The 258,948-nt window shown below is 42.7% G+C and overlaps 2 protein-coding genes across 5 annotated transcripts; both read left to right on the top strand.

The window, feature by feature from the left end:
* Positions 1-107,331: 107,331 nt before the first annotated feature.
* On the top strand, positions 107,332-213,463 carry CNOT2 (CCR4-NOT transcription complex subunit 2). 4 transcript variants are annotated; one of them, XM_068400739.1, is made up of 15 exons: positions 107,332-107,499; positions 167,024-167,146; positions 182,939-183,005; positions 186,323-186,470; positions 187,095-187,277; positions 189,905-189,984; positions 191,131-191,256; positions 193,838-193,962; positions 195,789-195,909; positions 196,020-196,176; positions 199,983-200,044; positions 200,141-200,190; positions 201,026-201,126; positions 201,682-201,826; positions 212,225-213,463. In XM_068400739.1, the coding sequence occupies exons 2-15, from the start codon at positions 167,036-167,038 to the stop codon at positions 212,309-212,311; spliced, it is 1,563 nt and encodes a 520-aa protein (XP_068256840.1). In that variant the 5' UTR covers positions 107,332-107,499; positions 167,024-167,035; the 3' UTR covers positions 212,312-213,463. The 4 variants fall into 4 exon arrangements, with proteins under 4 accessions (XP_068256840.1, XP_068256837.1, XP_068256839.1 ...); XM_068400736.1 differs by lacking the exon at positions 107,332-107,499 and adding an exon at positions 153,352-153,431; XM_068400737.1 differs by lacking the exons at positions 107,332-107,499; positions 167,024-167,146 and adding an exon at positions 181,569-181,589.
* Positions 213,464-220,387: 6,924 nt separating this feature from the next.
* On the top strand, positions 220,388-243,186 carry KCNMB4 (potassium calcium-activated channel subfamily M regulatory beta subunit 4). Its single transcript, XM_068402359.1, has 3 exons — positions 220,388-220,726; positions 230,702-230,829; positions 243,018-243,186. Exons 1-3 carry the CDS (start codon positions 220,388-220,390, stop codon positions 243,184-243,186), a joined length of 636 nt encoding a protein of 211 aa, XP_068258460.1.
* The last annotated feature ends 15,762 nt before the right edge of the window (positions 243,187-258,948 follow it).

A 258,948-nucleotide genomic window follows, 5' to 3' on the forward strand; every position in this document is an offset into this window, starting at 1 on the left:
AGGCACAACCCCTGCCAAAGCTGTAGACAGCTGTGAGCAAAGGGGCATTTTGGTTTCTGGCTGTGGCTCGATTCAAATGACTCTTTAGTTTAGAAAAAGCCTTGGTGGGTAGTGAGGAGGCTATTCGTGTTGACCTGGTGAGATGACGTGAGCCTACAGTGAGAAGCTAGCAATCCCAAAGCTGAGTCTGGCATCCTGCACAGCACGGGTCTGAAGGGAGACATGGAGGTAAGCTTTTGATGAAGTCCTGCTTATCTACATTTTTCTAGGATCATAGCTTGCTTTCTAGAATCAGAAAAACACTTGCATTAAGAATTGTTAGCGGGTTAAATTCTGCCCACAGTGCGAGAAGTTGGTCATTCAGGAGTCAGTTGCTTCTTAACCTACAAATCCATTGCACAGAACCTGAGACAATTAAGCTGCAAAATGAAAACCTGATTTATATCAGGTTTACTCTTTCTCTCTCTGTTGATCTAAGTGCTAGAGTACGTTTAAAATAAATCAGTTTGTTGGAGGTATAGAAACTAGTTTCAAGATAGATACACAGAAAATTAATCATAGTTTGTAAAATAGTTGCAGTGATTTAAGACTTTTATATGGTATGTTGCTTTATATGAAGACATGGTTTTATATATGACATTATAGTACACTTAAAAGCATTGAAGACAACTGATGGAAATTCATTATAGGAATTGTTCACTGATGTTACCTTCATCTTCGAATAATTCTACTTAATGTCCCAGCTAAACTATCCTATAAAGAAACAATTTCCTGCAAATTTGTGTCCTGTAGTGCTGACAGTCCTCCACTGGAAAAACCCCAGCTGCTCTTTTGGTCTTCATGGATGTCTCTGCCACATGATGTTTGCTTCCTCCCATGTTCCCCACCTGTTTGACAGGGCAAAAGGCAGGACCAGCTCTGATTTGAGCTGTTCTCATACTGACAGGGAAAGCTGGCTGCTTCCTCACACAGGGAGTTCCTACCTGCCTTTGGAAAGAGTAAATTGTGCCTGTCTGTTTCTTTGTGTGGACACCAGTTTGGGTCTTTTGCTCTCCTTGGCTTCAGATTTTCTTGAATCTTGTGGGAACATAATATGGCTGAGCATCTCTCGAATTTGATTGTAAATGGTCAAAGCATTAAAAAGCAGAACAGGGAAGTTGATGATATCAGGGTGGAATTTTAATGTCCTGTTTGATGCCAGGATTTAGTTCATTCCAGACAAAAGAATCTCTAGTGATGGCTCTCATCTTAGGGGAGATGGTGCTTTTTGAAACAGGATGTTTGGGAAGTTTTAGTTTGTAGATCTGGAGCTTTGGAAAACATCTTTGACACCAAGGAAACTGGGATTCAGTCTCACTCCTCTGTAGACCTGGGGCCACTGATGAAGCCTTCATGCCTCAATTGCTCACCCATGCCTTTGCTAACAGTATTTTCCTTTCTCGAAGGGGAAGAGGAACTGAAAGTGGGGCAGAGTTAAAAGGGTAAATGTATTAAACACAGTGAGATGCTCATGTGTGTCAGGATTATATATGTTTGGAACTAATCAAACAGACCCTGTTTTAGTAAAACAACACGCTCAGCACTTCTGAAAAAATCAGGCCCAGTGAGGAGTGTACAGGTTTGACTAGCTTTTCAGTTCAAATGCTTTGATCTTGGCATGTTAACTCAAAATCCTTGATAGACTACAGAAAAGTTTCTCCAGAAAAAGCATGGACATTATTTTTCTAGACAATGGTGATCAAATACTTCGAAGAAACAGTTTTAACTGTTACATTTCCACACCCCCTCCCTTTCTCTTATGCAGACATCGTATTTGTTAAATGTTTCTAATCTGATATGGGTGTATTTGCTCGCTGTGGAATGAGTAATTTTAATTAACATCTGCAAACCACCAAATAATTCCTGAGGTGGCAGCTGCTGGCTATGTCCCACACTCTCACAGAATCACAGAATCAACCAGGTTGGAAGAGACCTCAGGGATCATCGAGTCCAACCGTTGCTCTGACACCACCCTGTCAACTAGACCATGGCACTAAGTGCCATGTCCAGTCTTTTCTTAAACACATCCAGAGATGGTGACTCCACCACCTCCCTGGGTAGCCCATTCCAATGGCTAATAACCCTTTCTGAAAAGAAATTCTTCCTAATGTCCAACCTCAACCTCCCCTGGCGAAGCTTGAGGCTGTGTCCTCTTCTCCTATCGCTAGTTGCCCGGGAGAAGAGGCCAACTCCCACTTCACTACAGCCTCCCTTCAGGTAGTCGTAGACTGCAATAAGGTCACCTCTGAGCCTCCTCTTCTCCAGGCTAAACAACCCCAGCTCCCTCAGCCGTTCCTCGTAGGTCAGACCCTCCAGACCCTTCACCAACTTGGTCGCCCTCCTCTGGACTCGCTCCAACACCTCAACATCTTTCTTGAAGTGCGGGGCCCAGAACTGAACACGGTACTCAAGATGCGGCCTCACCAGTGCCGAGTAGAGAGGGACGATCACTTCCCTAGACCGGCTGGCTACACTATTCCTAATGGAGGCCAGGATGCCATTGGCCTTCTTGGCCACCTGGGCACACTGCTGGCTCATGTTTAGCCGGCTGTCGATCAGCACCCCCAAGTCTCTTTCCGCCGGGCCGCTTTCTAACCACTCTTCCCCCAGCCTGTAGCGCTGCATGGGGTTGTTGTGGCCGAAGTGTAAGACCCGGCACTTGTTCTTGTTGAACCTCATGCCGTTGGTCTCGGCCCATCTATCTAACCTGTCCAGCTCCCTCTGTAGGGCCTTCCTACCCTCCAGCAGATCGACACTCCCACCCAGCTTGGTGTCATCTGCAAATTTGCTGAGGGTGCACCCAATTCCTATGTCTAGATCATCTATAAAGATATTGAACAGCACCGGCCCCAGAACTGAGCCCTGGGGAACACCGCTAGTGACCCGCCGCCAGCTGGACTTTGCCCCATTCACCACCACTCTCTGGGCTCGGCCATCCAGCCAGTTTTTAACCCATCGAAGAGTCCACCCATCCAAGCCCCGGGCAGCCAGTTTGTCTAGGAGGATGCTGTGGGAGACAGTGTCGAATGCCTTACTGAAGTCTAGATAGACTACATCCACAGCCCTGCCCTCATCTACTAAGCGGGTCACTTTGTCATAGAAGGAGACCAGGTTGGTCGAGCAGGACCTGCCTTTCATGAATCCATGTTGGCTGGCCCCTGATCTCAGAATCACAGAATCAACCAGGTTGGAAGAGACCTCAGGGATCATCGAGTCCAACAGTTGCCCCTACACCACCCTGTCAACTAGACCATGGCACTAAGTGCCATGAATCACTAAGTGCCATGAATCTCAAAATCATCTGTCTGAAAGAACAGTGCTTTCTAAGGAAAGGCTAAGGCATAAGCATGTCCCTGTCCTAGATTACATATATTTTGTCCCCTGACTTGCTTCCCCTCCTGCTACTGTCTGAACTTTGGGGTGTGCTGAGTGGTGGTTGCACCCTGGTAGCAGGCACCAGCAGCCTGGCTGATGCCGCCCGGGGCACTGTGGGAGCTGCCAGGAAGAGCTGGGCTCAGATACCCACCTGGCCAATCCTCAGCTCTCCCCAGTGAGACTCAGGACGTGGGACTTATTGAGCACAACCAGAGTGGCACTGATGTTTGAGACATGTTAAGGCACTTTGGTTGGTCCTAGTGTGTCCTGTCCACATCCAGTGTAGGTTAAAAAAAGAAAAATTCATGCACTCACAGCTCTTTGGGCAGCTTGATGTCCTCATAAATAGCGTCTCCTCTCCCTGCTCCAGCTTCCCCAAATAGCGTGTCTTCTTTCAAAACAGCACGTGAATGAACATTTTCAGTGCAAGCCCAGGCCCTATATCCAAAATAACAGGTTTCACACAGGCAATCCTGACCTAATTTTAACCCTGGTTGCTATGGCACTCTGCAGGCTGGGCGGTCGGTGGGGCAGGGCGATGGCACACAAGCCTTTTGTTGCTCCTTGACCTAGGTCCAGACAGCTTCTTTTCCCCCTTCTCTCTCCACCCCACTGCAGCTGGCAGCAGCCTACATCTGTCGGCCTGGAGCAGCAGCCAGGCTGCGGCCTCTGCTGCCTCTCCGGGTCTGTCTCCCAGAGGAGCCACCTTCCCCCAGGCACCCGGAGCTGTTCCCCTGCAGACCACAGCTCCTATCCTTTGGCTTCATGACCCTTACTGGAAAAACCTTCATCCTCCTGCTCCCAGGTTTTGAGCAGGCGTCCTCTCCTCTTCCCTCACTAGTTGCTTTTCAGCCGTCCTACGTCCTACTTTACTCCCTCCAAAAAAGGAACTCATTACAACACTTTTAAAGGATGAGATTTAAAATAGGTCATTTTCTTAGTAACAGGTAGAAAGGAAAGTGAGTTTTATGAACAGGATTTAAAACAAAAGTCATTATTTTAAAGGTGGATGTTCTAATTTCTGGTTGATGTTAACTATATCGCAATTGCCTGCACTCACTAATATAAGCACAGTATTTGCAAATTTCAGTTTAATGTTAATTTAGCTGGTAGAGATACTCTGCAGGGTAATCGATGCTTTGCATTTTTCATTCAATCTTAATGTTACGCTTTACCTTCCACAACATAATCTAAACCACAGACCAGCTGGCTGTGTTGATTAAAATCCTCTTTCTGCTTTTTATTAATCTTCATGGTTCTGCCCTAGAATTATGAAGTGGTCATGGTCTATCAGGAAGGAAATCTGCTGGGCCAGGACGCGGTATTTACAAATCGAGATTTCTGCCTAAAGCATATTGCTGATTCTTAAAATAAGCTGTGTCCTGAACACTTTGTTACATCCGCAGAGCCTTACATGAGTTTGGAACAAAGCTCTTAAGATTAAATGATTTACAAATAATTCATGATGCGTTTGGCTGACACATTTCCTCACTGAAAACCTAGATTAAGAGGATTTCATTAGGGGATGGGGGTGACAGAGGATTTTTGTTGTCAATAGGCTTAATCCTGCTTTTGGAGGCGTAGAGTCATGCAAGCTCTTCATGTGGACCCTCATCGCCTTTACCTTGATGGCAGAGGGAGAATGGACAGGGTCAAGATATTGCTGGAAGGGGGAGCACTGTCCCAGGCATGCGAGGTTCCTTGGGATGCACAGCAAAGGGACAGTACGTGTTCTCAAATGGAAAGTGGTGGAGCAGTGGGAAGTATGTTCTAATTCCCAAAATTCATCCAAAGGCTGCTGGGGCATAGCCTTGATCTTCCTTTGCTCTGCAAAGCTCCTTGCACAACGGCTGTTTGTCCAGACTGGATGAGATTCACCCCAAACAAGTAATGTGCTCTGTGTGTTGTTGCTTTTTTTTTTTGTAAATAACTACTTGATCACGATGAACTGATTTTTTTTAACTAATTTGATGTGATGATTAGGCAACCATTTTAGCATGTTTTTTCAATTATCTCTCGTTAACAAAATGAGGCAGTAACTAAGTATAATCTATCTTTTCCTGATTTCTCACAAGGTTAATTAAGGCAGCAGATATTCTTGCCGAGGGTTTTGGATATCTTTGGATCTAGGGATGGTTAACATGGTTATATCCTGTAGTTACGCCACCTATACTTTGGCCAAGATCCTACACTTAAGGATGGTACTCAGTGAAAATGTTACGTAGGTAGAAATCTACCTACAGATTTTTGCTGTACTCTTCCTTTCCCTACCGTATGTTGCTGTTGGGGACAGTGTCAGTGCATACATTTGGGGCAGAGAGAGCACAAAACGATGATAGATGTTTGTAAATAATACATGCTAATTCCGTAGAATTTTGCTACAGGGAATGAAGTTTGGTCTTAGGCTTTACTCTTTTGTTTTCATAGTTGCACTTAACAAGAAATACCCATTTTTACTATTCAAAATAAATTGCCTTTTGAATTCTGTGCCATTGCTATCATCTGCTTTGAGCTTTAGCAATGGGCTATAAGGTTTGCAGGTTGAAGAGTCAGGGCCCCAAAGTTTTCTAGAAGCTTTTCTCTCCCTGAGGAATGACATGCCTCAGCTCAGCATTTCTCTCACTAGTGCAGGGATATCCATCGTACAGCAGTGTAGGACAGAGATGGGCCATGAAGATGTGAAGCACCTGCAGCATTAAAACCACGGCCTTGCATGACAGCAAGAAGAAGGAGGTTTCCTATGACCCAGCTCTGCTATGACTTGAACTGTCAAACACAAGCTCTGACAATCTGGTAATTAGTCTTTTGTGAATGGATCTGTTCTTTCTCCACCTGCTTGTGGGTGTCTTAAGCCTTTGTTTGGTGCCCTTTCCTCGAAGTCACATTTCTCAGTTTCTAGGCTGGTTTGGAGTCTGCTGCAACCTTATGATTTTTGCAATTTCAATCTTCAAAAAGCAATTCCTTTTTCTTGCTTTGGAGGGTCTTGGTTGCAAAAAAGTCAGTTCTGACTTCCTCTCTTCACAATGTATTTTTATCAAGGTTTCCAGGCATTGATAATAGTTTTTGAAGCTCTGATTTCTTCAGGCATAGAAACTTGCCCTAGCAGCTTGCTGTGGTAACCTCATCGCTGATAGGGTACTGGTGAGCATTGCTTGGCTGGCTACTGAAGGTTCATGGGCACTACTTAAAAAAACAAAACCCAAAAGATTACTGGCTGGGGCAGCTTAATCGCCTTGTTTTTCTCCTCATGACTGTTCAGCTCTTACTTTCATTGCATGTTTGCCATCTCAGGCGTTTTCTTTAATATAGTGCACATAGCAGCTGGGCTCTGGCTGCAGAACTGACTAGTAGTGGCATTCAGTTTATGCTCTTCCCCTGTAGCCTCCTGTGTTCCCATCTTGCTCCCCTGTACAGCATCATGGCTGAAGCAGCTCAAATTACCCTCTTGGCAGTTGTTTTATCACTTTCCTTTGTGATCTGCTTGCTTTAAGGTTCAGTCTTTTGCCTCACCTCTTGGTAAATATCACCCCAAATTCAAAATTAATGCCCTTATCTTCCAGAAATACTCAGCAATGTGGGATCTCTCTGCTGGCTTTTGTGTTTCTCCTTCCTTTTGGGCCATCACTTTTGTTCCTGTGCTTTCTCATGTAAATCCCTCTTCCAGTTCACTATTTCCTACAAATACCAATACAAATCATCACAGGCTCAGCCACGCCACCAATCATGAGCTTTCATACTGTAGTGTTATTTCTTCAATGGGCTTCTGTGCTTGTGGATGGTCTTACTACTTCAGCTGGTGCTCCCCTTAGCACTCGTGGTCCTTCCTTGTGGACGGAGGAAGGAGGCCTTGGGGAGGGCAGGCCTCCAGGTGCTTTGTCTACATGCGCTGCTCAGCAGGGGGCACAAGTTGAACGCTTCCCAAGCAGAAAATACAAAAATTAACAGAACTGCTTAACAAAAAGAGTGCAAACTCTGCATTTCTAGGTCACTTTACCGTCCCTTAAAGATTTCTTTTTGCATTAAGTTATGTGTTTAAATATATTTTTCAAGACATCAAAAAGAGTGACCTAAAAGATCCCACTCAATCCGTCTGTCTTGGTAAGGAAGTGGTTTAGTTTCCTTACTTCTGTTCAGACAGCTGCCAAGAACCATACCCCCTTTAAGTCTTTACTTATTTAAACTGAATTAGGTATCATGGTTACACAAATCAAAACAAGAATGGTCTGTGTATACACGAAGCAGCTCCTGTTCTGTTTCTAGAGTAAAATATATGTAAAGAAATTTTTTTTCAATGCAGAAAGAAGAAAAAATCCAAACCTATCGAAGTCAAGCATATTAAAGTAGACAGTTGCAAGAAGACCCATATGCTGTACATAATATATGCCTTTCTTCCTCTTCCATGTCTGCCCTCCAAAAGATGAAAAATTACAAGGGCCGAAACTGAAAGCATCATTAAATGTTAATCTGCTGGGGCTTCCTTAGTGCTAGCAAGGTCAGGCTCTGCCGCAGAATGTAGTGACAGATGGGGTGTCCTCTGTGAAATCATTACACACTGCCAAACGCAGCCGGTAGACGAGCTGCCTGTCACCGTGCACGTGCTCCAGCCGTGCATCCTGTGAGCTCCTTACTCAGGGGTGGGAGCGCTCCGAGGGACCTGGCCCCCCGTGCAGGAAAGCGGTGGTGCAGGCATGTCGTGTGGACACCGAATCAGGAAGGATGGGCTTTAGATTAGGACCAGTAACAAGCTTTCTGCCTCAATGAGTGTATCGTAACCTGCAGGAAGGAAAATGTGGGTTTTGAAAATGGTTTGTCCTGGTGCAGCGCTGAGCCGGGGATCTCTGTATGCGCTCTGAAGGGCAGTGTCCCTGCTGGGTCTGGTTCCTGTGTTTTTCATCACCTTGTATGAAAAAGATTCAAATCTTGGGGACTTACCATGTTTGCAAAATTAAGTTGAAAGCTCCTGACAGCCTTAAGGACTTTTCCTATAAACAAGAAAAGCTATACTGCAGCTTATACAGAAGGATAGGTTTTGCTTGGTGTCTAGATACACCTGCTTGTGACCAGGCTCCCTACGTTGCTGTGCTTTTGGCATCACCACTTCATAACTTGCCAGCTAATTTAGTGATGAAGCTGCCAACAGGAAAGCAAACCAGTCAAGTTCCTCCCTAAAGCTTTGGCACAGCAAAAATGGGAACAACCCTCAGATCAGTGCCTGCCCCAGCTCCTTTTTGCCAACGTCCTTTGCAGCAGAGGAGCTGAGGTTGTTCCCCAGGGCTGCCAGAGCCAGCGTTGCAGATGCTGTGACCTTAGGGCCTGTCTGCTCTCATTCAGGAGCACTAGTTCAATGTGATGTACCCAAGTGCCATTGCACACCGTTGGTCTGCAAGCCTCATCCTCTGCCTCGCATATGTAATTGAGCTATTCCCACTGCATTGGCAGAGGAGGCGAAGAAAACCTAAAGCTCTGGTGTCCTGGCTCTGGTGTCCTAAAGCTCTGGTGAAGTGGTGGTGTCATCACCTTGGTGCTACCTGATGCATTTTAGTGATGACCTGGGTTACAAATGTAGTTTGGGCAACTTGTGAGAGGTGCTGTTGCCATTGATAAATTATATAATGTTTAGAGTTTTAGCAAAATCCTTAGAAAACTGTGGAGCTTTGCTCAGTCGCTGCTGCTTATGAGCCCACTCATTTCAACTGTGTCTAACCTGGGTTGCACATTTTCCCAGTGTGGATAATTTCCAGAAGTCATTTACTGGGCTTGATTGCCTTGTGAAGGCCAAGGACATTTGTGCAACTTTAAAATGAAGCTTTTAAACTTAAGTGTTAGATCAAGAATTGAGTTTTTGTATTCAGGCTCTTGCCTCAGCTGGACTGAACAGCATCAAACCTGAAACAAATGGGCTGCATGCCTTCACCTATGCATCACAGCAAGAGGAAAGCAACATTATCTTTGCTTAACAGAAAGACATTATACTTGCCAACAAAGGTTGTAGTTATTTACACTTTTGAGGCAATTGCAAGCTTTCACTCACAGTGGTTGTAAAGAGGTAAATACCCAGAATATGGAGATGGCTCAGCCCTGAACAGAATAATGTGTAGGGCAAGCAGTATTGGTGATGGCATGCCTTAAAATACTGATACATCAATGGCAGTTTGACTGACAGGCATCTCAGATGTCCATGAAGTGGGGACAAGGTAATAAATTATCAAGCTGAGCTAAGGACAGCAGAGGCTGAGACTACTATACCTGAGGTTACCCAAGACGGCCCTGGCAGAGCAAGGAGCAGAAACTGCATGTGCCAAATTGCAAAAGAGCCTCCAAGTCAACGTCTTGCCTTTTCTCTCTCTCGGACATCTCCTAAACCCTCTTCATAACCTCTGCTGTATGCCTCCCTTTCCGTCGGTGGCAAAGAGCCAGCTCATGTAAACTCACAAGTTTTGCAGTCTGATGATGTTTCTCAAAACAGCAAGCATTGCGCTGACGATGTGGCAGACATTTCATGTTGGGTGAAATCTCACTGACTGCGGGATTAAATTTATGTTCCTCCAAAAAGGCTAATACAAAAATGTGCTTATCTCAGAAGAAGTGAAGTTCTCCCTTGGCTGAGTGGAGTCATTGGCTCATCTTCTGGGGAGGGAGGAAAAGTGGCCACTGTTGCATGGTGTATCCGGGAGCACAAGCTTTACATAGGATGGGAAGAGAGGGCCAAGGCCGCTTCCCTTACAATTCATCTTGGACTTAAAGCATTTCTGTGGACTGTGGAGTTATAAAACCCTGGCACCTGCATGTCTTCTCTTTGCTTCCTCTTCCTACAGGTTTTATTCAGACTTGTGTCAGTTTTCTTCTCCAGGTATATCCCCAGCTGTATTTTGATAATGCCTGCAGAGGCTGCTGAGCAGTTCTCTCTTCAATTGCTGCCTCCCCTCTGGGAAGATTTTACATTTCAAAATGAGCTGAAAAGCACATTTCCCAAATTTACTTTAGCAGTGCTAACAGAGCTCCCTCCCCAGGCTCTGGAGACTCCCAGGACACAGGGTCAGTGCATCGCTCTGCTTCAGTGTAGCCATGTCAGATTTTGTTTTTAAAATGTCTCATTCAACATATCTTGGAATATTAATCCTTTCTCGTCAACAGATAAGGCCATGTTTCTGGCAACAAAAGCACAAAAATAGCCAGTATGGAGCAAGAACTCTGTGAATTTGCTTCTACTGAATGCGGCATCATGCTAAGCTGCTCTGGTCCTGATGGGGCTCCAGATGGGGGGTCAGACATCCACCTTTTTATGTCTCTGGAGCAAACATTCCCCTCTTTCCATGCTTCCATTTACAGGGAGCGTGCTTCACATCTGAGAAGGGATACGGCCATTTGTGTAACAGAGCTGGTGCAAAGTGTTGCAAACAAAACATGTGCTATGCTTCATCCTGGAAGCCTTGCTTTTTTTCTTTCTTCTTTAATTGTTTCAGTGGCCTAGCTAAGGCACTCAAACTGTTGCATGTGTGAGAAATACACAGTAGCCATCACAAGTGGGTGGTGTGGTTCCTGGAGCTCTGCAGTGGGCACCCCAAGACTGAGATGCTGTCATTCGTCTGCATCTATTAGTGACCCAGAGAAGGAGGATTTGACTTATTAACTTGGCTTCCTCTGCTGCTTGGTGCTGCAGTGTAAGCCAGTGCCATATGAGTGAGGGTTCATCTATGTGGTGCTTTTCAGGGAGAAGTGCGCAAGCCAGCTAGAAGCCCACCCCAAAATGTAAGCGGGGTCTCCACAAGTATTGATGATGAGCCCTGCGGAGGCATGACTAGAGAGCCCTCACAGCTTGCAAAAGCTCTCCTGGCATTTGTGTCAAGTATCAGGGAAAGCAGAACAGCTCTTGACTCCTCAGGAGATGTTTTCTGACATCTGCCGCAGGGTAATGGTGGTTTTTACCACAGTTTGCATAACTGCAGCTATTTGTCCTGACTATGAATTTCACTTTTGGGAATCTGGGCAGGAGAGTTTATGTCAGCTGAAGTATGGAATGGATTTGTGTTGTATAATTTGCTGGGTGATCCAGATTAAACATCAGCTCCCACATCGCTGAGTGGTTCATGGGAGGTTTTTCTTCTCAACTGCCTTACCTGTATCTGAGCCCTCGCTGCTGGTTGCAGCCATGAGACGGAGAGCCAGAGGGTTAGGCAAAGTGGCTTCTGTGGGGCACAAAAGTGCCACTTCGATCCTCCATGAGCAAACCCATTCCCAGTAAGGACCATGAGCCTTGTCTGTGATGAGCAGCAACTCTTCTCTTATTTTTGTATTGCTTGGTGCTTTTTCCTTTGGAACAAGAATTGGTATTGTGTTATTTTGTCCATTATTTGTTGTTTTTCTTAATGAGTTCCTCTAGGGAACCTTATTTAAGCAAACAAAATTTGAAATGTAAACTTCAGACATATTTAACACGCATATGTGTCTTTGTCAGGATTCAGAAAAGAGGGAAGAGAGAAACTGATGAAGAAGGATGCAGTCGATGGAATTGCTTGGTGAAGCAGTCTTTGTAACCTCCGCGGTTGCTTTGTGCTTGCTGATTTTACTTTCATTTGGATTATAATGTCAAAGTAACAAAAATAACCAAAGTACAGACAGTCGTACTTAGAAGAAACTAATTACACAATTAAGGATTTGCCTGCTTGAGGAGAAAATAGTGGAGCTTAGTTACCTTAGGCGTAAGCTAGATGGTGCTAGAGCATTCTAGTAAGATGATGTTCACCTATTAAATTAAAATACGTTGTCACAAGAAACCATAATAAGGGAAACTCCTCAGAGATAGAGGCTTTTTAACACCTGGTTTTGCCTGCTACTTTTGTTCTGACTGTGTAAAAGTAGCTTCTACTTCCCCAATCCTCTCAAAATGCCCTGTTAAATACATTAACTTATGGAAACCTCTCTTTAATATTCTTATATGGCACAGATTAATAAGACAACCCTACTCCATGATTTGAAGTAAGGTAAGTTTTTTTTTCTCTCACGTTCACTCCTCCGTTTGCATTACGTTGGAAGAGCAGTCAGACAATCCCCAATGCCAAAAGGCAGCGCCACTCGACGTGGAGCTTACAAAGACAGACGTGTGTTGATGGAGCAAGTGTTCAAAAGCATTTGTGTGACTGAAGGGCATGATTCCCATCAAAAACCAGTGGGAGCTGTACTTCAGAGTTTCCTACACTGCAGAGCTTCCCCTGGTGTGTTTTCCTAGCTGCATAAAGGACCTTGCTCTTTAGAAATGGATAGTGTTGTGACACATAAGTATTACTGAGTGTAGCAAAAGGAGTAAAACTGGAAAAGCTGAATGTGTTCAAGGCATTCAAATATGCCTGGACGTTGATAATTTAATTGGCAGAGCACCCTAGATTTCTGGCTAATGGGCCTGTTTTCGTGAGCTCCTGCTGCGTCTGACATACTGGCCTGCTGCTGTTCAGACACAGTTGTACATCAGGTGATCCGAGCTGCGCTGCTCCGTCTCTTGCACCCCTTCGGTGAGCATGTCAGAACCAGGATGACACTGAAACACTCAGCCAAAGACCTGTGCTTTCATCTGAGGCTTGAGGACATGCTGGAAGTGGTCCTTTTTGCAGTGGGCAATGTGATCAGCAGGCACAGTGGAAAACTGCTGTGATGAGCGGAAGAAACGGCGCTTGCACAGCACCGGTGCTGCTCTGCGAGGTGTACGCGTGGGAACATAGGTCAGTGAAACATCCAGAGGGGTAGCACAGCTGCAAGGGGCATATTTATGTGCACAGGGTGCCAACGGCAGGCTTGAGCTATCCAGGCTGCTGCTGAGCAGCCTGGTGTGTGCCCGGGGGATGGCATGCCAACACACACCATGCGAGCCTGGTCCTCAGAAATGGCTACGCACTTTGGTCCAGAGCTGCCCTCAGTCCGGCACAGCAATTTTGGCTCTAGAGTGGGGTATCTGCTGCACAGATCTGCAGGGAACATGGGCTACCTGGGACCCATGGCTCCCCCGGGAGTCCCGGCAGGGGTACTGTTGCCCAGTTCTTGGAGATGTGTTGGGCTTGGTCACTGCGAATGTGCACAAGGTGAGGCTTCGAGGCTGGTGTTTTCCAGCTGTATCAACTGATCTAACAAATGTGGGTTTTGGACTCACAAGCCTGTTTTCAGGCCTGAAGCAGCAGCAGCCAGTTTTGCTCTTAAGCAACCCAAAATTGTGCGGCTTCACTTGCATAAGAGGGTAGAATATTTATAGCTTTGTTCTATGAGGTCTCCCCAGTTTCTTGGTCCCCTCTGGGTTACGTCCATGTGCAGCATCTTATAAAATTTCTCCATTTCTTTGCTGCTTGCATTTATTTGACTGCCATGACAATTCCAGTCTGTTTTTAAGGTCTTAGGAGAATTAAAAGACTCAGTCTTTGTTTTTTTTTTTAATAATTTTATGGATTTTGTCACAGATTTGCTAGGAAATTACTTTGCAATCAATTGTGGACGGAGCCTATGGAAAGGTCCTACTGAAATATCAAGCCACTGGACGTCTTGTCCCCATTTGCCTGAGTTTGGAAGGCACACACAGCTCACCTGGAAGTCTGACAGCCTTTTAAGAGCATTGGAGATTTTTGGGTTGAACCAGCTGCTGTTACAATCAGCTGGGGACAGCAGCTTGGTGGAGGAAGCCTTTCATATCCTTCTTTCTAATACTTATTATTTTATTTGTTATTCTGTCAAGAATGTGCTGCGGGGTCCTGAATGGGAGTTCTCATTAACAAAGAACCAAGAGCTCTGAACACCTCAAGCTGCTGCCTGCAGCACTCTTCATGGTCCTCTCCTGAGACCAACAAGAAACACTCAATTCCCAAACTTCCAGTGAATGCTTTATTTCCCTTGATTCTCTCTGCCAGCTGACTTGCCCTTAAAATTTGCCTGCAGGGAAGGACTAGAGGCTTGCTTGTAAATAAAAAAAAAAAAAAAAAAAAAAGACTGAAGACTTCATGAGACATTTGCTGCCAACATGAAGAATGAAGACTGCCAAAGCTTATTGTGCTATTGCTGAAGAAAACATATTTTTCAGAGGAGTTTAGCTGTAATTTCCTAGACACAAGGACCCTTCCAGGGTTCCCAAGCACCCTCTTCCCTAACTCAATAATGAAAATTTTCTCCAGTCAATTTCCCCACCTATAACCAGATATTAGTTTCTTTGGATCCTTCACACATTGATTTTCACAAAGTGATGAGCGTACTGCTCTTATACTGACATCAGTTTCTCTCGATAAGGGAAAGAAAGGCATTAAAAACCAGCCCTCCACCCCATATGTTGAGAAAGCATTTACAACAGGCTGGCTGATATTCATAATGCTATTTTAACTGGACTGCAGTGAAACTTTCCGCTAGTCTTTTGGTTGTTCATGAGTATTGTATGAAAGCATCCATATTTCTCAAAATCAGTCTGTAAGCTGGCAATAATTTCTGGTTTTGCAGTAGAAGAGTGGAGGTTGTGTAAAAAAACCACGAGCTTAAAGGAAGATTGGATTGTCTTCCTGCCACTTAGTCTACCATGTTTGATGTGTTCAGCTATGCGCTGCTTGGAAATCAACCAATGATGTTACAACAGATGTCTGACTAGTCATTCATCTCGGTACTGAAGATTCAAGCAGTGCTGAGCTTGAAGTCAGCTGGTGGTAGCACTTGAGTCAAGTTCAGTGATTGCACCCCAGGGCTTAATGAGCATGCAGTGATTGCTGGGTGATACCCAAGCAGATGTTCAGCTGCTGAACTTGCCTTACTCTGTTGTCCTGTCCTCAGAGAAAACATGGAAAACACAGGACACTGGGTCTTCCTGGAGGAGAAATTGAGGCTGTGGGGAGAAGAGCTGGCTGATCATGGCAGCCAGATGTTCCCACTTGGAATTCAGTGTGTGCCCCGTCCATCTCAGAATGAAGCTGCGAAGTTGGGTTCACTGGCAGCCCTTCCGAGTTTGCTGCCTGGTCTGGTTTATGAGACGAGCTCTGTAAAACCTATTCCATATGTTTGTTTTACCAGCAATCTTATTGGTTTGTGATACCACGACTGAGCGCGTTTGTGGATATTTGATCCCTGTCAGGATAAGACAAAGATTTGCTCTACAAGGGATTTTAAGTCAAATGTTAGTTCTGCTTCAGCCCGGGTTATATATGTGCTGACAAAAAATAATTTGTTGTTTTATTCCTTCTGTGAGCAATACAAGTTTCTCCTTTGGGGATCCTAAGATTGTTCTTACCTAGTGATTAAATCTGAATCATGTTTTTGCCAAAAGCAGTAATGTTTGGCTTCCAAAGAGGGAGACTTTCTTCTGTATTCCACCCCCATACAAGATCTCTCAGTGTCTATCCCTCCTGCTCCTCCTCCTCCTCCCAGTTGTGTTTACCTTGTCAGCCGTTCAATCTCTGACTCTGCAAACTGATACCTAGATCTTCCATGCATGAAAATCCCAGCTCTGCATCCTGCCAAGACTCATTTTGTTTTGTTCCCCTGGCAGGCAGGAGGAGTTTTTTCTCCCCAGGAATTACACGCTTTCTCTGCCAGGAGCCACGGACTTACAGTGCAGCTGGCACAGGGCCATCACGCCACCGTACCTGCCCGCTGCCAGCCGGGGACACATGGCTGAGACCAAAGGGCTTTGGGGCAGGAGGTCCCAGACAGCTCCCGCTTCTCATCCATCCCAGGGGGGTTTGCTGGCAGGGTCACCTTGAGTAAATGGCTTCTGTCCTTGTAACTGCCAGCCTGGAAAATTGTATGTGTGTGACAGAGCAGGGGAACCTGCTAGAATTAGAAAAAGATTGTATATAATGCAGTGCGCAGATGTATCTATATTTGTATATGTAGTATTTCATCAACATCAATGATTGTAGATGTTTGTTCTGTTGTGAAATCAATCCCATATGTATCCTGTCCTGGATTCTGACATCATGTTTATTTTGTCAGGAACTGAGTCCTTTCTTTGTTCTCCTCAAACCAAAATCCTTTAGTGTTATTCTGTAAGAAAATGCATTGTTCTTATATATCCACCCTTTTAGTGCTGGAGTGCTGTATTAATATTATTATTTTGTTTCTAGAAATGCTCATAAAAGCAATGTACTTTCTCGGGAAGGTGGACAGTACCTCACTGGTTTTCAGCACCATCACCATCATCAAAACAATGATCTGCAGTACTGGCAGTTTCAGGATGCCTTTCTTTGTACAAAAGGATAGTCTTCAAAAGCGTAAATTCATTAAGATCTCCAAAATGTTTTGTACAAGTACTTAAGTTTATAGATGAATTAACTACCATGAAAAAAACAAACAGCAGAACAAGTAACAAAATCCAACCGCCTTTCCTGTCTCTTGACCAGACTACTACATATATCTGTCCCAATGACAAATCTTTAAAATTAATCATGGATTCGCATTTAGCTAAGGACAAACTATGACAATACAGTCTACTGGAATGGAGTTTTCTTTTCTTTTTTGTTTTCATTCTGGAACCGTATTCTGTGCTATAGTGTTTTCCAATTTAATGTACAAACCTCTTTCTTTTTCAGCCAAGAGCCAAACATATATTATGTGTACGAATGAATGCTTATTTCTGTAAGAATTCATTATTTTTGCCTTTTAAAATGCACATAAACGTTGCTAGATATGAAATGTTTAGAGCTTGTAAGGCTGAAAAATGTGGTGATACTACTTCAGCTTTATCATGGCTTTGTCCTTTGCATGACTCAAGGACTTACTCTGCTATGAAAATTATACGCATATCCTTCAAGAAACCTTTTCTTTTTCCTTTCTTTTTTGTTTTCTTTTGCAGACATAATCTACATGATGGTAATAAAAATTAAACTTCAGTAGAGTTTTGCCAGGAAGAATATTAGGATGCTTTCCCATTCTTCTCTCGTTCATCTTAGAGGACTCGGGGGAAATTTGGTTTGGTTCTGATTGCCACAGACATGTGCATTGCAGATGCCAGAAAGACCTTTGGGAAACCCATTGTCATGCGGGAGCTGCTGTTAGTGACAACTGCATGTGATTGAGAGAAGGCATTCACTAATCCTTTTTGTGCTTGACATTTTTGTGAAAACAGACCAAAGCGGTGGTTTCCACTGCTCAACCAGTGACCAGTGTGAAGGAATTGAGCTTTTTTCTGAGTCAGATTGTCTGTAGCATGTGTCAGCATTCAGAGTCGTGACCCAATAGCCAGATCATTTCAGTATGAAGTGTGTTGCAGGGAGAGGCTTCTGTCACCCATTCTGAAAGATCAAAGGCCTCCAAGATGCTCATATGTTTCACAGTCAGCAGTAACTGGTTTTATGTCAAGCTTCGCTAAGAGATTGGTTTTGGATTTTGTCCATCTGAAGTGACATAGCAGTTAAGATTTACCTAGCTTATAGTGTTAAGAATTGTATTAGAAGTAATTTGCTAATGACTAATATCTCAACAGTTTCCTTCAGCCACTCTTCTTGCTCAAGTCCACTGAAAATGGAGATGTTGCCTTCACTTTCCCAATGATAGGATCCATACCCTATTCTCTAGCTTGGATAAACCTCCTTGTACTACATAGGGCATTCACGTTCTTTGTGTGCCTTTAAAAAGGGAAGTAACATGACAATACTGGGACTTCCCTAGTGTGTTCGTGTTCACTCTGGGTATCTGAGCATCCTGCTCTCTTCCTCTCCCACCCACACACCATCAGAGCCTTCTTCAGTTCTCCTTCTCCTCCCATGTCCCCCTGACTTCCTCTGGCTCCCAAGAGCTATCTCCAATGGCCCCTTCCCAGTACCTTGCTGGGCAATAGCAGAAGTCAAGTAAGCTGCAGCTAGTTTGATTCAGTGCATTTGCTCCCATTTTTTGCCCTCCAGGTTGTGCTTCGGTCAGCTGTCTCCCTTGCTTTGTCCCTAACACAGCACTGCTGGTTTTCCCAGTATTTACACACTGGCTTTTATTTAAATGCACAAGCACAAAGTGCTCTTAGGAGTGGACACAGGGCGGACTTGTACTTGGTCCAGCTGGAGAATCAGTGCCATTTAAGAGAGTATGGTCATTTTTCTGGTGGTTGAAGAGACAAAATTGAAGGGTGGTTGATAAAATCCCCACTGGTCAGTGCCAATACCCCGGTGAACACCCTGGCAGTGCAGCGTAACTGTGTCCTTAGTGGCTTCCCTTTGAGTCAGCCATGAATGTGTAAGGATGAAGCCAGGACTCAGTTTACCTGTAAGTCTGGTTCCAGAAATCCAGCTGAAGTTTTTTTTGCTGGGAGCTGGATTCAAGCTTTATCAGATCTTAAAACCACAAAAAGTGCTCAGCCTTGTGGGTGCCTCCTGAGTGCTTATGAAAGGTGGTCTCCTCCGGCTCATGGAACGTGTTTTGAGGGATAATGTAAGTATGTGAGCTCCTAGTGATGAGGATTGGTGGTAAAGGGTCAGCTTTTTCTGTAGCATAACAACCAGTTGCCGTAAGCACGGGAAAGATGCTTGTCTTGGTTCTGCAGAAAGACACCTGCCTATGCTAGGCATGAGAATGACCGAAAGCTCTCTGCCTGCTTGTGCATGTGCATGTGGACTGTTTCCACTGCCTGTAGTTTTTATCTGTATTGTACCTAGGTGAAGATGTGGAGAAGGAAACGTTGAGGCTCTCCACATTGATTACGTTTTGGCAGTGGGTTGCTCCAGTGAGAGAGCATTACTGATGTGATGGGGCAGGAGGAGTGGAAGAGACAGGAGTTACCTGCCCCGGCTCGTTTTCTGCCTCTTAGGATAAATCTACAGCTTGCATTTTTTTCTGCAGCCTTCATCATGCTGACATTGATGTCAGTCCGTGCTGACTTGTTTCCTCACAGCGAACACAAACAGGGGTTGATGTGCATATCGTCATTTTCACAGCCCATATGGTCTTCTCAGGTTCCTCGGGTGCTTGGCAGAAAGGGGCTATTCATCAGCAGCTTAACTCATGGCTCCTTGGGGAGTCAGGGATGCTCCTCAAGGAGAGCGAACAGCTAATCCCAAGCCTAGCACTAGCCTCTGTCTAGGAGGGTCTGATAATTGGCAACATGCAGCGTGGTAATAATTTAAGAAAAAAATTAACCACTCCGAGAAAGGAACGATTCCTGAAGTTACTGTAATCATATGTCAAACACTTGCGTGCCCACGAGGGAGCCCAGCTGGATCTTCTACAGTAGCTGGGGCCGTAGACTTTTACTCCCTTAAACATGAAGTTCGAGCTGGTTGTCCAGAGGAAAGGGCAAAGAAGTGCAAAAACTTCAAAGGCTTCAGCTACTGTTTCCTTCTGGCTGGGGTTAACCCCCTTAAAAGTGAGACTCTCTGGATAAATGAGCCTCAGAGGCAAGGGAATTTCTGCCAGAACAGAGAGGCTGGGTGATCAGTCACATTAATTTGGGCTAAGTGAAGCATGAATGAAGCCTTTATCATTCATTCAATGTTAATCGTATTGTTAGCTAGAATAACAAAACTGACTCTGTAGAAATCCAGTCTAATTTCCTTTTGTTGTAAAGTTAATCCAACCGTGTTGTTATTGCGTAGAAGTTCTGTCTTCCTAAAAGATCTTTGACATTGGCTTAACATCTCTTTCAGAAGCTTAATTCTCCTGATTGAATACTGTTTTCGTATTTAGCAGGGATAACCACTCCGTATATTTTGTGAAAATAAGCTTGTAATCATCTGTATACCCTTGAAAAGGGAGACTACCAAACATGCATCCAGGCAGAGTATGATAACTCTGAAATAATAAGGAAGAATCAGATGAGAAATAATAATATAAATAGTGACCTAGATATCATCCAAAAGGTTAAATCGTGTGAGAAATATTAAGGTGTATCTTCCCTGACAGACAGACGGATGTGTGTCTATTCTCATTTTGTAGGTGAGAGAAAACAACACTTGTAAAGGACATCTTAATCACTGCTATTTAAGGCATATTATGACTGAATAAAGAATTATATCATATGTATTACCTAAACCTTGGCTAATGATGGTTCTTCCTTCAAACATCCTTAAAATACAGAACACCACCAAAGAAAAGGTTTGGGTCAGTTAATCCAAACCTATCCCAATCTCAGCTTCTGATGCTGAGATAATCAAATAGGTTGAAAAGTACAATTAAATCCTATTTTCAGGCCTGCCTTTTGAGCATGCCTTGTGCCCTCCACTTACAATATTGCCTCCAGGTACCCTCACATGCTTTAATACACAAACCCATGAAAATATGTATACACAGGCACACAGTAAAGTCTCTGGCAGCCAACGCATTTAACTCTCAGCCAAACACACTTGTGTGGTGCTTGTCCTTAGTGAACTTTCCTCTGTTATTTCTTTCATGTTTCAGGCTCATGTAATGTTGAGTTTTCATCGCAAAAGCAATGGGGTCACATCCAGTCTATTACTTGGTTTAGTGTGGAGAATGGTACGGGTTTTCCTTTATATCCAAAGTCTCAGTATAACAGTCTTCTCCAATATTGCCTGAGTCTACCTTAATGTTCTGAAGCAGTTGTAAGAGTGCGCTGCCCCAGGAGGGCTGGGCCTGCCCTTCCACCTTGGTGCTCCCATCTCCTCCCTGTGTTCATGTCAGTAGCTGCACTACGTGCCACTGTGCAGTACATTGTGTTCGGGTTGAGGAACACACTGAAACCTAATACTGCAAATTAATAAGCTGAGGTTAATGCCTGGTCGGACCTGTGAGCTGATCCAACACATTGTGTGGTAGCAGCATCCCCAGCCCTGACCCAAGAGTGGCCATGGAAACATGTAGTCCCTCTGTTATTAGGTTTATTACTTGGTACGTGGTCCTCGGTATTCCCGGCATCCTTTATGTGTGGGTGAGGGACAGTTTCTGACTGGGTGGGCAGAGGGTCCGCGCATCCTGATCTTCAGATGTGCCTGGTGGAAATGCAGCCCTGGCCACCATGAAAGGGAAAGGTGTGAGGTGTGCCATGCAGGCAGTCTCCAGACCAGCAGCTCAGTCATGACCCTGCAAGCACCTCAAATCAAATAGTCCATCAGCTGCTTTAGTGGACAAATGTTAGTATGAGGTCAGATGGCTGCCAGATCTTGTGTGTTGGGATTATGCCTGTGGTGCCACACCTTTCATTATCCTTAGCTGGCACCGTGTGTGCCTGCTTGTGTTATAGAGATGTTTTTAATTTGCTATTTCAAAGTCTCCTAAGTAAGACAGTCTTAGCTGCCATATCCTTGCTGTGGTTGTGACTTCTTTTTCCTGCTCTCACGTAGAACTTCAGATTTCTTTTTTTTTTTGTTTGTTTCAGTTTTAAAGATGGAATATGATGGCTGGAGTTGTTTGTTTTTGCAGCTCGGTGCACAGAGTAGGATGGCCCATTGAGAATGAATTTTCTGCAGCGACAGTTAGGGGAGCGCTGTTCACCTTTGTGGCTGTGTGAAGGCCAGCACAAATGGCCTCCTCACACTATCCTGAAGCATTTTCATGAGACAGTGGTGCCCTTCCTTGTCCCTCAGGATAAATCTGACTTCTTCCAACTCATTCTCGTTTTACACGAAGGTGAGTGCAGAAACTGTCCTCAAGAAATTTCATTATGAAAATATAGTTGAGGCTTTGGCTGTTTTGTTTAACAAGGTGGAATCAGATGGAATCAAATGTCCTAAGTTCTTTTAGTTTTGATTGAATGGGACAATGATATAAGGTTAATTAAGTGCCAACTGATTTTTGCAAATGATATTGGAGAGCAGGAATTACGAAACAAAAGAAGTTGCAAAGTTATCAACCTTCAAATGTTTTTAATCAAGTGGCTTTTAATTAATCTACAATTGTTGCATTGTATTTAAACATGTATTGCAATTGCTAAATTCTACCTAAATAATGATTAAGTACTTAAAATAGAAGAGGGGGAAAAAATCTGCTCTGATAAGGTTTTACTCGAAGTGTAGATTTCTGCTGCCCTCCCTGTGCCTCCACCAGTGCTGGCCCTATCTGATATCAGTAATATTTTCTGCGGAGAGAAAGACCGCTTCTCACTGACATGTAATTAAGCAGTAAATTAGTGTTGGTCACACAAATGTGAATGATGAAAATGCTGGAGCGCTTTGTTGGTGCGTGCAGTGAAAGCTGCTCCTGGCTGGTAGCCGAGGGTGTGCACAGCTCCGTCAGCCCTGCCCGGGACAGATGCTCAGGGTAAGGGTGTGAGATGAGGACCCCTTCTGCGCCCACCCCATCCCACTCTCCTTCCAAGGCTGTGATGAGGACATGTCTTGGTGGTGAGGAGCATGGCAAATCCAGGGGTGACTTGATGCAGATGGAAAAGCAGTTCAAGCTTGTGCTGTATCCCACTGGTCCTTTGTACATGTCTTTTGTCATATCTTTCTTCATCAGGCAAGTTAACAACTAACTTCTAGGTTTTCTTCTCTTGGTCTATTATGAGAAGAATATGAAAGGCATACAGTGTCTGATACACTATAAACAGAAATAGAAAAATGAGTTCTATCATTAAGGACAGTATTAGGTGATACAGGGATGTCCAGTAGCAGGATTTTGGAGAGGCAGAGCATGAGAGGGCAGCGAACGGACCTTCCTGTGGATGGTTTAGGGGCAAAGGTTGCTGCCCCTCTAAGCTTTCCCCCATAGCTGTTACAATCATGGAACATGTGGTCATGGATGTTATTCTGTCTGTTATTCAACCACCAGTCAAGGGAACCCCTTGCAAAAGCTAGCATTGCAGAAGTGGTCTGCTGCTCCCTATTTTGGCAGAGAGACCAGGGATGAGCAAAGGAGGGATTTTTTTCATGCTCTGAAAGCCACAGCCTTTCCAGATAGACATGGAAACACGGAGATGAGCCAGTTTGCAGGAGCTGATGCTGCATTTGTGTCTCCGTAAGGCATCCCTGAATGAAGAAGTACAGCTTCCAGAAGTACAGTACTGTCGGTTCAGCACTTTGCTTACTTCAAACACAATGACAGGTGTTGTTTTGAATTAGCGGCAAAGTAGTCATCATCAAAATTACACTTACAATATGACGAGCTTTAGTGTTTACCAAGGGTTATGCATCTTCAGTACGTTTATTGGTATTTAATCTGCAAGGCTGGATCCCATCAGCAGAAAAGTTGACATTGAACCGCTTTCTGGATTCTCTCAAGCACCATAAAACACAATTATCTTTACTCAAGATCTCTTCAGATAAACTAGAATATGAATTGATATTAGATATTATCCTTTAAGAAGATTTTTAAGAGAAGAAAACAAGCTGTAAGCCCTGCAAGGAAAGGTAGTTATCTCTTGTGGGGTGGGAGTATCTTACAATCTTGTAAAAGCACTGAAATAGCTACTGTAACCTAAAAATCTCAGTGAAGACAATTTTTCTTATTCTACCGTAGTTACTTGAGGTGAAGCCTATGTGTTATTTAGTTGAGCTTTGCCTCAGTGTATTCAGGTTAAAAAAAAATATTGATCAGGGCATTGTTTCCATCACGTTTTGCACTCAGCCAGCCAGGCAGGATTTGCTTTCCCCATGAGGATGCTCCTTTGCCTTGCTGAGGATGTGTCACCCAAAGTCATTGCTTCGAGGCTTGAAGCAAGTCTGATCTCTACCACTCAGTGGTCACCAAGTCTTGGGTCTCCCAAGGGGAAGAGCTCCTTGGGAGCTGAGGCTGTGTCCTTTCCACGAGTTCAGAGGGAAGGGTCTCCATCAAAAGGAGTAGCCTTGAATGTCTTGTGGAAATATCTTGGCTCAAATAAAGGAGGTAGACAGTAGGCAAAGCAAACAGTCTTTTGCGACTTTTTTCTCCTAATCAAGAGGGAAAGAAAATAATTGGTTTTGAAACTGGCACTGTTCAGCAGACCAGCACATCCACCTGTAGGTGAGCCATGGAGTTATTTGCTCGATGTACTAATAATCTTAAAAACGGATGGGAAAAAAAATAGATCCATAGTTTTCAAATGACATCAAATATTTAAGTTAGGAAAGAAAAAAAAGAAAATATGCAAATGTACAATTCATTATTCACTGGCAGTGGCTATTTCCCCTTAGAATAGGCAGATTGGGAAGAACAATTAACTAACGGCCTTGCATTTTGGTGTGTGTGAGGGGGAGTACAACCCATTCAGGTAAGAGCACACAGTGAAGGCAAAAAGTACTTCTGTCCCTCTTGGATGACAAATGAGAGCAAGCCCTGAGCATGCCTCCTCCTGAGAGACAAAATTCACGGTGGCTTTGTGCCACGAGGTGGCCTGGCCCTCTCCGGGGGACGGGACCCAGCTCCGCATGGCACCGAGCAGCTGTGTCTCCATTGAGCGACGAGGTCTGGGATCCGTGCTTGTGCTGGTAAGCTGGCCAGGACCTTCATGAGCTGCTAACAGGAATGATTTGAACAATGGATTTACCTCAGGGGACACTGGATTAATTTGCAGGTGGAATGGAGGGAAAGAGCTAGAAGTGACTGTTGACAGATCACAGAAAACCTCTAGCCAATGTACTTAGTAATTTAAAAATATCAACCCAAGTGCCAGATTGTGTAAGGGACAGAGTGGAAAAAAAATTGCATGGGATTATTATTTTTCTTTTTGAGGAATTTGCTGTCCACCTTACCAGAAACATGACTCCTGTTCTGTTTCCCTGCTGTTTAGCAGAGCAGAGAGTGCTCTGAACTGGGCAATAAAAATTAATGAGAGCAGGAAAAGATCTCTGGGAAATACAACAGAAAAAAATGGATTTTTTCTTCATCTAGATAGGAGATGAATGCAGAGACATGGTAGAAGGATGTACCATAACAAACAGTACAGAGAAAGCAAATTGACCCAACTGAATTTCCTTCTAATACTAGCATAAGAGGGGATTTTGTGAAAAGAATGCATTAATGTAAAATGAACGACTTAAAAGAAAGTTTTAGCAATCTTACTGAAAGGAACAAACCCACTGTGTTTCAAAAGCTCTGCATATCCTAAATCATCCAGTTATACAACCTTTGCAGTAATCATATGGCCATCACAGTATTACCTTTTTACAAAATATCACATTGAAATACAGGATTTTTTTTTTTAAATGGATACTGGCTTCCATAAGGAGTACGGTGGTTTTACAGTCAGAATAATCTTAATGTTCAACATCTCCTCTTCAAATATGTAATTGTGCATTTGTTTGATAGCTGGCTTGGGGTTAGCGCACGGCAGGTTTTTTTGTTCTGCCTTGTAAATGAAAAGAAATAAAACATGGCAGAGAGATTTTGTGTTGAGATGCAGGTGAAATCCAGCACTCACTTCTCAAGAAACAAAGGGGCTTTGTGCTAGGGGCTGTGGGGCACACCCCTGATCTGCCCAGGCAATGCTGTGGGGTAGGGATACAGTGCTTATGTTTCTGTGGCCAGTAAACTGTGGCGATTTCTTCTTGATACTCACAGAGGAAATAATTTTGAACTTTGCAGTTGTAGGGAGGGACTAAGTTTTGCTCCAGACCTGAGGAGTGCCTACTTCGGCATCATCAGAAGAACAAGTTAAATCAAAGGTCCCTCACCCCTTGTTTTTTGTCTCAGGCATTATACTGTGTGTCCCCTAGGTTATCATGTGGTTTCCAGTGCCTCTCAGCGCCATACAGCAAAGCCTATCTATCTCTGATCTTTTTTGTTGAAAAGTGCGGCACAGGTCCTACCTCCTGCTAAATGGAGAGGTCTGCAGAGTTGAGGCTCCCTAGGCTTCCGACTCAAGTCTCTGTTTTTATTCATCTAATAGCAAGTACTGCTGCTAAAAGTACTCTTCTAGTTCCTGCTCCATGCTCAGAGCAGCTAGACCTGCAGAAGGCTATTTAACATGCAAATCTTAAACACTTAAGGAGATGATCTGCCATTTGGAGATGCTCCCTTTCCCCTTTGCCAGAGAAGGCAACTTAGATGATTAGGTGAGACTAATCTTGCCTACACCTAATTAAGACAAGCGCCATCCCAGTTTAACAATTTACTTAAAGACTTTCAAAGATCTTTAGACCACGAGTTTCTGCAATATCCCACTGGCCAGAGCATGCGCTGAGAGTGCTCAGAATAGTCCTGGTTTGGTACCTGGACTGTAAGACAAAATTTATTTTAGAAAACAAAACCCCTCATAACAATGTTAAACAAAAAGTGCTGCCTTATTTAAAGAATACTAAGTGCCATAGTATTTAAATTGCATTAAAATGTTTCATTTTCATAAGCAATTGTTCCTTTATTTCCTGTCTCTATTCCTATTATATATGGCATTTGTACAATGAACAAATTAAGAAGATTCAGCAAGTGTTCTTACATGGAAACTGAATTTAGCTATGAATAGAAATGACAAATCAAAAGGTTAAACCCCAGTTGCTTCAAGAAGTATGTTAAAATCCCTCCTGTAAAGCAACAATACACAGCATCTCTGGATGGGGCTCTACAGAAAGTAGGCTTTATATGTTTTGAAAGTCTGTTTTTTTTTTTTTTAACTCTTCTGCCTTGTCCTCTGGTATCTGCTCTGGGCTTCCACCCACCTTCTCTTTTTTGGTGGAAAAGCACAGAGGTTATAGCAACTCTGAAGTTTCATAGCATGGGAAAGCCATTTCACAGTGAGAGTTAATTTCAACCACAGCGCCCTCGGAGGAATTGATGAGGTGAGGTGAGCTTTTTTATATTAAAAATAAAAAGCATACTAATTTTATTAGCAATGTTTCTTCTATCCAAATATTCAGGGACCACAGCAAGATACCACACCAAAAGCCATTAGAAAGACACTGGAAGGTTCTAATCCCTTTTCTCTTTTTTTCTCTTTTTCTTGTTGTTTAGCAGCAGTTTACCTCAGGTCAGAGCCCCCAGGTAAAATGTCCCTTGGTTTTCTCCTCCTCTGCAATCCTTCCAGCACCGTGGGTGGCCCATATTATAAAGGTGTGGAGGGAACAACACTGGGGCCGTTGCCGTGCTTCCCTTGGCATGCATTTCCCAGCCCCAGTGTCCCTGGAGCTGTAGGCTTTGCGGCCTTCTGAGCCCTAACCCTAACCCTAAGAGTAATGGCGTCTTGGGGCTGAGGCTGCGGTCCCCAGCACCCACATTAGAAAGGTGTGGAGGGAGCAATGTTAGTGCAATGCCGTGCTCCCCTTTGCATGGCTTTGCCACCCCCAGTGTCCCTGGAGCTGTAGCCTTTGTGGTTCTCTGAACCCTAACCCTAACCCTAAGAGTAATGGGGTCTTGGGGCTGTCTGAGGTTTCCTGCACAGTGGGTGGCCCAGATTGGAAAGGTGCAGAAGGAACAATGTCGGTGCAGTGCCGTGCTCCCCTTGGCATGCCTTTTTCAACCCAGTGTCCCTGGAAATGTAGGCTTTGAGGTTCCCTGAACCCTAACCCCTCTCAGTTTTGTGTCATCAGTGAACTTGCTGACAGTGCACTCTATTCCCTCATGCAAGTCATGAATTAATATATTGAATAGTACTGGTCCCAGTACCGACCCTTGAGGGACTCCGCTAGACACAGGCCTCCAACTGGACTCTGTCCCATTGACCACCACTCTCTGGCTTCTTTCCTTCAGCCAGTTCACAATCCACCTCACTACCCAATCATCCTGACCACGCTTCCTCAGTTTAGCTGCGAGGATGCTGTGGGAGACAGTGTCAAACGCTTTACTGAAATCGAGATAGACCACATCCACTGCTTTACCATCATCTATCCAACGGGTTATGTCCTCATAAAAGGCAATCAAGTTGGTTAAGCATGACTTCCCCTTGGTGAAGCCACATTGACTGCCCCTAATGATCCCCCTATCCTTGATGTGCCTAGAGACAGTACCAAGGACAAGTTGTTCCATTACCTTTCCAGGGATGGAGGTGAGGCTGACCGGTCTATACTTACCCGGGTCCTCCTTCTTGCTCTTTTTGAAGACTGGAGTGACATTTGCTTTCCTCCAGTCCTCAGGCACCTCTCCCGTTGCCCACGACTTAGTAAAGATGATGGAGAGTGGCCTAGCAATGACTTCCGCCAGCTCCCTCAGCACTCGCGGGTGCATCCCATCAGGACCCATGGATTTATGGACGTCCAGGTTGCTTAACTGGTCCCTGACCCAGCCCTCAACCAAGACAGATTCCTCCTCTATCCTGACTTCTTCTGGGGCCTCAGGGGTCCGGGGCTCCTCAGAACAGCCTCCAGCAGTATAGGCAGAGGCAAAGAAGGCATTCAGTAACTCCGCCTTCTTTTTATCCTCTGTCTCCAGGACCCCCACCTCATTCATCAGTGGGCCTGCATTGCCTCTAGTGTTGGTTTTACCTGCAATGTATTTGAAGAAGCCCTTTCTGTTGTCCTTGACCTCTCTTGCAAGCTTTAATAGCAAGGAGGCCTTAGCTTTCCTAGTTGCCTCCCTACATCCTCTGACAACAGACTTATATTCCTCCCAAGTGGCCAGCCCCTGCTTCCATGATCTGTACACCCTTCTTCTTCCACTTGAGTTTGCCCAGCAGTTCCCTCTTTAAGCATGCAGGTCTCCTCGTACCCTTTCTTGACTTCCTACCTGCTGGGATGCTCTGATCTTGAGCTTGGAAGAAGCAGTCCTTAAATGCTAACCATCTTGGGCCCCCTTAACTTCTAGTACCCTGTCCCATGGGATTTCCCCTAGAAATTGCTTGAAAAGGCCAAAGTTGGCCTTACTGAATTTGAGGGTTGTGATTTTGCTAGATATTCTGTTCCTGACACATGAGATCCTGAACTCCACCATATCATGGTCACTACAACCAAGGCAGCCCTCAAGCTTCACGGCTTCAACCAGACCCTCCTTGTTAGTCCCAATCACCATGGGTGACCCAGATTGGAAAGGTGTGGAGGGAGCAATGCTGGTGCAGTGCCGTGCTCCCCTTAGCATGCCTTGGCCAGCCCCAGTGTCCCTGGAGCTGTAGGCTTTGTGGTTTTCTCAACCCTAACCCTAACCCTAAGAGTAATGGGGTCTTTGGGCTGAGGCTGAGGTTCCCATCACCGTGGGTGGCCCAGATTAGAAAGGTGTGGTGGGCGCAATGTTGGTGCAGTGCCGTGCTCCTCTTGGCATGCCTTTGCCAGCCCCAGTGTCCTGGGAGCTGTAGGCTTTGTGGTTTTCTCAACCCTAACCCTAACCCAAAGTGTAATGGCATGTTGGGTCTGAGGCTAACGTCCCCAGCACCGTGGGCGGCCCAGAATAAATACATGTGGATGGAGCAATGTTGGTGCAGTGCCGTGCTTCCCCTTGCATGCCTTTGCCAGCCCCAGTGTCCCTGGAGCTGTAGGCTTTGTGGTTGTCTGAACCCTAACCCTAAGAGTAATGGGGTCTTGGGGCTGAGTCTGAGGTTTCCTGCACAGTGGGTGGCCCAGATTATAAGTGTGTGGATGGAGCAATGCTGCCTTAGTACCATGGTTCCCTTGGCATGCCTTTGCCAGCCCCAGTGTCCCTTGAGCTGTAGGCTTTGTGGTTCTCTCAATCCTAAACCTAACCTTAAACCTACAATTAATGGGATGTTGGGGCTGAGGCTGAGGTCCCAAGCACCATGGGTGGCCCAGATTAGAAAGATGTGGAGAGAGCAATGTTGGTGCAGTGCCATGCTCCCCTTGGCATGCTTTTGCCACCCCCAGTGTCACTGGAGCTGTAGGCTTTGTGGTTCTCTGGACCCTAACCCTAACCCTAGGACTAATGGGTTATTGGGTCTGAGGCTGATGTCCCCAGCACTGTGGGTGGCCCAGAATAAATACGTGTGGAGGGAGCAATGCTGGTGCAGTGCCGTGCTCCCTTTGGCATGCCTTTGCCACCCCCAGTGTCCCTGGAGCTGCAGGCTTTGTGGTTCTCTGAACCCTAACCCTGACCCCTAAGAGTAACGGCGTCTTGGCGTTGAGGCTGATGTCCCCATTACCGTGGGTGGTCCAGATTAGAAAGGTGTGGAGGGAGCAATATTAGTGCAGTGTCGTGTTCCCGTTGGCATGCCTTTGCCAGCCCCAGTGTCCTTGGAGCTGTAGGCTTTGTGGTTCTCTGAACCCTAACCATAATCCTAAGAGTAATGGGGTCTTGTGACTGAGTCTGAGGTTTCCAGCACAGTGGGTGGCCTAGATTATAAGTGTGTGGATGGAGCAATGCTGGTTTAGTACCGTGGTTCCCTTGGCATGCCTTTGCCAGCCCCAGTGTCCCTGGAGCTGTAGGCTTTGTGGTTCTCTCAACACTAACCCTAGGAGTAATGGGATGTTGGGTCTGAGGCTGAGGTCCCAATCACTGTGGGTGGCCCAGAATAAAAGCGTGTGGATGGAGCAACGTTGGTGCATTGCCGTGCTCCCCTTGGCATGACTTTGCCAGCCCCAGTGTCCCTGGAGCTGCAGGCTTTGTGGTTCTCTCAATCCTAAGCCTAACCTTAAACCTACAATTAATGGGATGTTGGGTCTGAGGCTGAGGTCCCAAGCAGTGTGGGTGGCCCAGAATAAATGCGTGTGGATGGAGCAATGTTGGTGCAGTGCCGTGCTCCCCTTGGCATGCCTTTGCCAGCCCCATTGTCACTGGAGCTGTAGGCTTTGTGGTTCTCTGAACCCTAACCCTAACCCTAAGTTGAATGGGGTCTTTGGGCTGAGGCTAAGTTTCTCATCGCCGTGGGGGGCTCATATTACAAAGGTGTGGTGGGAGCAATGTTGGCGCAGTGCCGTGCTCCCCTTGGCATGCCTTTGCCAGCCCCAGTGTCCTGGGAGCTGTAGGCTTTGTGGTTTTCTCAACCCTAACCCTAACCCAAAGTGTAATGGCATGTTGGGTCTGAGGCTAACGTCCCCAGCACCGTGGGCGGCCCAGAATAAATACATGTGGATGGAGCAATGTTGGTGCAGTGCCGTGCTTCCCCTTGCATGCCTTTGCCAGCCCCAGTGTCCCTGGAGCTGTAGGCTTTGTGGTTGTCTGAACCCTAACCCTAAGAGTAATGGGGTCTTGGGGCTGAGTCTGAGGTTTCCTGCACAGTGGGTGGCCCAGATTATAAGTGTGTGGATGGAGCAATGCTGCCTTAGTACCATGGTTCCCTTGGCATGCCTTTGCCAGCCCCAGTGTCCCTTGAGCTGTAGGCTTTGTGGTTCTCTCAATCCTAAACCTAACCTTAAACCTACAATTAATGGGATGTTGGGGCTGAGGCTGAGGTCCCAAGCACCATGGGTGGCCCAGATTAGAAAGATGTGGAGAGAGCAATGTTGGTGCAGTGCCATGCTCCCCTTGGCATGCTTTTGCCACCCCCAGTGTCACTGGAGCTGTAGGCTTTGTGGTTCTCTGGACCCTAACCCTAACCCTAGGACTAATGGGTTATTGGGTCTGAGGCTGATGTCCCCAGCACTGTGGGTGGCCCAGAATAAATACGTGTGGAGGGAGCAATGCTGGTGCAGTGCCGTGCTCCCTTTGGCATGCCTTTGCCACCCCCAGTGTCCCTGGAGCTGCAGGCTTTGTGGTTCTCTGAACCCTAACCCTGACCCCTAAGAGTAACGGCGTCTTGGCGTTGAGGCTGATGTCCCCATTACCGTGGGTGGTCCAGATTAGAAAGGTGTGGAGGGAGCAATATTAGTGCAGTGTCGTGTTCCCGTTGGCATGCCTTTGCCAGCCCCAGTGTCCTTGGAGCTGTAGGCTTTGTGGTTCTCTGAACCCTAACCATAATCCTAAGAGTAATGGGGTCTTGTGACTGAGTCTGAGGTTTCCAGCACAGTGGGTGGCCTAGATTATAAGTGTGTGGATGGAGCAATGCTGGTTTAGTACCGTGGTTCCCTTGGCATGCCTTTGCCAGCCCCAGTGTCCCTGGAGCTGTAGGCTTTGTGGTTCTCTCAACACTAACCCTAGGAGTAATGGGATGTTGGGTCTGAGGCTGAGGTCCCAATCACTGTGGGTGGCCCAGAATAAAAGCGTGTGGATGGAGCAACGTTGGTGCATTGCCGTGCTCCCCTTGGCATGACTTTGCCAGCCCCAGTGTCCCTGGAGCTGCAGGCTTTGTGGTTCTCTCAATCCTAAGCCTAACCTTAAACCTACAATTAATGGGATGTTGGGTCTGAGGCTGAGGTCCCAAGCAGTGTGGGTGGCCCAGAATAAATGCGTGTGGATGGAGCAATGTTGGTGCAGTGCCGTGCTCCCCTTGGCATGCCTTTGCCAGCCCCATTGTCACTGGAGCTGTAGGCTTTGTGGTTCTCTGAACCCTAACCCTAACCCTAAGTTGAATGGGGTCTTTGGGCTGAGGCTAAGTTTCTCATCGCCGTGGGGGGCTCATATTACAAAGGTGTGGTGGGAGCAATGTTGGCGCAGTGCCGTGCTCCCCTTGGCATGCCTTTGCCAACCCCCTGTCCTTGGAGCTGTAGGCTTTGTGGTTCTCTCAACCCTAACCCTAAGAGTAATGGGGTCTGTGGTCTGAGGCTGAGGTTCCCAGCACCGTGGGTGGCCCAGATTAGAAAGGTGTGGTGGGAGCAATGTTGGTGCAGTGCCGTGCTTCCCTTGTTTCTTGGTTTGGCCTAAACCAGGCCAATTTTCCTTTCAGTGATTTTTACTTTCAGCTAAGTCTCTTCTAAGTAACTGCACTTTCTGAAACTAACTGCATGTTTTGCACACAGTGTCTGCTTCCTGGACTGGTAACGCTCGAAGTTTGTAGTTATCGCTGAGGCACCGGTAGGGATGTTATGCAGAAAAGGTCTTGCTGTACTTAGTCTCAGAGAAACCAAGGTCACTGCTAAATTCCTCACTGCTTACGAGTGAAGAGCTGAAGGGGGGTCACAGCTGCAGGGGAAAGCAGACAGGGCAGGTGACCCAAAATTGACCAACGAAGGTATTCCATCCCATACACGTCATTCTCAGTATAAAGCAGGGGGATCACGAGGGTCTCGTGCTCTTTTTGCTATGGCCGGTGTCCAAAGAGGACTCTGTCCGTTTTCCTGCTGCCCCTGATCCTGATCTGTGCATTCCTGAATCCATCTCTCGACCATCGCTGGGCCCAGCCTGGGCCTTCCCGGAGCCTGCCCTGCAGTGCCGGTGGTGACGTGGCTGACTTCAGGGGAGCTCGATCTTGGTTTTGTATATATATTTGTATATATTTGATTATTTCTATTATTATTATTATACTCTTTTTCATTATTATAGTTTATTAAAACTGTTTTAACTTTCCAACCCGGAAGTCTCTCTCCCTTTTCCCTTTCCTTTCCCTTTGGGGGGCGGGGGTGGATAACAGAGAGCATCTGCCACAGGTTTAATAGCCGGCCCAGCTTTAAACCGTGACAGATTTATTGGCACCCAACGTGGGGCTCGAGAGAAGCTCCGACAGGTTGCTTTGAGATTTACGAGGGGTTGGAAATTAAAACAGATAGCTAAGATGATAATGTCATTTGTAAGCCTTGTGTTACCTCCTTTCTTTATAAAGCTTGTTTTAGAGTTAAGTATAATCATACCTTACTTGCCGTATGCGCTGTGTCTTAGTGCTTACATGTGGTTTAACAGGGCGTGCTGGTCGAAATGTGTCGTTTCGGTATGGGTTTTGATACTGATTTACGTCGCGACAGACTGTGCAGTTATTATTCCGATCTCTTATCTCTATGATACAATGACGGGCAGCTTTAATCGCGAATCGATAGCTGCGCACTTCGGGCGTCTTTTAACTGATTTTGATAGTATCTTCTCCTTTTTTGCCAAGCTGATCCCTGCAAAATTCGAACAGGGCATGTTTTTATTTTCGGGTGTCCTGAATGTGTTTCTGGTGTGGAATGTGATTAGATGTCAGCACAGCAACAGCGGTAGGTATTATGCTGCCCCTGTAACCAGGAGAAAACACCGAAAGAAATCAGCTCGTAAAGTGAAGGATGATGACTCAGAGCCTTCTAAGGCAGAGCCATCACATGAGCCAGGTGAGGGCCCTTCTCAGTCAGAGTCAGGGCCTGACACAGATGGGGGTTTCCTTGATCGTCTTTTTAAAGCAGACCCATCACACAAGAAAGGTCCTTCTAAAGCAGAACAATCACAGGAGGACTCGGACTCGGACGTAGAGATAACCTACCACTCCTTATCCCTGAAAGAACTGCGAAGTATAAGGAAAGACTTTAGTTGTTATGACAGTGAGCCAATTATTACCTGGTTGCTCCGATGCTGGGATAATGGGGCAGATAGCATAGAATTGGATGGTAGAGAAGCCAGACAGTTGGGATCCCTGTCCAGAGACGGTGGTATTGATAAGATGCTTCCAAGAAGGTCAAACACTACCAGTCTCTGGAGGTGACTCTTGTCAGCTGTAAAGAGCAGGTATCCCTACAAAGATGACGTTATGAGCCACCTAAGCAAATGGATCACTATAGAAAAAGGTATTAACTACCTTAGAGAACTAGCTGTGGAAGAGATCATTTATAGACACCCACGGGACATTGTAGATCCTGTAAATCCTGATGAAGTGGAGTGCAACCAATCCATGTTCCGGAAGGTTGTGAAGAGTGCTCCACCGACACATACCCATACATTGTCAATATTAGTCTGGGGAGAAGATGCTATGGCACGACCTAGTGTGGGCGAAATGGCTAACTGTATGCGACAGTATGAAGATAGTATTTCTTCCCCACTGCAGGCCCGTGTCTCGGCTGTGGGAAAAGTGACTAAGGAAGACAAGGACTCATTTAAACAACTGTCAGACAAACTGTCCAGGATCGAGAATAAACTTGACTCTCTACCTACACAGGCCCGCGTTGCAGCTTTTAGGAGGAAACGTCCTCCTACAGGACCGGCTCAAAGGAAATGGAACACGTCACGAGGTATCCTGTGGTTTGCCCTGCGTGGTTATGGAGAGGACATGAGCAGATGGCATGGACAACCTACCAGTACCGTACAGGCACGAATACGTGAGTTGCAAGCTAAAAGAAATACCAGAGAGAATTTTCCTAGGAGGATGGCTGCTCCAGTTACCAATGAGCAGGACTCCAGTCACGGTAGACGGGCCTCAGGTCCCTATTTCCCAAATATGAATAGGGGAAATGAAGGTCCAATCCCCGTGAGTTGCACGAATCCATCCTTTAATTAGAGGGGCCCTGCGTCCAGCCAGGAGGAGGAGAGGGACAACCAAATTTATTGGACTGTGTGGATTCGATGGCCTGGCACATTAAAACCACAAAAGTATCGAGCCCTGGTAGACACTGGTGCACAGTGCACCCTCATGCCACCGAATCATAAAGGGACAGAATCTATCAGTATTTCGGGAATAACAGGGAGATCTCAAGAGTTATCTGTATTGGAGGCCGAAGTGAGCCTAACTGAAAATGAATGGAAAAAGCACCCCATTGTGACTGGCCCAGATGCTCCATGCATCCTTGGCATAGACTACCTTAAGAGAGGGTATTTTAAGGACCCAAAAGGGTATAGATGGGCCTTTGGTATAGCAGCTGTAGAGACTGAGGACATTAAACAGCTGTCTACCTTGCCTGGCCTCTCAGAGGGTCCTTCTGTTGTGGGGCTGCTGAAAGTTGAAGAACAACAGGTGCCAATTGCTACTACCACGGTGCACCGACGACAATATCGCACCAATCGAGACTCCCTCATCCCCATTCATAAACTGATTAGACAATTAGAAAATCAAGGAGTGATTAGCAAGACTCCCTCACCCTTTAATAGTCCTATATGACCAGTGCAAAAGTCTAATGGAGAATGGAGATTAACTGTGGACTATCGTGGCCTAAATGAAGTTATGCCACCGCTGAGTGCTGCAGTGCCAGACATGCTAGAACTTCAATATGAACTGGAGTCAAAGGCAGCCAAGTGGTACGCCACCATGACATTGCTAATGCATTTTTCTCTATTCCCTTGGCACCAAAGTGCAGGCCGCAGTTTGCTTTTACCTGGAGAGGTATCCAGTACACCTGGAATCAACTGCCCCAGGGGTGGAAACACAGTCCTACTATTTGCCACGGACTGATCCAGACTGCACTAGAAAAGGGTGGAGCTCCAGAACATTTGCAGTACATTGATGACATCATTGTATGGGGTGATACAGCAGCAGAAGTTTTTGACAAAGGGGAGAAAATAATCCAAATTCTTCTGCAAGCTGGTTTTGCCATAAAAAGAGGCAAGGTCAAGGGACCTGCCCGGGAGATCCAGTTTTTAGGGATTAAATGGCAAGATGGGCGTCGCCAGATCCCAATAGAGGTGGTCAACAAAATAACAGCTATGTCCCCAACAACTAACAAAAAGGAAACACAAGCCTTCTTAGGCGTTGTGGGTTTCTGGAGAATGCATATTCCAGATTACAGCCAGATTGTACACCCTCTTTATCGAGTGACCAGAAAGAAAAATGATTTTCAGTGGGGCCCTGAACAACAACAGGCTTTTGAACAGATTAAACAAGAGATTGTGTATGCAGTAGCCCTTGGACCAGTCCTTATGGGACAAGATGTTAAAAATGTGCTCTACACCGCAGCTGGGGACAATGGTCCTACCTGGAGCCTCTGGCAGAAAGTGCCAGGGGAGACTCGAGGTCGACCCCTAGGATTTTGGAGTCGAGGATACAAGGGCTTCGAGGCCAATTACACTCCAACTGAAAAAGAGATACTGGCAGCATATGAAGGAGTTAGAGCTGCTTCAGAGGTAATTGGTACTGAAGCACAACTTCTCCTGGCACCCAGATTACCAGTACTAGGCTGGATGTTCAAGGGTCAGGTTCCTACTCCTCATCATGCAACTGCTGCTACAATGTTGGTGCAGTGCCGTGCTCCCCTCCTTCACATGCCTTTGCCAGCCCCAGTGTCCTTGGAGCTGTAGGCTTTGTGGTTCTCTGAACACTAAATCTTAGAGTAACGGCGTCTTGGGGCTGAGGCTGAGGTCCCCAGCACCGTGGGTGGCCCAGATTAGAAAGGTGTGGTGGGAGCAATGTCGGTGCAGTGCCGTGCTCCCCTTGGCATGCCTTTGCCAGCCCCAGTGTCCCTGGAGCTGTAGCCTTTGTGGTTCTCTGAACCCTAACCCTAACCCTAAGAGTAATGGTGTCTTGGGGCTGAGTCTGAGGTTTCCTGCACAGTGGGTGGCCCAGAGTATAAGTGTGTGGGTGGACCAATGCTGGTTTAGTACCGTGGTTCCCTTGGCATGCCTTTCCTAGCCGCAGTGTCCTTGGAGCTGTAGGCTTTGTGGTTCTCTCAACCCTAACCCGAACCTTAACCCTACGATTAATGGGATATTGGGGCTGAGGCTGAGGTCCCCATCACCGTGGGTGGCCAAGATTAGAAAGGTGTGGATGGAGCAATGTTGGTGCAGTTCCGTGCTCCCCTTGGCATGCCTTTGCCAGCCCCAGTTTCCCTGGAGCTGTAGGATTTGTGGTTCTCTGAACCCTAACCCTAACTCTAAGACTAATGGAGTCTTGGGGCAGAGTCTGAGGTTTCCTGCTCAGTGGGTGCCCCAGATCATAAATGTGTGGATGGAGCAATGTTGGTGCAGTGCCGTGCTCCCCTTGGCATGCCTTTCCCAGTCCCAGTGTCCTTAGAGCTGTAGGCTTTGTGGTTCTCTGAACCCTAACCCTAAACTGAACCCTACGATTAGGGGATATTGGGTCTGAGGCTGAGGTCCCCATCACCGCGGGTGGCCCAGATTGGAAAGGTGTGGAGGGAGTAATGTTGGTGCAGTGCCGTGCTCCCTTGGTTTTGTTGCCTACCTCTCCCCATGAGCAGTTCCTTGGTCTGTTCAGTTCTCGTCCTCTAGGCAGGGCAGGCAGAGCCGGAGGTGCCAGTGGCACAGGTATTTACATGAGAGAGTTCCTGTAATGAGCCATTGGGTTCTTTCAGAGGGGTCAGTCCTGGTGCAAAGATGTGCTGTGTTTTCACCTGCTGATGCTCTTTGGATTCAATTGCCTATGAAATAAAGGTGTATATGTGCACACCCCATTGCCCACACTGAGGATAATCAGCATCCTACAAAACCCTTCCCAGGGGAGTAGGATAGTGCTTCAAACCAGTCACAATCATATTAAAAACAAGGTTCATTAATCACTTGTGTAGTTGGGATTATGAAGCAATTAACTGTTTAAAGTTATTTAAGAGCAGTAAGATGGACTTGGCATCTTTCTCCCATTTTTAACAGAGTTTCACAGAGCTCTGTGCTTATAGCAAAGCTCTTTCAGAGGCAAAACACCCAGATGTTCCTGAAGAGAGAAGGAAACTTCTCATGGTCACCAGTGTGAGACCAGATTGTTGTACATTGCAGCCTCTTTCATACTTCTTAATGTTCCTTTCAAAATATTGATACCACTGTGTTCGTAGATAATATCAAAAGATCAACACAGAGATGCTGCAACAAACAGTACTTCTTGTTCCCACACAGTTCTTCACCCCAGGGCTACAGCTCATTTAAGGGGAGAACTGGTTATTTCAAAATCAACTGTTCATTATGGTATTTTCATTGACAGTTCAGTGAAACTATCAACTCTTCTCTCTCTAATTGCTTTCGATCAACAAAAGAAGAACATGCACCCTTAAAAGAAAGTTATTTTGATGCAGCTGGAATGGCTCCCTGTTTAAAGAGACTGATGAGTAAAAGAGCAAGGAACAGACAATGATGAAAATGACAATGAGGGGGCGTAGCCAGAGGCACCACGGGAGATTTGAAGGGCCCCTGGGGAGCGTGAGCGACCTGGAGCATGGCGAACAGGAGCGCGCAAACAGGGGCGTGGCAGTTTGCGCAGCAGTTCACGCAGGCAGGGCGAGCAGGGTAGGCGGGCAGGAAGGTATGGTTTCCACTTGGCGGGGTCCTAAGTCCTCTGCGGGTGCCAGAAAGGACAGGGCAACACAAATGGACCTGCCGCGGAAGCAGGCGGAGGTGCAGGTGGCAGGCTGCAGGGAGTGCCAGAGCCTGGCCCTGGCACTCGAGGGTAACGGAGACCTCGCCTGTGTGAGGTGTGAACAGGTCGACGACCTGATCTCCTTGGTGGCACGACTCAAGGAGGAGGTGGAAAGGTTAAGGAGCACAAGAGCATCCCAGGAAGAGGTTGGCAGGCAGTGCTGTTCCCTGCCTGCCCTGGCGGAAAGGAACAGGTCTAATGGTCCCCGGGGTAGTGGAGGATCCTCCTCTTCCTCCTCCACAAGGAGCAGGAGGAGACCTAGGGGATGGGGGGGAATGGAGGCAGGTCCCTGCTCGGGGTGGCAGGCGAATCCCATCCCGACCTTCCTCCCCTCCCCACGTCCCCTTGAAGAATAGGTATGAGGTGCTGGAGCCTGAGCGTCTTCCTGAGCGTCAGGAAGACACGAATCTAGGTGAAAGACCTTCTAAGGGGCTATGTAAACAGGAGCAACCAAGTAGGAGGGTTGCAACCAGCTCCAACAAGGAGAAAAGAAAAGTAATTGTTATAGGCGACTCCCTGCTAAGGGGAACAGAGGGCCCCATATGCAGGCGAGACCCAACTCACAGGGAAGTCTGCTGCCTCCCTGGGGATCAGGTAAGGGATGTTGCCAGGAGGCTTCCTAAACTGGTGAGGCCCTCTGACTACTACCCACTATTAGTATTCCAGGTGGGTAGGGATGAGATTGAAGAGAGAAGTCCCAGGGCAATCAAAAGGGACCTCAGGGCCCTGGGGCGTTTGCTGAAGGGGGTAGGTGCGCAGGTTATGTTATCCTCAATTCCTTCAGTGTTTGGTGAAAATAGGGAAAGGACTATGAAAATACAACAGATTAATACGTGGCTAAGAGACTGGTGCTGTAGGTGGGATTTTGGGTTCTTTGACCACAGGGTGGCTTTCATGGCACCAGACCTGCTTATGCCGGATGGGGAACAGCTGAATCAGAAGGGGAAAAGGGTTATGGCCCAGAAGTTGGCAGGGCTGGTCAACAGGTCTTTAAACTAGGTTTGATGGGGGAGGGGGATAAGACCAGGGCAACCGCAAATGAACCTAGGGGCGACAGGCCTGCGTCAGGGGCAAGACCGTTAGCACAACTGAAGTACATTTACACCAATGCACGCAGTATGGGCAACAAACAGGAAGAGCTAGAAGCCACTGTACAGCAGGAAGGTTATGATGTGGTTGCCGTCACAGAAACGTGGTGGGATGACTCTCATGACTGGAGTGCTGCTATGGATGGCTATAAGCTCTTTAAGAGGGACAGGCGAAGCAGGAGAGGCAGTGGGGTAGCGCTATATGTTAGGGAGTGCTTGGACTGTGTCGAAATTGAGGAAGATGACAAGGATGACAAGGTTGAATGTAAGGATGACAAGGTTGAATGTCTCTGGGTAAAGATCAGGGGGAAGGTCGGCAGGGCGGACATTACGGTGGGAGTCTGTTATAGACCACCCAACCAGGATGAGCAGGCGGACGAGGTGTTTTACAAGCAGCTGTCAGAAGCCGCCCGGTCGCCGACCCTTGTACTCGTGGGCGACTTCAACTTGCCGGATGTCTGCTGGAAATACAACATGGCAGAGAGGAAGCAATCTAGGAGGTTCCTAGAATGTGTGGAGGACAACTTCCTCATGCAAGTGGTAAATGAGCCCACTAGAGGAGGGGCCCTGCCTGACCTGTTGTTTGTGAACAGAGAAGGACTAGTGGGAGATGTGAGGGTCGGTGGCCGTCTTGGGAATAGCGACCACGAAATGTTAGAGTTTTCGATAGTGGGGGAAGTAAGGAGGGGCAAGAGCAGAAGTTCTGCCTTAGATTTCTACCGGGCAGACTATAGCCTGTTTAAGAGGATGGTAGACAGAGTCCCTTGGGAGTCGGTCCTGAAGGGCAAAGGAGTCCAGGAAGGCTGGATGTGCTTTAAAAAGGCATTGCTAAATATTCAGGAGCAGGCTGTGCCAGTGTGTAGGAAGACAAGCCATCTGGGAAAAAGACCAGCCTGGTTAAACAGAGAACTTAGACTAGAACTTAAGGAAAAAAAGAGAGCCTACTTGCTCTGGAAGAAGGGTCGGGTAACCTGGGAGGTCTATAGGGATGTTGCCAGGTCGTGTAGGGAGAAGATTAGAAGGGCCAAAGCTCAATTAGAGCTTGATTTGGCTGTTACGGTCAAAGATAACAAAAAAAGCTTCTACAAATACATCAACAGCAAAAGGAGGGTCAAGGAGAGCCTCCACCACTTGCTGAATGAGGAGGGTAGTGTAGTGTCAGGGGATGAGGAAAAGGCAGAGGTGCTCAATGCCTTCTTTGCCTCGGTCTTTAATGTCAAGACCGGTTGTCCTCAGGAGACTCGGCCCCCAGAGCCTGAAATTAGGGACGGGGGGCTGTGTGAACCCCCCATAATCCAGGAGGAGACAGTTAGTGACCTGCTGTGCCAACTGGACACCCACAAGGCTATGGGCCCAGATGGGATTCACCCCAGAGTAATGAAGGAACTGGCAAATGAACTTGCCAGACCACTCTCTATTATCTACCGGCAGTCCTGGTTAACTGGAGAAGTTCCAGCTGACTGGAAATTAGCAAACGTAACGCCCATCTACAAGAAGGGTCGGAAGGACGATCCAGGGAACTATAGGCCTGTCAGCCTGACCTTGGTGCCAGGCAAGGTGATGGAACAGATCATCCTGAGTGCCATTACACGGCACATGCAGGACAATCGGGGCATCGGGGCCAGCCAACATGGATTCATGAAAGGCAGGTCCTGCTTGACCAACCTGGTCTCCTTCTATGACAAAGTGACCCGCTTAGTAGACGAGGGCAGGGCTGTGGATGTAGTCTATCTAGACTTCAGTAAGGCATTCGACACTGTCTCCCACAGCATCCTCCTAGACAAACTGGCTGCCCGGGGCTTGGATGAGTGGACTCTTCAATGAGTTAAAAACTGGCTGGATGGCCGAGCCCAGAGAGTGGTGGTGAATGGGGCAAAGTCCAACTGGCGGCGGGTCACTAGCAGTGTTCCCCAGGGCTCAGTTCTGGGTCCGGTGCTGTTCAATATCTTTATAGATGATCTAGACGTAGGGATTGAGTGCACCCTCAGCAAATTTGCAGATGACACCAAGCTGGGTGGGAGTGTCGATCTGCTGGAGGGTAGGAAGGCCCTACAGAGGGATCTGGACAGGTTAGATAGATGGGCCGAGACCAACGGCATGAGGTTCAACAAGAACAAGTGCCGGGTCTTACACTTCGGCCACAACAACCCCATGCAGCGCTACAGGCTGGGGGAAGAGTGGTTAGAAAGCGGCCCGGCGGAAAGAGGCTTGGGGGTGCTGATCGACAGCTGGCTAAACATGAGCCAGCAGTGTGCCCAGGTGGCCAAGAAGGCCAATGGCATCCTGGTCTCTATTAGGAATAGTGTAGCCAGCCGGTCTAGGGAAGTGATCGTCCCTCTCTACTCGGCACTGGTGAGGCCGCACCTTGAATACTGTGTCCAGCTCTGGGCCCCGCACTTCAAGAAAGATGTTGAGGTGTTGGAGCGAGTCCAGAGGAGGGCGACCAAGCTGGTGAAGGGTCTGGAGGGTCTGACCTATGAGGAACGGCTGAGGGAGCTGGGGTTGTTTAGCCTGGAGAAGAGGAGGCTCAGAGGTGACCTTATTGCAGTCTACAACTACCTGAAGGGAGGTTGTAGTGAAGTGGGAGTCGGCCTCTTCTCCCAGGAAACAAGTGATAGGACAAGAGGACATAGCCTTAAGCATCACCAGGGGAGGTTGAGGTTGGACATTAGGAAGAATTTCTTTTCAGAAAGGGTTATTAGACATTGGAATGGGCTGCTCAGGGAGGTGGTGGAGTCACCATCTCTGGATGTGTTTAAAAAAAGACTGGACATGACACTTAGTGCCATGGTCTAGTTGACAGGGTGGTGTCAGGGCAACGGTTGGACTCGATGATCCCAGAGGTCTCTTCCAACCTGATTGATTCTGTGATTCTGTAAGAAAAGAAAGAAAGGTGAAAAAAATCTAACACGTTTTCCCAAACAATCACTTGTTACTTCCGTATTTCTGCAAATGCAGTTACTCCAGAGGAAAATTTTCCATGTCCTTCAGCAACGTCTGCTGGAAGAAGAATTTATTTGGATCAGCTTCTGCTAGCACTCAAGAAAAAGCCAATTCTCAAGTATTTATAGGGGAGCATGTTATTAGCTTACGTAGCATGAGTCAGATTTCTCACTGGTGCTATTCAATCAAGCTACAGAGATTAACTTGGATATACAGTCCAGTCTAACCTGCCACGGAATACCTACAATAGAATTTAGGCTACAACTCTAGTCATAACATAAGTAGCAGCCATGTAATCCTAAACTCTAGTGGAAAGTGTGATCTGTCAGCACTTGGGTTTTAACAGATTTCTGTAAAACACCTTCCATAAAAAAAACTTGGTCCCTCATTGCTTGCCCTTGGTAATTCATTAAGCATTAGTACATCACACAGAAAACTGATTAATACCATGGTCTTTTAAAAATTAAATAGAATTTTGTGTTCATTTTCAGCCCACTTCTGTTTCCCAAATCCTGAAATATGGAAGAGAGAATATAAAAATCTTGAATCCCTGTTAGATTTTGGGATCAGAATAAAAGGAAGGCTTTGCACATTCAGAAAAAGCACAGGAAAGCACACAAACACTGGAGAGCCACCACCTCACACCTTCATTGGACCCTGGGGTGGTTGGGGCTCTGTTCCCCCACAGGGTTCCCCCCGGATGAGGCAGGTTGGGGATTCGAGGCCGGGTCTTGCCCCTCCTGCTTGGCTGTGGCATTCGCTGCCTGAACCTTGGCAGCCCTTCCCTTCTCCCCTCCTGGTGCTGCAGACCCCACAGCTCACAGTAGTGCTCTGCAGGACCCCCATCTCAGCCACCAGCCCCATCATCCCTCCTGGCTCAAAACACCAGCTCCCTTTCTAGAGCCAGAAGTGTTGGGCTTTGCCTCCAGGAAAAGCCCCTGCCAGAGACCTGGAGGGAGACTTCCAAAAGGGTGATGCTGATGAGAGTCACCATTCAGTTCCTAGCCAGAAAAGTTAGATATGATGTATGAGGTCAGGAAAAATAAAGCATCAAGACCAATTGCTGAGCACATCTGGTTCAGGTGACAGTGTCCTCTCTGGGAAGGAGGTGGCTGCGCACCAGGTGGGTTACTCGTCATTACACTCTTTTCTTCTAACAAGGGCCTTGATTTCTGAACATTTAACATTGGAATTGATTTGGTTTGTTTTAAAAAAAACCTTGTAGATAGCTTACATTATCTGCTAGCTGAAATGATCACCCTTGGGATTTCAGAAGAATATGTGAACACTCAGCTCTTCCAGGAGCCGAATCACTCAGATTTACGTACCTAATTATAGATTTAAAAGCTTAACTTCTAACATGTTGGTTTGAAAAAACCGCCAAAACAGCATCTCCCGGGAGCGCACAGAGAATATCTGTGTTTAGCTGTAAGAGATGAACTGACTGGACATGAGATGGGGAGGATGGGAAGATACCTTTTTTTGTCACATCAAATCCAAGCTTTGTGTGAAATTGCAGTCCCAATTTAACCCACTATTTCAAATAGCTGGTACTCAGGCACACCAAAGCCTTTGAAGTTGAACTGCAGACTCCAGAATAGTGGAAGGAAAGCAGGAGAACCCAACACCGCCCTGACAGCCTCTGTCAACTCCATCTACCCTTTTTCCCAATACATGTCCTCCTTCTGGATTTAGAAAATCACACTGGGCTTCACACAATCACATTTTCCTCATGGCCTTGAAGAAGACAAGATGAAGACCCAGGGGTTATGCTGTACCTGTGCAGCACTGCCTTTGCAGCACCGCCTTTGCCCAGCCTTTAGGTGATCAAGCCAGGGGAGGTTTAGATTGGATATCAGGAAAAATGTCTTCACTGAAAGGGTTATCAGACATTGGAACAGGCTGCCTAGGGAAGTGGTGGAGTCACCATCCCTGGGGATATTTAAAAGATGTGTAGATGTGGTGCTTAGGGACATGGTTTAGTTTTGGACTTGGCAGTGCTGGGTTAATGGTTGGACTCGGTGATCTTAAAGGTCTTTTCCAATTGAATGATTCTGTGATTCTATAAGTGTAAAACATGCAGGAACCCACAGAGCCCACATGCTCCCACCACACCTTTCTAATCTGGGCCACCCACGGTGCTGGGGACCACAGCCTCAGCCCCAATACCCAATTACTCTTAGGGTTAGGGTTAGGGTTCAGAAGGCCACAAAGCCTACAGCTCCAGGGATGCTGGGGCTGGCAAAGGCATGCCAAGAGGTGCACGGTACTGCACCAATATTGTTCCCTCTACGTCTTTCTAATATGGGCCACCCAAGGTGATGGGACCTCGGCCTCGGCCGAAACATCTCATTAGGGTTAGGGTTAGAGTTCAGAGAATCACAAATCCTACAGCTCCAGGGACACTGGGGCTGGCAAAGGCATGCCAAGGGGAGCATGACACTGCACTGATATTGCTGCCTCCACACCTTTCTAATCTGGGCCACACACAGAGCTGGGGACCTCAGCCTCAGACCCAAAACCCCACTACTCTTCGGAATAGGGTTAGGGTTCAGAGAACCACAAAGCCTACAGCTCCAGGGACACTGGGGCTGGCAAAGTCATGCCAAGGGGACCACGGCACTGCACTGATATTGCTCCCTCCACTCCTTTCTAATCTGGACCAACCACGGTGCTGCGGACCTCATTGTCAGCCCCAAGACCTCATTACTCCTAGGGTTAGGTTTAGTGTTAAGAGAACCACGAAGCCTACAGCTCCAGGGAAACGGGTGCTGGCAAAGGCATGCCAAGGGGAGCATGGCACTGTACCAATATTGCTCCCTCCACACCTTGCTAATGTGGGCCATCCACGGTGCTGGGGACCTCAGCCTCAGCCCCAGCCCCAAGACCCCATTACTACTAGGGTTAGGGTTGAGAGAACCACAGAGCCTACAGCTCCAGGAACACTGAGGCTGGCAAAGGCATGCCAAGGGGAGCACGGCACCGAACCAATAATGCTCCCTCCACACCTTTCTACTCTGGGCCACCCAAGGTGCTGGGGACCTCGGCCTCAGCCCCAGCATCTCATTAGGGTTAGGATTAGGGTTCAGAGAACCACAAAGCCTACAGCTCCAGGGACACTGCGGCCGGCAAAAGCATGCCAAGGGGAGCACGGCACTGCACCAATATTGCTCCCTCCACACCTTTCTAATCTGCGCCAAGCACACTGCTGGGGACCTCAGCCTCAGCCCCAAGACCCCATTACTCCTAGGTTTAGGATTAGGGTTGAGAGAACCACAAATCCTACAGCTCCAGGGACACTGGGGTTGGCAAAGGCATGTCAAGGGTTGGATGGCAATGCACCAATATTGCTTCCTCCACAGCTTTCTAATCTGGGCCACCCACGGTGATGCGGACGTCAGCCTCAGTCCCAAGACCCCATTAATCTTAGGGTTAGGGTTAGGGTTCAGAGAACCACAAAGCCTACAGCTCCAGGGACACTGCGACTGGCAAAGGCATGTCAAGGGGAGCACGGCACTGCACCAACATTGCTCCCTCCACACCTTGCTAATATGGGCCACCCACGGTGTTGGGGACCTCAAACTCAGGCACAAGACCCCACTACTCTTAAGGTTAGGGTTAGGGTTCAGAAAACCACAAAGCCTACAGCTAAAGGGACACTGTGGCTGGCAAAATCATGGCAAGGAGTGCACGACACTGCACCAATATTGCTCCCTCCACACCTTTCTAATCTGCGCCAAGCACACTGCTGGGGACCTCAGCCCCAGCCCCAAGACCCCATAACTCTTTGGTTTAGGGTTAGAGTTCAGAAAAACACAAAGCCTACAGCTCCAGGGACAATGGGACTGGGAAAGTCATGCCCGGGGAGCATGGCCGTGCACCAATATTGCTCCCTCCAAACCTTTCTACTCTGGGCCACCCACGGTGCTGGATACCTCAGCCTCAGCCCCAATACACAATTACTCTTAGGGTTAGGGTTAGGGTTCAGAAGGCCATAAAGCCTACAGCTCCAGGGATGCTGGGGCTGGCAAAGGCATGCCAAGAGGTGCACGGTACTGCACCAATATTGTTCCCTCTACGTCTTTCTAATATGGGCCACCCACAGAGCTGGGGACCTCAGCCTCAGACCCAAGACCCCACTACTCTTCGGAATAGGGTTAGGGTTCAGAGAACCACAAAGCCTACAGCTCCAGGGACACTGGGGCTGGCAAAGGCATGCCAAGGGGAGCATGACACTGCACAAATATTTCTGCCTCCACACCTTTCTAATCTGGGCCACACACAGAGCTGGGGACCTCAGCCTCAGACCCAAGACCCCACTACTCTTCGGAATAGGGTTAGGGTTCAGAGAACCACAAAGCCTACAGCTCCAGGGACACTGGGGCTGGCAAAGTCATGCCAAGGGGAGCACAGCACTGCACTGATACTGCTCCCTCCACTCCTTTCTAATCTGGACCAACCACAGTGCTGCGGACCTCATTGTCAGCCCCAAGACCTCATTACTCCTAGGGTTAGGTTTAGTGTTAAGAGAACCATGAAGCCTACAGCTCCAGGGAAACTGGTGCTGGCAAAGGCATGCCAAGGGTTGCATGGCCGTGCACCAATATTGCTCCCTCCAAACCTTTCTACTCTGGGCCACCCACGGTGCTGGATACCTCAGCCTCAGCCCCAATACCCAATTACTCTTAGGGTTAGGGTTAGGGTTCAGAAGGCCACAAAGCCTACAGCTCCAGGGATGCTGGGGCTGGCAAAGGCATGCCAAGAGGTGCACGGTACTGCACCAATATTGTTCCCTCTACGTCTTTCTAATATGGGCCACCCACGGTGATGGGACCTCGGCCTCAGCCCAAGCATCTCATTAGGGTTAGGGTTAGGGTTCAGAGAATCACAAATCCTACAGCTCCAGGGACACTGGGGCTGGCAAAGGCATGCCAAGGGGAGCACGACACTGCACAAATATTGCTGCCTCCACACCTTTCTAATCTGGGCCACACACAGAGCTGGGGACCTCAGCCTCAGACCCAAAACCCCACTACTCTTCGGAATAGGGTTAGGGTTCAGAGAACCACAAAGCCTACAGCTCCAGGGATACTGGGGCTGGCAAAGTCATGCCAAGGGGACCACGGCACTGCACTGATATTGCTCCCTCCACTCCTTTCTAATCTGGACCAACCACGGTGCTGCGGACCTCATTGTCAGCCCCAAGACCTCATTACTCCTAGGGTTAGGTTTAGTGTTAAGAGAACCACGAAGCCTACATCTCCAGGGAAACGGGTGCTGGCAAAGGCATGCCAAGGGGAGCACGGCACTGTACCAATATTGCTCCCTCCACACCTTGCTAATGTGGGCCATCCACGGTGCTGCGGACCTCAGCCTCAGCCACAACATCCCATTAATCGTAGGGTTAAGGTTTGGGTTAGGGTTCAGACAACCACAAAGCCTACAGCTCCAGGGAAACTGGGGCTGGCAAAGGCTTGCCAAGGGGAGCACAGCACTGCACCAATATTGCTGCCTCCACACCTTTTTCATCTGGGCCACACACAGAGCTGGGGACCTCAGCCTCAGACCCAAGACACCATTAGTCTTAGGGTTAGGGTTAGGGTTCAGAGAACCACAAAGCCTACAGCTCCAGGGACACTGCGACTGGCAAAGGCATGTCAAGGGGAGCACGGCACTGCACCAACATTGCTCCCTCCACACCTTGCTAATATGGGCCACCCACGGTGTTGGGGACCTCACACTCAGGCACAAGACCCCACTACTCTTAAGGTTAGGGTTAGGGTTCAGAAAACCACAAAGCCTACAGCTAAAGGGACACTGTGGCTGGCAAAATCATTGCAAGGAGTGCACGACACTGCACCAATATTGCTCCCTCCACACCTTTCTAATCTGCGCCAAGCACACTGCTGGGGACCTCAGCCCCAGCCCCAAGACCCCATAACTCTTTGGTTTAGGGTTAGGGTTCAGAAAAACACAAAGCCTACAGCTCCAGGGACAATGGGACTGGGAAAGTCATGCCCGGGGAGCATGGCCGTGCACCAATATTGCTCCCTCCAAACCTTTCTACTCTGGGCCACCCACAGTGCTGGATACCTCAGCCTCAGCCCCAATACCCAATTACTCTTAGGGTTAGGGTTCAGAAGGCCACAAAGCCTACAGCTCCAGGGACACTGGGGTTTGCAAAGGCATGTCAAGGGTTGGATGGCAATGCACCAATATTGCTTCCTCCACAGCTTTCTAATCTGGGCCACACACAGAGCTGGGGACCTCAGCCTCAGACCCAAGACCCCACTACTCTTCGGAATAGGGTTAGGGTTCAGAGAACCACAAAGCCTACAGCTCCAGGGACACTGGGGCTGGCAAAGTCATGCCAAGGGGAGCACAGCACTGCACTGATACTGCTCCCTCCACTCCTTTCTAATCTGGACCAACCACGGTGCTGCGGACCTCATTGTCAGCCCCAAGACCTCATTACTCCTAGGGTTAGGTTTAGTGTTAAGAGAACCACGAAGCCTACAGCTCCAGGGAAACGGGTGCTGGCAAAGGCATGCCAAGGGGAGCATGGCACTGTACCAATATTGCTTCCTCCACACCTTTCTAATGTGGGCCACCCACGGTGATGGGGACCTCAGCCTCAGCCACAACATCCCATTAATCGTAGGGTTAAGGTTTGGGTTAGGGTTCTGACAACCGCAAAGCCTACAGCTCCAGGGAAACTGGTGCTGGGAAAGGCATGCCAAGGGGAGCACGGCACTGAACCAATAATGCTCCCTCCACACCTTTTAATCTGGGCCATCCACGGTGCTAGGGACCTCGGCCTCAGCCCAAGCATCTCATTAGGGTTAGGGTTAGGGTTCAGAGAACCACAAAGCCTACAGCTCCAGGGACACTGCGACTGGCAAAGGCATGCCAAGGGTTGGATGGCACTGCACTAATATTGCTGCCTCCACACCTTTCTAATCTGGGCCACCCACTGTGCTGGATACCTCAGCCTCAGGCCCAAGACCCCATTACTCCTAGGTTTAGGATTAGGGTTCAGAGAACCACAAATCCTACAGCTCCAGGGACACTGGGGCTGGCAAAGGCATGTCAAGGGTTGGATGGCACTGCACCAACATTGCTTCCTCCACAGCTTTCTAATCTGGGCCACCCACGGTGATGGGGATGTCAGCCTCAGCCCCAAGACCCCATTAATCTTAGGGTTAGGGTTAGGGTTCAGAGAACCACAAAGCCTACAGCTCCAGGGACACTGGGGTGGGATAGTTTTTTGTGAAAGTGGATATTATTTATCAGACTCTATTCCAGTACCTTGATGGTATGATTACTTTATTTCTGTAAAATATATGTCAACTGTCACTTTACCGGCTAATGGGAGAGAGATGTTGTCCAGAAAAACACCTGGGTGCACAGAGCATGCAACACCAGGCTTTCCTCTGCTGTGCTAGTGTTGTCCAAAAAGCACATTTTATCTCCGTGTGCAATTAACCAATCTCACTTGCTCAGGGGTGATACTGTATTTATTCTGCGCAGGGTTCTCAGAATCATCCACAAATCAAGCACCCCTATTGCTAGTCCCAGTACCGTTTTTATACACAAAGAATTACATGAAATCATCCCTCTATTTGCTTAACATGCTTTTCATTTTTTAATATAGCTGATTACAATTAACATAAATGCTTAGGCATTCTTATATGATCTATGCTTGCTCAGGGGAAGGGTCTTTTTGACCTGTGGGCATGATTTTTAGTATTATAATTTCTTATAATGAGCCTAGTTTACTTCAGGACATCCTAAAACTAATACTTCTGTCAAGGCTGATTTACATTAGACAATAGTTATTCTTTTACGTTAAACAGACCACATATCAAAGTCCTTGTGTTCTGGGATTCTCCTTTGTTCTTCTTCTGGCTAGTCTCCCCGTCCTCCTAGATGTAGATAAGGCTTCTCCAAGCTAGCATCCCTAGATGTAGATAAGGACAATGTTTTCTATTCTTCCAGATGGACCAGATATGTCCTGACAGAAGGTATCCTGCATGCATCTTTAAGCGATTAGCAAGTACAATTACACTAAGTAAGTATTCTAACACAAATACAAGTTTCACTATATCACCAGGGCTGCCACATCCTCAGGGAGCGGGGCATGCTTGGTCACAGTGTGGGAAAGAAAAGGGTCATGTGTTACCTTACCTTTTACTGATTCAGGAATTTTTGAGACCAGGCACTTGCATACCTTCATCAAAGTTGTTTTATTTCATTTAAATGAGAGCATTTTCAGAACAGGTAGTGGGGTCACAGCTGGGAGCACCACACACTGGTTTAGGCTCTGTCCTTATAACCGCAGCTCTCCAGGGCCCTCAGTTCCTCCAACAACCTCCCACAGCTGAATGGAGTTCAGCTGAGAAATCAAAAGGCTTCAAGAGCAGTAAATACAACTATGAGATCCTGTGCAACGAACAATTTGGTAAAAAAAAAAACAGTTACCAGGTTTTAGCGTATTCTTTGGCAACAGGACCCTGGTGGATGGGAGCTACTGCAGGAAACCTAATGAAATGTGGGGTTTTGCGGCCCTCCGAGCCAACTACTGTAACAGCTGGGTTCATTGCAGTGCATCAGGTGTACATGTCTACCTGTGAGGACAGGGCAAAAGCCAGGCCAAATGCTCAGAAAAATAGTTTCCCCATGAAGACATATAAACATTTATAGCCATTGTGGTATTTAATGAGGACAGAGTAAACATTTTTTCTCAGCAAAATATGATGCTGTACATTTCTTTGCTATGTACCTACCTGTTTGCTGCTGGTAGCTTAAAAGTGCCTAGGTGTACTTAGGTGTATTATACCTTACTGAGACATTTTGAACTGAAACCAGCCCTCCTGCCCAGGGTGCGCTGTTGGTGTGTGTTCTGTACTGGTCGTGCATGCTGATTTGCAGCACCCTCTGACTGCTGGCGCGTAGGAAACCTGGAAAAGGTGAGAGGTTCGCTTTATGAGACTACCTCTGGAGCAAAATAAAACTAGAGACAATACATAAAATTTTTTTTCTTGGTTTTGTAAGCAGCAGTGGGACTTCTGCACAGCAGAACCTTGCTCCATTTCTGTAACTCAATGGGATGTCCGTAGATTGGCACTGAAATTGTTTAGCCATTGTACTCTTGCATTGTAATGGCATCAACAGGAGGTCCTTCTGTGCATATGAAAGGTCCATTACACAAACACCCACCTCCTTCTGCTATGGCGGTCCCACCTAATAATGACTTTTCGATGAGTTTTTCCGGGGCTAAGGGTTTTTCTTTTAAATCCAACATTTTAATGACGCTTTTAATGGCATAATCAGACAGCCTCCCCAGACCGTTAGACTGTTTCCAGTGTTACAACGTCTAGTTGTGAGTCTCAGTAGCAGAGATGAAGTGCTTCCCCTCTTTCTCTAGGTACCTGGCCCAGCATTTAGAAACCCTGAGGACAAAGGCAGGGTTGTGCAAGGGACAGTTTGAAAAACAAGGCAATATCCTGCCTATTACAAAGGACTTTACCTGTGTAGCAGACAGACCTCTGGCAGATGAGGAGAGGCAGGCAATAAAGGTCCCCGCGTTGTCACCCAGCCTGTGGCTCTGAGCGCAGCATCAAGGCCAGGTTGCTAAGGGCAGACATCTCCATTACTCAGAAGGGTTTTATTTTGAGTTTATGAACCACTATATTGTCCTAAACTGTCACCAGCTTCTAGTTACCTGTTTTATACCTTTTTTCCTTGCAATTGCATTCCCTGCCTTTTAGAGTGAGGACTAGCAGTTGCCCCCTTTCCCATTTGTGAATGTGATTTTTATCACGATCGGGTGATTGCCTTTTTTTGTATGAATGACAAATACTTCTGTGTGGAGGGAGAACTGGTTTAAAATCCTTCTTTTGTACAACCTTCTCTGCAAAATGAATCTTTGCCAGTTTTTCTTCAGCTCGTGTCTGTCCCACCATCTCTAGCTAAACCCTTGTGCTCAGAGAAAGGCCTCAGGGCACAATTTTGTCGATGGTTTCCAGGCATCACAGGCTATCGGTGCCTTGCTGCGCTAGCTCAGATTCACAGGGGAGGCCGAATAGCCGGGCTTAAGCTCTGGCTTTTGGTGGGATATGCAATTGATTAGAAACAACATCCCCCCACCCAGGCCTCCAGGAGTGCAGGGAAAAAGGGCTCTCTGAGCCCTGGCTGTTCAGCCTGGGGCAGCCCCATCCCTGCTGCAGGGTGCGGGGTAGCTGGTGGCAGCATCCCTGTGCCGATGCATCACCTCTGCCTCTCAGTCCCATTGGGAGGTCCTGGGGTGAACACGCTGCAAACTTTTCACTTCCAGCCCCTGGCTTTTCTTTTTGTATCAGTAGCTTTGCCTTCCTGGGTTTTACTTCTCTTCTTTCCTAAGTCTGATTTCTTTCTTTAACACAAGGCTTTGTGGCTGGCTCAGCACAGAAAACATTCAGGGTCTTGCCATGAATTTGTCGGTCTGGTTATTTTATCTGCTGTTGAATCTGCATCTGCTGCTTTGCTCAGCAGCCCACCCCTTGTCTGCTCTCTGCCCAGCTTAAACAGGAGCTCTGCCACCTACAGCCCTGTGTGACAGCATTTGAAACTCTCTCTGGGCACAGATTAACATCCGGTTCTTTGATGTGATAGTTCATAGCTCTGACAGGCTCTTCGCACAGCCACAGCAGCTCTGGCCTGGGGCATGTACAACACAAGCTTCACAGGTCTGAGACCTTCTTCCCCAGAGAGTGGCGCAGAGGACACGGTGCACAGCATGGTGTTTGTACATTGCTGCGCTCTGGCTGAGGCTGTTGCAGGCTCGGCACCGAATATTTCCAGCAAAGGGTGGGTCTGTGGTGGTGCATTCACAGCGGCTGCTCCCTCAAGGCGGGATGGTCCCTCTTTGCACATGAGGATTGCCCCTGCCCTCCTGGGATGGCATCTTCTCCTATGACACAATACTCCGACCATGCTCCCAAAAGGGTCTGAACCTGCATCTCTTTACCAGCTCCCCACAGCCACTGTGGGCACCAGGCTGACGGAGGAACAGGGGAGAAATGCCGGGACATCTGCCAAGGACACTGAGAAGGGTGAGCCGGAGAAGGTGGCCAGACAGTGTCTTTTACTTCCATATGCTGTGCCATTGGGCATAAGGCACCCCAAATTCTTTTCTGTAGGGGGAAATAGCTTCAGTGGGGTAAATGGTGAGAGCAGGAGAGCTTTCTGGTAACAGACAAGGTGCCATGGAGTTCAGCTGAGCAGATCAGGGTTTGGGGTTAAGGTGCCACATTCCCCTTCAGGCCAGGATCTCCTTTCGGATCTGTCCTGACACCCCACCATGGATTTGGCCTTTTGCATTTGTGGCCTCTTCAAAATTGAAGTGCAGCTTTCCCTGGTGTTTCAGTGCTGGTTTTATTTTCTTTAATAAATCCAAACTGAACCACTCTTTATAAACTAAATTCCCATTCTTGACAAGTACACAAAGATAAGAGATTTGCTTTGGCCCTCGGTACTGAAAGCCCTTGCGTTTCAGCTTAGCAAAATGAGGATTGTTTGGGCTAGAACAGCCCAGAACATACTTTTCCAGCTCTCTCGCAGAGAATACTTTAAACACCACCTTCCTTTTGTCTCCACATTTGCTCAGCTCCCAGCTTTAATCATGAGTGAGAACAGGAGTTCTCATGAGGGAAAAGCACAAAAAAAGCAGAGTTTGGTTTTTAAACTGATCTTCAGCCAGGTTTTGACAATGAGGAGCCAGCTGGTACCCTTGGAAGGGAAAATGGCTTTAGTGCAGTGAGGCTGTCAAGTGATGGTGTCTTTCCAGGCTGAGCAGAGTCAACCATGTGTCACTGGGGGTTGTTCTCGCTGCAGGAGCAGGACCACAGGCTATATCCAGCAGTTAATCCCTGTCTTTTCACATCCCCCTGCTCCTGCTCCTTGGCTCTTTTCTCTTCCCAGCCATGGAGAAAAGGATGTTTCCTGTGCCCTGACCCTCTGCCTGAACACCCTCCTCTCCCCTTCACCCCCTTGTCCCCATGTCGCCAGCTCCCAGCACATTGTCTCTTCCCCATGGTCCTCCCCATGCCCCACTGCATTCCACAGCTCCCCCTGCAGCCCCTGCACTCCCAGGGAATGTGGAAGAGTATGTCATGTTTTTGGGGAGAATCATCTCAGCATGAAAATGTACATGAATGGATTTGAACTGGAATCTGCAGCAGTGACAGCACCTTCTGTTTCTCCAGCAGGCATGTTAACTTTATCAGCCGTTAGACCTTGAAATTACATTCTACCCTTAAATATACTGTTGGGAAATTAATTCAGATGAGTAAATTGCAGCTCTCTCCAAATGTGTATAGGCTTAGGTCAGCTGGTATTTAAACTTCTTTTTTATTGTACACTTTCTTATGGGTCACAAAGTGTGCGTGTTCAGTTCAGAAAGAAAAAAAAAGATTCTGCTGCAAGCAGATCATTTGCAAATATTGAGTGAGTGCATATGAATTTTACAGTGTAATTAATATGATGAGGTTGGTGTTTACACAAGGAAGTTGGTTGGGCAAACCCATGTTTGAGCAACACGTCTGTAGGAATTGCATTGAGAGCCCCGGGTTACGTCTCTCCTCTGAAATGAATCCTCTACTCCATCCATCCTGATGAGGATCCCTGAGGTGTGGAACTCCTTCCGGGACAAAGTAATTAATTTTTCAGTGTTATTACCTTCCTGGGTAGTTTTTGGGTGCATATATTCAAAACCTATAACTCACACCACAAGTGTGTTGTAAAAGCCACAAAGACTATGTTCTTCAAATAAGATAAATTTGAAAGACATGAAGTAAATGTCATAGGTAAAAAGCAAAACAGAAAGAATGGGAAACAGCTCAAACAGCAGACAGAGAGGAGAATTTGTATACAGTAAGCAGGCAGGTGCCTCATTAGGATGTTCACGAGGAGAGTATTCGCATTACCCAATGTCAGGCAGCAAATGTGAGGGCTCCATCAGAGATGTTTCCCATGTAGCCACGGGAGAGGATGGATTTACTTCCCTCTCTATGGACTCTTGAAGGCACTCAAGAAATGGGCCAGCACTCTGAAACCTGAACTGTCACCCTGAGAAGCTCCTGGGAGGATGTAAGGGCCTTGGGCTGTCTGCTCTCTGTAAACCTTGCCTTGCTGCTTACCAAGAGCATTTGCCGGCTCCATTGGCCTCTTCTGCGGTTGCTGCAGAAGCGAAGCATCCTGCAGAGTGTGGTCTGGCTGTGCCTCCGGTGGGGATCAGTCAGAAACCCTGAAGGGCAGGACTCAGATGGCCACATTTTAGGTGGCTATAGTTAGTTTATGTGTGTGTCTCCGCAAAGGAATAGGGTGCAGATTGAAAGCATATGTCACTGAGTGCATGCATCCAAAATCACCTCAAGGAATGCATGGAGGGAACCAAGCTGATGGTTCACATCCAAGTGCTAAGTGTCTCCCATGGCTTTTTTTGCGCCATTACTGTAACCGGCCACCCACCAGTTCATCTGCAATTGTGGTAATTGCTCATGTGCACGGCTCAAAATGAACGAGTCCCAACACAAAGCCTGCCTGCCTTGCAGGTCATGCTGTGGGAAGCAGCAGTGTCACGACTTGCTGCTCTGAGCAGCGCTGGCCCAGCAGACTGACTGTCCTGACCACTGCCTGTAGGAACACATCTCCTGAGGACAGTATGGCATTAGGGTAAGTAAGTGACCCCTTCATCTGAAAAATCCACTGTCCACTTTTCTTCCTACTCCTCTTTTCTCCTTCTTCTCAACTCCTTTCTCTTGTTCTCCCATATAGAAAGCTCTGACAGCTCCTTTTCCCTCAAAGTGCTATGTTTTCCTTCTCACCCATATCCTCCCATGTAAAACACTGATGTACATCAGCATTAGAGAATTAGAAATATGGTGCATACTTCATGCAGCCCTCGTGACCACAGAGGTACCAACTTAGGGTCCCACGCTGAGCACCTTCCTGCTGCACCTCTTTTCCTGAACACCCATGAGCCAAATACATTCAGGCCTCAGGGGAATGGGAAGAGGTCACTGGAATCTCAGTTCTGAGATTAGTTCACAGAAACTATTAGGATGTCATGCTGTGCAGAGACATGTCACACAGGTGCCCTGCACAGCTCCCCAAGGAGCCTCTCCCTGCTGCCCAACATACTCTCTGTCCATGGCTTTGGGCTCCCTCTGCTCCAGGCTTCTGAGGCTTGCTTCTGCTTCATGTGAATGCCCAGGATTTAGGATCCCCTCAGAGGTGAGTCTCTCATGACTTAACACTAAAATATGTCTCCTGGGAAAAAGCTCTAGCCTTTGACAACCAGGAGAGTACCAGGATTAAGAACTCAGCTGGTAGAGACCATCTTCTGGATGCAAAAGATGAGCAAAGAGAGCAAGGCAAGTCTCAAGAAGGTAAGCTGATGTACAATTTTTCTGTTGCTACAAGGCTTATACACTGTTGGCTTGCCTGGAAGTCCATGTGGGGTTGGCAGATATCAACAGATCCAAGAACCATGCTGTACCTTTGCGCATCAGTTCATCCACTCTACGACAACAGCAGCTACATTCACCATGTGCATCTCCCCTCATTTTGGTAAGGACATTAGGTAACCCACCATTTCAGCCTGATGTATAAATGATGTGCTGTTGTGGGTTGAAGTGCTAGTGAGTTGACAGTGCCAAAGTGAATCTGTCAGAACAACCTTCTGCAGCGAAAGCTTTATTTAACTCCTTGCCCAACAGGACTAGCCCTAGGCTTTGGGATCTGGAAAAACTATAGTTCAATGAGTGGTTAGAGGAGGTAGTGACATCCAGGCACAGACACTGTTAGATAAGTTACAATCCTTATTGTATTTCACTTCCTAAACATTGGAACCTTAAGCATTGTGTATCTCTAGCAATTTCTGTAAATATCTCTAATAACTTCTTTAAAACTAAACTCTGTGAAGTCTGATATACTCCCCCACAGACGTACACCCCCCTTTCTAATGAATATGCACATTATATGAACTGAGAAACTTTGATTCCAAGTAATTTTTACCAGTAAAAGTTATGGGAAATGATAAGAAACTTAAAAAAATATTTAAATAGATTTATATATTGGGCAATATGTATGTAGCTGAAGTCAGAGTTTTTTATTTGATTAGATGTAACAGGTGTGGATGTTAGAAAAAAAATAATATACAATTAATATACAATTAGCTAAAACTACACATTATTTAGCTGTGGTTTTCAGAGTCATATTATATTTTTAAATATGCCTTCAGTGGGATGGTGTTATCCTTTTATTTTTCCCTCGTGGTGTCAGCTCCACTCAGTCCCTGCCTCCCATGACAGCCAGCCCTGCCACTCTTTCTCCTGGTGGATCTGAGGGCCCAATAAACCTCATATCCACCTGTGGCCCTGAGTTTGTTCCCGCCCAGACCAGAGGAGACAATCACTGCAGCTCTTTCTGGCTAAGCTTGAAGCCATGTTTATTCCTCTTTTGCCCTGGTACCTGTTTCTGACCTTGCTTTGCTCCAGCACCTGGTCCAGCGTGAGCCCCTTGTCTTCTCTGCTTCTAATGTCTGACCACACTCTTGACTTGTCCTTTGGTCCAGTGTGCTCTCTGTTCCTCTTGTCCAACTTCCAACTGTGCTTCTTGCCCATACATCTACTCAGCACAGCTTTTGCAGTGACTTTGGTTGTAGCACACTGTGCCAAGTCTCAGGCATGAGCCCAGTCTTGCTCTAAGGACTGAGACAACCTGGCAGAAAACAAAACATCTGCAGCAGGTTGGGGTTCTAAGCTCACATATGTGGCTCCCCAGCAGACCCTGGTAGCCACAGACCACAATCCCTCCAGCCCTGAGCTCCCTCTCTCCTGGAGATGATGATGCAGACGTTGCCACCATCACCTGACACCTGCCTTGAACGAGAACTTCTGTGCTACGCGGGGAGATGGTGCCTGCTCCCACTTTCCTCTCCCAGATGGCCTCTGAAGATGAACACTGGATTAACTAATGGGATCCTGGGTTAGCTGCTGAGGCAAGGCAACCTCTTTAGAGAACAGGCATTTATACCCAACCAGAATACGTGCTGCTATTGGTAGCAGTTTTAGCATGCCAATATTATTCTATCAGTGAGGAAAGAGGAGAAAGTACCCATCATCACAGCTATGCTGGCCCTGTGGAAAGTACCAATATTGCATCTGCTGTTCTGTCTTTAAGTTGATTAATTCTGTACATAAAAGCTTGTGGAAAGCAGAGATTCACATCAGATCTCTCCACAAAACCCAAGATATTTAGCAATCCTTCTATCCTCCATTAACCCTCAGCTTCTACCAGGCCTAGGAGCACTTTGACAGCTGTAATGGTATTCTCTGAAGGTAACGAAGACAATTGTGTGGGCTGAACAGCTTATTCCATAAAGTCTCTTTGTCAGGAGGCAATTAGTTAGGCTATTTAGATGTCTAACTCTTAGATATCTTATTCCCATTGGGACTGATGGAAGCTAAGTGCCTACATAGCTCATTGTGCCAATTGTTTCAACAGGTTTGGGGAAAAGAAATAAAACTATACCAATTTTTTTTTCTTTTTTAAGAAAACCACCCAAATCCATACTTGTTAATGAAAACATTTCATTTTCAAGTCAGAAAAAAAAAGAAAGTTTCCCAAAATAGAAAAATATCTGCAAAAATGTATTTGTGTGGAAACTCATTTTTTGTAAGATAGCTCTAATGCCCTTTCCCCCCTGCAAGGTATGATCCTTTCTGTGCCAATTCCTGAAATACAAGAAATCCTAAACTGAGGAAGCAATGCATGGTGATTTGACATGGGAAAAAGTACATGTTAATGCAAAGTAAAGAGATGTAATTAAATTTATGCAGGTCTTTGCTGTGCCAAGGAAAGAAAAGAAAAAGTTCTTATATTGGAACAATGCTGGAAAGAGCTTTGTAAAAAGCTGGTGGTCTAATTTTTATCCCTTTGGAGCAATAAAGCTCAAAACAAACGCCAGAATTTGCAAAACTGAAACACACCCTGAGGAATACAGGCATGTAATCTGATAAAGCCGATGAGCTTGCATCTACAGGACCTTCCTTTGCCTGCTACGAAAGCTGTCCGTGGATGTCCTCTTTGTGAATGCTGCACTTTTTCTAGCATCCTTTGTTCATATTTCTAAATACTCTCTGGCCTCTTTGTTTTCTGTCTCCAGTCATACCTGAACTCTGTGCCAAGTAGGGGGGATCCCCTCCAGCTGCAAGGCAAGCACTCAGTGCTGGATTCTCCACAGCCACCCCAGGCATCCCCCTGCCTTGGGGCAGCCGCTCCAGCAAGCCCCCCTCCTCCTGTGCTCCAGCTACCTGCCTGGAAATCATACCAAAGTGGAAAGGAGATAGGGAAGGATGGAGGATGGGGCGGAGGTCCAGGGAGATGCTGCCATATTAACCTCCCTCAGAAGACAGGAGTTTTCTTCCTCTTCCTTTACCCAAAATAATCCATGAGGCTTTTAAAATGTATCCTGCATGTACTAAACAGGGAAGCCCATACAGCACACCTGAAAGATGGTATGAGAAAATAGGATATCTGAGGAGGTGCTAACAGTTTTATCGGGTCTTAATGACTGTGGGGAAAATTTTAACAGCTGCTAGAAGACAGAAATTCCTTTTTTCCAAGTATAACAACATGCTCCTCCCAGGCACAGCATGGAGGTGTGGAGCCCCTTGGCTGGTCTACACACAAAGATGATACTGAAAACCCTCCAGTGAGGCAACGCAGTAGAAACTCGGGCAGCAATTCGGTGTGATCCTACTGTCCCACTCACACCGGCCTGTGTGACAACACCCATGCCCACCCAGCTACATGCTGCCTTGGTACAAGCAAAGTGCCCCATGTAGAGGTACTGCAGGTCCCTCCTAATTGCCTGCAGACCAGCTGCCTTCTGGGAATTCTTGTTTTACAAGTTTTAAAAAAACAAACCCTCCACCAAGCAGCTCTCCAGAGAGTCTGGCATGCTGTCAATCCTGAAATGTCCCCAGGCTTTTACTCCTGTCTGAAAGTGTGTGTGTGTGTAGATTAGTCTTCTATATTTCAAGTTTACAAGCACGCACATGCCTCACTTTTGACAAGTAAGTTAGTCACAGCTACATCAGTTGTCCTCCTCCCACGTAGATGCATAGGTACTCACAGAGTCAACACCTCCATCTGCAAAAAAAAGGTATTATAATGTTATACAAGATACACAGACACGTGTACGTGTACACAGCCACGGTGGACAGCCTATGCCTTTTCATTGTTCAGAAATAACCCATATCTTCCTAGGGAGACACCTGACCCGCACATGACATAATCCTCAACACATGCTTGGTACAACAAGCCCAACAGATATGGTTATGTAGAGGCTTATTAATAAAAGGCTTGAAGAACAGCAAAAATGCTGTTGCCTTAGCAAGTGAAACATGCGTTATATAGCATATGCCTGCTTATGCCAGGGCCCTTGGTCAGACGCAGATGCAGCTGTTGGTGCTTCATTCAGCAAAGTGAAGGATTCTGTACCTTCTGCATTATCAAACTGAACACTGGCCTTCCAGCTGCTGAAGAAAATTGAAGACTACACTGTGAAGGAAACTCAGAGATTTCTGAGGGCAGGACAGACGAAGGCAAATAGTTCCAAGGACAGACAATACAAAGAGTTTATTTTTTTCCCTTCTGGTTATGGTAGCCCCTGTAAAATTGCTTGTTAAAAAGGTTATTTCTTCTGTACACAATTCATGGTCCTCTGCTTGGCATGCTCTTGCACTGCCTTGCGATTTATGAACCGTTTTCATTTCAGACAATGAAATTTTGACATGTGACATGGGATGTATGGAACTGCTCTCAGCTGCCTTTGGGGCTGATTTTAAGCCAATCAGTCTGGAGTTTAGCTGTTGCTGAGAGTTTCGAATGGGTGCATCCTTTTCCTTGGCAATCCTTTTTATGCTATGTGATCTTTTTATGGGCATTAGCCGCTTGGGATGCACACAACTTCTGTTTATTATTTTTGGTAGCAACTGATATTTTCAAAGACGCTAAGAACCAGATCATTAGCTTTGAAGTAGTGGTATGAGTGACTGACATGCAAATCAGCCCTTAACATGGTTCATCCGCCTCTCTCAGGATTTCTCCAGCATTGGGAAGCCCCCAGGGGACACACAGCTACTGCATCTGCCTGAGTGTTGTCCCTCAGGCTGGGGCTGGCATTGTGGCATTCACTCTGAGGTGGCAGCGGCTCAGCACCGCTGGAACAGCCCCTGAGGCTGGTGACGTAATTTACAGCAACCACCAAGTTCCTTCATTTACAGCTAAGACATGGCCAGCATGACTCTGCAGCAGCATGGGAAGTGGCACAGGCAGCTGAACCATGTTCCCCCTCACCTCCTGTTGCTCACCATCTGTGTCCCTGGGCTCCATTGTGCTGCCCGCAAGATCAGGAGAGGGAGCAGCCAGTGTAAAATTTCAGAATTAGCCAAATATGCTCTGACAAACAACAGAATGGGACAGCTCTGTCCCATCCACCAAGCCACCTCTGTCCTTCTTCAGGAGGACACCTAATTCTGCTGCCTTTTGGAGCCCAGTGGGCTTCCTGAGCACGGCTACTGACCCCCACAGAGTCTGCGTGTCTTGTTACTTAATGTCTATGATTTTCAAATTTGGATGCACTGATTGTGAAGGATTTACACAGTTGACCTGATTTTCCAAATCAGTGAAAATTAACACTAGTATCCGCAGCAGTGGCAGCTTATGGACTTGAGATCACTTGTTTACCCACTGAGATACAGAAATCGCTCTTCTCTGTTTGATCAGAGATATCTCTGAGCACCTGGAACTTACTTAGCACCTGATAAATTATTTGCACTGTTTGCATCAGGCCTGAAGTTAGCAGTGCTAACAGAGAGCTCTTGCCCAAACACGTCAGTGTACAGTCGGATTTGGTGTGCCTCTTTACTGTGTGAACCCAGGCCATCTTCCCTTATAGTCCGAACTGTCAATGAACTTAATAAATGTAAATTTCTTAAACTAAATATTTCATGATTGGTGATATTATTACAGAATATCATGACATTAGAGTTTTTCAGTAGGGACCACAGTAAAAATAAGGAACTCAAACAGAAAAAGCATATTCTCCTGGGCTCCTGGTACAGATGAAATTTCACTTGAAGACTTTCAGAAGTCACCCAGAGGCAAGATGCCTTAGAAAGTGTGCAGATAAAGATTTTACATGGGAATACCATCATAGAATAGATGATGGGTGAAATTTTCTCTCTGATGGTAATGCCCCTTTTTCACAAGGGTTTTCTTAAGATAATTAGAGGTTTGCTTCTGTTTTAACTTCAAAGGGCTTTATAAGCTGAGGGAGGAGCTCAGGAGGCCTGGAAACATCCATATACATTAATTTCGTGATCTATAATCAGACATACCTGCTCCATATGAGAAGCTAGCAATTCTGTGAGTAAAAGAAAATGAGTTTTGAACAACTCAGCTCTTTGCCAGTAACCAGGTACAATGCTTATTTCATAAAGCATTTCGAACCCTACCCTAGGGAGGAGATGTACAGGCAGTTCTCCACTTTAGTGATTTTTCCTAACTCTAATGTTCTTTAAAGCCTGTCTCCCACCCAGGACCTTCTGAGAAAGGGCCCCAGTGTATCTGATACTCTCCCTTTTGTCATAGAAGAAGAGAGTCAGTGGGTGAAGCTGTAGCACTGCTGGACGTTGGCTCTGGTGGGACTCACTGGCCCCCCCAAGCATCAGAGGCAAGACACTCTCAGAGGGGCTTTTGTAAAGAAGAAGCCTCAAAGAGGACTTGTCTTGCCACAACAGCATTCGCATAGCCTCTGTCTTGGAGAGCTTGGGCTGTGCTAATGCCAACTCCTTTAAAAAATGTTTCCATCCTCATTCACTTGTTGTTTGGGGTCTGCTGCTGAGGGAACTCAGCAACGAAAATGAGGTGAATGAATTAAGCTTCATTAATAACAGATGATCCCCATTATCTGTAGAAAATAAGACCAAGTTGTCTCGCTGAAGCAGTAGATGCTGTTTAAATTACTCCTATAAGCAGTAGGGCTTAGAAAAGTGCAAGTAGTGCAGGCTATTCTACATTTTAATAGCATATCTTTGTGTGTAATTGGAAACTGGAAGGCAAAATGCACAGTGGAAACCCAAATTCTGCAGGGCACGCAGTAACGAAACGAAAACATTTTCTTCAGTGTTCAAGATATATGAGTTACCAGAATGAGATTTCTCAGTCTACCAGAAACGGTAAGAAATGAAGAAGTGGGGGAGGGAACCTATCTAGCTTCGAAAGAAAAAGAGATAAATGGAGAAATAGCCTCATGCTGTGGTAGAACGTGGTTTTGCATTGAGCAAGAGGCACATTTCCTTTAGACTTTTATGGGAGCCAAACCTTCCTTCTCATCAGAGCTGCATGTGCTGGGCCCGTGACCACATGTCCTCTACCCATGTAGCTGTAGCTCATGCTCAGATTAATATTCTGCTTGGGAGCAGCTAGGCTCGGGATCTCTCTTACCAGAGGGGAGATAACCTGTAGCGTAACCCATGTCCCATCATTGTATGGGAAGGCTCCAAGTCCCCATGGAGGAGTAAAACAGGCTTGGACCTTCATAGACCCCCAGACCTCAGCCACCGTAACTCCTTCATTAAGAGTATAGATGGTGGCCATGGGAGTCTAGGTTTCAAAACCACGTTAGATTTATGTTTAACAGGCAGTAAATTCATAGTTGTATAATGGGCACACGGTGCTAGGAAAAGCTGAGAAAGATGCAGCTCAGTCTGAGAGAACCAGCCTGTACGACAAGGGTGATGTGTGTCAGTGACTCACCTGTTGGTGCTGGGAGAATGAACCTACCCTCTGGATAAGGACTGAGAGAGAAATTGTAGATTCTTCCCCCATGCATTATTTATGAAGATGGATGCACAGAAAATGCTGCAACACTGGAAAGCAAGTGTAAGATACCGTGTGCGAAGAGAATAGCTGAAAGAGCAATGTCTGGAGGGAAAAGGACTTGGGAAAAGTAAAGAAGGGGAAAGTAAAGGCAAGAATTGATAAAGTTGTGGTAGTAAAAGTTTTTTAAGTTTCTGAAATATTAATAGTGACCATTTTCATAATAGCTTTTTACATTTATCAAATAGATGAATAAAAGAAGTGACCAACGAGTATGTCAATAAAGACTGATAAAGTAAATGATTAAGGAGAACACTTACAGATGTATTTTTCTATATATTTACTTGAATAACTACAGATATAGCAACCAAACTTAGTGACAAGACAAAGAGATAATATGATGTGATTATGTTCTCTCTCTCTGTAAGGTATCCTGAGGCTAGCTGTGGTTTCCTGACAACTGCATTGTTATTTTCATTACATGATGTGATAACCTGGATACTACCAAACTATCTTTTTCCTCTGGAAGGACTATCCTGATGAAATACAATTCTTTTGCCTCTTTACTATCAACAAGTTTGAAATTTTACAGGGTGTGTTTTCCAAATCCCCGCTCCTACAAGTTAAGTCAGACTAATGTAACTAAAATACATTGCAGCAACTATGAATACAGAAACATTTGTGTATTTCTCACCACTTCTTAACTAATGCAAGAATTTTTTACATTGCTTATGACTAATTGTTGTTGTGTCAAAAACAGTAGACAGGAAAATTGATATTTCTTCCAAACATATCATTATAGTCACTAAAGTAATGACAAATACATCAGATATTTTTAGGTCATCAGTTTTTTTGTCAGGGAAAATAGTAACCTTTTTGAATAAACTGGAAATCATTATTGCTTCCACTGGGATACACACTGAATGCACTAATTATGGTGAATTCATTTGGTACTGACAAAGTTACAACGAAGTAATTTCATGGAAGCTCCATTATAAATTGTAGTAGGTCAGGCTGTCCTCAGGCCAGAAACTTGTCTTTTGGCTGTGCCAGGCTGTCTGTCCCTTGATGGGGTGCCAGAGGGAGAACAAACTGAGCTGAGGGGGTGTAAATCCCATCCCCCAGCAACCCCCTGGGATTGCCCTCCTGGCTCCCATGCCCTTGGGCCCCATGGCAGGAGAAGGAAGGGCACCCTGGGGCAGGGGTGAGGCTGGGGGCAGCTCCAGCCCTGCTGCAGGGCTTTGGGGCGTTTTCAGGAGCAGCACTGCACGCACAGGAACGCTCAGGGACAGTCTTTCCAAAATAACTTCATGTACAGGCACATCCTCAGGAAATTAATCTGCATTAACTAGAGGCAAGTGTGTAAAATACCTCATTAAACCACAGCAGACTGTGGCACACAGATGTTCACTAGACTTTCAATGAACAAAATTAAGGCTATCTATCTCACTTCCAGCAAGGAGAGTCTCAGTGCAGTCTGAGAAATGCGGATATCAGTATGGTGCTTGATTCCTCCTTCATGTTCTTCAGCCACAATGTCAGCTTCAGGCTCTCCTGCTCTGACATGTCCTGGTGACATGCTGCCACCACTGTTTGTAGGACTGAGCAATGAGTCCTACCAGGGAACTGCTCTAGGTGGAAAACAAAACCTTCCCTCTTTTCATGCAGGCTTACTTTTATTCTGAATCAATTAACTGATATAATTTTACCACATGGCCCTAAGAGCAGCTGGGGAGGTACAGCTGAGAAGGGGATGGGGAGCAGGAGTGGGTGGCTGAAGTCTGATGGAAATGTTTGAGCCAGTATTACCACAGATAATGGCAGTTGGCTATCATCACTTGCCTGTTAGCATCTTCTCCCTCAGAGTGGCTTTGTGACGATCTGTGCTTTGGAGATGCCAAAATGCTCAGGTACTGTTGTAGTATGGACACTGGACCTAATTTATGCAGTGAGAAACATCCACTGAAGCAACAGCCTTGATGCCTTCTCATAACTATGGCTCGCAGAACCACCAAAAAAAGACTTCCCTTTTTTTTTTTAATGTGGAAATTCCCTAGTGGGAAGGGCAGGGCAGGGCAGGGCAGGGCAGGGAAGGGAAGGGCAGGGAAGGGAAGGGGAAGTCCTTACCTAACACCACCCTCCACTTTCCCTGGGTGTTAAGAGGATCATCTGCACAAACACACCTGATTTGCCAGGAGTAGAGTTACCACTGCAATAATTTCCCTACTTGAGTCCTCCTCATCATTATTCTAGTCACAACATCCTGAGGTGACTACTATGTGAAATAACCCAGATGAGAATCAGTAATGTTGTCAGTAAAAAGCAGCTGAATGTTCAAAACTAGCAATATTTAATGATATATTAAATTTCCAAAGACAGTCTTAGGAGAAACAACATTTTCTGTTATTCTCCATAAATGAAAATATTTTTTTGCTTTTTATCGATTATTTTTATATTCTAAACTAGTAAATACTTGCCTGATCTAGAGCAATAACCTTTTTTTTAAGCAGAAAGCATTAAAAATATAAATCAATTGGGCTCATTATTTATTTAGAATAAATATCTTGGTATTCACTGAAAACAATGTTTATCTCAGATGTTTACTTAAGTCATATCACAGCCTTATACTTTATCACTTTCAAAGCTTAATGGGCTGAGATGAGGTTAACAACTATTGCTGAACTTTGTCCATTAACTAAAAGGCAATTTGGGAACAATAAAAGCTATAATATATGTTAAAAAATCATGGAACATGTGGAATGACTTGTCTGTTAAAAAAAAAAAAAAAAAAATCAATTGAGCTGTAAAAAGAGGAAAATGTCTCCAAAGTCAAATTATCTGAAAATCAACATGCCTGTGTAAATCATTCCACAGATGCAACCCACTAGCATGAATATATCAGCCTGTTCTCCAAATGTATCATGGATCTAAACTCAGTGTTATTTTCCTGAAGGCACTGGGTTTCTAAACAAAATGGTCGTAACCAAAGTATTTATGTTTGCTTACTTTTTTTAGACCAAAGATTCGCCTCACAGAATGGTTCCCATTGCAGGGCAGGAGAGTGATCAGAAAATTAGGATGGATTTCACTAGAGTAGACAGAATTAAACTGAGCTACTGATTCAGCTTAATTTAGCAGAAGGAGAATTACATTTTTAAATAATGAAATGTATTGCAAATTGATTAATGCTTGCTTCCCTGAAGCTCTCTTTCTTTTATCTCAGTTCAATATTTGGAAGCTCAGGACTGGATTTTTCTTTCTCTCCCATTGAAGTAAAAGGTCCATATTAAAGATTTCCTTTTGTGATCACCAAACTGTTGTGTTTTGCAAACCCATCTTCTCTACTGCATTAGCCACTGTACTTCTATGGCCATTGGAGACCAGAGGAGCTTTCCCACCACCAGACCTAGCATAAAACCTCTAAATTCTTCATCCAGCATTGGGCCCTGGGAGCCCTGTTGCCTCACTTCTGTGGGCACAGCGGCATGCCCAGGGGATCCTGCAGAGTACAGTATCTGGGTACCACAGAACGGTGCAAAGCTCTTCGAAAGGCAACCTAGCAATTTTTTGGTTTGTTTTGTTTTTACACAAAACTGCCTGTGAATTTGTGTTTCATAGGCTCAGACAGGATGGCTGTGTTCCCAGAAAAATAAGCCTATCTGCATCAGTCGGCACTCAGATCCAAGAGGCGTTGCAAAAGGATCAGCATCAACATATGAAAGGCAGGTATCAACTCAGACACCTTTAAATATGTGAATAATCCCAACTTCAACATTCCTTTGATGCACCAGATTCAGACAGCTAATGGGGAAGAACTTCTGCGCACTGCTTGGAGCTGTTTCAAGACTTTCAGAAGTGAAACCTGAGGAGACTTACACTCTTATATGCTCCTCGTGGCTTCTGAAGATGCTACAGTCATACTGGGAAATGATAATACAAAATCAGTAGGAAAGATAGCTCTAGATCACTTTCTGTGGTGTACGAAGATTGCCCTACAGAGCTTTGCAGCTGCACACCACCAGTTCTTGCCGTTTGCTGAACCTACCCTTCACACACAGGTCTGTGCCATTCCAGTGGGGACCAGGCTTTTGGTCTTCTGTCCAGAGCTATGTATGGGTTAAAAGGCAACCAAGAAATACAAACTTATTGCCAGTAGGCTGAAATCCACTGTGCAAGGATCGGTACCTCAGCTGGAGGTCATCAGTATGTGTTTTACTTCCTATAATCATGCGCCTTTGTAGCTTCAGAAAGGCACTGTATTAGAGAAGAACATCTGGATGAAACCTTGGCACTGCTGAAGTCAACGAGAGCTTTAACTGTGATTTCCTAGGTCTTTATTCACAACTCTGCTTCATTTGTTTGAGGTCAGCCAAAAGGGCATGGCAGTTTTATGCTTACATGGTAACATGAAGAGAATGACAAGGCTGAAAAGCTTAATGATAGTTAATTCAAGAGCACTTTTAAGGCTGAGCAAAAGACAGTATTTAGAGATATAAGTGGATGGATTAATTTCTTGAAAGAGACAGAATTATTACTGTATCAGAAGAAGTGTATTTTGAAATAGTTTTTCAGAAAATGTCTGCTCTGAGACAAAAAGAACATTTATATGTTGTCCTTAAGCTTTTATATGTTTTATATTATAAACCTGCTTGCCACGTTAATTTTCTTGTGATTACATTTAGTGACTTCTCTTTTTTGTACCATGAATAATAAACGCTCCCAACATTCTTCATACTTTTGCTGGACAGTTCAAAGCCTTTTTACTGTGTGTGGCTGAAAATATATATTTTTTAACACTGCTTGCTCAGTGACTGGTGTCCCATTATACAGCGGGGTTGTGACCTACAATTTATCATCCCAGGCACTGCCTTTGCACAGCAAACGAAAATTACTGAGTTTCCTGACACTCATGAGGGACTGCAGAGATGTGTATGCATGTGTGGCCTCCTTTTGTATGTACAACCTCCATTTTAAAGAGAGGAGACATACATGTGGCCAGATCTGCTGAAAGTATAGAAAGGGTGACTGGCACAGCCAGTGTCAGACTGGAAGTCCCAAGTCCTCAGTCTTTACCTAACAACTAGAATGTAACCTGCCCTGTAGCGATGGGGCTGTATTTCTCTGGATAGACGTAGCAATTGGAAATAATTACATAAAGTGTCTAAGGACCATGTTCTCATCAGGTTAAACGCAGCCAAATAGAGACTCGCTTCAGTGGGGGGACTCTGCATCTGTGCCATCAGAGGATACTGCCTTTGCCACATTGCACATTTCGCTGAAATACAGCTCCCGAATCGATTTAGCTGAGTGTTATATGTAAAAAGACATGTGATTTTGGCTTTGCTAGCTAGCTGCAAGAACAGTGCCACCAATCATAATAAAAGAACTGTCTCACTCAGCTTAAAGATGCCATTGTATTTTCTCTCCATCGCTGTGGAGAGCAGAGTGAAAACAGGAAGGCCTGAAGCCCAAAAAGGCACTGAGGCAGCAAGAAGAATAAGTCTCTCTCCTAGAGGTAAATGAGCAGTGTAAATCGCACCTTTTCAGTTTATTAAGTACTAATTAAGGGTTGTAAGCCTGGCATTCTTCTACCAGGAGTGTGGTGCTAGGGAAGCAGCCACCCGTGTGTTTGGAGGTTGATTGTTATCCTGTGATTATACAGAATCCAAGCATGGCTTTTTCTTTTTTGGGTAATGCTGTCATTTGAATAATAGATCATCAGCATGCCTCCCTGCAGTGATCCATTATTCACAAGTGGTTATCGTCCAGGAAAGATGTGGAACTGCTTCAGAGAGCTCACGTGATGCCCAGGCCTGTGCGCTGGGAGCCTCATGAAGGTCTGACTGACCTCAGGAGATGGAAGAAATGGTCCCTGGCCATCCCCCAGAAGAGGTGGGAATGAGCTGATCATTGGTATGTTTAGGCAGGATATTCCTGACTCCTAACAGAGCCATCGCCACTGAATATACTATAAATCTCGATGCAGCTCCAGGTGAAAAATACACGTACCCTGAAACCCTACTCTGTGAGGAAGGTTTCTTCTGCAGAAGGTTTCTTCTGATTTTTCTTCTGCAGAGAAGCAGTGAGCTACAGCACGTCTGCAACCTGGCTGCCACCAAGTCTCTTACTGCTATCAAAGCAAGGGGGGAGTTTAAGACAGGAACCATAAGAGGACAGCAAGGTAGCTGTGTAGGTGGTTTCAGGGAGCATCCTAAAAGAAGGGAAGTACCTGTGAAGGACCTGGTTTGAAAGTTAGTGACAGAGGTTAACATCATGGGCCAAGATGAAGCAGAAGGTCCCCTTCTGATACCTAATGTGAGAGGAAAGTTGGTCAGGGAGTGAGGAACAGTAGAGATAGGGAAGTGGAATAACCGCTGAGGAGCTGCACCAGTGAGGACAAGCACCTGTGCTGGGGAAGAGGGAGGGAAGGTGGGTGCCATTGAGGAGACCAGCAAGGAGAGTGCTCTCAGCACCCCTGCTCTGCCTGGGTATCAGACTGGGTTTGCTGAGGCCAAAGAGAAGCACACTATGGAGCCTGAGATTTGAGATGATGAAAATCCAAACAGGAGTTTCATCTAAGAGTCCAGCTTAGCTGTCTGGAGCCAATATAATCGTGCACTAAAATGTTTTCCTCCCACACTCCAGCCAGAAGAAATAGTAACTTAGCCAAAGATTTTTTAGTGGCAGTGGAGCAAATCTGAGATCAAGGGTGGTGAATTGGGTCATGCACCATATGATCTGCAAGCTTCAAATGCAGAAACTGACTTATGCTTCACTATTCTCACTGTGCCTTGCTTTGTGCACTTGCTTTGTGTTGCTCTACAAAGGCAGATCAATTTAAAAAATAATTTACCCATACTCTGTGGATGTTTACAGTGAATTTCTCCCAGACAGGGAAAGAAACATGAGGAAGGTTCCTGCTAAATCCCATACCAGCTAAACCCCAGCTATCCGAGCATCTTCAGCGTAATTCCAAATAATCCACTCGACTGAACTACAGATAAATAGAAGAAAGGTTAGGCTTACATCAGTAAGTGTTTCTTTCAGTGTTTTAAATATTTTGCTTTCCCTTCCTAAAGTTGCATTAATAAATGCTAAAATTATTCCTTCTTTTGTGACTTATGGCAACTGTTGTATGACAGGATTTTCAGTTTACTGGCAAAACCATTCAAAAAAATGCAGGAACGCACCCCCTGTTCATTTTTAAGACATTTCAAAGCTGAAAGCATTTGGAAAAAAAAAAGTTTGAGGACAGATGAAATTGGCTCATAGTTTTATGCTTGCATAATAACAGAACGAGTCCAGAGGAGGGCCACGAAGATGATCAGAGGGCTGGAGCACCTCTCCTATGAAGACAGGCTGAGAGAGTTGGGGCTCTTCAGCCTAGAGAATAGAAGGCTCCGGGGAGACCTTCTAGCAGCCTTCCAGTATCTGAGGGGGGCCTACAGGAAAGCAGGAGAGGGACTTTTTATAAAGGCATGTAGTGACAGGACGAGGGGGAATGGTTTTAAACTGAAAGAGGGTAGATTTAGATTAGATATTAGGAAGAAATTCTTTACTGTGAGGGTAGTGAGACACTGGAACAGGTTGCCCAGAGAAGCTGTGGATGTCCCCTCCCTGGCCGTGTTTAAGTCCAGGTTGGATGTGGCTTTGAGCAACCTGGTCTAGTGGAAAGGTGTCCCTACCTGTGGCAGGGGGGTTGGAACTAGAGGATCTTTAAGGTCCCTTCCAATCGAAACCGTTCTATGATTCTATGAAAGAGAATGGTTAGGCTGAAAAGCTTAACAACAGTTAATTTAGGATCATCATTTAGCCAAAGTATAAGGTAGTATTTAGAGATAAAAGGCGATGGAAATTTTCAGAAAAGGTATTTTCTGGGAAAATAAGACTAGGAAATGCAAAACCGCAGTGTGCACTTCCCTGTACAGTTGAACTGCAAAAATACATCTCTCTGACATTGCAGACCCCAAGGCAGCATCTGCATAGTTCTATATTAGCTTTATAATTAACCAGGTAATAGTGGTGGACATCATCATAAAGTTGCTCTTTGGGTTGACTACATCTAAGCTGGTATGTGTAAAACCGTATCAGGTAGCACAAATAGGGGAGGGTGTAATTTCAGAGAGATCCCTCCCCAGGTGGCATTCCTTAATATTACAACCAACTTGCTTAATTATGCAAATGCTACTGAGAGTATTAAAGGAAAAGCTGGAATCTATAATAGTGTGGACCTCCTTGACTATATTCTGGATACATCCAACTGTTCAGCTGTAATGCTTTTAAGACTATTTGCTGTAGCAGTAACTTTGTGCCAATTGTATTCTGCACACAGGAATTACTGAGTCTTGCTGATTTTGAAAGATATTATCCTGTTTTTGGCAATCATATTTTGAACTAGGTACATAAATAATTAGTCCATAGATATGTATTTACTCTAATAAGACATTAGTTCTAGAATGATTTCTCCTAAAATGTGTGGAAACAAAACTTCAAATTTTGACTTAAAAATAATATAAATGAAATAAACCTGGGGACCACATACAATTTTTTCATAAATTTTCATTCAAAAAATGTTTTCACCTCAGTTTACAAAAAAGCAACCAAATAAATAATGTCTAGACAACAAATCCCCAATCCCACATTATTATTATTAATATGCTGGCTAGAATACAAATAAATAAGTATAAAGAACCCCAAACATTGTAAAAATTGTCTTTGCATCTCACATCTGTGGGGCAGATGGCTTACCTGGAATGCAAAATATAAGCAACATCAATTTAAGTCTAAACTATTTTAAGGTGTTTAGGCGGAGGGTTTGATCCAAACCCATCTTCCATCATCACACACACCTGAATGTAAAAAAGATTTACTCGGGAGAAAATCACGTACTTTGATCTCTCACTCCACAGGTTTTTTTAAGACTTCTCTCATAATGAAAGGTGCCTGCATAGTTCATCTCTTTATCTGATGTATCAATATACCATGGGATACAGAAACAAATTACATCATCACTAACAGATTTTTGCAACTGGATGATTATAAATTTACCTTATAGAAGAGATTTACCTCTGGGATAGTGTTTGAATTTCCACTACTGCTTTGGCACCTTGCATCAGGAGGAGAGAAGGAAGAGTGTGATCAGGAGAAAGCCCAAGCAAAGCTGCTGATGGCAGCAAAGGCAGATGGAGAAATTTGTGTTACATTGGAGTGAACTAGCCCTTCAGCAAGAAAGGGAGTTAATTACTGCATACACATACACAGTGACTAATGGAAGATAATTTGGAATGAAGATGAATTGTTTCCTCAATATGTCATATTTGCTGGCCACAGACAGCCTGCCCGGCTGCCACAGTCCTGTGGGAGCCCTGCCAAACAGCCTCTTAGGACCATGTGAAAAACTGGGAGATTATCCCTCCATGTGCCCCTTATGGTGACTTCCAAATATTTTAGCTTAAACTATGTCTATGTCACTGCATCTAGCTAAGACTGTCCCTGAGGCTGTCCCATACTATGAAGCTCTCCATTTCCCTAGGCAGAAAGCTTTTGGATTGGAGGGGTCTGGGAAAATGGAAAAGCTGGCAAATAAATGAGAAAGATAATGTCTAGAGAAGTTAAGTATTCATTCTGTAGGGATCACTTTTCTTTAAGGAGACTGGGATTTAGTGAAGCTGCCATTCTGAAACATCTGCCTCCACCTCAGCAGGGTCCCCGCCTGAGCCTGCTGGGTGATGTGTGGCACCAGGGAGGCATCTTTCAGACTCACATTCATCACAATTAGCACTAAAAATGACTCATCTCCAGAGCCTTGGTTTCCCCGATGACTTGCATCAGTCCTGCACTTGCAGGTTTCTTCTCACTCCAGTGAAACTACTCACTGTCTATACGGTGATCTCAGAGGAAAGGAGAATCAGGCCATGTCTCTATCCTATAAAAACACGCTCATCGTGGAGGAAGAGGCATCTGCTAGGGCTTAAATTGTCCTTACAGGACTAGGAGCTGTTTCTTAGAGAAATGAGCAGTCTTCTCAAAGGAATGTCAGAGCTTGGAGTCTCGACCAGACAGATTGCTAATGATAGCTTGCGTTAAAAGTACAGCAGCAAAGAAGTTGAACACACATTCCATAAGCTTAAGCACTTGGAAACTTTTCATTATTTTTTAAACAAAACTCCTCACAGTCTGGATGTCTTGGAGATCTCTGATATTTACAGAATCATCCAGCTCTCTGCAGGCAGCTGACCAAAATTTGCCCAGGTCTTTATTAATTGATGCTTGCAAGTGACTCTTTGGTCCTGGCAGCATAATTCCCCAGAAACATTTGGATGCATCACAAAAATTATCAAGAACTGCATCCTTGCCTGTAATCCCATTTGAAAGACTAAGTAATAAATGGACGCGTAGCCTGGCTTATCCTGTTGCTTTTGGAGCTGGTTCTTGCAGTTAAGGAATGGCTTGGTGGAAGATTGCTTGAATTCTCAGTTCAGGTGTTGTATCTACATTTGTTGTTGCCACCTATTTGCTTGTAATAAGCACTGCATTAGTTTTCACAGTACAAGATTTGAAATCCTACTCATGCACTGAAAATGTAAAAACTAAAGAAAAATAAGAAGCAGCAGCAAAGATGGCAGGAACTTAGAGGGACAGATCCTCCCAACTGCTAGTGTTATTTTAGATGTCCTTGGTGATCCAGTAATTCCTTGTTTCACTTGTCTACAGAGATCTATGAAGAATTACTAAATTAATGCACATGATATCCATCAAAATAGGATTTTTTATGAATGTCATATATTAATACCTCTGATATAATAGCACAGTTGCAGAATGTAATTTAGTAGCTCTATCAGCAGGAGTCTACATTTGTCAGATCATCATTACATCAAAATTGGCTTTACATGTGCATCTTGGATAATCACGTAGGCCAGGTTCTTGCATATATTCAAACAACAAATACAGCCTTCCTGTAGAAATGATCCTACTGACTTTTTTAATGTGCTCCAAGAGTTAAGATGATACAGAGCACCTAGTTAAGGTTATACAAATATCTGGCCCTAAGCACTATGTAGTGCTCTCGGTTGCCTAGATAAGATGGAAGAGAGTGAAAGCACGCTGAGGTAATACTGATGCAAATACTTCCTTAGCCCAAATTACCATGGGTCCCCTCACAAGAGCTATGAGAGAAAAATGTAAGGATAAGGAGATTAGAGCAAGAAAAGAGGCATGTAGCAGTGAAGAGATCAGTAATCCATAGTTCTGATTAGGAGTTCTTACAAATTAAGACTTGTAAATTGAAGCTTCTAACTGTGCTACTGGTGGAGCTGTTTGATCTGTATCCAAATGTACTGCTGCTGCAGTAAGACATGGCCTTTCAATGAAGTGAGTGGTTTGATGATAGCTTCAGTAAGTTTAATGTCGCAACGAAAAGTTACTGCTTTTTGGTGTCATTTGTTACTTATGACTATTAATGAATCACATGCATAAGTCTGTCTATACTTACTAGGCCTCATAGAACAACACTATAAACCTTTCCCATGTAGTGGTAAAGATACGTTACTTCGACATGTAATTTAATTAGCACTTTAAGTAATGTAAGGTTTTCTGCTGAATGAATTTGGATGCCTGTCTTATGGTTTAATACCATACACATGCAGTGCCAAATTCTGCTCTCGGGTTTATAACTTCAAGCTTGCTGGCACTTACTGCATCTTACTGAAATGAGCCACCTAATTAAGTAAAGTATATATTCACCCTGATTTACTTTCCAGTCAACAGAGATTTTTCAGTGGACTAATTAGCCAACTGGAAGATGCCTATGTCTCTTATTGATGACAGAGCATGCCCAGCATGCGCAGACACTGAAATGTGTGAGATGAATCTGAGCCATTGACATAAAATGTCCTTATATGCCTCAGGATAGACCTCAGCCCTTAATATTTTGAACTGTTTACTTGCAGAATACTCATATATTCAACAAATTAACTCACATAATGTTCAATAAAACTGTTAAAAATATAGTATTTTTCTTGTGAAAACAGAAAAAAGCCCACAACAATAGATCAAAGTTAGGGGTTTTTTTTCTCACGCTGCTCCCCATGCTGCTGGTGGTGGTCAGAGCTTGGTATACAGATACTTCTTTCTTCTTTTTACCTACTTCTTATAAATCTAAATTAAAAGTTAAAATAATTTGGGGACTTTTTAAACTCGAGGGGAGAATGCATACTATTTTATCTCAGAAAGCAATGTCAGGAACCAGGCCTTAGTATGAAAAACTTGAGTGTGCTCCTTCAAGGAAAGATGTCAGCATCGCATCAAAGGTCACTTAATAGTGCACCTAAAAGTAACATTTTGGACTGAAACCTGATGGACAGGGAAAATCAAAACCAGAAGGAATAAAAGAAATGCAGCTTGTGTTGGAATCTTCCATGAAAAGGTACCACGCAAAGGATGATACTGCAGGCAAACAAAATTAATTCTTAACTGATCGGTAAACAGGACCGATGCACTGCATGGATGTAGTACTCTGATGCTCTCTGCTTCTTGTCCTCTCTTGTGATTGACAAGATGGCAATTAAGATATAGTGAGGTTTGTGTTTTGTGATGTAGGTTTGCCTTGATGAAAAGCTAGATTGCAGTTGCCAGTAGAAACTTCCAGTCACCATTTTTCAAGTGTCTTCTGCCATTTCCTCTCTAGGGTGGGTTACGTTTGGCAACCCAGAAGCGAACAGATCTATGCTAGTCTAACACCTCTAAATAAACCAGTCTCAGGTTGTGAGTGAAGTTGATTCATATCACAGAATCACAGAATCGCAGAATGTTAGGGATTCGAAGGGACCTCGAAAGATCATCTAGTCCAATCCCCCTGCCGGAGCAGGATTACCTAGACCATATCACACAGGAACGCGTCCAGGCAGGTTTTGAATGTCTCCAGAGAAGGAGACTCCACAACCTCTCTGGGCAGCCTGTTCCAGTGTTCAGTCACCCTCACTGTAAAGAAGTTTTTTCTCAAATTTAAGTGGAACCTCCTGTGTTCCAGCTTGCACCCGTTGCCCCTTGTCCTGTCAAGGGATGTCACTGAGAAGAGCCTGGCTCCATCCTCATGACACTTGCCCTTTACATATATATAAACATTAATGAGGTCACCCCTCAGTCTCCTCTTCTCCAAGCTAAAGAGACCCAGCTCCCTCAGCCTCTCCTCATAAGGGAGATGTTCCACCCCCTTAATCATCTTTGTGGCTCTGCGCTGGACTTTCTCTAGCAGTTCCCTGTCCTTCTTGAACTGAGGGGCCCAGAACTGGACACAATACTCCAGATGTGGCCTCACCAGGGCAGAGTAGAGGGGGAGGAGAACCTCTCTTGACCTGCTAACCACACCCCTTCTAATACACCCCAGGATGCCATTGGCCTTCTTGGCCACAAGGGCACATTGCTGGCTCATGGTCATCCTGCTGTCCACTAGGACCCCCAGGTCCCTTTCCCCTACGCTGCTCTCCAACAGGTCTGTCCCCAACTTGTACTCATACATGGGGTTGTTCTTGCCCAGATGCAGGACTCTACACTTGCCCTTGTTATATTTCATTAAATTTCTCCCCGCCCAACTCTCCAGCCTGTCTAGGTCTCTCTGAATGGCTGCGCAGCCTTCCGGTGTGCACTCCTCCCAGTTTTGTGTCATCAGCGAACTTGCTGACAGTGCACTCTAGTCCCTCATCCAAGTCATTAATGAATATATTGAATAGTACTGGTCCCAGTACCGACCCTTGAGGGACTCCGCTAGACACAGACCTCCAACTGGACTCTGTCCCATTGACCACCACTCTCTGGCTTCTTTCCTTCAGCCAGTTCACAATCCACCTCACTACCCAATCATCCAGACCACACTTCCTCAGTTTAGCTGCGAGGATGCTGTGGGAGACTGTGTCAAATGCTTTACTGAAATCGAGATAGACCACATCCACTGCTTTACCATCATCTATCCAACGGGTTATGTCCTCATAAAAGGCAATCAAGTTCGTTAAGCATGACTTCCCCTTGGTGAAGCCACATTGACTGCCCCTAATGATCCTCCTATCCTTGATGTGCCTAGAGACAGTACCAAGGACAAGTTGTTCCATTACCTTTCCAGGGATGGAGGTGAGGCTGACTGGTCTATACTTACCCGGGTCCTCCTTCTTGCTCTTTTTGAAGACTGGAGTGACATTTGCTTTCCTCCAGTCCTCAGGCACTGGCTCATATGGCTGAGCCAGTTGTTTTATTTATTTCCTGACTGGCAGAGTTTCATGGTACAGTCCTCAAAAGTTCCTATCTGAGTATTGCATGTAATATTTCTTTCATTTAATGCTTATAGAATAGGCCAAGTTCATAAAATTTAACAGTGTCATTTGCAGAGGTCAACTACCTCTTTGTTTCCCCCAAAAAGCAATATTATATAAATGAAAATCTCCAAATATGAAAATCAGTGAAAACACCTCTAATAAAACAGATATCCCAAAAACTAATGGTAAATTCAAAAAAGAAAGGCAGAATTTCCTCTAAGTGAAATTTAAAAAGCCATTATTTGATTTTCAAAAAGACACTAAAGCAAGAAGGCTGTTTCTGTGGGTATACAGAAAATGCATTCACCAAACTTTTCTTGTTTTTGAGATGTCTCCTAACAGCATCGAGATACTTGTGAGAAAAATCTTTATCAGTGGTTTTAATTTCATATTGTTGGCTGTCTATACCTTTCTTTATCTCTATCCCAAATAATTTTGAAAGGTGTTTTACAAACAGATAATAAACTAGTCTTGGGAAAATCTTTAAAAGTTGGAGAAAATATGTACATACAGACGAAACAGCTCCTCATATTTTTTCTTTCCATGGCCCTTGGGTATCCAGTTACATTGGAAATATTGCCATGAGTATCTATTGTTATTAGAGAATGAAGAGAATGAAAAAGACAAGATATTGGAGATGGTAAAAAGAAATAAAAATTGACTGGTTTAAATATTAATTTTGCCCTGTACTACCCTCATGCTTTTATCTTTTAATCAAAAGTATTCTCTTTCCTTCTGATCATATTGATGGTACATGGGGATCTGTTGACATTTACAAAAAATGCCCTCCCCATCTATATTTTTGCATAGACGTATACACCTTTTCAGGAATGATAATGGAACAATCTGCTATGTGGAAATGTATTCATTGCTGTCAATAGGAGCTACATTTATAGGTGAAGATAATACATTTTGACCTCAAGAAATTTGACAGTAAGGCTCACTTTCTTCCCCAAAAAGTGGGAGACCAGAGCATTCCCCTGGACAAATGAATCAGAAACCCACAATGGAATAACTTATGAATGGATAAGAAAAAAAAGTTTCTCTTGGAAGAGGCATAAACCCAGCTGATGCGGAAGGACAGAGCAATACTTCTCCTAATACGGACTTCCAGCATCTGGCAATATTTGCATTATTCTTGGAGCTGCTCCTGACCATGACGTATCGGGTTGCTTGCAGCAGCTGGAATCAACTAGTATATGATGCTGTGCTAACCAGCATTTAAAGCGCCATATATGTCGGCCGGTATTATGAAATAAGTTTTACAGCAGGAACGACTGCATTCTTTTCCTGCAGTATTAAATTTCTATTTCAATTGCTAGCAGCCTGGAGCTGAACAGATAATATCTTTCTACTGGCTGGACTTTGATCCTGGGAACTCACTGCAACAACATAGTACTCCAAGAAGATAAATTGGTGTATATGAATAAGAGCATAGAAACTACTCCATTTATTAATGGTGCCAGGAAATTTTCAATGATAAAAAGCCTTCATACATAAACTTGAAAAATAATTCTGTACATAAGCTTTCTCTCCGTTTTTAAAGGGAGACTTGTGAGAACAAAATCACAGGAGCTGAGGTAGTTTCTTCCAATAGGAAAAATCAACATAGAGCAAGCCAGAGATTAAAACGATATTTGTTTTTGTTTTACAGTGTTGATGCAAAGAGGTAGAACTGTTTGACATGTGTGATCTGTACGTTGTCTGGGCTAGTCTAGGATAGGCTTTGCCTTATTCTTTTTGAAGTTTGCAACAAGATGCTGGAAACCATACCTCTTTCCTCAGCCTCCAGCCGCGCCTGTAGCTCTGCTCCCCGTGTCCCGCCCTGCGCCCAGGCACCTGGCTCCCTACTGCTGCATCCACCCTGCTCCTGGGCAGGTCTCATGGTCCTTGTGCCAGGACGTCTCCATCGCAGGCTCACTGTGAAGTGCATGGAGACTTCCATACCTCCTCCTCAAGGCAAATCTCAGCAAAACAGGCTTCGGGCAGACTGCCAGGGCAGCATATTTTGCACTCTCCACACAGGGTTTATGCGGAGCAAAGCTGGTTGTCAGTACCACAGCCTTCCTGAGAACAAAACATCATTTGAAAAAGGAAGTGTGTGCGCTTAACTCGGACCAAAGGCTTACAGAGCAACCTCTCGGGGTTGGACACAACTCTTTCACTAGTGCTTAGTCCTTTATGCTGGCCTGCAGAAGTCAGCGAGCCTGGCATCCCTCATTCATTAACACTGGATTAATGTTGAAGTCTGGAGGAGAACAACTTCAGCCTTGTCCAGGCATGTCTGCAGGCTGGAGATGGGTTAACTCAGCCACAGGACAGAAAGTTCATGCTTCCAGCCCAGCAGCGGGAACACAGGCATTACCTGATCTCATAGAAACTAGAAGCAGCACAGAGAGACAATACGTGATTGGACCTAAATATTGTTGGTGCAGAGTTAGTTAACTTGTTAATACTTTTTGAGCAAGGTTGAACTAGTGAGTGTGTTATGCAGGACACATGCTGGTGCCCAGTGTGGTTTTGATTGGACTCCAGGAACCTGACAAACACCCTTATCGCATGGTCCAGCCACAGCCTGAGGTTTGCTTGCACAGGTAGTGCATCCCACTTCCCAAACAGCTGTCGGGCGGCTGGGAAAGGAAAAGCAACCAAAGTATAGGAACACCAAACAGTCTCAAAAATGGTTACGCTTCAAATCTGCTTCATGTTCCCACTGTCCGTTATATAAATGTAGCAGTGTTATTATTGTAGGGCAGGCTATTTTAAGAGAGACAGACTAACACAGTTGGATTTCAACATTTATTTAGATTCTTAGTTTTGCCATTGCCTGTTAGCTCTTGTTTTTTGTCAAAATGACTCGACTAGAACTAATGTCTAGCACATATTCCCTAGGGAGGGATGCCAAGCTGAACTGTGAAACACACTTGTTATTTCATGCTCTTCTACTGTTACTTGGGGTGAATTTGGTCACGGCAGTGACCAAAACAAATTAATTTCAAAACAAATTAATTAGAGGGAGTCTGTGGTCCTCCACAATTTTTAAGAGCCAGGCTGCAGAGATGTCAAAACTGGGCAAAGAAAACTAGCGACCACTTGTTCAAAGACTTGTCTCTAACTTCTTTCATCTCCCTCCTCAGTAAAACAGGGCAACCTAGGTTCCTTGGTAAAGTGATTTAAAGTCCATGGACAAAAGTACCAGAGAACAAGTTTTAGGTGTTATAAGACTTAGCTCTCAATGAAGAATTTTCTTCCTTCCCAGTGCAATTGCTGTACCATTCCATGTAGACTGCCATCACTATTTTGTTCTCCAGTATTTTCTTGCATTTGACATGTTTTTCACTATATTTGAGAGTAGAAAAGACCTTACAGTGGCTTCTTTACAATGACATTAATAATTTAAACTCTCTGAGAATGGAACTCCTTTTGTAACTTGTCCTCAGCCCCACACAGAGGACTTTCTTACGATATAGAATTTGATCTCCCATTAGTGTCTTCTTGTGGCCTGAATCTTCCCTCTTTCATGTCCTCTCTTGGTTTTTAACACTGTGGAAATTACCTGAAGCCAGTAGCAACCTATGAAAGTTATTCTCTGCTAGCATTTCTTCTTCAAAGAAGCCTTGCTATGGCCACTCCAGTCTCTACTAGCAGAGAAAGCCTTTGAAATGCACGAGGCTCCGCAGCATGGTCACAGTAATGACAAGCATATATATATATATATATATATGTATAAAAAAGGGTTGTTTGTTTAAACTGTTGGTAGCGACCATATAAGTAAAGAGATGGGAAGGTCTGGAGTTTGTTTGTCTTTTAGCGGAAGGTTACCCACGCACTGGCTTCTGCTTTACTACAGTTTGGGTCAACTATAGCCCTGCAACTCACCCCGTGACTGCCTTGTTATTGATGCCCAGATGGATTTGGCTCTTGAGCCTCGGCAGAGCCTCAGTACATGCCTGCTAACCTGTGATTGTCCACTGCAGAGTAAATGTGAGGTTACCCAGACAGCGTGATACCTCTTGGAGAGACCTCAGGACGTCCAGGCTGGGAGGCTGCCTGCTGACCTTAGGGTCCAACAGAGACAGGACAAACCAGGAGGCGGTTTGGCTCTGGCCCCAGGGGGGTTGTCATCATTCAGCAAAGCAAGTAGAAGCTAAAAATACCCCCCGGGTGCTCAGAAGCCATGGGATGAGCCCAGAGTGGAGAGAGCGAGGGCCTCGTCATCTGGGCAAGCTCCTGGGCAAGCACCTCATCTTCTTGGATCAGCGTCCTGCCAGCAGCCTCCCCACTCTGCGCAGGGGCAGGCAAGTGCTGGCAACGAGGGACTGTGGCCAGACACGTAGTTCAAGTTGAAACACACATTTTGCTTGAGGATGAGCCTTCAGCTGCTGGACCCCTCCAGGCAGTGAGAGACCACCACATCCTCATGCCAATGACAGTGAGGGCCCTCAGGGTAAGCCCAGGGGTAAGTAATTTCCAACAAAGTAATGCAAATAGGGCAAAGAAATGAGTCAATCTGTTTCATCCTATCTGTAAGCACACAAAATTACTCAGTTACTCTGGTAGGTAATCCTGGCCTGGATAGAATTAAGTTTGTTAGCCCCTGCAGTAAAGCAGCATTAGCTAAAATGAGAGCGCATTATATTCAATCTATCAAGCTAATCTGCTGTTCTAATGCGGTAATCTTGGAAAGACAATTTGTGGGAGATCTCTAGGAAGCTGAGTTTTACTTTTTCTTATCTTTTGCCCTTTTTGGTAGAATTCTAGGATAAATATGTGAAACATCCAAGTACTGAGAAGTTATTGGCATAACAAAGGACTAGTATACAACAATATAGCTCCATCTGTGGAATAATAAAGAACTTTACAGTTGCAAAATGAGCATTTTGTTACTGCTGTGGAAATGCTTTTTTTATACTGCATTTTGGAATGTAGCCACAGAAGATTAGACAAATGTGCTACTAAGAGAGGAAAAGATGTGAGATTTCATATGAGTGTAGGAGAAAAAAAGTGATGTGGATGAAACATCCTCTTGGCTGCTCCTGCAGGCTAGTCTCTCTACAGCATCTGCTCTGCCCTATCATACCTGAGAACCTCATCAATAAAGAAGGCAAAGTTCAGATTTGGAGGTGTCAAGTTTTTTAACTACATGGAGTTTGGATCGGGCCTGGAGGACCACAGGGCACAAAATGATCTGTAACAAAACACAAAGGCATTTTGTGTTAAATGAAATCTGGAGGGAACCATTTTCATGACAAAATGAACCACAGGGATGCGAATACCTTGCTGATCAGGCTTTGCCACAGGCAGGCAAATACTGTGATTCGCTTGGCAAACTCAAGTGGTCTGTTGAGTACTTCTTAATGTCTTGTCTTATACTTTCTGAAATCTGCAGCTATGGGTAGATTTCCTCTCACCTAAGCTTTTCAGGATGAGAAATATGCAATAGTCTACACCTGCTGCTTGGGATGATGAGGAGTGACCCAGGCCCCTGAGAGTGGTTTAGCCCCGATGCTGTAGAGCATCTCCATCTTCCCGGGCATCTCCATTTCCCCACTCCCTGTGGAGGAACCTCAGACAACCAGTTTAACCTCAGAGCCCAGCTTTTGGAGGGCTAGAAATGGCCTGGCTGAATTAAATTCTTCCATGAATAACTGAATGTGGGATCCTTCTCACCTGGCTTTAGCGACCTAAAAATTAGGTGTCCAGTCTAAGGCAGCTGACTTCCTCTTCCAGACAACGCAATGAAGTAAACGCCTACAGAGGTTGATTTATCTGATGTGACTAGGTAAGATAAATTACCCTCTGGCAGTGCCTGTTCCTCTGCAGAAGAGAAAAAAGAAGTCTAGAGTGCGCAGCAGATATTCGGTCTTGTCAGCTCCTTATAGCCTTGTGAAGGCATCGGGATTCCTTATTATGGCAGAGCTCCATACCTGCGCTGCTGCAGAACACCACTGACCGCATATGCAGAAAGCCACTTTGGTAATGTTGTGCTTCACTCAGACCACTTAAGCTGATGTATTCCTATTCAAAGGAATGTCTCCAATATAATATACTGAGTACTGTATGTAATGGGTTGGAAAAGCCTGTCTGTGCTGTAATCACTTTGGACATTAAATGATAGTATAGCTGCAGGTGCTCTATACATGTAGCCTATAGCATTCATGAATCTGAGTAGACGGATATGTGAAAATACTTATTTTTTATTCACCAGAGGTATCTGGAACTTCTTGAATTTTTATTTTCATTAAACATGCAAGAACACTATGTACTGTGATGTGATTTGAATGCATAATTCAAAGGGAAAATTATTTTTTTTATATTTTATGAGCGCTGTTTTCTGCCACTCCTGCCTAGAGTTTATTAAATCAAAGCTGTTTGTAAAATCAGCCACATCTAAGGTGAGGATGTAACACTGCATTTACAGATTTTTTTTTTCCAAAAGCAATACTAACCATGTACTTACGAAACTTTAAAAAAGACTTCTGTCAGCTAAAACGAACCAGCTAAAATCTATGTTTTTACCAAAAAGAGCCTACAAAGTATAAAATGTTGATAAGTAATTCTTTGTATAATGTATTCAGCAGGTCAGAGTAATTATAATAAATGTGGACTGTCTGCCCAGACTTTTTCAGACAAAAATCCCTGAGTCACAGCTGCCTTTACGATTTCAAAGGTTATTTGGTTTGATCCCACACTCTCAGTCTCCCCACTCATCCAAACTCTATCTCTGCTCCATTGGTTTCTTCTGCAATGAAATCCAGCAGAAAATTTCCTAGGCCTGTATTAGTTTTGATATAATCCCATCAAATGCACTCAATCACATACTGCTCCAGACACCCTAAAAAGCGAGCTCTCCTGTACAGGAGTTTTATCAGGTCACTTATTAGTGAAGTTTACTTTAAGATGAGCATGTTCACCAGGGAGAGAGCAGATTATGAACATTAATATCACAGTATATAATTGCAGTGTTTAGTGTGAGATTCAAAATGCAGATACAGATATGCACCATAAAGCTCTTGCTTCCACAAAGTCCACTGAACTAGAAAATCATTTTGAAGCTAAGCAAGGCATGATCAAATAAAATCCCTTGACTGATACTCTGGATTTTTAAACTTGCCTAAGTTTTATGTGACTTAGTCAAGTAATTTTCTACAATTTACAAAATATTAGCAACAACACAGCTGAAAAGTGTAGCCTGGTATGTCAAAGGTATTTTAATTTATCAGGAAAATACGTCACTGTATGTCATATCTGTTACAATGCATTAACATTTGTGACTTGTTTTGCTTGTGGGATGAACTACTCTATCTAAACTACACAACTACAACAGAATCACTACACTTCTGGTGAAGAACTTCAAAAGCATTAAGAAGAGGTTGGTTAAATTTTTATTGACAAGATTTTTATTAGAAAAAAAAAGGGAATTAAAGTGGAGAAGAAGGGAGAAAAACCTCTATTTTCTTTCTTTTTCCCTTTTAAAAAGATAGAAGACGACAGAATAAAGTGAAAAAGCCAAGGACTGTGGGAAGGCAAACAGCTCAGCTACATACTTTTTGCTAGAAATGCTGTGCGTATTACCATGAAGTGCTTGTAGGATTCACTTTTACAAACCTTAATAGGGAAAAAAGGTTTGGTTGATGTGCACAGCTAGAGAGGAGATGGAGAGCTTGGCTTCCTCTGTGCCATGCAGGTGCTGAACTGTGGAGGGTCCACCTCTATTTCGGGACCACGGAAGGTGTCCTGGGCCGGATGGGGATGGACATTTTGTCCCAGGACACAGCATGGGATGGTGCCTTCCAGTCACCACACATGCCTGGACCTGGTGGGGTCAGGCAGCAGCAAGTGGGGAATGCAGCGCCCATGGATTTCATCTCGTGTCCTCCCAGATGTCACACCGCCACTCAGTCAGCCATGCTCCATGTTCTCACTTGGCAAATGGACCCTTAAATCTGACATGACAGATGACATTTTCCATTTTCATACTTCTAAGCTCTGCTTCGTCTTTGCTGAACCTTCACTGATGTCCTGAACGTGGGCTCGTCAAAGGTCTTTCGCGCTAGCATGCAGGTGTTGCCACCAAGGTCTGGTGCCTACAGATCGTGTCAGGGACAGCCAAATTTAGCTATGTTTATCTGGTATGCTGCATGATGGGGTGTGTATATTCATCATTCCCATGCTGTAACATATGCTGTCACAGCTTTAGCAGAGCAAGCGTTTATTTTGTGGTGGTAACTTTCATGAGGAGATTAGAAAGAAGAGAGACGTGTGATGGGACGTAAAGTGCTGTTAAGAGCTGGCTGGGTGCCTGAAATTATCTCACTAATGCTTCCCACTATAATGGGGTAATCACGGGGGACCGGAGTTATTTATAGCTGACTGGGTAGGAAGCTGCAGAAATTGTTTTACACACATGGGGGAAAGTACTCAGGCTGTTTCTGGTTTCGAGACTCCCAAGGAACATGAAAAAGAACTAATAATTTGGCCATAAATTATTAAGGACTGTCAAATGAGTCGTTTTGAGGCAGTTGACGTGATTTAGCAGCTAGAGGCAGTAGCCATGCACTCTCAGACTTAGAACTGAGCTGGAAAGCCCAAAACCACCCCTGGTCTTCTCGCCTTGTACTTCCAACCCTGTCTCCTGCTACCAAACACCAACGTATGCCCCTCTTGCCTTTCTCTGAGGAGGGAAAGCAGCATGAATGGAGGCAGCGAGGCCATTTGGATGCCTGCTCAGCATGGCTGCCCACCATAATTTGAAGGAGAACATGCCCACAGCTACTGAAACACCTGGAAATCTGCAGGAGACAGGGGTGGCTGCGGTGGGCAGTGGCAGCATCCCTCTTCTGTGTGACTGTGTGCACTCTTAGGCTTTTAGGAGGGATGTGAAGCGAAGTGGCAGGGACACCTCGCTCTCTATACTCGTACCACATAATGAGAAGAAAACATAGATTTGGTTCCTCGGCCCCGTATACCGTGAGAAGTCCATCTCAGCACACACGTGTGGTGTCTCTGGTGGCTAGTGAAACACAGAGAGGGCCATAGAGGGCTCAGAAACTGCTGCTGGGGAGACACCCAAATCCCATATATTGTCACGTGCTGCTAGCCAGTCATCCCTGCAGCAGGCACCTGTGGGATTTACTGTGGTGTTTACTTCATTGACCACTACCAGGAGTAAAAAGTATCTGCAAAATATCTTCCTGTGTGTTTGACACATCAGTCTATTTACTCAGCGATGCATCTCAGCATCATCGTCGAGTCCTATTTGCAAGTGCAGGGCATTAATCATCACTGAAACCAAGTCTCCAGAAGCTGAAAGCAATTACTAAAGGAGTGAATGAATTCCAAATTGCCACCTACAGGGTATTTCCCGTTTTGGAAACGTTTTCACTTTCATCTTCTGAAAAAAAAGGTAACAATATACGGAATACTTCAAAGGTAAAATAACAGGGAATCATGTCACAGATTCAGGTTATAGTGTGCACAGCTTATCTGCGTTTCTAGATTACTGAATAAAAAGGCAAGCTGTTGCTCATGTTGAAATTACTGATTCCTGCAATTTTTTTTTAAGTAGCTGTTCAAAAGCATTTTGGCTGAACTATGTTCTGTCAGAAAATAGTTTCATTAAAATAGAAATATTTTGTAGGAGTGTTTCAATTTCATCAAAATAAGAGATGAAATAGAAGTCTGACATAAGATATCATGTCAAATATTTATTTTTGGATGTTGATTACTAGCCCAGTCACTCCAACAGAACACCTCCACTCAATAACTAAAACTAATTGCTATAACATGTCTGCTTTTTCTGGGATACTTTCTGAGCCCTAATCTGCTGAGTTCTGACACATCATAATGTGAAGCAATATACCTCTAAAACACAAAAAAATTTTCCACATAAGCAAACTGCATGGCCTGATGTGCTCCTTTTTTATTTTCACTGTTTCTTAAGTTGTAAGTTTACAGTACAGAGCTCAGTTTATTTTCTCATTGTCAGCTATCCACCTACAAAGCAAAGCATTGACTAGGCATCATCAAATCACAGCTTAATTTTGCAGACAGTGCTACTTTTGTGTTCGTGTTTATTTTAAATATAATTCAGTTTATTTTGTTTTCTAAAAGTAATTTTATCACGAAGATGGTACACAGTTAAAGAATGTCAAGGAAACTAAGTTTACTAGCGTAAGTAATGTGATCCAATATTGCTGCCCTTAAAATAAAGTAAACAATGAGACGTGTAATGGCTTCCATTTCACTTCTTACTATAAAGTATGTAGGTAGGCATAACACTTTTTATTAAATCAGCTGATACAGTTGAATTAAATGAACATGCTGTCAGACAAACAATTCTTGTCTCAGTCTAACAACATATATCAAAATTAAATGTTTCTAGCCTTGGGTTTTTGACACTTCTTTGCCAGAGCTGATGGAGATACTGTGTGCTCAAAAGTTTCTTTAGTTTTTGCAGATGGCCTAACAAAAATATTATGCCTTTCTACAAGCATTTGCTTGTACTGGATTTTGGAACATCATACTTTTACAACACCACTATGACAGGTATTTGCTAAAACATTGATTCTCTGTTGCTTGACATCATTGGCTTTAAGTATTAATTTTAAATATACCTTCTTGTGTATGGAAGTCAGGGCTATAGCTCCTCACTGTTCGCACCAGTGAACTACACTGCCCTTCCCAGTATTAAATATTTCAGTGAAGCAGCTCAATCTATAATTCTATGACATAATATAACTAACTGTCACAGCTTCAATACTGAAAAAAACTCAGAGTAATATCCAGCACATGTCGGGATTTAACTCTGGTGGAAGGTGCCTACTGCATAGACTCAAGTTACTGCACAAGGGGTGATGACTACAGGACCCTGCTGTGAGCTGCCAAGATCACAGACCTATCAGAACCTAAGCATGGTGTGGAGAACAAACACAGCCCATTCTGACTGAGATGCTCCTGTTAGAGAAAAATTTTGCACTTTCCCTCTGGTTTCTCTCCAGGTCAGCCAGTTAAGTGCTGAAGAATCTCAGTGTCAACAGGTGACTTTCTTGGTAGTTTCAGGAGATGGAGACAGCCCCTGCCAATGCCTCTCAGTATCCTGATGGGGCACTGATTCAACTGTAACTCAGAAGGAAATGTGTCACATAATAAGTCACCAACATCACTGCCCCCAACAGCCCTGCTCTATTAATTTAGGTTTCCCATCTGAGAGCTGGCAGTGACCTCATCTTACTTGTGGTTCCTTGGGACAGTGAAAGCAACGGATGTCATCACTACGAGGCAAAAAATATAGTGGAGACTGTTCAGCTACTACTCTGGAGTTTGACATCTGAAGCACTTTGTACTCTTTTTTTTTGTTTGTTTTTGATAAGGATGGATGACTGCTCAGGTTTTCAAGAAATGAAAAGCCAGGATAGCATTTACAGTACATTGGTGCCATTATCAGGATAATGAGCATTCATATTTATGCACACTTTAGTGTATGGATATCTAACCATGATCCACAGCTGGAGAAAAATTGGAAAATTACGTGATTTTCTTTTTTCTTGTTTTTTAATCTATTAAAAATATTATCACACGGAAAAACTATTTCACTTACCAAGAAAACTGGAAATTAAGAAGGTTGGGCCATTAAAGGAAGCAGAATGTGTCCAAAGGGAGCTACTCCTAAACAATACCACCTCTTTCAGGGGAGGGTCTAATGCAGTAAAAAATCCCTCACTTTGTTTCGATTTTCTAAATAAGTATTTCTGATTTGGATAAAGGTTTTGAGTTTTAATGCAGCCAGATGTTTGTCTCTGTGGGTCTGGGACTGGGATGGGTTGTTCTGTGTTAATATTGTCTTCATTGTAAGCCTGAAAAAGGAACAAAGATTGCTGGACAGTTTGGGGAGGGATAGATGTGTGGCCATGGTGCAACCTTTGTCATACTCTGCTTAATTTAGAATAGTAAAAGAGGAAGAGAAATGGGGAAAAAAGGAAGAGGAACTTTTACTCGTACAAGTGCCTTTCCAATGGGAAAGAGAATTTATTTGCAAACCCTGTTTCCTTCCTCACCTCCTCACTGTTTGAGCTATTCTCTATAGTCTTAGGAGGGATTGTCAATGGCTGTCTCCTCAGTCCTCCCATAATCCCATTAGTTTGTCTGTTATCAGGAACAATACAATGCCATAGCAGATACTAAGGTTACATGTTTACTGGTAAATCAAAAAGGGCAGGTAGGGGCTTGAGCCCTGGGTCAGCCATCCATACCACTCAGTTATTGGTGTGGTCCCTGGCCCATGACGCCTGGTACTCTGAGAAATGCCTGGGCATGGTCTGGGGCTAGCATGTCCCCAGCATACATGTCAAGTGTGCCCACTCTGCGGCTCTGAAAAGTCAGGCTGGTAAAAGCGAGCTGTGGGGGTGCCGGTCAGCATCATTGGCAGGGAAAGGCTCCCTGGCCTGTCTTATTTAGCAGTGTAGTTGCAGCTGGAGATGGTGCAAACAGATCAGATGGCAAGCAGCAGGAGTGAAGAGGTGGACCTCCTTCTGCGGTCACAGGTCTGGGTGCTGTCCAACCCTTCTCAACCTCCTAGTCTTCAAGATTCCCTAACTGGTCCTTTGTGACCACTATACTCTGATACATCTTTCCAGGGTGGTTTATTCAGTACAAGGAAACACTTTAAAATTGTTCATTTAAATGTGAAGTGTCTTGTGGTTTCGTATTTATTTAATTTGGTTTTCTCAAACAAACTACACAACTCCCTCTTTCACCACCTGAGAGACAGGACTCTTTCTTTCCATCCTGTGCTAATATTGTTAACAATCACCCCACCCTCGTCTGCCTACTCAGAAAATACAAGAAAATACAGCAGCACACTGTCAGGGGGAAGACGCTTCTCTAAAAGCTGGTATTTCTGGTAGTAAAATGTCATAAAACCTTTTTCTTTTGCATCTTTACCAGAAGTGGATCATATTCTCCCACGCAGCTTAAATCTCTTTGTTTGAAAAGGCACCAAGCCCATTAAGGGCACCTGAAAAATGAGTCTGCCATGAGGTGCCATACGACCTTTGCCTTGTCACTTCAAACCCTATCCTGGGTGCCACAGATGATTGCTGATGTCTAAAAGGTGGCTGGGGTCAAAGAGCACGATCAGAGTTGCTGCTGTGCTGTCATTAGGCATCCTTGCAGAATTTAATCTCATTATTAAAAACATCTTGTGTAATCAGGAGTTGCATTGTATAAGACAGAATTTCTGAAACATCGGCAGTTCAGTGACGTGCTTTTATGAGTCCCGTCATCAACCAACAAGCATATAAAGGCTTTTGATTTTCTAATTAAATGGGTGAATTTATCTTGATTCCCCATATGCTCAGTGAGGTTGACTAGCGAAAGATATAAAGTATTAAAACTTTAGCTGATTATAATTAAGATTAAATTATTCATTGCAAATAAATTATCTGACAAGTTGGCCACTATCCTGCTCCTGAGCAGATCAAAAACCAATCTAATGTTTTCAATCCCATAACTATTTTGCAAGTTATATCCACGTATTGACTACACAGGATAAAAACATTTCAGAAGACAAACATGGACACTTATGTTGATTGTCCACCAATGTAAGATGGATAAGTCTGGAAAAGTTGGACGGTTTTAAAAATTTTAATATATGTCTGAAAAAATATATAGATACATCTTACACACCATCCAGTACAACACTCTTACCTATGCATTTTGTGTATCTTGCTAAAAGATATTTAGCTGTAAAGGAACTTATTTTCAGTTAGAAGAGAGGCACAATGAGGCATTTACTACTGTATTTTTATGTTTCTGCAGAGGTGAGCCTGAGCAGCTGCAGGTTGCAAAATGGCAGCCAAGATCTTACGGCCTTTTTCAGGTTTTTCATGCAGTGCAAGGCTACAATAACCCCTTTTCCTATTATAAAATCAGCTTTACACCCAGTAATAGCACTTTCCCTGCCTATAGCATCTCAAAGCTTCCTGCTGCTTTCAAAGGATCAGTCTAGCAAAAGCTTTCTGTATTTCCCGCTGGCAGGTACCTAAAAAAGCAGCGTGACACACCAGCTGGCCGCGGCGCACCGTGGCAGCAATGGGCCTCGCTGTACCGGTGGGATGTGGCCCTGGCTCTGCCAGCTGCCACCTGCAGAGCCGGGACTGGTGCCCTCCCGACTGCTGCCCCACCGCCCCCAGCTCCATGAGGCTCAGCAGCCACTCAACAGGTAACACTGCAGGAAAGAAACCCAGACGAGTGAAAAAAGCCTTTGTAACCCCCAAAACTCCTATTTGTTGTGGGATAACAGATACCCTACTGATGCCTGTATGCTCGAACAGTCCCCACCCCAGCTGCCCGAATACAGCGGTACCTGTGACGGGGACAGAGCTATCTACGCCCCTGTCACGGGATGCTCACCAAAACCCTTCCTAGTTTGGCACTGATGAGCCATTAAGCCTGGCACAAGCCCTTGCCAGTGGGCAGGGTGCCACGTGAACAGATGAAAAGCAGCGCAGGGATCTGGCCGTCTCCATCCCAGAAGCAATGGCACTGGGGTCAGCGGCATCACACCTGCGAGCTCTTAGTGCCAACGCGCTCGGCTAACGATTTCAGACTGAGGTTAATATCTGCTGAGCCAAATGGGTAGAGGAGCATGTTCATGTCACTGCAGGCCAGAAGTACGTTATCCTGAAAATTTTAAATAAGAGTTTAGTGGCTGCATGTGAGAAACTGTTGACTTGAATTTATAAATGAGCAAAGAGGAAACAATTATTTGCAAGGTTTGTTGTTTCTGTCTGGTTGGAGGTTTTGTCTTCTGGGGGGCTTTCAAGCTGTTGGGTTTTTTGCATTTCAGAGTCATCAGATTAGAAATCCTGTTTGAATTCTTCATCCTAGAGGATGACTTGCATGACTGGTATCTCAATTTTGATCAGGTTTTTGAACATTTTTCTACTTTCAAACCAAAACATCCTACATAAACACATCTTCCAAGGAAAAATGTCATCTGGTTTGTTCATAATTAGAAGGATGCTTCAGGAAAGCAAAAACGTTAATCTACCTTTTAAACATGAACAACATATTTCTAGCTGGCTAGGAGGGTTATTAGAGTTTGAAGCTGAGATGCATAAAATACATTTCCAGAAAAGAAAATGCTGTGTTATTGAGCAAGGCTGCAGTTATTTAGACCGACTCCCCCCCGTCACAGTTCTTTCAGACTGAGAAACATGTAAGCAGCAAAATGTCTGTGTAAAAGAGCCAACTACAATGGATTCAGTGTCTTTATTCTTCTCTTTTTCCAGTCTCCTTTTGCAAGAGGAAGGGAATGAGTGGCTAAAGAGGGGCATCATTTGCAGAGAATTGTGCTCCTCTAAGTGTTGCACGACCCGGGTTGCCAGAGTTGTGTGTGTGTGTCTCTGTGTGTGTGTAGCTACTAATAGTAACTCTAGACTTTTGCCTAATCCAAGCACATTTTCAGCTACTCTCCTTCTCACTGCCATGACACAACTTCATGTGCAACAGCAAAGCATGACTGTAAGCACAGCCAAGGCCAAGGACAGCCAGAGCCAGACCGTATGACAGGCAGCGTGCTGGTGAGCCTGAAGCTGCACTTCAGCCATCCTTACCTCCCATGGTGAGAGATTTCATGATGAATAGTCATGGTTGCCACATCCTTGGCCTTGGAGGTGATCCTCTGTGCTGTGTCAAGGTTGGACAGAAGAAGTTGCAGCCCAGGCGGGGTTCCCAGATGCAAAAGCTTGTTTTGGCACAGTGGGGGATCGGTACAATCCCTGATGTATCAGTGTGCTCTGATGGCGCTGAAGAAATCTGTGTACAATCCCTTCCCTCCGAGAGCAGCAGAACAGCTAAAGGCTTGAAAGAATCCTGTCGTGCAAAAGAGTAAGAGGAGAAAAACAAGACATTAAGATTTCACACTGAGAAGAGAGAGGGGATGCTAAAAGAGTGTGCACTACCTGGAAGGATACCTTTCATCCCAGGGAGCTGGATGGAGGCAAGCGTAGAGTGCAGAAGTGTACCAAGCAGGGAACGCGAAACAAATAAAAAGGCCCAAAGAATTATCCAGGCTACCCAAGTGCTTGCCAAAAGCTGAGACATTGAGAATAGTCTAAAAGACAGAGGTTTTATGGGCAAGAATGCCCTTTTCCACTGATGGACCAAATGAAGCTGAAGAAATTGTACTTCAAAGGTCAGAGGGAGAGAGAGAGAAAGAGTCCCTAATTAGATGAAGTGAGTAACCCAGAAGGGAATCTCAGAAGAACAGTGAGGAGGTAGGAAGAGGGGTGTCATAAACAATAAAAAATTACTGACCTATGTATCTATAGATCTATACTGTCTATATCCATATATGGATCCAGGGAGAGAGCAGGAGGGACCGACGACAGAGGCAGTGCATCACCAGCCAGGAGAGGCTTGCAACCATGAAGGTCGGTGCTGGCACCCAGCAGGCAGCCATTCAGTGAATGTCCAGCAGGGACTTTTGGCTTAGGTTATGACACTCCCTAAGCATTTCATGCAAGATCAGAATTTCAGTTCAGAAGGCAGACCTAAAATAATTAAATGCTGAATATATGATTTAGAAAGTATCGGTGGATGGAAGATGTTCCTTTTCCAAGATGTGAAGAGAAAATCACTGCAGATGATTCCTTTGTGAAGGGAAACAGGAAAATATTCTTATACGCAAGCTATAAGCAAAGTAGCAATGTACCTACAATGGAAATGAAGTAGAGAGGTGAATATCTCCAACATTTCTGTTTTGTTATGACATTTTGTTTCCCTTTGTATGTGAAGTGAATTTAATTTCTCTGGCAATTTTGGTTTGGTGGTGTTGTTTCAATACTTCCACCAACAACATACAATAATCAGGGTATGTCCCCTCTAGAAAAGTTCCCAGTCTAAAATAAACAAGTATTAGGACTTGAGAAGTAATTCTGTTGACTGATGAGTGCCAATGCCAGCTATATTCAACAGACAAGAGAAATCAGACTATATTAAAAAAATATTTTGTTTTTAGCTGGTATTTCCAATTATTTGTTATACAAGATTTTCAGGGAGGGAATGTTTGTGTGAAAATTATAACTGAGCATCTCTCTTTCTCAAGAAACTGCAAAGAAAAAGAAAGTCATGCGATATGCAGCAGCAGGGATGACTAGTGAGCTTTTATTTTCATCCCAGAGGATGGGTTTGGAAAGTAGGACCCACAACTGCTCTGTTTCTCTCCAGAGAACTGTAACAGTACAGTATTCACACACATGACGCACACGCATGTGACACAGCCCTTAAAACACAATTGTTAGTTATTTTCCTTGCTGTGGGTGGGTGAAGCCCAAGTGCTCATAAAATGTCTCTTATAGAGAAGCGAAAGACTGCCCAGTTTAGAGAATATAAATGAGGAATTATTCTAAACTAATTCAATAGCTTTTCTTTTTCCCAAACTGCTATAAAATGTAAAATATTTGATAATACTGTAAACAAAAAAGTTATTGCTTGCACTATTCCAGATGAATTTGTACAAGTTACTGCTATATTATACCACAGGGATTTTAAATATATGTTACAAATGATAAATTCTTTAATGCATTAGATATGACTTAACTTATGAAAATGCTCAATGAAGAGCTTAGAAACATATGTTTTAGCACTAGGATTGCTCCCTTCCCTCCAGCAAAATTTTTATCCATAGCATCAGGAAGATCTCCTACTGAAACTACCACAAAGCTAAGATACAGAAGTCACTTCACAGTAGACTTGAATTAAGATACTTATTTCCTGATAACTAGTGGAAATTTGGTCAACATCCTGCACTTCTTTATTTACAGTGGCAACAGACAGTGGAATGAACAGTTGAGGCTGGACATTTGTGACAGAGCAACCATCTGGAGAAACACAGAGAAAACAGGCTGCTTCTGGGTGTCAGATCTGCCTGGGAAAAGGGCTCAAGCGATGTGCCCCCGGCTGCGCTGGAAACCAATCTCCCCTGCTCCACAGCAGCTCATTGTCGCGCTGGGAACCTCCCAGGGCAGGTCTGACCTAACACACTGCGTCCTGGGCTCGGTTAAACACAACTCTTCTATAGGCAATTAGCAACCATAATAATGGTAATACCAATAACAACATTGAAACTTGCTTATCAAATCCTACTTAAGAATGGCTATGGGAATCACAAGGGAGTATATAAAACTACTGATGTAAACGTGAATTCACTCATGAAGAGTTAAGCCAGCAGCAGCTGATGCCTAGCAATCAGTGTTTCAGTTTCAGCTCAGACCCAGATGATTTTGGCAATGAGTGTCCTACACTGTACCCCCTTTTACTGCTTTAGTGGTCCAACAACCAGAAGTGTTGGCTACAGATATTGCTTTAATGGTTGATGGAACAGTAAAATCCCATCTGCACCAGAGGAGATGCCATCTCAGCTACCCCAAAAGCAATGGATGACGACTGACTCATGCACTTCACCCAAGACAAGGGGGAAGAAGTGCAAAGGCCAAACTTCCCAGTGCTTTGCCGCGCAGCAGAGCAATGCGCAGGCTGTGCTCCCAGGGTAGGTCCATCTGATGTTTTACAGGCAGATATGAGGTCTCTCCCACAGCTCATCCTCCCTGAAAACAATGTAACTTTGTTAGCTGAGCACAGAGACCTAATTATTAGGGCTTCTTGGGCTAAGCAGCTGTTTGTCAGTTTGCAATGTGACTCGCTGTAAAAAAAAAACAAAACAACACCAAAATACGGCTATCTGCCCTCAGGCCGCAATGCCATAATGGGTCATGCCAAATCTGCACACTCCTGGGTCATGGCACACTCTGCCAGCCTGACGTGGGCTTGCTGACCCAGCCAGAGCTAGTTCATAGCTTTTCCTGATTTTATGTTGACTGCTGAAGGATGGACAATACATGGTCTGGCATGAAGCTAGGCTCTTGATTTGGCATAAAGCCTGCTGTTACAAAATTAATCTGTTCACATTTTTTTAAACAAATATGAACCAACAGAAGAGGGACCACAATCTTTTAGAGCCAATATTGGGAACTCTGAATTTAGATTTATTTTCTGACCAAACCTCAAGTGGCTTCAGGGCTCAAAGCACCAGCTATCTTCTCACTGGATTAGCATAAGAAACCTCCATAAATGTTCTCAATAAAGAAACACTCAAGGCTGAGTGGGGAAGTTGGCACAGGGCCAGAGTATACCTGGGCTGCTGAAAAAGATTTCTCAGATTATCTCATATTTGTACACTTTAAAAAAAAAAGAACATAGTCAGTAGCCTTCAGTTAGTATTTTACTTGTACAGATTGCTAACAAGGATGTGGTAATCACAACTATTCATCACAAAATCTTTTGCCATGTTAAAAATGCTAAAATTATAAAATTCTTGCTCAGGATATTCTATATTTGTATATAAACTATTTGTCACATTGTTTTTCTCCCTAGGGAACACCTTTCTTGAACTGGAAAGACCAAGCTAACTGTAGGGTAAGCTAGTCCATCTGCAGTCCCAGTCAGCAGCTTTACCCCTGCACTGGAGCTTGGGGGAGAAGACTATTATATGACTTTTAGCAAGTCACTTCAGCTCTTTTTCATCATCTCCTCCATTTCTGTCTTGTCTGTTTTGACAGTAAGTGCTCAGGAAAGGACTGTCTCTAGCTATGTATTTATAACACTAGAACCTTGATCTCTGGAGCTTGTAACAGCTCTTTCTGCTGGTGAATTTTAAATAAATATGCCTTCATACTAAAAAAACAGACATAACTTAATCAGTATGAAAACAGAGGATGTTAGAACACCTACTTACATTTTAAGAAGCTAATAACAAGCTCATGTTAAGAAATTGTTTTCCTGCAGATGATTTTTTTCCAGCCCTGAAAAGGGCTGGGTCCTTCTGAAGTTGTTTTTAGGATTATACATTAGGATTACATATTTTTATATCTAGGATCTTCCTATTAAACTAAATCTTGCAATCAAGAGAATGCTTCCCATTCTCTTATGCCAACATAGTATTTCATGACCAGATTTACTATATAGTGCATAAAAGAGAGACCATCTTGCATGCTTTCCAAACACAGACCCTGAGCAGAAAATCTTTATATTTGCACACAAACTTACTTTTTAGTAAACAACTCCTAAATATGCAGAACGAGTAATATTCACGTTTCCCATCTGAGTAAACCGACTGTATAAGGAAGAATTTCTCCCAGCTAGCGCTAGCCATCCGAGTGCCACACATCCCATCGGCACCAGTCACCTGCAGCCAGCAGAGACATCCATCCTCGGGAGCTATTGGAAGGGTAAAAATTCCCTTCTCTCTCCATTGATTTGCAGGAAGACTGGATGAATAACTTAGATGAGGACTCTCCTTTTCCGACATCTAAAGGTGGTGAGATGAATCATATCCTTAGCTTTCAAATTCATCTGACTTAACATCGAAGGAATATATAAAAAGTAATATATATTTGCATGTGAGATACATGACTCCTGCCAGTGTGTGACACCGTATCATTTCAGTTACTGCTGGGAATCAGTGTTACACTGTTGCTTAGTTATAAAGGGAAGTGCATATACGCCATGGACTTGCTGTGAATATAAGCTTGCTGGGACCGCATCTAGAAAAAAAAAAGAATTTAAAATATGCAGGGTTGTCTCGGTGGGTCTGCCCCTGTGCCCAGCCCAGGCACCACCTGCCACAGCTTCTGCCTGAGAAAGTGCTGCAGAACTGGGGCTTTAGTGCTTTCATTTGTAGCTCTCACAACTTGTAATGAAATAGGAAACATCCTGGATGTAGAAATCATAAGTTTTTGCACAATATGACCTCCACTTTTCAGGCCCCTACCAAAATCTGTGGGGCTCCCCAACAGGCGCAGCAATTTGTGCAGGAGCCACAGCAGGAGTGGGGTTGGTCTCTTGTACTAAAAAGGTTTGGCTGCTTATTGCAAGAATATTTATATCACTATGTGTGTAATTTCAAAAAGACAGCAAGAAGAGGGAAACAGATAAATCAGAACAGAGACAGATGAGAGATAAAGGAAAAGAGAAAGAGAAAGAGAAAGAGAAAGAGAAAGAGAAAGAGAAAGAGAAAGAGAAAGAGAAAGAGAAAGAGAAAGAGAAAGAGAAAGAAAGCAAGAGAGAAAGAAAGAAAGAAAGAAAGAAAAAAAGAAAGAAAGAAAGAAAGAGGGAGAAAAAAAAAGAAAAGCTTACTCGTCTTCTCTGAAGATGCTGCCACTTTTCCCAGTGCCAAGCCACGCAGGAAGCAGAGCTAGATGAGGAGCAGGGCTGCAATAGGAACCACGGGCTTTGCTGGAGGTGATGGGAGCATGGCAGGCCACTGAATTTAAAATTCAGCTTCTTTCTGCTGATACGTCTGACCGGGGTAGAAGCAGACTGCCTCGGTCAGTTGGTCTCCTCATGCAGACTGACTCCGTTGCTCCCAGATGTGGGCAGCTCCTCCACTAAGAGTATGGAAAATGATGAGCAGGATTGGTGTGGGAAGAGGTGGGAGAGGTTCAAATGTTTGAGCATGCAGTATTTACAGTTGAATGTCTGCATAATGAGATTTCATAAATAGCTTGGCTACATGGTAAACAAAAGTCTGAATTTATGGTCTCAAATAGGATAGGAGTAGGGAACCATTGGTGGTATCCAAAGCTTCGGGGGCTAGTAATAAACCAGCATCCTATTGGCTGCAGCAAAACTGAGACCCAGGAAACTTACGGAGCCCCCTGAGCTGGTATGTGCACGTAGTTATATCTCTTGCTGGGCAATGTGGTGAAGACAAAGAACAGCTCCGAAGTAGCTGCTATTGCTCCGTTACAGAGCAATACAGCCCACGGTACAGCGGAGTTGTTGCTCAGCTGGGATGGCTCCGTCTCAGCCCTGCAATGGTAATGGCTATTGGAGATTCAAAGGCACGCCGGGGGTTGGTTTCATGCAAACTGGAATGAAAAGTAATTCAATTCAGTACTTTGGCTGCAGACACAGATTAGCTTTGATGCAGTAAGTTCTCTCTCATCGGCCTAGCAACATGTTGCTACTTGAATTGGCTAAGGAGGTAAGCAGCAGCTTTGGACTTAGGATCTGGGTTTTAGCCTTCATTGGGATGAACAGGCAGATACACCAAGGCAGGCAAGAGACAGCTTTTTGTTTTTTCTGCTTGTCTGTAGTAAACAAGTCTCAATTTAAAACATGAGCTGATGATGGCTTTGGAAAACGAGGTAGCTCAAGCCCTTCTGAGCCCTTGTAAGCCTCGTTCTGTCCTGGATCTGCAACCCAATAACAGAAACCGGCACCATGCCTCGTGGCTGGCATTTGGCCTGGCCTTATCACAGGAAAAATGTAACGCACTCTCTGCTGATGTTCAAAGTCATCCAATGCGATGATCGGGACCCCAGAAAAGCTTTCAAAGTAGCTTAACAGCTGACTCTTCTCTTCAGACAAGCACAAAGACCAGACAAATGCTTCCGCAGTCAGCAAACACTCCCAGGGTCTGTCCACACATAAAACCATCTGTAGGCTGCGGGGCTGGCATGAGACACAGATAGCTAACAGCACCCTTGGGAGGCTCAGGGATCCTTCTCCAGGCAGCACCAAACTCCTGCCAAGTGGCATGAGTTGGCCTAACTTCTGTAGCTGCAAACTGGCAACTTGCTTGAACAGGGCTGGGGCCATGCTCCCAGCACTCTGCCCAGTGGGACAGTGATACTGGAGTCCTTTGGCTTCTGGTGGGATGGCAGAATGTCATCATCTGCTGTAGCCAGGGTTCATTTGCTGTGCTAATTAACAGTCATTGAAAGGAGAGCACCTTTTTGAAAATAGGCCTGACTGTCAAACTTGAAAACTGTCAAAAAGCAAAAACGAGAATCCAGCACTTCCCAGCCCCCCAGGCTCTGTTCCCTTGCCAAGCTGAGACCTGCTGAAAGGGAAACTAATCCTCCTTCTACCTTAGATATTGTGATTGCTTTCCCCAGGCTGCTGGTTATATATTTGACGATCATCTATTACAAAGCCATTGTAATAGCTCTTACTTCCCAGCTTAACTTTTAATTATGACTGCCTTAAACACTTAAGTTTATGTTTTTATCAATAGGGACTACAGCATAATGGAAAGACTATCCTATGTAGCACATATTCATAGTAACTGCATCAGTTAGTCACATGGAAAAACCATGTCAAAAAGCCCACAACACCCAAAATAAAACGTTGTTCGTCTTTTGACATGATTTAATAGTTTCAAATGAGAAACAGCACTTTTGACCAGGCAGCTCTCCAATGACCACCAGCAAGAGTACTGCTGACTGCAGTCTTGAGAGCTGAGATAGGAAGGGTTCCCCTGTCACCACCGCTGTAACTCTTGACTCTCCGGGGATAATTGTGCTTGGGAATGTCAGTCAGCACCTACTCTGGCACTGGCTTGTGTTTCTCTAATACTTTCTCTCCTCTGGAAAACATATTTCTGTCTGTAGCATTATTCTTCTCTTTGTCTTAAGAAACACTTGAAACTGCTGCTCTAATTCTTGATTTATCCTCTCGTTTACTAGCGCTCTGGCAGACCTCTTAGTTGCTAAACAGCAGCCTGAAGCATCTTATTTTTGGAAAATTTTGCATTTTATCTCCTGTTTGGGGTCATATTATTTCCCAGAATTGGCTGATTTCTTTTTAAACTTGGTATTTTTTTCCCTGATGCTCTGGTATAATTAGCACTAAATCAGACACCAAAGGCACTACAGCAGAAGGCTGAGATGGGGTTTCCTGATAGTAAAAATATATGAGAGACTCAGATAAAGATACTTCCGCTCCCTATTGCCTCCTAGAAATTACAAATCCAGCAGATGAGAGGACATCTGTGTGGATACCTTGTGATGCGTTTTAACACTAAAACAGCAATGGAGCTGCACTTCTAGGGCTTCCCTTGCGAGCAGCCATCCCTGGAAATCCCCTGTAGGAGTGAAAGGATAGATAAGTACAATGCCATGGAAACAGCTGAACCTTCCTTTACCTTTCTTGAATAAACTGGAAATTGGAGACTAACTTCCAAAAGTCATACTAACTAACCAAATCCTCCCAAATCTAAGTATTTTATGCTCCATTTTAGTGTAATAATTAAGAATTATGAGAAAATACAGTAAGAAAATGAGAGGTCAGTGCTTTTACCGTTGGAAAAAATGTTTTAACACCTGTTTGTGGTGAAATCTTTAATATCAGATTTGGTGTACACTTTGACACACCTTTCTCCTTGTGTTTTAGAACTACTTAAACAATTATATTATATATAGGCTATATTTATGAAAAAAAATCTGCTGTGTTCTTCTAGGGCAAAGATTAATGCAGAGCAGTGCTGTAACCCTACAACCTTATTCCACAAAAAGTAACTGAGAGGCTTTTGAACATCATGCAGCAAGAAAGACATCTGCGAGAAGCTGCTACTCCCAATTCGTGAGTCTCACACCGTTGTGAGTTCAGCAGAAATCAGAAATCTCTGCCTCCTTCAGAAGCAGTATTTCACTGTTTTGGCTAATCAAGTGTACCTTGCAATCGAGGGGCGCTACCTTCTGGTTCCAGCTGTTTCTTCCAAGGGACTTAAATCCTAATTTGAGAAAGAAAAATACAGCCTCTTTCACCACCACTGAAAAGCTGCTAACCCTTGCTCTAGGCAATTGCACTGTATTTGTGTTTCCTGAGTAATACTGGGATAATCTGTAGGCAGGAAAAGGAAAGACCCTTGCTGTGCTCCAATACACTTCTTTGTTCTATTTAAAAACGACTTACAAGGTTGGCTATTCACCATGTTCTGCCTCCACTCATGATGGAGGATGGTGGCCTTAATGTGACTAATTTAATTTTGTGTTTTGCCAAAGTGGAACACGTTAACTGTGCCCTGCACATACTCCGGCCAATTCGCCTTCCTCCCACTTTTGCGACTGCATTGCCCACATCTATCAGTGACGCTTTGAATATAGCCAAAGAGCATCCACAAACTCTCTGGAGCAAAGGTTTAGAAAAACTGCAGAGAATTTCCAGTGAACACCCAGAGCCATGACAATAAAGCATTTGGGGATTCTGAGCACATTCATCTCTCTTGATGACCTCTTCCCAAATTTTCCAGCCAGATGCTGTAGGTTTTTAGCCCTCTGTGGGCATTAGCAGAAGTAACAGTCAGCTGGAAATCCAAATGTCTACTAGATGAGTGTCATGACTTCTTCAGAACATGCACATTAAGGCCCCGGCTTTCATGAAGATTAGGTAGAAGACTGTACGTGATTGACTTTAACAGCACCACACGAATTGTTGACTGCATGGCCCTGCACGTGCAATCAGCTGCAGGACAGCTTTTCGGTAATTGCTGCTATCATGAATTAAAGTTTGTTCACCTGTGCTGTCACAGACAAAAGTTTGCAGATTGACTCTTACAGACATTCTTATATTGATTAAAAGTTGATGCGTATCAGCCTAGTCTGTGAAGTAAGTCAAGAAAAAACAAAAGCGACCATTGATTAAATGAGATTAAAAATAACAAATGCCTATCTGTTTGTAGACAAAGACTCACACAAGGAGTTCAAACTGTACCATACAAGGTTCAAAATGGATTAGGAGTGTCCACACATGATTAGCAGCCATTGCATTAGACGAGCTCAGGACACCTCTTTAATTAAGCAGGTGCAACTATGTGAAACTGGCCTCACCATTGCAGAAAAATGTATTGAGCCAAGAACAAAAGTAGCAAACGTATGAACACAGGACGTACGTGACAATACATCCTCTTTAGCAGCTTCAAAGGTTATTTTGAAGCATTAAAATGCCAACAGCTTTCACTTTCTTTAAGAAACTAAACAAGGAAGTCAAATACACACCTACTACAGCCACAGTGTTGATGTTCCTCAACTAAACACAGTTTTACGCAGAAAGGCAGGTTAGATTTTTTTTAATTAACAAAATTTGAATCATGATTCCTACACATTGTGATTGCTAGTTAGGTTGTTACACTAAGATAACCAGTCTAAGACAAGAAAACCTATTTTTCTCTGTTCCCTAGCTTTGTTGAACTATACAGGCTTCTTGTGATATGTTAATTGATTTGCATATAAACTGTAATTTTGTAATGGACAGAGAGATCAGTTCACATAGATGCAATGACAATGGCAGGTGCTTAGTTTACTTGCATCATATCATTGGGTATCATATGACTTAAATGACTTCTCTTTGCGGAAATATAACAAAAATTAGCTTTTGAAAAAGAAACTCAGATCACTGAAGTGTAAAATGAAACATAATGAAGCAAAATGTTTATAAGCAGATATAAAAGGGTCAATCAGACCATAGACAAGCTTATTTAACAAGAGTAAAGATTAATAAGATTCATTACTGTTTTCAGTCTAAAAGTACCACCTTCATATATGTCACGCAGTGTAAAGAAATCTTTGATTTTTCAGACTCAACAACAGAAGTACTCCAAAAATTCATAGACAATCTACTTAAAACAGGATGTCACTTATGGTGTTTTATAATGTTTTGTTTACAGCAAATGCATGAATATTTCAGTGATAAAGGTTAAAATATTAGAATAAAATGCAATATTTTCCTGGACAATGTAAGTGTATAGACATTAATTTCAATGACACGGCAACCATCCTCAGCATGCAATTGTGCTGCACAAAAAGGTGGTGGCATTAAGAAACTGGTCTTCTAGTTTAGATGAAAGACTTGTATTTTTTCATCTTCAAAATATGTTTATGTTGACAGACATGTTACTGTAGGTACTAACGTTTATTTTTTAAATTCAGTTTGGAGCTCCAAAATCAAACCTAAGAAAGCACATGTGTGAAATTACTGAAAGAAACTCACTATTTCTGGCAAAGTATAATATGCTCATCTTTTTGTTTGAATTTTTAAACTTGATGACGATTTTGTAATAAAATTAAGGTAGAAGCACCATTGTTCTTCATGAAGCAGAGGAGCCAGTTCACAAATAATGTTGGCCTTGATCCTGTAAACACTTGTGCACGGGCTTAGCTTTGGTATCGTTGATAGTCTCACTTAATTCAAGGGATTATTTGCCTTATGAGTGTTTTGTACATCTGCATTTGCTATACTTGAGCCATTGTTGTAACAAACGTTTTCAGGCTTCATAAACTTAAACGATAAGTCCAGTTGAGTCATCTTGGCAATGTTTTTCCATTTTAAGAACAGCAAGGCCTGCCTGCCCAACACTACCTCACTGACAAAACAAAATATGAACTTTCACACGTTTTATCTAATCAGGACAGTGGTTCCTGACCTAGATCCTCCGCAGGCTAATGCACAGCCCACAGCATGGCCAGGCTGTTCCTTCCACACTCTGTACGCCAGGGAGAGCGGCCAGGCCAGGGCAGCCAGAGATGTGACTCCCCCTCGGGACGCTGGGGCACTTCCCGGGGGTGTGCGTCTGCCCGGGGCAGGTCACCACAGCCCCCCGGCACTCTTGGGGGCTCCTGCCTCCGCATGATGAGAAGAGGACCAGCGAGCCCCGCTACCCCCGGACCCTGCTCGCCCCCCCACTCCCTGTCTGGCCCGGCACACTCAGCCTGCGCGCTGCCCGGACCGGGCCGCCCTCTCCCCTCACAAAACGGGGGCCGGGCCGGGCGCCGCCGCCCGCTGCCCCGCGTCCCCGGCCAGCAGCGCCTCTGTCAGCGCCAGCGCCTCCGGCCGCCCTAGGCCCGCGGAGCGCGGCGCGGCCCAGCAGCCCCGCGGCCTACGTGACCCGCCGCGCGCCCGGCGACGCGCGCGGCTCCAAGCGCTGGGCCGCGTCTCCCGCGGGAGGCGGAGGGAGCGCAGCCGACCGCGTCTCGTTGCTCCTTCTTCCTCCTCCCCGTCTCCCTCAGCCCCTCTGCGCCCCTCCCCGCGGGGCCGCTCCGTGCCGTGCCGGGCCGGGCCGGGCCGGGCCGGGCCGTGCTGCGGCGCTTGCCCCCGCCCATCGGCGCTGGCTGCTGGGCCGAGCGGCGGCGGGGTCACGGCGGCGGCGGCCGGGTCAGAGGGTAAAGGTTGCTCCCCCAGCATCCTCCGTGCTGGATACTCAGCCATCTTGGATCCGCGGGACAAGAAAATTCATGCGGTGAGTCCGGCCCCGGCCGCCCCCTCCCCCGGCCCCGCTGCCGCCCTGGGCCCTGCCGCCGTCCCGGCCGCGGACCGATGAGGGAGGGCCGGGCGGCGGCGCGGCTCGCGGAGGGGCCCTGCGGGCCCGGGGCCGTCTCGCCGGGTTTCCGTTTGCTTTTGTCTCCGAGGGGGAGCGGGGGGGACGCGCGGCGACCAAGCTGGGAGCGCAGCCGCAGGCCCGACCCGACCCGTCGCCCCCCGCTCTTCTCCGCGGCCGCGGGCGGCGGCGACCGCCGGGTGCCGCTCCGGGGCAGGCCGAGGCCGCGGCCCAGCAGTGGCTGGGCCCCGCATCCTCCGCGGCCGCCGCTGGCAGCCCGCCCCGCGGCCCGCTCGGCCCGCCCGGGACGGCTCCTTCCCGCCGTTGTCTCACCGCCTACCGCAGCCCAGTCCCGAGCCTAGTGGCGGCCGCCTCGGCGGCCCCCCCCGCGCCGAGCCCGTCTCCGCGGTGCGGCGGGGGTGCGCGGCCGCCCGGCCCCCGCCCGCCGCCTTCCCCCGGGCCCGGCGCTGGGGCAGCGAAACCTGCCAGCCAGGGCCGGGGCTGCCGCCGGCCCCGCTCCCGGGTGGCACCGGGCTGTGCTCCTCGCCGGAGTGGCCTCGCGGCCTGCTCCGCCGGCCCCCAGCAAGGCCCGGGGTGAAGAAAGGGGATGAGACAGGGGTGCTGCTGGCTGGTTTTCTTTGGAAAAATATTTTTTCTCTTGCGCCTTTTCCTCTCTCCTCCCGGCGGTGGTTACGGTGGTGTGTAAACAGGTTGTGGTGTTCTCTCGGACGTGTCTGTAAAACAAACTTGAAGCGGACCGAGCCGCTTTCCCGAGCGCTGCCCCCGCAGGAAGGAGCCGGCCTTCCCGTGCCCGCCGGGGCGGCGGTTTGGAGCTTTGGCGTGAAGCTGACCCGAGGGGGAGCGTGCAGGTGCGGGCCGGCGGAGGAGGTGGCCCAGGGTGACAGTTTGGGGATGAGAGCGGGACAGTAGAGCGGTGGAGAAGGGTGCGAGAGGCAGTGTTTACGGTGTAGTTAGTGTACGTGTGCTCCCGACGGAAACAAGGATTTGCTGACAGGTATCCTAGGTTTAGCATTTCTGGTTTGGGGTGGGGTTTTTTTGTGAAGTTACAAGTAACTTTGTTTTGGAGGTTTTGTAATATGAGAAAATGAAAACATGCCTGTGTTAGATGTGGGTCAGCAGCAGAAGCTGCTGCCTAACACAGGCATGTTTTCATTTCTGCTGTAAGTCTGTTTTATCAGGGAAAACCTAGTTTCCAAGTTTGCGCTATTTTATCCCCAAGGGAAGATAAGAACTTTTTGCGCCTCCTTCTTGTATATGTTTGTGTGTGCGTGTGACTTGAGTGTGCGAAGGAGACATTCCCGTGTGCCTGCACAGCAGTAACATCTGGCGCTGGTGACTGGCTGCTAGTCTTAACTCTTCAGCTGGGGGAAGGGAGTTTAAGATGATCAAACCTGCTGTCACATCAGTTAGTGGAAACCTTTGTGTTTCTGGAAAGTTGGATATGTTTCAGACTATTAAGACTTGTAAAGACCTGCAAGAGGAACATAATTGTTTAGATTTATATTGCAAAGGCATTTTTTCTTGGACCTGGAAGAATTGTTGTGTGTGTGTTGATGTACTTTGAGTTCTCTTATAGTGGCATGTTAATAGAGCACAACTTGCAAGATCTAGTTTTATGATCTTGAACACTATGTATGTGTCCAATGTCCTTTTTTTTCCTTCGCCCCAACTTCCACTATTGTTTATGTTGAGAATTCAGCCGGCATGCTAAACGTCAAGGTGTCGACTGCTTCTGATTTTAGGAAGGGATTTGAATACTCGCTATCATGAGCTGACTGACTTGACTTGCAAGTGTATTTCCGTTTCACTTTCAGGAAGCTGTTGATAAAGCTAAGAGTGTAGTAGTAGATAAACCTTGTCTGCACGTCTCTTCTAGAAACTCAATATTGCTGTCAAAGTAGTTATTGTTATTGTAACCCGTTTGTCAGCTCTACCAACAAATGAGAGTAAAAGCCCTTGTCTAAGAACTGAAAATAAAAAAAAAATCCCTGGAATTTATAAAAAATTTGATATGAATTCTGTTTAAAACAGTGGAAAAAAATAGGGCAATTAACATGCCCTGGAGTTTGATGCTAAAAACTGGTCCTGTAAGTGGCTGTTTGCACCTGAAAATCTTGGTCTGTACCTCAGTCCCTTCATATAAAAGTTGTGTGTGCCCGCAGTGGAATGGTAGCTCTCAGAAAGTATTTCTGCTGGTTCTGCTGTACTTCTAAATGTATTTCTGTCTGCATAGAGATTAGCTCTGAAATTAGAAACATTATTGCATTTTTAGCCTCTCCTGTAGCTTTTTAAAAAATTTTACTTATTTTTGTGTTGGTGTGAGGATCTGTTGTGTAGTAATTGCAAAGTTGTAACCTCATTATAGCTTTAAAGCAGTCTTGTATCATAACTTAGTTTATTCAAAAAATCTTGCACCTCCTTGTTGTTATTGACTCAAGAAGTCACTAGAACTTAAAAATACACCGTAGTTGAATTAAAATAGGGGTTTCTTGCACCTGGCTTTCTGATTTGATCTGGAAACTTAAGGGAAACATTGAATTGCTTGTTTTGTTATGAGGTAGGATAGAAAGGGCGCCTAAGCTTCCAAGTACAGAATTTTGTTCTAAAGTAAGTAGATCCTTGTATTTAACTTTTTTTATTATGTCTTCCCTTAAAGCTATGATGTGCTTGAATACAGATCTTTAAAAAGCACCTTAAAAATGTGTTCTTAAAAAAAATTGTTAAATTCTTGGTATAATACTTGTCGTATTTGTTGTGTGTGTGTTTCTAAATGTTAGCTTAGCTAGAAAGCTCTGTGCCAGTTTATATAGAAGTACAGTACCATAGTAAGTCAAAACAATATTTTTTTTGCCACAGATTTAAATGATTGCTCTTTAAGTGATACAGTCTTTCTAATTTTTTTAAATGATTATTAGTACAGTGTATACATGAATTACAGTGCTTGTTGTCAAAAGCCAAGAAGTTCAAGTTAGGTTAACTTTGCTTCATCTGGGCTTTTGAGGTAAAAATAAATAAAAAATTGTATGTAAACTTTCTTCTGCACAACAGACATATGCTAATATTTTTGCCTGAAATCTATCCTGATGTCTCAGATACGCTATACTGAGCAATTCAAAACAACCTGTTTCTGTTGTGTTTCCTGAATAGGGTTGGCCTTTTTTTTTTTCTTCTTTTTTTTTTTTTTAATTTCCAAATGTCCTTTGGCACATACGTTTTGTGTTTGTGTGTGTTGCATTGGTCTCCTGACCCAGGTTCCTGTGAAAACAAATGAACAACTGAAAGTTTGTGGGTAGTCCCTTTGACTTAAAAGCACCTACTCACACATCGACAGTTAACTTCGTGAATGAGAGTTTTCAGGGTGGATGCTGTATGTTGACAGCTAACTATGCTTTTATCGAGCATTATAACAGCATAGGAAGAATTGTGTCAAATGAAATTATTACACCGTAGGATGTTCAAAATTGTCATTATGGAATTATTTTGTTTTTAGAGAAGGTGTGTGTGTGCCAAATATGGTCTGTGCTAATCAGTAAGAGATTTCTACGTAGGATTTTAAATATTTTTGTGTTTGTATCAGAAAAAAACCCAACAAATCATAAAATGTTCAGATTGCTTTGCATTTGTGTTTTATCTTTCATTTATAATACTCTTCTGAAAGTTGAATATTTGCATTGTGGTAGTGTGTACTAGTTCAGCTTCTGGTCTGGTTATGTAGTAGGCCTCAAATCAAGGTGTAAGTGATCCTTACCCAAAGAGGTTACTGAGCCCCCTTGACTTGTCTTGAGACAGTGTTGGTTATCAGTAGTGTTATGGAAAAGTGTGCATTATTTTTTCCCCTTGACTTGCCTGCTCTGCTGTCTGACTGCTCTTTACACTGCTAATATGTTTAATTTTGCAACTCTCTACATTTCCTAGGAGGATTCCTTTCAGATTATGCTGGTAGGTTAAAACTTGATTATAATTGAGACTTTTTTCAGACACATCCTTCTCTTATTGAATTGCAATGCAAGAGTTGTTGGTCAGAAATTCATTAGCAGGTAAACCATTGTTTCCTCCTGTTTTCCTTTTGATTTGGGATAATTTTTGGGGGGGTATTTTTATGTATCATTTTGTACCCCATGTCACTCAGGATTCTTTTTGGTTGCAGTGAGTAATTTAATGAACTTCTGAAGCACTTTCAAAGTTCTGCCTTTAAATTTTTTACGCGTTTGAGATAAATGATGGTTGAATATAGTTGACTGAGATCAACTTATTTGTAAAAAGGTATAGTTTATCTAAAATGAAAACTAGTATAAAATGCTGGTGTATTTGTGGGAAGTAAAATGGAAATTCCCACTTTGTATTACTGTCTCTGAGCAGACAGTAATCCAGTGGATTGAGCATGAGCATAGGAGTTGGAGCATGCTTTCTGTCTTTCTGAGTTACCTACTGACATGATGGGTGACTCTGGGTAAGTCATTTAACCAATTTATAGCCAAGTTCTAGTCTGTAGTAAGAGGATAATGCTTTCCCATGCTTTACGTGAATGGTTCAAGGCTTCTGTGGAACTAGATACCAGGAGCAGTTAACATTGCTTTCTCTAACTATATATGTTAAAAATCCCAAAATGGTCCTATACCAAATTCAGTAGGTGGCAGTTGTATTGTTTATCATTATAAGTTCCAGAACTGAATGTCCACAACATTTTCATTACAATCTAAATATGTGTGTATTTGAAAACAATAGCAAGGAGCTTCCAGGCACCAGAAAGCAGCAGTAGGACTAATTACATTAAAAAAACTGCCAACTATTTTAAATTATAAACTGTTAATGTTTAGATTTGTAGGCAACTTCTTGGCAAGCAAGTTTTTCTAAGGCTGCGTTTGTAACACAGGCAATGATAATATAATATCATATATTAGCTCTTCTGTCTAAGGATTGTAGGAAGATGCCCACCCTAGTGCAAAATACCTAATGCTTGTGTCAGTGGACTGTGTACTTGTCATATAGTCTATATGACTGCCTGAGTTTTTTCTTCAAGCTTCACTTGAATAGTATTTTTCCCCTTCCAGCCTACTAAAACCTTGCATTGTTTGAGGTAGACTGACTATTCTTTGTAACTATTTTTAATGCAGTTTTTGTTCTAATTGTGAAAACTGTTCTTGCAAAGGAAGTGCTGCCAGAGAATTATAATGATGGAAAAAAGGTCTGCCAGCCTTCCTTCTGTCACTGCTGTGTAGGGGAGTTGTTCAGGTATGTGCTTGGAGTCTTTCACCATTCAGTAGTAATGCAGTTTGTGAGAAAGTACTTGTTGCATATAAATATATTTTTTAAAAAAGAAGTATAAAGCAGGAAAATGGCTGTGAAGCAGGTATTTTATGTAATGACTAAGTAGGCTTTAAAATGTATAGAAGAAGGTCTTCTCTCTTTTTGAGAGTTTATACCATGCTTTTTGGTGTGGAGAAGTGGAAGTCTGAAAGGTTTTCAAAAAGAAATCAGACCTGTACGCAGTGTCAACTTTTGAAAGACTGAAGAGATGATAAGCAATTCTGAAGGTTAAAAATACCTTGCAATATTGTGTCCACCTGTAAAACTGTGTGCAGTAAAAAATACTTTTACATGAGGTATTTGATTAATTTGTTGCGATGTCAGTACTGTTCTTGATACTTCACTGTGTGGTATATCTTTTTCAACATGTCAAAAGCATTATCATGAAGTAGAAAGGTACCTTATGTTGAAATCTTAATTTGTTGCCTTATTTTCTGGATGTGGACACACATTGCTAGTAAGTTGGTTATTCAGGATCAAATTGATTAAGGTCAGCATTATACATGAGAATAAGTCAGTATCTCTTATTATTTCATGGCGGAGGTTCCTGTGCTATTGAGATACGGAGTTAATTTTCTTTTTTAGAAAACTTTTTGGTACTTTCAGGATGATATGTTTTGGGCAATAAATACATGATTTGTTTTCCCACTGGTTCATGGAAGTTCAGTTATATAAGAACATGTATATTGTGGGACAGCTATGATGAAACAGGAAGTATTCCAAATTTCTTGGAAGGATAAAATGTAGTTTTCAATAGATTGGTGCTCTTCTGAGCTTTCCTTATCTCAGGTAGGCATGTATTGTGACTACCAGCAGTACATGCTTGATGGCAAGTAGTACTTTTATAACAGTTTAATTAGGAATTTGCAAACTGTTGATATTAGCTGTGATCCTAATCTTTTATTTGTCTCCAAAAGCCACATAGCTTCAGTTTAGATGACCTTTTTTTTTTTTTTTTTTTTTTTTTAATAGCATCTGTCAGCTCTTTTTCTTTTAGGGTCCTAACTGTAGATTCAGTTTCAGGCCTCCCTTTCTTAAATACACTATTAGACTGAATTAGTTTTTACAGCAGCAGCTCAACAAGTCTTGAAAACTGAGATGACCAAGTGTAAGTCTGGTTGGCAAGCTGGAGTGAGAGCCAGGCATCTTTAACTGCGCCTTAACTGCAGCACATGTATATTCCAGCGTACAGCTGCTGATTTCTTCTATACTAGTGAATACCTGCATCTGTAGAGTCCAGGTTTTAAAGCAAAAACGTTGAGAAATGTATTTTAAAACTTGGTAGACTAAGCGTAGTCCACAGGCCACACTGTTAATGTACTTATCAAAGAGCCTGAAGATGAGTAACGTAGGCTGCAAATAAATAAACAGTGGTAGTGAAATCTGTTGATAACAGGATGCGCTTAATGGTTTGTTTTGTGTCTGTAACTGCAAGAAATAGGGGAAGCAATATTGATACATTCAGGTTGGGTTGTTTTGAAGAGCAGTGTGATGCATGATGACGAAGTTAGCTGTAATTTTTTAGAAAGCGGTAAAAATGAGAGGAGCAGCGAATATCAGAGATGGTGAGGGAAGAGCAAAGTTTAATCTAGGCAAATGAATGCTGCGTTCGTTCTGGAGTATCTAGTACTGTTTAAGGAAAGCAAGCAAACACCTAGGAAGCTTTGCTTCATTTTTTTCTCGGGAGGTGTGATTTAGGAGATTATTTGGTTTGTCTGTCCCTCCCCCCAGTGAGTGTATATATGTGTATGTAGGCATAAAAATTTAAAATATGTCAAGTATATATAGGTAAACTAACTTTTAAGTTAACTCAAAACTTAAGCGTTTAACTTAATTTATACTTATATTTATATATGGAAACTTAAATCAGAAAGAGAAATTAAGACTCAAATTATGGTCCTACAAACGTCGTAAAGTTGTGTCTAGGTAGAGGAAGGAAGTCCAAATTAGTCAAATTAGTGCACCCTCTTGGAAAAGAGATAGTCAGACCTGATGTAGAATGTATGCTGCAGGACGGCAGCTGGTCAGGCAGCCTGTGAGCACATGCAGACTTCCAGAGTGTCTGCACCACAACTCTTTTCCTGGAGCAGGGGGGAGAGAGAGTCATGAAGAGACATAGAAAAGAAGGAAGTTGAGGGTTATCATGGTGTGAGAGAAGTATTAAGAAACAAAAGAACAAATCTGTAAGAAACTAGTTTTTATTATTTCTGCTGCTCATAGAAAAGAATAAGTCTGTATTTATGATTAGTAGTGTGTTTGTGGTTTGTTGTTTTGTTTTTTTTTTTTTTTAATGAATGCAGATTAACTTTCTTAGTCTCAGATGGTTGAGTGTTTTTTGGTATTGGCAGGAGAGATCTCTAATCTGAATCGAATCTAATATTCTGCTCCAACTGAGCAATTGTTCTTTGTGCACATTGATGTAACTGTCCATGGCTCTGCAACAGATTCCAGTGCAGTACTTAATTTTGTAATGTGCTTCTAAAAATAAGTGCATAGTCTTATGTAACACTTCTTGTATTGTTAGCACCTAGAGGCTTCATCCCCACCGGTATGAAGCGTAACACATCCTACATAATTTTTGATTGTGGGTATTTACATCTGAAATATTTTCCCTGTCAATGTCTGTGGCCAAACAGTAACTTTGTTTGTGTTTGGGGAATACCAGATATCTTGTCTGCACAGTTAGGTATGTTACTCCTCTGCATTTGCAGAATTTTACAGTATTATTTTGGCGTATCTGAGCGAAACAACAGTTTGGAAGTACTATATAGTAGAGTAGACATTTGTTTCTCTAATTTAAAGAAGCCCAGTGAATTCTTGCTCATGGGTATGTACACTTCCTCAGAGACCTCTCGTATAAGATTACAGTGCAGAGCCTCTATCTCACATAAGAGTTCTGAAAGTCTGTAGATGCTGCAGATGTGAAAAGCTGTTAATCGTATTAATGCAACTTTGAGAGCAAACTTGAAATATACTTGAAAATAAACCTCGTTTTTTTTCAGTATTTTAGGTGACATTTATGATCAAATTATACTATTCTCTCAGCTGTTGTACACCTCTTGCTGTAGTCTTAGCAATGTTTTGATCTCTTTAATGTGACGTTTCTTATGCTTTTTGAATTCAGGCTGCAAATAACATGTTAAATGATAGAATGCATCATGTCTTGCTGATAGGATGACACCTGTACAGAACAAACTTGTCATATGTAAATAATTTAAGGCACAGAAATTGAATTTATCAAGAGTTATAGCTTTATTACAGAGTAACTTGGTTCTCATTTTTCACTGCTTCTTGAAGTAGAAGCTATATTTTATGTCAGGAGCACAGCTGAAATTTCAGAGTAAAAGATCGAAAGTTGAGGGCCTCAAAATCCGAGGCCAAAGCAGAGACATCCATTGTTTGTTCTGTTACTGTCCTTATAAAAGTTAATTTTCTATAGTGTTGTTTACTGACATGCCAAGTGCTTCATTTTACAAGGTCCTTCTCTTTCCCTGAGGGATTCTGTAGTTCAGTGAAGAGTGAATTCAAAGGGATCTGAGGTGTGAAGAAATAGATGCTTGTAGAACTAAACAAACAGGTAGTTTCTCATTAGGTTGCAGCTTTAAGAACAAATGAGATCTTGTAGAGATTTTTAATGATTATTTTTTCTGAACAATTCAAATTATTTAATTTCCTAGCAGTATCTAGGTCAGGTATCCAGAACTTTGGGGCAGGGGATGTATTGTCAGCCCTCACACTTCCTTGTCAACCATGGAGGTCATCCTGAAAAAGTTGTAAAGCTTGATATTTATGACACCAGAAGCCCATGCTTCAGTATGAGGGTTACCCTTGGCAAAGTATGGGTTACCCTTGTCCTTCCTGAGGCCAAACAGCATATATACATATTCAGGTAGGTAGATAATGTGCCATTTCTACATGGATAGGTTTTTTTTCTAGGTTGGACTCGGGTTGTTCAGTGGGAGAGTGGGCAACTACAGTAGGTGGCAGCCAGCTGTAAGGCCTGTCATGATATGCCTTCTCCCTTTGCTTGTAGATCTCAAGAAACCCTCTTGACCCAGCTTGTGTATTGGGGGGGAAACCAAAAGGCACTGCACCACCCTTCCTGAAAGCCTGTGGGTACCATCCCCTTATCCTGGTGATGGGGAGACGATCCCTCCTGTTCTTGGGGAACTGCCGAGTATGCCTGTGAGGGGAAGGAACAGGATGTCCGACACAAAATTGTTGTTACTCAGCTTTGCCTTGTTAGTAGCAATGTTTTGCGTTTTTCTCAGTTCTGGGCTCTGCAAAGAGCCCTGGGACACATCTGGAGCACTGTGGCACTGGGGGAAGGAAGGATATAGCTGTCTGCTGGCACTGAGGGCCTCCCGAGTGCCCTGTTCTTTGCGTGGAAGGGCCAGGACTGTGCCCAAGCCATGGTGGAGCAGGCATGCGCCTTTGGTAGACAAGGCAAGGAGCAGGAGGGCAAGGGTGGGGGAAGCATCCCAGAGAGGGAGAGCCTGTGCAGGTCAGGCCGTGTTGTTCTGTGCCTGATGTGTCAGCCTGGGCCTAGCCTGTCAGTTAATACTGCGTTTGTAGAGGAGAAATGCAATGTTTTTATAGTAAATACGTTCCTCTGTTCTGTTTGGTTGTGTTTCCTTTTTTTCTAGAGTAGTAAACCAGTGAGCGAAACGCAAGAATAACACATTGGTTGCGTATTTCAGCATTTATGTGCCCTGTCTTTTTTTAAGAGAGTATCCCAGAGTTTTCTCACCACAGCTGTCTGTCGTCCATCTCTCAACTGGTAAGAGAAGACTGCTAATGTCGAGGAGGCACTAGCGTTTGTTGGCGTTTTATCACTGAGACTTCTTGTCCTGGTTTGAGCAGGGCTGTGTCAGGAAACTTGGTATCACTATATTCATGGGGGGTTGTTAGGAGAGGGGAGTTTTGTGAAGAGAATTTCCCTTTTTTTTTTGTGTAAAGAGTCAGTACGTGCTTTTTACTTTAAATGCTTAATTGTCCTGTAAATATAATTTAATTTTGTGAAGTTAGTGTGTTTATCCTACACTCATATCTTGCTTTTTTATGAAAAGTTTTAGATTTTTATGAAGATGGTGTAACCCCCCTTCCCTCTCTAATTAAGTAAAACTTTGAAATTTTATGTAAAGTTTATTCAGTGTCTGCCTTTTTGGCTTGCAACGTATAGAATGAATGGATAGTCTTTTCATTGACTAATGCAGGGTCAGAATGAGCTCACATCCCTCTAATGTTGCCCTTGCCATGGCACTCTATAAAACTGTGTGGGTATGTTTTGATCCTTCTGAGGTATGGATACTTTGGTTGTGAACATGTTTTCTGTGAAAACTTAGTCACTAATAATTGTAGTGACACTTTAAAATATCTGTTACTGTTTTTACTGGAAAGGAAAAAAGCGTATAAAACCTCAAGAGAATGACAGATTTCGCTTAGAAGGTAAGCTTCTGAAATTGTTATGCATGAAGAGCATTTAAAATAATCCAGTTGTCAGTGTTAAACTGTAATACTGAAACAGGGGGAAAAAAAAAAGTGAAAATGGTCTTGCCTAATGAGCTGCCTGCATGCTTTGTAGTGTCAAACCCAGAAGGCATACTAAGTTTTGCCTTGGTTAACAAAAGAAAATTCCCTTTGGTGATGTTTTTCTTCTCTCTGAATGGAGCTACCATGGTTCTGCCCACATTATCCTTTTTTTTTTCTTTTTTTTCTCTCTGTCCTCTGAAGAACCACTCAGTATTTTTCTCTCAGTGGTGACGGTCCAGCAGTGTCAGGGTAAGGGGGGCTATCTTGGAAGAAGATGGACAGCTGCTGATAGAGCGGGTTCGGTTTGGGTTCCACAGCAAGGTCCTGTCATTCACTGAAAACCTCACCAGGTCTTGTTCCTGTCAGCAGTCTGACGTCTACAGATACTGTAAAACTAGCAAAATAAAATCGGCAAAAAATCAAATTTACATATAGCTAGATACTGATGGAAATATGTCCCTTGAGTAAGAATGAGACTCCTAGTGATACCTTCTAGTTGTACATCTGTTATGAGGAGCTGATTTAAATTTGGTGTTGATGTGTGAAGCGATAGTGATAAAAATCTGTGCAACGCTGCTGAGGTGGTCGTACCCCTCACATATTCATTTTGTAATATTTCCTTTCTGTTTTTTGTAATATCAAATGTGCTTTGAAATTCTAGCTATTGAAAGTTTAAATTTTTTCACTTAGTGCGAGAAGCTTTGAATTGTGTTACTGTATAAGTTTAGAGAGGAACACCTATGGTCCATCAAGTGATGAAGGCATTCCCAGTATTAGTATAGGCACATGATGCTGTGAACTTAATTTTTATCTGAAGACAGGGTTTTAGATAAACACAGAACACTTTAGCTAGCCTTTTTTGTCTCCTGTACTCCCAGAATGCCTCCTTTTTCTACCATATGTGTTCTTACAGTTTGGGGTTTTTTTGTCCCTGTACTTTTCTTTCTCTTTTTATCCGTTCTTTTCACTGTTTCTTTGCTTCCCCAGCAATTTAAGATTGAAAAGCGAAGTTTTGGATTACCTCATTGTTCTTCCTGATGCTTAGTCTTTGTATTGCCAGGTCATAAACTTGTCTCATTTTCAGTTTATAAACTGAGAGGGATGTAGGTCACTGTTCATATGAGCATTTGAAGTTTTGTTACCAACAAACCCCTCCCTCAGTCAGTACATAAAACCCTGCTTCAATGAATGTTAACATTGTAAACTCAAGGCACTCTGAATTAAAGAAATGCTGGAATGAAGGTTTTCTTTCTTATCTTAAGTCAGGTTCTATCTGCATATCACTGTTATATAGTTTTTTGATCAAATGCTGTTTTTCCCAGAGGACTCTGGCATCATTTGCTGGACAGGATGCATGGTGTTTGCTCACTGAGGTTTTTCTTGTTTAATCCCATTGTTCAGATCATGCTATCCAAATTATAAGTAAATTCTGGATTAATGTTTTCTCCCTAGTTTCTTCATTACAGTTTCATGGAAATACTTTATAAGAGGTTTTTGAAAAAGTTATGTTTTCATATTGCCTCACTGAAGTCGCAGCCATGAGTTACAAAGAGGAACTAAAGCACTGGCTTAATATTTCATAACAGAAATACCTTTCATTTAATTTCCAGCTGTGAATGGTTAATGCTTCTGCATAGACTCTTGAAATATTTCAAGCAGAAGGCACTTCTGAAAATCTTCGTGTGGCTCCCCCAGCATTGTTAAAATAAAAAAAAAGACAAATCTTAAGAGACAGGCATAAAATCAGTTTATATATGTGACATTTAAACATCTTAGCTAGACAGGTTGTTTTCTTTCTATAGTCTCTGCCTCATTAATTAGAAGAGGGTAGAGGTACATCTTGACAGTGGTCCATGGTCCATTGACTGTACACCAAAAGAATGAGGAAATCCAGAAATGGTGGGTATGAGTCCAGTGTCTGAAGCTCTGCATGCTGTAGTGGTTGGGTCCTTGGGACTCTGCTTTCCCATCATCATCTTACATATCTGTCTCTTTCTTTCTGCAGTTTTTTTTCTGTTCCTATTCTGAACTCTTAATTCCTATTCTTGTTTCTTCCTCCCCTGTGTCCTAGGTATCCTCCTGATGGCACCCAACTGATTTTTAAGAGAATTAAAGTATTTCTCAGTCCTAGGATGAAGTGTCCTTAGCTCTCCTGTGGGTAGGCTTACATCCATACCATTGCACAGAGGTCTCATGCAAGGAGGTGAAACACAAGTTTTAGATCAGCAGAGAGAAGTTGTGAAATTCTGTACGATCTCAGTGTAGTGTGTGAGTGGGGTGGTGTTGCAGAGCCTTACAGCTGAAGCAAACTTGAGCAGGTCTTCTTGCGATGGTACATGCTGCCTTTCTAAGACAAGAAAGGCTTGTCAGTGTTGCAGAGCGTTCAAGTGCTAAAGCATCACAACAGACCAGAATTTAAAATGTTTTCAGCTGGAGGGGGGAAAACATTCAGAAACATTAAAAACGTTCAGAAAACATTGAACTGTCTTAGCTACATTAAAAAAAAAAAAATCTGATCAGTTTGGCCTGAAAGATGGATAAAGGAAATATTTGGGCATAAAAGGCTTATTCATTCTGTAATTTGGCCAAGTGAATGAATATGGGGTCTTAAAAGCAATGGCTAAGATTACCCAAGACAATATTACTGCCTGTGCTGTCTGTAACAATGTAAGTTGCTCTTAAAAGTTAAACCAAATGTGTATGTTTTCATAGCTTTTTCTTCTTCCAAAGTAGTGCATTTAAAGGCAATTTTAAACAAGGCCAAGATTAAAGTGCATTTCATGTGCATGCAATTTATTGTAATTCTTTGTATTGTAGTTCTTTGAATATGGAGTATAAGAAGAGCTACAGAAAATTTCTGGAAAATTGTTAGTCTAGAAGTGTTGGATAAACCTCAAATTACAGGATTGTTTTCAGAATTTCTAACTTTAAAATATGATATGGTTTTCAAAGTGAGTTATCTGCCCACGATTTCTTTTGAAAATGGCACTGGAGTTAAGTGCTCAGAAAAAGTATTTTTGTGCTCTCAATCTTCAACTTCACTTGAGAGAAGTTGTATCCATAGGAAGATTACTGGCATTTATGAAAATGGATTGGAAAGCAGGGTTTAGCTGTAATTTCACGGTTAAGGAGTGACTGCCATTGCTACATAAAAAAAATTCTTTGTGTTGTAAATGAAGATACTTTAGTTGTAAAGGTATAGGAGGATTATGTGATGAGGAAAAGGGTGAAGCATTAAAAGAGAAGGTGTTTGTTACAAGAGGAGTGAATGCTCTCAGGTGAGGTGAAGGTTTTAGTTTTTAGTGTGTTCATCTACATTAAAACTGTCGTGAAAATAGTGAAGATTTCCATTCAAGTAATATATGACTAATTTTCTCCTCTTATTTGTATTTTGCAAGTGAGGCAGTTAATACCCAGACTCAGCTATAAATCTTTGGGTGTCAATTTAAGATCCAGATTTATCCCACATATCTCCCTCCACTTAATTTTAATGCTTGAGGTGAGATTTCTCTCTTCTGACTTCAGCTGGCTAAAAGGTAGGCATCTAGGCCTGTGGAAGTCCAGGGAAAGAAATGGAAGAACTTCTTATGTATCCTTGAAAACACATGCATGTACCAGAAATGAATGTTTGCTCTCTGAATGAAGGAGCGTAACTGAACAGAGTACATGCATTACTGTAATGTGTATAACAGATCATACAGTCAGCGTAAGTGCTGCTGTACCCTTTTGCTCCTTTTCACACTATACTTGTGGCAGTACACGTATAGGAAATCTATGTTATGCAAATATGCTGCAGATAGTGAACAGTCAGTAATTTTCACTAGAATGGATTTATAATCTGTAACTGTGACATTGTGAGCTGCTGGAGTAAGACTTTCCCCCTTTATGCTGCAACTTCCCGGTAAAGAAATTTTTTCTTATTATGCAGGTCTCATTTTCTACTGGTATCCCAGGGTTTTGGTAAAAATCTTCCTATATAAATAGGCAGGAGTGATACTAGACTTGTGCTAAAGCATACGAACCTAAATAAGTCTTGTATCGCTGTAGCAATTACAATATAATGTATTAACAATTGTGAAACCTTTGAATAATCTTTTTTTTTTTAAAAAAAACCCAAACATGCAACAATGTATAGTCAGTAGAACCCCTGTGGGATTTTACATGTTTCGGAGACTGCCTTCATGTGCCTGTGTGAGTAGTGTTATATTGAGATCACAGAGGAGAATGTGGTTAGCATATTTTCCTGTAAGGGATCAGTTCTGGACTCGTACTTCCTTCTCCCCCCTCCCTCAGGCCTGTGTTGTGGTGCTTGTCCTTCTCAGGGAAGGACCTGTACGGAATTAGGGTTTGTTTGCTGGCTTTTCCCACCTCAGGCACAGCGCCTCTGGGATCTTTGCTCTTAAACCGTCTTTGTCTGGGAAAACCAGAGTCTGCAGTTTATAAAATTTATTTAGATTCTTTTGGCTGAAAAGTGTGATAATTTGTAATGTATAATTTTATAATGATGTGTAGTATTAGTGCATAGTTTTGTTAATTTTGCAGACTCTTAATGTGTGTTTCCCCCTTCAGATGCATATATAAATCATTGCTAGTTTAGACTAAGAATATGTTTAAGTTACAGCTTTGTGCTTATTTTTAGAGAATCAGAACGGTATAAATTGGATTAGGTGTAAAATATGCAGAATAAAAAGTTTGTGAGCTGTGTAATTTTTGGTCAGTAAATGATTCTGTCCCCTCTAATTTTGCACTTATCTTTAGATCTATTGTGAGAAAGCGCTTACTGGGCCACCATGCTAACGGTATGAAGTTAGCCCAAGGTACTGACTTCGCTTACGAAAACCTCCTTAAAATATGGGGTAGAGTTCTTGTCACCAGTTTCTGTGTCCTAACAAAGATCTAAGTCAGGCTACATTGCCTTTCAGGTTTCTCTTGGGTTTTTTTGTTTTGTTTGTCTATGTCAAGTCAAGTATGTAACATACTCAAGAATCACTGAGTTCTAATAGTGTTAAAATTTATCTTTATGATGTGTTCTTTAAATTGACTATCAGACTTTACAATTGTAGAAATGTGCTTGATACTGAGGGACTTACTATAAACATTTACTGGGAAAACTTTTTTTTTTTAAAAAAAAGAAGAGTTCTGGATCAGTAAGAAGTGTAATGGTAAAAATCAAATTTTCTGAAGAGAGGTAGATATGGAAGTAGTTAAGGAAGCCTCCATTAGGGCAGCAGAATATGTTACTCTCATACATTATGTAACTGACACATGTTAATCGTGATGCACTTCAAAAGAGTACACTACTGAAACAATTTCTTTCATTTAGGCTTTTATCTTGTGATGTTTGGTCATAATTTAGGAACGATTTACTCTGAAAGAAAAGCATGAGTGGGTTAATTGTATTTAATTGAAAACTTTTTCTTAAAGCGTTTTTTACACTGGAGCCGTATTAAATGACATCAAATAGTAACTATGCCAATTAGAAAACATTATGATCTTTCATACTTTAGTTAAAACTTTAAACTTGCATTTCATGTGGTTTTGAAGATTCTTGAAGGGCCAATTCTTTTTAAAAAGTGAAATTTCTTTTGTGTTAAGCATCAGCCTTGCTGGATTTAATGTCGGTGTTAAAATCTATAGTTTCTCAATATTGCAGATTTAATAGTGAAGATGATTTTTTTTTTTCTTTGTCTTGTTACAGAGAAGTCTAGAGTTTTCTGGAATTTTTATATTTTTTTAATTCTGTAGTAAAAAGTATATGTTTACTCTTGATTTGCAAACATGATTTGCAATCTCCAAACTGATATGCCGTCAGGTATATGTTACAAAAATGAGCCATCTTTTTTTTTACATATAGATTTGTTTTGGGGGATAATACAACCTGACATTGTGGCTTTGCTACATTTTGCATTCTTGCAGAATTTAGTAAACCGTTCTCAAGTGAACTACCTTATAGAACCTTGTAATGGGAAAAGTAGAATTTCAGATTGCATGTTGAAAGGTGCCTCAGAACATCTCAAACCTACAGTGTCACTTTCATTAAACCAAGTTAATAGTTCAAGTTTTTATCCTGAGAAATAGTAAATCATGCCACAGCAGTCTAATACGGTGCAGAGAAATGTCTATGATATCACTAGCTGTTGCAGAGGACTCTGATTCTGACCTCAAGATCAGAATGGTGAGTAAAGGAGATAACAAAATTAAAAGTGTGATATCCACTTAAACCTATCTTTAGCTTGCATCCAGATGGGAGACTAACAGTACTGTCTTCTATTTGTTTCAAAGCACATGTTTGTTAAGCAAACGCTTTTGATTATTGGGATGCTTAAAACTACCTGATGGACTTCCTAAGTAATGTCTCTATTAACTCTTTAAGTAAATAATGTCTCCGTTAAAGGCTTAACAGAGACATTACTTAGGCATTAAGTCTAGTTTTCCTCAGTTAGCTCAAAGGACCTTCCCATAGGGTTTTTATGGAAAGAAAGTAAATGTCCAGATCGAGGGATTCCCCTGCTGTGGCCTAGTTAGGAGAGGGACAGCTGATTCTGGATCTCCTGTCTTGGAGATCAGTGTCCTGGAAGGTACTACTATTTGATAAACAGATACCATACATGACTGTAGGAGGGTGTCCCCTGAAATGCTGCGTAAGGGTTTATAAAGAGAAAGTCATTAAACTGTTCTTTGTTTATATGATTTCTATGATACCTTGTAGCTGTTCTTGCAGCTTGCCGTTCCAGGGGCATAGAGGAATAAGCTCTCTCTCTCAGAATTATTTTTCCTTCTCTGCCTTTCTTGAAAATGTCAGTGTTACCATTCATAGCCTGCGAAAGGTGTTTTGTATGTGAAGTTAAAAGCAATGGATAGAGGGATTTTTAGCAAAAGTGTGGGAATGTAAAAAGCAATGAAGGCTTTGGACAATGTGGGCTGTTAGGACAGTGTCATGTTCTTCTCTCTTGGAAGTAAGAGACAGAAACCATTTATGCAAGGTGTTTGTTTCCCCTAGAAAGAGATTAGGGAAGAAGGATCTGCTTTGCTGTGCTGTCAGCCTTCTGAGTGAAATGTCAACTGCAAAGCAATAGCTTTGATACAGTCGTGTCTGAGCAGACTATTTATGATCATCACCACCACAAAGCGCTCTGCTTTTCCTTATTTTTTTTTTTTTTTTTTCCTTCATTCATAAAAGCTTCCTGGCAAACAACGGCCTGCCAGCACAGGTACCGGTATGACAGGGAAATGAGCAAATAAACATAAACCTAGGAGATCCTGCCAGTCCATAAACTGGCTACAAGTTGCTGTGAGAACCAGTGGAGAAGTTGGTTGGCAGGGCCTGCTCTCATAAATCTGGAAGTTGTTTTTTCAGTGTTCGTTGCTAGACAGGCTTGCAAGCACCGCCTTAGGCTCTAACAATTATCTCTGATTTCCAGCAAGGCAGCTGAATTAGAGAACTGCTACATCAGGGAAAGACAGGAACAAGTTCCTAAAGAGAGATTTCAGGTAGTTTGCTGGGCTCTGCTCCAGACTAAACGTCATCTAGGAAGCTATTGCTGTTCTTGGTCCTTGTCACAAAATTAGATTTTGGAGGTCATAGATGGAATATTTCATAGATGGAGCAAGATCCTGGCTCGCCATCTAGTTTAAATGTGTCATTGAACTAAGGTGGTGTGCATCTGTTCATGATGTGACTAATGTGATACTTCATGGAGTATCCATTTGAAATTGCCTGAGTCGAAGTGAAGTGCAAGATCCTTTTCTGTAGAGGATGCCTTTTTCTGTAACTGTCTGTAGTCTGTATACTACCTTTGCACAACATATCCAGAAATTTCTGCATTTTTGTTCTGTTTTGATGCCTACTTAAAGGTATCATGGCAGTAAGCAAATGGGTAGAAAGGTCCTGTTGTTTTCCATGTTTACCTTTTTACAAAAGCCACTTGATAAGCTACTAACCCAAAATAGAAAAGATCTGTTGGGACAAATCTGCAAAATGAGTTATGGTAGAATAAACTTTATGGGGAAAAACTTCAAATCTGTCATCTTGTATGGCTCTAGGCTCCTCTCTGTTTTCTTAATTTTGTTTTTGTTCTGTTTTTATCTATATGCTTGTCTTATCCAAAGGTAGCTTTCTGATATTTTCCTGACAGGCAAATTACTTCTCAGCTTCTTTAAGTGTGTCTGCTTCCAGGAGCCAGACTTTCCAACTTTCTAGTAGCCAGTCCTAAGTCTGGCTCTTGGCTGCTGCAGGCTGAGTATCCATTATAATAAGTGTATAGAATTTATTTCTCTAAGAATAACAGTTTTAGTAGTAAGTTCTGTTTGCCTCACTTCTCAGACTTTCGATAGAGAAACAGAAACTGCATTCCTTGCATTCTGTCCATAGGGAGGGAATAAAGGAGGGAATCCATGCCTTTCAGTAAAGAGTATAAACCTGGGATTTGCTTTTCTGTGTAGTAGCAAAATATGCTAATAATTCCTCATAACTTTTGTTTGTTTTACTGCTGTCAGTTGGTTAAGGTCTAACGCATATTCAGTGCAAAATTTTAGCTTTAGAGACTCATTGATAATATGCAAAGGAAGGAAATGTAGAATAACTTGTATCATATTAATTCTCATTGTCATCTTTGAGAATGCTGTCAGCCCCATTTTCCCTATCTGTTGCTTTTGATGTTTAAATGGTACTGAGACCTTTGGGGTTTTTTCCTTTGTCTCAGTTGCTCTTTATGCTCTTGTCAGAAATGAGTGAAAATAGATATAGGGCATGTCCAATTCAACTCAAACCAAACTCTAAGAGAGACCTAATATTTAGTCATCTTTTTATCTAAATATAAACTGTTCAGTATGCCTTTTTCAAATCATTTATTATGAGAATGTATTGAACTTTCCAAAAATTGGTTTTGCATATTCATATTGTAACTTAAGACGTATTCGGAAGTGTAGATATGTACAAGAGCAGAGATTATTCTAGCATTATTTTTTAATTGATTTTTCATGGAAGATTTTAAAATAGTTTTTTGTTATTGTATTGTTACAGGAGCTATTTCTAAGAGATGAAAGGCCAGCAAATACGTAGCAAGAAAAATTTGAATTTGAGGCAACCTGGGGATGATACTATTGGGAAAACTTACTAAAAATATTATGTATTTTTATATTTGAATCTATGTAAATATCATTATCTCTACCATTGACTTTGGAGCATTTTTTAAATGTTTTATTATGCATACATATCTTTTAATCTTAATTACATATAGTCAGTCAAGAAGATCTCTAGGTGCACATTCCTAGAAGCTTAATTAATTTTAAATACTGCAGGAGACGGGTTTAGCATACATAGTAACATTTGTAATACTGAAATTTGATGTAAAGCCTTAAGTGTTCTAATGTACCTTCCCTTAAAAGAATGGTTCTTAATATATTGTAAAATAATCAAAGCAGTGGTCTGTATAGCTCTGTTTATAAGAGTGCCTGTGTAATGACACGTTTTTAATTACAAGATCCTTGTGCTTTCAGATATGTCTGTACTTTAGAAAGTGAGCCTTTTTTCTTTAGCTGTCATCTAAATATTTCTAGTGCCTCTTAAGAACTGATGAGTGGAACTACTGTTGTGGTCCATCAACAAATTAAGAGTGTGGAGTGGCATAGACAATACTGAAACAATAAGTTGACCTAACGAGTTCTTGCATTGTCATCTGCAGTACGTCAAAAGAGAAGCTGGCCTTTAGCTCTTCCAATTTAAAGAGCAAAAGGCTGAATAGTTTTCTGACTTGAGAACCGAGCATGTTTATGAGAAAGGAGACGAATAAGCATCATGTTGTTCCGAGGTACTTTAGCTTTGCCATTCAGGAATAAAGAAGAGTTTTCTAATCAAAGGCAAAATAACCTGAATACTGATCAGCTGGAAGATGTGCGCGTTGGTTAATTTACAGTGCTACCTTGCTCCTTCCTATAAAGGGAATGTAAAATCTGGAATGAGAATTAGAAGGAGTAATTGTAGCCATATTTTTACATGTTAAATGCAATTAGCTTTTTGTAATTTTGCTTGATAGTTATAGGTACTTTGCAAAGACTGAAATGTTTTAGGTTGTTATCTGTTGCCCAGTGTTGAAGCATAAGCAGTAAAGTCCAAATTTTTAGTGGACCTGGCCTAAGACAGTTATACAAGTAAACATTCAGATAAGGAAGAATATGCTATGATATTTAATGTGAAAACCAGCTTTTTTCAGAATTCCTATATGAAGGGTGTGTTATTACTGGGAAGTTGTAGATCATGGTGCTTTTCTTGTATTTTCTTCTTGAATTTTTCTTCCTTGCTGTCTCTTGAAAACAAGAGGAGGGAAAAATGAAGGGAAGGGGAAAAGGTTCTTCTACAACCTTCTTTCCCTCCTTAAAAAAAAAAAAAGAGGGGGGGCAACTTAATTTTCAAATCTTAATTTAGAATAGACTGGGCAATGTTGGCATCGGTAGGATTCCCATTGTGTAAAAGCACCTGCATACAGGGAGAGATTGGTCCCAATCCCACACTAAATATAGCTTGATTTAAGACACACCAGTTTCTGATTTGACTTCCGTGGGGCTATACTGTCTGTATAGTGTTTCCACTTGAGGAGTAGGTTGTGTAAAAAGAAAATAGAAGTGTGACTGAAGCAGCGCTGCCGATTGTTTTACGTTGACATTTTCTAATAACACGTTTTGAATGCTTTACCATGAGGCCTTTTTATTTATTCAAACACTTTTTTCTCCCCCTGCATCTCAGTTGCTGATCTACTGTTTGCTGCGGAAACTCTTTTGCCTGTCAGCAAAGGTACCTTGCTAGTCTGTTCTCCTCCTCCTCCTCGTTCACCCTCTGCTGCCTGCTGGCTCTTCAGGGGCAGGGTTGTTTCTGCTGTTTGTGCTGTTGGATGGTGCGGTTGGTCTGGGTGCTCGGAGCGCATGAACAGCGCGCAGCGTCGATGGAGGAACCAGGAAGTGCCAGTAAGAGTGAAACCAGTGATCTGTGAAGTGCTCTCAAACCAAATAAGCAAAAATACTAACAATATTTTGAGTAGCTTTCGCTGATGATTAGGCATTTGTTTGCAAGCAGAGCTGACAGGCGCATGAACTACTGTTCCATGGGTTTACCAAAGTCCGCAAAAGATATTTATTGAAGTCATGTACTCTTGTCTCTCTAAGGAGTATGTGTGTATTAAGGGTGAAGGCACGTCTCCTTATCCTTGTAATAGTAGGTCTTACTTGGGTAGCTGTTTATCATGAATTGCACTTTTATTTTGCTCTGTTATTGTTGCTGCATTACTGTAAAATTGCTGTACTGACAACCTAAAAATAAGGGCATTTTGGGATTATCTAATATCCACTTAAATAGCAGTGGATGAAATGCTTGAAATGTTCATAGGATATTGTACTGTGGTGTTGGGTTAAATGGAAGGATTGAAGAAGAAAGATACACCCATGTCTGGGCTATGTTTGAGTAAATTAAACAAAAGAGCTCTGCATCAGTGCTTGACTGTGCTAGACTAGCACAGGTGTGCATTTGTAGCTCCACATAAACATATGATGCTTGAAGAATTAAGGAGAAGGAAACTTGGAGAAATCATAATCCATTAGATGTAATAGAATGAAATCCAGTTTCACTGTAAAATTTGATTTAGCTGCAATGATGTATACTGACCAACTTCAAACAAGAAAGCAGGAACAGTGCAGGTGTGCTCAGATGAGTGGTGTTGATTGGCGCTGAACTCCCAGAGTCCAGAGGCTGAGTGTCGCTGTCGGGACTGTCTCGGTTCCATTTTCGCAGACACTGTGCCAAACGCTGCTCGTGCTCTAAAGCCAGGGCTTGGATCCTGCATCCGACAGTTTGAGAAATATTTAGTTAACTTGTTAACATCTTTGCCCAAACTTCTTATTGAATGTAATACTCCTTTAACTATATTAAAAAAAAGTTACTTTTGCAGGTTTCTGAGAGATGTGAGGATTGTTTTGCCTTTGAGGCATGAGCCACATGTGTTTGCATAGAGATCCTTGTATGCCCACAGCTACTTGAACCAGAGACCTCTTCTCCTTTGCAGTTGGTGTTTAGCTGGAGTATTCTTGGTGCCCTCCCCTGTTTGCTGACAACACTTTGCTATTTTGGTTTTTCCCTGAGCTGCGCAGTTTTTCACTCGGAGTCTCTGGCCTTTAAATCTACTCGCCCTACTTGTCATTGGTATCTGTGGTAGTGGCTTGATGGTCTCTTGAAACTGTGTGTGGCATAGGGCCAAAAGATGGTGGCTAGGTGCAAAAGCTTCTGTTTACCTCTTCCTTAAACAGCAGATGAGATGGGTGCCTGTTAACCTATCTGGGCATGTGCTCCAGGATGTGAATTTGTGCAGTACATTAGTGGATCTCCATCTTCCCCACATCATCTGGGAGTAAAATAACTTCTTTTTACAATACAGATCTTCTGCCATCGTTGTCCTTCAGAGGGAGCATCACCCCCAGGTGCTAGTGGGACAGTCTTGAACTAAGGAGCTCAGAACTAGACACAATACTCCAGATGTGGCCTCACTAGGGCAGTGTAGAGGGGGAGGAGAACCTCCCTTGACCTGCTGGCCACACTCTTCCTAATGCGCCCCAGGGTACCATTGGCCTTCTTGGCCACAAGGGCACATTGCTGGCTCATGGTGAACTTGTTGTCCACCAGGACTCCCAGGTCCTTCTCTGCAGAGCTCCTTTCCAGCAGGTCAACCCCCAACCTGTACTGGTGCATGGGGTTATTCCTCCCCAGGTGCAGGACCCCACGCTTGCCTTTGTTGAAGTTCATTAGGCTCTTCTCTGCCCAGCTCTCCAGTCTGTCCAGGTCTTGCTGAATGGCAGCACAGCCTTCTGGTGTATCGGCCACTCCTCCCAGTTTTGTGTCATCAGCAAACTTGCTGAGGGTACACTCTGTCCCTTCATGCAGGTCATTGATGAATAAGTTGAACAAGACTGGACCCAGTACAGACCCCTGGGGAACACCACTAGCTACAGGCCTCCAACTAGACTCAGCGCCGCTGATCACAATCCTCTGAGCTCTGCCATTCAGCCAGTTTTCAATCCACCTCACTGTCCACTCATCTAACCCACACTTCCTGAGCTTACTTATGAGGATGTTATGGGAGACAGTGTCAAAAGCCTTGCTGAAGTCAAGGTAGACAACATCCACTGCTCTCCCCTTGTCTACCCAGCCAGTCATGTCCTCATAGAGGCCATCAGATTGGTCAAGCGTGACTTCGCCTTGGTGAATCCGTGTTGACTACTCCTCCTGATAACCTTCTTTTCCTCCACATGCTTAGAGATAGCATCCAGAATGAGCTGTTCCATCACCTTTCCAGGGATGAAGGTGAGGTTGACTGGCCTGTAGTTTCCTAGGTCCTCCTTCCGTCCCTTTTTGAAGACTGGAGAGGCATTGGCTTTCCTCCAGTCCTCAGGCACCTCTCCTGTTCCAAGATGATGGACCTTTCCAAGATGATGGAGAGTGGCTTGGCAATAACATCTGCCAGCTCCCTCAGCGCTTGTGGGTGCATCCCATTGGGGCCCATAGATTTGTGGGTGTCCGGTTTGTCTAAATGATCCCTAACTTGATCTTTCTCGACCAAAGGAAAGTCTTCCTTTCTCTAGACTTTCTGTCTTACCTTTGGGGACCAAGATTCATGAGGGCTGGCCTTAGCAGTAGAGACTGAGGCAAAGAAGGCATTCAGTAACTCTGCCTTCTCTGAGTCCTCTGTCACCAAGACACCCTCCTCATTCAGCAGCGGGACCACATTTTCCAGAGTCTTCCTTTTGCTCCTGATGTACTTGAAGAAGCCCTTCTTGTTGTCCTTGATGTCCCTTGTCAGATTTAATTCCAAGTGGACCTTAGCATTCCTCGTCACATCCCTGCATACTCTTGCAGTGTTACTATATTCTTCCGAAGTGGTCTGTCCCTTTTTCCACATTCTGTGAACTTCCTTCTTCCGTTTGAGTTTTGCCAGAAGCTCCTTGCTTATCCATGCAGGTCTCCTCTTGCCTTTGCTTGGTTTCGTACTCGTAGGGATGCACCGATCTTGAGCTTGGAGGAAGTGATGCTTGAATATTAACCAGCTGTCTTGGACCCGCCCCCTACCTCATAGAGCCCTAACCCATGGGATACGCCCAAGTAGGTGCTTGAAGAGGCCAAAGTGAGCTCTCCTGAAGTCCAGGGTTGTATTCCTACTTATTTCTCTGCTTCCTCCACGCAGGATCCTGAACTCCACCATCTCATGCTCAGCTGTTGGAAAGAAAGGTTAGAAGTTCCAGGTTTCTAGGAGGATATTTTTGGTATTGCCTTCATGTCTGGCTGTCTTGACACAATCAGAGAAGTTTTAATAGTCAGAGTTTAGGGATAGGTGTTCTAAGAAAGCCCAGGATATGCAAGAATATACCTCTGTTTTGCCAAAATGCTTGTATCTGTTGTAGAGGATCTGCCTTTTAATAAACCTGTGCCGTTTGGCCCGAAAACAGATAATCTTTCATTTTGTCAGGGTTTCTAGCTGACAGTGACGTCCATGGAGCAACTTTTCTTTTGCCTCTTTATTTTTTTTTTTTCCAAGTAAGATGGCTTTTACACCACTTGCAGACCTCAGCTTGAGCTTTTCCTTACTCTCTGTTCAGACTTGCAGAAAAATAATGCCAGAGTTGAAGGCTTCACAAGCGTTACCTCCAGTACCTGTGACCCGTCTGTATTCCATCTGTTGCTATCACTCTAGGTGTCCCAGCAGGTTCATATTGCATACTTTGTCCCCCCTGCCTACAGTTCCCTTTCTCTAAATTAAAAAAAAAAAAAAAGCAACAACAAAAAAACCCACACCCAACCAAACCACAACAGAATCTCTCTCCTGTTCTTGATACAGTAGCCACAAGTCTTATCAGTCATGCTACTGCTGCCCTACAGTTTGTCACTACCTTTTCTTTTCTGGAGTCAGAGTGTGGACTTTTGCTGTATGCTAGAGAAAGTTTCATTGCACTGTAGAGGGAAAGGATTTTACAGCCTGTTTTTCTAATATCAAAAAGGAGGAGGAAGATGGAGTCATTTTAGACTTAAGCATTCACCTTCTCCCCTCCCTTTTCCTTAGGGCTCCAGGACTGGCCATTCTCTTGGCCAGTCAGGAAAGAAATCAGTGTGTCTCTTGATTTCAAGATACTGGAATGCAAATACAGAAGTGAGCATCACAGAGGAAGTATCTGTATTTTTTAGTGATGCAAATCTGCTAACAGTAAAATATCTGATTGATTGGCTTCTTTATGGCACTAAGGTATTATTTCATAATAATGAAGTAGGGGTCTCTTAATTAAGAGACTCGAGAGCTGTATTGTTGACTGAAATGTCTTGTCTTTTCTCAGTGAAGACTAAACTTCCCAGTGCCCAGAAATTTTGCTTCTGTCCTATCAGTTGGATGCAGCTGATTGGGGCGATTCTGGACACAGTATCTGTGAAGGCTTTTCTGCATTAGTGGTTTCAGAACCATTAAAGCTTGGTCTAGATGCCTATCCTGCCACCTAGATTAAGGCCCTTAGGGTTGTCTTCAAAAAGGGTTACTCCTTCCAATTTAAAGTTTAATTTGAATTAGTTTTACTTAGTCTAGGATGGAATGCGCAGGTCTTGCAGTTTAGAGTCGCTTATCCCAGCGAAGCAGAAATCCACTTTCTGGAGCTCTTCAGTGATGCGGAGTGGCAGGTCGCTGTCTTTGGGTGACAGTGATGGTGTGTATCACTACAGTATAGCAATATTGAAGAAAATGCTATGAAGTCACATGGTGTTTACCAGGACCAAATAAATTAACATGTCAGGGGCTGAGTTTGCCTTCATTTTTTTTTCTGGGTGTTGTGGGTACCTTAGCTGAAATCTGAGTCACTTTGTGGCTTTGAGTCTTCATGGGAGACTTGGACCGGTGTGTTAGAGGTGGGCATCTACAGATGGATCTCTCTCAGATCTGTTACGCATCCAGAGAAAAATTCTTGAAATAACAATTTTGTTAGTTTTAGTGCTGTAGTGATGTGTATTGGGATTTGCACACCTTAGAGAGCACAGCAAGCTCAAAATTTGCCTTGGACCAGTGAGGAAGTTGGTTACTTTTTTAAGTACTTTCTGTGCTCCTGTTTGAACCTGCTTCTGCATCTTGTTGGGAACCTGAAGGTGCTTTTCAGTTTCCTTTTTCCAGCAGTAATGTCTTCCAATTTTTAGGATATTATTCATTTAATATTTCTTGAATTAGAATTTGGGATTAAAATAATGATCACCTACATGGATATTTTGAAATGTCATTTATTGATAGGAGAACCACTGAAAAACAGCTTGAATGGTTTGGGTAGCTGTAATTTCCAGGTAATGGAACAAATATGTGAGACCATAAAAGCATGTAGTATCAACAGGAAATTGTGTAATTTCATTGACATTATAAGCACTTACCTATAGTGGCCCAAACCCCAGATAGTTACTTTTTAATTCCTTTTTGACCAAATACTGATTTGAAGATCCTTTTGTCTGCAAGTTTATTCTCATTTTGGGTTAATTCAGCACTGGAAATGGCTCAGTGTTGGTATAGTGATGACAATTTAGCCACATTTCACACTTTTCCCTGTATACCACATTGATTATTTTCTTGCTGGCACGTTGTCCAAAGAGATTACTGGTGTTCATTCTTACCACTGGTCATCGTGGGGAGCCTGTGTTATGTCTGTGCAATGTGGACTCAGTCAGTGCCTTTGGAATGCTGCAATTTTATGCATTTTTGTCATGACATTTACTTGCCCTTTTTTATCTGTTTATAAGATCTTTGACAATCTGAAATCTGGTTAAGTGAATGCTTTATCATTTTTAGTCATCTTTATTAAAAGTAAGTAGTCTTCCCATAGGAGATTCACTCCGCAGATGAAGTCTTCAGTGTGTATACCCATCCCAGATCCTGAGGAACACATCAGTTTGTGCACAGATGAGAGATGTAGTTTTTAAAGTTATCTTGTCAGAGGTGCAATATGAGGAGGAATTAAAAGGAAAGATGAAAAGGAGTTGTCAAATCATACAGGCTAATGAAGAAATTTGAAAGGAGCAAGTTGAAAAATGTTATTGAACATGAATATTGTTAGCCAGAAACTGAATATCTGCTTAGGTTTTATGACTTTGCATACCCTTCCATTAGTCTTTTGTGAACTTTTCAAGGTGAGTGGGATAAAAGGAAGCTTACATTATGAGAGTCTTACATTATCAAATTAAAAAAAAAAAGAACAAAAACCACCCCAAAACCAAATGTAAGTGCTATCAGTTTGTAAAGCTTTTGAAATCTGTAGTCTGCAGTGAGACCTTTTTGTTGAGATATGCATGTAAACACATATTTGTATATGTGTGTGTGCATATCTTGATACATGGATTGTTATACCCCTAACTTTGGTGAAATGAAAATCTTTGTTCTGCTAGGATTGTTAGGTCGTTTGCATGATGCAAGTGAACAGGAATGTGGTTGTAAGGTGCCAACTAGAGAAGTTTATTTTTTTTGTCAAGTAAACTGGACAGAAAAGTATGCAGAAATGTGAATACTTTAGGATGATCTCCCCATTAGTATGTTAAAGCTATTAATTAAAACTCTCCTGCCTTATTTTTCTTCATAATAATCTGATGGTGACTTTTTCTGAATGGAAACTGTTATAGTATTTTGGACTTCTATGTGGAAAGAAAGGTAATCTTTCTCTTCTTAATTCCTGAAGTGGTTAAAGGGGAAACTGATACTAGGACAAGCTTTAAGTATTTCTTTTTCCCTACTTCATTTTACCTGCATAGTAGGAAGTTTTAGAAGCCTTACTTGGATATTTCTTTGTGTCTGTACTTACTAAGTGTGACACTCAGGTCACATAGGTGAACTTGTCTGCAAAGTAGTGGTGGTTCTGCTTTGATAGCTGTCTCCCACTCAAGTTAATAGTGGTAGTGTATGGTAAAAGATAATTCAAGAATATGGGTCCTTTGTGTTTAATGTTTGTTTTCTGTTAACCACCTTTTGTGTAGCTGTTTTGTGCTCCTGCCAAAGTTCTGCAGTTTGAGCGGTTTGTAAATAATTTTTGATTGTTTTAAGTGCAGGTCATTTGTGCCTTTTCTACTTCGGGCTTCAAGTGCTGCATCCTGAGATACTAATGGCAATTTAGAGCTGTCTTAGATGTAGTTGAAATAGAGTATGTGAGAGCATAAGTAAATGAGCTGCAGATAAATACACTAAGTGGTAAACTTTGTTTTAGTTTATTGTGCATGGTTAATTAGTCATTCATTTTAGAGGGCACTTGCATTTCTGTGTGACAAATAAAATGATGATATTCTCTTTAGCATGAACCATTAGAATTCTGGTGTGACAATTTTAGGATTATTGATTTTCTGCCAATCAGTAAGATCAGAGGAAATGTAAAATATGTTCAGCTCGATGAGGTGAGTAGATTTGCCTTGCTTATATTTAATTACTAACACGTTTGAAATCTAATTCACCTACCTCTTCAGGCTCCCTTTATAGTTAGTGGATAGTGGTCACTCTAGGGAGCAGTTCCTCCCCTGATACTTCTCTTGACTGACTGTAAAGCAAGCCTAAGTGTTGCTTTTAGAAGCAGGGTTCTTCATGCAGCTGTCTGTTTCTGATCTCTTCCATTACTGACAAAGACCTTGTACTGCAGATGGGTTTGGTTTGGTGGAGCATACAGAAGGACCTCATTACCTAGAGAAACCTTTTATTTTTATTTATGCATTAGTATAGACAGGAGGAGGGAGCTATTTCTCTGGTTTTCTTTTTTTTAAAAAAATCTCTCAACAGTTTGTTCCTGAAAATTACCTAAAGTGGTTGGGATTAGGGTCACTGATCAGCTGAAGGTTTTGCAAGTGTGTAAAGTCAAAGCAGTATAAGAATATTTGAATTTGAAGGAAGATGCTGAAATAAATTTAATTTTCAACTATAAAAACAGTAAATCAAAGTTGAAAGTCATTAAATTGTCCATCAGTCGAGACTAATGAGTATAAGACTAATGAGTATGAGACTACAGAGAAAATATCTTTCAAAGTAATTCTTTTACAAGGAAAAATGCAGGCAACCTTCTCCAGTATTCAAAATGCAAATATTAAACTTAATGTATCACAAATAGAAGCAGATAATATACCTGAGTTTAGCATAAAGGAAATGTCATGCAAAATGATGTGCATATTGTAATCAGTTTTAGTATAAACACTGTTTTGACATTTTTAATGACGTTTGTAAATTAAATAATGAAGTCTTTCCAATCGTGAAATACTTCCTGTTGTCCTTACTGTATGTGACCTAAGGTCTTAACATCAGAGGCGTCTTTGTTTTAGCTTTGTATTAATCCGTGTTAAAGTTTGGAATGCTTGAAGAAGTATTTTCCAATTTTCATGGCCCTTAACACGTTTGTTTTTTTTTTTTAACTAGGATTGGTTTCTGTGGAGACAGTTTTTCAAGCTATGTTGTCTGAAATTTGAAGTGGGACTGGATCGATATGAATATGCATAGTATTTCTGAAAATTAAAGCAGAGGGGGGACGGGAAGCTGATGTTTGAGAGAATGTTTGAATTTTCTGTGGTTCTGTCAAAGTTATCATTAATACCCGTTTTCTTTTTTAAAAAAAAATATTGTTACTTATTTTTTCTGTGACCTTGTTTTTTGTTTTTTTTTTTTTAAACTTTTTAAGTACCTAGCAACGTTTTTTCTCAGTTTGTTAAAACGAAGGGTCAGTCCCTTGGTCAAGGTTTTGGAAAACCTAAACCTATGCTATAGATTGAATTTGACTTGGGTATTGCTCTTGAAGCTTAACCTCAAAGAGATGTAGTACAAAACCAAACTCTGCTAAAGCATTCCAGTGTCCTTCTGTGGTGGATCTTAGTAGAGGAGAAGCAGTAGATACTGTGTATTTTAAGAAGAGCTTTTGGCACATGCTGGTATGGTCTACATAACTAAGATGAGGAAATATGTCCTAGATTGAAGCTACTACAAGTTGTCTGGAAAACTGTAGTATGAGTACTTCACTGGGAAACTGTAGGTTTCATATGCATTTTCTTGAGCCTAGTATTCAGACTGGCAGTACGTTGTTGAGGGAGAAGGAAGCAGACACCGTTCCAGTATGTATCCATAGGAGTGTCTGTGTCTAAATCGTAGTGAAATACTGTTGCTGCGTTCAAAGATGTTAGTACCTCACATGGAGTACTGTACTTACAGAAGTATATTAACTGTTAAAAGGACTAAAAAGGAACATGGGTCTAGCAAAGATGGACCAGAAGAACAGAGAGGAAGAACTGGAGCTACTCTCTGCTGGGAACGGGTACAATACTGTGCCTCATGAGTGCAAAAGGAGAGGGAGAAGAAAAGCTGTTCTTTGCCCTCTGGGAAGGGATAAGATCATAGTGATGGTTGTATAAAAGGGTTTTTAGGAGGTCAGAGGGAATTTTGTTAAGTTTGGTCAAATACTGAGGTAGGTTCCTCAGGGAGGTTGTGTAAGGTCTGTCATGGGTCCGAGAGCCACTATGGTGTTACTCAGTAGACACTAGCTCCCACCTTCTGCAGGAGTGAAAGCTCAACAGGAGCCAGGAACTACCACGCAGGACATGGTAGCAGCTGCTAGCCTCTCTTGAGTATGAGGTATCTCTTTGCTAGGGAGAATTTCCCATTTCCTGCAAAATTCTTAATCAACAAATTAACAGCTAATTGGAAAAGAAGAATACAGCTTGATGCACAGCCTTTCAGCCAAAGAATTCTCATTTCCCATAAAAGACGGAGAACAAAAACACTGTAATGAGGTGGAATTACAGTGATTTTAATCAGCATAGAGTTTGTGTGTACATATGAAATAGGCTAATATTTGTGTTAGCATGTTGTCTTCTCAATATAACATTATATACATGCATAACAAAATTATGAAGATTGGCATTTTCTCATTCAAAATGTATTTATTTCCAGTTTGCTTTGACTATAGCTCTCTCAAGTCATATTTTAGTACTCGAGTGAGGTCCCACTCTTGCTTTATTAATCCCTGCCCCAGGGATGACAGGGCTGGAGTGTTGTGGAATTTCATCAGTGCTGTTTTAATTGGCCTGGTAAAAGATTGTGTTATAATGGCATGAGAGGTCTTTCTTCCATTGAAACTGAATAGAAAGCTGCTTTGGTGTGTAGTTGGTTGATGCTGTGAAGAGAGGGGAGGGAGGAGCTGAAACCCAGGTAGTTCTGTGGCACTGCCTAGAGAGGCTTTGCAACCCAAGTCCTTTCCCTTATTGCAAGGGAAAAGGGCAATCTAGTTTTGTGTTGAAATTATACTTAGTGGTTAACAAGGCCAAGTGCAAGGTCCTGCATGTGGGTTGGGGCAATCCCAAACACAAATACAGGCTGGGTGGAGAATGGATTGAGAACAGCCCTAAGGAGAAGGACTTGGGGGTGATGGTTGACGAGAAGCTCAACATGAGCTGGTAGTGCGTGCTTGCAGCCCAGAAGGCCAACCGTATCCTGGGTTGCATCAGAAGAAGCACGGCCAGCAGGTCGAGGGAGGTGATTCTGCCCCTTTACTCCGCTCTCATGAGACCTCACCTGGAGTACTGCGTTCAGCTCTGGGGTCCCCAACATAAGCTGTTGGGGTGAGTCCAGAGGAGGGCCACGAAGATGATCAGAGGGCTGGAGCACCTCTCCTATGAAGACAGGCTGAGAGAGTTGGGGCTGTACAGCCTGGAGAAGAGAAGGCTCTGGGGAGACCTTCTAGCAGCCTTCCAGTACCTGAAGGGGGCCTACAGGAAAGCGGGAGAGGGACTTTTTACAAGGACAGGTAGTGACAGGATGAGGGGGAATGGTTTTAAACTGAAAGAGGGTAGATTTAGATTAGATATTAGGAAGAAATTCTTTACTGTGAGGGTAGTGAGACACTGGAACAGGTTGCCCAGAGAAGCTGTGGGTGGGTGCCCCCTCCCTGGCAGTGTTCAAGGCCAGGTTGGATGGGGCTCTGAGCAACCTGGTCTAGAGGAAAGGTGTCCCTGCCTGTGGCAGGGGGGTTGGAACTAGAGGATCTTTAAAGGTCCCTTCCAACCCAAACCATTCTATTCTATGATTATACCCTAAAACCAGTTGCTTATGCTGTGGCTAACTTTAAAATATCTATTCAGGAAAAATATATAACCCATTCTCTCTAATTTGTCTTATGATTTTATTACATTTGCATGTCAAATATGGTGCATGCTCCCAGCAATAGGTTTACAGAACTGCATGAAAGGGCCATTCTACATGTAGCAAGTGTGAATTTAATGAAATAAAAGAAACTTAATACAGTCTGAATTATTACAGTGTTAGAAGAAATACTTAATATTGTCAAGTGTACGGATGCTAGAACTGAAATCATGAGATTTTAGGACAAGAAAAGAAGGCAGTATTACTGAGTGTGGGGTGATGCATGCTAAGTTCAGAATCTACCTGGAACGGAGTCTTGGAAACTGTAAAGTTTTATGTCTTACGGTGTTGGAGCTCTCTAAGGATCCAGACCGTTCTCAGGTGGAAAGAATCAGTCTACCTGTAAGACTTCAGTGATATAATTTGTATTTTCGTAGCAAGTGTAGTTCTTACAGAAATCACTTCCTCAAAAAAGAAACCTGTGGGTTTTCCACAGTATTTGGTACCATGTCCATTTTGTCAGGTGAAGAACCAGCTGTCAGACATATCCTTGTACCCAACGGTGCCAAGTCCTACTTGCATTGGGTGGTGCTACTGCTCTTTGCTAGTGCTTGTGACGGGAGAGTGTCTCTGGATCATCTGGCATAGGCACTTGACTTGAGAGGCCAGGTCCCTTCGCGGAACCAGGGGAATCTGAAATTTTCTGCCAACTTTATTGGTGGTATATATTGACTTTGCAACCTTTATAAGTGTAAGGAGGAAGACAGCAGCTTGCCTCCTGTCCTATGGTTTCTTTGCAGGATGTGATGAGACTGGGTGTGCACCAGGGTGGTGTAGCAACATCAGAGATGGCAGCCTCTCCTGCTTCGCTTCCTCCCATTGCCTGGCCATTGGCAAACTATGGCTTTTGTTGCGTGGTGCAGCCCTGGCACTGGGGCTGCACTTTAACTGCTCAGGGACCACAGGGCTAACTGCTGTGTGCCTGGGCAGCTTGGTTGCTTTCTTCAGGCACTTAAGGCCATGTTTGGTGGTAGCCACTTTGAATAGGTCCCGTAGTGTATCAGTGCTTTGGTGATATTTTCAGTGAAGTGTTTTTGTTGAATTGCTTAAAGCTGAAGAAAAGGTTTTGCAGAATAAGTGTATACGAATTACTTAGCGAATCTACTTGAAATTTTAGTGCTCTTCTGAGGCAAGGAACCTTAGGAAAGTATTGTGAGAAGGGATGGTGCAAAACGCTTGGTAGAGTTTTACCCTGTAGCTGCAGTACCCACAACTGGTTGTGCTGTGCCTCTTCTGGGCATCACAGTGTGAATGTGCCCTTTGGCTTTTTGTTGAAAAAAAATCACAACTTTATCATTGCATGCAACAGCTGGTTCCTTCACTAGCTTAGAGTCCTTAGAATACCATTCTGTGTTCAAGACTTGGGTGATGATGTGTTTCACTGATGAAGTTGTTCATTTCCTGTACCAGTTAGAGCTGGAACATACTGATTCTGGAGATCCTGAAAGGTCAGAGCCTCTGCTTTCCCAGTTGGTTTGGGTGGTGGTTTTGGTTTTTTTTTTTTTTCCTTCCCATTATTTCTTCAGTGAACCAAGGCTTCTGTCGGGAACGGTTTTTGTTTCCTTCCTTCTCCTTTGGATTTGGAAACATGGATTCTGTGCTTCCAGCTTCTGGTTTTGTTTTTCAAGTCACCTCTGAAAACTGTTGGGACATGAATTTGGGCTTGTTCCCCTGCTGTCCCAAGGGTGGTTTGGAAGCATTTCTGTCTTTCTTGTAAAGAGGCAAAGCTTCCTTTAAGGTGTACAGTAGAAAGAGTCAGACAGTATTCAAGTTTTATTGGGTTTAGCAGAGAATAAATTACACACAGCTAAAAATAATTTGGGGGGCATTTGTGATCTCTTTTGTGTTTTTTTTTTTTATGAGACTAATTCTGTATTATTTTTAGAATAACTTGTCTTTACAGGATCAAGGCATATGTGCCTTTCTGTTTGGACAAAGGATCTGTAGATACATTAGATCTCTGTAGCCTTTTAGTTCATGTTGTGATCTCCTTTCTTTTTCTGGGGGAAAAAAAAGCTTACTACTGATTCATCTTTCTCCTAAGTCTCCAAAATAGTACTAATTTTGTTTTTAAAATGAAATTTTAACAGTTAATGATTCTTGCTTTAGTTTATGTGTGATTGTAGCTTTCTACTGCATTTGCTTTTTGCTTTAAAACTACTGAGAAGCTTTTTATTTTAAGTTTATTTTTATATTATTTTCAGTGCACAAAATGTTTTGATTTTTTTCCATTTATGGAACAGTAAGAATTGTAAGAAGCTTGGAAGATAGCAATATATTTTTACTAATAATGTTTTATTAATTACTTCATTTACAGGAAGTGGTCATCGGTCAAAATTTTCTTACCTCAGCAGAGACAAAAAAATTAATGGGCAAAAGTACAGTTTGTAGGTAGGTAGCTATTTTCAGTGCACTTAAGGTTCTTTGAGGAGAACCTTATTCTAAGGGAGCGGGATAGCTATCAAAATGTAAGATTTTGCTCTTTAAAACATTCAGGCAGTAGATTCAATGATGAGGTATTGAAGGAAGTGGCTTTGAATTATGTTAGTATGCTTCCTACTTTTATGAGATTTTTCTTAAAAAGTGCCTTGGAATGATACATATGTGCCTTTGTGTGGTAGAGAGAAATTGAAACAAGTATATTTACTTTTATATGTGCTTTTAAAAATTTTGCAAATATTTTTCTTTAAGTTTTGTAAACAAAGTGTTCTTTCTGATAGATTTCCCAAATTTGAACATAACTGACCTAATGTAAGTTATAAAAGGATTGGCCACGGGCATCTTTATTTTGTTGACTGTTGGTGTTTTACTACATTCAGTGCATTGAAATGTAGCGCAATAATTGTTACACTTCAGTATGTTTTTTTCTTTTACAGTATTCTGTAATCATAACAAAAGTTAGTCAAGATTAGTGCAAGTAACTTTGCAGAGGTGGTACCGTACAGTGGGTGGGCGAGTTCTGCATTTTGGCATGTGAATAACCACCACATTTTATTTGTCCCCTTAAAAAACAAATAAAATAAATCTTTGATTACAATTTTCATATTAACATAGTCTGCTCTGCAAATAAACGTTCTTTGGAATCCCTAGTGTTCTTTCAGCTCAAATGGCAAAGGCTAAAAAAATCCCCGAAAACAACTTGGTTTTGTTCATACAGAAACGTCTGTATTGTATAGGATAAAATTGTATAGGATATTTCAGGATAGCATTGCATTTAATTCAATAAAATCATCTTGAAGACGGAAGGTTCAATTTCAGGGCTGTTTTGTTTTATGTTCATATCACTAAAGTAAAAATTCAGTGGCTTTGTTTTTTATTGCAAGTCTCAAACTGTGGTGCTATGTAATGTAGCCAGTTTTTATGTCCTAAAAGTAGAGTAGGAAGGAGGTGACATTTTTGAATGGGGCATTACGCCATTTTAAAAGTAAAATATGTTAAATTCCTGTGAGTTAGGAAGGAATTTCAGGAGACTGTGGGTTAATTAAAGCCTACCGATTATTGGGGAGAAAAATGTGAACATAATCAGAAGACATGAAGTTAAAAACATGCGAGTTAACTTTGGGGTTTAGCCAAATAGCATGTTAAAGTAGCATGGACACGTTCCCAGGAACATGTCATGACATGCTTAAGATTCATTAAACTAAGATGAGCAGAAGAGTCAGTAAACCTCAAGAATAGCTTGCTTTTGTGATTACTCTGTTTTACATTTTCGCAATATGTGTTTGAATTTAATGATACACTGTGGAAAGTCCCAGAAGTAATTCTGAAGAGTTTTTCCTTTCATTTGTCATGTATTATTTGTTATGCTTAGTTAGGCTTCAGTTTGAGGATTTAAATGTGAATGTGAACTTTTCTCCTATGCTTTTGTCCCAGAATCCCAAATTGGTTGGGGAAAAAGTTATGCTTGGCACAGATTGGTTTCTTGTTCCTCAGAGTAATTTATCAGTGTGTTGCTTTTGCTTCCAAGGCAGTCTCCAGATTGTTTTGCCTTTCCTAGAGCAAAGCTGGGTAAGTAGTTTGCCATAAGAGAGCGTGTCTTTTCACTAGTAGTTTCTGAGAATTATTTTTGTGGCAACGCATGTTTCCCTTCAGTCTCTCATGTAGTGCTTGAAAGAAGCTGAGATGTGAGCAGCCTGTAGTGTGGAATTACAGTTCCCTACAGAGGTGAAGGCTCAGCTTTGAAAGCCAGTGTTTAAAGTGCAGCAATGGAGTATGCAGACTGGTTACCAGGAGTTTGAGAAGTTGCAGTTGTAGATAACCTTGGTATCAGGAAGACAAAAGCTGTCCTGACTTAATTGCTATGATAAGGAAGGCAGGTGACTGTTCTTGTTTATGAATTTATTTGTTCTCAACCAGGCAATAGGATCACTTCTTAAAGCCAGAAATCCTTGAGACAGATGCAGACATCAGGGTATGAGGAGTAAGGACTGGTATAGCTTTGGGTGCTCCTAGGCATGTGATTCAGGAGTGGCAGTGCAGCCCCGCTTATTTAAATTTGGACTAGATCTGATACTTCATGAAGCAGTACCAGACAGACCTGTTTTGAACTAGTGGATTCACAGATGAAAAGTCATTCATTTATTGAGAGTAATCTTCAGCTCTGTTCTTTTTGAAGTATTAAAATGGATTTGTCTTGTAAAAGAAACCTGCTTTGATTGCGCACTCTTTCTGTTGTCTCTCTTTTCCAGTCTCTAGCACTTTTGATACTAAGAAATTTTACAGAAACCTCTCACAGAAGACTATACCTAGTGTATGTTTTGCTTCCCTTAGAAGCAGATATTTTAGAACAGAACTTAGAACGGAGGGATGCTTTTGTGAGAATATTTTCAGATGTGGATCTTTGTTTGTATTGAATCCTTGAGAACAGATTTGTTGCTTTGAGCAAGAATGAAGTAGTTGTATTTCAGAGGCTCTGATTTAGAGGATATGTCAGTCCCTATGAACATATGGGGGGGGGGGGGAACAAACTGTAAAATTCTAACTTTATATTAAAGTGTAAGAACAATTATAAAAGTTAGTAAAAGAAACTGGAGAATCCTTATAGGCAACAGCACGCATCCTCTGCTCTTGATGAGAAGAAATTAGGAAGCATCTATACAGAGCAAAAGATCAGATAAGAAACGTTGGAAGTTAGTAAGTTCCCAGAGGGACTCCTTTCTTTCTCCTAATTGGGTATGCCCCAGCTTTTCTTCCTTAGAAATTTGTTGGATCACTATCAATAATTGCGATTTGAAATAATTTTTTCCTCTGAAATTTATCAGAATTGTGATAAGAAAGCAAGCTGTTAAACTGGAAAACACATAGTAAAAGGAGGAAAATATACCTTACCGAGGATGCACTTTCTACCGAGAAAGTAAAAAGCCTAAATGGTTTTATTTCAGTCTTTTGTGAATTAATTGGACTGTAGACTTCACAGAAAGCCCAGAATAATGTATGCACAGAGGATGCAGAATACTTTCAAAGTTGACAGAGCCGTAATACACAAAAAATCTTTGTAGAATTACTTTGTTCCAAAATAACCTGAAAAATAGAAACTTTTAAGTTTTCTTTTAAAGTTTATCTATTAAAAGAAAATTTACTGTTCCTTAGTTTTATCTGCATAACTAGGGCTATGCATGCCCAAACCAGCTATCTAAGCATTTATTGTAAAGTTTAGCAAATTTATCTTTATTAAAATAAAAAAAAAAAAAAAAAAAGAAAAAGAAGAGCTTCAAATCATGCATCTTTTTGCTGTATGTTCTCCATGGCTTGTTGACAGATTCTTTTCCTTTAGCATTATTTTCTCATAACACACATTTTATTACCTGAAGCACAAATTAACTGGCATTGGTCAACGTTTTCTTTTCCCAATTGAAAATTTAGCCTGAGTGTTAACACTTTATTGAGAAGCATGAAGGTAATAGTAGTTAAGATCTCTTAGGATCCATGGCTTTATTGGGTTTTTGTTGTCATTCTTTCCCACTGAGAAGGCAATTGAGCAGGTAAAGGAAAACAGCACAGGCAGGTGCTGGGTGGCAATGTGCACCCTGTGGAGTGAAAGGCGGGGTGGTTGATGTGATTACCACCCTACTGTCTCAGAGGTGGTTGTACCCCTGTAGGGATGGTTGGACAGGGTATGTAGCAAATCCTGTGTGAATTTCGGTGTAACCTACCAGGAGTAAATTGGTGGTAGCTCAGTTGATACTCATATTCTGCAACTTGTCAGCAGCCCCCTGAGGAAGGGGCATGATGGAAAAACTTAGGATGGCAGCTGCATCGGCCACCCTGGTTCAATCCCCCACTGCATGTAGACGGTTACATGTTATGCTTGCTTAATAGTGTTGTCCATCATACAAGGATTCATCCTTTTGGTAAAGTGAATTTGGCCAACAGGGTGCTTGCCTTTCTGCATTTCCTTGTACCTTGATCTTCAGATACAGTATCTTGGCAGTTAAGATACTGTAAATCTGGGCTGTGGCTATTACATTGTCCTGCCTCTGTGGTGTGGTGTAACCATGTCTGTAACCATGGAGCAAAGCTGCACCAAGGAGCTGACTGGCTGGAAACTGACCAGCCAAGAGCAGGACTGTGATGGTAGACTTCGCTGCTGTGAAACCTTATGCCCTGTGAAAATCCTTCTCAGTGATGATTCAGTCAGTTGGCGGGGTGCCGACGGCGACTGAGGGAGCGCGAGCGACCAGGATGGGTGCGGCAGTTAGCGCGGACAGGGCAAGCAGGCAGGGCACAGCCACCCTCCTGACTCCTGAGGTGAGCACACTTTGTGGCTTTGCCTGTCCAATTTGGAACAGATCCAGTGATGGTCTCCACAAGGTCGGAAGCCGTGGCTAGCAGGAATGTGGGGACCCAGATGGAGCTCCCTAAACAGCATACAGCCGTCCAGGTCTCCGGCTGTGGGGAGTGCTTGAACCTGGCATTAGTATCAAGAGACAGCAGAGACGACACCTGTGTGCAGTGTGAACAGGTAGATGATCTGCTCAGCCTGGTGGCAGAGTGTAAAGTAGAGAGGCTGCTGAGTGTCAGGGAGCACGAAAGAGAAATTGACTGGTGGAGTCACACCCTTCCATCCCTGAGAGAAATGCAGCAGAAGGAAACTCAGCAAGACTCAGAGGAGCCCCAGTCCTCTCGGCATCAGGAAGGAGGGAACCCAAAGGATGAGGGGGAGTGGAAACAGGTCCCTGCTCGGGGGGATAGGAAAATCCCCTTCCCCTCCTTCCCCTGCCCTGGGCCCCCTCACCTTCCCAAGTGCCCTTACAGAATGGGAAGGTGAATGGCTCTGGAACTTGAGGGTGAGACAGATGATAGTGGAGAAGAAGGTCCACCTGGGGGCTTGCCTAGGATAAGTCAGCCAACCGGATAGATCAGAACTACAGGTGTTAAAAAAGAAAGAAGGATGATTGTAGTGGGGGACTCTATTCTGAGGGGAACTGAGGGCCCTCTATGCCAACCAGATCCATCTCACAGGGAGGTCTGCTGCCTCCCTGGAGCTTGGGTAAGGGATGTTACCAGGAGGCTCCCTACACTAATTCAGCCATCTGATTATTACCCATTGCTGGTTGTTCAGGGTGGCAGTGATGAGGTTGATGAGAGAAGCCCTAGGGCAATCAAGAAGGATTTCAAAGCACTGGGGCGGCTGGTTGAAGGGTCAGGAGCATAGGTAGTGTTTTCCCCGATTCCTCTTGTAGCAGGCAAAAATGGCAAAAGGAACAGGAGAACCCACCTGATCAACACATGGCTTAAAGACTGGTGCCATCGGTGGAATTTTGGCTTTTTCGATCATGGGGCAGGTTATACAGCACCAGGCCTGCTTGAGACAGATGGGGTTCACCTGTCTAATAGGGACAAAAGGATTCTAGCCTGTAAGTTGGCAGGGCTAATTGAGAGGGCTTTAAACTAGGCTTGAAGGGGGAGGGGGATAAGATCAGGCTTGCTGGAAATGAGCCTAGTGGTGGAATGCCAGAGATGGGGGAGAAACCAATAGCCCAGACAAAGTGCATCTACACCAATGCACGCAGCATGGGTAACAAACAGGAGGAGAAGGAGGTCATTGTGCAGCAGGAAAGAAATGATGTAGTCGCCATCATGGAAACGTGGTGGGATGACTCACATGACTGGAGTGCTGTAATGGATGGCTACAAGCCTTTCAGAAGGGACAGGAGAGGAAAGAGAGGCGGTGGTGTGGCTCTTTACATTAGGGAGTGTTTCGATTGTATAGAGCTTAAGGATAGTGATGATAAGGTTGAGTGCCTATGGGTAAGAATCAGGGGGAAGGCCAGCAAGGCAGATATCCTGGTGAGAGTCTGTTATAGACCACCCAACCAGGATGAAGAAGCAGACGAACTATTCTACAAGCAGCTGGCTGATGTTTCATGATCGCTAGCCCTTGTTCTAGTAGGAGACTTTAAATTGCTGGATGTCTGCTGGAAGCTCAACTCAGCAGAAATGAGGCAGTCTAGGAGGTTCCTGGAGTGTGTGGAAGATAACTTCCTAACACAACTGGTTGGTGAGCCCACCAGGGGAGGTGGCCCACTAGACCTGCTGTTTACGAACAGAGAAGGTCTGGTGGGAGATGTGGTGGTTGGAGGCTGTCTTGGGCACAGCGACCACGAAATGATAAGAGTTTTCGATTCTTGGGTAAAGAAGGAAGGGGGTCAACAAAACCTCTACCTTGAACTTCCGAAGGGCGGACTTTGGCCTATTTAGGACACTGGTTCAGAGAGTCCCATGGGAAATAGTTCTTGATAACAAAGGGATCCAGGAAAGCTGGACATACTTTAAGAAAGAAACCTTAAAGGAACAGGAGCCAGGCCATCCCCATGAGCCAAAAGACAAGCCGTGGGGGAAGAACTCTGTTTTGGTTGAACCGGGAGCTTTTGCAGGAACTTAGGGAAAAAAAGGTTTATGATCTTTGGAAAAAGGGGCAGGCAACTCAGGAAGAGTACAAGGATGTTGTTAGGTCATGTAGAAGGAAAATTAAAAAGGCAAAAGCTCAACTAGAACTCAATCTGGCCACTGCAGTAAAAGATAATAAAAAGTGTTTTTATAAATACATAAACAACAAAAGGGGAGCAAGGGACTATTCTCCATTCCTTATTGGATGCGGGGCAGGGGGCTGATACGGATATTGTGACCAGGGATGAGGAAAAGGCTGAGGTGCTTAATACCTTTTTTGCCTCAGTCTTTCACAGTAAGACCGGTTATCCTCAGGGCAACTGCCCCCCTGAGCCAGTAGACAGGAACAGGGAGCAGAATAGACCCCTTGTAATTCAGGAGGAAGTAGTTAGAGACTTGCTGTGCCGCTTGGACGCTCACAAGTCTATGGGACCGGATGGTATCCACCCAAGGGTACTGAGGGAGCTGGCGGAAGAGCTTGCTAAGCCACTCTCCATTATTTATTATGAGTCCTGCCTGACCGGGGGGGTCCCAGATGGCTGGAGGCTGGCCGATGTGACTCCCATCCACAAGAAGGGCTGGAAGGAGGATCCCAGGAGCTACAGGCCTGTCAGCCTGACCTCGGTGCCTGGCAAGGTCATGGAACAGATCATCTTGAGTGTGATTACACAGCACATCGAGGACAACCAGGGGATCAGGCGTAGTCAGCATGGGTTTAGGAAAGGCAGGTCCTGCCTGACCAACCTGATCTCTTTTTATGACCAGGTGACCTGCCTAGTGGATGAGGGGAAGGCTGTGGTTGTAGTATACTTGGACTTCAGCAAAGCCTTTGATACTGTCTCCCACGGCATTCTCCTGGATAAGCTGGCAGCCCACAGCTTGGACAGGTGCACACTTTGCTGGGTTAAGAACTGGCTGGATGGCCGGGCCCAGGGAGTGGTAGTGAATGGTACTGCGTCTAGTTGGCGTCTGGTCACTAGTGGTGTCCCCCAGGGCTCAGTACTGGGCCCAGTCCTGTTTAATATCTTTATTGATAATCTGGTTGAGGTATCGAGTGCACCCTCAGTAAATTCACAGACGACACTAAGTTGTGTGGGAGTGTTGATCTGCCTCAGGGTAGGAAGGCTCTGCAGATGGATCTGGTCAAGTTAGATAGATGGGCTGAGACCAATGGCATGAAGTTTAACAAGACCGAGTGCCAGGTCCTACACTTTGGCCCCAACTACCCCATACAGTGCTACAGGCTGGGGGAAGAGTGGTAGGAAAGCGGCCCAGTGGAAAAGGACCTGAGGTATTGGTGGACAGCCAGCTGAATATGAGCTAGCAGTGTGCCCAGGTGGCCAAGAAGGCCAACAGTATCCTGGCGTGTATCAGGAATAGTGCGGCCAGGAGGACTAGGGAAGGGATCGTCTCCCTGTACTTGGCACTGGTGAGGCTGCACCTCAAGTACTGTGTCCAGTTCTTGTCTTCAAGAAAGACATTGAGGTGCTGGAGCGAGTCCAGAGGAGGGCAACAAAGCTGGTGAAGGGTCTGGAGGGTATGTCCTATGAGGAGCAGCTGGGGGAACTGGGATTGTTTAGCCTGGAGAAAAGGAGGCTGAGGGGAGACCTTATTGTTCTCTACAACTACCTGAAAGGAGGTTGTAGCGAAGTGGGGGTTGGCCTCTTCTCCCAGGCAACTAGCAACTGGACTAGAGGACATAGCCTCAAGCTGCACGAGGGGAGGTTCGGGTTAGGCATTAGGAAAAATTTCTTCACGGAAAGGGTCATTAGGCATTGGAATGGGCTACCCAGGGAGGTGGTGGAGTCACCATCCCTGGAGGTGTTTAAGAGAAGACTGGATGTGGCACTTAGTGCCATGGTCTAGTTGACACAGTGGTGTTAGGTCAAAGGTTGGACTTGATGATCCCAGAGGTCTCTTCCAACCTGTTTGATTCTGTGATTCACACTGTAGTGAATCTTTGATTAAAAAAAAAATCTTCCTATGCAGCACCTTACTGTAAGAACTGTCCAATGAATGCGTAGAAGGCTTCTCTCCGTCACTTCAAAATGCAAAAACCTTGCTTACCATCAAATTTTTGTAACTGCAGCCTGTAGCAGATCATAGTTAAGTGTTTGTATTCTTCCCTCCCCATAACTGACTTGCTGTCACTTATGAACTGATTCTGAAGTACCCTTAACAACATTCCTGTTCTCAAAGAACACTTTGAGATTGCTTTCTACCCACCATCAGTAGTATATGTATTTTTTGTTGGTTCTGCTTTCAAAGCTTTCATCAGATACTTAGTTTATTGAGTCATGTAGACCTTTCTCTGCAGCTGCTTAACAAAATTCTGGTCAGTACTTCAGAAGCAGTGAGTGCTAATGGATCTTCACTTCCAGGAACCTCCGGTTTTGGAGGCAAATGGTTTGTCTGCAACAGAATTTGTTTGATAACTGTTTAAGTTCAGATTCCTAAAAAATCATTTGTGAATGAATTTTTTCTCTGTTTCACTTAGATGTGGGTGATCCAGCAATCTCATAAAATTTTTTTTGCTTAATAAGCAGAAAGCTTTTGATACATGATACATATCCAGTCACTATAAGGAATATGTTTTTGGCTCTTTTATTCTACCTGTATACATTAAAAGTATTGCTGTTTCTAAAGTAGCTTTTTGAAGATAAACTCTGGGCAGAACTAGAAAAACATACTTTTTTGTCCATGGCTAGGTTTTGGAAGTTGTAAATTGTGCACAGTGCTGCTGTATGGGCTGTTTATGTACGCTGCATCCAGGAATGTTTTTGTTTGTAGCAGTAAGCATTTTGATAACTTCTCTTTTAAAAAGTGGGGAAGGGTTAACAGGAGTGGTAAAGAATGCATTTATTTAACAGTGCGGTAAAAAAGCTTATGGCACCACAGAGGTTCAGAAACCATTTTTTAAAAATGATGACAGTAATGAAGCAGAGCACACACAAAGAATACTTCAGTATTTGTAAATGCTCTTGCCATTTGTAGTTTTTGAGAGCTAATTATTGTACACTTCCTGTCATTGACGGAGAGCTGTACTATGTGGGTGATATTTTGTTTAATTTAAGAATGGTTAGAAATTTATGTAACATGTAACTGCCTCCAGTTATCCAGTATATAGGTTCGTGATGAAATGTATCACCCTTCATATTCTCACCAGCCTGATGCTCAGAGAAAGACGTATTCATTTGGATTTTGAGTGCAAATCTTATTTTTTTTATTTAATATATAGATAAATATAGTTATCTGAAATTTATTTTACATTTTGAAAATGTGGTAAAGAAATTAGTCTTTCTTTGTCTTCCCTGAACAGGATTTAATGCTGGAACTATGTGTCTTTTTAAAAGCAAAACTTTTAAGAGTCCTGCTTCAAGATTGTGCAGGGTGGGGGAGGGCAGGGAAGGGATTGTATCACTCAAGAAGCAAGAACTTCTTCCAGGACTTGGCTGACCCTGAGAAGACTTGAAAGAATTTGGCATCAGATTGTGGTGCAATGATTTAAATCCCTCCCTTTCCCCCATCTGCAATACTGGTAAAATGGGTTGAGACTAAAACTCATTTGAGTGTTTTACTATTGCAACTCTAGATGAAAGTGTAGTAATGCTGCTGGTCTTGATAACTTTTGGAACCAGCTGTAGGAAAAGAAAAACTGAAAGTTGAGGTCTTGCATTTGCAAGCACTTCACCAACTACAAAATTTTCATTGTGAGCAAGACTGTATGCATTAACTGAAGATTGAGTAGTTTCGTTTTCAGTAAAAATACTCTTATTTTTTAATGAGAGCAGAGTAATGGGAAATAATGCCCTGTTGCTTGTTTTACCAGGCTGTTGAGGCACTAAACCTTGCCGTCCTGTCTTGGAGCTCTAAATACATGCGACTGTTTTCTGAGAAACCATGAGGAAGGTATGAGATGGAGGGGACCATCCTGTGTCTGGGACTTGGGCCAGGTCTAAGCGACACTGGCAGTCTGAGCTTAGACTGTCACTTTGAGGTAGCTCTATTTTAAAATGCTGTGGTGTAAAGTCTGTTGCTTCAAAGGGGAATTGCTTTAAAATGAAAAACAACATGTTATTTCAGTTTCTAATATTTGAACAAAGTTCACAGTATGTATTAAGCCAAAGTTTTACAATATGGGAGTCTGACTGAGGTCCACCTGCTTAAGTGAGAGAGTACATAGCTAGATTAATTCATTTTTTGACAACATTAATGGAGAACAGAATGATTGAAGAGGTTTAAATTAAAGGTGTGGAAGATTAGTACAGTGAAAAGGCATGATAGGTGCATTTACTGCTTGCTTAGTTTTACTTGGTGATTGTATCTATGCTAGCATGGTAGGGATCTGAGAGTCTGTAATTTATCTTTTCCAGTGTGGAATAATATCTAACTGAAAATTCTTTACTAACATCAATTAACACTTAATAAAAAGTCAGTGAAGAATTGCAGTTCAGCAATTTAAAGTCTTAAATAGTTCAGGTACTTTTAAATTATCTTTAAAATAAATTCAGGGTTTTGTTTGGTTTTTTTTCTTTTAGGACAGTTGTGTCCTGTTCGTTAGATATTATTTAAAAACATCAAAGTTGTTTTGTCATACTTTATTTTATGGCTGAACCCAGGACAGCTGTAATCACAGCACAGCCTGGCTGCATAGTCAGAAGGTTACAAGAAACAGGCTCTGGAATATTTTGAGAAACACGCTTCCTAAAGTGTCTTAGGGCTTTCATTTAAAAAAAAAAAAAAAAAATAACCAAAGGATAGAAGTCTTTAACTTTGCTTTTTTGTGTTTACCCTGAAGAGTCACAGACTCTCATAAGTATGTTTTAGGAAGACATGCTAAAAAGCCATAGATGAATTTAACTTTAACCTGTCTGTGCTCTTGGGAGAACATACCATTAGTCTGGAGAAGGAGAGTCACTGAGAAGCAAGTATGCTGCCAGGAAGTTTTGGTAGCTCGTAAATATTTCTTTCTCTTCAAGGATTCAATATATCAAACATACTTAATGTTTTGAATTTTCCAGTTTTATTTTAAGGTAAGACAAGATGTTTGATGTGCTGTGTGTGCAGAATGAATTTTTTGGCCAGAATATTCTCAGCTATTTCTATTTTTAGAGTACCTCTGGGGAAAAAAAAAAAAACAAACAACAAAAAAACACACAAAAAAAAACCACCAAAAAAACCCCAAAAACACCAAACCAAAAGGAACCTTGTATTTCTTAAAATTCAATGTAAAGTAAAAATAGTGTTATTACCGCTTTCTTGAGGATGCTTGAAACAAATGGTCAGCAGCTTACATTAAGTACTGTATGTGTGAATGTACTGATAGATAAATCTTTAAAAATAAGATGTGCTCTTTTTCAGCTGTCCTTTATCTTGTGATCCCTAAACAAAAAAACCCCCAGCAACATACCTTTTTTTTTTTTGTGACAAAAGCTAGAAGAGTAGAAATAGGTCTAGTACTGATTTACTTAATGTCAACAAACTCCATCTGACTAATGAAAGAAAAAAAAAAATAATTCCTGTTGCTACTCCATTAATCATGATCTACATCTGACTGTATAGTGTTTAACTGCAGGAAGTGCTTGGGAAACCAGGGCTTATTTAAAATACAATGTTTTAGATTAACCAAACATGAAAGTTTTGGCTGTATCCAGGAAGGAATAGGGAGGCAGTGCTGCGATCTTGAAAAGTTAGTGGAATTGGTTGTTATGCAAAAAAAAAAAAAAAAAAAAAGATAACTGCAATATTCCTGAAAAGAGGAGTCTGTTCAGAATCAATGTGGAAACGTCCCAGATTGATCAATGGTTACCTTTCTTGTAGCTGAAGCACAGATGCAGAAATCCGGCCTCCTGGCCGAGAGTATCAGTTGAAAGCGAATAAAAAGTCAAAGAGTCCTACTCTTTAATTTTTGATCTTTTATTCTTCTCCCACAGTAGAAGAGATTTGATATGATGAAAACATCTAAAACCTGAGATCATGAACCAAATTTGAATTACTTCAAAATTTGTTTTTTCCTCTTGGTTTATAGGCTTTATCTCCTTGTCTGATATATAGTGCAAAAGATTTTAAATGGTAAATGAACTAACAACAGATAGTGTCCAGTAAACAGGTACAGACTACATAATAGTTATTGCAACACACATCATTTAATAGGGCTTAATATTTTACAGAAGTACAGATCTAGAAAGCTTATCAATGGGCATTTTTGGCTTCAACTGAATCGGGTGTGTAGGAACTGTTAAGAAATATTGCTTGAAGAGTATGTAAGGTAATGACTCTACAGAGGAAGCTGCAGGACATTTAGCAGATGAAACAATATCAGCTTGGCTGAGATGTGATATAAGGGACCACATCAAGATTAAGAGAATGGGAAAAAACACCCTCCCAGTGACAGAGCGTGCACATGGTCTTCTTACTTGCTCACTGACAAGCATATCGATGCCATCCTCCTAATGCTACTCGAGAGTCGTGTCTCAGCTGCAATATCAGGAGCCATCTTGCCTCGCCCGTGAGGCCCAGCTGGCCTTCATGTTTCCAACTCATCCACTCCCATCCCCATGCTACCACCCCTTGCCCTGCCAGCATTGTTGCTGCTGGCTGTCTTCAATTTTGCCTCCCTAAGGCCTTTGGGAGTGTTGTTTTCTCTTTCCTCACCACTAGCTTTCCTTATAAGTTTCTGATTTGGGAAATGCAAGAAATTCAGCGAAGGTTTTGAAGCAGGGGGATGCAGTTTACATGTGAATTAAAAGGCTTTAAATTGTATAAAATGAGTAAGATGTTTGGCTGTCAGTACACAAGCTATTGTTTTAGTGTGCCGCATTGATTTAAGGCTATTTTATTTTCATTATGTCTTAACTTCTAGAAGCCTTAAGTATATACTTTTTTTTTTAAGTACAATGTCAAACTAGACTGGCATGTAACTAAATGGGTAGATGTTTTAAAAAGAGGGAGAGTAATGAAGCTTGCAGATGAATTTGTATAGTAACACGTGGTTGTCTGTTGTGAAGTACCAAAAATTAGACCTTTGTTTGCAGTGGTGTTGGCAATCAAATACATATCTGTCCTCCACATGAGCAAATTACTTTTCTTGTTTTCAGTAAGTGGTAGCAGGGAGTTGGCTTGCAGAACAGGTAAGGACTCTTTCTTAAGAGAAGTATCACCTATTAACATACTAGTTACAATGGGCATAATTCAGAAGAATGGTTACCACTTTATTTCAGTGTAAAATAAGGTTTGTGTGTTACTCTGGCAGGGGTTTTCTCCTGGTTTTATAACTTCTTAGGTGACTCAACAAGATAAAAGGTTTCGGAGATGTTTCTTATTAATAAAACCTTTATATGCTTTCTGTAGTAGTGGGAGCAATTATCTCTGCTTCACAAGTGGGACCTTAGTGAGAGCAATTGGGTGACCTGGACTAGAGTAGCACCTGGTTTGTTTTCCAGGTTAAGCTCTGTTGGTCCATGTGTGCATCATCTGAGTTGTCCATTGTTTGTGGAAAAAGATGTTGTGTGGCTAGGAGTGATACCAAGCATCAGAGGTGGCAAAGTATGTCATGTTGATATTGAAGCTGTAACACTTGGTAGAGAAGAAATATTATAGCACAGCAGGTCTCTTGATTGTGAAGCTGAAGTCTGACCTACTTAATCTTACTTAGTTAACTTCCTGCTCTACTGCTATTAAAAAATGTTTTGTGAATATTTGATGACTATTGAATACCAATGAAGAATGAAAACCTGTTGAAAGTTTTTTTTTTTTCTTTTTTTTTTCCCCCTTATTAAGCTGTTCTGAGCTTTTCATCAAAAATCATATTTAATGTCTTTGCATTTTTAAACATATTTTTCCTGTCTGGGGATTCTATGAAACAAGATGCTAGAATTCCAAACCTGGTTTAGCTGCCTGTCTGATTATCACTTAAACCTCCTTAATTCTCTTTATAGGAGTGCATTTATGTCCCTTGAGGATCTTTTCTCTGCAGTATTCCCATACAGATGTCATGGAACATACACTAGTAAAACAACTGTCCTGTTCTGGTGCATTCTAGCAGAGGGGGAGTACAGTAGAGAGAGTCGATAGTACCAGTACTCTGGCAGCAGACTGGCATTTCCCTGTTGAAATCCCCTCTTTTCTATTGCTTATACAAATAGCAACAGTTTTTTCAGGCTGAAACTTCTCATTCCCTGTATCTGCTTTGCGTCATTGGTTTGCACCCCTCCTTGAGTTTTGAGGTGAAATCACTTCAGTTGTAACAAGGTCTATGACTTATTTCACACAGAAATGAGTTTTTAGAGTAGGCAGTGCAAATTTCTTTAACTGTTGGCTTTTTTGTCACTAGTGGCTTTTTTGTTACTATTTCCTTTTTTGCCTCCATGAGAAACGTGTAGAATCTGCCACAGTTCTAAGTCTTTGAGAAGAACAATTTGCATGTGCTTAGTATGATTTTATTTTATGGGTTCATTTCTCCAGTTACATGATCCAGCTTTCAGACTGCACATACATCTTGTGAGTGTGGCCATACGTACAATTTACTGCAGCAGAATTCTGCTGAACACAGAAATAGAATTTGTATCAGTTTGCTCTGAGTATTGCACAATGTTTAAAAAAATGCTGAATTCCAACTTCTTTCTCTGGGGACTGGAGGGAACAGTAGGATTTTGTTATTGCTGAAGAACTTAGTTCAGTAGCTGATTTCCTCATCTTTTAAAACTGGGCTTTACCATTGTGTATGCTCTTAAGGAACTTGCTAGAGTGTATCTGATTAGATTTAGAATTTCTAACTGGGTAAAGTGCCTTTTTATTTATTTTGTAAAAAAACCACATCACATAGCAACAAAAAAGGCAAGCCCAGGCATGAAACTGGAGATAAAATTCAAATAGATTAACTTGCAGAATTAGAGGATATCTTACTCTAATTTGTTATGAAAGAGTAATTTCTGAAATACAGCAAAATACTCAAAAGCACTAATGCAGTCCATATGGCAAGCTGCAATGTTGTTCAATTGCAAAGTCACTTTTTAGTTAAAAACTGCAAGTAGTTTTCAACCAGTATGTTTCTTAATTACCTGATGGGATGAGTCAAAGGTTGTCAAACAAAAGAAGGTAGGAAGTTGTCATTCTGGTATCTTCCAATGGCAATTTTTCTTATGATTGAGGTACAAAATATTGGTTGAGAGAAACTCACAGAATAAACTTTTGAGCAGCCAGGAGAAGTAGCACAGTAGTAATAAGTTTATTATGAGAACATTTGAAGCACATTTCATTACCTTTCCAGAATGGAATTTTGGTTTTTTTTTTGCTTATTTACTTACAAACTTGACAGCTGAATTTCTCCTTTCTAAGACTGACCCATTTCTATATTAACCAAATACCAGTTTTCATAGACAGGTTAACTGTAGTAGTTACTAGAAAGGCAGGTTTGCCCATCTGTTATGTACTTCTTTGCTTGTTTGTTGGGTTTTATTTTGGTTTCCCATGACAATATAGGTACTTTAGAAGCTTGTTTGGTTTCTGAACTTAATTTTGGTCGTCTGTCTTCTTAGTGTAACTGATTTCTTCTTTGATGGTATTCCCAAAAGACAATCAGTAAATAAATGTGATACACAGATAATGTATATTTAGCAGATAATTGACTTGATGGATCATCAACTGAGAACATACTTTAAAAGTTACTTTTTGTTTACAAATTGAACTAGGTTTTGTTTTTTTTTTTTTAGGAAAAAAAATATTATGGCTGAGGAGTGTCTTAAGTAGGTAAAAGGAGTATGCCAATACCTCATTTATTTTCAAGATTTTTGCTGTTGTTCACTGCATGCATACTTAAAATAGTATTGAATTTAAAAGTATGAGCCAACATATTGCTCGCTAAAGTTACTGGCACAATTGTCACTTCTTTCTAAAATGCAGTCATCTCTCATGGTGAAATCTTAAGAGTTGAAGAGCATTGCACAGCCAAACGTATCACATTTTACAATAGTAAGTCAGAAATACTATGTTAAGTTAAATCTAGAACCACTCTTAGTCTTGAATGGACTGTAAATACTACACATGACTGGAAGCATCAGGAAGAGAAAAACTGGGTAGATATACTCCCATTTTGGGTAGGTTCTTAAAGGTGTTATATTGGGTTTGTGTTTTTTTCTTATTATTGAGTAAATAATATTATTTATAATATTATCAGGCAAGTAATAGTTGTTCTCGATCAACAAAATCCTTAAACCATGTCTTTGACAGATAATCCAGCTGCATGTTTTACAGTACTTGTGTGGGTATGCATATGTGTGTGGTTAGTCAGGACTTGTGACGTCATTGCTGTGTCTACAAAGGGCACGCTCCTGCTTCTCCTCGGGTCACATCGCTAAATAAGGTGGAATGCATCTGGCATCTTCTTAGTTTCTCCCCACAGCTGCTCTAGGTGGAGTGCTAGTTCGTTTGCTCTTCTGGTCACTTTTGCAGATCCCTTGCTGCCTTTCTCGTCTTTGAAATGTCTTTCTTGTGTGTGTTTGGATTCTGTTGCATGGCATGTCCAAAGATTATTTCCTGAGTACATCTCATTGATCAGACTCATAAAAGGCATCCACGCAGTTTAGTGCAAAGTCATATCCCCAACCAGTGTTGGTTTCTCACATATTCCAAAACTTGTGCCTGTGATTAGTAGGAGTAGAACCTGAGGGAGTCTGCCTCAGGATGGGCATGGTGTCAACCATGTTATGAAACCAAATGGAGCTTCTTGTAAACTAAATTTTCAAGTTTAGCTTTAGTAATTTCAATGTTGGCTTATTTTTATTTTAATGTAGGGTAGTTTTTCTTGTTCCTCCTGTGCTGTTTTATTTCAAGAGTGTTTTAAAATGTTCATTTCGTAATAGTTAAGGATGGTTAAAGGTTTAAAGCAGTTAGGATGTAGATCTTGGTCAGGAGAATTTCTCTGGCTTGTTTGATGTTAGGGACTGCACTTACCTGACATAGTTCGCATGCAGTAGAGATTCACAGTTTTAGTGTAGCTTTTGAAAGCATTATTATACTTCATAGAACACTTGAAAAATTTTACCTTGTAGATGGCTGTTCTTGAGCATGTGAGTGGAGGATAGTCTAAAATCATTACTATATGTTCTTTATTTCCTTCATGCTCAAAATCTTTGTCTGGAGTTCCTGCACAGAAGTTGCTGTGCATCTCATTTGTCATATTATTTCTTTTTTGAAAGGAAAGACCATGCAATGTTTTAAGGAGACCAGTTATATCTTGAACTACTTTGAGACTTGACCTAAGTAAGTCTGTAAATCAAATAGTTGCTTTATGGTTGTTATTTTTTACAGTGCTCTGTGAATTTGGAAAATAATCAGTTTATGAGCCATACGACAGAAGTACTATGAGATTATTCTAAAGGTTATCCAACCTTCAAGGTTTTTGGCAGATTTGTCTCATTTATTGTGGTGGTCTTCATTTCAGTCTTCCGTATTTCTGAGATTTAAACTTGAAAATACTTACATAAGCTAAAAGAATATAAAGCCAGTTGTTAAACATGAACAAAACACCTATTTTACTGTTGTATTCTTACAGCGAGTACAAATCTGTGCCACTATTAAGCTCGTCAAGGAAAAAGACTTTTTAACAAAAAAAGAAACATAGTGAAATGTTCTATTTTCCATGATTATGTACTGTTGATACTACAAAGTTGTTGTTTGAAGGGCTACTGTAACATAAGCATATAGTATACTGTTAGAGGTTATCAGTTACCTTGGCAAAATTGAGCGACTGTGATTGTGAAATGAAATGAGGGAGCAAAAGGATCTCAGCTTCTAGTTTTGTTTTGTCTTTCGTCCTGAAAATAAAATGTATCTGTTTGTACCAGTGTACATTTTGTGGTGTTTTTTAATAGCTATAACTTATCACTAAAGGGTTGGGATTTGAGAGCTCTTTTGCATCTGGCAAATTGGTAGTATATATTCTATTGTATATCAGTCCCACTTTGGGCCAAATAGGAATTATCTTTGACACTGAGAAATAGGATCATAAACAGTAGCAGTTTCTACTATAAATTTAATTTATGCTTTTACCAACTGATGGAATTCCAAATTCTGTATTTTGTCCTAAATTGGAGGCTAATTTTGTGGTTGCCAGCATGTGACTTTTGATAGACACTTTTTTCTCACTGAAAGGCTCATTAAGGGTCACTTTTGTAGATACTTTGGATATGGAAATATGTTACCTTATGTGAAAACATTGATTTGTAACAGAAGAGAAAAATAGAGTAAATTATTAACTTTGCTTAGTAAGACCTAAACAGCAACATTAGAAGCCTTAGAGTGTAGATGGGTGGAAGCTCTGTAACATCAGACTGAGATTACAACTTCTAATTGCTCTTACATAATGATAGTGTGCATGTTCTCAAATACCATAGTCATGGGAGGAACAGGAAAGAGAAGATATTGCTAAAATTCCTAAAGTGGTTTCTTTTTTTTAGCTTGTATTACTGTATATAGTTTTCAGCTCTCATAAAGATGGTGAGTTTAATCAGTTGTAATGCAACAATCAATTTTTCTGCTCTATGAAAAATTAAAAATATTCATTTTCTAGGGAGATTTTATAGTACCCTCTTAGTTTAGAGCTGGCTATGTTAATGTCATGAGTGAGCTCTCCTTGAGCACTACCTATAGTAATTTTGCAAAGCAGAAACATAATTAGTTTTCATATTTTAATACGATAATTAGCTTCGGGCTGTTAAACTAATATACAATCATAGCATCACTTTATAAGTGATTATAGAGAAGATCTTTTGCAACTTAAGATGACAAAGATTTTAATAGGTTTTCGTTACAAATTCTGTGTCAATAACGTGTTTTTCAGTTATTGCTGTCAAACAAGTTTTTGTCTGCTGAAGTATGCTATACTGCAGTGTTTCTTGCAATGAAAAGGATTTTTCTTTAAATCTGGTTTGATGTTTTTTTTGAGTTTTTTTTTTAAATAATTATTGTTGGTTGTTGTGTGTTGTGTATTCAGCTGAAGGATAAAGGTCAATGACTGTAGCAAACTGCTTATTAGATGCTTCAAGTTCTTAATATTTGTACAGTGCTTTTAGTTCCCCCATAGTGGTGGTTGTTAGGAGATGTTCCACAGAAGAATATAAAGGTCTTGTCAGGTTTCTGACTGCATTTTGCTTGGTTAACGTTAACTTGAAGTTGTGGGCAAATCTGACTTTTAAACATGATATGCTTGTGCTTTGAAAGAAGTGCTTGTGTTCATCTGATCAGAATTGGGCATGGTTTGTGGCAGCACAGCTGATTAGTTCTCTGAACTCCATCCTAACATGTAGCTCCTTCCATTTCTTTCCTCTGTTACCACGAATATTTTCTAATAATATTTGTACCTGGCTCTACCAGTGGGAATTGTAAGTACTTTTGCAATATTATGCTAAAGGATGAATTGACAGAAGTACACCATTTTTACATTTTTTAATGAGTGATTACACTGCCGATGTCTTGTGCAACAGAGGACTGAGTTTCCACAGTAGAACAGGAAGAGTAGTTACAGGATTAGGAGAGGGATCTGTATGAAATTAGGCTGAGTAGTCAGGAATTCTTTACTTCATAAAATTGTCATGCAACTGGAGTACCACTTCTGTGATATTGTGTTGGCATAAATGTGTGTGTGTGTGTACAGGTATATATGTATGAATGAGGGACTTAATACAAGAGCTGATTTCTACTGTTCACCTCATCAGTGTAGACCCTGTGAAGGTGCAAAACCTCAGGTCACTGTTACTTTCCAAGCATTAAAAATGTATTTATAAGGGCTGCATGAACTTTGCTGTATTTGCTTTTGTAGCTGATTGGACACTGATCTATCAGTCTGTAAAAAAGGAGCTGCAGTCTTTGTGTATGAGGTTTCCTGGTGGCTTCTTGTCCTAAGAAATAAGCAACAAAGTTCCATCTGCAGATCTGCCTGCATTTGGCACAGGCCCATTTATTCTAGCACCTTCTTACAAATAGTACTGGAACAGTGTTTTTTTCAATATCTATGCATATGCTTGTAGCATGACTGACTAATGAATATGTTTGTGAACACTGGAATAAGTTAATATGGATAGGAAGATGCCTACTGCTAATTTGGCAACCATCTGACACTGTCGTTGCATAAACCAGCTGTAATATTATAAAAGTTTGCACAGGGATATGTGCTCTGATTCGGAAGTTTGCCAGCTGTTTAGTGTCACTGGCGACTACTGGGAAGTAGATAAATTGGCTACTGGTGTTAGCCTAAGAGCAAGCAAGGAGTAAGCAGCCTGTCTGCAGGAGCTGCAGCTTCAGTCTCTAATCCCAGTTCCTGCCCTTTCAGTTACTGGTCTTTAGCAGCTGCCATGTTTTATCGTGCTGTTAGTTTTGTAACAGGGTTGGATAGCAGCATGAATTGCAATGCCACGTTTCTCTGTTGTGATCTGTGTTGTGGTTTACGCTGAGAACAAGTGGCAGTTCTTTCTAGTGAAGTGAAATCCTGTTAGGGGTGCAGGCGGCTGCCAGAATGCCCTCCACCGCCTGTACTGCTTCCCTTGGTGGAAGCGTGGACAGCTTGAGCACTGCAACTGCTTCGTTTGGCGGCATTGAAGGACGCAGAATGGCTTACAAAAATGCTGCTGTGAAGAAGTGTCAGTCTCTGCAAAAGGTTTTTGAAGGTCTTCAGAGCAGTCGGGCGCAGCGATGCAGCTGGGTTGCAGGGAGGGCTCCTTCAGCCTTCCCCTCTTCCCCTGCAGCTGCAGCCTGCACTGCTCTGTGCTCTGGAGTTCATCAGCACGGTCCTGTTACGTATCAGGTAGAAATATGGGTTGCCGATAAAAATATCAATATTTGATCTATCTAATTATTAAAAGTTTTCTTCATTTCTTTTTTCATAACCGTGCTCTGGTAACACTCCATATTAATATTGGTGCACTTCATAAGTCTTCAGGGTGTAGTCTTGATTAGTTTTTGGGCCACTGTCTTATACAATTATCAATACAGAAAAGAATCTTTTAGACAATTTAAATTTAGTGAAGATTGTTTAAAATATCTCTCAGTATATAGACTTCATATTTGGACACACTAGCTTTCTTGCAGCAGCTTTAAACATATATTTTGAGACTGAAAGCGCTGACCTTACTCCACTGACTCAGAAATCTTTACAGTGCATGTGTAGCCGGCCATGTGTAAAACTTTGCGGAAATAAGATCAAAAGCTACAGGGTCAAAGACAGAATCATTTTTTCTGCTTATATAGTTCATGTACCGTAGCTCAGGGTTAGGTATTATATTAGTACAGTAGGGTGTATGCTTCAGTGACTTGCTTTCTATCACAGTTAAATTTTGTTGTTTTGATGATGTATCACAAGAGAAGGTTATGTGGCAAAAAAAAATTCTTCTCTTATACCAGGTATTGTTAAAAGAGCACCAAAAAATTCTTTGGGACTTGTGAGGAGCTGCATTTTACCTTCTCAAGAGCAGTAGTTGGTTGAGATGCTCAGCTTCTCGTTGCTCAGGATAGCTTCACCAAAGCATTTCATTATCCTTTTTACAGTGGTTAAAGGCAACTGCTCATCTCTCTGCACTTTACTCAGCAGAGCAAAGGACAAGATAATCCCCTTAGCCTGTTAAATGCTCCATCCCATCTGGTAGGTGATAATTGCATTGTAAGGGGATTAGCACAGTGGGATATGCTTATAGTGTAATGAAGGCTTCACCACCAGTGTGAAAGTCAGCTGAATGAATTCGGGCAGTTTGAAACCTTACATTTGCACATTTTTCTAAATATCATAAAATAGCAGTTTCATCTGGAGAAGATGTGCAGTACCTTTACATGCCTTCACATGTGTGTAACAGACTATAAATTTGTTTTGAGACATCAGTAGTCTAAATATCTGAAACCCTCTTGTAGGAGTAGTGGAATAGGCTTTTGTTTAGCTGAATGTTTTGGGGCAATTCTGTGATTATAGCTGTATTAAATGCATCCCAAGTGTTGACTTTATTTTTACTCAAAACTCCTATGACTTTGAAATCATAGGGTTAAGTTGTTACTAGTATAGGAGCACCCATGTTATTAAATACTGCCTAGAAATCTTTGTCAGTAAAGGTGAAATTTAAATAAGCCACACCCTGAGGAATATCAGGGTAGCATTGTGTCAGTAGGGGTAAGAGGATTTCAAGCTGAAAGTAACTCTCCTTGCAGCCAACCAGAATAAATGTTTTGAAATCTCCATTTCAAACATGAGCCTATGGTAGTGCAAAATGACTATCTGAAAAAAAAAAAAATTAAAATTGTCCTGTGCTTTTTTGTTGTTTAAGTGTAGCTAATGCTGTCAGTAGTGAAGACAGTAAATCTTAGGGCTCAGAGCATTTCATAAGCTAACTGTAACTTAGCTTCCTTACCTTTCAAGATGTTAAAGATCCATTTGAAGGTATGTTATGTAGGGCGGTAGCTCAGGGTTGATTACAATCCTATTAGTTGCGCTCTCTCCAGTCTACCTGTATGGTACAAGAAACTGGACAAGTTGCGCAGCGCTGACCAGTATGTGCCGTTTTGCTGGTTTGAACACTAACCTGTTAGGTTAAAACAGGGCTTGGTTAGCCCACACTCTGCTGTAACAGTGTTTTGTAGCCAGATTAGGAACTTAACAGAGGTGTCCTAAATAAGAGTCAGGTGTATAAATATGCACTGCACGTGGTGAATGCTCTAGTGATGTTGTATGACCTTGCTGCGCAATTAAATTTTCTAATGAATTAAGGTTCTGTGACCAGCTGTGTGCTTGCCGTTTCTTCAGTTTCCAGTTCCTGACTTAGCAGCTCTGTCTGTGTGTGTGCGCGCCTCTAAGAGTACGGGGGAAATAAAATCTAGTGGTTTTTTTATGGGCCGTCTGCAGTAACTTTGTCAGTCTGTGATGAGGTGGCTGAGTGTGGTTAAGCTCGACCTTCTCTTACTTAACCATGGCTCTGAGTGCGCAGGGTCGAGCAGAAAGCTTCGTTTCCAAAGTTGTGGTGATGAGACATGGGAGTGATTTTACAGGGTTTTTTTTCTTTCTTTTTTTATTATTGTTATTTCTTACAAGATGGCTGAGCTCTAAAGAACATTCCTTAATTTTCTTCTTTTAGATGGAAAGTGTTTAACTGAGGAGAGGAAAATTTGAGAAATTTGCTGTTTTGGTGTCTGACATTCTGTAATTTTAAATAAACCTGAGTGAAAGGTCATGAGACTCAAAAAAAAAGCCAACCAACAAACAAACACCCCTCCAAAAAACGAAGCATGTTCCCTCTCCCCACCCCAATCCTTTCTGAAATATGAGTTTCTGTCAGATGAAAATCCCACTTGGAAGAACCATTACATTGGCAATATACAGAAAATATTTTTAAAGAGGAATTTTCAAATGTTTAGAAATAGTTGTGTTTTTTTTTTTTAACAATCCTTACATACATTTAAAATATATACTATTATAAGTGTGTAGCAAACCAAATCGTATATGGTATATAATAGTTTTTCTTCTTATTTAGGTGACAAACAGCATGTTTGGTGCTTCAAGGAAGAAGTTTGTAGAGGGGGTTGATGGTGACTACCATGATGAAAACATGTACTACAGCCAATCATCGATGTTCCCACATCGGTCAGAAAAAGATGTAAGTTCAATGAGCTTATTTTTTCCCTTTTCAATAGTGAGATAGTTTCAAGTCCATGAAATATATATGAGGAAGGGCTTCATTTAGCTTTAAGCTGTGAATGACAGTGTTTTCAGTGGCAAGTGCTTTAATTTTAGTGGGTTTATGCACATAAACTTCAGCCATATGCTTACCAGGGTTTTATTTTTTCATCTTTAAGAATTGTATTTGTTACTTAAATTGGGTTATTGATTGTATCTTGTGTTTACATGTTGTGTCTACAGGGTTTTTGTTGTGGTTTTGCGTTTTACGTCTTCAACCATTTTTCATTTCTGAAAATGCCTTGAGCAGCTTTTTTGTCTGCTCAAGTATTCTACTTCCTATTTGTAATGATGCAAAGTTACAAAATCAACCATTCTTAAACATTTTTTCCCTCGATAATGCATTATTGTATGTTAGAACTGCGTTGGCATTACTGAAGCTCTGCTTATTATTGAAATAAATAAATAAGCCAGTAAGGTATTTCACTTTCATATGGAGTGACATGTAGAAATACAGGGAAGACTGAAGGCATGACTTGAGGTTCATCTCACCTGAACGTCAGTAATACCATCTCATGACAGGCTTGCATTTAATCTGTGTAAGTAACATATAGGCTAGATTTTCTTTTTAAATAAAAAAAAAAATCCCTTCAGACTTTCAGAAAGGTGTCATTGCTTCAAGTCTGCCTCCCTGACTGTCCAGAAATACAGTTGTTTAATAGCAGATGTGAACATAGTCTTGATAGACCTTGACCTATGTAAACATAAACATTTCGTATAGATTCCTAGTTGAATTTTAATCCAGATTTTGAAAGATAGAAGGAAATAGGTTTAGAGTAGAAGACTTTATAAAACAAAAATGCTTAAACGCAGCTTTGCAATTCAGTTTCATAAGTTATTTTGATGAGAAATTTCAGGTGAGCCAGCAAAGGGTTAAAATGTACTACAGTGTAAAGAAAATTAAATAGACTGCTCTTTTTTTTTATGTCCTTTACATATGTGCATGTACCGCAGATGCACACAGGCACAATGGAGTCTTTATAATGTTGAACATACTTCCCTTTCTGTGAGCACTGAGAGGTGCAGCTAGCACTCTCAAAAACAGTAGACACTATTTCTCCAAAATGATTCTTAGATATTAAATTCCCACTTCTAGATTTGATGCACTGAGGGAAACATCATTACAGTATAGTAAGAAAGGTAAGGTGAGATGAACACTATGCTGTACAGTGTACGCAGTGAAAGCTGATGCTTGGCACGTTGTTGACACCGTGCACGAGTGTTTTAGTTGCCTACTCTTTCTGTAGGCAATGTTGCAGAAGTGGATCTTAGAATGGGACTTCAAGAGAAGGAAGGTGGGTGTTCCAGACACCAGGAATGACAAATGAGAACTCATGAAAGCTTGTGGGAGAAGTGGCCAAAATGGGGCATAGAAGCTGCTGTAGTTGGCAGAAGAGTGATGTCGCTCCGACAGGAAATGGAAGAGTGATTTTTGCAAAAGCTTTTTAAAGTTTTATTTCCGAATTGTTGTTAAGGGATTTTTTTTTTTTTCCCCTGTAGCTTCACTGTTGACCATTACAGCTTTCTGAATTTGTTTATGAAATCTTAAACCCTTATATGCTATTGTAATTTTTTTTAAAGTTGATCAAAATAAGTAATAGTGGTAATATTGACATTGTACACCTTTGATCACTCATGTATAGCTAAATGTATATTCTGTATTACATAGTCCTTTTGATAGCTCATTTGGCTTACAGCAGATGAGAAGGGTTGCAAGGTGGTTGTATTCTTTTGGTTTCCAACCAATTTTGCAGCTTTGAAAACTCTTTCCAATTGAAAATAGCCATGTTTTCAAATAGTCTTTCAACTGGAATTCTGCTAAAGATGTTGTTCTGTATATGAGAACACAATAAATGTATTGACTGTGTTTTTATTTGAATAACACTTAGTATTGACAGACAAAAATAAATTTGCTCAGAATTTTCTCTGAGTAAGGTAATAAAGACTAATGTTCAAAACCTGGATCCAGTTTTATGAACACCTGCAGGGAAAATCTTTCAGCATTCTAGGTCTTGAAACACTTTGAATGTTTCTGGCTTCACATTTATATTGAAATGGAGTAGGTAAATGTGGGGAAAAAATAAAGGTAGAGGAAACTTTGGGGAAAGGAGTAAATCACTTTTATATTCAGAAAATCCAAATGGTAATAAAAAGACTAAAACATAGCATCCACAATATCTTGTAAACTTATTGAAAAAAACCAGCAGTCTTTATGCCTTTTTTTTAATAGCAGAATTGTCTAAACAAGGTGCAGTTTTACTGCTATTTAAATTGCTCTTTTTTTCCATTTTCAGTTTTATATGTCTTTACTGAGAGCAGGTAAAATTAATATAATGCAGGTTTTATCTACAAACTTGTAGAAAATGAGTTAAATGTTAATTTTTTCTTCTCCAGTGCATCAGTTATACACATGAATCCCAAGTCCGTCATTTATCCTCTAGAGTTCTTCAACATGAAACAGAGTTGTTCTGAGGGAAGCCCTCTGTGAATGGCCTCACTAAATACTGCTCTTCAGGAAGGGCTAAAGCTTGTTCAGTATTTACCCTCATACTGGACATGACTAGGTGTTTTTCTCTTTTGCACTTTGTTGAAGTCTTACTGATTCTAACCTTAAAAGTTGCTACTTTCAAAGGAATTGTTGCTGTGCATGTGTACTCCAAGCAGAGGAACATACAAAATGGTGAAAGCTTCCTAAAATTTAGAGTAGAGTAAGGACTATTACTGCAAGCATATTATTTTGTATACACTTAGGAACCTATTTTTCACTTTACTTTTACAGTAGGGTTTCTGTCCTTGTGAAGAGGCATTGCCTTCAGGTTGGGTACAGTGATGACTTGCGCACAGTTTGACTGGGTTGGGAGCTTTTCAGCTTTCTGCCTTGTTTTAACACCTACAGTGGAGGTTTTAATTTTTTTTCAAATAATATTAGGAAATAGTTCTTCACTCATTAAGTGAAAAAAAAATTTAGAGCCTATCTGAAATAGATGTGAAAAAAATATTTTACGCCTTTTAGTAAACAATTTTCATAGCACTTACTGATGTGGTGTTCTTGTGACTTGTTGCTTTGACTAATTTGAATTTTAAAAGCATTTCCTTTACATAAAGGTGAAGTGAACTAAGGCTGCTCAAGTCCTGTCTTAAATTTTGAAGACTTTTTACAAGTGGCAAGAAGTAGCAACAAATTGTTTAGGACATGTTATTTTTATTTCAGAACCTCAGTGTAGCTAAAACTGAAAAGCTTTCTTATAATTTACTTGTTTTTTCACAAGGGAATACAGTTCTAGACAGTCAGGACTGATACAGTAAGTGGAAATGTTGCATGTTACTCATGCACAAGTGCTTCCAAAATCATACGGATGCTGTTTGGGTCTATTGTTTTAAGCAGAAAATTATGGTTGCTTAAATGAGATTAGATCTTACTCAAGCCATCTAATGCTTCCTTTTTACTAAATGAGTGGTTTTGCCTTGAGTCATCACAAACTTTGCTATGCTAAGTAGGGAAGTGGAACACAGTATAGCCATGAATGCTCTGTCTAGGAATTCTGCTGCACATAGGGTCAGTGTGTGATAACCAGGTCAATAATCCTTTGGCAAAGAAATTAGATATTTTATAGAACTTGCAGAAAATAGAACAGTTTAAGAAAATAGTATAAGATTTGGCTTGAAACAAATATGGTCACGTAACTTAAATTGACAACAAGATGCACAGTGTGCCCACAAAATAATTACAGTTTATTTGTGTCCAATTTCACCAACTTAATTGAACTGTCTTTGCACTCAGCAAAATCATCGTGAGGACAGGGGTACATGTATTTTTATGTGGATAGAATATGGTATAAATGGTAGAAATAGGTAACTCAGAGTCTTTGTATACTTTGGAACCTGCCATCTTCACGTGAGCAGAAAAAGTTACAATGAGCTTTGAGAAAAGATAGGACCCATTCAGTCTGAACTACTTTGGTTTCTCATGTGTCAGAATGTAAGAAGTGCTCTACAGTGTTTGACCAGTCTAGCCCAATCCACTGAAGAAGCCCGTGTGAGAGTGTAAGATCAGGGCATCTTCTGTTGTTCTGAACTGCAGTCATAAATCTAACAGTAGACAGACATGCCTTTTAATGAAGATCTGCCCAAATTATGAGGAAAGTTAGGAGAATTTTTTTCAATTAATGCTTTTTCCATTTCTTGGCCCAGTGCTTTGCTGTTCATTTTCTCTCCCAGCTGCTCAACAGATGAGAAAGCGCTCACAGTAACATAGTAATAATTATCTGATTTGCACTTCTGATAGGTTAGTTTGCTGAGCTAATTCTCTTCTCTGAAAAATCTTGATGTTTTGAGTAATTCTGGACTTTCTTAGTTGAGACCTGATGTTCTTTTGCAGCTCGGTTCTTTCAAAATGTGGCTTCTTGTGAAATAAAATATTTTTTAATAATGGGGGCAAGTGAGATCTAGCCCGCAGATGAGATTTGGCTCATTGCAACTACTAATGTGGCTCCCTGAGACTACGTTTCCTGAAGTAGGAGGTCTTCAGATTTGGATATTGAGCACAGCAAATAGGTTATTGATTCTGGGAGCCTGCTTTCCAGAGGTTTCTTCCATCCTGATGTAGTAGAAGCGTGTCTGTGGTGGATCAAATTTGGGTGTTCCTCTGTCATGAGACAGTTGCATGAAGGCAGAAGTCAGTGGGTTTGTCTTCTAATGGACATGATGATGGTGGTACAACGAAGAGGTGATCAGATGCTGTTATCAAAGTCTTTCAGTGCAGACTTCCATTAAAGTAATTTATAGAACCTTTGCCCAGCTCTTACTGTGTTTTAAAATATATGGCCTTATAAAGAGGTGGTACTTTTACAAGAGAGAAAACCCTGAAACAAGACTTAATTAACCATGGAGCTAGAGATCCAGAATCTTGCTAAGTTTGGGAAACTAAATGTGGAAGGGTTTAATCAGTCTTCTGGAGACAGCTTTGGCTTTAGGGTTGCTGAACATCATGTTGTTCCAGCTGGATTGTTGACTTTCTAATACTATTTTTTAGGTTTCTAAGGAAACCTATGCTATCTTGTTTCCCAAGGCATCTTGCTTGGCATTTGCCTTAGTCATTGCATGAGAGTTTGTTAGCTTAGTCATAATTTAACTTCAGATGCTGCACATGGGGTTGTTGTAAGTATTTAAGCAGGCCCATGGAATCCTCTTGTATCAGAAGCAGTCACAGTATTCATGCTGATGATGGCTGGTTGAATAGAGCTACTTAACATTAATGTAGCTTTTAATAGTCTGAACAGTTTTGATCCATTTGTGGAGGAAAAATAAATAAAGCTTATTTTGGGGAGAAAATAGGTGAATGTCCAATTATAAATGACAAATTAATATTTTTGGAGGCATTACTTTGCATGTAAATATACTTGTAGATTTGAGTGAATAGTGGGTTGGTGTGCCCAGCTTGCTTTGCGAAACACACGGCTTAAGCTTTTTTATTTGAAGTGTGGGTTGCAAAGCAGAATAATTGCTTTTTGCCATCCCAGAGAGTGATTAAACATATTTTGCATCTTCTAGTGAGCACATAATGTGTTTAAAAAAAAAAAAAAAAAAAAAAGCGAACTTCAAATGAATGAAAATTGCAATGCCGTTAATTGAAAACAGTTTCAAGGACTTGCAGGGGATGAGATGAGAAACAAACTGAGGGAGGTTTTGTGTTTTGATGCAGTATACCCTTTCAGAGCCTACTGTTATTCTACTTACAGCTTGGGTTTTCATAACAAAGTTATACAGTATGAAGAAAGAACCAAAAGTTTAGAATGCAAAATGCAGCCTTTTACTGTGTCACCTGTAAGTTTGTACATGGATGGGTTTATCAAATAAAACAATACATGATAAACTACTTTTCCTTAGAGAGGAAAATGGCGTTTCATACTCTGTCACGCAGTTTGCAAGAAGTATATATCTGAATTAGTCCAAGTTATTTCACATGACTTACATTACAATTTGAAATTATGTCACAAGGAAATGATGTTTACTGTTGATGACTGTAGTGTATAATTTTTACTACAGCAGTTTGTATTTAGATTTTTTTACAGAAGAACTAAATGACTCTGCTAGATGTTGTTTCTGTACTTTATCTAAAAGCTATGTTTTACTGCATCTCCACTTAAATGAACAATATAAAATATCTTTTATATGTCAGCTGTAGCATTTGAAGTGATTCCTTGGACCAGATTAATTCCATGCATAAAATCATCTGCCTTTTCTAGAAGGGGGAGGTTATGGTTTCTTACACAATAATTCAGTTCACTGAACATATTGTATTGTAATATTGGTGGTTTACATGCTCAGTGGGTGGGTGGGTTTTGTTTTCTTTTTTAGTTTTTCATATGCAACTGGTGATTTAATTGAAATAAAATATTTGCTTTGTTGTTTTAGTTCTTAATTGCTTATGGCCTTTTTGGTAGCAACTTTAAACGAGTTTTCAGTGATCTTTTGGCTCATTAATACACTGCCATCAAACTGAATGTCTCTACACAGGGAGAGTTTGTGTTTAGAGTTTTACTTTAATAGCCACGTTAACCTCATGCTAACAATGTCACTATCACTCAAAGGCAACATCTTGCCTTTAAGATCTTGAGATATTGTTGTCAAGAACAAAAAAATTTCCAGATACGTGTAATGAAAGAGATGTTGCTCGTAGTGCATTCCTACGTCCCTGTGCTTCCCAAGTGCCACTGGAGGTAGGAGACCACAACCATAAATGATGAAATCTGAAAGATTGAATAAAACTTCATATATTTTTCAGTATTGTATTTGATTTTATACTTCACAAATAATGTACACCAGTAACAATTCTCACATGTAAATGATACCCTGCAAATACAAGGCTTTCAAAATTTCCTCACTGATCTCTGATTTTGAGATTTGGAAAGACTTCCTTGTAACATGGGAATTTTGTGAGCACTGTATTAAAAGGTGGTTTGTAACCTAGAGGAGGACTAATAATACTACTAAATATTAAACTGTCAGAGTATAGAAAAATCTGTATTTTTCAATGGGGGTCCAATGGGGATGTGGTGGAGAGGCAACCTATATCAGAGGTCCCACCACAGTCAGAAAAACCTGACAGGCGTATAGCTACCTCCTCCACAAGGAAGAAGAGAAGAGTTTTAGTGGCTGGAGACTCCTTCCTAAAGGGATCTGAGGGCCCAATATGCAGAGCTGACCCCCATCACAGGGAGGTCTGCAGCCTGCCTGGAGCCCGAATCAGGGATATCACCAGGCAACTCCCCAACCTGGTGAAGGCCACAGACTACTACCCCCTGCTGATCTTCCAGACAGGTGGGGAAGAAGCTGCATCCCGTAGTCTGAGGGGGATGAAGAAAGACTACAAGGCCCTAGGACGGTTGGTGAAAGAGTCTGGGGCAAAAGTTGTTTTCTCCTCCCTCCTTCCATTTTCAGGTGATAACGTGGGATGGAATAGTAGGATTCTCTCTATTAACGCCTGGCTACGAGACTGGTGCTACAGGCAGGGCTTTGGGTTCTTTGATAATGGCTGGTTTTATAAGACACCAGGCGTGACGGTAATACATGGGAAAGGTTTATGTCGTAGGGGCAAAAGGGTTCTGGGACAGGAATTAGCAGGGCTCATTCGGAGAGCTTTAAACTAGATTCGAAGGGGGATGGGGTAGTAGCTGGGCTTGCACCACTGGGGCAACGCTCTAGTGTTGAGGTAGACCAGGAGGCCCCCCATCCCCCTGGGGTGAAATCGGTGTGCTCAGCTCGCTCCCTGAAATGCCTGTACACCAATGCACGCAGCATGGGGAATAAACAGGAGGAGTTGGAAATCCGTGTTCGGTCGGGGGGCTATGATCTAGTGGCAATTACAGAGACTTGGTGGGACGCCTCGCATGACTGGAATGTGGTCATGGATGGCTAAGTCTTGTTCAGGAAAGACAGGCCACTAAGGAGAGGTGGTGGAGTTGCTCTTTATGTGACTGGGCAGCTAGAATGTATTGAGTTCTGTCCAGAGGCGGATCAGGAGCGAGTTGAGAGTTTGTGGGTGCGAATTAAGGGGCAGGCTGGCAGGGGTGATACTGTTGTGGGTGTCTATTACAGGCCACCGGATCAGGATGAGGAGGGTGATGAGGTCTTCTACAGGCAGCTGAGAGCAGTCTCTCAATTACAGGGCCTGGTTGTCATGGGGGATTTCAACTACCCTGATATTTGCTGTGAGGCCTACTCAGCCAGCCATCCTCAGTCCAGGAGGTTCTTCCAGTGCATTGATGATAACTTTCTGATGCAAATGGTGGATGAGCCAACTAGGAGAGGAGCGCTGCTGGATCTTATCCTTACTAACAAGGAGGGTCTGGTTGAAGAGGTGAAGGTTGAGGGCAGCCTTGGTTGTAGCGACCATGAGATGGTAGAGTTCAGGATCTCATGTGGCAGGACCAGAATAGCTAGCAGAATCACAACCCTGGACTTCAGGAGGGCCAACTTTGGCCTTTTCAAGCAATTGCTAGGGGAAATCCCATGGGACAGGGTACTAGAAGGTAAGGGGGCCCAAGATAGTTGGTTAGCATTCAAGGACTGCTTCTTCCGAGCTCAAGATCAGAGCATCCCAACAGGTAGGAAGTCAAGGAAGGGTAGCAGGAGACCTGCATGGTTAAACAGGGAACTGCTGGGCAAACTCAAGTGGAAGAAGATAGTATAGAGATCATGGAAGGAGGGGCTGGCCACTTGGGAGGAATATAAGTCTGTTGTCAGAGGATGTAGGGAGGCAACTAGGAAAGCTAAGGCCTCCTTGGAATTAAACCTTGCAAGAGAGGTCAAGGACAACAGAAGGGCTTCTTCAAATACATTGCAGGTAAAGCCAACACTAGAGGCAATGTAGGCCCACTGATGAATGAGGTGGGGGTCCTGGAGACAGAGGATAAAAAGAAGGCGGAGTTACTGAATGCCTTCTTTGCCTCTGTCTATACTGTTGGAGGCTGTCCTGAGGAGCCCCGGACCCCTGAGGCCCCAGAAGAAGTCAGGATAGAGGAGGAATCTGTCTTGGTAGATGAGGGCTGGGTCAGGGAACAATTAAGCAATCTGGACGTCCATAAATCCATGGGCCCTGATGGGATGCACCCGCGGGTGCTGAGGGAGCTGGCGGAAGTCATTGCTAGGCCATTCTCCATCATCTTTACTAAGTCGTGGGCAACGGGAGAGGTGCCTGAGGACTGGAGGAAAGCGAATGTCACTCCAGTCTTCAAAAAGAGCAAGAAGGAGGACCCGGGTAACTATAGACCGGTCAGCCTCACCTCCATCCCCAGAAAGGTGATGGAACAACTTGTCCTTGGTGCTGTCTCTAGGCACATCAAGGATAGGGGGATCATTAGGGGCACTCAGCATGGCTTCACCAAGGGGAAGTCATGCTTAACCAACTTGATAGCCTTTTATGAGGACGTAACCCGGTGGATAGATGATGGTAAAGCTGTGGATGTGGTCTATCTCGATTTCAGTAAAGCGTTTGACACGGTCTCCCACAGCATCCTCGCAGCTAAACTGAGGAAGTGTGGTCTGGATGATCGGGTAGTGAGGTGGATTGTGAACTGGCTGAAGGAAAGAAGCCAGAGAGTGGTGGTCAATGGGACAGAGTCCAGTTGGAGGTCTGTGTCTAGCGGAGTCCCGCAAGGGTCGGTACTGGGACCAGTTCTATTCAATATATTCATTAATGACTTGGATGAGGGAATAGAGTGCACTGTCAGCAAGTTTGCTGATGACACCAAATTGGGAGGAGTGGCTGACACACCGGAAGGCTGCGCAGCCATTCAGAGAGACCTAGACAGGCTGGAGAGTTGGGCGGGGAGAAATTTAATGAAATATAACAAGGGCAAGTGTAGAGTCCTGCATCTGGGCAAGAACAACCCCATGTACCAGTACAAGTTGGGGGCAGACCTGTTGGAGAGCAGCGTAGGGGAAAGGGACCTGGGGGTCCTAGTGGACAACAGGATGACCATGATCCAGCAGTGTGCCCTTGTGGCCAAGAAGGCCAATGGCATCCTGGGGTGTATTAGAAGGGGTGTGGTCAGCAGGTCGAGAGAGGTTCTCCTCCCCCTCTACTCTGCCCTGGTGAGGCCGCATCTGGCATATTGTGTCCAGTTCTGGGCCCCTCAGTTCAAGAAGGACAGGGAACTGCTAGAGAGAGTCCAGCGCAGAGCCACGAAGATGATTAAGGGAGTAGAACATCTCCCTTATGAGGAGAGGCTGAGGGAGCTGGGCCTCTTTAGCTTAGAGAAGAGGAGACTGAGGGGTGACCTCATTAATGTTTATAAATATGTAAAGGGCAAGTGTCATGAGGATGGGGCCAGGCTCTTCTCAGTGGCATCCCTTGACAGGACAAGGGGCAATGGGTGCAAGCTGGAACACAGGAGGTTCCACATAAATATGAGGAAAAACTTCTTTACGGTGAGGGCGACTGAACACTGGAACAGGCTGCCCAGAGAGGTTGTGGAGTCTCCTTCTCTGGAGACATTCAAAACCCGCCTGGACGCGTTCCTGTGTGATATGATCTAGGTAATCCTGCTCCGGCAGGGGGATTGGACTAGATGATCTTTCGAGGTCCCTTCCAATCCCTAACATTCTGTGATTCTGTGATTTTTTTAATCTGTTATTTGTTGGTTTTGTTTATTATTATTTTTTATGTCAGTATAACATTTTCTCCTTTTGAGGCTGTGGGTCAGCTGTTTTATTATTAAATTGTACAGCACAGATGGCAGATACCAGACATAAAGTAGTGCAAATACAAAATGATGCTGATGTTTGCACCTCTGAGAAACCCATCATTTCTCAGGCCAGATATTACTCAGACTTATTTGCTTATTCTGACATGTTTTGCTTTTAGGAGTTGACTTTCTAGTGCTGGATTGATGCATTTTTACTTCAGCTTGCTTTGTGTTTAAGGAAGTAGCTTTAGGCTGTAATGGCATAACATAGTGGCCTTCACAGAAGTGTTGCTTTCTGAGTTTTGTTGGTGCCACCATGCCGAGGTGTGCTAGCGCGGCAGTTGTGGTGACAGGCGGCTGTCCCCGCAGTAAGTTGGGGTTTGCTTGGAAGAGGCAGGATGCTGCAGTGTGCCCCTGGTAGGCTGGGGTTTGCTTGGAAGAGGCAGGGTGCTGCAGTGCCAGGGGGAGGCAGGAACCCCGTCAGCCAGCTCTGCTGCTGGGCCACCTCCCGCTGCCCCCCTCTGCTTTCAGGGGGGGCTGCAGCCTGTGTTTGCCAGTCTTCCCAGAGGGTGGTGAAATGCAGCAGTTTTTCACAGTTCTGTCAAATTTAAGCAGTTGCTGGTGCTGTTTTTTTGAGATTGTTGACACTTAAGTGAACTTACTGCAGTAAACCCATCAAGAGTTAACGAAAACTGTTACAGTAAAATCTCGTTCATTGCTAGGGGTAGGAAATTGCCTGATAGCACATAACGGCTTATTGATTTTTGGTGTGGACCAGTCCAGAAAAATTGGGCCATCTGCTTGGATCATCAGTTGGTTTGAGTTTAGAAGCAGAATCTTCCATGATCAGATCTACACTGTGACTATTTGAGACTTGTGAGTAAAATGATGTTCACATCTTAGTTGACTATCATCAGCTCAGTCCTCCAGCCTGCAACTACTGGGCGTTGGTCCTTCCATACGCTAGCAGAATAAAGTGCACCCTTCATGTTACGCAAGGTTGTCTCCTTGCCCTGTGTGACATGTAAGTCTTCGGCCTCCTCCATCTCCTAACAACATGTACAGGGGAAGCCAATTGGAATGATCTGTCTAGTTCAGTTATACAAGGTTGGAATAGAAGCAGAAATCCCGTGCTATCTCACAACTGGCTTTTGTAGCTGTTAACCACTGGTAAATTGATTTAAACCTAAATGCCAAAGCTTGAAGAGTGAAGGTTTTTTTAGTACATGTGCAGCAAAAGCTGTAGGTGTCAGAAGCTTGTTCAGCAATTTCCTTGACTAGATTGAAGATTATTAGTCACTTGTTTTAAAAAGTTGGTATTGTATACATACTGCTGTTCATTGATGTGATCTCATTAATTTGGTACATTTTGTTTTTCAAAGGTTGTTACAGGTATAATTCTGAGCATTTTTTTCCTAAAATATTGATGTAATTGGGTAAAGCTTAAGAGATCTTACTAACTAGAAGAGGCTTTAGTCACCTTAAGGTTAGACTGGTTTAGTTTTTATTAAGATTATCATGACCTTTGGCTGCTGTAGACTAAAAGAAGTTGAACAGTGACTTCCAGACACCATTGCAAGTACGCTGTTGGAGAGTTGTTATACTTTGTGTGTTGTGTAGCTGGTAATCTAGTCGGATAAAATAATGATTGCAGAATTCCAGAAGGAATGTTTTTAATACTACTAACAGTGTTCATCTTGAATCTTTGTTATCTTTGGTAGACCAAGTTCGAGTAGGCTATAATAGTGACTCAGAGATTGTGAATGCAAATAAAGGTCCTGGTAGCATAGGTGAAGGTTTTGGCTAATTTATTTGTTTTGTTGTTGATCTACATTATATGGAAATAATAGAAAAAGAAGACAAAATTTTAAACTGCTCCTTACTTAGCTATGACAGAAAAACGTGTTTAATACTGGGGAGGGGTTTTTGGCATATTACAAAATAAACTGAAGAGAGAATAAGTGAGATACCCGTACAGCATATTCCTTCTCCATGAGATCTGAGAAATGCTGCATTTAATCAGCCTGGAACAGATCCACAGAAATTTTTATTTATTTCTTCTTGAGACGTGTTATCTTTGATGTTCTAAGTATGTTATGACTTTAAGACTAGCTGTTATACTTACGGAATTTAATCCTTAGCCTTTATTATGATTTTCTATAAAGGTTTCTCTGCAAGTCATTTTGCAATTAACTTTTCATGTAAAAGCAAATGGCACAATACATGTGACCTACTTTGCAATGTTTCAAAAGAAAATCCAATTTCTAATAAGCAGTGTTCATTAAATGTAATTTGCCATTCCTTTTCTTTTAACTGAATTTAAAAAAATCAAGTAGTACTCAGTGTAGAGGAGGTGGGATTCTTCTTCCTCTTTTTCAAGTAGTCTAGTACCTCTTAGGTCTGTGATAATTTTTTTTTTTTTTTTTTTTTTGCGTCCAAGTTTATATATAAAAGGTTTTCATGCTGAGATTTATACCATCTTCTGCTTATTATATCACATGCCATCACAGCAATTTTTAAGTGCCCTGAGCAGCTGTTCTTGTGGGATCTTTTTTTTGGCTTAACTGTTTTGTTACCTGTCCCGAAGCTAGTAGTACGTTTTGACTGCTGTTTCTATCTCAGTGGCTGATTGGTTTGGGATTTTTTTTTTTGCTTGTGTGCCCTTGTCATTGTCTCTGAAGCTGTCTCATAACTTTTTTTCTCTCGTTTTTTTTTTCCTATGGTATTACAATTTGCCACACCTTGCAACATGTTCTAGGATCTTCCGACTTGTCAAACTTGAATGGTTTTTCTACCTCAACAGTTTACTCTGTCTTTCCTTTCTTAAAACTACTGTATCAGCTTGTTTTATCAATGTTTAACAAACATCAGTTTGTTAGTTTGGCTGAGGAGTGTGCTTTTGAAGTCTGTCTCCCAGGTGTCCCCACTTGAGCATGCTTTTGGTTCACGTTTCAGAGAAGTCTTGCTGTGAGTGAATGTGATTCCTTCTGGATCAAAATAGGCTGGAAGAGATGCTCCAGGAGTGCACCAAAGATGTTCCACTCACTAACAGGCAACCAGTGCATGGCATCAGGTGTTCTAGTCGTGGCTAACTCTAGTTAGAAATGCATACAGTATGTATGTTAGGCCCTAAGGACTTTTTTGTTTTACAAATGCAATTCTCCCTGACTCCATTACTTGCACAGAGGTGGCCTGTGAACTTCGCTATATGAGTGCTGAGCTGAAAGAACTGGTAGTTATTTAAAGCATTCTTTTTGTTCACAGCCAGTTCTTCACTAAGAAAGGAGAACTTTGGTCCAGTTTGGCACATGTTTTAGTTATATTTTTTTCTGCAGGAAGTTTTTATCTTAGTATTTCAAACCTCTTGTGTATGCAAGTGTAGATGTTTATTGCTGTAGTTGCTTACTATCAAATATGTGCACTTTGTTCAAAATATGTGCGAGTATATGGTAGTTTGGGGGTGATATTTCTGATACATTTTTTGATGGTCTACAGTAATTGCGTGCTGTAACTTCTCATGCCTTCTGTATTTATTCAAAAAATAATAAATACTTTGTGATTTATGGATGTGAATGCTACTTTTGATATTCAGTTTCTACGATGCGTGTCGTCTTTCTCATTTCTACCATCTAGATTTGGCCCCAGTACAGACAACCAGCAGATTCAGTTTCTAAGGTGTGTTTGAGTTTTACATCTGTCTAGATTAAGTCAACAAAGCAATTTGCAGTTTATCACAATAAAAGTTACTTTGATTTGTATTCTTTACTCTCAAGTTGAAAAAACTTGAAATCCCCTATGTGTAAGAATCCAGACATTCCTTTCCTTGAAACAATCCTAAAATTCAATCTACTACTGCACTAAACAAGCAGACATTTGCCCATGGGTTAGCAAGTACGAGTAGCAAATTCTGTTGTGGGTGGATTAGGTCAACTAATACCTTTTCTTGCTTCAAGGGACAATCGACTATACCTAATGTTGATGAGCATCTAAACTGTTCTTTAAAAACATCCAGGGATGGATGTTCCAGTGCTTAACTGTCCTTAGGATTGCAAAGGGCTTTTTTTTTTTTCCCAAATATTTGGCCTAAATCTCCTGTTTCTCAAATTTATTAATGCTTCCCATTTCTGCAGCAGCATGGAGAGTAGTTTATTCTTTTCCTCTTACAGCAATGACTGGAAATCAGGTGTCATGTACCTTAGTTGCCTTCTTTTTGGAGTATGCAAGCCTGAATCTCAATCTTTCTTCATAGATCATGATTTTTTTTTTTAGATCTTAGTCTTCTCAAGAGTCTCTTTAGTTTGTCACATTTCTTGTGTGGTATCTGAAAGTTGACAAAGAAGGTTTTAATGGAAATATTTGGTAATATGTGATGTCTCTAAAGTGGGTATAATAGAGCAGGAAAGATTACTTCTGACATTTGTACATCTTACCTATTCGTATGGTGTAGACAAGCATGAAGGTAGCTCTTAGGGAGGTACGTTATAATCTTAAGATTGGAACCTTATCTGAAGTTCATATCTGTTTCTATATACCTGTTGCTACCTAGCCACTCATTTCCCACCTTTTGCTATTGTAACTGATAATATGAAACTTTGCACCTCCTGTTATTACCTTGAACAGGGATTGATCTGCTTGTATGATGCATGTTTTGCAGGGGGAAAAAAAAAACCTATATCTGACTTAAATAACTGAGTATTCCTTCTTCTGTAAAGATGTGTCTCTTAGCTACAAGGGTAGAAAAACTGAAAGCTTTTAGATCTTCTTCCTCTATGCTATTTGTTGCAAGTAAAAGAAAGTCTGGTTTTGTACATGTAAATTCATAAATTTTTATTGACATGTAATATACTGTTACCATTGTTACTGTGCGGATATTTTGGTGAGTTTCTAAAACTTCAGATGACTTAAAAGGAATTTTCAATTGCTCTTTTGGCTTTCTTGGCAAAACTATATACTGTTGTAAGCTTCCAGAGCAAGATAGCACGATATCTTTGTGTCTTTAATAACCTTTTATTCTTACATTTTAGATGCTGGCATCACCATCAACATCAGGTCAGCTGTCTCAGTTTGGGGCAAGCTTATACGGGCAACAAAGTAAGCATTTTTTTTATTGATGATATGTTTATTCTGTGCTAAATATGTTCTAGTTCCACACTGTTTGGATAGAGAACATGCATATGGCTTTGTTTTATGGTGATTGTAAAAAAGGCAGTACGTCTCCTTATTAGTGTGATTTTTTTTTTTTTAAGATACGTTTTTGCTTTGCTTAATATACGTTTTTGCTTTGCTTAGTATGCATTTTTGCAGTGTTTAGTATGCAAAGTGTCATATATTGACACTGTATAGCTGTTAAATATCCAAATATAATCATCCTGTAAAGAATGTCTGTGATTTAACTATGATGCTCTGAAGGAAAAACTAAGGAAAATGAGCTGGGCCAAAATGAGCCTAGTTAAGAAAAATATGTAAGGAATAGAAGGAAATTATACCTTAAATTATAACTGATACTTCATGTTCTACAGGAGCAAATTAAATCTTGTGTACATGCTTGGCAACCCACATTTGGCAAAGAACTATGCCATTAAGATTATTGCCTTTTGCACCACTCTTTTTTTTTTTTTTTTTTTTTTTCTTTTCCATACCTTGAAGATTTTTTCTGTATCTACCAGTCTTGTGTATACTGTTGCAATAGAAGACCTACAGAGCAGCAGTCACGGAGTATAACATTAGCCACCTAACTTAAGAGCCAGTGTTAAGAACTGAACCTCCTTGTAGCTGAGAGGTGCATCCAGAAAGTGACTCAGAATATCTGAGTTAGATATAGTTACACAAGTAAAACGGGTTTGTGAACATCTCTCTCGTATTGCTGTACACTTTTGAATGTTTGCAACTTCCTTGCCAAGTGCATCTGACTCAGATTCTAAGAAAAAGTGTCCTCAGAGTACTTTAGAGAGTGTGGACTTTTTTATCGGGACAAACTAAAAGCTTTGTCTGCTGGATGCATGGCCTTCACATCTTCTTTCAGCTTTCTTCAAATAGTTTAAAAAATACAGTGATTTTTTTATTATCTCAGTGGCTGTTGATGAGTGACCATGTATTATAAGCTGGCATTTGATTATGCTACTGAAACTTATATGGGTAGTTTCTGGCCAGTGTGAGCGTCATGTTTGACTGTTGGTTTTTTGGGTCCTGAATCCGGCTCTGTTAAACCTTTCATACTTAACTGTATAAAGATAGTGAAGTAGTTTATTCATTCTGTTTATCACAGTTATTTGTTGTTTATTTTTAAGGTTAACTTTTTTCATCAACTTTGTTGTTCGTTCAGTTGGTTGTGGTGCCTAGGACATGATCTCTAGGATGGAGACATGCATGGTTAAAAACTAGGAAGTAAATATTATTGGGGTTCAGTTTCTACCAAACATTGAGAAAAAGGGGTGAGAAACTTCTGTGTTGAAGTCAATGCTTTATGATTAAAATACTTCTAGGAAGAACAAAGCTGATAATGCCTATGTGCTTTTAGATTGGTAGCTGTCAGTCATTAAGCGAGATATCATGTTATAGAGTTAATGTAACTTAAAAATTGGCCACTGCATTGATCAGCCTCCAGTATAGCCCATGCAGATCTCTTGTCTCAGTTTAAAAAGTGGAAAAGGGAAGCATAAGAAAAAAGTGTTTTTTTTTCTTTTGGTGCATATTTCAACTGCCCCTACTTGCCAGCCGCAGGAATATGGTTCTACTTCACTGTAACAGCCCTGCTCATTAAAAATTCTAGTTTAAAGAAAGCCAACAACAAGAAATAGCCATCAGTGTAAAACTGGCTTTGCTGAAACAAATGCTTGCACAAAATTAACCTGAATATTGTAATCGTGTTTTTCAGTGTACTATATCTAGTTTGGAAGTGTATGTATTTTTTCTTTACCATTTTATTTTTAAAATTCCATGTCAGTGTGAAATATTATTTATAATATATATTTATGCTCATTGAAATTATTCTGATGCAGCAAATTGCCAAAATATTTACAGTGAACACCTTGATATAATCATCATTTAATGAAATCTTAGGAGGCTAGTTATAGCAAGTCATACTACTTCTTAATCTGAATGTATAGAGATAAATTTGACTGTTATCAAAACTTTGAGTATTATTGCAAACTTCTTGGATTGCAAATTGTAGGGTAGGACATGGACAGACAGCAGTTTTGTAAAGTGTGAGAGCTAAACGACTGGGAGGTTTCTCCAGACCTTGTTCATGATAATAATCTGAGTGTATGCTATGCCCGTTCTTTGCATTCTTAGTATTTAATCATTTTATACACTAGCATATACACATCCCACTACCATGGGAGAGTGCTGGTTCGTCATAGCTTTTCTTTTGTTTGGTCTGCAAGATAAGGTTTTGCATTCTGTGAGTCTACCTGAGCAGCCTTATGCCAAAGCAATAGGGCATTACTTATAGCTGTCACATTCTATATGCTAAGTTTATTTCTATTGATATGCTGCACTGAATGACTTTTTCTTGTCTTTGAACATCTTTCTGAAACTTCATAAACACAGAAAACCAATGTGAGAATGATGAGAAACTTCATGAAGCTTTTGGACATTTTGAGACAGGGCAGCAACTGGTTATCTTTTGCTGTTCTGAGTTAAAGTGATTTCTTTTTTTACCTCGCTGAAGTGCTTACTTCATTATGTCATACCCAATTGCTTGTGTAGAAAATGCTTTTGATCACAATGTTAAAAATCTTCTGTATATTTTTAAATGCTAATAAAGGGCAGTTAATATTCTGCTTGCTTTCTTTTCTCAAAAGATTGAACTTTACTTGATCATGAACACTGAAGTTCTGTTACCAAAAGCAGAAACTTAAACTTTACAGAGAACTGGCCTAAAAAGTTGCTTTTGTGGTCCTAAAAGCAGTGCTATTGTTAACTGAATATTCATAATTTTCTTTTTTTTATTAAAGATTTGCTTAATTTTAACAAGACAGATCAGAGTTCTAAATACTGGCCAAATATATACCAGTTTATTCAAAAGTAATTAATGTCTTGAGTGCAGTTATTAATTTTCTCAAAATGCTGCCTTTTTGAGATCATTTGTAGATTTCCATGTCCTCGTCAAATCTCAAAACTAAAACCTTTATAGTATGCATCTCAAAGGAAACACAATTTTATTAGTGACTCAAATACAGAAATTCTTTAAAGAGCCTTTCTAAAGTTTAACAGAAATGTGGCTAAATTTGAGATAATTGGGCTTCTACTATGCAAACAAGGACGTAGTTTTACACTGCACTTTCCTTTAGTCTTTACACGTTTTTGTAGGTTGTCAGCATAAATTGTTTCCATCTACACCTGATGGAGAAGACTTTGTTCCTGATTGCTCTGTATCTCCACCCCTCTGAATTTTTTTTCAATAGGTGCACTAGGCCTTCCAATGAGGGGAATGAGCAACAATACCCCTCAGTTAAATCGCAGCTTATCACAAGGCACTCAGTTACCGAGCCACGTAACGCCAACAACAGGGGTACCAACAATGTCACTTCACACGCCTCCATCTCCGAGCAGGTATTTATTGATAGCCAATATTTCTGCAATTGTGTTTTTCTGCAGAGCAATTGTTAAACGTTCTGCGTATTTTGCCTCAACTACTTTGAAGTCTGATTATTTAAAAAAAGAAGAAAAGTAGTTTCTATTGACCACTGCCTGTGTTAGGGAAATAATACTGTAAAACAGTAAGACAGGACTTACTGTAAGACAGTATTTATTTTTTGTATATAAAGGAGAAATTGCTGGCAAATTCTGCTTCAGAATGTAAGAGGCTGGTTTTTGATTGTTGTGGTAAATGACAGTTAAAATTTTTGTATGGATGTCAAACACCGTGTAAGAATATTAAGGTTGTAGGTCTGAAGCACTCATTAAAAAAAGAGCTGTAACACCTTTTCAAATGCGTAATACTGAAATATTTATCTAAACCTGACCAAGGACTTGAGTAGTATGTCATGGGTCATCTGATATTTCTGAAGAAATCCAAAACTACGTTAATTATAGAGAGTAATCCAAACATGCTCTATTGACGCTAAGCACAAATTAAGTTGCAACAGCTCAGAGTCCATCCTGCGTTAGTAATCTAAATGAGTAACCGAATACTACTGTACAGATTCATCTCTGTGGATGGTTTTTCTCTTTCAGGGGGATATTGCCTATGAATCCTAGGAATATGATGAACCACTCCCAGGTTGGTCAGGGCATTGGAATTCCCAGCAGGACAAACAGCATGAGCAGTTCAGGGTTAGGCAGCCCCAACAGAAGCTCTCCAAGCATAATATGCATGCCAAAGCAGCAACCCTCTCGACAACCTTTTACTGTGAACAGGTAAGGCTGTTTAGTCAGACCATCCCTGTACCGCCATGGACATGCTTAAATGCTGCTCTGGAAATCTAATTTTTTATCCATTAGAATTAAGCTCAAAAGCTGCTCTGTGTGCTCTCATCTCCTGGCAATAAACTTTGAAGCTGCTTTTAATATTCACACAAGCTTTTTGAGGCCTTTAAGCTAAACTCTGTTTCTGACTATGGAATTTCTACTCCTGCTTCTTTAAAATATGTCATTTCTCATGTGTTCCCAAGTTTGTTTTTGAAACGTATCTTGATTTTTTGGGTATATGCTTCCATTTTAAGACTGTTCATCTGTGAGTTTGGGAAGAAGTAAGGCAAGATTTAAAAACACAATAGTTATTCTGAAAGAATAGTTAACTGATTCAGACACAGTAGAGACCTAGTATTTTACTACTTTAAATTCTAGAATAATATAAAGAATAGTGGTTTGCCATTTGTTTAAGGATTTGGTGCTCATTTGGATTTGGATGTCAAAAGCTTTTCAGTCACTTTTGGTCTTTTTCTAACTCTGGGCAAGATTCTACCATCATAAATCGTTAGACTTTTAACTGTGTTTTGGTGCTGTGTTTATGCTTAGTTCATACTGATAAACTTGTAGTAAGTGTGTTAATTCTGTTTAATGTGTGTAGTCACAGCTTCGCCCAGCTGACTGCTTTCCAGGCTTCATTCCACAACCTCACCATCTCTGTGTTCCCAGTTTCATCCTTTTTCTCCCTTCCTTAGGGGACTGACTCTTACATGGGGTACAAACAAGCTCATGGTAGTCAGGTGCCACCTCTAACCCAATCTAGTATTTTACAAAATGGATAAAGGAAGGTGAAAACTAATGTCATGGTTATCTGAAACTTGGTCAGGCTATTTAGTTCTGTAGTTTCACACTATGATATAGGCATAAAAATGCTTATCTCGCTCACAGCAGTAGAGATTTGATAGCAGCAGTCTATATTCTTGGAGTATGAGAAGACTGTATATCTTGCCTCTGATTACACAGAATTTGCCTTTTCTTTCCTGTGATGTATAGCGGCAAGTAAAGGAGATGATAATTTGAAAAGATAATTTTATATTTTAAAATATTTTTGAAACTTGAGCATCACTAAAGGTTGAAATAGTAATACACTTAAAAACTCTACATGCAGAGGACAATGATTTTGGAGACTGATATATGTATAGAAAGTACTTGTTTAAATATCGTTCAGCTGTAGGGTAGATAATGAAGTCCCAGTCTGTAGGAGCATTTGAATTCAAATCCTCATCTTTCACTGTTTGCACTGTATATCTCATTTTCAAGAAGCTGCGATTTTTACAAGTTGAGAAGGAAAGATCACTGGAACAATGACAAGTTCCTATTCCACAGTTTATTAGCCTACAGAAGTATAGTAGTAGTACATATCCAATCGTTAATTGATATATTTAACAAAATTTTGAAATTCTACTTGGAAAAAAAATTATGATGTTCCCTTGACAGGTGCATGAATTATGTGACTTCCAAGAAGTGTTTTCTGAATGGTTGCCTTACTTGTCTGTCATCAGGCTAGATTATATGCCCTCAGGATCGAGTTGTTTCCTGCTGGTGCTCTCACCAGGTCTAGAATTCACAGATGATAGAAGGAATGTGCTTCTTCAGATGTGTGAGGTGTCAAAGATCTGGATATCTTTCAAATACACCACCTTGGGGAAGCAAAGCAGGACAGGACTGGTCTTAGCTAACTGTTTCCTTTCTTTGTCTCAGTCCAAAATGAAGCATTTAGGGGTATTTCAAACTGGGATGAAATGCTTCTGATTTGTAACTGTGGAAAAGGTCCATGTAGGTAAAATTTCTGCTAGGAAAATGTTTGACATTTTTATTTATGGAAACTTCTAAAACGTCAACCTCCATCACGTTACAGTGGAAAAATGAATGTTGTGATTTTCCACGGGGTAGAAATTCAGAATTTCACTCAGCTGGGGCCTACCTTTGGGCTTGTCAACATCTCCAGCTCACACAGAATGGAGCAGATCATTTGTGAGGATGTCTTTCTGACCACAGTAGTCCTATGTGATATTTAGATGTCTTCAAACATTTTGCCTGACTATATGAAACTTTAATTTAACTGGTGTCCTTGTGTGGCAGAGACCATCCCTATGCTTGTAATAATGTCATATGTACATGGTGATCGATTGCTCACCATAACTGTTCAGTGTATGCCTGAGTCATGACAAACTTGATCGCTTCCATGATCCAGCTTCCCACCTGCAAATGAACGGATTGCAGTCTGACTTTTCACTATTGCATTTACTGCTGCTTCATTTTTTATATGAAATTATTGAGTAATGATCATGTTTGTCATAATTTGTTGGTTGACAGATGTCTTAAGACACAGTGGCTATTAAAAAACTAAGTTATTTTGAAGTCATTCCAGTTGTCTTGATTGAGCAGTGCCTGCTGCTGCTGTTCAAAGTTTTCAGAAGTATAAAGGAAAATAAGTAAAAACAGAGTTTAGGCTAACGTGGGTTGCTTGAAATAATTTAGGGGTCTTAGGGGTTTTTTTTGCCCCTTAATGCCTTCCACTGAAAATTACAAAGTATGTATGCCCTTTTGTCTGACTTCCTGGATTTTTTTCACAGTATGTCTGGATTTGGGATGAACAGAAATCAGGCATTTGGAATGAATAACTCCTTATCAAGTAACATTTTTAATGGAACAGGTGAGTTTACTCTGATTAATGTTGATCTTAAAGTACAGTAGAGAGATTTTTTGACTAAATAAGTCTAATTGAAAATACTTTGTTCTGTTGGAGTGCAATTTTGTTATAATTTTCAGTCGTTCCATAGACATGTTGCTCCAAGAGCTGTGCTATGAAACTGTTACTACTTCATAATAGTGGATTTTAATACTTTTGAAGACAAAGTAAAAGTATTCTGTAGAATACTTGCTGTACATCACATGACTATAGATTATACCTAGTTGGTTAGAAATGCAAAATAGCTTGTGGAATTGAAAAGGGGATCAGAGAAGAAAAGATTTATACATTTTCTACAAAAACATTATATAGGGTAAAAACAGCAGAACACATTTTTTGAAATCTCAAACTCCTTTTGAACAGCTGGTTTATAATGTGATCCTTTCGATTGATTGCTTCAGTTGTGATTGTTCTCTGGGAATTACTTCTTCACCTGTATTTAATGAACTAGAGAGGGGAAAATATCCTTGTGCATAAATGCCCTAGGTTTGTCTGTGCTGACATTTCTGTAGGTGGCTGTGTATATGAAGCAACTTGAGGTGCTGCCTCAGAGTGGTGGAAGGGTTTGGGTATTCCATAGGACCTTGTGACATCTTTATAGAGTTGCAGCTCTGGCCTCACCTATGTAGTATTTTCTGCTGCAAATTGAAAAACGTTCCCATGTAACTTGTACTACGTTGGCTGTACAGCTGCTTCAGCTTTGTCTTACCTTAGCTAAGGACAAAAGAGCTCCTTGATCCTGCTGCTAATATGGGTTATTGTCTTCTCTCAAATTTCTTCTTGATAGCTCCTTAAATTTTAAACAGGCTACCTATCCTAGTACTGTAATTTTGATAGTCTGCCTGTATTTTACGCATGCAATCTTCAATTCAAAATGAGTAGACCTTGTTACTAACTACTGCTGACTAGCTATTATTTAAAAACAAACCCCAAACATCTTGATGCTCTTTATCGTAGTCTCATAACACAGAGGTTGTAGTTATTTGTAATAATTATAGGAAGAGTAAAAAGATCAACTGAAAGAAAGAAAATATAGCCTAAATTTATTTTGCACATACTCTTTTTGAGTAAAAAACTTAAAGGTATTTAAAATATCTTCTTTTATTGTAGATGGAAGTGAAAATGTGACAGGACTGGACCTCTCAGATTTTCCAGCACTAGCAGACAGAAACAGAAGGGAAGGAAGTGGCAATCCAACTCCATTAATAAACCCTTTAGCTGGAAGGGCACCCTATGGTAAGACTAGTTTTGAAAGCTCTTCGAACGAAATAGGTATTTGCTTGATTCACCTTTTGCTGTTCATAAAATAATAGGTGGTCTTTTCAAAAATGCCAGACACTTGAGCTCCTAAGTCTCGTTTTTGAAAATAATCAATATCTCTGTGATTGGAGATTCCCCTCAGGCTTTTGTAAGTGTTAGAACTTATCTGTTTTATTTTCACCGTTAATAGAGGTTGTTGAGGTTTTCAGTATGTATAGTATGATTACTCGAAGCTGCTCACTCTAGACATTTCTTAGGCAATAGGTTGTTTTCTAGTTGCATGTATACAAGAACTATTGAGGTCTGAGTAGTAAATTTTAGAAATAATATTTGATTACTAGAGATGGTATTGTGTAAAAAGTCAGCAACTGTAAACATACTGTATATTTTCACTTATTGGTAGTACTTGCTGTAGTACTGTTCACTGTCACTCTTAAGATGAACATCAGATTTCAAAAAATAACCTGTAAGCATCAACTATTATCAGTCAGATTCCAAGTCTGTGTCTTATATAATTCTTGCTGAACAGCTTAAAAAATAATAAAAGGAAAATCTTTAAGGTGGATACAAATCTTGTTATTTGGGTCTGGAAAAAATTCGGGTAAGCTTAGCATGAGACAGGATACTTTTCTTTGTTACTGCTTTAGTAGATTTTGTCATGCATGTTGCATCAGCTACTCTGAAAAGTTGCTTTTATGACCTAAAGTTATTTTTGTGACACTTGTCAAATTTCCAACCAAAAATAACCCAGTGTTTTCTAGCTATAAAAAGCTAGTGTGTTTCAGAGATATCTCCAGCTTTAATTGGAGAGAAATAATAGATACCGCATTATCAGGAGCAAGCAGCCCCATGGACCGGGCGTAACTAGAGCCCTCTGCTTAAGATAGCTGTGAAAATGAGCTAAACAAGTTAAACTGAAGTGCTCCTGAACACAGGGAAAAGTCACTTCCCCAAATAAAGACACTGAAAAGTCACACAGAGACTGGAGAGCTAATACAGGTTGTGGTTTACGTGAGATTTTGTCTGTCTCTGAAAGAAAAGCCATTACATGGAAAACTGATAGAAGGTGGGAAGAAGATACATACAGATGTACTTCCAGCATGGAGCTGGAGTTCAACATCCAGCAGCACTGCCACATAAAAAAAATCTGTGATTGCTTTGGTGCTTACATCATTTCCCCATTTTGGTGCTAGCATAGCTCTTCTCATGACTGTGTGGTGAACCAGGAAAGAAATTTCTCTGTTTAAAGAGTTATCTTGAGTATCTGCTTAATGCAGGGGATGGATGCGGTGGGAGAAATGATCAAGAAATAGGGGTATGAGATGCACTGGACACTGTCTCCAGCAACAAAAAGTGGAGAGCACTGTTGGTTGTGATCAAGAAAAAAAAAGATCTGAAACTGAGCAGAGACATAATTTCTTCATGGTTTAGCTTACTTAGGAAAATTCGACTTCAAACAACTTTTTAGATAGAATGAGAATATGCAACACACAGTTAATTCATTATCAGTTTTATTCATACAGTGGAAGAAATCATAACAACTCTGGATGAAAAGGGTGAACAGCAGAAACAAGATTAACTCTGTTTTTTTTCTTAAAATAAAGGAACTTCAGAATACTAGAGAAAATAATATATAGTCAGCTACTGAACTATTTTAGATCCTATATATCTATTAAGAATCTTTTGAAAAATAGGCCCTGGACTACTTCTGTCTTCTCTTCCTGTAGTGCAGTGTTGTTTGCAACCAAAGCGCTGTAGTACTTCTCTGTCTCTCAGCAAAGAATATTTGCCCATGGGTGCATGGTGTGGGGGCTTTTCTTTGGTTGTTTTTTTTTTTTTTTTGGTTGGTTGGTTTTGGTTTTGTTTGTTTGTTTTTTTTTTAACTGGCATTTAAAAAAAAAAAAAAAGTTGTTTTTCAGTAGTTGGAATCCATGTTCCAATGTGACTGGCCTACTTTTTTTAAATTAGGGTCAGAGCACTGAGAGTTGCAAGCTAAATGCTTTCAGTTTTCATACTGAAAGTAGGAGTCGTTCTTATGTCACAGGCAAGTATTTCATTGGTAATATGTTCTGTTGCAAGTTAGCTGGGCATCCTTTAAGAATACATGCTTCTAAAGAGATTATGCTAAGAAATCCTTCATGCAAATAGGGGATGGAGGAAAAATGTATTATAGTCTTAAAAGCAGTACATCCTTCCTTCATCGGTAGATTTCCTTAAATACCGCTTTAATAATGCCTGTAAATATTATGTGATTATTTAGATGTGCAAAACAGGTGCTGTTCCTGGTAAAAGTACTGGGCTTCATTCTTAAAGCAGTGGATGTGTCTCTGAATTTAACCCGTAGTGTTTCTCAGCTCACACTTATATTAGACCAAAGCCTCTTATTTGCGTGGATGTTTAAATAAATATGCTTTGTTTTGGTTTACCTGTTTTTTTGAAAGTCATTTATGCTGTACAGCTTGCACATAGTGAAAATGGACAGTAAGCAAGATCAACAGCAGAAAACTCTTTACTTAGCAGTCATTTAATGTTATTCCTGCTTTTATTTTGATGATAGTTGGAATGGTAACAAAACCAGCAAGTGAGCAGTCCCAGGACTTTTCAATACACAATGAAGATTTTCCAGCATTACCAGGCTCCAGCTACAAAGACCCAACATCGAGTAATGATGACAATAAATCTGTAAGTAAACATTAGATCTTCTTTTATTTTGAGTGTTCATACTTCTTTGATGATATTTTAAAATGAGTAGTGGCTATATTTGCAATACAAGATTTTCAGACTTGCCCCTCTAAATTAACGAGAAATTTTGCATAAGCAACATTTCATATATAACTATGTAAATGGAATTTCTCAGGAAGTTTTTTGGTCCCAACAGTCGCTGCGACCTTGCTTTTGTGATTTCGTATGACTTCTGTGTACCCTTTTGTATTTAGGGGAGGGGCCAGGGGGGAACTTTCAAGAACACCTCAAAATTTATTTTTGAGAATTGATAGATAGATTTCAAGTTCTGCAATAATGTCTTTTTCTACCAATTACAGCTTATTTTTTGCTGTTGGTGCCTCTCATCAGTAGTAGTAATTTATACATTATAACATCTCTCTTCAAAGCTGTCAAATCCCCATTAAAAGTTAGGTGGTACAATATCACTTCAGTTAAAATTCTTGATGGGGAGATGAAACACAGGGAACAAGTTCTTTTAATAGAGACCATTGCATTCATGGGTATGTTGTAGACTAGTGGGATACATTGTATCTTAAGTGTTGTAATTATCGTGCATTAAATATATAGTTTAGATCATAAGATTATGGGTTTTTTTCATTATTTACTCTGAAAGATTTGTAATAAAAAAATTACTTTTTTATTACAAATGAAAGGTGAATACAATTTGGATGTCAGAGAGCAGTTTTCTACAGTATTTGACAAAATGTTCTCATTTATAGAATCATAGAATGGTTTGGATTGGAAGGGACCTTAAAGATCATCTAGTTCCAACCCCCCTGCCGTGGGCAGGGACACCTTTCCACTAGCCCAGGTTGCTCAAAGCCCCATCCAGCCTGGCCTTGAACACTGCCAGGGAGGGGGCATCCACAGCTTCTCTGGGCAACCTGTTCCAGTGTCTCACCACGCTCACAGTAAAGAATTTCTTCCTAATATCTAACCTAAATCTACCCTCTTTCAGTTTAAAACCATTACCCCTTGTCAAAAAAACATGTTAACCAGAGTGGCATAAATACTGATGAGTAGGTAGTAGATGTGACTGTAAACTCATGTGAAAACTGAAAAATGCAGCTGTTCAAAAAAGGGATGGGGGGAAGCCTAGGCCCCAAATGTTGTGGCCAGGTTTAGCATGTGGAAACGTTCTGATGCAGTTAGTGTTGAATACAGTAAGGAAGGAGGGAGTAAATGTGATTACATTGTGTTATTGCAGACTTGTTTTAAATGCTAGTAGAGTAAGAAGTAATAGTGATGGAAGGGATCTTTTGTCAGTATATGGGCTCCTGGAGCGCAATCACAGTTTTCTTGCCAGACGTAGAGTTTACATCTCTTTCCTGATAGCTGCAAATGTTCCAACTGTATGTTGCTTGTACCTGAAATTGGCTTGAGTTATTATCTGTTGCTACATCATGGAGTGGTATGTGGGAGTGAGACTATATGGGAAAAATACACGATGTGATGAGGCCAAAGTATTCTCTAGTCACAGGCACTTGGGTTATCTATTGTGTATTCAAACTCAGGTGTAAAACATTTTCTTATCCTTTTAGACTGCAAGCTATAGGCTCTTGAATAGCTTTTATTGTATGACAAGTATACTTTACGAAGTGGGAAATATTACTTGAGGTTTGTCAGCAGAACTCAAAAGCTTGAGCTTGGTTCCATTTTAGTGCCTAATTTATTAGAGTGGTTTGACATACTGGTTTAGAGCGCTTGACTGAAAGATAAGGTCAACAAGGTTTTCCGTTTTGATTTGTTTCCATCATACCAACTCTGCAAATTACTTTTAATAGAATTTGAGTACATCAGGCAAAACATCATCCAGCACAGATGGGCCCAAGTTTCCTGGAGATAAAAGTTCAACTACGCAAAACAACAACCAGCAGAAAAAAGGGATCCAGGTGTTACCTGATGGTATGTGTCATTCCACTTTTTCTTCTTTAGAAATTTTGAGCGTCATTTGAATTACCTTGTTGATTCCTCCACTTCTTGAAGGAGAAAATTAATTTTTTCTTCTTGCCCAGGTCGGGTTACCAACATTCCTCAAGGGATGGTGACGGACCAGTTTGGAATGATTGGCTTGTTAACATTCATCAGGGCAGCAGAGACAGACCCAGGAATGGTACATCTTGCATTAGGAAGTGATTTAACAACACTAGGTCTCAATCTCAACTCTCCTGAGTAAGTTTCTGGTTTTTAGTACTATCTTTAGTTTTGCTTTTATTATGCTGTCTTTCACGATAGGCTCACTTAGCTCACACAACTATCAAACCCACAAGATATTACAGCAAGTAAAATTTGAAAATGTAATGACAGTAAAATAAAATTTTCATAAACAAGAAAACTGTGCTTCAAGGCATACTGGGATCTTGTTATGCAAGCTTTCAATTAACCTAGTGGCTTTGCTTATTCTCCTAACTTCTTTAGGACTTTCTTCAAGGAATTGACAGTGTATTGTTAATAAATTTCATGTATATGTTATTTTTCAAATAATAGTGTTCCTTAAGGATATCTACACTTAACTCTCAGCAATTTAGGGGGTAAATTCGATTTATATTAATGTAATAATGAAAAGGGCATCTGCAGTATTACCCTGCATTGAAGATTAATTTAAATGAAAACGTAGTTTTATAGTTTACTTCTAGTCATTCGGTTCCCCTAAGTTTAGTCATCTAGGCTTCCTATAGAGGCAGTGGAGAGAAAAGCAGTTAGCAACTGCACTGGTGGTAAGATAAGTGCTTAAGATAGATGAAATGAATCACCAGCCCAGGGTGCCTCTCTTTCTCCACTAGTTACAGAAGGAACCTAGCTCAGTTTGGACAAAACCGCTTATCTTCTAGGTGACTGTAACTGTGACAGAAGCTTAATTTCTGGTACTCTGACTTTCAGCTGAGAGTCTCCCATCATTTTGTTTCAGCAGAGATTTACATAGCGTTAGCCTTATTAATAGGGTAGTATATGCATTTCAAAGTTTGCTCATAATATATTGACAAAACAAAGACCCAACAGCATACACATGCGCAGTTTCCATGTTTCACAAATGTATATGGAACTGCACTCTGAATCCATGAGTTCAGGGAACATGGATGAATGTGGATATCAAGGTAAGAGGGAAAGCATAGGAAAAATGGCTTCTGATTTTTCTGTCTTGAAATAATTGGCATTGATTTACGTATTTCTAGAGAAGTAACTTTTTAGAAATTACCACTTCCAGAAATTCTTTCTGTAGAGCTTGCATCAAAACTTAGCCAAATTATTATGCTATTGGCATTTCTAAAAATATTTCAAAACTGTTGTCCAAAGTCAATTGTAGTTATTTGCAGAATGTGTTACATTAACGTAGTGTTTTCTTCACGTGTAGTGTTAGTCTCGCAGGTCACTTCTCCGTTGAATCCAGTAGTTTCCCCACTCCCTTCTCCCACAACATAAAAAGAATGCATAAAGAACAGTTATACTGGCAATGGGTTGCTGCTTTTTCTTGGTAGTCCCAGAGCCTACAGCGCTGACTGGGAGACTGGTCTTCTGGATCTACACAATGCTTAAGTAATTTACTGTTCTTAATACAGATTGCTCAGACTTAATTTGAGGCTAATCAGCTGAAAGTAGAATGCCTTTGCTCATTTAAATAATTTCAAGTACATCTGTATCTGAATTCTTGAGTTGTTCCTAGACACAGGTGGAATCTGGTTATGTCGTTTGGTTATACAGCTGCTTTCTCGAGGTGTTCACATGCAGAATAGTAGTGGTGATACTACTTTTGGTGATACTATTTCATATTTTATTCAATGTTATTCATTAGTTTTAATGACTAGCATAAAGCTTAAGCTTCATATACCTATTGGAAAGTCTACGTAAAACCTCAAAGGTCTATGTAGTACCTCATTGCAGAGGTATACTAAACATCCTTTGATGCTGTGATGACTTGTAGCTGTGTTATGCAGCTCCTGCGTACAGCATCCAAATTATTAGCATGTGTTTGTACATGAACCGTATGTATACCTGGCATGCTGTTGCTTTCCCTTAGCAGCTATGCTGTAAATAGCTGGATTTTTAACATTTTTAACATTTGATTACTGTATATAGGGTATTTAGGGTCTTGAGTGGAGGGGATAGGGTTAATATTTAATCCAGACAGTTCTGTATCATAAAGTTAGTTTTATTTTATACTACAGAAAAGCTTTGCAAACAGCCTGTGCAGTCCTCAGTGTCTGGCCTTCCATCTTGCCTTATGTTAAACATCCTTTGCTTGCTTTATGAATTGTCCTTTGGAAAACTAAAAGCATTTTGCATGTGGAAAGCTGAATTTTTCTGCCTTGTGAGGTAGTTCTGATGGTAAAAATGCCTGTCTGACTTAAAAGCACACTTATTGTGCTATGTGTTTAGAAACAAAATTTTAGAATTCTGTATCTATCTATAAAGGTTTGAATTAACCCTTCTAACTCCTGATTTTTATATAGATTTTCTGTGCAGGTAGGTTAAGATTTATTTCAGTTGTTGACAGAATGATTATGTATTGGCTGTACAGTCCTGTATTTCTCTGTTAAGAAATATGCTTTTAATTCCTTAGGATAACTTAAAATTGTACATAAACAAAAATGAAAAAATGGCATTACTTCATTTAATTCTTTAGACATTGTGTAGCTGTTTGTTCATGTTCTGAAGCTTTCTGAAATATTCATCAAATGGACTGTGGCTGTCCATTACCTCCTTGAAAAATGTTAAATGAGTAGAATTTTATTGTATCATAGGGGAAACACTGTGCACAGACTCCTTCAGTTTTTCTTGCGTACAGAGGTGCACTCTGAGTCTGTAAAATGCTGGAATTTTTTGCCCTAGGAAACCAAACCTCTAGGGCACGCATGATACCCCTCTTCTTGGAGCAATGCCTATCCATGCCTTCAGTAGAAGGAATGGTTTTGTTACTTTAAACATCTGCAGATTTTGCCACTGAAATCTTCCTTCAGGCTCTAAAGCATAAGTTTTTGCTAAAAGTAAGATTAGTTAGCGTAGAGTCGGATTAGTTAGCATAGAGTAAGATTGATACCACTTGATCGGTGTAGGTTTTGGCCCATCTAGCTCAGCTGGGAGTTGGTTGTGTCCAGGTAATTTAGTAGGTTTCCGACATGTTTTTTATAGTAATTATTAGGCCTTTGACAAGAAGGAAGCAAGGATTTGGTAGGGTGTACCATACTCAAGTTTCATTTACAAAACTTGCCACATAATAACATGCTATCATGGATAATTAAAAGCAGGCTGTAGCTACCTGCCAGAAGTACATTTTGCTCAGTCCTTTTTTTCAGTTCTTTACCTGTTAATTAGAAAACTCATTCCTCAGTATGTCAGTCATTGTAGTAGAGTTGGAAGGTTCATAATTTTCTCTTTATTAAACTAACGGCTCCTTTTTTTTAATATATGTTAGCAAAATCTATATGAAAGAAAAATATTAAATCATAATAAACTTATGTTCCTGTTGTGCTGGGATGCAGTTTATTTGTTGTCACTGAGATTTAGAAGAGTAGTAAAATCTCTACTTGTTAGTTTAAAAAAAAAAAGTATCTGCCAGTATAAGCTTTTCTTCCCCTTGTAAATAATAGGCTAATAAATCAGAACCCGCCAGGTTTGTGGCAGCTGTTCCTACACAAATTGAAACCCTGTGTAAAATTGGATCCCTAAAAAGGGTTAGGATCCCTGGCACTTAAGTTAAATGAATGATAGATTAAAAAGGAAATCTTGGCCCTGTAGACTCCCATGGCAGTTTAAAACAATCTTACTCCATGTCTTAAAAAGAAAATGAATAAATGTAACTATTTTAGGAAAGTGGACTGGAAATATACTTTCTCCTTTCTTCTCACCCCAGGTAGTGATTTTGGTCGTTTGGTATGGTTTTTAGGTTTGCGGGGTTGGTTGTGGGGATTTTTTGCTTGTTTGTTTTGTTTTGGTTTTTTTTGTTTTAATTTTGATAAATCTGTGCTTTTCTTTTTCTTCAGAAATCTTTATCCCAAATTTGCGTCACCCTGGGCATCATCACCTTGTCGACCTCAAGACATCGGTAAGAGAGAAATAACTATTTAATTCAATATTAATATTTTCAAATTATATTCTTTTACATGTCTTAATAGTTGCATCAATTCCGATTCTTTTTTAGACTTCCATGTTCCATCTGAATACTTAACTAACATTCACATTAGGGATAAGGTGAGTACGTGTGTGTGTGCTTATTTTTTGTTAATTTATTACCGGTAATTTTCTAGATTTTCTTTCAGATAAGTAATGTTCAAAATCAGTGCATTTTATGGATGTCCTCAATCCTTTTTAGGAACAGTGATGCATTAACTGGCTAATTGAACACATCATGCCCATTCCACCTTAGAAAAAGAAAGGGAAGACAAAACTGAGAATGGGCGTAGTTAGCTAAAGAACACATGTTTTTAAGAGTATGCCCGTCATGCAAAGCAGAAGTTTCTTATAATCCATATACTGTAATGTTCAAATGCCATATTAAATTGAGATATTTCTTCTTGAGATAAGCTCAGAATTGCAGTTCAAGATATTCTCACATATATCTGTTGCTTTCCATATCTACATGAATAGGGATTTTTTTTTTCTTAGATATATTTTTCTTTCAACTATTGTAGTTCCATAAGAGGGATCACTAAGAAATATTGTAGGAAGTTGTAGTAATGTTACTTAATAGACTATGAAGTGAGCAAATGGTTTTGGTTTGTTGTTTAATATTAAAAAAAAAAAGTAAGTAGATTACACACAGGTGCGGGGAGAAAATTCTGTCTTGCTGATTCATTATTTCTGTTTATCTTTCTGTTGTATCTTTTAAGTTGGAAAGGTTAATTAAAAGTGAAGGGAAATGATTGTTTTAATAATTGTACTCATTTAATATTAGAGTATCATTTGCAACACACTTAGGATGGAAGCACATTCTGGATGTATCCTTGTGTTATTTAAGTGGGATAGTATGTCTTAAAACATTTATCTATTGTGATTTTTCATCCTCGTTTTCTTCAATCTTTTGCAGCTGGCTGCAATAAAACTTGGCCGATATGGAGAAGATCTCCTGTTTTATCTCTATTACATGAATGGAGGAGATGTATTACAGCTATTAGCAGCAGTAGAGCTGTACGTTCGAACTATTTTGTCAGTCTTATATGATTTAATCTATTGCAGTAATGAAGTAGTAGATGTAGAAAAAACCCCAGCAAGTTAGACACTTGAAAACAGAAGCTTAGTCAATCTGAAGCTGGAAAACTTTTTTTAAATACCTCCTCCAACCTTGGTTCCATTTTGTACTTTTTTTTTCCATTCATATAGCAGAAATCAAAAATCTGTCTCAGATTTTGTATTATTATGAAGCACTGTGAAAAAGTGGCAAGTGCCAGTCATCATTAAACATCTAACTTATCTTCAGCAAAATGAAACACAGTAAATAATCATAAAAAGGATTTGTTGTTTGAACCTAACAGACTTCTTAAAAGTTTCATACGTGATTAGTTTGAGGTGTAATAATTGTATGGAAGAGGTATGAGATTGCAGTATAATGACGTCTTAGAAATTTTGTTTTGGTTTTGAATGCATTGTGTGGCTTTGATTGAAACCCTTAGAATTGTATTTTATGAAGTCAAAGTCAGATAACTAACACTAAAAATTATTTTTCCTTCCTATTAAAAATGAAAGATTTAACCGGGATTGGAGATACCACAAAGAAGAACGAGTATGGATCACCAGGGCACCCGGCATGGAGCCAACAATGAAAACCAACACATACGAGAGGGGAACATATTACTTCTTTGACTGTCTTAACTGGAGGAAAGTAGCTAAGGTATCTCTTTTCCCTTGTGCAGATTTTTTAAGTCTGTCAACTGTGTATTTTTAAAAGGACAAAAGTAAAACCCAACCTCCCCCACAAAAATCTCAAACTTTTTAACCTTCTGTTGTTTAAGTTGATTATCTTAATTTCTGATGTGTGAGGGAACAGAGATTGCCGAAAACACTAACTTGTTTGTGGAAAAGGAGGAGATGTCTCTCTATCTGCTGTGTTCTTTGGGAGGTAGAAGGATGTATAACTTGTATATTATGAGTTTTGTTTAGATGGAAAGCTGTTTTCGAGTACAGAATTATAGAATAGAAAGCATTATTTGGCACTCTAGAAATTGTGCTTGCAGATATTTTACTGTTTTGCTGTAGAAAATTCAATAGGGAGCTCCTGCATGTCACTTTGGAAGTAAAAATAGGTATGGGGGCTGTTTTATGGGGGGGTGTTCTTTTTTTTTTTGAGGTTTTGGGTTGTTCACCCCCCTCCCCAGATATTGTCTCTCCTTGAGCGTACTGCAGGACTTTTGTGCTCTGTTGTTTGAAGATCAGAGTACTTTGAAATAAATCAGTTCCTTTAAGGTGGAGGCATATTTTCATCGTGCTTGTTTTTCTGTATTCTAGACCAAGAGGCATTAGAAAAAATCTGAAAGATACAGTCTTCTCTCTCCCTACTTCTGATAATCTGTTCCTTTCTGTCCATTAATGCTGTCAGTAATGTTCCCCCTTTACTTGTTCGCTGAAGAAATTCATAGAATTGTGCTTCATTTTCTCCGCTTTCCCCCAAAGATAATTAGTTTTCAGTATCTTCCAACTTTTAAGACCATCCAGCTTCAAATTCCAGCCTTTAAGACCATCTTGTACAATGCCTTTTCCTTGCTGGATCCCGATTTCTGTGGTTTCTCTTCTCCACTAAAGCAAAGATTTTTCTAATGCAGATGTGTGCCAAAACACTATTTGAGAACTGAGGAGTGCTAACGTTCACTAACCTGGCAAGAGGTGTGTTCTTTTGAAAATAGCCTGCCATACAAGGTGATGCATTCAGCCTCAGCTGGAGCTGAAAAAAAGATAAACTCACAATACACATACAACCATTACACCTATCTAGAGTCTGCTTGAGTTAAATGGTTTGTCAAGAATCTCATTCCCCACTTAAGTTTGGTTATATGAGACTTTATGGATGTGGCATGATTTTGCTTCTAGTTTTAACCGGCATGTTGGATTCATCGATGAAAGAGCGAACGTAAAACTTCCATTTCAGACCTTCTGTAGAGATGGTATCACACACTTCCTCTTCTCTAAAAAACACTTAACAGATCAGACCAGATTAGTCTTGAAGCCTTGCACTCAACAGATGTGATTCCAGCATGTTGGAACTATGTTTTATGGTTCCATGTGCTTAGGTATTTTTTTATTCAGAAATCTTTTCACCTGAGCTTAACTTATTGTTTGCTGAAAAGGCATTTCATTTCTGTGAGCAAGTTGCATCTATGCACTTGGAAACTATGAAATATTGCATTAAATAGTTATACATCTGTTGATTTGTTTTTAAACATCAACTTTAAATTAAAGGGAATAGAGTTCAGTGTTCTCCCCTCTGTTAAGTGCATTACATTTCTTCCTAGCTAGTATACTGAAGTTTGCCATCATCTAGAGATTAACTAGGTATGATGTTCTTTTTTCCCTCCCCTCCCCTCCCCCCAGTAAATTTGCTTAGTCTGTGCAAGCTCCCCTCAGAAATTAATGTTTTAGTTGCCCCAAATGATATGGGGGGCTCTTCAGTCCGTTTGCATGTGTGACTTGTTGCCTCTGCCGCCTTTCCTGTGACAGTAAGAAAAGCAAGATTTTGTAACTGAGGGGTTTAATGGCAAGCCCTACTTGTATGGTTTTTCATATGTGCAAGGTACTGCCAGCATTTCTAAGTAAAAGCATCACTCCCCTCAAAAGAAAACCCAAACAAAAGGGAAGTTTTAATTTCTACTTGAATTATTTATTTGCTGCTTGGTATACCAAGACGCTGTTTAAAGCTCGTTTTTTATTACGTAAGATCATCAGAGGAGAAAGGAGTGGGATGTCTCGCATGACTGGAATGTGGTCATGGATGGCTATGTCCTGTTCAGGAAAGACAGGCCGCTAAGGAGAGGTGGTGGAGTTGCTCTTTATGTGAGTGAGCAGCTAGAATGTATTGAGTTCTGTCCAGAGGCGGATCAGGAGCGAGTTGAGAGTTTGTGGGTGCGAATTAAGGGGCAGGCTGGCAGGGGTGATACTGTTGTGGGTGTCTATTACAGGCCACCGGATCAGGATGAGGACGGTGATGAGGCCTTCTACAGGCAGCTGAGAGCAGTCTCGCAATTACAGGGCCTGGTTGTCATGGGGGATTTCAACTACCCTGATATTTGCTGGGAGGCCTACTCAGCCAGCCATCCCCAGTCCAGGAGGTTCCTCCAGTGCGTTGATAATAACTTTCTGATGCAAATGGTGGATGAGCAAACTAGGAGAGGAGCGCTGCTGGATCTTATCCTCACTAACAAGGAGGGTCTGGTTGAAGGGGTGAAGGTTGAGGGCAGCCTTGGTTGTAGTGACCATGAGATGGTAGAGTTCAGGATCTCATGTGGCAGGACCAGAATAGCTAGCAGAATCACAACCCTGGACTTCAGGAGGGCCAACTTTGGCCTTTTCAAGCAATTGCTAGGGGAAATCCCATGGGACAGGGTACTAGAAGGTAAGGGGGCCCAAGATAGTTGGTTAGCATTCAAGGACTGCTTCTTCCGAGCTCAAGATCAGAGCATCCCAACAGGTAGGAAGTCAAGGAAGGGTAGCAGGAGACCTGCATGGTTAAACAGGGAACTGCTGGGCAAACTCAAGTGGAAGAAGAGGGTGTACAGATCGTGGAAGGAGGGGCTGGCCACTTGGGAGGAATATAAGTCTGTTGTCAGAGGATGTAGGGAGGCAACTAGGAAAGCTAAGGCCTCCTTGGAATTAAACCTTGCAAGAGAGGTCAAGGACAACAGAAAGGGCTTCTTCAAATACACTGCAGGTAAAGCCAACACTAGAGGCAATGTAGGCCCACTGATGAATGAGGTGGGGGTCCTGGAGACAGAGGATAAAAAGAAGGCGGAGTTACTGAATGCCTTCTTTGCCTCTGTCTATACTGCTGGAGGCTGTCCTGAGGAGCCCCGGACCCCTGAGGCCTCAGAAGAAGTCAGGATAGAGGAGGAATCTGCCTTGGTTGATGAGGGCTGGGTCAGGGACCAATTAAGCAACCTGGATGTCCATAAATCCATGGGCCCTGATGGGATGCACCCGCGGGTGCTGAGGGAGCTGGCGGAAGTCATTGCTAGGCCACTCTCCATCATCTTTGCTAAGTCGTGGGCAACGGGAGAGGTGCCTGAGGACTGGAGGAAAGCGAATGTCACTCCAGTCTTCAAAAAGGGCAAGAAGGAGGACCCGGGTAACTATAGACCGGTCAGCCTCACCTCCATCCCTGGAAAGGTGATGGAGCAACTTGTTCTTGGTGCTGTCTCTAGGCACATCAAGGATAGGGGGATCATTAGGGGCACTCAGCATGGCTTCACCAACGGGAAGTCATGCTCAACCAACTTGATAGCCTTTTATGAGGATGTTACCCAGTAGATAGATGATGGTAAAGCTGTGGATGTGGTTTATCTCGATTTCAGTAAAGTGTTTGACACGGTCTCCCACAGCATCCTCGCAGCTAAACTGAGGAAGTGTGGTCTGGATGATCGGGTAGTGAGGTGGATTGTGAACTGGCTGAAGGAAAGAAGCCAGAGAGTGGTGGTCAATGGGACAGAGTCCAGTTGGAGGTCTGTGTCTAGCGGAGTCCCTCAAGGGTCGGTTCTGGGACCAGTTCTATTCAATATATTCATTAATGACTTGGATGAGGGATTAGAGTGCACTGTCAGCAAGTTCGCTGATGACACAAAACTGGGAGGAGTGGCTGACGCGCCGGAAGGCTGCGCAGCCATTCATAGAGACCTGGACAGGCTGGAGAGTTGGGCGGGGAGAAATTTAATGAAATATAACAAGGGCAAGTGTAGAGTCCTGCATCTGGGCAAGAACAACCCCATGTACCAGTACAAGTTGTGGACAGACCTGTTGGAGAGCAGCGTAGGGGAAAGGGACCTGGGGGTCCTAGTGGACAGCAGGATGACCATGAGCCAGCAATGTGCCCTTGTGGCCAAGAAGGCCAATGGCATCCTGGGGTGTATTAGAAGGGGTGTGGTCAGCAGGTCGAGAGAGGTTCTCCTCCCCCTCTACTCTGCCCTGGTGAGGCCGCATCTGGAATATTGTGTCCAGTTCTGGGCCCCTCAGTTCAAGAAGGACAGGGAACTGCTAGAGAGAGTCCAGCGCAGAGCCACGAAGATGATTAAGGGAGTGGAACATCTCCCTTATGAGGAGAGGCTGAGGGAGCTGGGTCTCTTTAGCTTGGAGAAGAGGAGACTGAGGGGTGACCTCATTAATGTTTATAAATATGTAAAGGGCAAGTGTCAAGAGGATGGAGCCAGGCTCTTCTCAGTGACATCCCTTGACAGGACAAGGGGCAATGGGTGCAAGCTGGAACACAAGAGGTTCCACTTAAATTTGAGGAAAAACTTCTTTACGGTGAGGGTGACAGAACACTGGAACAGGCTGCCCAGAGAGGCTGTGGAGTCTCCTTCTCTGGAGACATTCAAAACCCGCCTGGACGCGTTCCTGTGTGATATGGTCTAGGCAATCCTGCCCCGGCAGGGGGATTGGACTAGATGATCTTTCGAGGTCCCTTCCAATCCCTAACATTCTGTGATTCTGTGTGAGAAGTAATTACCTTTTGAAAGGATAGATTTCTTTGGATTCAACTGAATATGTTCCATTTATGTATGAGCAATAAGAGCCTCACGTAGGTTCATATGTCAATGGAATTGAGTTTTTACCCTATATAGAAACATTTCTTTTACTAGGAGGAAGTGGTGCCCATTGTATAAGGATAGTAAACTCTTCAATCTCTCTTCTTTTTCTACCTGTAGTAAATGTATGAAGCTGCTACTTGATTCTTAAGCATCACTTTTTAAGGCAGTTTCTTCTCTATTTGGAGTCCTGAGTGCTATCCTGAAATTCAGCATCCAGTGCTTGAGTTGTTAATTAGCACACTACATCCTTCCTAGAGTAGAGCTGGCTTCATCTAGTAGGCATTCCTGGAGATACTGCGGTGAAAGAGAGATACGAATCACTACTGTTCTCCGAATGATTTTGCCCAAGATCTACACCGATTCTCTTCTCTTTACTTTGCATACTGAAAATAATTCCCCCAGCATTAAGAAGCAATTGGTAGCTAGTAAGGAGCAATTGGTAGCTACTATCGTATTTTCTAAAGTTTCACACCTGCAGCAGGAAGGAACATGATTACCCCCCCCGCCCCCCAATGTCCATAGAAAGATATAATCTCTTTTATTTTAGGCTTGTGATTTATTAATGTAAAAATTTGAACTGGAATATTATTTTGAATTTTTTATTTAATTTTAATGTGGTGCAAAATACAGCAGGCAAGTTGTGTATTGATCACAGGAAGCTAGCAAAGGATTTGGGGAAAAATTGCTATTTTGTTACATGGAAAAGGAATCACTTGGTAGAAGTAATTCTGTGACGTTTCTATCTATGATAAATAAGAATTTAGATGTCAGGTGTGATCTTGGCATTGTATTAATTCTGATATTAATTTCTGGAGTTGGCGTTTCCTTGGAGGAAGACTAAAGCAGACTTACTGTAACAAGAATGGAGGTATTTGATAACTCCGTGTTGCTTTGAATGCAGAGTATTCGTACTCAAAGTATGGCCAAGTAATTTTTTTCGAACAAATACAGAAGTATTAATTAATGTTTCAGGAAATTAAAAATGTAAGAAGCTGGAAAAAAAAAAAAAGAACACATTCTGATAAATTGCAGTCTCTTACTGTAACTGCTACAGTATTAGTGAACATTGGGAATATTAGTTCCTTAGAAGGCCACAATAGTAATTGCTGCTTAACGCTTCCATTAGTCCTTTTTTGAAGCAGTCAGACAAGAATTATTTCTGGTAAATTACTCACTCTTATATGTGCAAATTAAATTTTTTTTCAAGGTGCTTTATAAATTTGTCTGCTGTTGTAGTGTATATGCTTAAATATAGGGCAGCACATATTTTAATGTGTTGTGCTTTGCAGACATGGTGCATTATGCATTATGAGCTTATGTATTTATTGTACCTATTTTAAATTATACTGCATTACAATAGATAGTGAAATATAACTGTTTACTTTAGATAATATTACAAAATCTTAAGACTAAGTTTGTAAACACATAAACCAGATGTGGTTTAACAGATTTTTTGATAGTGTCCTGGATTAGTGTTAACAAAGCCCAATAAAGTAAACTGAATAACTTCTTTCAAGAAAACATCAAACAATGTATTTATCTTTTTTTATTAAGCAGTAGGCTCTGGTTTTATATTCCTAATAGATAATAGACTGAAGAAGGAAATGCAGCAAAACAGTTGAGTAATGAGACAATTCCTAAACTGTCAGGAAATAAAATTAAATTAATTCTATGTTGATACATGGTGTTAAATAGTGAAAAAATATGAAGGACAATAAACTTCAAATCCACCTTAAATGCAAAACAAAATGCAGGAAAATGCTGGTTACAGATGTGTCTGTATATATTGTTTTTCATCCTAGGGCACGTGGAAAGTACAAAATGGTTAAAGACACTTTGATTTTTTTTCACTGAGGATTTGGCTATATATATAGTTTGCTGCTCTTGAGGAGACAAGAGGGAGAGACTAGTGAGAGAGGAAGGGAAGTGGATATGAGACCAAAAATGCCTTCTACAATTGCACATTTACTAAAATCCTGATTTAAATAGTCTTGAAGTAAATGGTCTGGAATTTCTCCTTTGAAAAGTAGGGAGAATTAATCCCATTTAAGGAACAAGATTATAAAACCCTTTTACTTCGATTTTGTAGTTATAAAACGTAATATTCTTTACGGGAAAGAAGGTTAAATTTCCTAGTGTTTATCTGCTTGTAAGGGTTGCTGCCTATATTAAATTACTTCCTGTCCTTTTAAGATCAATATTAATGGATATACTTTTATAATTGCTATAAAGTTAAATTTGTTCTTCTAATAGAGAAGTGCCATAGCATTTTAATTCAGCCCCTAATTTAAATTTGGGTCTTTGTATCCATCTTTAAGCCAGTATAAATGCTGCTTTTTTGGTCACATTTGGAATTTTTAAGCTAGCCATGGGTTTTCAGCCATCTCCTTTGATGGACTTAGGCAGTCCAGAATATTTTGTCCTCAGGACACTTCCTATTTGGCTAACTTTTTGTTTTGTTTTACTCTGTTAATGCTATGGATCACCTTAAGCAATTCTCTTCTGTCTTTAATATTCTTACCTATTATTGTTTGTGCACATGCAGGCTGTTGTAACTTTACCATCAAAACAAGTTTTCAGGATGACATGAGAAGTGATTGACTTCTTTGCATAGAACAATTTAGTGTCACGCATGTGCTATGAGTTTCCACACACATTTAGTATTCATTATTCTTGGTTAATAAAAGGTATTTAATTTTTAATAATTACTTCCATGTGGAAAATGAAACAATTTAACAGATGTTTGTCAGTGGATAAATGGCTTTTTTTTACATTTTATTTGTATCTGTTTATATTAAAAAATATCAGTTCTACTGTTCACATCATAAACCACAGTGGCCCCTGGAATCAAAAGCAAAAACATAAAGTATACCTGTAACAAGTATTTTTCTATATGTAATAAATAATTGCCTTTCAGTTTTGAAAAATATTTGGTCAATGAGTTCTTTTTTTGGTTTTGTCGTATATAACTTTAGGTGTTCTTATATGCTACTGGGCACTGGACTTGAGCATTGCTGACACTGGGATGCACATCAAAAAGGCTGTTTTAAGCCTGTTTATTTTAAAAGTCAATGACAGTTTAAAGTATCAACTCCTGTACTTCTAAAGAAAATTTGGTAGGGAATCATGTTCCTCCTTCTAAATGAGAGGCTTCCAACTCGCGGCACACAAAACTGCTCAAGCTCCTGAGCATTTCTTTCGGACACGCACCTTGCTCACAGCTACTACTGCCAACAGAGGCACACAACCACCTTAAATTTTGAAAGCCCTTTTTAGGCTACTGATAACTGTCTTACTGGTTTAAGTAGCCATTTTCCATGGGTAATTTTGAAGGCATTTCAGAGCATGTGGAAGTTCAGGTAACTGATTGAAGCTTTTGTTATTAACCGCTCTCTTTGCTTACAATTTTGTTAAAGAAGCAATTCCCCAGCAGCTGACCATAGATTGATAGTAAGCTGCAGACCCTGCCATGATTATATGCAGAGTGGAAACTTCGAAAGCCATGAATGGGAGAGAAGCTTGAGTGGTATTTTTGCTATTATAAAATGACTTTAGAATTACTGAAGATCCACCCAACCCAAACCATCCTTTGACACCAAAATATACCCACATAGAGTTGTACATCTTGATCTTGCTTCTGAGAAAAGGAGGGAGCAGACATCTCTTCAGTATTAGCACATATGTATGTATCTGCACAAGAAGGGAACATACACCAGCTGATGTGCAGTGTTAATTAGGAATTCCAAAAGCAATTGACTTGTATATGTAACCTAAAAAAGCCCAAACAAACCCACCACCAAAACAAAAAAATCCCCAGTCACATAAAAAAAAACCTTGATTGGAGTAGGGAGTGGGGAACCAGAAATGAAGCAGATGTGCAGCACTTTAGTGCAGATGGCTGTAACCACACATAGGTTTTGCTAGGATTTTCCTCGTTTAGGGACAGCATTCTCTGGGGAATACAGGCTTACTGAATGCTTAGCATTTACCCCTGCTTTGTTTCCTTACCATGCTGAATGGTCTTTCTATGCTAGATGGACCTTGTTTTGCCTTAAAGAAGAGAGGTCTGAGAGTTGGCTTTCCTAGATTTTATTTCTGATCTTGCATTGACTTGGTCTTTAGTTTATCTGCCTGTAAAAACTGAAATATTACACTACTTAATCACTTTAGGGAGTGTTCTAAAATAATCTACACTACTCTGAGTGTTTTCATCTGTATATAAAAACAGTGGGGTAAGTTTGCTCTGCAGGTACAGATGATGTTCCACTGAGTTAGGCAAAATAAATTACTGTGTGTGTCCAGAGTAGCTGTTGTTGAATTACCAAGTAGCGGCGTTAAAGAACAATTCTGAAACTTCTGCTTACTCTGCTTCTTGAATGAAAATAAAATGGGGATGAGACACCGTTAAACTGCTGAAAGGATCTGAAAAATATAAGGCCTTAAGCAAGTCCTTGTACGTTTTTGCATGAATGAAGTAACAAGCACCAAATGTCAAAGTGCGCTAATTAGGATTGTGTGCACAAATTAAGGTCACAAGGCAGGAAACTGCTTTGCACTGTAATAATCAGGATGCGTTTAGACATCAGGGGTGGTTGCAGTCTTAGTAATAGTAGTTGCTATAGTCAGAATAAGAATTCCTACTGGATCAGTGAAATATTTTACAATTATACAAACCAGACGTCCTCAAACAAAAGTCAGGTCATTCTGCCAGTGAGACAGTAAAGCTGCTTATTTATGAACCAGTAGCCTGTGTGGCATCCAAGCACATGGGCAAAGGTTTTTATTCTGTGTGGTTTATTCTGTTTATAAAACACCAGCAGAATTTCTCCTGAAAGACGCTGGCAAAGTGCGATATAGGAACAAGGAGCTCAGGATGTACAGGAAGGCTGGGTGGGTCTGAAGCTTAAATCTGGAAATCTGAGTATGAAATGTGGTGGAATATTTTGCTAAATTCTGACTTAAATAGGTTTCAGTTCTTTGTCTCTAGCATTTTAGATAATGTTCCCCAATTTTGTACTAAGAAAGAGAAACCTAGCTAGTTTAACTTACAGTTGGGTCTGGTAGTATGGCACAAAATATCCCAGAACTTCAGGTTATCCAAAATAAGTCTCTGTACATCTGAACTGTGGAAAGGCAGAAGCTTTTTTATTCATAACTCAGCTCATGCCTTGATTGTATATTTGTGTGTTGTGTGTATATGTATATATAAAATTGTTTGAGATCACAACTAGGGTTCTGAGAGTAATGTAACATTTAAAAGGAATGGGAGAGCCTACATGTTGCAGGTGTAATGGCTTAGGATATTGACTTTTTCATAATTAAAATATAGAATCCCAGAGAGCGAAATCATGTGTTTCTGCCTTGAGATAAGTTAGGACCTGATCTCTTTCGTATTTGTGCTTTTCAAGTGTGGCTGGTAGAACGAACAGTTCTCAACAGGTAAATGATATGTTGTTTTATTTGGTTTTGTCTTTTTTTTTTTTTTTTTATTTTAATTGTAGGAGTTCCATCTGGAATATGACAAATTAGAAGAAAGGCCTCATCTGCCATCAACCTTCAACTACAACCCTGCTCAGCAAGCCTTCTAAAGACTTCCCTTTTCTTGGGGTATGGCTGTCTCAGCACAATACTCAACATAACTGCAGAACTGATGTGGCTCAGGCATCCTGGTTTTAATTCCTTGAGGATCTGGCAATTGGCTCATGCGAAGGGTCACCATTTGAGGTCCTGCCTTACTAATTATGTGCTGCCCAACAACTAAATTTGTAATTGTTTTTTTTTAGTTTGAGCAGGGTCTGAATTTTTGTTTTTGTTTTATTTTTTGCCAGCAGACAAGCTTGGGTCTGTAAAGACAAGCGAGTACACTGACAAAAGTTTACCACTTAGTTTTCCAAAATGTAAAAACAAAAAAAAAGAAAAAAGACAAAAAATTAGACAACAAAATTTGCATTGTTCATTGTAGCACTATTGGTAATAAAAAATGTTTGTGCATTTTTATGTGAAGATCCTTCTCGTATTTCATTTGGAAAGATGAGCAAGGTTTGCTTCCTTCATTTTACTTCCCCTTCTGTTTTTGAAAGGCAGTTTTCGCCAAGCTTAATGCAAGAATATCTGACTGTTTAGAAGAAAGATATTGCCACAGTCTCTGGTTAGTTTCCAGAGTTGTGTATTACTGAGCTTCATCTTTCCAGAATGAGCAAAACACTGTCCAGTCTTTGTTACGATTTTGTAATAAATGTGTACATTTTTTTTAAATTTTTGGACATCACATGAATAAAGGTATGTATGTACGAATGTGTATATATTATATATATGACATCTATTTTGGAAAATGTTTGCCCTGCTGTACCTCATTTTTAGGAGGTGTGCATGGATGCAATATATGAAAACGGGACATTCTGGAACTGCTGGTCAGGGGACTACTTTGTCGCCCTGTGCACTAAAGGGCCAGATTTTCAGCAGCCAAGGACATCCATACCCAAGTGAATGTGATGGGACTTAAAGAAGTGAACTGAGACAATTCACTCTGGCTGTTTGAACAGCAGCGTTTCATAGGAAGAGAAAAAAAAAAAAAGATCAATCTTGTATTTTCTGACCACATAAAGGCTTCTTCTCTTTGTAATAAAGTAGAAAAGCTCTCCTCACTGCAGTGTTGACTTTGATTTGAGATTGTGAAATTATTTCTTCGACAATGAAAAATGGAAAAAAAAAAGTTGAAGTATTAAAACGATCGAGCTGTACAGTGGTTAAGACACTTGAAGAGTCTTTTTGCTGCTGACAAGTAAATTTATGAGAGAGTTTTATATTCTTTTCCACAGTAAAGTTTCCACAGCCAAAATGTTTGTTAACCTTGGTTTCAGATTCCCTCTCTAGCAAATCATTTTTAGAAAGGCGGGTGGGTAACATTTCAAATGATAGAAAGATGCTTCGGGAATTCATCACAGAAGGAACATGTGGAAGAAGCTTGTTTTGGAACTGATCATAGCTTTGTTCCAGGTTGGTATTTTCCCACTTAAAACAGAAACACATTTCGTTTGATGATCACTACTACTTGAACTTCCAGATGCAAACAAATACGAATATACACTGGTTCTGAAAATTGTAACTGTTCTCTAGAGTGGAGTGAAAAAAAACTGAACCGTTTCGATAGTTTCCTTTTCATTGATGTGACTGCCACTTCTCATTGAGTTGCCTCTGGTGATGCAAACTATGTCAAAATACCTGAAATTACCAAAGCAAGAAAAGACAGCAAAACATATGTCAGTGAATCGTGGGGTTTTATTTTTAGATTTTGACCTGTATTTCTGTGTAGTGCAAAACCAGCTTGTTGGCATGTATTGAATTATGCTTGGGAATTGGACCATTAATGGCATTGCTGTGGTTTTGTATCAGGTGTATAGCAATTTTACATTCTATACTTTTTTTTATATCTATTTTAAGATGGTAGACATTAAAAATATAAGCCTATTGATTAGAATTATTATTAAAGCAAACTGCTTACTCAACTTGAAAGAAGAGGATGGCTATAATCCCCATGGTGGCTAAGACAGCTGAAAAACATGGTGACTTTTTCTCAAATCAGAGCAGATACAAACATATAGTTGACTAAAAAGAATAATTTTCCAAAAGCATCTTGCTCACTCCACAATTAATGTTACATTTTTTACTGTCACAGGTCCACTGTGGTCTTTGCTTTCTTTTTTTTAAGGATTCCTGAAAGGATGTATACATCTTCAAATTAAATGGGATTGTTTCTTATTATATGAGCTTGGGGTTTTTTAGTGTCATTTTTCCTCTGCCTAGCTAATCACACGGAAATGAACAACAGATATGGTAAAGGGAGCAAGACAAATTACATTAAAAATTGTCTCTTATACTGCTAAATACCTATGATACTTTAAAAACAATTAAGCTGAAATTGAGAACCTAAGTTCTCAAAAAAGTTACTGTGATGATATAGTTGCTTTCAACTGCATCATACTTCAAAAAAGCGAGATGCTTCATTTTAGCAAACTTCTCACCCGTCAGCAAGGAACTGGTGCTTTGCTCCTTCCAAGGGGAAGAAGAGGGTGGCTCTCATTTGTCCATTAAGTAAGCGTATACGGAGACTTTTAAAATCTGTGACTTAATTTCATGTTGCACTCTGGGTTGAAGCAGGAGAAACAGATTTAAACAGAAAACAAGGTGTAAAATTAGAAACACTTCTTAGCTGGTACCATGTTAATTTAAAAAATTGAAAAAAAAAAAACCAAAACATACTGCCTTTTTTTTCTGCAAGGATGAGAACGTCAGCCCTCGTTTACGCATTTACACACGTGGCAAATTGGCAACTGAATTGACCTGGAGATTTTTAACACTGACAATTAAGGTCTGAGGCTTATTTAGTATGTTTTTACATTCCACTAACACTATGAATAAGGGGAGAGAATAGAATGCTGTTTTAAAAATACTTTTATTTGAGGTGGGTTTTTTTTCCCCTGTAATTATAGTGTTGTACAACAACATGCACGGTAAGTTCTGAGTAGTAAACCTGGTGTTCTTGGAAACAAGTAGAAGTATTCCTATTTCTAGCCTTTTTAACACACTCATATTTATCATTCCTTATTGTTTATAAATCTTCATTGAGTAGTTAGCTCCAGTTTCTCTGGAAATCCACTACTCTGAATTTCCAGGGTTAAAATGGGTTTTACCCACTTCATTATCCCTAGTATTGCAGAAAACACTTGCAGTTGTTATTTTAACAGTTATTACTCAAACCACGCTGCTTGTGGGGAAAATCAAGGGTACCAGGGATGAAGGAGTTAAGGACACTCCGCCTGGGTGTTTACAAACAAACCAACCAACCAACCACTCAGGACTCAATCTCTTCTGCCTTAGTACCTGGTGTCACAAATACTTAAGCACGTGAGAACCTTCATGGGCTTGATTCATCTACTTGAAGACCCGAGTAATCCAGGGAAGCCTGTAGACACTGCCACGGGTAAAACTTCTTCACGTGTCTGTGACCTCCATTAAAGTGTCAGCTGCATGTGGGCCAGGATTCGTGACTGACCACACTGCTCTTTCACAGGCATGACATCTCTACGGTGCAATGACGTGTAGCCATACCACTTTGCTGCGTGTCGTGTCTGAAATCCTCTCTATCCCTAAGCCAGTATTTTTTGTACTTTTCCATTTTACAGTTTGCATGAAGAAAAATATTGACAATGTACATAAAATAAGAACTTGCATATTGTAGTCAGACACGAAATTGTTTTTGAGGATGCTTGCTGTTGACCATAAAGAGACCGTAGACCATCTTTGGAACCACCTAGGCAGTGCTGGAAGGTATAGAGGTTTATGGGGCAGTCATCTCTAATCCCGCATGACTCGTAGGTGACGAAGGCTATTGGAGAATGGTGTTCATTTTCTAAATAACATTGTTTTAAAGATATTTGTCACCTAAAAGGAACACATTTTAGGATTTTTTTTGTAATTAATTCCCCTGTAACTTCTTATTGAAAGTACTTCCATGGCTGGATGTTGACTGAAACAAAAAAGAAAGTTTGATTGCCAGCTGCAACGCTCAAGAAGAGCTTCTGAATGCAGTTGTCATCTTAAGCATGAGGTAACTAGACAGTGCTTTTGATTTAAGATACTAAATATAACAATTGCTTCTATTAAAGCAAAATTCCTGAGTGTGCTGAGTTTTCAAATACCGCACCCTTCCTCAAAACTTGCCACTGCCTAAAAATTATGCTAGTAGAAGTTGAATTCTGGTAACGAATGCAGGTTGGGCTAAGCAGTTAGTCTGGATTGACAACTGATGCTTTGATTTTCATATAGTATGAGAATTTAAATGGTATAGCTGTTTTCATTTCTCTCCTCTAATAAGCATGCATGCTCTCATTTCCACAAATCTGAAAGCTTTGACTGCATTTAAAAGACCCGAGGAAGCGCAGCTGGATGACTTATTTTGAAATTGTGGTTTGAATTACTTCAGTGGGTTTACCTCTTAAAACCACTTTACTGTTGGTGTTAAACTTATTTTTTTGAAAGTGATGTTAAAGCACATGGAACAATAGTTTTGAATGCTACTGATGCAACCCACTTCAGAATTAGCAGCGCTAATGGAGCTTGCGTGTTACTTTCCTAGACTTTGGTTTATCGTTTGCCTTTCATATTCCCTTGTCAGTATTAACATGCCAATGCTGGACGTGGGTATACATCAGAATTTTCCCACTGAAGCTGCCAAAATAATTTTCTGCAAAATCACTTCTTTGAGTTCCCTCTGGTTTAACAAACAATCCAGTGAAGCAGCAAGTTTTCACGATTGCACCATCCTGCATCACCTGTAAAACTGTGCTGATGAGGAGGGAAGGGAAGGCAGGCATCCCAGTGCTGCTCTGTCTGATGCAGACATTGTTGAAATTCTGTGGAAACTCTTCAGCTTTCTCCACAGCCCTTCTTTTGGACAAAAGGGCTGCTTCGGTTGTTCCCCTGCCTCTAGGTGCGTTTCTACCAGCAGGCTGGGATCTCCCTCCCTTTGAAGGCCAATTTACTTTCTGGTGGGCATCACAGTATTGGTTTCAAAAAGACATTTTGTTACTGTGGATATATATATTTGCTGTTTGAAAAGGCAGTTCATTACTGGCACTTTCATGGAAGACGATGCAAGGCAGCTCCACGACCAACGTCACAAGGACCCCCACTAGACTTCTGCAAGGAAATGGAGATGCGTGAGCCTATTCCCCTCGGCAAGCCCCTGTGAGCGTGTGGTGACAGAGCCCCACCACCACCTGTCCAGCCTCGAGGTATGTGACCAAGGCAGAGGCATCCTCGCCACAGGCTATACAAGCTGCCTTCAGGTGGGTGATCAGCGGTTGGCTGCAGGTAAGTCTGCCCCTTGGTCATGGGGCAAGGAAGGGCCTGAAAAAGCAGGTAACAACCTGTTTTCCTGCTGTTGAAAGTTTCATACAGACATTAACTTTGTACACCAGAATTCTCAGCCCTGGCTGCTCCTGATGCAGCCCGTGGCCATGGAGCCAGCGTCCTGACTCCTGCCCTCAGCAGGTGACAGCAGAGCTAAAGTCTTCACAACAGGCTCCTAGTACCCAGCTTTACTCTCTTACAAATCAGGCATTGATGATCATTTTTCACTTTCAACTGATCCAAATAGACTTTGAGTCCTGACTGATTTACAGGTGCAGAACTTCAAAACCGATGAGATTACCCGGTGAATGTTAAACGCTGTTCCCAGTTAAAATACAGCCTCAGCATCTCCTCCGACTGTGGATGATGTAGGGGTTGGATGCACGCGGGAGAATGAACTCTCAAGGTTACTGTGTCACACAGTGAGCCGTTGCCTTAATTTTCAGCTGACGGCAATTTACAGAGAGGGGACAGCAAGGAATTGAACTAAGTATGAATGCAGGGAGACAACGCCAGCTGTTCAGAAGGTAAGAGATGAGAAGTCACAGCCCATCTGAACTGGGAAAGCAGGGCTGGAGCTTCACTTCAGGTGGCTTCAGGTGGCAGGCAACAAATCTACCTGATTAAAAAATTATTTTTTATAATATGAAAGCTCTACGCAGCAAGCCCCACTGTTAAGAGACTGCCATCACCACAAGTGCTGGCAGCAAAGCCTGACTGATGGGAATGGGTGAACAGAGCCAAGGACTAACCAAGAGGAGTTCAGTTTCTGGTATAAAAACCTATTACAGGTTTAAGTAAAAATAATCCCAGGCTTAGAGCTGGCATACTTTTTCTGAAACCCATAGGTATTAGGAAAGGCTACTACAGAGCATCTGGCCTGAGGGCAGCATGGTAGCGCACTGGTGCAGCCAAGGACAGTATTGGCATCCATTTGTATTCCTGTCACAGCTTGGATCTTAATAGCCTTCCTGCCAAACCTTGCTCAATAGTCCATTTGGAGAACCTATGGATCAACTTTATTTTTAAAAGTTTGACATCACACTCTGCAGTGGAAAAGTGATTGAAAAAGGCAGCCAGAGGAAAGTGCTATTTCCCATATTATTTTCTATTATTTCTGTACCTTCACAGAATCACAGAATCACAGAATGTTAGGGGTTGGAAGGGACCTCGAAAGATCATCTAGTCCAATCCCCCTGCCGGAGCAGGATTGCCTAGACCATATCACACAGGAACACGTCCAGGCGGGTTTTGAATGTCTCCAGAGAAGGAGACTCCACAACCTCTCTGGGCAGCCTGTTCCAGTGTTCAGTCACCCTCACCGTAAAGAAGTTTTTCCTCAAATTTAAGTGGAACCTCCTGTGCTCCAGCTTGCACCCATTGCCCCTTGTCCTGTCAAGGGATGTCACTGAGAAGAGCCTGGCTCCATCCTCTTGACACTTGCCCTTTACATATTTATAAACATTAATGAGGTCACCCCTCAGTCTCCTCTTCTCTAAGCTAAAGAGACCCAGCTCCCTCAGCCTCTAAACCTTCTTGTCTGCTGTATCATCAAGTTCAGCTATCAGCTCTGAAACTGTCACATTTTGTTCTACCTAATTGCCTATGATAAAGACTAGAGAATAAAAAATATAACCCTTGCTTATGGTACTTTGGCACTGAAGAGTTTGTTCTGTTGTTTTGCCACGGTGGGAAATGCTGGGTAATAACCAAGCTTTATTTGCAAAATAAGTGTATTTTTTTAGATCGACTGCTTTTCTGCAGACCTTCTTCAAAGAGGGCACTTCTTAGGGTGACCTTTCAAAGGTCAATACTTTCCTGTTGAAAGCAATTCCTATGTAAAACATTTTGACAGCTATTACCTTGCTTACCTATTACCTTCAAATAATAATGAAAGAGGCCGGGTCTGTCCCTGCTGTGCAGATGCTGGATTTGGGGCTGGCCAGAGCGAAGTACTTGCCCTGCACCCCCAAAAAGTCATGTTGAGGAAGGATAACGTTCAGCCAACTCTCATTATAGAATCATAGAACCATAGAATGGTTTGAGTTGGAAGGGACTCTAAAGATCATCTAGTTCCCGCCCCCCTGCACATCCCCCCTGTTATGTCCCTTCTCAGTTAATAAGGTGAAAATAGCAGCTGCTTCCTCACTTCCAGATATATAATTTCTTCATTTTTGGGTCTGACTCCACGTGTATATGTAGATACCTCGTAGATTTTGACACATGGGGGTACTGTGCATGACTTCACACGGGCTTTCCGGGACTTAACCAAGCCGGAGGTGAGAATTGGGAAGCACAAACTATTTTCATGGCCTGGCTCAACCCATGATTTTATTCTTCTGGACTTACCTGCAGGGTTGCAACCTCATTGGGGTTGTTGGCTTAGAGGGGGGCAGGCGGGTGGGGGGCCGCGGCGTTGCAGCCCCCCACCCACCCGCCCCCCTCTAGATACTGCACCTTGCACAGTACCCGGTATTAATCCAGCAAATCTCCCGGGCCAGATAATCCCGTTGCAAGCTGTCCCTTCCACCCCCAGAGTGGCTTGAATTAGGTCATGGCGGGTTTATATTTGCATTTTATTTATTTATCTAATTTATTTTTTTTTTTTACCCTGGTTACACATACCCACCCACCCACTCCCGTGGGTCCCTCAACCCCAAAGGAGGCGGAGAGAAGGGAGGCGGGGAGCAGCGACGGGAGCTTTAGCCGATGGCAGCGGCTGCCCGACGGTGGATGCCAGCGGCAAGCGGGCGATGGCGAGGAGCCGGGTGGCTTACGAATACACGGAGGCGGAGGATAAGAGCATGCGGTTGGGTTTCCTCCTTATCGCTGCCGGTTTGCTCTCCCTCCTGGGGTTGGGTTGTTGCTGGTTGCGCCCGGCGTTGCAGGAACGGGGCGGCGGCGTCTCCGCTAATTGCACGGTGCTGGCGGTGCGGCAGCTCGGGGAGCGCTTCGCCTGCACCTTCTCCTGCGGGGCTGCCTGCCGGGGTACCGCCCGCTACCCCTGTCTCCAGGTCCTGGTCCGCACCTCCCGCTCCTCCGCCCCTGCGCTGCTCCATGAAGACGAGCGGCAGCTCCGCACCAACCCCAAGGTGAGACCCAGCGCAGCGCCGCGCTCCCAAAATGCGGGGTAACGTGGGGGAGGGGGGGTCCCGCAGGGCAAATCCTGCCCCCTCGTCGTGGTGCTGGGTGCCCTTTCACTACCCCTTGTGCCCGCTTTTGGGGCCCGGGTCCCCCATCACCGCCCTCTGTTCGGGTTCGGGATTTTCTCTGATGGGGGGGAGTGGATGAAGTCACGGAGCATCCCTCCGAAATGCCCCTGTGCTGTTACTCAGCGAAAAGTGTATATATAGTATATATATAAATGCTATACACGTTATGTGCATATATGTATATGGTGTGTGTATATATATATATATACACACACACACTATATTCAGTATAGTACTACACTGTACTTTATAATATAGTGTTAACACTATATATATAGTATAACACTGTATATATATATACACACACACACACACTCTCTGTATATGTACACATGTATGTTCCCGAGCAGCCCCGGCCCCAGCCGAGCCTTCCCCGGGGAGCGGTGCCGGCCCGGCCCCGGGCGGCCCGAGTGCACCCCGCGGGCGGCAGCGCGGCCCCGGGACGCCGGTGGGAAGCCGGGGAGAAACTCGTGCTGCCGGCGAGGAGGTCTGTCTGCCCGAGCGGTGTGTCCCGGGGGTGAGGGGCTGCTCAGAGCAGCTCCCCGGACCGCAAGGAGACATTTTAGCGGAGCCGCTGCTGGTGGGGCGCTGGGGAGGGGGCTGCGCTGAAACAGAAGTTTCCTCGGTGCTGTTTGGGTTCTTAAACTTCTCCATCACCCACATGAAAACAGACCGAATGGAACTGTCTTTTAAAGTTGTGTCTTCTAGTAAACTAGGATAGTCTGAAGGCAATGTGTGACTTGTGCTTTTTCTTTCTTTAAAGGCAGTTACTCTACTTTCTCCTTTTGCTTTTCATCCTGAGTAAGGATCCCCTTGCCAGCATGCTGCCTGCATGAAGGAGATTTTGTTCAGTAGTTTCCAGAAAATAAAAAACGTGGCAGAATCCCTTCCCCTTCCCCCTGAAAGAACCTGAAATCAGGAGTGTATTGGAGAAGAGAATTTCAGCTCTCCACCGAGTTGTGGAGGTAGCACAGTGCTAAGGGTCATGCTCAGCATGATGCAGGGGTCTGCGTGCAGGGGCTGGGGAGCAGACTTGCATGTCCCATTTGGGATGTGCAGCCTCACATCTCTGCAATCATAGTTACACCACTGTGGATCTGTCCCTTGGAAGGTGGATTAAGTTGCAAGCTTGGGGTTTAGGAGTTGCTTTTTTCTCCTTGGCAGCTTGTGGGCTCGGAAGGGGGGTTGGGGCAAAAATCAGCAGAGCAAGAAGCAGGACGGTAAGTCTGACAGGATTTGGGTTGCATTGTTGGCACCACTCAGAGGCGATGAGTGATGAAACTGCAGTGCTGGATGGTGCCTGGGAGCGAAGCGGGTGGAACATTGGCCTGTGAGGGAGCTTTGCAAACTTCACCTTTCCCTGGGGGTGCTGCTGCCAGGCTCTCTGTGGAAGGGCCGTGGTTACGGAGAGGTGCACCATGAGCACCCAGCTGCCCAAGCACCAGGACTTCCCTAAACCTCTCTCCATCTTCAGGCGGGCTGGGAGTAGTTGATGAAATGCCCTTTTGCCATGGGGTGAAGATGCTGTGTTGCCGCAGAGGGTGGAGCGTGGCCGTCCCTGAGCGTGGCCCAACGGCCCCGTTGTGGCTGTCTCCAGCAGGGATGGAAGGTGGGTGGTGGGTGGTGAGCACCACCAGCGTGCCTGGGCTCAGCAACTCTTGCAGCATCCTCAGTTTCAGCGGAGGCTTCCAAACTAGGCTGCGACTGCAATGTTTCTCTGAGCAGTTGGAGTGTTTTGTTTTGGGTTTACTTCTTGATCCCGTTCTCTCCTGCCATTTTGGAAGCCTGATGGGAAGAGGAGGATTGTGCCAGCCCAGGGGCTGGATTGCAGTTTCTGCAGGGAGGCACCCAGAGCTTCAGGAGCAATGCCCGTAAATGTTACTCAGGAACCTATTTTTATTTAACAATTAATAAGGAAACACAGGGCTGTATGTTGGCAGCACATTGTACTTACATGCTCTGAAAATAGAATCCATTTTCTCTAGCTTGCACCTCGCATCTCTAGGTGTGGGCTGTTTACCCTGGGATATTGATTGCTGAGGACTGAATCTGATTTACCAGATGAGACCAAGCAGAAAGGATGTATTTTTTGATGTAACTGCATTCTCTGGTAGTAATTCAATTTAACTAAGTGGAAAAAAACATAGAAAAATATGCGCTCCAATTATTTTCCTTACCTTAAGGAGCTTATATAAAAACAATACAAAATAAGGAAAAAAGTTGTTTAGGTCGCATTAGGAAAACATATCCTTATAAAGGAATGAAGTAGATATAGCTGTCACTTTGGTTTTCCCTTTTTTCCCACGTTTAATGTCTGTGTAGCTAAGCATTTATATTCTCCTTTTAATTTTTGTCCTAAAGTCTCACTGTCTTATAAACTTTAAGGATTTTATGCTGAAATAGGTAAGTCGTACCAACAGAGTACGTATCTGCTGGATTTAATGCTTGGGATCCAATAGATATTTATGAATGAACACTTAAGGAGCCATTTAACCCTTCCCATTTCCAACACCGTCTTGCAGCACGCTCACTTGTGTTCGTGCAATTAGACATACAACATGCTAATCAGTTCCAACTAACTAGAAGTAAAAAAAAAATGACAAATTTTGTTTTAAGCAGCCTTTAAATTTTATATTCTGTTTAGCTGCTTTTCTGTGTGGAGTAGAAATTCTTCCCGGTAAATTAATTGTGCGGAAAAGGCATAGGTCAGGCTCCTTACAACACGCAACAATACTGAATCAGTCGGCAGCTTCACTCCACCCCAAAAATCCCCAGTATATCGGACTAAAAATATTCTACTTTCTGTAGTAGCGTGGGCTGGTGTGTAAACATACCAGCTACGGATCTGTCTGTTCCAGCGAGAAGTAGCTGCAGGAAAAAGAAATTTTTTTTCTATCTTGCTTCCCAAGATAATCACATCATTGTACAGCCCAGGATTCATTTTAGCTCTTAAAAGATTATATAGCTGGGTCAGAGTTAATCCAGAAATGTATATATAAAGCATCAGGCACAATTACATTCGTGTTCAGTCCGAGTGATTTGTGGATTTCTTTTTTCTTTATTTAATTGTTGTCTCAGAGGAAGAAATTTCAGCAGAGGGACAGTAGCTTTTCTTCAGCTGCCTTGATAGCAATAATAATCTCTGAGATAAGGCTTAAGGGAGATTAATTCCAAAGTCAATTTGCCGCTATCGTTCCAGCCATCGAGTGCGGCAGCGGCGCATACAGCCAGCACGGGGGCCAGGCTATGGGTTTGATTGGGTGAAATGACAGTGGAGTAAGTCAGCTGCTGAAAAGATCTGCGTCCTGGCTTTTCAGACTTTTCCCTTTCTATGCTTAAAGTTAAGCATAGTGCCGGAAGATCTTGCCAACTGTTTTGTTGAAGAAACTTTTAGGGGAGTGAATGTGAGCCTGATGTTAGCAGCTGTGCAGCAGGACCCGGTTCTCCCTGTCCCTGTCCCTGGGCAGGGGAACAGAGCAGCCAGCCCGTGCTCCTTGTCTGCACTCCGCGTCCCCGTGCGCTCCTGTCGTGTTTCTGTCTGTAACGGCTCAGCCTGATGAGGTGATGTGCGGTTATCTCTTCTGCGCGCTTGTAAAGATAATTGGTTTTGGTTTTTGGACTCTCTTAAATATGACCCACAACAGAGGAGGTTTACTGCTAAATTATGCCCAACTCTACAATAATTTTGTGAGGGTCTGGTGCATCTGGTGAAGCATCAGATCTGTGTCCGGGCTGGTGCTCATGGCGGGCAAACTCTGCAGATGCTGTATAGCAGTTCCTCTGGAAGCAGCCCCAGGTGCCACGAATAAACCCCACTGCCCTCCTGTCTCGCCTGGGGCACTCCTTGCTGCTATGAGCCTCTGTGAGGGGTTGTGGGTTTGGTCGCTCCTGGTGGGTTTGTCTGTGCTGATGGATGCAGGTGAAAACCAGATGCGTTGCTCAGCTCCAGCTCCCTCGGTACAGTCAGCTGGGAGGGGGGCATTTTTGGTACTAATGGAGCAAGTCCCCCCACTCATCTCCTGACACAGCGAAATTGTTGTGGCAGCGCTTCCTCCCTTCCAGGCCACGAAGATAAGCCAATAACGCGCAGAGATGCTCACACATAAAGTTAGGAGAAGCTCATACATCGTTCGGTGTGGTGGGTTGACCCTGGCTGGATGCCAGGTGCCCACCAAAGCTGCTCTGTCACTTCCCTCCTCAGCTGGACAGGGGAGAGAAAATATAATGAAAGGCTTGTGGATCAAGGTAAAGGCAGGGAGAGATCACTCACCAGCTACCATCATGGACAAAACAGACTCGACTTAGGGAAATTAATTTAATTTATTACCAATCAAATCAGAGAAGGGTAATGGGAAACAAAACCAAATCTTAAAACACCTTCCCGCCTCCCCTCCCTTCTTACCAGGCTCAACTTCACTCCCAATTTTCTCTGCCTCCTCCTCCACCAGCAGCACAGGGGGATGGGGAATGGGGGTTGAGGTCAGGTCATCACGTATTGTCTCTGCTCCTCCTTCCTCCTCAGGGGGAGCACTCCTCACACTCTTTCCCTGCTCCAGCGTGAGGTCCCTCCCACGGGAGACAGTTCTCCATGAACTTCTCCAACGTGAGTCCTTCCCACGGGCTGCAGTTCTTCATGAACTGCTCCAGTGCAGGTCTCTCCCACGGGGTGCAGTCCTTCTAGAACAGACTGCTCCAGCGTGGGTCCCCCATGGGGTCACAAGTCCTGCCAGCAAACCTGCTCCAGCGTAGGACCCTCTCTCCACAGGGCCACAGGTCCTGCCTGGAGCCTGCTCCAGCGCAGGCTTCCCACAGGGTCACAGCCTCCTTCAGGCATCCACCTGCTCCAGCGTGGGGTCCTCCACGGGCTGCAGGCGTATATCTGCTCCACCATTAACCTCTATGGGCTGCAGGGGGACAGCCTGCCTCACCATGGTCTTCACCATGGGCTGTAGGGTAATCTCTGCTCCAGCACCTGGAGCACCTCCTCCCCCTCCTTCTTCACTGACCTTGGTGTCTGCAAAGTTTTCTCTCACATATTCTCACTCCTCTCTTCGGCTGCTGTGTCATAGCAGCTTTTTCCCCTACTTAAATATGTTATCCCAGAGGTGCTACCACCATTGCTGATGGGCTCGGCCTTGACCAGCGGCAGGTACATCTTGGAACCGGCTGGCATTGGCTCTATTGGACATGGAGGAAGCTTCTAGCAGCTTCTCACAGAAGCCACCCCTGTAGCTCCCCTGCTACCAAAACCTTGCCACACAAAAGAAATACTCTTGGAGATCGGGAGTCAGAAATTGTTGGCTTTAGTGGCGCATTGTACTTTTGCAATGATACTTATTTAGAGCATCCTTTCCACTCCTTCGTTTCAGCACAAGCTTCCCAACCTGCACGACACATGATGTGGGGGTTTTCTACCATGCCAAGCAAATGGTACATTCTGTGGCCCATAGTTCACCAGCAGCCAGAAGGATGGCCCTTGACAAGTTGCTTGGAGACTGAGGCTGGAGACTTGCTTCTTAGTGCCATCGATTTGTCTTCTAATGGGCTGACTTGCTCCTACTTTGGGCCCTTACATCTGTTTGAATTTGAGACTTTCTTGGTCTCATCTTGTAGACAGTGTCTTGCAGGCTTGAGGCAGCTTCCCTCAGAGCCTACCAAGTCTAGCTTCTTTTTCATAAAAATGGGACTGAATTAGTCAATAAAAGCATGAAATGCAACGTGGAAGCTAAACCATGGTCAAGAGTTCACGCCTCTGTCCCTTCTCCATGATATGGAGGAATATCTGCTCCGATGAAATGTTCAAAAGGACTGTGAATCTTCCCAGGTATCTGCAGAGACACTGGAGGGGGAGCATCCTGCAGCAAACACAGATACAAATCTTACAAAACTTGGTGTAAAGGTGTATTAGTTGCTTGCTGATGTTTTTACTGAATTGAATCCTGAGTCATCTATCCAAACACTGACTTTGATTGAAGGGAGAATATTATTACCCTGATACTGATTTTAAGCTGTGTAATTAAGACTGTATTTGAATTGCATCACAATTTTATCATTGCTATGACATAGCGTAGGAGGTGCGATTATGGCACTGTGTACTAATAGATCCCCTGAAAAGGCCTCCACTCCATTAGATTTATTCTGAACATCTAATCTTAAGTGCCATTCTCCAACTTCACTGTAACTTGTTTAAGAAAAAAACATCAAAGCAATATAGAGTGGGACACTTCCACTGAAAATGGATGTTGCTGCACGAGCTGCAACTGAGCACAAGGCATCCTAGCTTGCTTTTGAACACTTGGCATTTGTTTGTGTTTTGATGGTAGGATTTCATCGTGTGTCTTGTGGGGGAGGACTGCAGGATTAACCTTTCAGAAACTGCCTGTTGGCAAAGCGGGAGGCTGTTTCAGGTTCATCCACCAACTCACGGCAGTGAAAGTTACCAGGTTATGATTCTCTTTTATCTGCCTGCTGACTGTGCTTTAGAGGATGATGCAGCTGATCAAGCAAAGTCCCCAAGAAGTGTGCTTGGGAGGCTGGGAAAAGAGAGATCCATTACCTACGTGGATCAGAAGGGGCCAAAATGAATGTCAAGTTGGTGGGAACTCTGCTGGCATCCTGGGAAGGCAAACAAGCTCCAGTGTTTGTGCAGCAGGTGGTAGGTCCACATTGGAGTTGAACTTTGGATGTTCACTGTGGCTCAAGGCCTTCATCACATTGAGGAGATGTTTCAGGGTGACCCTTGGGATTCATATGATGATGATTTTGCCTTGGGCAGGGACCGCTCCTGTCTTCAAGACTGTTAATCCTTGACAAGCCCAAGCACTGAGGTCCCATCAATTTATGGCAAGCCCCTGGTTGTCTCCTTTGTGTTTTCCACATGAAGATAAAGAGGAAGAGATGGAAAAGGATCCAGTGTGTTTTCTTGTCAGCTGTCATTGGAATGACTTGTGCGAAGAGTGGTGTGAAGTTTGAGTTATGGAGAGTGTCTTCACTATTGTCCCCAACTTCCAGGTGTCCCTCCCATAGGCAGCGGTGGTACTCTCATACACTGTCTTGCCTTGACATGGGGAGAGACGGATGTGTTGATCAGGGAAGCTGTCTGTGGGCCCCTTTACATCTTCCAAACCAAGCAAAATCCCTGCCCTGAAAAACTCTATTTTTAATAGCTTCATATTGAGCTAAAATTGTGGGGACTGATGTAAAAAACTATGAAGTCCTCTGTGACAGAGCTGTCCTTGGAGACTGTTACAGCTTGCTACTTGTCCATTCAGATGGACATCTCTTGGAAAAAGAGATCTCTGCAGTTGTTTCTAAGCCTGAAACTCAGGATGGGAATAAATAACAATTGACCAGGTAGTGAACTTTGTGAAGGATTCACGTGATATTTGGGGGACATGGAAGGTCTCTGAAGGATCCAGAGAAAGTTTGGCCAGCAGAGGAGTGGTGGGGTGATCACACTTTCATAACAGAGAATAGAAGGAGTAGGCTCAGCCATGAGGAAGAAACATTTCAGAGGAGAGATAGAAGCTGCGTACTGGAGCTGGTACCACAGGAAAAGGAGTTTTTGAGATTGCTGAGGAAATTTAGGCAGAAGAATGTATTTTTGTATCTAGTTGTTTTGTCTAGTTCTGCATTTTGTGTGCTGGCTAAATAGTGGTTGGTTGGGGGGACTCTGAGTAAAGCCTGTTTAATTCTCCTCTCTTGTATCCCTAAAAGCTGGGGGCTTGGGGACGAGCAGGGTGTAGATTACAGTCAGACATAGGCAGTGAGAGTACAACCAGTGGGATATGGTACCATTTCCACAGCAGTATATTGAAAGGCATCATGAAGAAAATCACTGGGCTGGAGAAGGCTGGGAGTGCTGGATGCTGGGCTGAGCAGGGAGGGCCAGCAAGGGACCAGGTGGGATGGTGCGGCACATCGGTGGTTGTCAGGTGGACAGAGCAGAGTCAGCATTGCCCTTGGGTGTCTTCATGCCAAGTCTGCTGACTCCATCCAACTGCTGCACAGATGTGTTTGTGCACTGGGAGAGTGGAGGAAAGAGGAGTGTCGTTGGTGCTTCCAAAGTATGCAATCAAACCAAAAACATTGCCTGCCAAGGAATATTATCTAAGAAGGAAATAACTGCATGTGATAAATACTATGTTCTGGTTTCTGAAGCACAGTGGTGTTGCTGCTCATTTCTGTCCTTGTTGTCAGCAGTGGGAGAATCCTTGTTTAGGGTCATCTGAAAAGGGATCTAAAGGGAGCTCTGTGCTATGGCAACACCAGATGTGGGCCCATGTGAAAACAGAGCCCTTTGCATGTGAAAAAGGCAAGTTTCAGCTCAGAAGCAACAAACAAGACCTTGCAGATCCTTCCAGTCTGAAGCATGGAAGCTACTGGCAACAATTTTACGTGCTGACAGAAGTGGTCAGGTTTTACATGATCAGGCCAATAAAATCCTGAGATTTCTCCCATCCGCCTGGAATGGCAAAGATTCAAGCTGTTGTATGGTGGAGATGGACTTCTACGTCTGTACAGCTTGGGTATAGCGTGCAGCTGGGGGCACAGTAGGCCCCTGTGAAACCTCACCAGATGGGGAGGGAGAGGAAAGCACTCACTAGGCACAGTGAGTCACGGTGATCTTTATTTTCAGGTTAGAGAGGGTATCTCTCTCCTTGTTGTTACTGCCTTCAGGACAATGTGAGGAAACTCACGTTGTGATCATATGTGGGGATCCCTTTAAGGGCTTCCCACATGCTTCCTCATCCTACCTAAGTGGGAGGTTTTATAGCTACCTTCCCTGTCACCTTTTTCTGCTTGCAGCTCCCAGCTCTAAAGAAATTAAAAACCTGTGTGTGCACCTGGAGACTTGCTATCCATGCATTCCCCAGGGCAAAAAGCCTTTACATTATCCAAGGATCATTTAAGCAGTTTGGTTCAACATCTCCTGTAATGATCTCCCATATGGATGTCTGGTAACAATAGGAGGGATTTTGCTTGGCCACTGAGATCCTGTTACTGCCAATATTGGATTCAGTGAACTATTTGTTTTTTTCTTGCTTAACTCCCTGTGGCTAGGAGGGAAGGGTGATGTGTCAAAGACAAGACTTGGAAACAAGATATGTGGGATGTGTGTGACCCAGAGCCGAGTCTCTGAAAGCCAACACTCAAGTGCACTGAGCTGGGGGAGGGACTTCCCTTCATCTCTTTGGGCTTTGAAGCAGATGTCTGAGGGTGAGATCTGCAGATAGCTCAGCTGCACACTCAACTGTTGTTGACTTCTATACAGTAGAAGCAGATGCTGAACCTTTCTGCTGAAGTGGGGCTTTGAACTTTCTCTGCTTGTTTTCCCATGTTGTAACAGCGGAAGGATACCTGTCTTTTGCCAGTGGGTATCAGCCAGATCTCAGATATCCCATCATCCCGGGAAAGTGTGCTGGAATATTTTGGTTGTTTGTTAGCATGGTGCTAAACAAAACTTGTGATTACGTGCCTCACTGAAAATATGAAGTAGCTCAAATCCAATCCATGCAGCTGGCTAAGAATACGTCAAAATGCAATGATCATTTTTACATTCATCATGCAAAAACCCAAGGTGTTACACGGCAGGTTGGTTTGATAGTAGAACAAAAGATGACAAAGCCTTTACTTTTTTTCTGAGTGCTGGCATATTCTTTTCCAGTACCTGCAGGGAGTAACTAGCAATTGAAGTAACGTTCAGCTAACTTTTCTTTTTTGTTTCTTTGAAGCTTATACTTATCATTCTTTGCCCATTTCAGTCACACTGGTATTATGAGGAAAATGCAGAGAAAGTGATGCTCTGTGTTCTCGAGAGCAGAAGTAACTCTGTTTTGCAACATGTGTTGGCAGTGTTCGTACATCCCTCCCTGCACAAGAGACGATCAGGAGAACTCTGAGAACGTCACGTACAAGCAGAAATACTGGAAAGAGAAAGTGGGTTCGCAACCATTTACATGCTATTTTAACCAGCACTTGAGGTGAGTAATCTACATTTGCATAGGCAGAAGTGCTTATGCATCTGTTTAACAGCTGTCCATTGATTCTGTCTGAAAATATACAGAAATGCATGCATATGTATACACACACACCCCTATATAGTAATGTGGTTTAGCATACAGAGTTTAGTGCAGAACTTTGCAAGACAACTCTACTGATGAAAAGCTACATAGAAAGCAGAAAAAATATTTTTACCACTTGAAGTAGAAACATAAAACTCTGAGGAAAGTTTCCCTTAAAACATGTCATTTTATGCCAAAAAGCATCTTGGCTTTTAAAACTCAGATGACAAATTTCTGGCTTGGATATTAATGTTCCTTGCCTCCATGGAAAAGAAATCTTACTGTGTTCGTGAGGGGCTGGAAGAAAAGGGGAGATGAATAAATAGTGCAAACCAGCTCAGGAATTGTGTTCTTGGAGGATTAATGAATCAGACACGTGTAACAAACATTCACAGGACTGCCAGTTTTCGTACATGCTTGCAGAGCAGAAAGTTGTAACTTAAAGCGTCTCCTCTTCTGTTTCAGTTCTTTCTTTTACTACCGACGTTGATGTGACTTACACGTGCGTAAGGGTGACGTGGCTTCCTTCCTTCAGTAAATAGGAAGGGGAGGAAGTCCTTTTGCTTGTCTCTTTCTGATGATGATGTGCTGGGAACGAAAAGGTGATGTGGTGGCAGCAACTTACTGTTACCACAGTGTGCAGGTACCCTGGGAGGACTTCAGGAAAAAAGCAATCATTGGGATGATAGGTCCATGTAGATAGGGAGGTGGAAAGGGAACATTTAAGATCTTCAGATCAGCCAAGGTTTTGTGGGGTTTAGAGTCTAATTCTGGAGGCATATGATACCTGCTTTATTTGGCCAGGATAAGTAATATTGGTAGAGATGAGACTGTTCTTGATTGCTAAGTTAAGCACTTAAATAAATGTCTGCCACACCAGGGACTAAAGGAGGAGGCTGGTCCTACCCCACCAGCACTTGGAGGTTAAACAGATGAGGGAGACACAGGTGGGAATAGCTCAGTGCTTGCTGGTGCAATTGAGGGCTCAGTGTGGGAATGTTGGCATCAGATATTTAAGTTTATTAAGACACACAGGAAGGAAATGCATGCCAGTGTGTGCTAGGACCTTGGAGAAACCAGGGAGCTGGAGCAGGGTAGCAGGCACAGAGATGCCCAACTCTCTTTTGGGTGGTCCACTGGGTGCCTTTGGGGCTTCATGTTTGTCCTAGGCTGGCTATGATTCTCATCCCCTCCCTGGAGAGACCACAGACTTAGTTGGCGTGCCCAGGATGACAGTCTGTTGTCTCCAGTTAACTCTTTGTAGAGGGAAACCACCAACGCTTTATAGCAAAAACTAATTGTTGCGTATAGTGGGGAAAGATGCACTGCTTACAACATGCAGAGGTTAAAACTTAGGACACTCTGCGGTGACACCAGACCTGGCTGGGACCTTCTTGGGAGCTGCTTTGGTTCACAAGATACCAATGGTTGGGTCTGCTAACCAGGAGCTGAGTGATAATTTTGGCTTTGCTGGGCAGACAGGTGCTTCCAGTTCCCCGTGCTGCTGAGACCTGAGACCTGCAGCAGCCGCTGCCTGAATGAGCGGGATAGAAACACGGGATCTTGTGCAGGAGACAACATGGGATCCTGTGCAGGAGACGTCATGGACAGGATTCATCTGAGCTGGTGTGGGCAAGATGCTGTGAAAGGTAGCTTTTACAGTCAGTGGAGAGAAATAGGAGCTTTCCATCTTATCCCAAAATAAATGCCTACTACAGGTCAGATGCCCAGAGGTGTTTATTTCTCTCCTGTAAAGGAGCTTATGGTGATCTGCTCTGGTGCAGGCACCTAGGTGGTAGTTGTCCAGAGCTAGGTGAGCTGGTTCTCACATCACTTCTGTAGATGAAGCAAAGGCAAAATTTTCTGAGAGGCTGCCTGCTGCCTAGGGTCTGCCATTTATGTAGGTTGACACTGAGGAATTGTGCAGCATTCAGGCAAAGTTTTTTCCTTATAGTTGCTACATTCTCTACTGTTAAATGTTCTTGCCAAATGCAACAGCTGCCTTGAAATGCTGCCTTTTGCTGATCATAGGACAATTTCTGTACAGCAGAAGAGAGGCTTGCTGCCAGAGATACTTGAAGACAGTCTAAGCTGAAATGTGTTCACCATCTATTTTCTTCTGGAGATAGGAATGAGCTTTGAGAGATAAGTTTTGCTGACTTGGAATGTGCCTCCTTAGGTATACTTTTAGAGCTACGATGACTAAACAGCTTGCGAAGCAGTAAAAAACCATACAAACTGAGGGAAAAATGTTCACTTCACAATAGAAGTGTGCATATTTTCTGTCAGTATTTTTTTAGATGTGTGCATGAGCTAACTTCTGTGTCAGTCTGTGTAAAACACAGAATATAGTGGTAGGTTCCTTAGAGAAAGTAGTATGTGCAATATTAATACTCTTTCTTTTGAAACGGCAGAATAAAATTCTAGGTAAATATCTAGGCAAAGAATGAATATCATCTCCTCTTCATCAAACTTAATTTAGCATCATTCTCAGAATTGTTGCTGCATGCAGAGCACACTGTTAGGGAACATCTCCCTTCAGTTTGGTGGGACACATTTCAACAGGCTACTTTGAAAAGAAGAAGAAATTGTTTCAGAGCACAAAATAAATGGCAAACTCAGATAAAGTTCTCAGGCTCTTGCCAAAGGTTTGAGAAGGCGCTGAACTCCAGTGTTTCAGCATTGGTGGATTTCGCACTAAGTGTCCCAAGGGGTCTGTAGTCGTGGCCACATGCAAAGAAGGGTCACATCTGCATGTCCTACAGTGGGAGGCCTGTGGGAAGAGGCAGGATGGGGCAGATCCTGTCACTTTATTTCTTCAGGTTACAGGTCTCATTGACATCACAACGAGAACAAAAAGAGAGAAACCAAGTTCTCCGTTAGCTCAGACCCCTCAGTCTCATGCTATGCAGAGAAAAGCAGAGCAACATATGTCAAGTCATTTCTTATTAGTGGCTCGTTTATGTGGCTTTCTTGCTTTTTAGCTCTGGGTTCATCCATTACAGCAAGAATGCTCTGTGGTTTCTTTGCTGCAGTGTAGCAAGTGAACCAGCCATGCTGTATGCTCCTCCGTGTTTGCTGCAGGATGCTGTACACAAATTCACCTGAGATTTGAAGAGCAAACACTGTCTAGTGATTAGTGACCACACCTGTATGGTGTTGGGGTACCCTGCAGGCCATGTATCTGGGAACAATTATCTGCAGAAGCCAAGGGCACTCAGGTAGCAGGACTGCTCAGTCCCAAAGGGTGAAACAGAAACCTTGGTTTGCTTTGGTACTTCACAAACTTTTCTAAATTAATTCCCTCCAGTCAGAAGACGGAGTTGCTCTTACCTATCCTTTCTTTTACTGTATAACCTGTGGAGCAGTGCTCGGGCCTGAGAGGGAAAAGACATTACTGTTGGTAAGACATAGCACTGCCCCTGCCTGCAGCCGTCCAGCTGAGGATCTCTGTGTCTTGCAACAATAGGGGAGAATAATACAGATGAGTGCTTGTCATAGTGAGGGGACGTGAATAATTGTGGGCAAAATAAGCGTATGCAGATTGCAAACATCTTTAAATCTAGCTAGCAGAATCACAACCCTGAACTTCAGGAGGGCCAACTTTGGCCTTTTCAAGCAATTGCTAGGGGAAATCCCATGGGACAGGGTACTAGAAGGTAAGGGGGCCCAAGATAGTTGGTTAGCATTCAAGGACTGCTTCTTCCGAGCTCAAGATCAGAGCATCCCAACAGGTAGGAAGTCAAGGAAGAGTACCAGGAGACCTGCATGGTTAAACAGGGAACTGCTGGGCAAACTCAAGTGGAAGAAGAAGGTGTACAGATCGTGGAAGGAGGGGCTGGCCACTTGGGAGGAGTATAAGTCTGTTGTCAGAGGATGTAGGGAGGCAACTAGGAAAGCTAAGGCCTCCTTGGAATTAAACCTTGCAAGAGAGGTCAAGGACAACAGAAAGGGCTTCTTCAAATACATTGCAGGTAAAGCCAACACTAGAGGCAATGTAGGCCCACTGATGAATGAGGTGGGGGCCCTGGAGACAGAGGATAAAAAGAAGGTGGAGTTACTGAATGCCTTCTTTGCCTCTGTCTATACTGCTGGAGGCTGTCCTGAGGAGCCCCGGACCCCTGAGGCCCCAGAAGAAGTCAGGATAGAGGAGGAATCTGTCTTGGTAGATGAGGGCTGGGTCAGGGACCAATTAAGCAACCTGGACGTCCATAAATCCATGGGCCCTGATGGGATGCACCCGCGGGTGCTGAGGGAGCTGGCGGAAGTCATTGCTAGGCCATTCTCCATCATCTTTGCTAAGTCGTGGGCAACGGGAGAGGTGCCTGAGGACTGGAGGAAAGCGAATGTCACTCCAGTCTTCAAAAAGGGCAGGAAGGAGGATCCGGGTAAGTATAGACCGGTCAGCCTCACCTCCATCCCCGGAAAGGTGATGGAGCAACTTGTCCTTGGTGCTGTCTCTAGGCACATCAAGGATAGGGGGATCATTAGGGGCACTCAGCATGGCTTCACCAACGGGAAGTCTTGCTCAACCAACTTGATAGCCTTTTATGAGGATGTTACCCGGTGGATAGATGATGGTAAAGCTGTGGATGTGGTCTATCTCGATTTCAGTAAAGCGTTTGACACGGTCTCCCACAGCATCCTCGCAGCTAAACTGAGGAAGTGTGGTCTGGTTGATCGGGTAGTGAGGTGGATTGTAAACTGGCTGAAGGAAAGAAGCCAGAGAGTGGTGGTCAATGGGACAGAGTCCAGTTGGAGGTCTGTGTCTAGCGGAGTTCCGCAAGGGTCGGTTCTGGGACCAGTTCTATTCAGTATATTCATTAATGACTTGGATGAGGGATTAGAGTGCGCTGTCAGCAAGTTCGCTGATAACACAAAACTGGGAGGAGTGGCTGATGCGCCGGAAGGCTGCGCAGCCATTCAGAGAGACCTGGACAGGCTGGAGAGTTGGGCGGGGAGAAATTTAATGAAATATAACAAGGGCAAGTGTAGAGTCCTGCATCTGGGCAAGAACAACCCCATGTACCAGTACAAGTTGGGGACAGACCTGTTGGAGACCAGCGTAGGGGAAAGGGACCTGGGGGTCCTAGTGGACAACAGGATGACCATGAGCCAGCAATGTGCCCTTGTGGCCAAGAAGGCCAATGGCATCCTGGGGTGTATTAGAAGGGGTGTGGTCAGCAGGTTGAGAGAGGTTCTCCTCCCCCTCTACTCTGCCCTGGTGAGGTCGCATCTGGAGTATTGTGTCCAGTTCTGGGCCCCTCAGTTCAAGAAGGACAGGGAACTGCTAGAGAGAGTCCAGCACAGAGCCACGAAGATGATGAAGGGAGTGGAACATCTCCCTTATGAGGAGAGGCTGAGGGAGCTGGGTCTCTTTAGCTTGGAGAAGAGGAGACTGAGGGGTGACCTCATTAATGTTTATAAATATGTAAAGGGCAAGTGTCAAGAGGATGGAGCCAGGCTCTTCTCAGTGACATCCCTTGACAGGACAAGGGGCAATGGGTGCAAGCTGGAGCACAGGAGGTTCCACTTAAATTTGAGGAAAAACTTCTTTACGGTGAGGGTGACTGAACACTGGAACAGGCTGCCCAGAGAGGTTGTGGAGTCTCCTTCTCTGGAGACATTCAAAACCCGCCTGGACGCGTTCCTGTGTGATATGGTCTAGGCAATCCTGCTCCGGCAGGGGGATTGGACTAGATGATCTTTCGAGGTCCCTTCCAATCCCTAACATTCTGTGATTCTGTGATTCTGTGAAATCCAGATTGTTTGAATAAAAAAAATATTTTTAAGGTTTCCCTACCCCATGCCCCCGTCTCTGTCAGCTTTTGCTGTGATACATAAATTGCACGACGTGGTGCATAAGTGATGACTGAAATGTTTACGTGCCTGTAACTTTTTGGTCCTACATGACTTTCTGGTAACCCCTGCACTGCAATTCTTCCCATCATGTCCAGTAATTGCTCCAAAGGCTCTGAGGGAGGCCTGCTTTATCCAGTGTCTGGTATGAACTGCTTGGAAGCGCCTAACAGGGATGTGTTGCATTATGCAACAACTAATCCAGTTACCCCTGTTCAGAGCGCCACGAGGCTCCAGCCCTGAGCTCAAAGTCCTGCTAAAAATAAGTACTGGTCTCATCTTTTCGCAATGAAAACAGAATTCCTCCCTCCTTGTCTGCTCAGTGAAAGGGAAAGATGTGTTTTCAGGGTTAAGGTAGAGACTTCTTTCACCCTGGTGCTGCTGCTGGGCAGTGGTGGTGGTGCTGCACGGTGGCCATCACCATTCGCAACAGAACCAGGTCTTGATGCTTGAGCAGGGCTTGAAAGTATTCAGATTTTTTTGTCCGATTAGGTCCCTCTCTTGTCCCTGCCACTGTTTTGGGCGCTGATAACTGGTGTCAGGAGTTTGGGTGCATGCCCTCGAGAGGCTTTGCATTTACTGGAGAGCTGAATGACAGCATCACTAGAAACAAGAGATGGTCCATAACCAGGCTTAGGCAGAATATGTGCAACCCCTCTGGTCAACATCTTTGAACTGCAGTATTATAGAGAAGTCACAGAGCAAAGATGGGTTTATTAAGTGCACTATACTTGCAGGGTCAAAGCAATATCTTTAATTATATCTGCTGATTTTCACAGGGAAAAGAAACACATTTCCAGGCATGACATACCTCCTTTGGGTTTGGCATCACTGCCTCAGCACCAAGGGAGTGATGCTGTGGGGGCTTCCAGCAAAGCTACGTCCTTGTCATGAGAGGGTTTTCCCCAGGGACAGAGGCACCTTCCCTTTTCTGTTTCCAAGCCAAACAACAAGCCTTAAAATTCTGGGAACACGCAGGTCACCTCTGCAAAAGTAGCAAGAAAAAGTGAAAACTGCAGTTTCGATACATGCTGACCTTGCAGTGCAAACCGAGAAGAGTTATGTTACTGTGTTTCGGGTGTCCTCATAGCTATTTATTTTTCTTCCCAAGGAAAGGGGTTGTTCGCTGTGGAAGTATAGACCTCTCTCTTCTCTTCTTTTTTCCTGCTTGCCTGTTCAACACATCTTTCTCCCTTCCCCCTGCCACTATCCCTGTGTTTTCTCTGCCCAGCCCTCCTAGCCTCCTCTGCTGCTCCCCCCGATCCCACAGCAGCACTGTGGCTCCTTTCCAGGCTCCTGCTCTCCTTGCTTGTGCTATTGATGAGTTATTGTTTTAGAGGTGGAATCCAGAGATTTCAGCTAAAATTTTCTGCTCCTTTGGCCTCTATCTAGCGTTCTCGGGTGGCTGCAGTATTTTCCTGCTCCTGTGGGCTTCTGTTTCATGGGCAAGAGATAACCACCCAAAGGCTCATTCTCCTGAAGGCCTTATAGGGTGTCCGAACTCCTGGTCACCTCCATCGTGGTGCAGCACCGCACTGGGGGTCTGTCCCCACCGGCACAGCCTGGCTCTGGCTCCTCTCGTCTCACAGTGCAGCCATCGTGATTATCTCAGGGCTCAGAAGTAACTGTGACGGGCCACATACACCTCACGGCTCGTCACCAGTGACTTTGCTCTCTTGATGATGCTCTCTGTTTGTGCTTGGCAAGACAAATAACTCTGCGTGCATATTTCCAATTCAAAAACATGCAGGGCAGCTCTCTTGTATTAATCACTGTGGAAGCCTTGGAACGAAAGCCAAAGGTTTTTGTAGCAGGACAGCAGGATGGATCCAGCTCTCACTGATCCCTGAGAGGGGCTGGTGCAGTGCCCCGATAACGAGCTGAGCCCTGAGCAGGATGCTGCAGTGAACTTGGCTGTGTCCCACAGGCCAAGCAAGGCTTCTGCCGTCCTGGCTGCTGCTCTGGGTACTTTCTACAAGCAGATTTTGTTCCTCGTCCCTCAGGGTTCGTTGCAGGATCACTTAGGGAGTGTCCCAAGGATGTCTCCAAACATTCTGCAGACTCAGATGTCAGAGGACAGCTGCTCTGTGCGCCTCGCCGGTGCCTTGAGAGACTGTCTGGGTGGTGGTGACCATTTTGCTCTGCCTGAGAGTTCATTTCTTCAGGAGATGGAGGATAGCTTTTCCCCAAAACTAATATCATCACGTGAGGATAGCAAACAGCCTGGAAGAATTGAAATCCAGCTTCTGTAGGCTGACATCTTAATTGGTTTTTAGCCTGGCAAGCATCACCTGAAAACAAACACAAACATGTTTATTTTTCAGGTTTTTAGCCAGGCAGCCTCCTAGGTCCTCACTCACACTACCGGCCGTGCTAGTCCTTGGCTGCTGAGCCAGAACCTGCAAGTCTGGCTTGCAGGCCACCTACCTTGTGCCTCCCTACCCCTCTTTCCAAGGAGCAAGTGAAAACCTGGGGATGAGCCCAATTACTTTGTTCGCAGGGTGCAGCAGGTGAGGCCATGATGAATCCCCAAGCCCCTGCGGTTACCTCCATGCATCTCCTGCAGAGCTGTGGGGCTGCTGGGGCTGCAGTGTTTCTGCTGCAGAGGACATCTAGCTGCCTGGCCACCACTCCTTGGGCTGCTCTCACCATGGACTTTGCAAGTCCAGTATAACCCATGTGCCACTAGGGTGTTTTTCCTGGTCGGGAGTGTTTTCCTCAGCCTGGGTAGTCCTTCTCCGGTCGCACTGGTGAGCTCAGCCACCTGGGCTCCCTGAAGGCACCAGCCCTGGGCTACAGCAGCAAGGTGGTGGGCTTGGGGTCTCGTGTAGCATGTTGTGAGGGTGCAGCAGGGCTGATTTTTCCCTCCTCGCTTTGAAAGCTGTTATTTGCCGTTGTTTGCAATCTCAGAACCAAAAAGCAGAGGTAAAAGGAGTTATCTTGTAAAGGAAAATAGTAAACATTTTCTTTTTCAATAACCCCTCTTCAGGTATTTCCCTCTGCTATAAAACCTGTGTCTCAGTGGGACCCTCTGCTGCCGTTACACCCTCTAAGCTGTTCTCCAGAGCACTTTCCACAAAGTGATGGATCTGAGGGGAAAGGCTCCTCAACTGGGCACAACCGAGCCCAGGCTCCCATCCTCTGCTGCCTCCCCTGGCCGCCCCAGCACTCCCCAGTGCTCTCCCCTACACACTGCCACATCTTCACGCGGGTCAGCAGATGCAGGAAAGAGGAGCTTGTCCTCATGGGAGAGGAAGGAAATCACACAAATGTGAAGAAATAGCATTATATGCTGCCAAAGTTGATCTTGATAAGTTTCTATGGGCTGTTACAGGCAGATAACTGGGACATTGCCATCCAGGAGCATGCAATCTATTTGCCAACAGCGCTGTCTTCCTTTATTAGCTTTTCTCATTCCCTCCTGGGGTCCAGTAGTGCTTATCTGCACCGGAAAGTTAATTTGGGATAAGATAAAGAGCAGCTGAAAGCATGGTAGTTCTTCCAGAACAACCACGCAGACTAAACCAAGTAGGAGCAAGGCTGAGATTTGTCCCACTGTTTTTTAGCACCAAGAGTCAGTACCGAGAGGCTACGTCCTGGAGGGTACCTGAGCTCTCCTGTCCGCCAGGTCAACCTCCAGGAGTCCTTCTGCCTCCCCTTGCCTAAAGAAGGGCATTCAATGTCTTAAATTGGTACCAATAGTCATTTAATGATGTATTTGTGGGGGACTGAGTCATGGCTTGATGCGTTGTCTGAAGAGTCGCTGTGAGCGGTTGACAGTGAATTGCTGCACACTTCCTGCTGTGTAGGAATCACACAGGGACTCTTGCTGTAGCTAAGAATAGCAATAATATCCATCTGAACCCAAACCTCATCCTGAGGTTTCACTAAAGGCCTCTGTAAGTCTTTGACTCTTTTCCGAAAGGGAAACTCTTTTAAATGACTAAGTTGCAAGAGTTACAGTTGCACCTATAATGAGTGTTTGGCATCCATTGCTGCTAACTTTGGTACAGATGTTTTCCAAAATATCAAAGATTCAGTCAAAAGGATATCTTGCTCACCCCAGTCACACTTTCTTTTCTTTAACTGAATCCAATTTTCTAGTTTGTTTGCTTGCCCCTTATTTTTGAACTCTTTTATTAGTATCCGCTTTAAAAAAATACTTAAAAATCAACATCACTTGTAAGCTGAGAGCTGCGAGGACTGAATGCTGCCTACTTATGGCCTCCTTGCCAATTAGCACTCTGTTATTGACAGATGACAATACAGTAGATATGAGGGAAGCAGTATTATACTTACTGTGAAAGGAACTTTCTGTTCAGGTGCTGTCATTTATATGGCATAGACTGGTGAGTTTGTACCCATAAAGATAATATTATTTTATGCAATTTATAGTCTCCACATGTGCCTGATTATGTGTCTGGAGGATTTCAGTGAGCAGACTTCACATGTTCTGCTGTTGAATACACCTCGGTTTCTTTTGATCATTTTTTATGTTGCCAAGTTTCAACTTTCATATAGCTGAGCTGCTCATAATCAGAGTCTTATTCTGCTCCTTACTACACAAACAGAGACACATGGTGCTGTCCTCGGGGACTTGCAGGCTTGCATGGTGCAGAGGAACCTCCACACATCAATTCTGGGGGACACCCCCAAATGCAAATGTGGGTGCAATTAAATCAGGGATCAGGTGTAGCCTGGTGGTCTGGCTCCACTGACTCCCTAAGGATGAATAAAACCCTGTAGATTTGCAGGCATCTCCATTAACTAACTTCTTGGTGAAAGAAAAAGAGTTTCTTCTTGTTTCCTCTACAGGGAATGTTTTCTTAGTGCTGCTTTCTGATCAGGATGAAGCTGTTGGGGGAGAGACAGTACAGTCATTGCACAGGTATCTGTTCCCATGTGCAACTACATTAGTAAAGCTTAATTCCCAGGACCTGGCTGGTTAAGCCTGGGTTGCCAGGATTTCAGGCTGTGAGGTTTGTTGCTCCAAGGAGTGTTGGGTAGCATTGATGAAGCAAGGTGGGATGGGAGTGTTCAGTGTAAGTGAGGACCAATATGAGTCAAGACTATATATATTTTCCTAATTAGGGAAAGTTTTGTTTCCTACCTTTGCAGATAGTTTTCCATCAGACTGCATGTCTCTGGCTGTAGGTGGGAAAGCAGCAGCGAAGTGCGAATGCCACGAGACTGATTTAATAACTCTATTAAACTGCAGGGAGTGCAGAAAGAGCCAGAGCTGAGGAAAAACTGCCATCAGATTTCCCAACCAGCTTCCCAGACTTGGAAGAGGCAGATGGACACCTGATCTTTCAGACATGTGACACAGATGAATTTCCAAGCCTCTTGAGATGCCTCCTCCTTGCTATTCTCCTCCTCTCTCTGTTTCCCTTTGGAAATGCATAAACCCATCACAGACCCAACCGTGACTGTGTGTTAGATGATGTTGGTGGAGGCAAGGGGTTCAGATCTTCAGGAGGGGCTCCCCAGAGTGTCCCTGTAGGAACGTACTCAAGTCCACTGAGCAGTTGGTGTTTGCAGTACCAAATCGCAGCTTATTGCTGAAGTAGCTGCTGCTGGGAAGGAGCTGAGTCGGGAACCTCCAGCACCCCGGGGCCAGGCAGGAATCATAGGTTTTGTGCAGATCCCTGCCTGTTGATGTGGCTGGGCTAGCTGGGCCACCAGCAGTGCAGTGCTGAGGACAGGGACTTGCTCTCTATTCAGACCCAGACCACAGCCAGGGCTTCATCAGGAGCTTCCTTGTAGCCCCACGGACACTTCAGAGCTCAAAGATAAAAGGGAAGCTTTAATTGCACTTTAAGCTCATTGCACATTGCACAGTGTCTGATGCCATTTGAGATAGATATGTACTACAGCTGCCTGGTATTATGTTTTTGCTGGAGTGGTTTTTCAATGCACAGTGGGATATTCTGTCTCTCACGGCTGTTTGTGATGACCACGATCCCTGGGAGACTTAAAGTACTAATGCTTTTTAAATTTTTTTTGATCTGAATGAGCTTGTTAGCCTGTAAACACTGCAAGTGGAAAGCACTCGTGGCCTGCCATGAATGCTGGTGATAGACAGGAAAATGAAAGCAATGAATGAAATGGTCTACTTAATAATTTTCTATCACTGTTGCAAATAAACCAGCTTTTTTGTTTCCATGCCATATGCTTTCCACTTATGATGAATTGATGATGTCGAGTTGATTCATATTTTCTCCCTCTTCTGTTCCTCCTCTTTGAAGGCTGGATGATGTGATGCTGAAGCGTACCCATGATGAGACTGTCCTCTTGCACTGCTTCCTCTGGCCTCTGGTTACTTTCCTGGTCGGAGTCCTCATTGTGGTCCTGACCATCTGTGCCAAGAGCTTGGCTGTCAGGGCAGAGGCAATAAAAAAGAAGAAACATTTATAAACAGCAAGGCTGCTGATGGAAAAGAAAAAGCTGCAATAAGGTCTCAAGTGGGGCATCTCGACACACCTGCAGGCCTGTGGGGCACCCAGCTGCATCTCCTTCCAGTGTCTCATCTGACAGTGGAGTTGTTCTTGCCTCAGGATTAATATTTGGAGGCTGCCCCATGAAATGTCAGCTGCTTATTCTACTATGAGAGTAAATAAGTATATTCTACCAAAAAAAATCTACACTGCACCAAATATTCTGTGCGCTGTTAGTCCAGAACAGCAGCTACCCAGGTCCTAGTGGTATTGAGAGACAGTTTGAAAAAAACCCTGATGTTACTCATTTCATCTCCACAAAGTGATCTTTACTATTGTTTAATATTAAATATTTAAAATATTTACTTTATGATAGACTGTATTTCCAAAATAATAAAGTTTGGTTGTTTGTTTTTTTTTTTAATCTTTGTTTTGTTTTGATTTTAAAAAGATTTAAGACAAAAATAATACTCTGCTGATTTTGTTTTTTTTCACTGTGTAGAACTTAATTTTAAAATTCAAACTTTAACTTCTGTCTAGACGAAATCTTTCATCATCACCTGTTCATTGTGAAGAAATGTAGAAATCTCTCAGCAATATTTCTCCAAAAAATGAAACAATTATTGGAAAAGGTGATTAAATACTGGATCTGATTTTCTTGCCTCAGTGGTATTCAGTCCCTCCAGTTTTTCTTGTCCCCTCTCAGTTACCCTCTTCACCAAAATGCGGTCAGGCTATAAGGAGCAGGGATTTTTAGTTGTTTTACATGAATATGTTTTACCAGTGTTTTCCCCAAATATTGGAGTGCCTGAGCACTTGCTGCAGGGAGCCTATGAGCCATGGTGTCACACATGTCACCAGGCTCAAGGGATGGCTGGAAAACGACATCAACTCTTTGCAGGGCTGTGGATGTTTGCTGCTGAACTGCCCGTCCCATTTACATTGGTCCCATGCAGGGTCCCTCCATGAGGATGCTCCAAAAAAACAAAGGCAGGCTGGGCACGGCTGGGTCACCTCTCTCTGCTTGTCTCTGCAAATTGCTGTGTACGACGGGAATACTGGCCCTCATCCGCTTGCTCAGTGAAGACATTTCCATATGTCTGGCAGTTTCCCTGAGTACATCTGAGACCAGAGTAGCTTCATGGCACCCATCCTCGCCCCCACAGGGCTGTGCACCCCTGGGACCAGCTGTGTGGCTTTGCAGGGCCGGCACACAGCGGAGGAGAAAAGCCACGTAGCTCAATCAGGAAAGCGAGTCTCTCAGCATGTGATTACTGGCAAAGCATTTTAATCTACATTAGCAATCCTGCAATTCTAACCATACTGTTCATTGTACTAGTCTCAGATATTCTTAGTATTATGTTTAAATACTTTGTGTTTTGTTGTGCTTTTAACACATAGGAGAGGTGTTTCCTGAGGATGAGGAAAGTGTTAGATTTGAAAGCCTGAAAACTTTGTTGGCACAAGGCGTGGTGACAAACCTGCTCATATTGCCCAGTCTCTATCTCAGATTAATCGTATTGTGCATTTAAGAATTTATTTTCATACGGCTTCTTAGTTTGTAAACTTGTACATGTTGTGGGCATCATGGTGCCCAGTGATGAGGGCAGCTGGAGGTCATTCCCCACTCTCCTGCTTACTTGCTATATAACTTTCAGAGAGTCCTCTTGTCCCGGTATGCTCCAGGACAGCTGTTCCTTTGAAGGAGGTTAAGGAAATCTGTTTGTGGAGGCGGGAACTTAATGCTTCTTGGCTAGTTACTCTGTATGAAAGATCTGCTTAGTGTTGGGTTGCACATGTTCACACACTTCCAGTTCTGTGGATGAAAAGTGCTGCTCGCATTAAAATTTCCCAATTCTCTATTTTAAACACCACCCCTTCAGAGGTGCCTGTTGTCAGGCTCACACAGGTACCCTCCATCTCAGCCTGCGGAAAAGGATAGCACTGGATATACTAGATGAAGAGAGGTTGTGAGCACTCAGCCTGTTGGACGAGAGCCTGCCGACTTCTGGCAGTGCTGTCCTGCAATGGACACGGCGTTTCCTTTCGCTCCTGTCTCGCTGCCGTGGCCTCACTCACGTCTCTGCAATTCTCGTGCCTCAGCAACCCACAAAAACACTGCACATGTGTCTGGTTTGGGGGGCGGGGGGGGGGGTGTGTGGTTACTATATTTTTTTAATATATTACTTTTTCACACTCTGCAAATCATAGAAAGCTGCCGCTGCAGGGTGGTTTGGTTATCTGGGTAAGGTGGTGGCAAGTTCCCCTCCTCTATTTGCTCTTGGTAACTTCTTACAGGTAAGGCGAATAACCCTGATTTTCTGCATATATGCATCCTTTGTTTTCCCAAGGGAGAAGGAAATACGTGGTGACACAGATTCATCGTGGATTTTTTAAGTCAGTAGCTTGGGGCTCACAAATCCAGATTAACAAAATCCTCTCTAGTTTTGCTCCAGAAGCTTTTGTGACTGAATTGTGCAGCTGATTCACCAAGCAAAAGGCAAGAAGTGAACAGAGTTGATGCAGCTCGCTTGATCAGCAATCATGTCTTTAAATCTGTTAGAAACGCCATTTGCAAAGGTCTCTGGAAGTAAGTAATGGTTGCAAGGATGATATTAAACCATTTTGCAGAGAGATTAACATCCCAAATTAAACATCTAAATTGGCGTGCAAAGACAGGCAGTAAGTATCTCCCTGGCTTGGCAGTATGTGATGCTGAGGGGAAAAAAAAAGAATTCTAAAATTCACTCTTCTGTCCCATCCTGTATCTCATTGATTTAGAAATGTCTTTCTAATCCCCACACTTGGTCATGGAAGCTGGGGATTTTCTTCTAGAGGATTATTGCCTGATTTCCCCCTTGGCTTTGTGGATTTCCAGTTTTTGCCGTGTATTCTCTGAAGTGTATTTGCAGCCAGAGCGGCTGCTTTTTCCGGAGCCATCTGCAGAGTCGGCTTTTGCATTTTATTCAATATTTATATGCTATTGCTTTGAGGAATTTTGTTTCATCATGCTGTCTGCTGCTCCGCTTCAGTAAGACCTGCCTTCTCTTTCATGTAGTGCAATTAAATCATTTTGTTTATAGAGTCTTTTTCTCTGTCAGCGTCTTAGGCTCATTTTAAAAGTTGAAGTAATAGCAGCATTTTTTGTTGCATTTTTCCTGCTTTGTGTGTTTCTGTGTTGCCAGTAAAAGCTGAAATTTCACAAGGCATTAGAAAATTTAGCTACTGAATGAGGAGCTTAATGCAACACTCGGAGAAGATCAGGGATGTCATGGAGGTATGCAGGGGCATTTTTAAAGATCATCACCCATCATTTCTGGTGTGAATGTAGCCCTTTGACAGGCATCCAGCACAGTCTGCTGGATTTGAAGGGCTTTCACCAGCTGGGCTCTTGGTCAGTGTCACAGGACGCCAGCTGAGAGGCGCGGTGGAAAAGTAGCGCAGGTCTCAGTTTACAAACTCGCACTTCCAGATGTCTTTCGAAGGATTTGTCCTAGATCAGAGCAAAGATGTCTGCAGGACCTGAGAGTGCAGAGCTCTGTAGGCATCTGCCGCCTCAGCTCAGCCCACCGCTGCCCGCCCCAGCCCTGGTGCTGCTGCCCGCAGGGTTTCCTCGGCTACTTTTGCCTCCGGGAGCCCTCCGCTCCCGAGCCCGGGCTGTGGTGTTATCCCAACAGGAGCAGGGATGTCTACAGAGAGTCATCTTGGCTCATTTCATGTGCTACATGAAATGATCCGTCCAGCATGTGTTATCCCATTAGAGTCCAGCTGGGAAATGTGAAAGGGGAAAGACTGGTTAATGTTTAAAACCCTTTCATAGGTAAGGTGTAGGGGTTGAGTAACCTTGAGGAAGTGTCTAATGCAGGTTGCTAGGGGTTTAGGCCTTACTTGAAAAAATAAAAGTATTTTAAAGTGGGCAGTCGACACCTCTGTGGGTCTGGTACGGCGGCGGGACAGTGTGGATTGCCTGTTAACAGAAGGAACGTGCTGTGCAAGCATCGTTGCTCAGCATGGCAAACGGGGGAGCTGCCTGCCGAATCTGTGCTTCTGCAAACTTTAGCCTAAATGGCCAAAAGTATCTTAAAGCCAAGAGTAAACACGTGGAAGAGGAAACACCTAGAACAGTGTTTAATAAGAAAAGAAAAAAACCTCAGGCCATGGCGTATATTTAGGTAATCAGATGAAAGGAAGCACAGCAGAATTCCTAATGATGAAGCCTATTGTACCACGAGAATATTTTCTTGCAGTCCCTGACAGAAATCCTATAGCCAGAGTTATCAAAATATCAGCTTATTTCTGTGTGTGATTTCTCCGAGAATCAAAAGCTGCTTTTTTTTTTTCCCTGCGTGCAGCAGCTGCTATTCCTCCATTAACTTTCAATCAGAAACCAGCCCCTTCCCTTTCTGGCATCTTAAGAGGTTGCTACGCTGATCTGTCAAACTAACAATCTTTGCTGCAGAAAGCATGAGCAGAAAAACCTCTGAGGGAATATGTGTGCAATTAATCATAGTGCCTTGTCAGGTCACAGACCCACTGAATGAATCAATCCCAAAGTTTGATATTTGAGAGGCCGTGCAATTTTGTTTCTGGGTTGGTATGCTAGCACGAATGCCATCATTACTTGCACTGCGTTTAATTCGCAGCTCTTTGGTGGTCTAATGGTTTTAAGTCTTATAAGCCAAGGAATTGCTTTGCATACATTGGACGCACGGCTGGAGATGCAATATGAAGAAAAAGAATAGCCCAGTAAATTACATAGCTGTAATTTGTATGTAAAATTTTATTATATAATATGTTGGCATAGATGTAAAGTTATATACAAACCTACAATATACAAACAATTTCCATACAGCACATACAGCAATCAACCTGAAATAACTTTCCCAGAAACGCAGGAAAAGTTACTGAAATCACCTTTGATATTGCATTTAAAAAACAAAGCAAGCAATCTGCCTGTATTTTAATTTAATGAGCTAATGCAGCGTCAAACATTACTTTACATAACGTTAACTTTTCCATAACTTTTCAGCTAACATAAGGTTTATCTCTTTATTTATTTGCATGCCAATTGCCAGTCATTAAAAGCAGTTGGAAAGAATCAGCTATTAAGCTCTTTCATATAATTGTTTGTTCAGCAGCTGACAGCAACTGATGGTTTCTGGAAGAAATACTTCAACTATTTAGACTCCATAGAGCAGAATCAATTCAAAAGGAGATGTGAGCAGCTGAAGTTTTGTTTCAAAAGCCCAAAAAGAACCAACTTTTAGGCTGTTTCCATTCCCTCACTGTGGAATTAGGACAAATCCAGACTTCAGATAAGGAGCAATTTCCCATCATACCTGTCAGAGCACATGCCAATATCGAAGTCTGTGTCTTTTCAATATACGCACATGGCTGCATTTCAGTTCAATGTATTTCAATGCAAGAATGCAATTTCAATGCACTTCAATGCAAGAAACACAGGCCCCTACGCTGAAGGTTTATGGGGCTGCAGCTTGAATTACTTTGCAGATGAGCTGCAGCCCTTCTCTGCTTGGCAGGAGAGCAGCTCTTCCCTGGCCCCTTTCCCCCCTTGCAGCAATCTGGTTTGGCTCATGGTTCCCAAAAGAGAGGGGGAAGAGCAACTTCCCTCTCTCCCCTGCCATGCCCGCTGAGGTCAGAGAAAGGATCATCTCCAGGATGTAATATTTGGCATTTGCCAGGGGTCTGGATATCAGGAACCCTGCCAGGGTGTGGGGCTGTGGGGTGAGAACATAGCCCGGGACCATCGCAGAGAGCGCTCCTGTCTAAGGGCAAATGCGACACATTGGAAGGGGCACGGGTTTGGCAACAAGTGAAATCTTCTGGGGAATTAAAAGGGCTAAACTATCTTTTCCTGCACTATTCCTCTGAAGAATAATGTTTGAGATGATCAAAAATTAACTGTGAAATTGTCAGGAAGGCTGTTTTTAGGCAGGGGGAGACTAGTTTGGAAGGACTGAATATACAGCAATCAGTCGGTCTAAATGGCAGGTGGCCTAGATCCTAAACACTTTTTTCTGAAAAATCATGAAAAATTGGTCTGATACCAAAGGAGAAAAAAATAATATGGAAATTCTGGAGTTAGCTAGCGTCTCTTGCTTTTGATGGATTAATTTTCAATACTTATCGAAAATATAGAATGTATGCTATGAATCTACAAGTATCCAGACAAGTGAATCACAGGCAGAAAATGTATTAAAAGCAAACAGTGTCCTGTGAACTTTGCTGCTTTTTTTTACAGCCAAACTGGAGACTAATGGAGACATATGCGGGAAGCAATACACCATAGGGAGCGTTTTAAATAATGCCTTGAGATCTTATTTAAAAAATTAATTTAGATCAGGCTGACAACAAGCGAGAGGAGATTGAAAATGGGCTGCGGAACTGTCAACACAAAGCAATAATGAGCAGTGAGATACTGAGCGCAGGTGCGGGGTGAGGTGTCTCAGTAGCTTTATTCATGATACGAAATGGCAAGGTAAAGGGCAAATTAATTGAATTTTTAAAAATATGCCAGATCAGAAGGTTTGCGAGCTCCAGTTTGACGGGCAGGTGATTCAACAGCAAATATGAGGAGCTAAGAATATTAGCAGAATAAAAAAAAGTCTTTTCTATTCCTGAAAATACAAGGTAATAAATGAGGACTGGAAGGACAGAGCAAATAGAACGTTTGGTGGGAGGAAAAGTCTTGGCAAGCAAAAATGTGACTGTAAAGCCTTCAGATAGATACTAGACAGCACGGTAGTGTGATCGCTGCTAGCTAACCCCGGCTTTACTGGCATTTACCTGGCATCTTGGGCTGAAACCACAGCCTTTTCTCCAGTGCCTGTCACTGAGTAACTTCCTGGGGGAACATGGGGGTACCACATTTGGTTTTTTAACCTGTTTTGCTCAAAGCAAAGTGTATTGCCCATTCTTTTACGTTCTAATTGCTGGGAAGTTTAGAGCAGCATTGCACAGGATTTTTGCAGCCACTCAGGCAGTTTCTGGTGCCTGAGGCTACATGTTGGGGGCAGTATCGTGGGTGGGGGGGATATGGAGCTGAAGCTGGCAGAGTCCAGCAGCTTCAGCTCTGTCATTGCAGCATCAGGACCATCACACTGATTTTTCTTTCCAAAAAGCAACACGTTTCAATGCAAACCCATGTAGGGCTGCAGAACCCCTGCCTAAACACTTTCCCAGAGGAAGGAGTTTGCATGACTGGATGCAGCAGGCAGGACATCACCGGGGCTCAACATCTCAGAATTCACTGGTGTCAATGTCAACAGGTTTGGGGTTAGGTTTGGTTTTCTTCCAGAGATATTTTGGGCATAAAACCCATAGGCATGCACACAAGTCACTTGACAGTAGCTATTTTCCTTGCATATGAGTCTTGCATGAGTGCCCAAGGAGTTCTTGCTGTGCAAAGTGAGCAAAATTAAAAAAGCTTTAGGCAAAACTCCATATTTCAAATCAGTTTTTAATGGCCTACTGTTCAAATTATGTTTTGACCTTTCTATCTCAAAACTTTGTGGAAATTATTTCTTTTTGTCCTGAATACCTGTACTGATTTACAGCCCATTTTGTAGCAATAGGGCAGCTAACGTATGGCTGCATAGCGGAAGCTCGTTGCAGCATTAACTGTGCATCCAAATAAGAGATGGACTGGGAATTGTTCCTTCCTTCCATCCTGCTGTTGGAGTGATGCACATGCTCTTTGATTTCCCTCTGTTGCTTCCTTCTTAAACACCCTTTCTCCAGGCACACACATATATACGTATTGTGCAGTAAAGGTTTACCAAACTCATCATTATTCTGTATTCACGCATACTGAGCTGTCTCCCTCAATAATTAGCTGTACAATGATTGAAGACATTATGTACCAACTTGCATTCCTCCTCATTTTATTGGTCCTCTGTCGCTTCTGTCTAACACTTCTTATGTTGCATTTTCAAGGTTGCTTTTATTGATAGCCAAAACAAAAAGGCAAAATAAAAGCCAAAAGCAAAATTGATTAGGTTTATATTTTTTTTGCAAAGACATATTAGAATTAACTTTTTTTTCTGTTTGATGTACATTCTGAGCTTTGCCTAAATAACCTTGAAGACTGTGTTGCCAAGTCAAGCATTGCTATTAGCAATACTCATTATGTAGCCTAAAAACGTTCTGATAATTTGCCCCTCTCTATCTAAACACTACCTATTATCCCCTGTGAAATCTGAGAAAAAAACACGTAAGAAGTGCTGCAGCTTTTCTGACAATGAAGGGTTTGCTTACCTTTTCAAGAAAGTACATTTCTGGCAAATATACTGTATTAAAACCTGCTCCATCCTTGGGTGAGGAAGAAGAGGGCTGGCAGCATGGTTATTTTTCATAGCATCTTTCAAATGGGGATTTTAATTGGACTGTAGGTCTCCTGACATCCCTGGGATGCAAGAATTTCTTCTACAGGCAGCTGAACTGCTGCCTGCAGAGGTTAGGTGTTATGCACAAGGTTGGACAGTGAAACAGAGATGGATGATGGTCCTTGCTTCTGTTTCCACTGCAAGATCTGGATATGAGTTTGGCAATGAAGCCGTGGTTTGCCGTGCTATCCGAGGATGGTACTTGTACGTTCTAGGGAAGGGAGACAGCTTTTCCTTCCCTTCCTCACTCCCCCTGTCGCTTTATCCCTTACAGTTCCTCTGAACAATGCCCTCACAGTTTGATCTAATTTTCTTTGAACTGCAGGCACTGCATAACTCATACTTGTGCCTGTTATTCCTTCCCTAAACATCTGCCATTATTTATCCGGATGGTTTAAACTCTTTATGTTCAATTTATTAGTCTCTCTGAGAATTACCTCCAGCTTTGTGTGGAAATATACTCAGCGGTGGAAACAGCTGCCAGCTGTAGGGCTCCCCTAGCTCCTCTCGTGATGGTTTTCATTACAAGGCTATCTCCCCCACCATTTTAGAGGGTGGGATTTGATGACCACGCCATTTTCCTGGAAAGAGGCAGCAGCCCCATCTAACACAAGCTAGCACAATCTCTTTTATCATCTAACTTTTGAGTGAAGACATTTTTAATGCTGATCCAGAGGCAGATGCCATTGGCAAAGCCCCTTCCTCGGCTAGGTTAGCAGAAGCGCTCCCCTTCTCCTTTCCTGCTGCACATGCAGTGGCCAGGAGACAGTGGTGGGCTCCCACCATGCGATGCTTTGCCAGCAGGTCTGGGGACATGGCACTCATGCTGCCAGCAGCTGTGGCACCTGGTCCTTGCCCAGCCCTGCCTTGTTGAGTTCAGGCCGCGATCTTAAATGTAAAAGCAAGGAGGACAGAGGGAGAATGGGCTTAGAGCCTCACACAGATTGATTAAGGATCTGCTCTTTTTTTTGCGTCATTCTCCTTTACTTCTCAGCTTAGGGCTAGGCTGAACTGCTTGCTTCGAGAACCCATCTTGCCCAAATCCCATATTTCCTACTATTGACATCTAACAGGAACCATGGTTAGGTCATACAAACTTGTGTGGCAAATTAGACCAGCCACAATGTTCAGGGAAGAGCTCGATTTTAATGCTTAATTGTGAGTATCAAGCTGGAGGCTAGAGGGCCAATCATTTCTTCTGGTTAAAGGCCATTGAACAAGCAGCCTTTGAAGTTCAATTACTTCAAGGTCCATATACCTCCCAGATCTGTCTGTGTCTCTGCTATAAGGTTTAAAATGCACCACTGTTTTCTATAGCATCTTGCATGCCATCTGTTTTCCAAATCACTTTCCTCAGCTGCATAATTTAATTACAGAGATAAGAACTAGAGGGGGGAGGATATGGAGATGTAGGTAAGGGAAATTTGTTTGTGAAGTGTCTGCACCCAATCCTCCCTTTCAGAATGTGGGTACTAGAAGACATAAAGTGGCATTTCAGGAGTAAAGGGGACCTGATCACACTAACAAGACCCTCAGCTTCCCGTCTCCCTGGAGGAGGTCCATGCAGGGAACAGCATCCCACCACACTGGGGTTTCATGTGCTTGGCATAACACAGGACATGAACCAATATCCCTCCTCCTCCTGCTGCCCAGAGTTTTTCTTTCCCTTTCTCTGGTCCCCTCTTCTCTGAGGCTGGTTCCCATCCATCAGTCATACTTGCACCTATGGAAAAGCCAGGGTTAGACCCACTTTTTTTTTCTAATCTGTTGTTCCTGTTCGTCACAGATGTAGGAGGCAGGCTGGGGACTGAGATGGGTTGGAGTCTCGTTTTCTGGGGGCAGCCTCGTGGGACTTGCGAGGGGCAGGTCAGGCTCTGCCGGAGTGGGAGGGCTAAGGGAGCGGAGAAAGGTCCGAGAAGCAAAAAGAGCGATGTCTGACAGCCCGTGGCTGTGTGAAAACCTCAGACACTCTCTCTCCTGTAACAGACTGGGGAGATTAAAAATAGTGATTTGTTTTTGTTGATGACAAGGTAATTTTAACACAGATGACTTCCCCAGTCTGTTGCACTGAGTGGCAACAAGCAAAGGGATGTGGGAACGAGAGGATGGCATCAGGGGCCAGAAAGGAGGAGATGGGCAAGAGCTGCTTCCTCGGGGAAAACAGCAGCTCACATGGATGATTCAAATGTCGTTTTCCCTGGACAAGGCTGAGTGAGGAAGGAGGAGTGGGTCCCACCTCGGTGTGAGGACCTCCTGGGCAAGGTGTGCGTGCTCCTGCTTGCAGCGCGTGATCTCAGAATCTCAGTCCCCCGCTCAGAGCACGGCCAGGTCCGGCCCCTGCGATCGCACTGTATGGTCCTTCACAGGCTTTTCTTTCATCTGATCTTGGATGACATGTTGGATAGAGAAGGGAAATTAAATAAAAGATGTCACCACAAAGTTGGTGGAGGTTTTTGGTGGCTTTACTCTTCTTCCTAGCTGCCTTCTCATCCCAGCACGGATGCACGTGCATTTTTTCTCCACTGAAATGAATGTGTCTTTCCTAGACGAGAGGAGTAGTAGTTCAGTCACCGTATTTTGTGTCTTTTCTCCTTTTCCTCTAATGGACTCAGTACAAGATGTTTAGGCCTAATCCCACCAAAGCAAGCAGAAATCCACACTGAAGAACATTGCCAAGTCAAGGATCTGAAATTTTCCTACCTGCCCTGGTTCACCAAACACATCATACTTGACATCAGCTCTTCTTTCTGCTTTTTTCCTCCTCTATTTTTGCCATTGAAATTTCGGGCATCTTAAAGGCAAGATTTCAGACACCCTGGGAGCTGCCAGAGGAGTCTTGGGGGTGTGGCTTGTTCACCAGAACGTTTACAGAAAATTTGTCACAGCCTGACCAGATCTAATTGGCATGATGTGTAAAGAAACAGGCTCCTCAGATATTTGTAGTGCTCTCAAACCTTTCTAGCACAGTTCTGTAGGGCATTAATTAATTCCAGTTGTCTGCCAGTTTGTTCTCTTGAAGTCAGTCTCACAAATAATTTGGATCCAGGTGCCTTTTAGATCCAGTGATAAGATAACAGGATGCTGGCATTTTTCATACGTGGTGTCTTGAGCATATCTTTTCTGATCCATTTGATACTTTGGGCATTATATACCTCTTTATTGCCTTTGCAAGTTATCTGTCTTTTTCTCCTAGTGGTTTCATTACGGCTACTTTAGTCACTGACAGGCAGGAGAAATGCCCCAAATTAACACATGGACCTTTCTGTAGCTGTCCTTTATTTGCATAACATTTTCTTCCCTAGCCAAGCTGTGTGGAGCATTTTGACCCCCTTCTCTTTGCTTTCTGCTTCCAATTATTTTTACTCTGTGTTTTTACAGTGTAGCTCAGCTCATACCAAATCTGTTTGGGTAGCTTTACTATGTGCCATCTGGTCTGTGTTTGATTTTCCAGGAAGTTTGGGCTTTCTTATTCATAATGTCACTAGTCTCTTTTTCAGTTTCAGGATTCTTTACTCTCTGTGGGATGGAAAACAAAATTGAAGGGCATTCTTTCTGTGCTGGCTGCACAACAGCCTCGAACATGGTCCAGGCAAAAACCAGATGCTTTTTTCCCATATATCCAACAGGAGTGGGAGAGATCTCGGGATTATAGTGGGAACAGATAATTTTTAAAACTTCTAATATTAAGTTTGCAAAGTGAAAATGGTTTTCATAACTTTGCGTCGTGTGGCAATGCAAACAAATGGACTTGAAATATATCCCCATCCCTATTGACATATGTGCGTGTGTCTATGCCAAGGACAGGGAGAATTTCTAAAGGAGTACGTATTTCCTGCTAATTCCTTCATGCTTGCAGACCGATGCAGGGATCTAGTGCTAGCATCCTCTGGAGCCACCCAACATGGTTGCTTTCCTCTCTGAAGAGGCCTCTGGCACAATTTTGCCCCAGCACTTTGCTGCGCTGGTGATTAGTGGAGACGCTTCAGCTGCAAATCTCTCATACTCATCATTGGCACTCCTGGGGACGAAGCTGAACTAGTATGAAAACTGGGCTTGGGTTTTAGTTTAGCGACAGACCTCTGAGTGTGACTCCAAAGGGCACTGCTGAAATTCAGAGCTTTATTCTGAAAACACAGAGCAGCTCCTGCAGAGCTATGAGGGTTTGAAGCCCCCGAGGAGGCCCCAGGGCCACCTCCATTGGGCAGGGTGAAGATGCTCAACTCCTAGTCCATACCAAACATGACTGGGATACAGGGATAGTAACCAGTTCATTTAAGCCCATGGATGTCTACATTAGGCACTATGGATGTCTACTTAGGTGACTGCTTTGTCAGTCTAACCACTTTCTGTGTCTTTGATGAGAGACATACCTCTGGGGTATGGTTCTTCCAAACCCCTTCGGCTGCCTGGGGATAAGGAGTCATAAGGGCAGTCTGGGACGATTACCCTGGATAGATAGACATCTCTCTGCTGGAAATGTTTCTGTGTGATCAGGTGGCAGCCTGGTGTTTGTTCTTTCTCCACAGTCAATGAGCTTCTCCAGAAGGCACTTCAGACCTGAGATGGCAGAGGTGATTGCCACAACAGGTTTGAGATGGAGGGAGCCAGGCTTAGACAGTGGCTTGGTCAGTGCCTCTTGAGTGCAGCCTGTATATGGTATGTATAACTCAATACTATCTAGGTGCCTGGCTCCCACATCCAAGGGGCAAAGCAATAACTTCTGAGCTGATGGAAATGCTACAACTCCACTAGAAGTGGAGACGAGGACTTGAAGAATGTACGTTATTCTCCACAAGAAGGAAGAAGCAGACCAAAGCCAAATTTATGCTCCTGATAACTCACCAACGGGTTTTTATGGAGGTGGTGTATTAGCCTGATCATTGGCTTTCTTCTGCCCAGGTTTTGGACCTATGCAGGAGCGTGCAGTTGGGCATCGCTCAGCAAAACATGTCTAGTTTTAAGGCCTGGTACAAACCAGCCCAGCCCAGCTGAGATGGATCCATAGAAAAAGCATCCATGAAAGCTGTCCTGTGAAACCAGGCTACTGGGAGACACGTACCCCTAGGAGGGGCTCGCTCAGCCCACCCCTTTATGCCTGTGCCCCATCTTTTAGAGAGAACAGTCCCTCTCCTTGAGCAATGGGTGAAGATTTATAGGGGCAGAAATACCCGGTTTCAGGCCCGTTCTTGTCCTGAGAGGACTCAAATTGCAGGTCTCAGATGGCACCTGACGAGCAGGTTGTGCGGCCTTATTGTTGCAGGGAGAGCAGGAAAACTCTACCTTTGCCCTCAGTAAGAGGTAGCTGCTCCAGCTGCTCTCCGCTATTGATTTGGCATATACGCAGTCCTGGGTGCTTGAACACCAAAGACAAGCAAGGACACGGTGTGTAACTTGGCAGGGATTTTGGCATGAGCACGGGGAAGGCTGTGTACAAAAATGTCTGGCCCAGCTGCCGCAGCACTTGCCAGCAACTCTCGGTGCCCAGCATTCAGCTGCTGCACAAGGCCATGGCTGTCACCCTCAGCCTGGCTGGTGGCAGTGCTTTCAAGCTTGTGGCCCTTGAGCCTGGGAATGGAGGCAGCCAGTGGAGCAGTGACCTCGGCTGGCCAGGGCCCCCATGGGAGGAGAAATAGCGGCCACACAGCACTGTCGGCTGTCAGAGCCAGCGAGACCCCGCCATATGCCTCTGCAGTCACCCTAATGTGCCATGGCCCCATAGCTCAGTGACGGAGAGCCTTGGCATGGAGGGAAAAACTGCAGTGGTGCCGAGTCCCAGATGGGCTTCCTCGTAGTTTCCTCTCTCTTTGACGCCTGAAGCGGTGTGCACCCATCTGGAGCATCTCTGGGGGCCAGGACATGCTCCTGCCACCTTTCCAGACAGGAATTTGGGTCAGGAGGGGTGGGGAGGGCAGCCTGCAGCTGGGCTCGGCATGGACCTTCCCAGTGCTGATGGTGGGAACCCTGCCTGGTCAGTGACAGCCATCAGGGGGACTTCATCCTCTTTTGGGGGCCCCAGGACCTCTGTAACAGCAAAGCATTAGGTGCTAAAGTAATGTTTTGTCTGGAGGCTTAAAGACTTTGAGGTCTGCAAAAAGGTTTGCCGCCTTGGACCTTGGTGCCTCCCTGCCTGCTTGGTGCTGCTGACTGCTCCAAGCCTCTGGGAGCAGGGACCATCCCTCATCCAAGCAAAGCTGCTTGTTGTGGGGAGGTTTTGCATGATGCAAATGACAGTTAGCACCTAATTTGGGTGTAAAGAGGATGTCAGGCACCTGCAGGAGCCAGACCCCAGAAAGTGTGAGGCACACACGCCTGTTCCTGCAGATACAAGCAGCCATGAAGGCCCCGAGGCTGTTTGTGCCTGAAGACCCTCACCTGCCAGTGCCGCTGGGCCTTGCTCTGCCCTGTGTGCTCCTGGATGTGCGTGTCCAGCCATCGGAGACAGTGCCCGCAGCTGCTGCGGGATGGAAACCAGCAGATCAATTCAAAGGGGCGGCCATTGGTGGCTCAGCCATCCATACAGCCCAGCTGCTGCGGCGGTGACCATGGCAATGGCATCACCGCCACCTCCCTCCCAGCACTTGGGTGGCCGCTGCAGAGTGCATCCCCCAGTCCCTGAGAACAAGAAAAGTAGGTCCGGCTTCCGCAGCTTCTCAAAAATGTGACATTTCCCACAAATTAATTGGAATGCTGTGTTTTTTTTCCTTTTCTTCTTCTGCTGCTGGGTGTTTTTGCACAGGTCGGGACTGGTGTTGTGCCTGAGTGATGTGCAAAGGCTTGTTTAGTAACAGTTGAAATTTTCACTTGTGGTATTTGCTGACATATCGGTATTGCCATGTAGCGCCTGTCATAAGACGTCTGACACCAGCAGCTATTTCTAGGGCTTAGGAAACCAGCTGATAGTGAAGACTGGGACTGGCAAAAAAAACGAGATTATTATCTAGCACTGGTATAGGAAAGGACTTACCAGACAAAACAGCCAGCTCACAGGTATGAAGTCCAGGTAAAAATCAGGTCCATTTTGTAAAAATAACAAAGTTAAAAACTTGATTCTGGCAGTATTTTAACAGGAACCAACCACTGTGTTCTTGCCACACTAGAAGAGACCTTCTGTGTTTCAGTTTCCTTGCTGTACCCTCTAAAAACATTTGTGTTTCTTCTTGTCTGCAATGCTGGCCATATTTCTCCTGTGTGGAGATATTAAGTGTACATTATTTTATCTTTATTACTGCTCTTTTGTGTCTGCGTTGGCTTCAGGACAGAGTAGGGCTCAGAGGTAAACTTTTATATCACAAAGAGAAAAGCTAACAACTCCCTCACCCTTCAGCACACATCCCCTC

The sequence above is a fragment of the Nyctibius grandis genome, chromosome 5, assembly GCF_013368605.1.
Source record: "Nyctibius grandis isolate bNycGra1 chromosome 5, bNycGra1.pri, whole genome shotgun sequence".
Lineage (NCBI taxonomy): Eukaryota > Metazoa > Chordata > Aves > Nyctibiiformes > Nyctibiidae > Nyctibius > Nyctibius grandis.

Bases quoted from the DNA above. Each gene is read 5' to 3' on its own strand.
- KCNMB4 (XM_068402359.1), top strand. From the start codon at position 220,388: ATGGCGAGGAGCCGGGTGGCTTACGAATACACGGAGGCGGAGGATAAG. The intron at 220,727-230,701 runs GTGAGACCCAGC...ATGTGTTGGCAG, and splicing joins AGCTCCGCACCAACCCCAAG to TGTTCGTACATCCCTCCCTG. The intron at 230,830-243,017 runs GTGAGTAATCTA...TCCTCTTTGAAG, and splicing joins TATTTTAACCAGCACTTGAG to GCTGGATGATGTGATGCTGA.
- CNOT2 (XM_068400736.1), top strand. The intron at 167,147-182,938 runs GTAAGTTCAATG...CTTACATTTTAG, and splicing joins CACATCGGTCAGAAAAAGAT to ATGCTGGCATCACCATCAAC. The intron at 186,471-187,094 runs GTATTTATTGAT...TTTCTCTTTCAG, and splicing joins ACGCCTCCATCTCCGAGCAG to GGGGATATTGCCTATGAATC.